General features: G+C 39.7%; 2 protein-coding genes, 1 non-coding gene and 3 pseudogenes across 17 annotated transcripts; 4 read left to right on the top strand and 2 right to left on the bottom strand.

The window, feature by feature from the left end:
• Positions 1-38,989: 38,989 nt before the first annotated feature.
• Positions 38,990-66,625, bottom strand: LOC747484 (septin 7 pseudogene; annotated as a pseudogene).
• On the top strand, positions 41,161-41,805 carry LOC104007158 (protein phosphatase 1 regulatory subunit 14B-like; annotated as a pseudogene).
• On the top strand, positions 82,696-82,802 carry LOC112209986 (U6 spliceosomal RNA). Its single transcript, XR_002944956.1, has one exon. It is a non-coding gene; the product is annotated as a U6 spliceosomal RNA (small nuclear RNA).
• A 24,300-nt stretch (positions 82,803-107,102) lies between these two features.
• On the bottom strand, positions 107,103-211,596 carry SEPTIN7 (septin 7). 9 transcript variants are annotated; one of them, NM_001197121.1, is given in 14 exon segments: positions 107,103-108,156; positions 109,195-109,334; positions 114,030-114,165; positions 121,624-121,749; positions 126,534-126,585; positions 128,451-128,547; positions 129,861-129,953; positions 132,484-132,601; positions 138,777-138,911; positions 139,781-139,881; positions 148,893-148,999; positions 179,632-179,734; positions 210,342-210,343; positions 211,337-211,414. In NM_001197121.1, coding segments are annotated over 14 exon segments (1,311 nt in total). In that variant the 5' UTR covers positions 211,398-211,414; the 3' UTR covers positions 107,103-108,116.
• LOC107975763 (uncharacterized) lies at positions 211,339-260,726 on the top strand. Of its 7 annotated transcripts, XM_063815305.1 has the most exons (7): positions 211,339-212,117; positions 218,596-218,712; positions 226,140-226,258; positions 231,298-231,434; positions 254,334-254,428; positions 257,399-257,465; positions 258,123-260,726. In XM_063815305.1, the coding sequence occupies exon 1, from the start codon at positions 211,339-211,341 to the stop codon at positions 211,888-211,890; it is 552 nt and encodes a 183-aa protein (XP_063671375.1). In that variant the 3' UTR covers positions 211,891-212,117; positions 218,596-218,712; positions 226,140-226,258; positions 231,298-231,434; positions 254,334-254,428; positions 257,399-257,465; positions 258,123-260,726. The 7 variants fall into 7 exon arrangements, with proteins under 7 accessions (XP_063671375.1, XP_063671372.1, XP_063671371.1 ...); XM_063815302.1 differs by lacking the exon at positions 226,140-226,258; XM_063815301.1 differs by lacking the exon at positions 226,140-226,258 and having other exon boundaries at positions 257,399-260,726.
• LOC129144548 (glycine cleavage system H protein, mitochondrial-like) lies at positions 243,767-245,447 on the top strand (annotated as a pseudogene).
• Positions 260,727-288,358: the final 27,632 nt, after the last annotated feature.

The raw sequence follows: 288,358 nt of genomic DNA, 5'->3' as shown, positions 1-288,358 counted from the left end.
AGTTTGAGACCAGCTTGGCCAACATGGTGAAACCCTATCTCTACTAAAATACAAAAATTAGCCAGACTTGTTGGTGGGTGCCTGTAATCCCAGCTACTTGGGAGGCTGAGGCAGGATAATTGCTTGAACCTGGGAGGTAGAGGCTGCAGTGAGCCGAGATTGTACCACTGTACTCCAGCCTGGGTGACACAGTGAGACTCGGTCTCAGAAAAAAAAAAAAAAAGGTCAACAGAGGGATCTCTGTGATGATGGAAATCCTCTATGTCTTGACTGTATCAATGTCAATATCCCGGTTGTGATATTATCCTGTAGTTTGGTAACATGTTACCACTGATAAAACTGAATAAAGGATATAGGGGATCTCTCAGAATCATTTCTTACAATTGTGTGTGAATCTACAGTTATTTCAGAATAAAAAGGCAGCATATGTTATCACTTCACTTATATGACACTCTGGAAAAGGGAAAACTATAAGAACAGAAAGTAGATCTCCATCTTCCAGGAGCTGGGGTGGGCTGACTTGTAGTTGGCCATGAAAGGGCAGGTGGAAATTTTGGAGTGATAGAAATGTTCTACATCTTGATTGCAGTGGCAGTTACATGAGTGTGCGATTCACAGAACTCAGAACTGTTCACTAAAAAGGATGTGTTATATTGTATGTAAATTATACCTCAATATAGCTGTTTTTAAAAAAGATCACGGCCAGGGACAGTGGTTCACGCCTATAATCCCAGCACTTTGGGAGGCTGAGGCAGGTGGATTACCTGAGGTCAGGAGTTCAAGACCAGCCTGGCTAACATAGTGAAACCCTGTCTCTACTAAAAATACAAAAAATTAGCTGGGTGTGGTGGTGGGCGCCTGTAATCCCAGCTACTCGGGAGGCTGAAGCAGGAGAATCGATTGAACCTGGGAGGCAGAAGTTGCAGTGAGCCAAGATCGCACCGCTGCACTCCAGCCTGGGCTACAGAGCCAGACTCTGTCTCAAAAAATTTTTTTTTAAGAAATAAATAAATAATTAAAAAGATCACATGCCCAAAGCACTGATTTTCCCCATCTTTTTAGCCTCTGAACTCTTTTTCCAATGAAATCTTATATGGATTTTTAAAAATCTGTAAAACAGATAAAATTGAGACCTCTACTTAAGTTGCGTAGGGGGCGTCCTGTTGATTCGCTTCCTCCACCCCAGGCAGCCCCCAGCACCCTCGGAAGAGTTGAAGCAGGGCCATCGAATCCTCTGGTTCTGTGGCTGTGGGACCTGAGGCGGCAGCTTGGGGAAAAAGGCTTCAATCCATGAACTGGGCTTCCTAATCGGCAACGTGGAAACTAAAGCCAGCTCCACACAGCAGCATGTGAGGTAAGGAATCTTCACCGTGAACTGAGAGCTTCACTGCATGGTGCAGGGGAAGGGCCGGCAGGAGCCGCGTTAGTATTCAATAACTAAGCTCCGCGAGGCACCAGCATGGTGCCACTGAACTCCATGGGAGGCAGCCCAAAGGCACTTAAATGAAAATCGGGCCAGGCAAGGTTGCCTTGGCTGATGATGGCAGAGAAGGCCATGGGAACGAGTCCCAGGAGAGAGAGCTGCAGTCATCACACGTGGGCTGGCCCCTGCCAGCTGCAGCCCCCACACACTGCTTTCTGTCTGTCCCTTGCTCCAAAAGAACCCTGAGAATTGCTTATCTTACAATTACTTTAGAAGCAAGAGGCTCTCTTGAGGCATCTACATTTTTTAGCTTCATCCTTAAAGGGAATCTTCTAGAGAGGATTCCTGTGGGTGCTTCTAGGATTTGTTCTATCACTTTCTGAATGATCCCAGTGAATCCTGCCTCTGTGATTTACCCCAGCTTCGCAGCTGTTACCTGTGTGGTCTCCTGCTCTTGGGTGCTTCTTTCCTGAATCCATTTTAGGTGATGGAAATTTGTGAATTTGGTGTTGACAGGAGGGTTTCCAAAGAACGGACTTCCCAGAGGGCAGAGCCAGGCCACTGGATTCTAAAAGCCAGGGGCTTGGGGGTGGGGACACCCTCCTTTGCCAGACGCACAGTTCTGTTGGCTCCTTCTGTCTCTAGACATATGCTGCAGGGGAATGTGTTTGGAGACAGAAGCCGCCTGATCACCATGGTGATGAAGACATGCTGCTTGCGCGGTACAGGGCTCATTATATATTTAGCAGTAGCAATTAGCTGGGCTGCAGTTGGCATTCAGTTGGAGCACATTACTGGCTGGAATGAGCATCCTGAAGAAGGTGCAATCCCCAGAGAAGGGCCTAGATGAGATTTTGATGAGATCTGAAGACCATCCTGTGACATAGTCCAATCTTCCTAGCCAGCCAGGTTTAGGAAGGCAGATGGTAGGGCCAGCCTGTCCTGGATCTGGAATCAGAAGTTCTGACTGTCAGGCCTTGTCACTTGGAAGCTGGTTCCCGTGTGTTAGGCACTATGCTAGGGGTGTGTGCATCTCCACGGGATCTTCCTAACAACCCCCAAAGGCAGGCATTCTTGTCCGTTTTACAGATGGGAACTGGGGCTCAGAGAAGGTAAGTGAATTGACCAGTCTATGGCAGAGCTGAGAAAAGAACACAGTCCGTCCTACCCTAAAGCTACCCTCTCTAATTCTCTGGTTTTTAAATCTGAAAATTAGGGATAACCAAAGGTCTCACTCTTCTTGGTACATTTAAAGAAAAATTAGGAAGAGATGCCAGAAGAAGGTGGATGGGTCTGGCTGTAGCTACAGGAGCTAAAGGGAATGAGAGCAGGAGAGCAAGTTGGTTCCGGAGGTGAGAAGGCTCTGAGCAGTGAGAGGGTGGTGAGACTTCCCAGGCCAGGAGTGAGCAAACCCTAGGGACATGGAGGAGGAACTGGCCCTGAAGCAGATGGACAGAAGAGTGAGCCCAGAAACCAACAGGGCCCCTGGGAGCCTGGCATGTGTCTTCCATTAACAGGGGGCATTTCACAGCTGGGGAAAGAAGATTCTTCCAGCAGTGGCATTGGAAAGACAGGCTAGCTAGGAAGAATGACACAGAACTAGCAGCCCAGACTGAGGGTTTACTATGTCCCAGTCACTGTTCTTTGCTTTACAGTCTTATTGACTTCTTACTGCAGAATTATGTAATACATTCCATGGTTATTCCCATTTCACAGAAGAGGAATCGAGGACACAGAGAATATTAGCCACTCCCCTAATGTCACGCAGTTTGTATTCACACCCAGTTGTCTTTGGATTCCCAAGACCACTGTTAGGAAATATGGCCAGAGCCCTATCTCCCTTCCAACATCAGATCAGAGTAAATTCCCAAAGGAAATAATATTTTAATATAAGGAATAAAACCATGGAAGTTTCAGAGAAAACATGGCTGAATATTTTTATAACCTTCAAGAGGGAGAGGCCTTTCCAGCGTGACAGGAAAGCTAGAAACCATAAAGGAAAAGATTGATAAATTTGGCTACAAAAAATTTTAAAACTTCTCTGTTAACATTAGAACATCATAAACAAAGGCAAGACATGTAACCACAACCTGAGAAAACATACTTACATTATATATTACAAAATCCTAATATCCTAAATAAGTAAAAAGTTTCTACAAATCAATGAGAAAATAATGAACAAGCCAAGAGTGAAAAGGACATAAACAGGCATTTTGTAGAACAGGAAACACAATATGAGAATTAAGAAATTCAAACTAAGGCTAGGTGTGGTGGCTCACGCCTGTAACCCCAACACTTTGGGAGGCCAAGGCAAGCGGATCACCTGAGGTCGAGAGTTCAAGACCAGCCTGACCAACTTGAAGAAACCTCGTCTCCACTAAAAATACAAAATTAGCCGGATGTGGTGGAGGGTGCCTGTAATTCCAGCTACTCGGGAGGCTGAGGCAGGAGAATCACTTGAACCCAGGAGGTGGAGGTTGTGGTGAGCCGAGATTGTGCCATTGCACTCCAGCCTGGGCAACAAGAGTGAAACGTGAAACTCTGTCTCAAAAAAACAAACAAACAAACAAATAAAAATTCAAACTTAAACAAGGACATCAGTTTCATCTATAAGAATTACAGGCTGGGCGCGGTGGCTCACGCCTGTAATCCCAGCACTTTGGGAGGCTGAAGCGGGCGGATCACAAGATCAGGAGATCAAGACCATCCCGGCTAACATGGTGAAACCCCGTCTCCACTAAAAAATACAAAAAAATTAGCCAGACATGGTGGCGGGTGCCTGTAGTCCCAGCTACTCGGGAGGCTGAGGCAGGAGAATGATGTGAACCCAGGAGGTGGAGCTTGCAGTGAGCCGAGATCACACCACTGCACTCCAGCCTGGGTGACAGAGCAAGACTCCATCTCAAAAAAAAAAAAAAAAAAAAATTACAAAGATGTTTTTCAATGACTGATACCTGATGTCAATGAGGGTGTGGGCATCATGTCTGCCCATGTAAAACTAACGCACGACTTAGCACTATCCTAAAATATGCCTATCCTTCCATGTGGAAGTCCCACTTCTGGGAATGTATACTGCAAAATTCTCAGACGAGTGCATTAAGATATATGTGCAAGGATTTTTTTCTACTCAACTTGTTTTTAAAAGGGAAAACCCAGAAATAATAAAAAGTCAATCAACAAGTTATACACCCAAAAAACAGAATGATGAGTAATTTGTGAACTGACATTGAGAATGGCCAAGAGGTATTGTTAAGTTAAAAAGGAAGTGAATTGCAGAAGAGTATGTCCAGTGAGCACCCAAATTTGTTGGTCATACTAAATTAATAACATTTTAAGATAATATATACATAGGAAGTAATCAAAGCAACCATTTCTGGTGATTAGGTTGGGGTATTTGAGGGACTTTCACGTTCTTTGTTTGTTTGTTTGTTTGTTTGAGATGGAGTTTTGCTCTTGTTGCTCAGGCTGGAGTGCAATGGCTTGATCTCAGCTCACTGCAACCTCTGCCTCCCGGGTTCAAGCGATTCTCCTGCCTCAACCTCCCGAGTAGCTGGGATTACAGGCGCCTGCCACCGTGCCCAGCTAATTTTTGTATTTTTAATAGAGACGGGGTTTCACCATGTTGGCCAGGCTGGTTTCGAACTCCTGACCTCAGGTGATCCACCCGCCTCAGCCTCCCAAAGTGCTGGAATTACAGATGTGAGCCATCGCGCCCGGTCTGGGATTTTCACATTCTATGTAATTCAACTCTGCATGTTCAAAATATTTTGAACCCGGAATTACAGTTGTAATCATAAATAATAATAAAGATATAAATGACCATGGGTTATTAACATCCCACTGGTGCCTCTGCACAACCCTTAGGAGACAAGCCATTGCCTCTTAAGTGGGACAAAATCTTTTGATAATAATATTTCAGTTCAAAATAGTAAGTAATTAAGACATTTTAAAAATTCTAAAATACTGCCATTAATCAAATAATTCATTTTACAACAATGAAACTACATTTTTGAAACAGTGAGATTGTTTTTCTTTGCTGAATTATTTGGAACTCAACAAACGAATGTCCTCTAAGCAGGGTGTTTAACAGCACATAGTCAAGCTTTTCTTTCCCCCCAGCAAGTTCTGTCTTCCAAACTGCAGTCATTCAGCTGGTTTGCAAAGAGAAGAAGATCAACTTGAGGTTCAAGCCAGGACTTGGAGGCGGTAACGACTGTGAGGTGCGGGCCCTAAAACCACCCCATACCTGAATAAGACACACTAATTATGATATTCCAATGTGGTGGTGGGGGGGGGGCAGTCTGAGAGGCAACTATGCAAATAAGATACCCAAATATTGGTTTCATAACCCTTAAACTCCTCATCAGAATCAGGAGTGAAAAGGCTGATGGCAAGGACAGGTAGGGCTTTTGAAAAGGACTTTCAGCAGCGCTCTCTGTGTGCTGAGTCCCTCCCACTGGGTGCTTGGAAGCCTACTCTGCGTCTCAAGGCTTTGGAAGAGGGGCTTTAATGGGAGGGCTCAGAGTCTCCCTCTGTCTCCGCTGCCACCCACCGCAGTAGCAAAGCAGAAGAAAGCTCTGTGACCCTGGGTTGGATCAAAGGAACAGCAGAAATGAAGAACAGCTGCCAGATGCAGAGAGGAGAACAAAACTTGGCAAAGAAACTAATTTAGAGAAGGGCTGATACTAAAAAACCTCCAGGAATTCAGATAAATCTTGCCACAGCTCTGTACTTCTACAATCAATGGGAAAATGTTTGAATCAATCTTATCTAACTCTGAAAAGGTCCTGAGACCCCGGTTGATATCTAGGTTACACCATATTAGTTAAAAACACCACATCTTTGCAATGAGGAGCTGCCTGGCATAGCTCTCCGTGAGGCACCGGGATGATGCCACTTTCTCATAAACACACAGGTGTCAGACCCTCTCCCACTGGCTGCTGGGGGAGATGGGGCAGATGGAAACTTGGCTGAGTCTGTAAGGAACCCGTGGAGTCAGGGTTGTTAGAGAAACCTTCACAACTCCTCTTTTGGAGGCCACCAAAATCCACAGAGGTCCAAGAACCAAAGATTAAGCTCTTTAGTTGCAGAAAGTCTAAACCAGTCATGAAAACTAGGCCCCAACCCAGATATCTGAAGGCAAAATATGGAATCAGGGGTCTTTAAGCCTCCTGGGAACACCGTGGAACAGCTACTTGTGTGTGCACCCAGTGATGAAGGACTGGTCTTGTACAGTCAAGCAATGATGAATGAATTATCTATTCAAGCCAAGAAACTAAGTCATAATCATTAATACTGTAACAGACTAACTCCTGGCTCATCCACATGGGCCATTAGCAGTCCCAAGTACATACAGTGAGAAACACCATCCTTCTAGATAAAGACTAGGGAAGGAGATAACTCAGCAGTTTTCTGCCATAATGGGGATCTGAATAATACAAATCTTTGACATTTGTAGATGGTGTGCAATGATCTCAATCCTCTTATCTATTCCTTGCTGGAGACAGCACTTGTAACATCTACATGATTTTTCATCTTCTCTCCCTTCCTCTACTTTGGTGAATATGTTCACCAATAGAACTGTCTGAGAAAAGGGGATGAAAGGAGGGCAGAAAAATAGCCATCCATAAACAGGATGACCACTTTCCATGTTACCAAAAGCCATCCATCCTGTGTAGTATCAAGATCCTTGTAAGCCACTGCTATGTTTTAAGCAGGCAATGTTGATATCAGACCCAGCAGTGATGAAGCTCTTGTTCTTAAATTCCACATGCAAAAGAGGCACACAATTCTTTTGTATTTATATTTATATATGTTACATTTATTTAATGTTCCCATTATCAGACTCTTAAAAGTAATGAAAAACTATTAAATCTATTAAATATCAATTTACCAACTGCAGCGAGGAATAGCCACCACTGACATGGCCTAGACAGTGTGTGACCTTTTGGAACGCTCAGATTGCTTTCCCAAGTGCCCGCAAGTGGGAGGAGAAAGGAAACGTGCTATACAGATGCTGCTTCCTCCCTGGTCTACCTCCTCACTCTATGGTTTGATAACAAATGTTCTGTGTCTTGAGATGAAATTCAATGGGTAGGTCAGAGCTGGCTGGTTCATAGCAGCAGCTTGACTTGGCAGCAAATTGAACCTGTTTGGAATGTGGAGAGGTAAAGTTTACAAAATGGGTATACTCAGAGTGTATTACTTATTTGATTTCACTGTCTGGTTTGATTCCTTACATCCTCCCTATGATAGGCAGAAAGTGGTACTATTATCCCAATTGTACAGAAAGTGTTACTGAAGCTTATGAAGGTTACAGAATAGTTCAAATTCAGAACCATGCTTTAAATCCAAGTAACTGCAAGGCCAGTGCTCTTTCTATGCCCTCTCTTCCTCATTTCCTCTTGTCCCAAAAGGGGGCTAAATGTGGCCCCTGTCAGATACTGTACCTCTTTTCTTTCCTGCTACCCTGATCCCTTATTTACTGATGAATTATTTATTCTCTGAGCATTTTCTCCCCAATATATTTAAAAACAAAATTTTTAATTGTGGTAAAATATACATAACATAAAATTTACCGTCTTTTTTTTTTTTTTTGAGACGAAGTCTTACTCTGTTGCCCGGACTGAAGTGCAATGGTGTGAGCTCAGCTCACTACAACCTCCACCTCCCAGGTTCAAGCAATTCTCATGCCTCAGCCTTCCGAGTAGCTGAGATTACAGGCATGTGTCCCCATGCCTGGCTAATTTTTGTATTTTTAGTACAGATGGGGGTTTCACTATGTTGGCCAGGCTAGTCTTGAACTCCTAGCCTCAAGTGATCCTCCCGCCTCAGCCTTCCAAAGTGTGGGATTACGGGCATGAGCCACCGTGCCTGGCCAAAATTTACCATCTTAACCACTTTTAAGTGTACAGCTCAGTGATATTAGGTGCATTTACATTGTTGTGCAGCAGTATACACTATTTGTCTTAGTCCATTTTGCATTGTTGTAAAGGAATACCTGAGGCTGGGCAATACAGTTCTGCCAGGCTTTACAGGAAGCATAGCACCAGCATCTGCTTCTGGTGAGGGCCTCTGGAAGCTTCCACTCATGGCAGAAAGGGAATAAGAGATGGCATCATGTGACAAGAGAGGAGGAAAGACAGGGAGGAGGGAGGTGCCAGACTCTTTAACAACCAGATCTTGAGGCAACTGAGAGTGAGAGTTCACTCAATCCCTCAAGAATGGCACCACTTTGGGAGGCCAAGATGGGCGGATCATGGCCCCCATGACCCAAACACCTCGCTTTAATTCCCCCTTCTAAGGGATCAAATTTCAACATGAGATTTGCAGGGGAATAATATCCAAACTATATTGCTATTCTTAATTCCTTAATAGATTTTAAATAAAACAAGAAAGAAATTCTGGGCTTTAGAGCTTGTCATCTCTCCTGTTTACAAAACAAATGGAAATAATAATTTTTAATAGTCACAAGGCACAAATTCCTTGTGTAAATTGCCCTGGTGGACAGCTCCAGTCACCTCTTGACTGAGCCCTTTCCTTGAGGCCCCACTGCCACAGTCCACCTGGCTGAACTCAGCCCTGCTGGGTTCAGTCTCTACAACCTCATGTTGGATATGTTGGTCCCTGGACCAAAATCTTTAATGGTTCTTCATATTCTGCAGAAGAAAGTCTGTACTCCTGAGGTTAGTTCTCGTGAATCTTCCTACAGTGACTCCAGTGTTGTGACATTGTTTCACTCACTCCCATCCATTCCCAAGCCCCTTCACATTTGTTACTTTCCTTTATAAAGACAAATCTAAGAACTCACTTTCACAGTCTTTCTTGCAGCTATGAATAACTTCAAGAAAAACTTTTATGTTCCTAATAACAAGAATGAAAGCAACCCAGGCCACCTCTACATCTTTCTTCTTGTCTTGAGTATGTGATGCCGGGAACTATGCAGCCATTTTGTGACTGTGAAGCAGAAAGCATGAAGGATACACAGGGTTTTGATGACATTGTAGGAGAGCTAGAGAGCACCTCCAATCCTCCTTTTAGCTATTAATGAGTTCTTTACCTGGATCTAGAAACCATATTGACATCAGGCATATTAACAAGAGAAAAGTATACAAAGTTTATTAGTTTTACTACATGTCTATGGGGACTTCACAAGAGAGTGAAGCCTGAAGAACTGGCCAAAGCCAGATGCTTTCATACTTTTTAGAAAAAGAGCAATAAATTTTAGAAGAAATGACAGAACAAAGAAAATGTGGCCAGGGCAGCAAAATTGTCTAGGGAAGTCACTAGTAGATATATGTGAGGGAGTATACAATAGGTGGAAGATAAAGGTTGCTTTGTTAGGTATGTTTATTCAGGTTCATCGTAGCATTCAATTCCAAGTCTCTGGTGATAAGGGCTATTTCCTCACCCTGGTATGGAGAGGGTACTCCTCCCAGAGGAATCTTTATAGCTTGCTACATGCAGGAAGAGATAGGTCAGCTTGTCCTTTCTGAAACTACAATTTCTCAATGTTTTCAACTCAAAATAATCAATATGCCAATTGAGCGTATTTGGGGATGGCATGTCCTTCACTCCTTTCACATCAAATCCCTGCCCCAACCCTGCACTGCCTACCTCCAACCTTCTTAAGTGAGAAAAATCATCCTTTATTTGCGTAAGCCTTTATTAGTTTTCTGACTGATTTCACTAACCAATACATATATTCTTTCTCTAAAAATACAAATAAAGAAACAAATAGAATTACTATTTTGGAAAATGATTGAGTCAAGGAGTATCACTGGCTCCTGAAACCATTTGGCAAAAGTTGATGGCAGAATTTTATAATAGAGGATCAGGCTGGCAACACCTGAACCCCCAGTCAAACTGCATATCACAAAAGAGCAACAATTAGACAATTATACACACCTGGCATGTACAATTGTGAGTATACAATACTAATTACACAGAGTTTTTGCCAAAAAATTGAACTGGAATCTGATCAAGATCCTAAACTGAATTACCAAATTACAGAAAATACGAGGGAACCAGGAACAAGTTACAGGATACCATCAGAAAAATCCAGAATGTGAGAAGTTCTCTAGAGCGTATCATGATTCTTCAATAGATAATGTTGACAAGGGAAATAAAAAGAGGGAACCTTTTGATTGGAAGAATTAGGAGACATATCAATCAAATGCAGTGTGCCAACCCTGTCTGTGTAGTACCTGTTTAAGACAAATCTACAATTAAAAAATCTTATCAGAACAATCTGGGGGAATTTGAACACCAACTGGATATTTGAGGTTATTGGGGAGTTACTGTTAATTTTTAGCTATAACAAGAGTATTGTGTTTTTTTTTTAAAAAAAAAGAACTGAGTCCTTGAGATACTGCAGTAGAATCCCAATTAATAAAGACAGAAGGATTGAGGGAAATAGAAAATTACCATGTGGCAAACACCATAATAATAGTTGCTGCAGGCAACAATCATTAGTAGATTCTAAATTCAGTGAATAAAAATAAAAAGAAATGGGATATGTACATGGTCTCATAATATCTTCCCACAATTGCAAAGAAAAATAATTTTACAGAGAAATCTACAGTCACTACTTGTATTAGTATCCTATTGCTGTGGTATCAAATTACCAGAAGAATCTTAGTGGCTTAAAACAACACAAATGTAGTGTCTTGCAGTTCTGGAGGTCAAAAGCCAAAAATGAGTCTCTCTGGACTAAAAGCAAGGTGTCAGCCAGGCTGCATTCCTTGTGGAATACCCAGGGAGAATCTGGTTCCTACCTTTTGCGGCTTTTAGAGGCTGACCGCATTCCTTGGCTTATGGCCCCGCATCACTTTGACCTCTGCTTCCATCATCACACCTCCTTCTCTGACTCAGACTCACCTGCCTCCCTTTTCACTTATAAGAACTCTCCTGAATATGTTGGGGCTGCCTGGATAATCCAGGATAATCTCCCAATTTTAGTCTGTTTGGGCTACTATAGCAAAGTCCTACAGGCTGGGTGGCTTATCAACCACAGAAATTTCTTTCTCACACTTCTGGAGGCTGGAAGTCCAAGATCCAGGTGCTGGCAGACTCAGTGTCTGGTGAGGGCCTGCTTCTTGGTTCACAGGCAGCTCTCCTCTGGCTGTGTTCTTACATGGTGGAGTGGCAAGACAGCTCTCTGGGGTCTCTTTTATAAGAGCACCAATCCCATTTACAAGAGTTCTGTCCTCATGACCTAATAACATTCCAAAGCCTCCACCTCCTAATACCATCATACTGAGGGTTAAGATTTCAACAGATGAATTTGTCAGGGGGAGGAGGGGGGAGGGACACGAACATTGCCTATACCACTCCCCATTTCAAGATCTTTAACTTAATCACGTCTGCAGGATCCCTTTTGCCATGTAAAGTAGCATATTCACAGGTTCTGGGGATAAGGATATGGACATCTTTGGGGATATTATTCTGCCTACCATACCACTCTAACCAACTGATCAGCATTCACATTGGTAGTAATGAGACATAGTGATAACTTGTGCCTGCTGATATGCTGCCCTGAGAAGGGCACAACATTATTTCTGTAGTATTCTTGCCAAAAATGCATAACCTCAATCTAATAATGAGGGAACATCAGACAAATCCAGATTGAGGGAGATTCTACAAAATAACTGGCCATACTCTTCAAATGGGCCTAGTCATGGAAGACAAGAAAAGACTGAGGAACTGTACCAGCTTTCAGGACACTAAAGACAAATGGCAACTAAATGCAACTAAATGTAGAATCCTAAAATGGATCCCGGAATTGAAAAGAACATCCGTTGGACAGTTGGTGACATCTGAATAAGGTCTATAGAGTAGTTAATAGTATTATAAGAATGTTAATTTTCTGTTTTTCATTAATGTACTATGGTTACGTAAGATGTTGACATCTTGGGTAGCTGGGTAAAAGTTACACAGAAAATTGTCACACTACTTTTGCAACTTTTTCAAAGGCTAAGTTTACTTCAAAATGAAAATTTAAATTTGTTAATTAAAAATGATAAACCTACCAAAATATTTTTTAAATGAAATGATACACTAACTTAGATTTGCTTTAAAATAATCCAGTAAAAATAGGAGGAAGTATATGAGGTTAAAGACAAAATTTAATGGGCCATGTGTTGGTCATTGATGAAGATGACTAATGAGCACATGGGTTCATTATATTATTCTCTCTATTTTGAACATGTTTGAGCTTTTCCCCTATAAAAATTAAATAAAAACAAGAAGTTATTATTATTACATAAAATAAATAAATTGAATCACCAGCTTAAAATAGTTCCACAAACAATCTACCTGGTTTACTAGCCAGGTAAAGAAACATATAATCTTACAGAAATGATTTAAGAGTACAAAAGATAGTACACACTCTATTCATTTTTATGAAATGAATATAAATCAGACACCAAAACCTGAAAAATAACGAGAAAGTAAATTACGGCCAATCCCACTATGAAATTATCAGTAGATGCAAAAATTCTGAACCAAGTTTAGAAAGGTAAGTCCAGTAATATTTTAAAACATTAATACATAATGATTAAGTTGGGATCAATCCAAGAAATGCAAAGTTCATTTAACTTTAGAAAAATCAATTAAGGTAATTCACATTAACAAATTAGAGGCAAAAATTATGTTATCGTTTTAATAGATGCAGAAAAACACATTTATTAAGTTTCAACATTTACTCATGATTAAAACTCATAGTATTCCACACTGAAGAAAACTAGTGATATGACAACCAAATGCAATGTATGATGTTAGATTGGATCTTAGGATCAGGAGAAAATTACTATCAAGGACATTATTAGGGAAATTGACAAAAGTGGAAAATGGACTATAGATAACAGTATTATATCAGTGTTAAGTTTCTTGATATTGATGACTACATTGTGGTTAGTAAAGAGAATATCCTTGCTCTTGGGAAATACAGACTGAAGTATTTGGGGGCAAAGGAGCATAATGTCTACAATTTACTGTCAAATTATTTTAGAACAATAATGATGTCTGTGTAGATATCTAGACAGAGAGATGCAAATGTAGTAAAATGTTACCAATTGGTGAATCTCAGGGAAGGATATACCAAAGTTCTTTGTATTATTTATTCAATAATTCTCCTGTATATTTGAAATTGTTTAGGAATAAAAAGTTTTAAGAGAGTCTGCATCTGTGGTTGTATTAGTCCATTCTCATGCTGCTATGAAGAAATACCAAGACTGGGTAATTTATAAAGAAAAGAGGTTTAATTGACTCAAAATTCTGCATGGCTGGGGAGGCCTTAGGAAAGTTACTTTTTTTTTTTTTTTTTTGAGATGGCAGTTTCGCTCTGTTGCCTAGGCTGGAGTGCAGTGGCGCAATTCGACTCACTGCAGCCTCCACCTCCTGGGTTCAAACGATTCTCCTGCCTCAGCCTCCTCAGTAGCTGGGACTGCAGGCATGTACTACCACACGTGGCTCATCTTTTTTTGTATTTTTAGTAGAGATGGAGTTTCACCATGCTGGCCAGGCTGGTCTCCAGCTCCTGACCTCAAGTGATCCGCCTGCCTCGGCCTCCCAAAGTGCTGGGATTACAGGCGTGAGCCACCGGCCCAGCCACGAAACTTACAATCATGGCGGAAGGCACCTCTTCAAAGGGTGGCAAGAGAGAGAATGAAAGACGAGAAAAGGGGGAAGCCCCTTTTAAAACCATCACATCTCATGAGAACTCACTCACTATCACAAGAACAGCATGGGGGTAGCCGCCCCCATAATTCAGTTACCTCCCACTGGGTCCCTCCCAAAACATGTGGGAATTATGGGAACTACAAGATGAGATGTAGGTGGGGACACAGCCCAAACCACATCAGTGGTAATGCCAAGGACACATGAATTAATTCTAAAATAGATCAAAAAACTTTTAGTAACTAGAATTAGAAGAAAACCTCTTCGACTTGATAAGGTGTCTGAAAAAACAAAAAAACTACAGCAAAGTACAGTAGGGACATCTGCCACTTATCTGACAGCCATATGCCCCCTATTTCATTTTCCAATCATTGTACCTTTCTTTCCCTCTTTGCCTCACTGCACTGGCTAGAACTTCCAGTTGCAATGTTGAATAGAAGTAGGGAATAGAAAGCACTCTTGTCTTCTTTCTGATATTAAAGGGAATTATTTTTATCATTTCATCATTATGTATAATTTTTGCTTAATTTTATATTTGCAGATATCCTTTATCAGGTAAAGAAGATTCCCTTTTATTCCTAGTTTACCTATTAAAAATACCCAAAGCACTATATTTATTAAAATGAACAAGAGTATTTAGCAAGGTCACTGTACGCAAAACAGGAAAAAAATGGTATTTCTACATACCTACAACAATTTTAAAAATGTAACTTTAAATATAGCATTTACAATAGCATCAAAATATGTAACTATCTAGCAATAAATATAATCAAAGATGTGCAAGATTTGTAGGGTGACAATTATAAACATTTGTTGAAACTACTGAAGATCTAAATAAGTTGAGGCACATGTCTTATGTATTAGAACAGTACATAACTTTTGGTCTCAGTATCCATTTATACTCTAATAAATCAGAAGACCCCAAATAAATTTTATTTACACGGGTTAAATCTATCTGTATTTACCATATTATAAATTAAAATTGAGAATTTAAAGAAATGCATTAATTCATTTATTATAAAAATAACAACAAACCCATTATATGCTAACATGAATAACATTACTATTAAAAGTAACTATTTTCAGCCTGGCACGGTGGCTCACGCCTGTGTTCCCAGTGCTTTGGGAGGCCAAGGTGGGCAGATCACCTGAGGTCAGGAGTTCAAGACCAGTCTGGCCAACATGGCAAAACCCTGTCTCTACTAAAAATAAAAAAAATTAGCCAGGCATGGTGGTACACACCTGTAATCCCAGCTACTTGGGAGGCTGAGGAAGGAGAATCACTTGAACTCCGGAGGCAGAGGTTGCAGTGAGCTAAGATCACACCATTGCACTCCAGCCTGGGCAACAAGAGTGAAACTCCATCTCAGGAAAAAAAAACTATCTTCAAAAAAAAAAAAGGTAAGAAACTGCACTGCATCTGGCAGAAAGCAGAAGGCCCCTGAGAAGGATTAGGCCCTCTCATCCCAACCTTGCCAACTAAGCTTCATCCTCACTTCTGGCTGGCCAAGTCAGCTTCCGACAGGATCAAGCTTACTTCCGGTGGGTTAGGCCCACTTCTGGCAGGTCAGGCCTCTTTCTGGAGAATCACCTCATTTCCGGAATACAGTATTGTGCTGGCTTCTGATGGATTAGGCTCACTTTTGGTAGATCAGGCCTCTTTCTGGAGAATCACCTCATTTCCGGAATACAATATAGTGCTGGCTTCTGATGGATTAGGCTCACTTTTGGCAGATCAGGCCCACTGCCGGCAGATCAGGACCGCTTCCTGGCTTCCCAAGGGTGAGGTAGGCCTCAGGCCGCCCAGGCTTGGGTCTCTGACACTTCCATGGCCAGTGGGGAGGGGTAAACTTGTGAGGTTTTTGATGTCTCCCACTGTGGCCAGCAGAAGAGGTGGGGGAGAGACGAAGGCTCGTATTCTTGTCCAGATTGCTGGGGTCGGGGGGAAGGGCCAGCCCAAAGCACACCGATATTGTCTCCATTTGGCTAGAGCCGTTAGAGGAGGCAGTGGTAAGGGTTGTGGCTGGGCTTTTCAGTTCTGGCTGGTACAGCTATTGCTGGCATGCTACTGTACTGTGATCGTGCAGCTTCTGTGTCTACTAATGTGTACTCTCATGTAGGAACCCTGTGTGCTGACCACCGTTGGAAGAGATTTAGAATTCTCATTTAATCATCTCATCAACTTTAAGGGTTGCAGGTGTTGTTAAAACCATTCTACAGGTCAAGAAATTGAGATGTAGAAAAGTTAGTTACCTTACCCAAAACCTCATAACTGGTTACATGGCAGAGCTGTTCTCAGCTTTTCTTTAAGCCTCTGGGGTCACACCTTGCAGCTGCTGTCATAAAATGGAGCAGTCATTTTTTTTTTGTTTTTTTCAGCTGCAGAACTCCTCTCTCTCAGGAGGGAAACCAATTCCAAACCCAGCCTCATCAGGAGAGAAAAATTTTTTAAAAAAATATCTGAGAGCACATATAAATGGTAACGGTACTTAGGAACCTGTACTGATAATCAAAAAAATTGCATATTCTGTGGCCCAGCCATTGTACTAGGAATACATCCTGAGGAAGTCATGAGAGACGTTGAGTACACATTTGTTCACACAGATGCGCACTGGAGCATTACAATATAAATGAAAAAGTGAAAACCATCCTCAAGTCTAATAATAAAGGGCTGATTTAATTATACATGTGGTTTAAATATATATCCCTAGTATAATCATTGCTAAGATATACTGAGTGCTTACCATATGCCACTCATTGATTTAAGAGCTATACATATATTAACTCATTTAGCCTATGTGATCGATTAGAGTGCGATTGAATAGGAATATTTAAGGCTTGAGAAAATGTTTACGCTCTATCATAATGAAAAAAGTGTATTACAAAACTATTTTTTAAAACTGTGTAGATGCAAAAAGTCAGTAGTTAGAATAAAAATATGAAATTGCTGTTTTTATTTTCTTTTTTGCCATTTGGAGAATTTTCTGGATTTTCCACACTAATCATTTATTACTTAAAAAAAAAGATTGAAAAATAAAAGCATAGTCAGGGTATTAGGCCATGCCTGAGGGCCTGATGCCCAAGTGAGTCCAGCTAGTGCTATGGCCACAGGGAGCCACTGACCCCTGGGGCTAACCGTGAGAGCCCTTGGCAAAGTGAGGAGACCCAACTGGGACCTCTCTCTACCGTGGGCCCTGCCCACTGCCTTATTTGCTCAGAAGCTCTGCTGCTGTGAGGACCTGGTTCCAGGGTCTGGGTCACCAGAGAGGGCTCCAGTCATTCTGGCCAGCACTAAAACCAGTCACAGAGGCTGACGCTTTCAGGACTAAGATCAAAGGTCTTAATCCAGCTTTCCGAGGCATTCACTGTCTGGCTCCTCCTGACTTCTTGGCCCCAGTTTTCCACTCTCCACAGCCCTTCACTTCAGAAAGGTCATTTCCTCCTAACTTTCCCCGTACCCATGATGCATCCTTCTCCGCATTTTCCAAACTTTCTCATCCTCTACTCCAAAAATATCTTTTTTGTTGTTCCAAGCATATGGATGAGGCTGACAAAACTGGTGATAGTATTGATGGAACTGCTATAAACGCCAGGGTAATAGCAATAACAATAACTACCATTTATTGAGCACTTACCTCATGCTGTTTAAATACATTGATCCCATTTAATCTATATAGCTCATCTGTGGGCAGATACTAGTGTCCATCTTTACAGATAAAAGATCTAAGGATCAAAGAGGCGAAGTAAAATTTCCAAGGTCCCCTCATCAATAAATGGTGGAAACAGCTGGGCACAGTGGCTCACGCCTGTAATCCCAGCACTTTGGGAGGCCAAAGCAGGTGGATCACCTGAGGTCAGGAGTTCGAGACCAGCCTGGCCAACATGGCGAAACCCTGTCTGTACTAAAAATACAAAAATTAGCCGGGCATGGTGGCAGGCGCTTGTAATCCCAGCTACTCGGGAGGCTGAGGCAGGAGAATTGCTTCAACCTGGGAGGCAGAGGTTGCAGTGAGCCAAGATCGCGCCACTGCACTCCAGCCTGGGTGACAAGAGCAAAACTCTGTCTCAAAAAAAAAAAAAAGATGGAAACAAACTTCAAACCCAAGTCTGCCTGTGCAGCTCACAAAGCACTTTCATATTCATGACCTCCCCAGATCGGCGAGGATGGCTGCGCAGGTGTGATCAGCCCTCATTCTAGCTGAAGACCCTGAGTCTGGTTGCTGGTAAATGGTAGTGGGGGAGGGAGTCTATTATAAGAATCCAGGTCTCCGGAATTCTAAGATGCGGAAGACATTCATTGTGCTCACAGACTTATCATGGCTGTCTTAATGTGAATTCAGGCCAATCCGGGATTCAGAATTTTATCTACTCCCTTAAGTGCAATGGTGAATTCATCAGTGCCCAGGAAAGGCACTGAGGGAAAATGTCACACTGTGAATGGAATGTCAGATATGTGTATGTAAGTGTGTGATATATGCGAATATCTAAAACAGTCTCATGAAGAAGTATCTGCCAAGAAGCTGGGCATAAAGAAATTTAAGATTAAATTTAAGGAGGAATATACAGTTTTGCTTCTTTTTCTAAAAATACAAACAAGTAAAACCCACTCAGGTTGGATGAATGGGGAATAGAAGTCTCCCCATTGTAAAGGAGTGACCTTTGACCCCAATTGTAGGGAACTTAAACTACATCCCTGAGGAGTCCTGTGTTCTAGAGTGGATGTGATGATAAGCCAGTGAACAGTGATTATTCATAAATCTGAATGGATTGTCTTCCCATGCTACAGTTCTGGACCATGGCTGATCTATTTCTTGCTTACAGAACACTCATGAGCCATGAATTCGTTGTGTTGGACTCCCAAGGCAGGCCCAGCCCTGTGGTTCACCTCTTCCCTACATGTCTGTACAAACATATTTGGTTCATTGTTTACTTAGACTTGGCAACTTCCTGTCAATGTCCCAGGAGAAGCATAAAGCAGACCAGAAGTGGAATGAGTTAGTTAGTTAGTTTGTTTGTTTGTTTGCTTTTGAGATGGAGTCTCACTCTGTTGCCCAGGCTAGAGTGCAGTGGTGCAATCTCGGCTCACTACAACCTCCACCTTCTGGGTTCAAGCGATTCTCCTGCCTCAGGCTCCCAAGTAGCTGGGATTACAGGAGCATGCCACCATGCCCAGCTAATTTTTGTATTTTTAGTAGAGATGGGGTTTCATCATATTGACCAGGTTGGTCTTGAACTCCTGACCTCAAGTGATCCACCCACCTTGGCCTCCCAAAGTGGTAGGATTACAGGCGTGAGCCACCAATTGTAGTACAATTTGAAGTCAGGTAGTGTGATGCCTCCAGGTTTGTTCTTTCTGCTTTGTATTGCTTTGGCTATGTGGGCTCTTTTTTGGTGCCATATGCATTTTAGGATTTTTTTTCTAGTTCTGTGAATAATGATGATGGTATTTTGATGGAATTGCATTTAATCTGTAGATTTCTTTGGGCAGTATGGTCATTTTCACAATGTTGATTCTTCCCATCATGAGCATGGAATGTGTTTACCTTTGTTTGTGTCATCTATGATTTCTTTCAGCAGTGTTTTTGTTTTCCTCATAGAGATCTTATACCTCCTTGGAATTGAACCATAGTTTTAAATGCACTTTTTAAGTTTGATAGTTAAGGAAATAGTGTTGTGAATTATTTTAAAGTAATGACTCTTCCAAACTAATTAGCACCTAAATTTTTTTATAACAGTTTTATTGAGATATCACATACTTTACAATTCAATTTTAAGTGTGCAATTCAATGGTTTTTAGTACATTTACAGAATTGTGTGACCGTCACCACAATCAATTTTAGTAAATTTTTATAATCCCCCAAAGAAACTTTGTATTCGTTAGCTATCACTCCCCAATCTCCTCACGCCGCCTCCTAGGCAACCACTAATCTTCTTTCCATCTTCATAGATTTGTCTGTTCTGGACATTTCCTATATATGGAATCATAGAATATGTGGTCTTTTGTGACTGGCTTCTTTCATTTTGCAAAATGTTTTTCAGTTTCATCCATGCTGTGGCATGTATGAGTGCTTCATTCCTTTTTATGACAAATAAGATGCCATTGTATTGACATGTTACATTTTGTTTAGCCATCAGTTGATGGACACTAGGTTCTTTCCACCTTTACGCTATTATGAATAATGCAGATACAAACATTCACAGGCAAGTTTATGTGTAAACACATGCTTTCAGTTCTCTTGGGTATACACCTAGGAATGTGTTAAAATAGTTAATTGGGAGGCTATTAGAATGAGACAGCTCCAGCACATTGGGTTCCTATGTAAGCAAACCAAAACCCAATTCGATGTAAACAGTAAATGAAACTAAAGCTTAACCAATCAGAAGCCACCAACTAACCTCTAACTAAGGACTTTCCACCTTAACCAATCAAATATTTTCATTGTCTTGCTTCCACAAACACCTTATAAAAGTTTCTTCTTGCACGCCTTCACTGAACTGCTTGTGGTCTGGTACTGCTGAATTCATGAATCACTGAATGCTCAAATAAACTCATTAAAAATTTTCATGTGCCTCAGTATTTATTTATGTAGACAGGGTTTCACTCAGTCACCCAAGATGGAGTACAGTGGCATGATCTCAGCTCACTGCAGCCTCTGCCTCCCAGGCTCAAGCAGTCCTCCCACCTCAGCATCCTGGGTGGGAGGAGTACCTGGTACCACAGGTGCGTGCCACCATGTCCGGTTAATTTTTGTATTTTTGTAGAGACAGGGTTTTGCCATGTCACCCAGACTGGTCTCAAACTCTTGAACTCAAGCAATCCTCCTGCCTTAGCCTCCCAAAGTACTGGGATTACAGGCATGAGCCACCATTCCCCGGCCCTCAGTTTGTTTTTAACAAGTGGAATTGCCGGGTCAAATGATAACCCTGTGTTTACCTTTTGAAGGAACTGCCAGACTGTTTTCCAAAGTAGATCCACCATTCTACATTCCCACCAGCAGCGTGTGGAACTTTTGCTTCCTCCACATTCTCACTAACACTTGTTATCTGCTTTTTTGAGGAAAGTCATCATAGTGGATGATACTATCCACTATGGATAGTTTGGCTGTGTCCCCACCCACATCTCATCTTGAATTCTCATGTGTTGTGGGAGGGACCTGGTGGGAGGTAATTGAGTCATGGGGGCAGGACTTTCCCATGCTGTTCTCGTGATAGCAAATAAGTCTCACAAGATCTGGTGGTATTATAAGGGGGAGTTTCCCTGCCCAGTCTCTCTCTTTGCCTGCCGCCATCCACCTAAGATGTTACTTGCTCCTCCTTGCCTTCTGCCATGATTGTGAGGCCTCCCCAGTCATGTGGACTGTAAGCCATTAAACCTCTTTCTTTTGTAAATTGTCCAGTCTCAGGTATGTCTTTATCAGCAGCATGAAAATGGACTAATACAGTGGATGTAAAATAGTATCTCATTGTGGTTTTTATTTGCATTTCTTTGACGGTTGTGCTGAACCTCTTTTCATGTGGTTGTATATTTGGACAAATGTCTATTGAGATTCTTTGCCCACTTTTTAATTGGATTTGTCTTATTGTTGAGTTTTAAGAGTTCTATATATTCTATAATACAAGTCCCTTAACAAATATATGATTTGCAAATATTTTCTTCCATTGTGTGTGTTGTCTTTCACTTTCTGAATAGTGTCCTCTGTAGCACAGAATTTTTAATGTTGATGAATTTCTATTTATTTTTTTATTTTGTTGTTCATACTTTTGATGTCATATCTCACAAACCATTGCCAAATTCAAGGTAATGAAGATTCACCCCTGTGTTTTCTTCTAAGAGTTTTTTATCTCTCAAATTTAGGTATTTGATCCATTTTTAGTAAATTAGGAGTCCAAGTTCATTCTTTTGCATGTGGATATCTAGTCCCAGCACCATTTGTTGAAAAGACTCTTCTTTCTCTGACGGAATTATTTTGGCACTTTTGTTGGACATCAGTTGACTGTAAATGTCAGAATTTCTGGATGCTTGGTTCTATTCTACTGATCTATATGTCTATCTTAATGCCAGTACCACACTGTCTTGATTACTGTAGATTTATAGGTTTTGAAATCAGAAGTTTGAGTCCTCCAATTTTGTTCTTCTTTTTCTGTATCATTTTGGCTATTCTAGGTCTTTTGAGTTTCTATGTGAATATTAGAATTAATTTGCCCATTTTTGCAAAGAAGCCAGCTGGGGGGCAGGGGGTGGTTGTGTGTGCTGATAGGGATTCTGTTAAATCTGTAGATCAGTTTGGGGAGTATTGCCATCTTAACAATATTCAGTCTTCTGATCCATGAACATGAGATGTCTGTCCATCTTTTTACATTGTCTAACATTTTTCAACAGTGTTTTGTAGTTTATAGAGTATAAGTTTTGTACTTCTTTTGTTAACTTCCTAAGTATTTTATTCTTTTTTATTATATTAATAAATGGAATTGTTTTCTTAATTTCATTTTTGGATTGTTCATTGCCAGTGTATAGAAATACAATTGATTTGGCTGGGCACAGTGGCTCACACCTGTAATCCCAACACTTTGGGGGGCTGAGGCGGGTGGATCACCTGAGGTCAGGAGTTCAAGACCAGCCTGACCAACATGGTGAAACCCTGTCTCTACTAAAAATACAAAAATTAGCTGGGTGTGGTGGCGGGTGCCTGTAGACCCAGCTACATGGGAGGCTGAGACAGGAGAATGGCGTGAACCCGGGAGGCGGAGCTTGCAGTGAGCGGAGATCATGCCACTGTACTCCAGCCTGGGTGACAGAGCAAGGATTCATCTCAAAAATAAAAATAAAAAGAAATACAATTGATTTGTATATAAATTGTCATTGTATACTGCAATTTTGTGCAACTTGGTTACTAGTTCTAATAGTTTTTTCATGGATTCCTTAGGATTTTCTATATATAAGATCATATCATCTGCAAATACAGTTTTTCTTCATCTTTTACTATCTGGATGCCTTTTATTTCATTTTCTTATACCCTAAATCTTAAAAAATAAATCTTAATGTTCATTTTTTGTTTGCTTAAAGCAAAGTTCAGTATCAATTATATCTCAATAAAGCTGTTTTTAAGGAAACATTTAAACTTCCCTTAAAACCATCACATTTGTGTGCGGGGGAAGGTGGGAGGGAAGCTGTTAATATGTTGGCCCATTTCCTTCTAAGCTTTTTTTTTCTAGGTATATTTGGATGCTTAGCCATAAATATAATTGGACTCATATTGTATAGATATTTTAGTCCTGTTCTCAGGAACTCAATGCACAGTCAAGCCGTTCTCAGGATTAAGAGGCTTTATGAACATTAAAAACAAAATCTTAGCCCTATTGAATGACGGTGTCCTGGAACAGGAGGCGGTGGAGAGACTGAGTGCAGCTACACACAGAGCACCCCTACTCCTGCGGGGTAGGGGGGTTGTCCCATGGCCTCGGGGACAGCACAGCACCCAAGTCCCTGCATCTCTCTCGTAGGAGAAAATGAAGGTCACACAGGCCGCCTGGATTTCATGGGCTCTTTTAAATGTCTAAATACCTCTAAATGTCTGGTTTTTCTGCTATTCTTTAATCCTTAGATAAGGGTTCAGAGCCTGTGCTTCCAAGATGACTTTGGGACCAGGGTGTATGAGGAGGTAGGAAGGCGTGGCCCCTGCACGAGGCCTGGCTGGGAAACGCCGCTGTGATCACATCGTTCATCACTCACTGCTGACCACCTGACAGTTTTCCAGGACCAAGCCTCCTGCACTGTGTGATTCTGGGAACATCTCCTCTGGCTCACAAGGTCTGAAAAGCAAACCAGTCAGCTATGGTATGGAAAACAGTTTTTACTGCCAGAGTTCTTCCCAGCAGGTTCTTATGTGACTTGTTTGTGCTTCAGCTTGGCCCTAATCAGTTCATGTTCTGGGCAAAGGCACTCGCTAAATATTATTTCAGCAGATGTAACATTTACATTTTCCAATGTCAATAAGAAGGCCTCAAAAGCAGGATTTTTTGTAGGGGCAAAATATTACATTGTCTGATTAGATCATAATAGATGTAACCAGTTCCTCCAAAAAGAGACTGGAATCTCTTTGATGGCCACAAGTACTGAGTTCTTACTGTACTTCCTTGGATAAGGCTGTGTGTCACCAGCAATGGTGGCCAGCACTAAAGCTATCCTCCATCTTTCCAACAAGGACAATTCACAGACAAGCCCCATCACTTAAAGACATGGCCAGGGCTGCCCAGGGTGAGGTCTGGCCCTCAATTCTGGTTCTTCTATAAAATTCACAAAGCCTGATAGTGTTTGGCCACAGAAAAAGAGAGAGTTTTCCCAGTGGGACATGTTAGGGTTGAACACTTTAAAGAGAACAATTTACTTCTAATATCAATTCTGAAGGAAAGCAGTAAGGAAATTCCTGTCAGACCTAGGCTGTTTGTATTTACAGGAACCTACGCGATTGCCAGGCGACCCATACAAATCCATCCAGGTGCCAGGGTGTGAATCAACACTGGTAACTCAACATGGACAGAAGGGCAGACACAGGCCTGGAAATCGCTCCATGTGCCTAACAAATTCCCCACAGCCTCATGGCATTTCTTGTAGGTTTCATGGCATCTGGACAGACCCTCTGGGGCTTCTGCCCACCATTTTTGCCTGGCTGTCACCTCTGTGGGCCACCTCTGCACAGAAATGTGCTTGTCATCCTCCCAGCGTCGGAACACTATCATCACTGACAGGGCACGTGACCCCTCTTCTGGCTTTTTTTTTTGCTTATGATTCCTTTTGCTCCCATACCCATCTCCTCACCAGTATGTTTGAGATGTATCCCTGGATGTGTGCCTCCTCATGGCTGCCTGGTGTCACTGTGTGTATATTTTATATTTGCATTTTACTCGGCTTTAGTCCTGGCTCGTTCTACTTCTTACTTGCTGCTGCTGCTGCTGCTGCTGTTGTGTGTGTGTGTGTGTGTGTGTGTGTGTAGTTTGTGACTCCTCAGGCCTCTGCCCATTTTATATCAAGAACATCAAAACCACAATATGAAAATCACTTGGGCAGTTTTGTCTGGCACTGACTTGCTGAGATCCCAAGACCTAGGCCAGTGTTATCCATGTTCTTCCCAAGGGGCCAGTCACGTCAAATGTGTTGTCCTCTGGTTTATTTTGAACGGATTCCTTCTCCTACCCACTAAGACTGGCACGTATTTAAAATCAGGCACATGAGGACTCCTCCTATGGATTCCACAAGAACCTTGGGTGGGGGCTGAGGTTATGCAGCCCTGAAAAGTTCCTCCAGTGGTCCAGATCTGGGGTCCCAGATCAGGGCAGCTCCCCACATCTGGCAGGAAAGTTGCACGCCACCTGGGCAGCTCTGCAGCCTCACCCACAGCACTCACTCCTGGGCCTCCCCTCTGCATCTGGCAGGGCAGTGCCAAGGAGAAGGGCTCCAGGCCACCCCCGCCCTCCCCAATGGGCCTGCGCAGGCCCCACAGTATGCAACAGCTGACCTCTCCTCAGAGGCCATGCCGAAGGGAAGGCTGGCTCTCTCCAGTCCTCAGGAGACAGATGACAGCCTCAGGCCACCACCCCTTTTCAAGTCTCCACAACACAAGGCATCCATTCTGCCTCTTTTTGCCATGACAGGGCATCAGCCTTAAAACCACAAGGCCATCTTCATTCCTACTTTTGGCTATAAGTGGGGCTGGAACAGGGGTCAAGACCTTGAACAGGAAAGTCTGGCTCTTTTCTTGGAAGAAGGAAAATACCTTTCATTTTTCCCTAATAAACCACAAACCCACTCTTTTGCCCCCACCCAACAAGGATTACCAGAAGCACTTAAACAAAGACCCCTGAACTAAACAACCAAAATTTCACAGTCGTTCACCCAGCAACCTGCCACACTAACATTTATTGAGCTTCTACTGCATCCTACATGCTCTGCTAGGCGCTTGGTAGATATAATCTCATTTTATCTTCACCACAATGCCGTGAGGTATAGACAATCAACTGTGTTCTCCAAATAAGAAATTTGACTCTTAAAAAAACAAGTTAGGGAACTTTCTCAGGATCGAGTGAGAACTGGCACCTACCTGATGCACATGGTTGAGATTCATATGAATTATCTGGGCGGAATAGACTTTTAGAACCTGATGCCCTATTAGAAAGTCGCGTCCACCTGCAAAGTCTTCCTCTCTGTAAGCAAGTATGGCCTCACAGGATTATTCCAGCATGCATTGCCTGCCCCTCCCAGGGGATGTGCTCAAAACCTGGCTCTGGGAATTCATCCTGTGGTTGTCTTGTCCTATGCTGGCCTCACTGCCTTCCTCAGACTGGGCAGACCCAAGCTCTTTCAGAAAATGTTGTCAGGTTGGCCACGCAGAAATTCATATCCTTCTTCTCCCTCCTCTCACTTTGAGGGATTGTTGCTTTTTAGCGATAGAACCTTCTAGTAAAGGCAAGGCCCTAGCAGTGGACATTCAGCAGTGGATAGCCACAGACTGTCCCCCACCCCTGCACTTGAGAGGCTCCCAGGTGCTGCTGAGGTCTCCTGCAGGCCAGGTTTCATGACTTTGACTCTCTGCAGGTCTCACTTCTTTTGAGGACAAACTAGCTAGTGACTGTTCCGGGCCATCTGTGGCCATGGAAGCCAGAGCATCACGCATCTGCTGCATCTTTCCATCTATGGAAAATTAATTCCAAAAAACAGACTTTTTTTTTTTAAGACCGAGTCTCACTCTATCGCCCAGGCTGGAATGCAGTGGCACAATCCTGGCTCACTGCAACCTCCGCCTCCTGGGTTCAAGAGATTCTCGTGCCTCAACCTCCTGGGTAGCTGGGATTACAGGTGCGTGCCACCACGCCAGGCTAATTTTTGTATTTTTAGTAGAGACAGGGTTTCACCATGTTGGCAAGGCTGGTCTCAAACTCCTGACCTCAGTGATCCTCTCGCCTTGGCCTCCCAAAGTGCTGGGATTATAGGCCTGAGCCACCGTGCCCAGCCTGAAATAAAAAAAAAACGGACTCTTTATTAATCCATTTGTAAAGGCATAACATTGGTACATTTCTTTGCCACAGGGATGCCAATGACTAGGCCAGCCACCTTGAACATGGGAAAAGTGTTTCACATCAATGGCACGAGAGATCTTTGAGCAGTAGGTGGGGAAGACACCATTTCAATCTGATAAGTAGAGAAACTGTGGCAAAGAGAGGAGGGAAAACTTGCTTTTCTCATCAGAGCTGGAGAGCAGAACCTGGTCTCATGATTTTTTCCCCAGATGAGGTTTGTCCACCTGGTACTGCAAAGACCTGCACCAAGTTCATGACCCTCAAAACGTCTTTTACTTCTTAAAATCCAAAAATGTTGATCTAGCCCCAGGAGTTTACTGCCTCTGCAGCTGCTGAAGCCAGGGCTCCCCTGTGGGAAGGGCCTGATGCTGGGGCTGCACTGCCTCCTGGTGCCCACTGGGAGTTATGTCCCCAGCTCTCCCACCTGATAGGGGAGTCGGGGCCCATACTTGCTTCTTCTGCCTCATCTTCCTCATATACACACTCCTCTAAATGGACAGAAGGCGACAGGGCACAGGGAGGGGCCTCAAAGGCCTCCACTCACACCCCCATTCCCATAACCAGACCACCTACCAGACAGTGTTGACATATTTTTATTAATTTATTTATATTTTTTGAGAGATAGGGTCTTGCCCAGGCTGGAGTTGAATTGCTGGGCTCAAGCCATCAGCCTGTCCCAGCCTCCTGAGTAGCTGGGACCAACAGGCTGTCCATGTGGTCAAAATAAGCATGGTGAGCCCAGTGTGTGCAGTCACAACCCATGGAGGTCCTTCCATGAGTGTCTGTCAAACCCAAGCCGACACTGCCTTTCTCCAGAGAGGTCCCACATCCACCAAGGACATGATGAGGTCACTGGGGACTCTTAATCCAGTGCTCCACTTCCAATGGCCAGGCTGATGTTCTGAGGACAGGCCTGTATCTTCCCCCTCTGTAGCCATCAGGGAGTTGATGCCGTCTGTGGTCCTTGACCACTACCCAAAATGGGAACCCCTATGGTGATCTGTCATCCCCTGTGCTGACGCCAACCCTAGCTTCTCCCTGGCCCAGTCCCACCCCTCCCCAGCATTCCCATCTGTGCCCTGCACTCTGCCCCGCACCCCATCCCACAGTCAGCAAACTCCAGACTGAAGGGCTCTCCCACCTTCTCCTCTCTCCAGCTCTTCTCATGCCCTGGCCTCCCTGTGATGTTCAGGCCCTGGTGAGAGTAAGTGAGAAGCTGGAGAAGGGACTGACCCGCATGCAGGCTGGCCAGGGCCAGAACAACATGCATAGGGGCTGTCAGCCCTGCAAGATGAGCGCCACCACCACCCACCTATCCAATTCGAAAGAAAAACCAGCTTAAACTCTACACAGGTGCAATGAAGGTCAACAAATCCTGGTTTCCCATAAGTGATTTGATGTCTTTTTCTAAAACAGTATCAAACTTCAAGCTTTTTGCCTCCCAAAGCTTTAGCAACCTAAGCGGCATCTGATGTGCCTGTTGGGCAATGCACACAGCTGAGGAGGTGGGAGGTGAGGCCAAGCGTGGGGACCTGGGGCCTGGTACCCTGAGGTGAGGACAGGAGTGGGTGAGGACCAGTGGTGGGAGAGGAGAGTGAGCTTGTGCTTTCAGAGGGACAGGGCACAGGCAGGGGCTGCAGTGAAGCAGGAGAAGTTCCTGGAGATGAAGGGACCACGTTGGCCTGACTCCTGCCCCCGACCTGCTAAGGAGGAGAGAGGGGTCTCTGGGAAGCTACCAGAGTCTCCCTCTTGTTGTGCTGACCTGGGCAGGGAACAGACAGGATGGGATTCTAGAATAGTCCCTGTCACTCCCTGACTTGGGGAAGCTTGGGACCAGCACCCTAAGGCCCAGACCAGGCCCAGGCCAAAGAAAGCACAGGGAGAAGAATGAGGAAGTTGATGAGTAACCTATGGTGTTCCCAGGGATGTGAGGGGGTGTGAGGGTGCAGCCCCTCCAGGCCCAGGCGCCTGCTGGCTGCTCAGAGGGACGCTGTGCCTCACTGGTCCTGCTGGGTTTGCGATGGGCTCAAATCCTGTGCCTTCCATTTGCATGACTCCAGTTAAGTCATTCAATTGCCCCTGGCCTAAAAGAGGTGAATGGGAGGTAGAGGAGTAAACGCAATGGGTTTTCACTATTTTTTAAATTATGGGAAACAATATATTATATAAAATTTGCCATGTAACCAATGTTTAACTTACAATTCAGTAGCAGGCATGACATCTCCCCAAACAGAAACTCTGTACCTATTAAGCAGTAACTTTCTATTTTCCTCTCCCTCCAGCCCCAGGTAAGCGGTAACCTACTTTCTGTCTCTGTGAATGTGCCTATTCTAGATATTTCATTGTGAACTCATGCAGTATTTGTCCTTTCGTGTCTGGCTTCTTTCACTTTTAGTTAAGTTTTTTCCGGGTCACCCACCTGGCAGCACGCATCAGACTCACATTTTTTAAGGCTAAAGAGCATTCCATAGCAGGGAATACCACGTTTGGCTTACCATTCAGCCTGTTAACGTTTGTTCGCGCGCCCTGGGGAACAGTGCCGTACTGCCCCTCCATCCGCTGGGTCCTTGCCTTACTCTTCGGGGTCTGCGGGCCACGGGGAGATTCTATGCTTAACCCCTGGGGGAAGCACACTCTGTGGGTGCTTTCTTCATGCTGGGGTGTAACGTTCTGTTTCAGGCGTCTGTTGCTTTTGTAACATTCTTAAACCTCTTCCCTAAATAGAGAAAAAGACTAGACGGCCCTGGAGTATTTCTGAAACAAAATAAAATCCCACTGCTGAATGGCGTGGGTCGCAGGGTCGCGCTCCAAAAGCCCCCTGGGGGAGCCCACTCCTCGCGACCCGCGAGGAGGTGCTGCCACCTTCTGTGGCAACGGCCTCGGCCGCTGCTGACCCTCGGAGGGTGGCCCCATGGGTTCCAGCCCCCGGCGACCCTAAGAGACCAGAGGCCCCACGGAGAAGGGACCCACAGGCGCGGGGCTAGGGGGCGGCTACGGAATCCTAGGGTCCACCTGGAGGTGGCCAGCGCGGGCGGAGGACACGTAGAGCCCAGGCTGGGGTCCAGTGCCACTTAGGACGTGGGGACGGAAGCCTGAGGGTTTGGGTCTTTACTGGGCCCTCGGAAGGGAACACTGATTTTGACCACGCTTGATTTTCTGCAGACTGTGACCCTGCGCTAAAAAGCGTCCCTCTCATGATGCTTCGTGCCTGTTTCTCTGAGGCCACGCGGTCCTGGAGGGCAGAAGCGTAGTGTATGTGCGTGTCTGGTGCAGAGTGGGCACCTGCACCCATGCCCCCAGTGACCTCGAGCTCAGAGTAGGGAGGGATGGAAAAGAAAAGGCTGCCTCACAGAATGGAGGGAGAAGTGAACTGGGAGCCTGACCCCTAGACAGGTGTCAATCCTGCTGCTGATTCCATCCAATCAACCCACAGGGTCTATTGGCACCAAAGGGGGCCAGGCCCAGGGACACTGAGGTGACCCCCCTTTGAATTCATTTGAAGGAAAATGCAAGCACAACAGCCTGAATTGGGGACTTTGAACTTAATACAAAATGCAAAGTATATAAATATGAATACATACTGAATTATCTAAGAGCTCTATACATGTTTTTAAGTCTTATTAAAAGCTCACTAAATTTCTTCACATTTTGATCATTGTACTGTTATTACGGGAGAGTTTCTAGGAAATACACACAAATATTTAGTATAAGGGGCATCAAGGCTGCAAATGACTCAAAAATAGTTCAGACCAAAAAGTGTTTTCAGCAACCTTTTTGTAAATTGTTTGAAATTATGCCAAAATATGAAGTCAAAAGTCCATTTAACAGTCTGTAAATGGGGAAGGGGCATTTGGCAATCTGTTGGGGGTACCAGCAGGAAGCCAGCACTGGGATGAGGGGGAGCGCGTGCTGGGATGCAGGGTTTGTATACATGGCCATGGAGTAGGGGCCAGTGTAAACCTACATCCAGGTTGGGCAGCAAGGAGGGGTGGAAAGACTTGGAGTCTCATGATGGCCTGCCTGCATGTGGGGAAAAGGAGTATAGGATGAGAGCAACATAGCCAAAGCCCCAGGATGGCCCACCTGTTATGTCTGGATCTGGTGCATGAGGTATGGGTGAGTCTGATTCAAAGGCCCAGGTTGGCTGGAGAACTGGCATCTCATTTATCCAGTCCCTGGGGGAAGGCAGATTTGCAGGCTATCCGAGGTGCTGTGTGGCTCACAGTGGTTCTCAGTGACCACATCTGTACCACCCTCCTTACTGGAGCTGTCAAATTCTTCCCTGAGACTTTCCAAACTCTAAGGCAGAGGGAGAGATCCCATTCCCTTCTCTGGTCAAGAGACTATAAGGGATGTAAGGTGGCCTTTAGAGAGATCTGGTCTGAGTGGGGAAGAGGCAGGGGAATAAAACATTCTGCATGATGCATCCAGGAAACCCATACAGAGGCTTATGAACCTAAAAATGATGCATTTGCTGGCTTTGTTCATGTTGGTACAGAAGCCTATAGAAACACTTGAATATTTAGGCAAGATATATATAGAAATATTCACTGCAGCATTATTTGTAAAAATGAACAGATGTCTATTACCCAGAAAATGGATAAAATACTGTGGCAGCCACCTTCTAGTACTCCCACTCTTGTACAGTCCCTTCACGCATTGAACAGGACTAAGCTGCATTAGCTACAGCATATTGGGAAATTATGGGTGTGACTTTCAGAGCCGGGCCATAAAAGCCATGTGGCTTATGCCTTGCTCTGTCTTGGATTACTTGCTCAGGGAGAAAGCCAGCCACCATGTCACAAGGCCACTCAAGCAGCCCTGGTTGAGAGAGGTCCATGTGGCAAGGGGCTGAGGACTCTTAACATCAACTTGCCAGGCTGGGCACGGTGGCTCACGCCTGTAATCCCAGCACTTTGGGAGGCTGAGGCGGGCGGATCATGAGCTCAGGAAATCGAGACCATCCTGGCTAACACGGTGAAACCCCACCTCTACTAAAAATACAAAAAATTAGCTGGGCGCAGTGGCGGGCACCTATATTCAGGAGGTTGAGGCAGGAGAATGGCGCAAACCTGGGAGGTGGAGCTTGCAGTGAGTGGAGATCACGCCACTGAACTCCAGCCTGGGTGACAGAATAAGACTCCGTCTCAAAAAAAAAAAAAAAAAAAAAAAATGGTAAACACTAACTTGCCAGTGATGTCAGTGAGCCATCATGGAAGCAGATACCCCAGGCCCACTGAAGCCCACAGTTGACTGCAGCCTCAGCCAACATCTTTACTGCAACGCACCCTGCCAGCCCACCCAGCTAAACCGCTTAATTCCTAACCTGCAGAAACTAAGGTAATGAATGTTACTATTATAGATTGTTGTGGTTTAAATTTTGTTGATAGGATTGAGGGGCATTTATTGTGGAAAAATGGATAACAAATACAAATGTTAGGGAATCACACAGTGAAATTTTAGCTTGCTTGTTTTTATGAAGAGGTGAAAATGGCCATGTCATAGCCTTCTCATGAGCTCTAGTTTAGAGTCTATGTGAACGCGCTGTATTTGCACACAGCAAGTACTCCGCAAATGCTTATTGCTGTGCTTTTCCAATTTTGTTTCCTTCCCTTAGACTTCAAAGTGAGTTCTCACTCCCTTGATAGGCAGGTATTTTTCCCAGTTTGAATATACTGTCTAAAACATTTGCATTTGGTGTGATTAGTTCATCAGTTCTTACGAGTTGGAGAAAAAAGCCTCCTATCTCCTTTTCAGGACACGAGCTATAATCGGGCCAATCATACCTGAATGGAGACTACAGAAGGTGAATTTTTATCAGTGGTCTCCATTCCATCTTCCAAGCACCCGACTCTTAGGGATGGGGTCTAATTAGGCACTAATGAGGTGGAGATTTGAGACAGAAAATGCCAATTTGAGTTTGTGGCACTTCTGCCCAGCAATACAAAGGTCTAAGGAAGATTTCATTTGTGTCTGGGTGAGAGAACTGTGTTCCTGAAATATTTAGTTTTGTTTTTTAACTTTATCAGGCTAAGCCAGAGATTTGTATAATCACATTAAGATTTATCCCTATGGAAAAAAAAATTCTACAGCTCCCACTACGTCCCACCGATATATTCCCTGACTTCTGAAACGCAGGGAAAACAGCTCACATTAACACCAGAGGCCATGCCAGGGTGCTCATTGCTTCACCCACCATTTGCCAAGTTGCTTAAAACTACTGGCTTATCCAAGACACAGGGAACTTCTCTGTGCTACACTAGAGTAGAGCATATATTTAAATATGAAAGAGATCATTAAAAATTCAAAGACAACAGAATTAAATGAGGAGTAAAAAAGTTGTATGCCTTTGCCAGAACAAGTTAGTTTGGTATCCCCACACTTGGGTGAGAGCCAGCCCCTCACCCAGGGGAATCTGTGCTCTACTTACGTGCAAATCTCCCGGTGAAATGCTGCTCCCTTGCAACACACTTGGACAAAAGGGAGCTAAGCGGGGTGGCCCACCTCAAAGAGAGAACAAAGGGAACAAAAAGGAAGTTTCTTGGTAATGCCTGACCACCCTGCCTCTGCTAGCCTCCTCATCTATGCCACATCTTCACAAACCTCTGCTCTCAGAGGTGTCAGCTACTGCCTCTTCCCACCCCAAAAGGGTTTCAGAAAGCCTGAGTGGCATTCGATTTCGGCAGGTCCACAAACAGCATCTAAAACAGAGGTTCCGTGTGGCCAATAAGGCTTCAGGCTACCCTTTGGGAGCCTGGCACAGAACAAGGTCTCTTTTCACTTGACCCTCCTTTGCTAATACAAGGCTGTTTGGCTGGGTCCAGCACCCTAAGGGGCAAATATTCAGGCCAAGAATAGTCTTCATTCTTCCCATGAAGCTTTCAAAGTCTTCTAAAGAACACAGGAAATTGTCAGCCCCTATTTTCTGCTGAAAATGGCTGACACTAAACTTTGAACATTCTATGGATGAATCCCAAATTACAGGAACCAAGTTTGCTTGAAAAGCAGCAAAAGTTTTTGTTAAAGATGAGAGACTTTAAAGATGATAAACCATCTCGGCATTACTTACAAAGAATGACGTATTTTATAACTCCAATTACTAACACCTTTCCTCTTTTGACCAAAGTTACCTTATTTCCATGGAATTAACTCCAAAAGACTATCTCTGTGCACAAAGAAGCAGATCCAGAGACTTATCATGGCACTATGCACACTTCCTAAAAATAAACTGTCACTAAAACTGAGAAGAAATAATACTTTTTGGTCTGTCATGACCCCAGCAGATTATCACATTCTCAAGGTCCGGACACCTTAATGTGTGCAGTCACAGTGTAATCCTCACTCCAGTCACAATGTAATCCTCACTCCAAACAGCAAAGGCATGGGGCCCATTTTATAGCTGAGGAAACATTCAGAAAAGTTACATGCCCAATTCACAGAGTTGGGGTCTAAACTGAGACAATTAGTGTGTCTGGTGCTTTCTGCTTCTCCAGGCTGCCTGGTGGCCAGCTGCCCCTCTTAATCAGGGAGCATCTGCTCTGTGCTAACAACTCCGTAGATCATGCTTCAGAAATGTGTCAGTGTAGCCGACCAGGTGCTAGTAAGGCACAAGATTTACACACAGGCCCTGGTGTCACCAAGACCAGTTCAAACTCTGGTTCTGCCAGTTACCACCTGTTGAATAAGCTACTAAATATTTTAAACCCTCAGTTTCCTCATCCTTTTGCAGATGAGGAAACTGAGGGTTTAAAATGTTTACTAACTTATTCAATTACTAGATAACATATTAAGTTATCTTAATAGATAACTTATCAAATTGTTATCTATTAAGGATTAAATGATGATAATACATGTAACTACTTAGGTTACCATCTGGAACAGGACAGTTATGGGAAGTTGTTATAACAAAAGAGGCAGGTAAAATTCTGAATGAAGTACAAGGACTTACATTTGCAAGCTTTTAATTAGAAAGGACTTCAATTTACTGGTGTGGCAAATTTTTCTTTCAAATCAAGTAGGACACCATAGCAGTCTTCACTAGGACCTTCCTTGGTGATTCAACAGTAACTATTAACTATCCATATACTACTTAGATCGATTGATGGCCTCCAAGGTGTAGAGTAATACTTCATTGGGGCTTAGGAACTAACCTTTTTGTTTTACTCTTTCAAATTTTGTTCCATAATGTTCACAATAGTGTAGCAGTACATTTGTTGACACATATTTTCATTGATCAATATGTTGCGGGAAGTCAGAGACTCCAAATGGAGGGACCGGCTGAAGCCATGGCAGAAGAACGTGGATTGTGAAGATTTCATGGACATTTATTAGTTCCCCAAATTAATACTTTTATAATTTGTTATGCCTGTCTTTACTGCAATCTCTAAACATAAACTGTAAAGATTTCATGGACACTTATCACTTCCCCAATCAATACCCTTGTGATTTCCTATGCCTGTCTTTAATCTCTTAATCCTGTCAGCTGAGGAGGATGTATATCGCCTCAGGACCCTGTAATAATTGCATTAACTGCACAAATTGTACAGCATGTGTGTTTGAGCAATATGAAATGTGGGCACCTTAAAAAAAGAACAGCATAACAGCAATTGTTCAGGGAATAAGAGAGATAACCTTAAACTCTGTCCACCAGCGAGCTGGGCGGAACAGAGCCATATTTCTCTTCTTTCAAAAGCAAATGGGAGAAATATCACTGAATTCTTTTTCTCAGCATGGAACATCCCCGAGAAAGAGAATGCGCACCTGGGGGTAGGTCTCTAAACTGGCCCCCCTGGGCGTGGTCGTCTCTTATGGTCGAGACTGCAGAGGTGAAATAGACTCCAGTCTCCCATAGCACTCCCAGGCTTATTAGGAAGAGGAAATTCCTGCCTAATAAATTTTGGTCCGACGGTTGATCTCAAAACCCTGTCTCCTGATAAGATGTTATCAGTGACAACGGTGCCCGAAACTTCATTAGCAATTTTAATTTTGCCTCAGTCCTGTGGTCCTGTGATCTCACCCTGCCTCTACTTGCCTTGATATTCTATTACCTTGTAAAGTACTTTATGTCTGTGACCCATACCTATTCGCACACTCCCTCCCCTTTTGAAACTCCCTAATAAAAACTTGCTGGTTTTTGTGGTTTGTGGGGCATCACAGAACCTACCGACATGCAATGTCTCCCCCAGATGCCCGGCTTTAAAATTTCTCTCTTTTGTACTCTGTCCCTTTATTTCTCAAGCTGGCCAACGCTTAGGGAAAATAGAAAAGAACCTACATGAATATCGGGGCAGGTTCCCCAATATCAATACATATAATTATGGACACTCAAAAATATTTTCATAAGGAAACAACATCAGGTTTGGAGACTGTGATCTAGATAATTTTCTGAGTCAACATTTTGCTTCTGATGCATTCGTGGCTATCAAGCCATCTTTCCTTTCTTCCCCTCACCTACCATATTCTGACTTCTACTCCTAGATTAATTTCTCCAAGAGGACAGAACATATTAAGATGTGGTGGGTCAGAATGTGCAGGTGGTAGTGGTGACACCCAGCTAATGAGTCCGAGAGGCATGGGCCTGTATCTCCTCAGCTTTCAAGATTACAGCCTGAGCTACACAGAAAGAAGCTCTGTGTCCATTTTATTAGCAACTTCACAACTTGCTTGTGAACCTGATAAGGAAGCAATGATATCCCATTCCACTAGGTGGCAGCAAAACTTTACCCACAAGGTGCCCAAGTGGTTCACTGGTATTATTAGTGCTAACTTGTTCAGCCCCACTTTATTAGCAGAAAGACAGTGGCTAACAGGATACTTCAATTACATAATGCCTCTGACAGTGGAGAACAGACACTGCCATTTTGCTTTCTACAGGCTGGCCTTTCCTTAGGCCTACCTGAATTTTACATGTATTGTGAATGATCCTTTCAGAAATCCACAGACCAAATAGCAAAACGAGCCTTCTAATATACTTAAGACTGGAGTCAACAATAAAAAGACCTAGTAAAGTTATATAGATCCTACATCAGATTCAGGTGACACCCTGGGCATGCCATGGATAAAAACTTCTGAAGTTTTCATTAGGATGGTAGAATAATGAATGCGTCTTAGAAATATGTTATTATAATATATACAATTTTGAAATAATATTTCCCAGAAGCAGTAGTACTTAATCAGTTAGGCAGGCAGTCTGTATAAATTTTTTACCTTTGCATTCTCCAAATTCAGTAGGTTGTTCTCAGCCTCCCTAAAACCAAACATTTTTGGCTAGAGGTGTTAACCCAATCTCTCAACACAAACACTGAAAAAAATAAATAAAAAACACCCAAACAACAATCTCTGATATTGACTTATAATTATTCCCTCTGCTTAGGTCATTAATTTAAAAAGTAAATAGGGTAAAACATTTCAAGATAATAAACTGGGCTACATTAATTACACTTAAATTATGTATTATGTTAAAATCTACATCATTTGACCTTGAGAAATTACACCACTCTCTTTCCAGTTAAAAAATTCAGTTTCCAGGGACTTGAGAGTATACCTAATCTGAATGAGTCAGAAACTTCTCAGAGGCCAGGCATGACGGCTCATGCTTGTAATCCCAGAACTTTGGGAGGTTGAGGTGGGTGGATCACTTGAGCTTAGGAGTTCGAGATCGGCCTGGGCCACATAATGAAACCCCATCTCTACAAAAAATACAAAAATTAGCCAGGCATGGTGGTGCATGCCTGCAGTCCCAGCTACTCAAGGGGCTGAGGCAGAAGGACTGCTTGAGCCCAGAGGGTTGAGGCTGCAGTGAGTCATGTTTGTGCCACTGCACTCCAGCCTGGGCAACAAAGCAAGACCCTGTCTGGAAAAAAAAAAAGTTGTTCTCAGAAAAATAAGCATACAAATGAGAGACAGAAATGAATAGAGAGATATGGTATCTCTGAAATTAGAAAATCAGCACAAGCATATAAGATATGTCATCATAGAGGAGGCAAATTCAAGTTGAAAAGTTTCTTCCCAAACATACTCTACTCTTGTACATCAACTGTGGAATATTGAAGCCCCCACGCTCTATTACGTCACTACATGGCTTACTATGTGAATTTTTTACAATACAAACAAAACATACAGAAATGCAATACATGAATACAGCTAAACACAGAATGGTGACTTTTTTTCTCTTCAAGAGGCCATGATTCCCATTTCTAGTAAAATAAAGAGACTGCATATAGGTAGAAACAGGATGGTCATTAGCTTTGCCTAGAAATGATTTTGCCTAGAAATGATCTATAAATGCATTTTCCCCCTGCTACTTACCATAAAGTGTAAAAAGGGAGTTAACGCACAGTTTTCTTGTTGGTTCCCACCACATGAAAGATGCTGTATTCTATTTTAGCAGGACCAATATATGGAAAATATCTAAATTAAATGTTATTATAAAAATGAAGCAGTAATGAGACTCTGGCTAAGGAGGGCACTAAATGAGAATAATATATATTTAAAGAATCCAAAACAAACAAACAAAAAGAGACTGTTATAAAAAAAAACCTCTAGGTGCACTGTAAGCATATAGGGGTTTTTTTTCCCCATGTGTATTTATAAACAATGGAAGTGTCAAAAAATAGGGTCAACTGTGTTAGACTAAATTATATTATTGTATATGCTGCATTGAATGGAACCTTTGTATTATAGTTATCATAGAGAAGCACAGTTTGCATCATATTATGGCAATTTATCCTCAATGAAAACCTTCCAGAGTCCTTTTTTTTGGGAATATCCTGTAAAAAATCAAACCACCAGAACATGATTGTACAACTGTAAAATGTTCTCTTGCATTAAACCGAAGATATCTGTTTAATTAAAAAAAAAAAGAAAATGTAGGAAAGCTACTTAGAGCTGTTACTTTCTAAGTACAGAACACCCTAGACAATTCGAGGCATCTTAATCTCCATCAAGAACAACAACAACAAAAATAATTTTTGTCATGCTGTTAAATCCATCATTATGGATAAAACTAGTGCAAACTGGTCAAACGGATCCAACACTGATGTCCAAGCTGGCATATTGGCAACTAATACGTAACTGGTGGTCAATAGAGGGTTTAAAAGATCTGCCCTTTCTTCTTGTTCTTTTCCAAGGTTCTAAATGATGAAAGGAAAATAATCAAGATGAGTGACTATTTTATAAACATGATAGACAACATGATAACAACAATAGCTAACCCAATTACAACAATGTTGGGATTTTCAGATACTACTTTTTCATTTAAAGAAATTACAAGATTTAGAAGTAAACAACTAAGACAATGTTAACCTATAATAGTATTTTCTTAGACAATCAAATATTTGACAAAATTCCAGGATAAGCAGTAAAAAATATGGCAAAACCCCACTTTAATATACAAGAACAATTCTTCCCAAATAAAACAGCACGAACTGAAAAATATCAACTGGAATCAAACAGGGTGTTCTTTTCCCCCACTGTCATTTGCATTCTGAAGTGCAACTGCTTTTACAAATCTATTTTCCTCTTCTTTGGGGAAAATGTTAACAGTAGGCTAGTGTAGTAGAACAAAGTCAAATCTGAAAATGTTTAGTAATGAGGATAAATTATAGAATCCATATAGGAATGCCACTTTTCAGTTTTAAATGAAACTATGAAGGAAAAGAAAATCAAGGTACAAATATTGAATTTTGTATAAATTGAGAGAAAGTAACTGATTAGCTGTATTGGAAATTAAATATCTAACATTTTGTCTTAAGAATTTTATCGTAAAAACATAATTCAACACAATTAAAATGTACCCCTAAATATATAATAGATTTTGAGCAATGTTCCCTTTGTATGCCAAAATTTGAAAACAACCCTTATGTCCAATAATTGGGGGGAGGAGGTAAGAAATCCAATTCAGGTGAGTTAACTGGGGAGAATGTTATGAAGTTGCTAAATCATAATTATGAATATTAAGTCATGGAAAATGTACTGAAAAAATACTGCTAATGGACACAGGCTGTATCCATCCATATAAAAATATTTATCCATGGAAACCGTTGTGTTTGGAATGCATGATAATGGGTGATGACTTTTTAAGTGTTATTCTAATGTTTTTTAAATAAGTAGGAAAACAATTCTTTAAAACATTAATACACACATTTCTGAGTAATCTGCTATTAGTTACCTCGAAGATTCTGTTGTTCTAAAATACGTTGTTGAGCTTCCCAGTTTGCTTTCTCATCCTCAAACTGACGACGTTTTTCCTCCAATTCTTTGTGCTGTGCTTCCAAATTCTTTTTCATTTGCTCATGGCGCTGCTGGAGCTAAATCACAGCACAATATATAAAACAAAACTGTTTAAGAAATCAGAAGCAGAAGTATGTTTCATCCATACTCCTAATGATAAGAGTATGAGCACTGAATAGTGCTGTTGTAAATTCAGAGTACTACCTGGAAAGCACTGTCAAGGACTCCTCCTATTTTAGGACCTGCCACGGAAAAGGCCAGTGACCCAAGACAATAATCTTGGGAAACAGGGGGAAAAAAAGAAGCAATAAACTTAACAATGTGTGGTACTTTATAATGGAAAATTACTATCTTATCTCCTTTTTCTTTAATCACAAATACGTTGGAGGCTGGGCAGTGATCACTGTTCTCATTGTACAGATGAGGAAATAGTTGCAGAATTTAAGTGACTTGCCCAAGATTGCTAGCCAGAAAGTGGAAGAACCAGGACTTGAACAAGCCACCCAATTCCAAGTGTAGAAAGCTAAGACAAGTGAAAAGAAAGCAGGTAGTTTAGGACCCTAAGAGCTCAAAGATGCCAGTGAAGTACTCCGATTCCTGTAAGCAGTGGTTCTCAGACACTGGTCTTCATTCAAATCACCTGGGATGTTTGTTAAACATATAGAATCCTGGACCTCACTCAGATGTACTGAATTAGAATATCTAGGTGTTAAGGGGTGGCGGTCACGGGGACCAAGGGCAGGCGGATCGGCGGGGAGGGAGCGGGGCGCGGCCAGGCCCTGCCCGGGGGCTCCGCATGCTGCAGCTGCCCCCGGGTGCCCCCGCCGCTGCCCTCGCCGCCGAGCAGCATGGAGCGGAGCCGGGGACCTAACCAGAGCCAGCCGGCGGGCCTCCCGAAGGCGGCGGCGCAGGGAACTGCCCGACGCGTGCACGTGGTCCCGGCGGCCGCCAAGGCGGACAGCGGCACCGCGCGGGGGCGCTGCGTTGGCGGCCCTGGCCCCCGGGCCGGGCAGTGGCGGCCCAGGACCACGCGTCTACTTTCAGAGCCCCTCTGGGGCCGCAGGAGACAGCCCAGTGAGGCGCCAAGGGAAGGTCACCGTCAAGTATGACGGCAAGGAGCTACGGAAGCGCCTCAACCTAGAGGAGTGGATCCTGGAGCAGCTCACGTGCCTCTGCGACTGCCAGGAAGAGTAGATCCCAGAACTGGAGATTGATGTGGATGAGCTCCTGGACATGGAGACTGACGATGCCTGGGCTGCCAGGGTCAAGGAGCTGCTGGTTGACTGTTACACACCCACAGAGGCCTTCATCTCTGGCCTCCTGGACAAGATCCGGGGCATGCAGAAGCTGAGCACACCCCAGAAGAAATGAGGGTCCCCGACCCAGGCAAACGGTGGCTCCCACAGGACCATCACTGCCCCCCGACCTCGTAGCAACAGCAAAACTGGGGGACCCTACGGCCAGGCCTGGTGCCATGAGCAGGGCTCCTCGTGCCCCTGGCCCGGGGTCTCTTCCTCTGCCCCCTCAGTTTTCACTTTTGGAGTTTTTGTTACTAAACTGGTGGGACTTTTTGTGTTTTTATATTGAATCTGCAGCGCGGGCCCTTTTTAGCTAGGATCCGCCTTTGGTGCAACTAAAAAAAAAAAAAAAAAAAAAGAATATCTGGGTGTTAAGTCTGGAAATGTGGATTTTCAACAAGTTACAGTGATTCTAATGCAGGTGGTCCTTCCTCCTCTGTGTATTAATACTGTAAAGAATGCTGACTGAGAGGCAGTAAACACTCATGCAAAGTAACTGCAGAAACAAAGAGCTTTACGTCCAAGAGATCATTAGATAAGTAATTTCATTTAGGTGCAAGTCAATCCATTTCTGAAAAAAGTCAACAAATTTTAAAAATCAGATTAAATCCTACTATGCCAAATACCCAAGGGCTATTCAAAACCTTCAGTTATCCAGGAATTATGTTCTGTTATAGATTTTACTACATTGGTGAGTTAACATCTTGAATTTGGATTATAATATAATTTTGCATACAATTTGTTTTCTTTTTTGCAAGCCCAAAGTGACTTCAGATTTATTCCTATTTCAATTATTTCATGCAATTCCTACAAAACAAAATCACATAAGACACATTTAAGCAAACATGAGTCAAGTCAGGTGAAATCTTCCTGATGACAGCAAACAAGTTACTAAGAAAATGTCAGAAAGTAGGAACATAAGAAAGTGTCTCTAGTTATTTTTTTTAAATGCAAGGGAACCACATATACACAATTCAGAATAATAGTTACCTCTGGGAATGGAGAGAGAGGGATACAATAGGGGACAGGCACACAGGGTCTTCAAATGAGTTGATAACATTCTGTTTTTTTAAGCTGGTGGTGGGGCTTACAGTGTTCATCATTCTTTAACTTACATTTATGTCATATGTAAGTAATTATCTTTTGTGTTAACTGCATGTAGATAAAGGTATAGGTCACAATCTCACTCTTAAGAAACCCATGGGGTCAGATGCCTTTCAAAGTTCAACATTTTTCTGTTATTAAAATGACAACACTGCTTAGAAAGGAGTATATGTTTATAAAATACCTCCTGGGCTATCTGGGGCAACAAGTATAATCAAACGCATTACTTTTTATTTTTCTCAGTAAAATATATAAATATTCACAATATGTAGGATTAAAACTTAGTTCATCTTAGGTTTTGCAGTTTTCAGAGCTTTTTCCATTCTGAAATTGTGAAAAACAGGACTGTAGACCTATCTAGCAATTAACAGCAAACCTAAAAATTAACTGGGTTTAAATGCTGGCATACTAAGTTAACTTATCCTTCTTCTCATCTATAAAGGGGAGATGGGCAATAATATCCTTGTAGGGCTGTGGTGTGTACTAGATGACACAATAAATGAAAGATGCTTGGTGCTGTGGCTGATGTACCGTGCTGCTGGCTGTGCCCCAAATATTTCCAGCATAATGAATTTAAGGAGAAACTGTATTAAGGCTAAAAGGGTTTCTTTACCTATTTATGTATTTACATGTATCATATACATGATGATTTGCAAACTCATTACCACAGGGATGTTGGTAAACACACTCTAGATGTGGTTTCATAAAAGACAAAGCATCTAGAATGAGCATGCCTAATTCTCTAATGGCTTAGGGTATTAGTGGGAACTTGGCCCAGAGCTCTTCACGGGTCCTTTAAATGTTAACATTCCATCCTTCAAAGAGTAGTTCTCAGCATATACCCGAGGCTTTAAGACGCTGCTGGTGCCACACAAGCTCCGGGGCTGTGGTTGCCACACTGAAGCCTCTGCCGCCTGCTCCGGACATTCGGACGCGCAAGTCCCCATCCTGGCTCACTGCAGCCTCAATCTCCCAGGCTTTCTTTGAGGGTGTTCCCTCAAAGAAAGAGGCCCAAAGTCCTCCCCCGCAAAAAAAGCCGGAAAGGAATGGAGGTTCCTCCCCAGAAATCCACAGCATCTGCAGGACATACAGCCCTACAGGAACAGGCAGACAGGCCAGTGTTGCTGGAGTTGGCCCCTGGCTCCCGGGGTTCCCCCAGGCCAGCCCGAGCTGGGAGCCTGCTGAGACCCCTCCCACCTGAGCCCCACTCCGGCCCCCTGCTAGACTGCATCTACACAATCCAAGGTGACCCTGAAGGCTGGCTGGGGCTTCAGAACCCACACAACCCCTCAGGTGAGACACAGAGGGTGGTCCGCGGGCAGTGCCAGGCCTCAGGCGGCCCAGGGCAGAGTAAGCAGCTTTGTGGCAGTGTGGTGTGTCAGGGAGGGGAGTCTTCCGTGTCCCGTTGGCTGCGGCTGGGACCAGGGCACGCAGGAAGGGGCTGTGCAGCCAGGCGCCCCCCCCGCCCCCTCTGGATTTGCTCCTGGGCACACAGCCCTCTGTGTCCAGCGGCCTCCCAGGGTGATGTCTAAAGTCCCTGGCAGCTGTGGTCCTGGAGAGAGGCCCACCCCGCAGTACGACCTGAAGACGTGTGAGCAGGAGCCACCAGCAGGTGGGCGCCGCCCCTGAGAGTGCACACGGGGAGGGTGGGCGCAGGAAGCCAGCCTAGGGACGGCGTTCGCACCATCACGGAAGTCTTAGCCCTTTCTTTTCTCTCCATGGGCGCCGGGCAGCAGCGACTGCCTGCGGGATGGGCGGAAGGGAAGGCCCTGGCCGATCCCACCCATGGAGAGGACACAGCCACAGGCCGGGACGATACATCAAGCTCGCGCCCACGGCCCTCACATGTCCACGAAGACCATGAAGCACCAGCCCAGGCCCCCATCCAGCAGCATGGTGACGTGGATGCTGTAGATGAGCAGCTCGTTCACCAGGCGGAAGTCCACGCGCCAGCGGCCCAGCAGCAGCAGCAGCACCCACAGCTTGCGCTGGAAGCACAGGAGGACGCTAACGCCCAAGTACTGCAGGCAGAAGAAGGCGGCCAGCGTGCCCCAGTGACAGGCTGCAGCTGAAGTAGAGCAGGAAGTGGATGAAGCCCTACAGCCAGCGCGTCTTGATGCACACCTCCAAGTTGTTGTACTTGGTGCGGGCCAGGTCGGAGGCGCCCACGGCCCACAGACCGCATGCAGGCAGGTGGTGTGTGGACAATGGAAGGAGCACACCCCCCGCGGGATGGGCATGACCGGCATTGGACCCCGGCGGCAGCGGCGTCCAAGCTACGGTCAGCGTAAGGGCCATGGGTGCCTACGCCTGGGAGCCCGCAGCTGAGCCTCGGGGGAGGCGTTGGCCCGATGCCCTCTCCGCTGCGACGCCAGTTTCCCGAACCTCCGGGCAGGCCGGTGGTGCTGGGGGCCGGGCCTGCTGTCCCTCTGGGCTCCATGCGCAGGGCAGCTGCACGGTGCAGGGGCGCACGGCTGGGGGTGCTGGCGGGGCGGCTACGGAGGTGGTTCACGCGTCTCCGGCTAGGGTTGCCCCACAGGGGAAGGGGCGCCTGGGCGCGGCCGCCGGAGGCGTTTGGCCTAGCTTGGGAGCCGTAGAGCCCTTCCTTGACCACCACCTTAGGGCGGCTTCACGTCCCTTCCACCCACGCGGACCGAGCTGCGCTTCCCTTCCTCCTGCTCCGGGCCCGCGCTGGGCGTCCCAGACTCCACGCTTCCCAAGGGCCTGTAATTTTTAATTATAACAGATTTATGTTGAGAAAACTTCATACTGAAATCACTGATTTATTTTGGGATTACCCAATTTTTTTCCTACTATTCTCAGATATCTATCAAACTACTGCTCTATGGATTCTTATGTTAAGTTTATCCTTTTCTCCAACTTTTCTTTCTTGCCACCTACTGAAGGAAATGTCTCCAAGGTCTTTTTGATTAATAGAAACTAAATGTATAACTCGACATCTAGAAGGGTTTCAAGATGGTAGATACGTCTGCTGGGATGTTTTGTCATTACCCTGCCCAATGTTGCGACGCTAGGAGTTACCTTGACACTACATTATAAATAAAGAAGGCCCAACCTGTTAGCAAAAATATCACATTCCCTAATTTTCTCTCCTTTAACTGTGTGTAATTTATCCAGGCATGTCTTTAGTTCAATAAAGGTTATTTCCCTCTTTTTCATTCATACACAAATAAGTCTGGTCAATTATTATTATCCTAGCGCTAGTTTTTGTGCATACATCCACCCCAAACTCTCATCTTTAGTGTTCTTATGCCACCTGTATGGAATGGCTTATAATTTTATTTTTCACAACTCACACTTGTTCATTATAACTTTAATAATTCATTGTAAGTACTCTATTATGCTGTCCTACCTAATACACTATGTCCAAGCACTTATGTATTGAAGTCTATATTATTTTATTGTAAACAGGGCTTGCTTCTAGAAATTTCTCCATTTTGTTACGCTAGGGTATTAATTTTTAAAAAAATATATAAGAAGGTTATATTATCTATAAATTTTACTGAAGATACTATTTAAAAAGGAACACAGTGTCTGCTAAGAGCTGGAATATTGGACTGATTACCTCAGCTTCAGAGTCCTTCAGTTTTTGAACTTTTTCTTTGACCTTCATCTCAAACACCTGCTCCATCTCCATCTCCATCTTCTTCATTTTAGCTACATGCTCCATTCTTTCTTCTTCCATTTGTGCCAGAGGGCTCCTGTCATGAATATTAAGGGTAATCATTAAATGTCTGTGAATAAAAATTATAATAGAACTATGAAACAGTTTGATGAAAACAAAGAGAGATGCTATATATGTATATATGCCATTATTAATATATTTGTAACCTAGAACTTCTTTCCGTGATATTTCATATATAAAACTTATGAAAAAAATGTAAAAAGCAAAGATGTTCTCTAAACCTACTACATGTCAAATCTAAGGATGATGACATACCAAATAAACTGTAGAAGGAAAATGGGGGAAAAAATTCCCAAAATACATTCACAGAATAAAATATCAGAAGAAAATCATTTAATTTTGTTCTTTAAACAACATTTTAACATGAAAAACAGAAAATAAGTAATGAAGTTAATGTATGTAGAGTATTTTTAGTTTTACCAAAATTTCAAGTATTACAATCTCTTCTAAGACAGCTACTAACACCACAAAAATGAACAATATTATTATTTATTTTGGTAACTGAACTGATACGCTGGAAATCACTACTAGTCAATACCTAGAGCACTATTTAGATGTACAGAATATTTCTAGGCCCCTTATAGTAACTTCAATGCTCTTGAAAATTCATTCCACTTGGCCGGCATGGTGGCTCATGCTTGTAATCCCAGCACTTTGGGAGGCCGAGGCGGGTGGATCACGAGGTCAGGAGATCAAGACCATCCTGGCTAACATGGTGAAACACCGTCTCTACTGAAAAAAAATTCAAAAAATTAGCTGGGCATGGTGGCGGGCGCCTGTAGTCCCATCTATTCGGGAGGCTGAGGCAGGAGAATGGCGTGAACCTGGGAAGTGGAACTTGCAGTGAGCCGAGATCACGCCACTGCACTCCAGCCTGGGTGACAGAGAGAGACGCCGTCTCAAAAAAAAAAAAAAAAAAAAAAAAAAATTAATTCCACTTAACTCAAATATTTCAGTCTTAAATTCAATGATTTAAAACACACACACATACTTTAGAGATAATCAGAAGCAAATATTTTATTTTTTTAAATGCCAGAATATACACATAAGCATAGTTAAATAAAAAAAAATGTTCACTCGGTCGATGTTAAAGTCCATGGACTCAAATCTCTTTGGACAATTGTGTTCAAAATTTTTCACACTGAGATATATTTACAGGTGGGATTTATGTTAAGGCCAATATACTTACTCACAGAGACACAAGAGAATACCAAAGTACCTAGTGCTTTCAGCCCAGGAGCAGAAAGATAAGTGGGCTCTTTGCTTTGAGAGTCTCTGAAAATTATTCAATACCCTGGGACAAATTAAATGAGGTAGATCCTTCTTTAAATTTGTTAATAAAGCATGCTTGTTTTGTCTCCATAAAAACAGGCTTTGACCATTAAGGTTTATATTTTAAATGGGTAAATTTTATTGTAATACACTAATTTTAAGAAAAGAATTAACTCATGGCTTAAAAACAGAAACCAGACCTTGGATTTCACCCATAACTTTTAACCCTGATTTGACACACTCTTATTATGGTGTCTTTTCTCCTTATTTGGCTAAATATTTCTGACCATCCTAGCAATCTTTTCTATAAAGGAAGCAGGCAAGAGAGCTAGGGTGAAAATGTTAAAAACAAAACAAAAAAGACAGAATACTGGCTACCAGTTTTTCTTAATTAAGATGATCTGTTTTCGCAATTGCGTAAATTAGAATAAAATGTTATTTAACTCAAGGATATTTCTTCACTGAAAGAAAACTTACTTCTACATGCAAACCTGCCATATACTTTTCCAATTAAGCAATGGATCATAAGTTCTGAAAATGAAAGTAACCAGACATATTAACTTAGAACAAGAACTTGCATTTTAAAAGCGAGTCAGCTGAGGCCGGGCGCGGTGGCTCACGCCTGTAATCCCAGCACTTTGGGAGGCCAAGGCGGATGGATCACGAGGTCAGGAGATCGAGACCATGCTGGCTAACACAATGAAACCACATCTCTACTAAAAATACAAAAGATTAGCTGGGCGTGGTGGCACCCGGGAGGCGGAGCTTGCAGTGAGCGGAGATCATGCCACTGCACTCCAGCCTAGGCGACAGAGCGAGACTCCGTCTCCAAAAAAAAAACAAAAAAAAGTGGAGTCAGCTGAAATACATTTTCAAGTGTAAATATCTTTTTTTTTTTTTTTTGGTTAAAAGTTGATGAGATCCTTCTTAATAATATATTTCTCATATTAATGGCAGGTGTTTTTTAATATAGTTGCCTCTGATCTGAGCACACACAGTGTCAGTGACTGCCCTGAAACAGCATACCAAATGTGTTTGCCAGCATTCTTCCAGTTGAAGGGTCCAAAGCTTTTGTTACGTTTTCAAAGAGTCTATAATTCCCACTGTCCCCTAACACCCCAAAAATCTTTTTTAGGCTTTAGAAAAGAAATAATCTAAAAACGATTAATTGCTAATCTTAAGTAACCGAATATGTATGTTTAAGCAACTTAAGATTATTCAACAATATAATTGTGATTGTAAATACATTAAATTAGAAATCAGATATAATTAAATATCTACTCCTACTTATATAACTCATCTATAAAATGTTTATTTTACTTTATCCTTGGGAAGGAGCAGGTAATTTTGCTACCTAAATTATTATTTAAATAACTACAAGGGGAAAATAAGAGACTGCAGAGAAAACATGCAATGATGTTTCAAAATCTTCTTTTCGGCCAGGCACAGTGGCTCACGCCTGTAATCCCAGCACTTTGGGAGGCCAAGGCCGCCAGATGACAAGGTCAGGAGTTCAAAACCAGCCTGGACAACATGGTGAAACCTCATCTCTACTAAAAATACAAAAATTAGCCAGATGTGCTGGTGCACACCTGTAATCCCAGCTACTTGGGAGGCTGAGGCAGAAGAATTGCTTGAACCCAGGAGGCAAAAGTTGCAATGAGCCAAGATCGTGCCACTGCACTCCAGCCTGGGTGACAGAGCAGGGCTCCATCTCGAAGGGAAAAAAAAAAACTTCTTTTAAATTCAAAATTTAAATATTAAAAATCCCTGTATAGTAAAACTACTATGTCTTTGGAAAAACAATTCCCCGCCTTACATGCCTTCAACTGTATCATATCTAAAGGAACAAAAATTAGCGATTTAGCACATTAAAAGTAAAGCATGCTAAAAGCTTCAATTAAAGGCAAATGCATAGCTTTCACAATTAAATTATGAAGGTATGTGCCCTAAATAAAAAATGTACAGTAAAATTCGCTAAAGCTAATCTATTTCCCAAATTATGTTCGTAATCATTACACTAAATCACTATGAAAATAAATATGCTGTGCAATTATCTTCTGAAAGTCTGTTCAAAGTTCTAAACCTGCTAAATGCGTGTACTTTCTAAAAGAAATTTGCAATATCTAACAGTTAAGATACTGTAAGTTTTTAGGCTTGTAAAAATAATCTGACCGAACATACTCAAATACTGTGAAAAAATGTTCATGCATATTTAAAATGAATTTTTTGAAGTCTCTCACCAGTAAAAATATTTCACATTTTTAATTTGTAAATTAACGCCTCACTTCTAGACATCTTTATTAATTTTTAGAAAATTGAAATAAAGAATTATGCTGACAAGGCAGAAAATATAGGGAAATCACTTTTTGTCTTCACATTTACTATTTTTTTCCAAGTAAAACCTTTTATTAAACAGCTGGAAAAACCATTTAAGTTATATCATTGCCTGCCTGCTTTTAAATAGGAAACTCTTACCCACACACATATAGTAGTAAAGCTTATAAACCTATCAGCGAAATTAAAAACCCAAAGAAATGAAAAAAGCCTAGTAAAACAAGCAAAAGAAAATGGTTACAACATAACCCGAATATGAAACTAAATCCCCAAAGATTTAGCTCCTTCCAGGGTTGTCTTTATAAGGTTAAAATTCCTGCAAGCCACACCCCTTCATGTGACCAATAAGAGAATTACAGCCACCACAGAAGGATGACCTAGTCAAGTTCTACTTTGCTGCATTACACGTGAACCACCCTTGGAGTATAATAAAAAACAATTATGTTTCATTTAAATTATGTGTGGTTGTCTTTCCTAAAGAATACATTAAGCAAGTAGATTTACATACTTTTTTGCTCCAGTGGTTAGTAGGTCACTATGTGCAAAATTTTCCAAAGGAATTTCACTTAAATAACTTGAAAGATCAATAAAAATTTCCAAAAATTTTGAGTAATAATGGTTGCCAACATCTTGTTTTGCCAAGTAAGAGTATTAAAACCAAACATAAACAAAACTCCAACTACTATCATTATAATTTTATGAAAGGACACTTGAATAAAGAGTAAAAGATATAACTAAGTTTAATTTTTTGAAACAACTTGAAATTTTCAGAAAATTGTCTTTATTTCTATTTAGATCAATGAAAACTCTTGTATGAAGAATTCTGAGGATCTGCCTTTGGAACCTGTATTTTTAGCCATTTACTTATAAAGTTTTCCCAAGATGACTGATGGAAAAGGCTATGGAGAACAGAAAAATAAATTAACATAAGGGAAAGAGAGACTAGGGTGTGCCCCAACTTGGAGCAAGGTATCTATTGTCACAATTGGTACCAATGATACACATCAGTTCTGAAAAGGAGTCACCAATCAAATGTGATTTTAAGTAAAAGGTACAAAGAAGATCAAGAAAAAAGGAGGCAGATAAAAGTTCAAGAAGGAAGTTTAACAAGATGGCCCTCCTCTTATTGGGAATCACTTCCTTTAAGAGATCAGCAATCTGATATGACCAACTCTTCTCCCCTTTCCTTTACAGACCCTTGCTGAATTTCCTTTGATTTGAGAGGCTACCCTCTCTGTGGCTTTCAGCCACCCACAACCCTCCATAAGGGATGCAAGATATATTCTCTAAGGAGTTAAGAAGTACTTTGATGGCTCCATACGTTCTTTGTCAGAAACAGGTAATTACTGGATAGCTGCTAAGAACAGCATCCACTTCTCCAGATCTAACCTTGAGACAAATTATAGCTGACTGGACAAGTTCAGCTATTCTTCAGATTTAAACAACGCATCTAATTCTCGTTTTAAGTCCCTCTAAAATAGAATTGCTCCAGGGCTATTAACAGAAAGGCACATTTTCAGACATCTACACATGTATTTTTAATTTTTATTTTTATTTCATGTTTCAATAGCCTCTACAGTTTGCCCAAAACTACCTCAGAAAATTTAAATATAAGATAAATTGATCTACAGTCACGCACTGCTTAACAATGGGGATACATTCAGAGAAATTCATTTGTCATTGTGTGAACAACAGAGTGTACTTACACGACCGTAGATAGTATAACCTACTACATACTTAGGCTCTATGGTATAGACATTATAATATTATGGGATCTTGTCGTATATGCAGTCAGTCATTGACCAAAACATTGTTATGTGGAACATGAATGTATTTTACTATTCAATGTCTAACATCTTTAAAAAGTTTAGCTTATATTCTAAAACCAAAGTGTGATTAGCACTTTGTGAAGCATACATTGCCAAAGATCAATTTAACTATAAATTTTCAATAGGTTCATGTTCCATTCCAAAATTCTTGCAACTCTCAACCCGTCCCCACTACCACTGTTAAAGAATACATTGCTATGGAGAGTCGCATGAGAGCAATACAAAAAGAACACTAAAAGAAGCCTAACTCATACCTGCTTACTTCACTTATTTAAACATTAGTCTTTCTTTTCAGTTATTCATGGATATGTACTGAGCTATAAGGAAAAGCACCTTACATCAGCTAAAGCACCATAAGTTGTTAATGACTTTTAAAGAAAAATTTAACAAAAATATTTTTTGAAATTGCTAACATTTTCAAGACAATGTAAGATACAACCAATAGATAAACTTCTAAGCGATTTCTTTCAGATTCAGTATGTGTTATTCAATGAAGTAGTAACAATCTAATTTATCAAATCATATCAAATATCTATTCCAATTACAGCCATTCCCTAGTTGGCTTGATCTTCTCAAATGTTTATTTTCCTACTTATTATTAACATAAAATAAAATATTATGCTAGCTCCTGGGGCAATTTGCTTTTTAGCAATGCAAACATTTCTTTTCTTATTTGCATAGATGAAGTATGGTATGATTCCTCTCTTTAAGAGACATATTTCCAGTAGAATTCTACTATTTATGTTTTCACCTGGGACATAGTTTAACTCACGTATCTACACAGAATTTTGTGTATGCGGAAAAAAACTTAATGATACTGTAAAGTTTACTACTTTTCTCTGAATTATCTTACCTGCATCCAACAGCACTACTTTAAAAAGCCTTACATTTGAGACATGGGAACAATTAAACAATTCCTTATATCGACAACATAACAAATGTTTTAAAAAATATATTGTATAAGTACGTATATTTTTTGTATATTTTGTATATTTTCTTTTAATATACAAAATTATCAGTAGCTTTGTGTATGTGTTTCTTTTAATGAGTTAAAACATTCATCATTAATGAGAATGAGTTTAAAGTGAATTAGGATTTTATGAACAATATTCACTATGATGGATCCTTAAATTTTTGTGCCAAAGTTGCTCAATAAACATTTTGCTAAAAAGAGATAAAAAGCCTTCCTTCTGCTCATGTATTGAGGCTTACCTCAAACAGAATCTTGTATTTTAAATATTTAAGAAGGGACATTTTTCTATTCCATGATAAAGCATGTTAACCACTATGGAAAACACCATAGCTACTTTGAGAACTTGTATTATGTATTTATATAGTTGATCCGTCAGGATTATTGTCTAATGGTAGATAACACTGAGCTACAAATGCACATTATTTAAAATGGTTTCGTAATACAGCTATGCACTGCATAATGATATTTCAGTCAACAAGGGACTGCATATATGATGGTGGCCCATAGGAACTGAAAAATTCCTAATGCCCGGTAGCATTTTGATGATCTTGACCCTGAATAGGCCTAGGCTAATGTGTAAGTTTATGTCTTCATTTTTAACAAAAAAAAGTTCTAAGTGAAAAAAGAAAGAACTTTTAAAATAGAAAAAAGCTTATGGGTTAAAGATTATAAAGATAATATTTTTCTACATCTGTTCATGTGTTTGTGTTTTAAGCTAAGTGTTACTATAAAAGAATCAAAAAGTTTTTTAAAATTTATTATAAAAGTTACAGCAAAATAAGATTACTAAAGACAAATTTAAAAAGTAAATTTAGTGTAGCCTAAGTGTACAGTGTTCATAAAGTCCACAGCAGTGTACAGTAATGTCCTAGGCCTTCACATTCACTCACCGCTCACTCACTGACTCATCCAGAGCAACTTCCAGTCCTGCAAGCTCCATTCACACCAAGTGCCCTATACAGATATACCATTTGTAATCTTTTACACTGTATTTTTACTGCACCTTTTCTATGTTTAGATACACAAATACTTAACATTATGTTACAACTGTCTATAACATTCAGTACAGTAACATGCTGTATAGGTTTACTGCCTACAAGCGATAGCTAGACCACATAACCTAGGTGTGCAGAAGGCTCTACCATCTAGGTTTATGTAGGTACACTCAATCATGTTTACAGAATGAGGAAATAGCCCAATGACACATTTCTTAGAATGTATCCCCATTGCTAAGTGACATATGATGGAATTGTGATCTTCAATAATGACAAATTTTTTAAAAGTAGGGCACAGACATGGTTACCAGCTTCCTCACACATCTCTTTTTTTGACCCCAACATGAAACTACCACAGCTTGAGATATAAGCTCAATAGGGCAAAGCTACACACTTCGTAGTCACTTACACCACTCTAACAACCAAAAGAAGAAAACGAAACTCCAGCTAATTTACTCCCTGGAATAGGATTAGAGAAGGTAACCAAGAATAAATTCATCTAAATATTCCTTTTCTTAAAGGCTGTCCTTTGTTTCCACACAATCTGTAAGTGAAAACTCTATCAAAATGGTTCATTCAAAAAAGCTTCTACTATTAACCAAGGCTAACAATATAAATTTATGCTGTTGTGCATAGAGAATATTATCCAAATTTTCTACTGAGTAGCCAGGAGAAATTTAATGAAAATGAAACAATATGATTATTGACTACAGAAAGAATATCTTTTTTTGGAGAAAAAATATATACTTACTTAGCGAACTGCCCTTTATTCTTCTTGTTATCAACTCCATGATAAGTCACAGCTGCCAGTTTTCTGATTCCATAGTTCTAGTAGTGGACATTATTAGTAACATCTTTCAAGTCCTGCGTGTGTTCTGTCATAAATAAACAGCAAGAGTTTGTTTCTATTAATAGCTAGGGGGGGAAAGCTGAAAAAAGCTTTAATATACATTCAAAATGTTACCAAAACAAAAATTTCAGATTTAAAATGAACAAAAGACTATTGTTAAGGAAGGTGGCATTCATCTGTTTTCATTTACACCCAAAGTAGAATAAAAAATAAGCTAACTTGACACCAAATTTAGATTCCATAGAGATTTTAAGACCCATAGCAAGGACTTCATGACTAAAACAATAAAAGCAATGGCAACAAAAGCCAAAATAGACAATGGGATCTAACTAAACTAAAGAGCTTCTGCACGGCAAAAGAAACTACCATCAGAGTGAACAGGCAACCTACAGAATGGGAGAAAATTTTTGCAATCTACCCATTTGACAAAGGGCTAATATCCAGAATCTACAATGAACTCAAACAAATTTACAAGAAAAAAACAAACAACCCCATCAAAAAATAGGCAAAGGACATGAACAGACACTTCTCAAAAGAAGACATCTGTGCAGCCAACAGACACATGAAAAAATGCTCACCATCACTGGTCAGCAGGGAAATGCAAATCAAAACCACAATGAGATACCATCTCACGTCAGTTAGAATGGCGATCATTAAAAAGTCAGGAAACAACAGATGCTGGAGAGGATGTGGAGTAATAGGAACGCTTTTACATTGTTGGTGGGAGTGTAAATTAGTTCAACCATTGAGACAGTGTGGCGATTCCGCAAGAATCTAGAACTAGAAATACCATTTGACCCAGCAATCCCATTACTGGGTATATACCCAAAGGATTATAAATCATGCTGCTGTAAAGACACATGCACATGTATGTTTATTGCGGCACTACTCACAATAGCAAAGACTTGGAACCAACCCAAATGTCCAACAGCGATAGACTGGATTAAGAAAATGTGGCACATATACGCCATGGAATACTATGCAGCCATAAAAAAGGATGAATTCATGTCCTTTGCAGGGACATGGATGAAGCTGGAAACCATCATTCTCAGCAAACTATCACAAGGACAGAAAACCAAACATCACATGTTCTTACTCATAGGTGAGAACTGAACAATAAGATCACTTGGACACAGGGCAGGGAACATCACACACTGGGGCCTGTCAGGGGGTGGAGGGCTGGGGGAAGGATAGCATTAGGAGAAATATCTAATGTAAATAATGAGTTGATGGGTACAGCAAACCAACATGGCACACATATACCTATGGATCAAACCTGCACGTTGTGCACATGTACGCTAGAACTTAAAGTATAATTTAAAAGAAAAAGAAAAAAAGAAAGAGAAAGAGAAATGGCCATAGGAGGGAAGACTTTCTTCTAGGGCACTGAGGAGATTGCCAAGCCCAGATGACAGGCACCACCTTTCCACCTTATGCCTCATTAATGGAAATATCACAATGCCCAGATCTAAGGCAGAGCTTCCCACCTATGAGCCTGCATCTCAATCTTCACCTTCCAGGAACCAGGCAGTGTCTTCTGGGCTGATTACTTCCAGTTTACCTCATTGTAATGTCCAAATATTATAGCTCCCCTCTCCCTTGTGATGAGCATGGAAAATATCGGTGGCTCCAAATTCCGATTGTTTCACCTTAGAAAACAAATCTGAGAACCCCCCTAGCACCAAGCACAGTACCTGGATAAAACAGGCACTTAATAAATATTTGCTCAGCCAATGCAAGGATAAATGGATGAAATTCCTCATCTCTGTATTCATTTCTGAAGACCTGCTGGTGAAAATCTAGCTCTAAACATCTTTCAGATTTATTCCATTGAGGTAGGAAAAAGGAAAAAAAAATGACAATGCAAACGAACTCAGCAGCTGGCACAGAAAGTGCAGTCAGATTCTGCTTCCCCTGTAATTAAGCGTGCCCAATGCCTCTGACTTAGGCGATGACAGCGTGCAGCTTGCCTGCCTGCCCTGGGTGCCTGGGAGGGCAGGCAGCCCTCGGGATGCCACTATACAACACATTCGCCACCTTATCAAGATTTCCACAGCCACAGGAAGATTTCTCACCCCGCCATACCCCCCACAGGCTGCCCTGTGCTGTCATCCCCCTTCCTGGCTGAAGACATGCTGGCTGTCCCCTCCGCTCCTCCCCAGAGATGAGCATCTTTCCTGGGCCTCCCTTGGCGTTTTGACAGCTGCTCCATGTCCCCGCTGCTCAGAGAGGGAAAGCCACTAGGGAGGCCTTGGATGGAAATATTACTCCCTGTCCAGGGTAGAATGGGCTTGATCGCGCCGGATTATTTCTGATTGTTGTCACTGGGCCAAGAGCACAGCGAAGTCAAGAAAGAAATGTCCTCATTAGTGAGAGTGCAGCGGTCTGGGTAGGCAGCAGTGGCGTGGAGGACCTGCTTTTGCGGGAGCAGTGAAGAGAGGGGAAGGAGTGGTGTCTTTATATTGAGATATTTTGAGATTCCTGGTTTCTCCGCTCACTTCAATTGCCCATACAGGTTCTACAGGGTCCACGAAGTTCTAGAACTTGTACAGGATCGAGCCCACAGCTTCTCATGGAATAAACACAGAATTAAGAAAATCTGGTGGAAGTCGCCTGGTTTAACTCCTTTGAGGTCTAGAGCAGAAATTAAATAGTGCTTAATCTGTTACTTTAAAGAAGCCTAGTTCTAACTTTTCCTCAGCTCGCTCTCTCTTTTGCCTAGGATAGGAAGGGTGGGTGCAAATGGCCAGCTCCCTGTAGGTCTGCCTCTTGGAGCCCTAAGTTTCCCGCCACTTCTCTGCACTACAGGCTTTGCCCACAGTGGGATCCTCAGCCCAGGGACCTTGTTTGTCCTCCTCTTGGTGCTGGTGCCTGCTGCCCAGCCACACACCCTCAGATTCATTTTTAAAGAAACATCAACAGCTCTTAAATGGCAAATGAGCCCCTTTCAAAGAGCTGGGATGACTTTGAAAAAGGGCCTGAGACAGCAGTCGACCTCTGACGGTCTCCCCTCAGATGCCCTCTCCATCCCACCCTCTCTCCCCGTCCCTGTCCTCCGCTCTCCCAGCGAGCCTGTCTGCTCTTCAACCCTCCTCCCTGCCCGATTGTGCTGTCTCCTCAACACGTCCCATGTTGCTTGATTCCTAAAATAACATAAGGGAAAACATTTTTTTTTCTTTTTTTTTTATTTTTGAGACGGAGTCTCCCTCTGTCCCTCTATCGCCAGGCTGGAGTGCAGTGGCGCAATCTTGGCTCACTGCAACCTCCGCCACCTGGGTTCAAGCGATTTCCTGCCTCGGCCTCCTGAGTAGGTGGGACTACAGGCACGTGTCACCACGCCCGGCTAATTTTTTTATTTTTAGTAGAGACAGGGTTTCACCATGTTGGCCAGAATGGTCTCAATCTCTTGACCTTGTGATCCACCCGCCTCGGCGTCCCAAAGTGCTGGGATTACAGGCGTGAGCCACCGGGACCGGCCAAAAACATTTTTTTAAATAAATAAAATGAATCCTCAAAAAAGAAAAAAAAAAAACCACAAATCTCCCAAAGCAGTTACTGAAGGATGACCTTTCTATGAAAGAGTATTCATTTTTGTATTATCTATTTAAATACTAGACAAGAGAGTGCAGATTGGCTACTACTGAAGCTCATAAAATCTAAAAGTAACTGCCTTTTAGCAATATTACTAAGGTAATATATGAGTTTTTATTAAGACATAATAATACATTTCAGATGACATATCAAGTTGTTTTCAAACTAGGGAATTTTAGAGTAAATTTCTGTTTCTTCAAACTGTCTTAGTGAATGTGGTATTTTGGTTAAACAAATTTTTGCTTACAGCATTTCCATCATATATAAAATCAATACATATGAGATAAATCTACAATAAATACGGGATGATGTCATCATTATTTAATTATTCAAGACACTGAAGATACCCTTAGCTGCTCCATGGATATCCTTTACCAATGTAGTGTTCTTGGATACACACGGTGTGGCAATACTCTGTATTGTCAGTCCTCTCTCTTCTCATCATCCATTCTATCTCAAACTTCCTATATCTGCCATCATTCATCTTCACCACTTTACTAAAACTCCCTTCTGGGAGACAAACATAAAGGTGTATTGTTGGCTGGGTGTGGTGGCTCATGCCTGTAATCACAGAACTTTGGGAGGCCGAGGTAGGTGGATTGCCTGAGCTCAAGGAGTTTGAGACCAGGCTGGCCAACATGGTGGAACCCCATCTCTACTAAAAATACAAAAATCAGCCGGGCATGGTGGCAGACACCTGTAATCTCAGCTACTTGGGAGGCTGAGGCAGGAGAATCGCTTGAACCCAGGAGATGGAGGTTGCAGTGAGCCAAGATCGTGCATTGCACTCCATCCTGGGTACAAGAGTGAGACTCCATAATCAAAAAAAAAAAGCGTATTGTCGTACTGTTTTTATCATTCCTTACATCCAGAAAACCTTTACTGTTACTTCACAATCCAGCTTCTTGAATCTCCCCCTTTGTGAATAAAATGTGATATTCAATTACTCTGATTCATTTCGTACTGACATTTCCATGCAATTCTCTGATAGTTCACTCCCCTTAGTCCTAAGTCTGAGTTTTCCAAAAATCTCATCTCCCAGACTTTGTCCCTTGATAAATTCATGTTCTCTTATAGCCACAATAGTTACTTCTAAAGCTCTACCACTCCACTTCGGGCAAGTCAGACAGCTCCCTACTCCTGGCATATCTGGTGATTGACACTGAACAGTTCATGCTAATTTGTCAATCTCTCGTCAAAGAGTTCAACTGCTTTGGAAACCTTTGTCCCAGCCTTGACATCAAAGCATTCCAACCATGAACATTTTCTTCTTGGTTGTCATTCATTTTTGGTACAAGTATACGTCACAGGTGACATCATACCTCTTCAACTATAAGTCCCCCTTTACAAGGAACACACCATTACCTTTTGTGTCCCAATGCAGATAGCAGAAAATAGGAATTTTAACAAAATTGGTAACTCAAGATTGAAGCTAAGATATGATAAACACTTTTTGGAATAAATTATTGTTACCAGTTTCTCTAAGTGGAGATGATAAGAATAAACACCTATGCCAATATAAAGAAAGTTTATGTAATTTTTTTCTTTCTTTTTTTTTGATACAGAGTCTTGCTCTGTCGCCCAGGCTGGATGGAGTGTGGTGGTACGATCTCAGCTCACTACAACCTCTGCCTTTCAGGCTCAAACCATCCTCCCGCCTCAGCCTCCTGAGTAGCTGGGACTACAGGCACGCAATACCACGCCCAACTATGTTTTGTATTTTTAGCAGAGACGCAGTTTCGCCATGTTGCTCAGGCCAGTCTTAAACTCCTGAGCTCAAGCAATTCTCCCACCTTGGCCTCCCAAAGTGCTGGGAGTACAGGTGTGAGCCACTGCGCCCGGCCTAATTTTAATTATTACATATTACATATCGTCACTACATCACTGAAAAATCATTAACGGTTCTAAGGAAGAATACTTACATGAAATGTTTGCATGAATGTGTAAAATAAAGGTAAGGTGAATTTACTAATTGTTAAGCTATTTTTGTTAGTGTCATCTAATGTTTTAGATAATGGATGATTTTCCTTTCACTAAAATCACTTTCACTTCTATATGACTACATAATTCTGATTTTTTCAGGTTATATAAGTCTTTATTTCCATTTAATTAAATATGCTTTAACCTTTTATGATTCAACCCACTCCTCCATTCTCAAAATAATTTGGTAATTAGCAATACAGTTTCCCCACAGTTTCAGGAATTTGTCTCTTCCATTTCCCATTGCTGTACCATAACTCTTTCTGTTCTCCTTTTGTTTTCTTTCCGTATTTGATTTCTGAAACACCCATCTCCACACCCTGAAAATATTTGTATAGTTTTCCTCCTTTCCATTGCCTTCTTTGGTTTGCCTGGAGTAAGTCAGTTCTCTTAATTAGCAAACACTTCTTTGAACTTGACTCTTTCTTAGAAGCAATCACTATTCCTTTGACCTGAAGATTTCAATTACTTGGGATTTACAGACATCTGCAATACTGATATTGTATTTCCTTCCTTCAGGTACTTACTAAATATCCAGTAGATGCCTTTGTCTTAAAGACGTGAGCTAAATTAAATATACATCTTTCTAATAATGTATAACTTTAGAATTTTTAGGCATAAAAGTTGCTGCTCTGCTGTATTAAATCTTCCTGCAGGCATGGTCAATTTGCTCTGTAATGCTTATACTAGGGAGGACCCTCACTAGCTGCCAGGCTGTGAACTTTCAAATATTCAAAGTAGCCTCTGGGCTGGGTGGGCGTGGTGGCTCACACCTGTAATCCCAGCACTGTAGGAGGCCAATGCTGGTGGCTCACTTGAGGTCAGGAGTTTGAGACCAGCCTGGCCAACATGCTGAAACCCCATCTCTACTAAAAATACAAAAATTAGCCGGGTGTGGTGGCACATGCCTGTAATCCCAGCTATTCTGGAGGCTGAGGCAGGAGAATTGCTTGAAGCCGGGAAGCGGAGATTGCAGTTAGCCAAGATCATGCCACTGCACTCCAGCCTGGGCAACAGATCGAGACTCTATCTCAACAAAGTAACCTCTGGCTTAGTAACTAGCTTTCCCCTCTACAGTGTTTTAGGTATGTAGGAAATTATTGATTGTATACTTTTAAAATACACAAGAAAAAGTTATAGAATGCCACCATGTCAAGCACTGGGCAAGTACCATAGAAGATTTAAAAATAAGAGGAATGCAATGGTAATTAGTATTTATTAAACATTCTCTACTTATATACTGTCATAGCAGATTATATTATTAATATGTATCCTTTTGAAGTCACACATTAAGAATGGAAGAGGAAGGGAATAGTTCATAACACAGCCTGAAGTGTTGTATTCTCAAAACCCAGAGGATGACCTTCTCGTGCTTTTGCTCTTCTCCCCTAATTGAGGCCTGGCAACCCCAACTGCTCAATCAACCCTGTCATGCAGTTCCTACCAAAAACACCTGCTCCTTTGAAAATAAAGATCAATTACATGTCAATTTCTTTCATTTCAAAATTCACTCTCATCTCTATTGTATTTCTTGAGGTAGCAGTTTGACTCTCTTAAATTTTCCCCCTCACTTCTCACTTGTGAGAATGACCTTCTTGTTATTCCATGATTTCCAATTATTATCCATATTTATGTAACTACCTTTCTTTACACAGCAAAAGAGATTCTTATGTTTTGGGAAAGTGGGTAGAGGTATGAAAATTAATAGATATCAACTTAAGACAGACATCTAAAACTGGAGGTTAAAGAGAGTATGTGCTAAAGGCATAGAGAAGCAAGAGAGAGAAGTGGGAAATGCGGAGTCAGGTAGGGAGGGGAATGAATGTGTCTCAACATGAAAATACTGAGGATCATTTTGATGCCCTTTCTATTCCTTGTCTACTAACATCTCTAGTCCTATTACACTTTTTCTTCATGATTTCCTCTCTGCTGCTGCTTTTCTAATTCATTAGTAAGAGATCCTCTTTACCAGTCCTGGTCCTCTAATCAGGATGGCCTCGATGTCCTGCTCCCATAGGCTTTCCTTCTCTTTCAGCAGGTGTGCAAGACACAGTGTAGGGATTTTTTTTTTCTCACCTGATAGGAAGATTGGTTTTGTTCACTATGTTCCAGTACATAAAATATGCCCTACTCACCAGCTACCAGGTTGTGCACCTTTTAACATTCAAATTCTAGCTTTTGACTCAAAAACTAGCCTTCTCTTATATAGTTTTCACAAGTTTTTCACATTAAGAAAGAAGAAGAGCCTCTTCTATTTCACTTTCCATAGTTATTTCAGTATTAAACCTCAACACAAAGTATAACGATAAAGTAAAGAGACTAATTTTCCTATGTATCCCTAGACACACAAATTATTTTGTAACTTTTGCTGATGACTTCAAAACCTTGGAGAAAGAATCGTCTACCTGTAGTGCTTACTTCATTACTAGACTGAAGATATAAATTTAAATTAGCTACATTTATAGAAGGCAAAAAGTAAATCTATCCAATTCTTATTTAGGGAAAGAAAATCTTACGCTATTTCCATCATTGCTTGCACTTACCTTATCAACATATTTCTTAGAACTGTAAAATCACAATGTTCACCATTTTCAACTGTAAGAAAAACATAGACCACAAATATTATATTTTCACTAAGCCTAGTCTTTTCAAAAAATATTTCACAGGAACTTGGGGGGTAAAAACAAGGGAGGGGAAATGCAAAACAGCTCAGATCAATTTTTTTGAGATTTAACACTAACATAGTACTCAATGTAAGGGCATGACAGAGAAGTGTACTATATTATTATCTTACTGTAGTTTAATCCCCAGAAACAGATGTCAACCTAACTAAAATGAGCTCTCCGGAAACAACTTTGAAATTTTGAAAGGGGAAATCACGCATTTTCTCATTATTGGTAAAAAATATATTTATTATATAATACATTTAAAAAATTCAGTGGTGTAAGTGAAGGGGGAATCACTTTAGAAAAAAATCTTAAGGTAACCAAAATGAAAAAGGGAGCCAAGAACTTTAAGATTCTTTACTTTTATTTTTAAAGAATGTATCACAAACAGGAATATTACTTGGGAGTAGAGGGGTAAACTACAAAAGAGAGATGCAAATCAATTTCTCTGGTGCCTATTTTTAAGGGGTATGTAAGTTCTAAAGCCTCAACTCAGCAACTGAAAGTTGCCTGGGCATGACAGAGAGAGCTGGGAACAAGGTACAGGGGTCACTGGTGGGAAAATTGTCAATAAGGACAGTAACTTGAAACAATACCCTAAAAATTAAAGAATTGTTCAAAATAAACCAAGGGCAGTGGTGTGTGCCTATAGTGATGTGATGTGGGAGGAGCATGACTTGGGAGGATCACTTTGAGCTCAGGAGTTTGAGGCCAGGTGGGCAACATAGCAAGACCTTGTCTCTTAAAAAAAAAAAAAAAAAAAAAAAAAAAAAAAAAAAAATTCAAAAATAATAGCAACAAACATAAAACAATCATGTCTCAATTTTGGTTTCAGCTTACTATAATACAGAAGATTAAATATCAGATTAAACCAATACAATAAACCTATTGCCAAGAGGAAGGACTTCTGAGGTTTGGTGTTATAAATAAGATTTTTTTGGTATTTAAAACCCCTTACTTAACCCTTAATAATTTAAGATAGCAGGTTAAAAAACAAAAAACTCCTTACAAAACTAGTAAAGAGTATCTTTTACTAATGAAATTTTTTTACTCTAAATATGCGATGTCAAAAAAGGCAACTTTTGCACTGAGGAAAGGAGACTGTGAATGTTTTAACTGGGCTTATACATTTTTAAAATAATTCTTGAGGGTCCATGACCCATCTGACATTCCGATAAAAGTGACTGGCCTTCTCTCCAAAATGTTTAATTCCAGGAGGTTCATTAGATTCCCTGGGAGCAAACTTAGGGCCCCAGGTAAAGAACCCCTCAATTTTAGTTATGTTTTCAAATAAGAAAACAGAAATAGACTTAATAAGGAGGCAGGGATGCCAGCCAGGGTGGGGCAAGTTGAGTATCCCTTATTTGAAATGCTTGGAACCAGAAGTGTTTTGAATTTTTTTGGAATTCTGGAATATCTGTGTTATACTTACTGGCTGAGCATCCTTAATCCAAAAATCCAAAATTCAAAATGCTCCACTGAGCGTTTCCTTTGAGTGGCATGTCAGTGCTCAAAATGTTTTAGATTTTGGAGCAATTCATATTTTGAATTTTCTCTTTAAGAATGTTCAACCTAGGCCGGGCACAGTGGCTCACGCCTGTAATCCCAGTACTTTGGGAGGCTGAGGCGGGTGGATCACAAGGTCAGGAGTTCAAGACCAGCCTGGCCAATATGGTGAAACCCTGTCTCTACTAAAAATACAAAAATTAGCCAGGCGTGGTGGCACGCACGTGTATTCCCAGCTACTTGGGAGGCTGAGGCAGAAGAATCGCTTGAACTCGGGAGGCGGAGGTTGCAGTGAGCCGAGATCATGCCACTGCATTCCAGCCTGGGTGACAGAGTGAGACTCCATCTCAAAAAAAAAAAAAAATTGAATGTTCAACCTATACTACAACTTTAGGACTTAACACATACTTGCCTGACTTAGTAGGATACAGGTTTGAAAACCATGAATGTATTTAAGAGGAAAATGAGACTACAAGAACCTGAAATCAGTACTATCCTTGAAATCTAGATTATATCAATACAGTATGCATATTATACTCCTTACTATAAATACAAATTTTTAATCACAGTTTTGAGATCTTATAGAAACTCATTCACTGAAGAAAACCTTACCTTCAGCAACACTCCAAGGATACTGCCTTCCTATGACCCTTTTGCCATTAACTTCAATGATAGTATTACTACCCACCACAGCAAGAGGTAAATGGTCCTATAAAACAAATTATTCTTGTTCAAATACATCTCTATAGTATTCACAAATTTCAAGAATAAAAAAAGTTACATGACTCAACAGATTAGCCAAAAAAAAATTACTTTTGATAGTTTCTGCATTAGTTTTTATAGGCCATTTAACCAATATTTAGTAAATTGACATCACATGATATTACCACCAAGGTAAATAATAAATAAAATTAAATATTCTCTTTAAAGTTAAGAATATTCAAGCATATACTGGTCAAATTATTTACTAAAAATCACTACAGAAAGTTGTCCCATACTTGGGGGGAAAAAGGTAAAAAATATATTAGCATCTGGGAAAAAAAAAGGAGGCTAATGACTAGCCTGACTACTTGATCACAAACCAACTGTAACAGTACCTAAAGCAGGGAATAGTATATTTGCTAAGCTCTAACTTTGGAACTTCAAATCCAGGTGACTGGATTTGTATTCATCCATGTGTAGCCCTTCACAATTCTGTGGCTCCCGGAAATATCTAACCAGCTATTTTATATAACTGCAGAAATTCTCCACTGGCGAGGTATAAGCATTTCATTATTCCAAGGTATTTGCCTACATAATGCCATTATTCAGTATACCATTTTCAGGGACAAAGTACTTAGAAAACCACAATAAATTAAAATACAGAAAATTGTGTTGATGTGAATTTTTGGTTGGTTTTTATTATTTTTAATTGAAACATAATTGTACATATTTGTGGGGTAGAGTATGGTATTCTGATACCTGTATACAAATATGTAATTATCAAATTAGGGTAATTAGCACATTTATCAACTCACACTTATTTTTCTGTATTGGGAACATTCATAATCCTCTCTTCTAGCTATTTGAAAATATAGACTAAATTACTGTTAACTACAGCCACCCTACAATGCTACAGAACGCTAGAACTTATTCCTCCTATCTAGCTGTAATTTTGGTTGGCTTTTATAAAGATAAAAGAGATACAATTTTTGTCTGGCAATTAAAACATAACAGAAGGAATTCTCTCCTTTCTCATCACTTGTTTCTTAAGAGGGAAAAAATTATATAATATGAAAGCCAGTTAATTAAAAACAATTTGAAATAAGGATTGTGTTATTCACCTCAGTAGTTTACACAATTGCTTATTATATGTACTAGCTAATCTTCAAAGTTAACTATAAAGTTGAATTCAACATTAAATCTCCCTAGGTATTTTGTAAGCCAACTACTTAAAACACTGATACTTTTGATCTTTCCTGTGGACGCTGTAGTATGTTTTTAAGGCCTCAGATTACTTTAGTGTATGTACAGGGATGAACCTACCTTTATCTTTTTAACAAGTTTTTTTTCTTCTTCATCATCTGTTTCTGGAAATTCATGTATTTTAACTTTATGTTCTTGGATTTCTTTATCTAAAATGGAAGTAGTCAGCAAAAGAGCACCATACATAATTAGTACATTAGTCTTATGTTTATTACATGCTTCTTAGATTCCTATATGGCTCCTTGTTTCCACATCCTTTACTGTTTTTTTAATGATGCAAAGTTGTAATCTAAAGTTAAAGTATTATGCTGGTCTTTTTTTTTTAAACTGTAAAGTTGATATATAAACACCAAATCCAATTACTTCAGAAGTGTTGAAGTCATACAGCTATCATATCAAAAGAGTTCCAAAAAAGATGTAAAACTCCAGAAAGGAATTTCTCTGGTTGATTTCCAGAATAATGACTTAGGTCATTTATTTACAATGACTGAGATTCTTCCTTTAGATATAAATCTCCAAGTATCTTATTTAGTTGAATAAACAGGGCTAAATTCAGCTAAAATTTTTAGTAGAATCTGGCAAAAGTAAAGTAAAACTAAGTACAACACTGCCCCCTGCACATTCATCAGAAAAATCCTTGCATGTACATGTGCATACACACAAACTGAGGAGCAGCAGGTATAAGATTAGGGGAGGACACAGGGAGAAAACACACCCTAGAAATCAAGAATTAATAAGAATGCAGAAAACTAAAGAAGACAACCTATTAATAACATCAGGAATGACCTAGTTCAAATTAAATTATCATGTCCAAAACCACTCCAAATTCTAAACAGAATACAGACATCCAAATAATTTTCAACTACCTATCCTTCTTTGAGCCCATAACAAACCAATGGCTGATATACCTAAAACTAGCTTCCCTGCCTATACTTATATTTTTGTGCAATTTTCATGGCAAAGCTTCCCAGCAGCTATAAAAGGACCCTAAACAAATTGTGTTACATGGTTACTATACTAGATAGAAGTAAACAGAAGTAAAATTGTCACTGAAAAAAAATAGGACCACATATATTTTATAATTAGGGTATGTACCTACATATACATTAAAAAAAATCTCAAGTAGCAGCCGCTACTTCCTGATCCACCTCTGTCCTCCCCAAGGTTGCCCTTTCCTCTATCCCCTGACAAAGAGAAGTGCCAGGCATGGAATAGATGCTCCAAAGACATGAAAAGAATGAAGGAATGAATGAAGCAGCCATCACAGTATCCTCTGGGGCATGTTCTCACAGTATCCTCTGGGGCATGTTCCCCAGTGGCCACCAGCCTCCTTTTTTTTTTTTTTTTTTTTTTTGTGAGACAGAGTTACTCTGTCACCCAGGCCAGAATGCAGTAGTGTGATCTCGGCTCACTGCAACCTCCGCTTCTGCCTCCTGGGTTCAAGTGATTCTCCTGCCTCAGCCTCCCAAGTAGCTGGGATTACAGGCACCCACCACCATGTCTGGGTTTTTTTGTTTTGTTTTTTGAGACGGAGCCTCACTCCGTCACCAGGCTGGAGTGCAGTGGTGCAATCCCAGTTCACTGCAACCTCTAACTCCCTGGTTCAAGTGATTCTCCTGCCTCAGCCTCCTTAATAGCTGGGATTGCAGGCATGCATCACCATGCCCAGCTAATTTTTGTATTTTTAGTAGAGATGGGGTTTCACTATGTTGGGCAGGCTGGTCTTGATCTCCTGACCTCAGGCAATCTGCCCGCCTTGGCCTCCCAAAGTGCTGGGATTACAGGGGCGAGCCACTGTGTCTGGCCTGCCACCAGCCTCTTGATAGGCAGGCCAGGCAGAGAACATGTGAACACACAGGTGCCAGGACACCCTCCCAAGGCAACAACAAGGAACAGAAAAATTGACGTTGGACTTTACCAAAGGACAAAGAGGAAGGAGGAGGGAAGATAAAGAAAATGTATAGCTCTGTGGGAAAAGGAAACTTTGAGAACTGCTGGGCTGGATTCTTGTGCATGGCATAAGGGCACCCCTGCAAGTCGCCCCAAGGATCACACGTGCACAATTGTGTCCTCTGAGCAAACTCCTCTGAAGGGTATCTGCGTTCCCCACAGCCATTCCTGGTTCTAAGAGGACAAGTTCCAAAAAAAGCTTTTAAAAATTTTTTATTGATTTATTTTTTATTTTTGGTAGAGATGGGGTCTTGCTATGTTGCTAAGGTTTGTCTTGAACTCCTGGCCTCAAGTGATTCCCCTCCCCCTGCCCCACCTCAGCCTCCCAAAGTGCTGGGATTACAGGTGCAAGCCACTGTGCCCGGCCCGAAATCACTTTCTAAGTTTGCCCCTTTCATCTGAAATGTTTTCCTCTTGTGAACGTTTTATGTCACATGTACCCTTAGGACCCCCTGACAGCCCTCCTCAGGCCCCTTCTGCAGCCTCCTTTGTTATATGTGATCGGAGCACCCCGAGAGCTTCATCATCCATGATGAGCACCCTCCCTCTCTCCAGTCGGAACCATTGGCTGATGAGTAAGGGCTGATTTCTTCTCAAATGATTACCACCCCCAATTCATTACATTGCAAAGACTGAGCTCAGAATGGCTTGTCTGATGCTTGATGCGGTTGCGCTTTTTTGGAACGCCATTCATTGAGGATGCAACTTCTCTCCCGTGTGATGCTTTCAGGTGCAGGCTGTGACATGGTTCCACGCGCTTCTATGCTTTGTCCTCCCCTGTGATTTTCGCATCTCCAATAACAGCTCGCCTCCGTCTGAGGATTTTCCTCCACTGGTGCCATTCACTGGGAGTCTCTCTAGTATGAATTATGAGATGAATGGAAATTTTCCCTCATTCATAATATTTGAAGCTTTCCTCTGCCCTGTGAGTTCTTTGATATTCTACTGCAAATCCTGACCAAGTGTTTTGCCGTGTGTATCAGGCCAGTAGAGTTTAGGCTTAGAGTCTGCAATTTCCCCAAAGTGGTACCTTTTTATTTATTTATTTATTTATTTTTTTAAAGAGCTGGGGTCTTGCTCTGCATTTCTAGGCTGGAATGCAGTGGCATGATTATAGCTTACTGCAGCCTTGACCTCCTGGGCTCAAGTGATCCTCCCACCTCAGCTTTCTGAGTAGCTGGAACTACAGGCACACACCAGCATACCTGGCTAATTTTTAAATTTTTTATAGAGATGAGGTCTCACTGTGTTGCCCCGGCTGCTCTCGAACACCTGGGCTCTAGCAGTCCTCCCATCTCAGCCTCCCAAAGCACTGGGATTACAGGCATGAGCCACCGTGCTTAGCCCAAACTCTATTCTGAGTGCCATGTCATTGCTGATGGTCAGCACCCCCTGGAATGCAGTGGGGTGCCCACCCCTCCCACTCTGCATTCTGCCCATCCTTTAAGCCTGGCCCAAAGCTCATCTGTTCCCTGAAGCCCTCCTGGGATGCTGTGAGCCTGGAGCCCTACTCCCCTGCTTCCCTTCATGAGAATGCACTGCCTGTGAAACCCGTTTAACACTCATGCCACACTTAGCCCTTCGTTATCTTTTGATGACTTTTTCTTCTGAAGCAGACTGAGAGATCTTTGAAGAGGGGCCGCCCCTTGTCCTCTGGATGGTCCAAGAATCCTTTGAACCCTGAGACACTCAAGGTGGCTTGGCGGACTGTGTGGACAGGCAGACTGCTTGTAACTGTGACGATGTCATCTAGGCAGATGGGTTTGTTGTTCAGGTCATTTACCTTCCACTGAAGATGTAGCCCACCTTCTTCAGGGTGGTTGCCCCTTGAAGGTCACACAGGGAGGAAGGTGATCTTATACTTACTGCCACCTCTTCCTCCCCTCCCAACCTCCAGCCCCAGGCAGGCCAGCCACATTAGCCAAGGTGGTCGATGCTTGGTCTCCACAGCTTCAGCTCTGCCTGAGCTGTGTTGCTAGTTGCCCTGCATTACACTAGGCCCTGGGAACGATTTTGGGGATGGAAAGGCAAGGAACAAGCAAGAAGTCAGTGTTGTTGGCCAGGTGCGGTGGTAGCTTACACCTGCAATCCCAGCACTTTGGGAGACCAAGTTAGGCAGATCACCTGAGGTCAGGAGTTCAAGACCAGCCTGGCCAACATGGTGAAACCCCATCTCCACTAAAAATACAAAAAATAGCCAGGCATGGTGGTGCACACCTGTAATCTCAGCTACTCAGGAGACTGAGGCACTAGAATCGCTTGAACCCGGGAGGTGCAGATTGCAGTGAGCTGAGAGCATTCTACTGCACTCCAGCCTGGGTAACAGAGAAAGACTGCTCTCAAAAAAAAAAAAAAAAAAAAAAAAATAGAAGTCACCATTGCTGCGGAGCTGTGCATTCACAGTCCTAGTTAAGTATGACCAGCTCAGGGACCACCCTCGATGTGAACTTGGGGCTCTCTGAAAGCAAGGCTATGCCTTAGGCCTGTCTCTGTGTCCACAGTGCCTAGCTTAGCATCTGACTCGTAGTAGGTATGCACTCAGTATCTGTTGAATGAATGTTGCACTCTGGTTCCCAGGCAGCCAAGGAGTTCTTGGAGGTAGCGAGAACAGACCTTAAGGACTGTACTGAAATGTCCCACCTGGGTCTGCTCCTGCCCCTGGGGAGGACATCATCCCATTGGTATATGGCTAGGTTCTGGGTGTCAAGGACACAGGACAGAAAAGGCCTCTCGCCTTTTGTTGGTGGTGAAATGTCAATCTCCCCTGAAAGGGAACAAATTTGTGTACAAGTCCAGAGTTTTTTTTGTTTTTGTTTTGTGAGATGGAGTCTTGCTCTGTTGCCCAGGCTGGAGTGCAGTGGCATGATCTCGGCTCACTGCAACCTCTGCCTCCTGGGTTCAAGCAATTCTCCTGACTCAGCCTCTCGAGTAAGCTGGGATTACAGGTGGGTGCCACCATGCCCGGCTAATTTTTGTATTTTTAGTGGAGACAGGGTTTCACCAGGTTGACCAGGCTGGTCTCAAACTCCTTACCTCATGATCCACCTGCCTCGGCCTCCCAAAGTGCTGGGATTACAGGCGTGACCCACCACGCCCAGCCAAGTCCAGAGTTTTATATAGCCTTGGAGCTCTCTTCTAACTTTAAAAGTTACTAGCCAGGCACAGTGGCTCACACCTGTAATCCCAGCACTTTGGGAGGCCGAGGCAGGCAGATCACCTGAGGTCAGGAGTTGGACACTAGCCTGGCCAACATGGTAAAACCCCAACTCTACTGAAAATACATAAATTAGCTGGGTGTGGTAGCACACACCTGTTATCCCCGCTACTTGGGAAGCTGCGGCAGAAGAACTGCTTGAACCTGGGAGGTGGAGGTTGCGGTGAGCCAAGATCACACCACTGCACTCCAGCCTGGGTGACAGAGCAAGACTTCGTACAAAAAAAAAAAAAAAAAAAAAAACCTAGTAAGTTAAAATTCTTGGTATCTTGACACAGATAGTAAGAACTAGTTCTTAGTGTTGGCGCTGCCTGTGAGAACTGCATTTCCTAGAAAGCCACGTCTTCCACACTGCTGAACTTTGACTTGCCGAACATGTCAGCAGGACATTGAGCATTCAGGAGAGAAGGAAAGGGAGTTCCCTGGCCAGCTGCCTCTCCGTCTGCTTACCAGAGGCTCGTGTATTTACCCAGTTCTCTACAGGCCACAGGAGACAGCCGGTTGCTGGCTTCATTGCTCAAGTCCTGGAATTGTATAGCTGGAATGCCATTTACAATGAGCCTCCAGAATATCCTCAGCCAGGCGCGGAGGCTCATGCCTGTAATCCCAGCACTTTAGGAGGCCAAGGCAGACAGATTGCTTGAGCCCAGGAGTTTGAGACCAGCCTGGGCAACATGGTGAAACCCTGTCTCTACTAACATCACAAAAATTAGCCAGGCATGCTGGTGCGCACCTGTAATTCCAGCTACTCGGGAGGCTGAGGCAGGAGAATCACTTGAACCTGGAAGGCAGAGGTTGCACTGAGCAGAGATTGTGCCACTGCACTCCAGCCTGAGCAACAGAGTGAGACTCGATCTCAAAAAAAAAAAAAAGAATACCCTCTCAAATCCCTCCTCTGATGATGATCCCCAGGCCAAATTGGATAAGAAATTACAAAAACAGGTGGAGGTGGCGGAGATTGACATTAATAACCTGGCTGGACATGGTGGCTCATACCTGTAATCCCAGCACTTAGGGAGGCCACAGCAGGAGGATCACTTGAGTCCAGGAGTTCTGGACCAGCCTGGGCAACATAGCAAGACCCTGTCTCTGCAAACAATAATATTTAAAAATTAGCCAGGTGTAGTGGAGCATGCCTGTAATCCCAGCAACTCAGGAGGCTGAGGTAGGAGGATTGCTTGAGCCCAGGAGTTCGAGGTGGCAGTGAGCTGTGATATCACTGCACTCCAGCCTGGGTGACAGAGCAAGACCTTGAGAGAGAGAGAGAGAGAGAGAAGGAGAGAAAGAAAGAGGAGGAATAAAGAGAGGAGGAAGAAAGACCAGGTGAAGGCTATTGGAGAAGCTAGGCATCCCCATGGGGGTAGCAAAGGCCATTCTAAAGAGAATGAGAGGGCCAGGCATGGTGGCTCACGCCTATAATCTCAGCACTTTGGGAGGCCAAGGTGGGCGGATCACTTGAGGTCCGTAGTTCAAGACCAGTCTGGCCAACATGGTGAAACCCCGTTTCTACAAAAAAATACAAAAGTTAGCCAGGCATGGTGGTGCAGGCCTGTAATTCTAGTTAGGAGGCTACGGCAGGAGAATTGCTTGAACCCGGGATGCAGAGGTTGCAGTGAGCCATGATCAAGCCATTGCACTCCAGCCTGGGTAACAAGAGCTAGACTCCATCTCAAAATAAATAAATAAATAGAACGAGAGGCTTCTATGAAATTGCTCATGAAACTGGATCTAGATGGAGAGCTTTAAAGACACCCCTACCCCATCCCCAGTCCCCACCATGGAGGGCACCAGATCCCTGTTAAGAAGAGCCAAGCCAGCGCCCTGAAGCTCTAGCTGGGTCTCTCACTGGGCCTTTGGCCCTCACTTGCCAAGTGCATAAGCGACTCACAATCGCAGTCACCATCATGTGTCCAGGGCCAGTGGTGCCAATTGTTTCCCATGCAGTATCTCACTTAGTCCTACCAGCAACCCTGTGAAAGAGGTGTGTTTCTATCCTCTTGTTACAAATGAAAAAAAATAAGACTTAAAGAGGCTAAATAACTTGCCCAAGGTCATGCAGCTAGTAAGTAGAAGAGCAGGGGTTCAAATCCAGCTCTGCCCATCACCCATGCTTCTAAAAGTTCTCATTTTTCCATTGAAGAATTTTAAAATTCCATTTGCTGGAAGAACCAGCCCGTTTTCTGTCTGTAACAGGGCCATCTTGAAATAGTCCTGCCTCCACAGTTCCTTCTTCAGCCTGTCAAAGCCACAAAAAGTTTCCCAAGGCCAGGCGCAGTGACTCATGCCTGTAATCCCAGCACTTTGGGAGGCCAAGGTGGGCGCATCACCTGAAGTCAGGTGTTTGAGACCAGCCTGGCCAACATGGAGAAACCCCATCTCTACTAAAAATACAAAAATTAGCCGGGTGTGGTGGTGCATGCCTGTAATCCCAGCTACTTGGGAGGCTGAGGCAGGAGAATCACTTGAACCCGGGAGGCAGAGGTTGTAGTGAGCCGAGATCACGCCATTGCAGTCCAGCCTGGGTAACAGATCAAGACTCCAACTCAAAAACAAAATAAAAAAAAAATAGCCAGTCATGGTGGCGCACATCTGTGGTCCCAACTGCTCGGGAGACTGAGGCAGGAGAATTGCTTGAACCTGGGAGGTAGGGGTTATAGTGAACCAAGATCACGCCACTGCACTCCAGCCTGGGTGACAGAATGAGACTCTGTCTCAAAAAAAAAAAAAAAAAAAAGTTTCCCAACATCCTAAATCCCGTAGGCAAGAAACACTTCCAATCACTATTAAAGTCATGTTCATGAGAGAACTCAAGCTTTCTACCTGCAGCAACTGGAATTTCTGCTGTGGGAACTGGGGGACATTCTTGAGCCATGGAAGCCTTGAGGCCGCTGGGACTCAAGAATCTGTGATGATGCACTCAGCTCCGTGAGTCTTGTATTCCAGTTTATTTCTGCTCCACTATGTCTGAGGTCTCCTCTCCTCCACAGCTATTGGGGCTGAAATGTCCAAAGTGGCTTTTGCAGTCACATGACTGATGCCTCATGTTCTTCCATGTGGTCTTTCTCCCTGACAGAGTAGCCTTGTCATCTCGTACAGTTGTTGGGCTCTGAGAACCCTCTATGGATACCCTACACCATTGCACCATCACCTGTGCTACCCCCAGCCCCTCCATGGAAACCACTGCCCAGGCAGCTGTGTCACACCACATGACCCTGCCTCTCTGCCACCCCCCAAGCCCCCAGATATACAGTTCAGTGGACCAGGATCACATACAGGCTGGCCAATGATTTTTGAAGTCATCTGGCTCACAAATGTAGGGAAAGCCAGCCAGGCCAGTCAGATGGCCCCTTTTGGAAATTGGAGTGGAAAAACCAGACAGTAGAATCAGTGAGCAACAAGATGTCCTAAGGGCAAGTAGGGCCTGGTCAGACCAGTGTGCTGGCCAGAATTACACCAGAGAAGAAACTTGGTGATTGAAGCAAAACCAAAATAAGCTATGCCATGGAGGAATATCCCCTCGCGGAGGGAAAATGAGCTTGGTTTTGGCGAGAGGATAAAGGAGGACAGGGCAGGAACTGAGCTGGGACTCCAAAAAGGGCCGAGAGAAGCCATCCCAGGGGGACCTCCTGCCTGTGGGTGTCATTGCAGCCAGTTTGCCACTTGTTCCCTTTGCTGTCAGTTGGCTTGGAAGTGGGTGGGTGACTTAGCTGTGCTGCTAGAACGTAGAGGGATTTCCAGCCCATGCAGCACGCCATCCCATTTGCCGGGCACAGTGGCTCACGCCTGTAATCCCAGCACTTTCAGAGGCCAGGGCAGGTGGATCACGAAGTCAAGAGTTCAAGACCATCCTGGCCAAGATGGTGAAACCCCGTCTCTACTAAAAATACAAAAATTGTGGGCCAGGCACGGTGGCTCATGCCTGTAATCCCAGCACTTTGGGAGGCCGAGGTGGGTGGTCACCTGAGGTTGGGAGTTTGAGATCAGCCTGGCTAACACGGTGAAACCTGGTCTCTATTAAATATGCAAAATTAGCTGGATGTCGTGGCACATGCCTGTAATCCCAGCTACTTCGGAGGATGAGGCAGGAGAATCGCTTGAACCTGTAGGCGGAGGTTACAGTGAGCCGAGATCATGCCACTGCACTCCAGCCTGGGTGATAGAGAGAGACTCTGTCTCAACAACAACAACAACAACTACAAAACAAAAACATATGGGGAGATGGCTGGGACCATCTTGAGACCACGAGGCAACAAGACCAAGGGGAAAAGCCCACATACTGATGATGGCAGAGCCTATGTCCTCCATGACAGCGTTGAGCCACCATACCTATCCTGGAACCCCCACTTCCAGTCTTACTGATCTGTAAGTCACGTGTCTTTATTTTCTGGGCAGATTTCTGCTACCCGCAGCCTAAAGCATCCCTCACCCCTTCTCAGAACCCCGTGACTGTTGCTGTAACTCCCAATGGAAAATCAACCTAAGTTTAGACATTAGAAATCAAATTATTGCTCATATGGAGGGAGTAAGAATCAGGATTGGTCTTAGCCTACAGAGGAATCCCAGCTCAGAGTCCTAACCCCAAGGCCTAGGGGACACAGACAAGGAAAGAAAGAGATATTCATGCAAGTTCCAGACATCTTCTTTTTTCATTTTGAGACTGAGTTGCTCTGTTGCCAGACTGGAGTGCAGTGGTGCGATCTCGGCTCACTGCAACCTCTGACTCCCTGGTTCAAGCAATCCTCTTGCCTCAGGGTCCCAAGTAGCTGAGATTACAGGCAAGTGCCACCACGCCCAGCTAACTTTTTTTTTTTTTTTTTTATTCTTAGTAGAGACAGGGTTTCACCATGTTGGCCAGGATGGTCTCCAACTCCTGATCTCATGATCCACCCGCCTTGGCCTCCCAAAGTGCTAGGATTACAGGCGTCAGCTACCTTGCCCGGCCTTAGACATCTTCTAAAACAGGACTCGATGAATTGTGGTAATTCAGTGGGGCTTTAATGCCTGAGATTTTGAGTGTGAGCAAGGGAACTACTGGAAAAAGTTGATGGCAGCTGGAACTAAACTGGCCTAGCGGGAACTAGGCCTTTCAGTTACTCTCTAGCCATCAACCTTAGTGCCACCTTAGTTCTCAGGAATAAGGTGTCCTCAGTTGCCATTCTCCATGTGCATAGCCACCGCCCCCCACCCCACCCCCTCTGCAACTTTGTTCATTCCTCATCTCCCCTGCCTCTCCTCTTTTTTCCTACATTTTCTTTCTGGCTTCTCTCTTTTTTTTTTTTCTTGGGATGGAGTCTCACTCTGTCTCCCAGGCTGGAGTGCAGTGGTGCGATCTCGGCTCACTGCAACCTGCGCATCCCAGGTTCAAGCAATTCTCCTGCCTCAGCCTCCCCAGTAGGTGGGATTACAGGCGTATGCCACCACACCTGGCTAATTTTTGTATTTTTAGTAGAGATGGGGTTTCACCATGTTGGCCAGGCTGGTGTTGAACTCCTGACCTCGTGGTCTGCCTGCCTTGGCCTCCCAAAGTGCTGGGATTCTAGGTGTGAGCCACTGCGCCTCTTTCTGGCTTCTCTAAGCAAAGCTAGGAGCCAAAAATCTACAAAACCTAACTCACTTCTATAAAGAACTCAATGGGCCGGGCATGATGGCTCACGCCTGTAATACCAGCACTTTGGGAGGTCGAGGCAGGTGGATCACGAGGTCAAGAGTTCGAGACCAGCCTGACCAACATACTGAAACCCTGTCTCTACTAAAAATACAAAAATTAGCCTGGCGTGTTGGCACATGCCTGTAATCCCAGCTATTTAGGAGGCTGAGGCAGGAGAATTGCTTGAACCTGGGAGGCAGAAGTTGCAGTGAGCCAAGATTGTGCCACTGCACTCCAGCCTAGCTACAGCAAGAATCCTTCTCAAAAAACAAACAAAAACAGAACTCAATGGGAGAGTTACTGTAGGGAGAGACAAGGATGTATTGGAAGACTTAGAATGCTGGTTCAAGGCCAAGGAATGAGGTTGGTAGGAGAGAAGCTTTCTTCTGGTCTGACTTTTGCCAAACAACGTGTGTGTGTGTGTGTGTGTGTGTGTGTGTGTGTGTGTGTGTGTGTGTGTGTGTTGCTTCAACACAAGAAATACGCCTGATTCTTCCCTTATGGAATAAGAAGCTGAACATAAGAGCTCTAGCCCGTCCTCTTTAAATCTCTGTTTTTGAAAATATGAAACAAAGAGAAACTGGCATCCTCCTAATATATCTTAGAAATACCCGCTATTTCATTTTACTCAGACCTGGAGAAAAAGCACCCCCAGCCGCATTTTCCCATCTCCAAATAATCTTCAGCATTTGTAGAGATGTGGCCCTGGAAGTTCATCAGATATATGGGGCCCACCTATGAGTGTGTTGTGATGTATTAGAATTTGCAACTGCCAGATTCCGGCACCAAACCCAGCACCTCTCAATGCTGTCCTTCTGCACCCCACATATTGCGTGATGTTTTGAAAGGCAAAGCCAGTGCACCATTGATTTTTGCCTGTTGCTTCATTCCCTCAACAGAGACGTAAGGAATGAAAACTTTGATTGGGGTGAAAGAAGCAAAAAAGTTTAAACTCCTACTTTAATGGGATTAATGCTTTAATGTGAATCTTAATAAACCCTGAATTCCTCCAGCAAGTTTCCCTATATGTCACTGAGGATTCTCTGAAATCCAATAAGGAAAAAAACTGGAAGACTTTTTCCCCTTCTTCATCATCAAGGTTTTTCTCCGGGATGAATTAGCCTGATTAGTGCCTGGAAGTTCTCCCATGATCCGTCCAAGCTCATTCCTTTTTTTGTGTGAATTCTCCAATGATGAGAAAGCTAAACTTGTCCCCAAGTGATTTTCCACACTCATTGTACTCCTAAGACTTCTCTCCAGTGTGGATGATCTCACATTCCGTATTCCCCATGCTTCCCTGAGTTTTCCGTCTTCATTACATATGACCATTTTAAGTCCCAACTGAATTAGCTGATATTGTCTAAGTATGGAACTCTGATTGAAGGTTCTTCCTCATCCATTATACTCACAAGGCCCCTCTCTGCTACAAAATCCCAGATGTCTGATTAGCTCTGGGCACCATCTCAAAGCATTTTTACGTCCATTTACACACATACGATTTTCCTCCATTGTGAATTCTCTGATGTTGAATGAGCTATACTTTTCCAAAAGCTCTTGCACATTTCTGCATTGATAGACTCTTTGTTGCATGTGAATTAGCTGATGCTGCACTGGAATGTTGACGATGCCTCCCCCATCTCCACAGATTCTCTCCAAAATAAACGTTACAGTGTTCAATAGCATGTGAGCCCCAGGGAAAATTGCCTATATAAATGACAAAGATGTTCTCTGTGATATAAACACTGTAATATTGAATAAATTCTGAATTCTGTTGCACAACTTGACCATATCATATTTGGAGTTTCTCTCACTTCTAAAACATGTAAATGGAATCACGATTTTTTTCTGTATTCATGGCACTCAATAGGATGGGGTCCCTAAAATGGTCCTCTACAATGTCCCCACGTTTGTAATGGCCCAAGGGGTTCTTCCTGACTACCACACAAACAAAATCCACTGAAGACCATGGCATTAAAGAGTTTCATTGATGTGAAGCCAGCTATGCCATGTGGGAGATGGAGTTATTACTCAAATCAATCTTGCTAACGTCTTGGAGATGAGGGATTTTTCCAAGGTAGTGTTGTGGGCAAGGGGCTAGGATAGGGGGCCTGTTGATTGGTTGGGTGCAGGAGATGAAATCATAGAGAATTAAAGCTGTCCTTTTGGGCTAAGTCAGTTCCTGAGTGGGGGCCACAGGACTGGTTGGCAGGTGGGGACATCCAGTTGTCAGAAATGCAAAAATTTGAAAAGCGTTTTTTTTTTTTCTTTTGAGATGGAGTTTCACTCTTTCTGCCTAGGCTGGAGTGCAATGGTGCAATCTTGGTTCACCGCAACATCCACCTCCCGGGTTCAAGTGATTGCCTCAGCCTTCCCTAGTAGCTGGGATTACAGGCATGTGCCACCATGCCCGGCTAATTTTGTATTTTTAGTAGAGACAGGATTTCTCCATGTTGGTCAGTTTGGTCTTGAACTCCTGACCTCAGGTTATCCACCCACTTCAGCCTCCCAAAGTGCTGGGATTACAGGCGTGAGCCACCACGCCCAGCCCTGAAGAGCATTTTTTTCTAAGAATACATATAGATTTTCCCCATTCATCAGATTTTTCTTTTCCTTTCTTTTTTTTTTTTTTTGTTTAATTTTTATTTTGAGACAGAGTCTTGCTCTGTCACCCAGGCTGGAGTGCAATGGTGAGATCTTGGCTCACTGCAAACTCTGCCTCCCGGATTGTTCAAGTGATTCTCCTGCCTCAGCCTCCTGAGTAGCTGGGATTATAGGCACCTGCCACCATGCCCAGCTAATTTTTGTATTTTTAATAGAGTTGGGGTTTCACTATGTTGTCCAGGCTGGTCTCGAACTCCTGACCTGAGCTGATCCACCCACCTCGGCACCCCAAAGTGCTGGGATTACAGGCATGAGCCACTGCACCTGGCCTACTCTGCTTTTTCAAAATGCTTGTGGTAAAAACAAGATAGATATGTTGGAGTTAGTATTCATTTAGAGATTTAAAAATGTCTTCAAGAGGGGTTAAGTGTGGTCAGTTGTGTCTTTATGGCCAAGCACTTAGATAAATTGAAAAAAGATGAAAATCATGTAACATAATCACAAAAGATTGTGTTCACAATGATGTCGAGGATCTCATGAAGATTCCTTAATATAGACAACATTTTAACCATAGCCATATTTTAAGCAGTCATCTCTTTTCTCTACAATGTATTCCTGGACTGCTTTGTTAAAAAGTCACATTTTCTTTTAATAATTACTCATATCCTGAAGCAGCATCAAACAAATTCTAATTCCAATGAATATCTCATAAAAGCAAAAACATGGCCAGGTGCGGTGGCTCACGCTTATAATCCCAGCACTTTGGGAGGCCGAGGCAGGCGGATCACCTGAAGTCAGGAGTTTGAGACCAGCCTGGCCAACATGATGAAACCTTGTCTCTACTAAAAATACAAAAATTAGCTGGGTGTGGTGGCGGGTGCCTGTAATCCTAGCTACTCGAGAGGCTGAGGCAGGAGAATCGCTTGAAACTGGAAGGTGGAGGTTGCAGTGAGACAAGATCATGCCACTGCACTCCAGCCTGGGAAATAAGAGCAAAACTCCATCTCGAGTTAATGGGTGCAGCACACGAACATGGCACATGAATACATATGTAACAAACCTGCACGTTGTGCACATGTACCCTAAAACTTAAAGTATAATAATAATAAAATTTTAAAAAAATTCTAGTCCAATAACATTCAAAAGAGATTTACTTAGCCAAAAAATCCTAAACAACCCTTTTGTCAATCAAGAGGAGAATAAATAAATTGTGGTATGTTCACACCAAAACCTCTACTCAACTATAAAAAGGAACCTACTGATGCATGCAGTGTGAGTGAATCTCACATTGTGCTCAGTGAGATGTGTTAAACACAAAAGGGCACATACTGTGTGATTTTAATTACATGAAATTCTAGAACAGGCAAAGTTAACCTATAGAGAGAGCAATCAGATGAGTGGTTGCCTGGAGTGGGGAGTGAAATGGAGATTGACTGTAAAGGGGAGTGAAGGAGGTGAAAATGTTTTATACCTTTGATAAAAGTCATCTACTTGATATTTCAAATATGTAGAACTTATTGTCCGTAAATTATGTCTCAATAAAGCTGGTTTATTTAAAAAAAGGCAAAAACGTAACAATGGGGTAGTCTTTAGTAATATACAAGGGTTATACTATGCTTGGAGTACTGTGACTTTGGATACAGATGTCTAACAAGATTGGTTATTTTACAGCCTTCAATGCACTCTGAAGTCCACACAAAACACAAACTATTCTGCTTTTCTGTCCAGTCCAAAAATAGCCCTAAGAACATTAACATTAACAATGTGCTTCCCTTTTTAGAATTCTGGAGAATCATGGGGAAATTATGTATAAGATATAGGGCTCTTTTCAAAATCAACTTTTCAGAGAAAACTGAAATATCCTTTCTCTTTCTTCTGATAAATTTCCCTGAAAGAAACAGAAACACACCAAGTAATCCCATTGATCTTTTTTTTTCTTTTTTTTTTTTTCTGAGATGCAATCTTGCTCTGTCATTTCAGCTGGTGTGCAGTGACACGATCCCGGCTCCACTGCAACCTCCACCTCCCAGGTTCAAGCGATTCTCCTGCCTCAGCCTCCAGAGTAGCTGGAATTACAGGCAGTCAACACCAAGCCTGGCTAATTTTTGTATTTTTAGTAGAGACGGGGTTCCACCATGTTGGCCAGGCTGGTCTCAAACTCATGACCTCAGGTGATCCACCCACCTTGGCCTCCCAAAGTGCTGGGATTACAGACATGAGCCACCATGCCCGGCCTCAGTTTCAGCACTTTTTTTTTTTTTTTTTTTTGTGATGGAGTTTTGCTCTTGATGCCCAGGCTGGAGTGCCATGGCGCCATCTCAGCTCACTGCAACCTCTGCCTCCCAGGTTGAAGCAATTTCCCGCCTCAGCCTCCTGAGTAGCTGGGATTACAGGTGTGTGCCACCATGCCTGACTAATTTTGTATTTTTAGTAGAGATGGGGCTTTGCTGTGTTGGCCAAGCTGGTCTCGAACTCTGACCTCAAATGATCCACCACCTCAGCCTCCAAAGTGCTGGGATTGCAGGCGTGAGCCACCTTGACCGGCCAGTTTGAGTGCTTTCTATCAATCCACGTTTGTCTACTGACTCTTCCTCACCTTCATATTGTTAATTGAGTCCATCTAGTGAGTTTTAAATTTTTGTTATTGTATTTTTGTTTTAAAATTTCCATTTGAGGCTAGGTGTTGTGGCTCATGCCTGTAATCCCAGCACTCTGGGAGGCCGAGGTGGTCGAATCACTTCAATTCAGGAGTTTGCGACCAGCCTGGGTGACATGGCAAGACCCTATCTCTACAAAAAATACAAAAATTGTGCATGCTTCGGTAGCACATATACTAAAATTGGAAAGATACAGAGAAGATCAGCATGGCCCCTGCACAAAGATGACATGCAAATTTGTGTTGCGTTCCATATTTGCTTGAACCTGGGACAAGGAGGTTGCAGTGAGCCGAGATCGTGCCAGGGCACTCCAGCCTGGGCAACAAGAGCGAAACTCCGTCTCAAAACCTCAAAACAAAACAAAACAACAAAACAAGGCCGGGTGTAGTGCCTCATGCCTGTAATCCCAGCACTTTGGGAGGCAGAGGCAGGTGGATCACCTGAGGTAAGGGGTTCAAGACCAGCCTGGGCAACATGGTGAAACCCCCGTCTCTACTAAAAATGTAAAAATTAGGCCAGGCATGGTGGCTCATGCCTGTATTCCCAGCACTTTGGGAGGCCGAGGTGGGAAGATCACAAGGTCAGGAGATCGAGACCATCCTGGCTAACACGGTGAAACCCTGTCTCTACTAAAAATACAAAAAATTAGCTGGGCATGGTTGTGGGCGCCTGTAGTCCCAGCTACTCAGGAGGCTGAGGCAGGAGAATCAATTGAACTCAGGAGGTGGAGGTTGCAGTGAGTGAGATCAGGTCACTGCACTCCAGCCTGGGCGACAGAGCAAGACTCTGTCTCAAAAGAAAAAGAAAAGAAAAATTAGCCAGGCGTGGTGGCGGGCGCCTGTAATCCCAGGTACTTGGGAGGCCAAGGCACTAGAATCGCTTGAATCAGGGAGGCAGAGGTTGCAGTGAGCTAAGATTGTGCCATTGCACTCTAGCCTGGGTGACAGAGTGAGACTCCATCTCAAAAAACAAAACAAAACAAAACAAAACTAACAAAAGGATAATAAGGGAATACTAAGCAACTCTACTCATATAAATCCAACAAGTTGGATGAAATGGACCAATTCTTCGAAAACTACAAACTACCAAAAATCACTCAATATGAAACATAATTTTTAAAATCCTGTAACAATTTTAAAAATTGAATTCATGGTTTTTTATTTTTATTTTATTTTATTGTGAGACTGCATCTCACTCTGTCACCCATACTGGAGTGCAGTGGCACAATCACAGCTCACCGCTGCCTTAACTTCCTGGGCTCAGGTGATCCTCCCACCTCAGCCTCCTGAGTAGTTAGGACTACGGGCGCCCGCCACTACACCCAGCTAGTTTTTTTATTTTTTGTAGAGACGAGGTTTTGCCAAGTTGCCCAGGCTGGTCTTCAACTCCTGGGGCTCAAGCAATCCGCCTGCCTCAGCCTCCCAAAGTGTTAAGATTACAGGCATGAGCCACTAGGCCCAGCTGAATCCTTTTTTTTTTTTTTTTTTTTTGAGATGGTGTCTCAGTCTGTCACCCAGGCTGGAGTGCAGTGGCACAATCTTGGCTCACTGCAACCTTTGCCTCCTGGGTTCAAGCGATTCTTTTGCCTCAGCCTCCCAAGTAGCTGGGACTACAGGTGCCCACCACCACACCCGGCTAACTTTTTGTATTTTCAGAAGAGACAGAGTTTACTACGTTGGCCAGGCTGGTCTCGAACTCCTGACTTCATGCAATCCACCCACCTCAACCTCCCAAAGTCTTAGGATTACAGGCGTGAGCCACCACGCCTGTCCTTGAATTCATAGTTTTAATAAAAGAATTTCTTCCTTCATGGTCGCATACAACTAGTTTGGTGATTCCCTGGAAGGACCCATGTGACTCTAGATCAAGTTATACTCTAGGTGAAGGTTTATTACAGTGGAGGATACAATACAAAGACAGCAGGAAAAAGGATATTAATAGATGAAGGCTGGAAGGTCAAATGCATACTTATCCTCTGCAGGGACAGCACAGACTTATCTTTTCCAGGAGCAAACTGCAAGGACTTGTGTGAGATGTCCTTGCCCAGGAAATCCCACTTGAGTTCTGGAGTCAAAATTTGTGTGGTTAGGCCAGGCACAGTGGCTCACCCCTGTAATCCCAGCACTTTGGGAGGCCGAGATGGGAGAATTGCTTGAGTCCAGGAGTTTGAGACCAGCCTGGACAACATGGTGAGATCTTGTCTTTATTTAAAAAAAAAAAAAAAGGCTGGGCGTGGTGGCTCATGCCTGTCATCCCAGCACTTTGGGAGACCAAGGCGGGTGGATCACCTGAGGTCAGGAGTTTGAGACCAGCCTAGGCAACATGGTGAAACCCCATCTCTACTAAAAATACAAAACTATTAGCTGGGCATGTTGGCAGGCACCTGTAATCCCAGCTGCTCTGGAGGCTGAGGCAGGAGAATTGCATGAACCCGGGAGGCGGAGGTTGCAGTGAGCCTAGGTCGTGCCACTGCACTCCAGCCTAGGCTACAAGAGCAAGACTCCTTCTGGCTCATGGCTGTAATCCTAGCACTTTGGGAGGCTGACGGGGGCGGATCACCTGAGGTCAGGAGGTCAAGAGCAGCCTGGCCAACATGGTAAAACCCCATCTCTACTAAAAATGTAAAAAAATCAGCTGGGTATGGTGGCACACACCTGCAATCCCAGCTACTTGGGAGGCTGAGGCGGGAGGATCACTTGAACCCAGGAGGCTGAGGTTGCAGTGAGCTGAGATCACACCATTGCACTCCAACCTGGGTGACATTCCTGCCATGTGACCAAACACAGCCCTAAACCACCAGGTTGGGCATCATGAATCTTTTATTCTTTTTTTTTTTTTTTTCAAAAATGGGGTCTCACTATGTCGCCTAGGCTGGAGTGCAGTGGCATGATCATAGCTCACTGTGGCTTTTTTTTTTTTTTTTTTTTTTGAGACAGAGTCTCGTTCTGTCACCAGGCTGGAGTGCAGTGGTGTGATCTTGGCTCACTGCGACCTCTGTCTCCTGGGTTCACATGATCCTCCTGCCTCAGCCTCCCAAGTAGCTGAGATTACAGGCACTCACCACCACGTCCAGCTAATTTTTTGTATTTTCAGTAGAGACAGGTTTTTGCCATGCTGGCCAGGCTGATCTTGAACTCCTGACCTCAAGCGATTCCGCCTGCCTCGGCCTCGCCAAATTCTGGGATTACAGGCGTGAACCACTGTGCCTGGCCAAGCATCATGAATCTGTATGTTTACTTTAAACCTGCTGACAGCCTGGTTCATCTGGGCTCACTGTTTTGGGTGTGGAGAATAACATCTGACCCGGTAACTATGTGAATATTCCAGGAGTTTGGTTTTCAGAGTTTGACCAATGGCCACGCTTTGGCTACAGAAATAAGTGAGAAATGAGTGAATCAGACCTGTTGTGTTAACTCTTTCCTCCCACTCTTGAAAAAGGTATCTCCAGATCCAGATAGTTTCACTGGAGAAGTCTGCTCATAGTTAAAGAAATAGCAACACCAATTACACGTAATCTCCAGAAAACAGAAGAAGGGGCACTTCCAGACTGACGAGGCCAGTACAGTTGACCCTTATAACTGCAGGTTCCCCATCCATGGATTCAGCCAACCACAGATTGAAAATATTCCAAAATATGGACTCTAGGCACGGTGGCTCTCACCTGTAATCCCGAGAATCACTTGAACCCAGGAGGCGGAGGTTGCAGTGAGCCGAGATCACGCCACTGCACCACTGCACCACTGCACCACTGCACTCCAGCCTGGATGATAAGAGTGAAACTCCGTCTCAAAAAAAAAAAAATCACTCTGGGTGGGCGTGGTGGCTCACACTTGTAATCTCAACATTGTGGGAGGCCAATGAGAAAGGATTGCTTGAGCCCAAGAGTTTGAGACCAGCCTGGGCAAATAGCAAGACCCTGTCTCTACAAAAAAATTTTAAAATTAGCTGGGCATGGTGGTGCATCTCTACTGTAATCCCAGGTACTTGGGAGGCTGAGATGGGAGGATCACATGAGCCCAGGAGTTCCAGGCTGCAGTGATCTATGATTGCAACACTGTACTCCAGCCTGGGGAACACAGCAAGATCCCGTCTCAAAAACAAACAAAAAAACAAAAACAGAAAAAAACTCAATTCTGAAAACTTTGCCTTAACTTGTAGTCTAGAGTTGAAGACCCCTCCGCTAAGCTCTGGTGAGAGGCTAACTGAATAAGAACACTTTGACCATCATATTATAATAATTGCTTTCTCTCTTTCTTTCCCTCTCTCTCTTTTTTCTCCCCTCCCTCCCTCCCTCCCTCCCTTCCTTCCTTCCCTCCTTCCTTCCTTCCTTCCTTCCCTCCTCCCTCCCTCCCTCCCCCCCCTTCTTTGTTTCTTTCTTTCATCTTGCTCTGTCCCCCAGTCTGGAGTGCAGTGGCACGATCACAATTCACTGCAACCTCAACCTCCCAGGCTCAAGAAATTCTCCACCCCAGCCTCCTCGGTAGCTGGGACTACAGGCATGCACCATCACACCCGGCTAATTTTATAATTTTTTTTCTGTTTTTTGTTTTGTTTGGTTTGGTTTGGTTTGAGATGGACTCTCGCTCAGTTGCACAGGTTGGAGTGCAGTGGTGCAGTCTCGGCTCACTGCCAAGTTCTGCCTCCCAGATTCACACCATTCTCCTGCCTCAGCCTCCCGAGTAGCCGGGACTACTAATTTTTTGTATTTTTAGTAGAGATGGGGTTTCACCATGTTAGCCAGGATGCTCTCGATCTCCTGACCTCGTGATCTGCCCACCTCAGCCTCCAAAGTGCTGGGATTACAGGCAAGAGCCACCGCACCCTGCAAATTTTATACGTTTTTTATAAAGAGGGGCATTGGCCAGGCACTCTGACTTACGCCTGTAATCCCAGCACTTTGGGAGGCCGAGGCGGGTGAATCATCTAAGGTCAGGAGTTCCAGACTAGCCTGGACAACATGGTGAAACCCCATTTCTACTAAAAATACAAAAATTAGCTGGGCATGGCACCACATGCCTATAATCCCAGCTACTCAGGAGGCTGCGGCAGGAGAATCGCTTGAATTCAGGAGGCGGTTGCAGTGAGCTGAGATCGTGTGGTTGCACTCCAGTCTGAGAAACAAGAGCGAAACTTTGTCTCAATAAAGTAAATAAATAAAAAATAATAAAATAAAGAGGGGTGTCTTGTCATGTTGCCTAGGCTAGTCTAGTATTTCTGGGCTCAAGTGATCCACCCGCCTCAGCCTCCCAAAGTGCTGGGATTACGGGCATGAGAACCACTGTGCCCGGCCAGAGCTGGGCTACATATCTCTATTAAGCTTTTCATCAGGGTCAACTGGGCCCTGGCTCCTGCCCCACCCATCCTATGAGGCTGCAGTGTGTATGGCCCCAATAAAGATTCTTCCCCGAACCCCCTACCCCCAGATCTTCCTGCAAGGTTGGCAGAGCTGGATGCTCTGAAAGCTAAGGGCACGTGGGCCAACCGGCGCCTGGCCAGAGAAGGGGAGGAAAACATGTGAGGGCTCACAGGTCTGGAGTCTAGCGCCTCACTGAACACAGAACAGCCACCCCCGCCTGCAGTTGCAGGGCAAGGAAGGTCAGCTCTTGCCCCCTTCTCAACCCTCCTCCCAAACACCAAGCAGGTTTCTGAGAATAGTAAAAGGCCAGCAGACCCATCTTCAGGGCCTCTGTGATCAGAAATGTGCAAATACCTTTTTCTTTTTTCTTTCTTTTTTTTTTTTTTTTGAGACTGAGTCTCACTCTGTCACCCAGGCTGTATTGCAGTGGTGTGATCTCTGCTCACTGCAACCTCCGCCTCCTGGGTTCCAGCGATTCTCCTGCCTCAGCCTCCCAAATAGCTGGGATTACAGGCACCCACCATCATGCCAGGCTAATTCTTGTATTTTTAGTAGAGATGAAGTTTTGCCATGTTGGCCAGGTTGGTCTCGAACTTTTGACCTCAAGTGATCCACATGCCTCAGCCTCCCAAAGTGCTGGGATTACAGGTGTGAGCCACTGCACCTGGCCCAAAGACCTTTTTCTTCACGCCTTTGGGAGTTAATTAAGCACCAGTATCTAAAAAGCTGTTTCTGCATCCCACACTCAGAGTGAATGGGATGCACTCTGAAACAGAGTCCAGGAATGCACAAGGCTGGGATTCAGATTCAGCAAGTTCTGGGATAGAAAAACTGAACCTAAAGGAAAATTGTATTGTGCACTCACCAGTACTTTGAAAGAGCGTTTCAGTACATTATAAAAAGAGGCTGGGTGTGGTGGCTCATGCCTGTAATCCCAGCACTTTGGGAGGCTGAGGCAGGAGGATTGTTTGAGGCCAGGAGCTGGAGACCAGCCTAGGAAACATGAAGAGACCCCATCTCTACAAAAAACATAAAAATTAGCCAGGCATGGTGGTACATGCCTGTGGTCCCAGCTACTCTGGAGGCTGAGATGGGAGAATCCCTTGAACCCAGGAGGTCAAGGCTGCAGTAAACTATGATTGTACCACTGCCCTCCAAACTGATCAACAGAACAAGACCCTGTCTCAAAAATAAAAATAAAAAGACATGAGCTAGCTGACTTTTTTTTTTTTGAGATGGAGTTTCACTCTTGTTGCCCAGGCTGGAGTGCAATGGCATGATCTCCACCTCCCAGGTTCAAGCGATTCTCCTGCCTCAGCCTCCCGAGTAGCTGGGATTACAGGCATGCACCACGACACCCGGCTAATTTTGTATTTTTAGTAGAGACGGGGTTTCTCCATGTTGGTCAGGCTGGTCTCGAACTCCCGACCTCAGGTGATCTGCCTGCCTTGGCCTCTCAAATTGCTGGGATTACAGGCATGAGCCACCATGCATGGCCCCATCTCCCCTTCTTATAAGGACACCAGTCAGATTGGGTTGGGGCCCACCCCAATGACCTCATTCTAACTTAACTTCTTTAAAGACCCTATCTCTAAATATAGTCACATTCTAAGGTCCTGGAGGTTAGGACTTTAACATATAAATTTGGGAGACGCAATTCAGTTCATGACACACATACGTCTCCAGTAATTCAACACCTAACAAAAGTGTGATTTCTTCACGTTTTCCACTGCTTTCTCTTCTCAGTTGTTAATATAAGTTTCTGAGTTTTAAAAATACCTTAGCAATTTTGACATTTAGGAAGGTTCATAGCTCTCAGATTTGCCCAGCTTGACGTGATGTTATTTTTCAGAGGGAGCAGCCTCTATTCAGCTCCTAGTCACAGCCGGCCTTTTGGAACATTCTTTCTAGCATTTGAAGGTTTCTAAGGGGTGGGAGGGGGTATCTTTTATAAGGGGTATCTTTTATACTGGGACCCTTTGAGTAATCTAGCTCATGCAAGGCATTCCTCTTCATGAAGGACTGAGCTACCTGACTTCTGACCAGAAACAGATGATTTTTTTTTCTTTTTTTGACCAGAAACAGATGGTCTGTTTGAGCCCAGGAGTTCCAGTCTGCATTGGGCTATCATCGTGCCACTGCACTCCTGCCTGGGCGACAGAGCAAGACCCCCGTCTCAACAAAAAAATAAAAATAAAACATAAGCAGCAGTTAAACCAGGAGGGAATGGAGTGGGTGGGGGCATAAGGTCATTTTTTTTTAAGCATATAAAAGCTTTAAAGGACTGTTATTGTTTCAACTTAATACCCTGACAAATTTCTGCTCTTGGCATGCCACCATGCCCAGCTAATTAAAAAAACATTTTTTTCTTGAGAGACAGGGTCTCGCTTTGTCACCCAGGCTGGAGTGCAGTGGCATGAACACAGCTCACTGCAGCATCAACCTGGGTTCAAGGGATCCTCCTGCCTCAGTTTCCTAAGTAGCTGGGACTACAGATGTAGGCCACCATGCCTAATTTAAAAAAAATTTTATAGACACAGGGTCTCACTATGTTGCTCAGGCTGGTCTTGAACTTGTGGGCTCAAGTGATCAATTTTCCACCTCAGCCTCCCAAAGTGTTGGCATTATAGGTATGAGCCACTATACCCAGACTTTAAAAAATTTTTTGTAGAGATGGGGTCTTGCTATGTTGCCCAGGCTGTTCTCAAACTGTCCTCAAGCTCCTGGCCTCAAGTGATTTTCTACCTTGGCCTCCCAAAGTGCTGGAATTAAAGGCGTGGCCTGTGTGGTTCTTTTGGCACTTACACGTGGTCTTGTCTGGCCGGTCGTCTGGTCCTGTCTGTTTCTACCTTTCCTCTTTCTCCAGGGAAAACCTAAGCTTTCCTTATTTGTCCTCATTTGTGTTTTTCTGGGTCTATGGGCAGAGTAGAGTTCTGGAACGGTTTCCTAAAGCAGCCAAGCCCTACCCATTGATTTCTAAGTGCATTTAGAAAAACACATATAAGGCCTGGCGTGGTGGCTCACGCTTGCAATCCCAGCACTTTGGGAGGCCGAGACGGGTGGATCTCGAGGTCAGGAGTTCAAGATCAGCCTGACCAACATGGTGAAACCCCATCTGTATTAAAAATACAAAAATTAGGCCGGGCACGGTGGCTCACACCTGTAATCCCAGGACTTTGGGAGGCCGAGGTGGGAGGATCACCTGAGGTCAGGAGTTTGAGACCAGCCTGGCCAACATGGTGAAACCCCAACTCTGCTAAAAAAAAAAAAAAAATACAAAAATCAGCTGGGCATGATGGCACATGCCTTTAGTCCCAGCTACTTGGGAGGCTGAGGCAGGAGAATCACTTGAAGCTGGGAGGCCGAGGCTGTAGTGAGCTGAGATCGTGCCACTGCATTTCCAGCCTGGGTGACAGAGTGAGACTCTGTCTTAAAAAAAAATGGTGGAGACTTTAGAAGGGAGACTTTTGTTAACGGATTACTGAACTACAGCTGCCCTTGGGGAAGCCTCCTGTCCCCTCTCTGGTTCATAGCGGTGCCACAGCTGTTATGTTATCTCAGATCTCCAGTTATATCAAGGAGTGACTGATAGTAATATTCTTTTTTTTTTTTTTTTTTTTGGAGATAGCATCTCACTCTGTTGCTCTGGCTGGAGTGCAGTGGCTTGCTCTCGGCTCACTGCAACCTCTGCCACCCGGGTTCAAGCAATTCTCCTGCCTCAGCCTCTCGAGTAGCTGGGATTACAGGCACCCACCACCACACCTGGCTAATTTTTGTATTTTTTTAGTAGATTCAGGGTTTCACCATGTTTGTCAGGCTGGCGTTGAACTCCTGACCTCAGGTGATCGGCCCACCGCAGTCTCCCAAAGTGCTGGGATTACAGGCGTGAGCCACTGTGCCGGGCCAAGGGGGCTGATATTCTTAAAACCAAATATTTAAAAAATGTAAATATGTTAATAGAATATTCTTGAATGTTCCCAACTGTAGTTCCCAACTACAGAGCCAGTCCTCTACCTTCTAGTGAAAGCTTCCGGTGGACAAGAAAAGCTTGGGAAAGCCAGAAGGAATAGGAAGCACAGCTCAGGGTGGTCCGTGGCTTCATCAATCAAAAGGACAATTCTTTTTTTTTTTTTTTAAGAGAGAAGGTCTCACTCCATCGCCCAGGCTGGTGTGCAGTGACCCAATCACAGCTCACTGCAGCCTTGAACTTCTGGGCTCAAGAGATCCTCCCAGCTCCTCCTGAGTAGCTGGGACCACAGGTGCACACCACCATGCCTTGCTAACTTTTATTTTTATTTTTTTTAATTTTTTGAGATGCAGTCTTGCTCTGTCACCCACGCTGGAGTGCAATGGCACGATCTCGGTCCACTGCAACCTCCGCCTCCCGAGTTCAAGTGATCCTTTTGCCTCAGCCTCCCAAGTAGCTGGAATTACAGGCACATGACACCAGGCCCTGCTAATTTTTGTATTTTTGTAGAGACAGGGTTTCACCATGTTGGCCAGGCTGGTCTTGAACGCCTGACCTCAGGTGATCCGTCCACCTCAGCCTCCCAAAGTGCTAGGATTACAGGCGGGAGCCACCGCACCCAGACCCTTGCTAATTTTTAAACTTTTTGTAGAGATGGAGTCTCACTATGTTGCCCAGGCTGGTCTCAAGCTCTTGGCCTCAAGCAGTCCTCCCACTTCAGCCTCCCAAAGTGCTGGGATTACAGGCATGAGCCACCATGCCCAGCCCCAGAAGGGCAATTATTACACAGTGACAGTGGAAGGAACAGAGACACAGTCGGTGGGTGGTGGGAAGATAAGAATATTCACTCTGGGCCGGTCACGGTCCACGCCTGTAATCCCAGCACTTTGGGAGGCCAAGGTGGGCGGATCACGAGGTCAGGAGATTGAGACCATCCTGGCTAGCACAGTGAAACCACGTCTCTACTAAAAATACAAAAAATTAGCCGGGCGTGGTGGTGGGCGCCTGTAGTTCCAGCTACTAGGGAGGCTGAGGCAGGAGAATGGCGTGAACCCAGGAGGCGGAGCTTGGAGTGAGATTGCACCACTGCACTCCAGCCTGGGCAGTACAGCCAGACATGGTGGCTCACACCTGTAATCCCAGCACATTGAGGGGTTGAGGTGAGGAGGATTGCTTGAGGCCAGGAGTTCAACAGCAGCCTGGGCAACATGATGAGACCTCATCTCTACAGAAAATTAGAAAATCAGCTGGGCGTGGTGTGGTGCACGTCTATGATCCCAGCTCCCAGGGAGGCTGAGGTGGGAGGATCGCTTGAGCCCAGGAGGTGGAGGCTCCAGCGAGCTCTGATCACACCACTGCACTCCAGCCTGTGTGACAGAGTGAGAAGCTGTCTCTAAAATAAATAAACAAATGAATAAATAGATGAATAAATAAAGTAAAAGTTCAGCTGAGTGTGTGCTTTCCCAGTGATGCTTGGCTGTCAGGTGCAGACGCAAGACATCTAGCCCGTTCATGTCACCCTTGTTGAGGGGAACAATGTCAGGAGAGAGAGAGAAAAAGGAGTTTATTTATTTATTTTTTTTGAGACAGAGTCTCCCTCTGTCACCCAGGCTGGAGTGCAGTGGTGTGTGATCTCAGCTCACTGCAACCTCTACCTCCCGGATTCAAGTGATTCTCCTGCCTCAGCCTTCCCAGTAGCTGGGATTACAGGTGCCCACCGCCACACCTGGCTAATTTTTGTATTTTCAGTAGACACGGGTGTTTCGCCATGTTGGCCAGGCTGGTCTCAAACACCTGACCTCAAGTGATCCATCCGCTTCGGCCTCCCAAAGTGCTGGGATTACAGGCGTGAACCACCTTGCCCTGCAGGAGTTGATTTTAATTATGAACGATGATTAAGGAAGGCAGTGGACACAGAGAGAGAGACAGTGAGGTGATGAGGCCAAGTGGAGAGTTCTGGAACGAGAGAGGTCAGTGGGGAGCTGTCTGAAGTCTCCTTTCTGGGTGATGGAGGGTCCCAGGTGTGACCGCAGGCAGGGAGAGGTGGCTGAGAGGCACACTGGAAAAGGTCACTGGAGCTGCAGCAGTCCTGGTGCCCAGAGAGACAGGGAGTAGCCTGCCCTGTCCACGTGGGTGACATCACCCTTGGGGAGTAGCCTGGCCTGTCCACGTGGGTGATGACGCCCTCAGGGAGTAGCCTGGCATGTCCACGTGGGTGACGACGCCAACGTCTTGTATGAAATCACTGTTGCAAACCTCCTGGGGAATGTAGAGGGGTTGCCAGGCAGCAATCCCTCTAACGACATGACAAGAATGATGGAGAACACTGTCAACTGACAGCCCAAGTCCTCAGTGGATGAGGAGGTGTAAGCAGAAGACCAGCAGACAGCAGTCACCGAGAGGGACAGCAGGTGACTCTGCTGCCTTTGGAAGAGAAATGTCTTGGACGCAACCACAGGAAGCATGGAGGATATAGAACCTACTTTAGATTCTGCGGTATGTGGGGTATAGGAGAAAAAAAAGACTCCCTGCACCAGATGGTGCCAGCGGAATTTGGGTCCTGAGGGGACAGTGGGGTCGGAGGGAGGGGACCCTCTTGCAAGAGGCTGAGTGGCAGTTCCAGAGCCGATGATGTCATCGGAGGAGCTGGGGCAGGATGAGGGGTGAGGAGGAGGGTCCAGTCATATTAGGCAATGCACAGATCCGGGGGAAGGGCCCATGGCACAGAGGCTCTGTCCTTTGAGGGTCACTGAACCAACAGGGGAAGGTGAGGCATGAGGAAAATAGCCGTGGATGTCCAGCCGCAGTGGCTTACACCTGTCATCCCAGCACTTTGGGAGGCCAAGGAGGGTGGATCACCTGAGGTCAGGAGTTCAAGACTAGCCTGGCCAACATGGGGAAGCCCCGTCTCTACTAAAAATACAAAAATTAGCCGGGCATGATGGCGGGCACCTGTAATCCCAGCTACCTGGGAGGCTTAGGCAGGAGAATCACTTGAACCCAGGAGGCAGTGGTTGCAGTGAGCCGAGAGCACGCCACAGCACTCCAGCCTGGGCAACAAGAGCGAAACTCTGTCGGGAAGGGGAGAGGAGAGGAGGGGAGAAGGAAGGAAGGATAGAAGGAAAGACGGAAAGAAGGAAGGGAGTGAGAGAGAGAAAAGAAAGAAAGAAGAAAGAGAGAGAAGAAAGAAAAAGAAAGGAAGAAAAAGAAAGGAAGAAAAAAAGAAAGAAAGAAAAAGACAGAAGGAAGAGAGAAAGAAAGAAAGAAAGAAAGAAAGAAAGAAAGAAAGAAAAGAAAAGAAAAGAAAAAGAAAATAACCGTGGATGACCTCAGACGGCTGCAGGTGACATTTCAAGCTGTGAGTTTGAGGAGTGTGGATGCTCCAGGCAACTGTGGGGTAACTGCTCCCTCTGGTGGCCATATATGGCTAAAGCAAGTACAAGTCCAGACTCACACCTGGAGAACAGGTGCCATCGCCTGAAAGCAACAGTAACCACGGCAACAAGGCCAGGTGCAGAACCCAGCTCTCCCCTCATTATTAGAACCTGTAGAGAGATCATGAATGTATTCCCCGATAAGTTCATTTTTAGGGGTAAAAAAAGCTCAACAATCTCCCACAGTGTCACTTCTCCCAGGAATATGTGTATGTTGCCCTTGACAAACTGTTGCCCTTGACGAAGAAATGTACCAATTTCCAATGGCAGCATATTTAATTGAGGAAAGATCTCATTAACAGATGTAAGTGCAGGGTCTCAGCATCAGAATTTCCCTTCAGTGTTTTATTATAAAAACGTTTGGGGTGTGGGGCTTACACCTGTAATCCTAACAATTTGGAGGCCAAGGTGGGAGGATCACTTGAGGACAAGAGTTTGAGACCAGCCTGGGTAATTAGCCAAATGCAGTGGAGCGCACTCGTAGTTTCAGCTTCTTGGGAGGCTGAGAAGGGAGCATCCCTTGAGCCCAGGAGTTGAGGCTGCAGTGAGCTAGGATCACATCATTGCACTCCTGCCCGGGAAACAGAGCAAGACCCTGTCTCTAAAAAATAAATGAATTAACACTCTTAAGAAATGTTCAAACTTAATGAAAAGTTGAAAGAATTTTGCAGTGAACATCCATACCCACCCCTGAAGTCTACAATTATCATTTCATTATGCTCAGTTTATCATATAATCTATTCAACTATCCATCCCTCAAACCATCCTATTTGGAGGCATTTCAAAATGAATTGCAGCATTAGTACATTTCACTTCTAAACACTTCAGCACACATAACAAGACTCTCATATTTATTTATAGTCCTTTTTAATTTGGACATAAAATACGCATATAGGTCAGGTGCTGTGGCGCAAGCCTGTAATCCCAACACTTTGGGAGGCCGAGGTGGGTGGATCCCTTGAGCTCAGGAGTTCAAAATCAGCCTGGGCAATATGGTGAAACCCCGTTTCTACTAAAAATACAAAAATTAGCTGGGTATGGTGGCACATACCTGTAATCCCAGCTACTCGGGAGGCTGAGGTGGGAGAATCACTTGAACCCGGGAGGCAGAGGTTGAAGTGAGCTGAGATGGGCTGAAATCTGCTTCCTGGGAACACTTATCTTGTTGATTTGGCACCATGCACCACATGAAGTGAGTTCTGATTCCTCTTCCTTATAAAAGCTCTTAAACTGTCCACAGATGGCCATTCTGTCCCTTTGAGTCACTTCATCTGACACAGAATCTCCAGTTTCTCTACCTGTTCATGCCCCAGGCAAAGCTTCCAGCACTCAGCAGTTCACTGGCTAGGCTTTCATGTTTGCAAGGGTGCTGACACATCTCATCTTTCTATGTCAGTGGAAGAAAAGAGACGGTTCAGAGCTGGCCTGCAGTGACAAAGAGGAACAAGGCCTGTTTGCGGTGGATATGATTGGATGGCCAGGACAGGAAGCCAGGACCTGGAAGGAGAGCAAACAAAATGAGTTTTTCAAAAAGCTAGATGACAGTGGAACCATGCAGAGATCAAAAACGGTGCAACAGGGAACTAGGAAAGCAGAAAACAGAAATAGTGTAATTTCGTAACATTAACAGAGGTAAGTAACATGACATTAGTGATATTTCACAGGGGATATTGGTCAGTGCCTGCAGCAAAATGTTTGAATGCCTTTTAATTGCAAAATTAATGCTTGCATAGGTTTTGTTAAAAAATGAAAACAATTCAGATAAGTCTAAAATGTCCCTGGTCCCTACTGTCCTTCCTTCCCTACCCAATTCCAGAAGTGTGTGTGTATGAGCAGGTGCATGGGTGAGCATTTGCATGTGTGTGTGTATATATATATGTGTGTATGAGCGATCTGTGCCTTAAGGGCATGTTCCTGCTGCAGATAACTAGCCAGACCCACCCCTTTATTTCATATATGTATATGTGTGTATATATATGTACACATGTATACATGTGTATATGCATGTATATGTACACATGTATACATGCACCTGTGTATATACGCATATATACATATATGTACATGCATGCATCTGTGTATATATATACATGCATACATATATGTACGTGCATGTATACATATATGTACACATACATATGTGTACACACACATGCATATGTGTACATAAATATATGTAGGTATGCATAGATACGTGTGCATATACATATGTGCAAATACATATCTATATACACATATCTACATGCACATACATATCTATGTACACATATCTATGTATACATATATTTATGTATATATACACACATGTACATATCTATATACATGTATGCATATATATAGAGAGAGAGAGAGAATGAAAGAGAGAATAGAGATTTATTGTAAGGAATTGGTAAGGAATAGGTATGTATACATAGGTTTATGTATATATACATACGTGTATATAATCTCTATATATTTATGTGTGTGTATGTATATATATATATAGAGAGAGAGGGACAGAAAGAGAGAAGAGAGAGAGATTTATTGTAAGGAATTGGGTCACACAATTGTGGAAGCTGGCAAGTCCAAAATATGCAGGCAGGGTAACTCCAGCCATCAGTGTGGAGACCCAGGGAAGAAGTGATGTTGCACCCTGAGTCCAAAGAAAGCCTGGAGGCATAATTCCTTCTTCCTTGGGGGAGGTCAGCCTTATTTCTTTTAAGGCCTTCAACTGATTAAGTGAGGCCCATCCCACTATGGAGAGTAATCTGTTTTATTCAAAGTACACTGATCTAAATGTTAATCTTACCTAAATAATACCTTTACAAAAACATCTAAGATAGTATTCAGCCATGGCCTAGCCATGAGATATTTAAAATTAACTGTCGCAATATGGAATGCATATAAACATTCCTATATAATTAAAATATGCTATATTTTGTGTGCATTATTTAAATGTTATTATAGCATACGACCTGCTTTTATCACTCAAAGTTATGATTAGAGTTCTTTCTTTAATAGGAAATAAAGGAATACCTCATACTTTCTCAATGTTATGCTTAGAGGTATTTCCTTAAGAAGAAATAAAGGAATACTTCATTCTCGCTTTCTACATAGTATTCTGTTCTATGGCTATATCCTGATTTATTTAGCCATTACTCTAAAAATTGGCATTATATTATTCCCAGCTGGTGAGCTGCTTGATCATGAATTCAAGCAAACTTCTTGAATTCTTTTAAAATGGCGGTCAATATTCTGTTCCTGGGCAGGTGCAGTGGCTCATGCCTGTAATCCCAGCACTCTGGGAGGCCAAGGTGTAAGGCTTACTTTAGGCCAGGAGTTTGAGACTGGACTAGGCAATGTGGTGAAATCCTGTTACTACAAAAAATACAAAAATTAGTTAGGCATGGTGGCATGCATCTGTAGTCCCAGCTACTGGGAGGCTGAGGTTGGAAGATCGCTTGAGCTGAAGAGGTGAAGGCTGCAGTGAGCAATGTTCAGTGCACTGCACTTCAGCCGGGACACTGGAGTTGAGAGAAAGGAAGGAAAGAAGGAAGGAAGGAAGGAAGGAAGGAAAGGAGGAAGGAAGGAAAGAAAGAAGGAAGGAAGGAAGGAAGGAAAGAAAGAAGGAAGGAAGGAAGGGAAGGAAGGAAGGGAAGGAAGGGGAAGAAAGAAAGATGAAAGAAAGAGAGAAAGAGAAAGAAAGAAAGAGAGAGAAAAAGAAAGAAAGAAAGAGAAAAAGAAAGAATTTTGTCCCAGGAAGAGGGCCGGCCTGATGTGGTTCCAGCAAACTGACACAGGCCAAAGTGTGCATGTTACAGAGAAGATCAGGAGGGTGTCAGGACTTCCAAACACCTGGAGCAAATTCTGGAGGCCCACCTGTTGCCATTGATGTGGCAGATCCCAGCATACGAGGAGCAAAGGAGAGATGACCTTCTTGTGGCTCTGAGAGTCCATAACCCTTTGAGGAAGATTAAGCAACAGGCACATTCTCACATTTATTTAATCTTTAACACCCCTACTGGCTAGGTATTGTCAACTGAATATCACAGATGAAGGACCCAAGGCCAGAGAACTAAAGGCTATGCCTGGCCTAATACCTTTTCCACTACAGTGCTCCCTGATGGTGGACTTTCATATCAAAAAAGCACAAGCAGTTACAAGCAGTTACAAGCAGTAGCAGTAATAGAAGTAAAAATGACGGCAATAATGCCATGCAATAGAATGCTTATTATATGCCCAGCTGGGTTCTCAGTGTTTGGCGTGTAGCAATTCAATGAATTTCTGCAACAGTGTCATAAAGTAAGTACTATTATTAATTCCATCTTGCAGATTAAGAAACTAAGTGTGGCTGAGAATATAGATGGCAGACATTTCCTTCAGATCTTACAACTTAGAAGGGCTCTGGATAATTTGCAATTGCTAGTACCTGTGTCTCTTTTTCTGGAGGCCTTTTTCTGATGCCAGGAAGGTCCGCTGTACCTGCTTTCAAGGCAAAGAGAAGTGCCGAGACCAGCTCAGTCGGGGAGACCCTAACCCAGTGGTGCTAGAGGAATTAAAGACACACACACAGAAATACAGAGGTGTAAAGTGGGAAATCAGGGGTCTCACAGCCTTCAGAGCTGAGAGCCCCGAACAGAGATTTACCCACATATTTATTAACAGCAAGCCAGTCATTAGCATTGTTTCTATAGATATTCAATTAACTAAAAGTATCCCTTATGGGAAATGAAGAGATGGCCAGAAATAAAGGGGTGGGTCTGGCTAGTTATCTGCAGCAGGAACATGCCCTTTAGGCACAGATCGCTCATGCTATTGTTTGTGGTTTAAGAATGCCTTTAAGTGGTTTTCTGCCCTGGGCAGGCCAGGTGTTCCTTGCCTTCATTCCGGTAAACCCACAACCTTCCAGCGTGGGTGTTATGGCCATCATGAGCATGTCACAGTGCTGCAGAGATTTTGTTTATGGCCAGTTTTGTGGCCAGTTTATGGCCAGATTTTGGGGGGCCTGCTCCCAATATGTCCCCCTTCTTTGATTTGCAAATCGATAAAAGCAAAGGCAGCTTTGTCACGGTGAGCTACTTCTCTCAGGAGTCAGGATCCACATCTGCAGGCTATACAAGACAAACAACACAGATTAAAAGCACAATCATCATTGAAATCACAGAGCTTCCAAGTGTTTGTATCCATTTTAATGGGTTACTAGCTGCTAATCTGTCTGCAGCTCCTTTAAGCACTCCAGATCCTGGCATTAAGGTCGGGTGTGTCTGGGATGCTTTAAATATTCTTTTAATTTTGCAATATCCAAAAACAAGTTTGTAGAGTGTCTTTCTAGATGCTTTTTTATTCTTTCCCAAATTTTGATCTTACTAAGAGCTATTAATAGTTTCCACAAATCCTTAATGTTTAGCTCCTACAGTGGGCCATATCATTTGAGGTTGAGGTGCCACTATACTGCCACGGTTCCAGATAATAGGAACTCTTGCCATACTTCTTATTATATGTACCATCTGGCCGTTTTGTTCAGATCAGCTGAACATAGTGTGGCCGTGGCACACGGACTGAGAGGTGCAATTTAAGCTAAACATCCCCTTAGGGGATCAATTAATAATGATTCCATAGGAATCATTGTGCAGCATCTCTGCATGTTCTGCAATGCAACCTTCCTAAACAAGTACGTTCATTTTTTCTGGCCAGGTCCAGTTCTGTTTACAAATAGGTTTTTGAGGGCAGTATGCCTCAAATATAGGAGCAGATTTGTTATGGTAAATACTGAGATCAGAAAGCATGTGTAACTGCATCATAGAGTGATTACATCCAGGCATTATTGCCAGCCAAGATTGATAAATATGCCCAATAAGTATAATTGTTCCCTGTGTCAGCCCTTATTGAAGGAATACTCACAGCAGTGGTGATAACCGCTATCATAGCTACCATTAAATTATTCATTGTGACTGGTTGTCCTGCTTTCTTCAGGTTTTCTTCTGCCATCTGTGGCAGCTTCTTGGTCTGTCCCCAGGTGGGTGGCTGTGTTTGATGGGTGTTGCTCGTGACAGTTGGGGTCCTCCTCAGCATCAGTCTTGACATGGTTGCAACCAGGGGGGTCCTCAGGATCCTTCCAGAATCTCTTCCTTGGCATCTGGTTCATGATAAGGTTTCAGGTGTCTTGATGGTATCCAAATCGACTGCTGGTTCTGGCCTGGAGAAACACAAGCATAGCCTGTACCCCAAGTTATTATTTTACCTATTTCCCAACTTTTTGTTATCGGATCTCTCCACCAAACCAGTTGTTCTGCTTCTGTCTTTGCAGCTGGTTTCTGTAGATGCTGTTCAGCTACTGATAACATCTGGCCTTTCGGCAGGCTCAAAAAATTTGAAGTTAATAATGCTAGATTCAGTTGTATATGGGCTGTCCCGTAATCCCTGTTTCTCCCCCTTTTTTGTTTTTGTCATCAGTTATTCATCTGTTTGACATTGTAACTGAGCATTTTTAATTAACTGTGTGGAATGAACCACATATGAAGAATCAGAAATCACATTAATAGGCATATTAAAAGCAGTCAATACCTCAATTACAGCTACCAGCTCTGTTTTTTGAGCTGAAGTATAGGGCATCTGGAAAACTTTAGCTTTTGATCCAGAATAAGAAGCTTTACCATTACTAGACCCATCTGTAAAAACATTCTCAGCACCTTCAATTGGTTTAAATTTAGTTATTTTAGGGAGAATCCCATTAGCTAATTTCAAAAACTGAAATAGTTTCATTTTAGGAAAATGATTATCAAGAATACCCAGAAAGTCAGCTAAATGGGTTTGCCAAATAAGACTATTTATAAAAGCTTGCTGTATTTGTGCCACCTTTATTTAGTACGCCTGCTCTTGTACAGCTCCTTCATGCATTGAACAGGACTAAGCTGCATTAGCAATAGCATATTGGGAAATTATGTGTGTGACTTTCAGAGCTGGGTCATAAAAGCCATGTGGCTTGTGCCTTGCTCTCTCTTGGATTACTTGCTCTGGGAGAAAGCCAGCCACCATGTCACAAGGCCACTCAAGCAGCCCTGTGGAGAGGTCCATGTGGCAAGGGGCTGAGGCCTCTTAACGTCAACTTGCCAGTGATGTCAGTGAGCCATCATGGAAGCAGATCCCCCAGCCCCATTGAAGCCCACAGTTGACTGTAGCCTCAGCCAACATCTTTACTGCAAGGCACCCTGCCAGACCACCCAGCTAAACCGCTTAATTCCTAACCTGCAGAAACTAAGATAATGAATGTTACTATTACAGATTGTTGTGGTTTAAATTTTGTTGCCAGGATTGAGGGGCATTTATTGTGGAACAATGGATAACAAATACAAATGTTATGGAATCACACCGTGATATTTTAGCTTGCTTGTTTTTATAAAGAGGTGGAAATGCCCATGTCATAGCCTTCTCAGGAGCTCTAGTTCACAATCTATGTGAATGCTCTGTATTTGGCACACAGCAAGTACTCCACAAACACTTGTTGCAGCACTTTTCCAATTTTGTTTCCTTCCCTTAGACTTCAAAGTGAGTTATCTCTCCCTTGATAGGCAGGTATTTTTCCCAGTTTGAATACTGTCTAAAACATTTGCATTTGGTGGGATGAGTTCATCAGTTCTTACAAGTTGTAGAAAAAAAACCTATCTCCTTTTCAGGACATGAGCTATAATCAGGCCAATCATACCTGAATGGAGACTACAGAAAGTGGATTTTTATCAGTGGTCTCCATTCCATCTTCCAAAGCACCTGACTCTTAGGGATGGGGTCTAAATAGGCACTAATGAGGTGGAGATTTGAGAAAATGCCAATTTGAGTTCCTGGCACCTCTGCCCAGCAATAAAAAGGTCTAAGGAAGATTTCATTTGTGTCTGGGTGAGAGAACTGTGTTCCCAAAATATTGAATACAACATTTAGTTTTGTTTTTTAACTTTATCAGGCTAAGCCAGAGATTTGTATAATCACATTGAGAGTTATCCCTAAGGAAAAAAAAATTGGACAGCTCCCACTACGTCCCACTGATATATTCCCTGACTTCTGAAATGCAGGGAAAACAGCTCACATTAACACCAGGGGCCATGCCAGAGTGCTCATTACTTCACTCACCATTTGCCAAGTTGCTTAAAACTACTGGCTTATCCAAGACACAGGGAACTTTTCTGTGCTACACTAGAGTACAGCATATATTTAAATATGAAAGAGATCATTAAAAATTCAAAGACAACAGAATTAAATGAGGGGTAAAAAAGTTGTATGCCTTTGCCAGAACAAGTTAGTTTGGTATCCCCACACTTGGGTGAGAGCCAGCCCCTCACCCAGGGGAATCTGTGCTCTACTTACGTGCAAATCTCCTGGTGAAATGCTGCTCCCTTACAACACACTTGGACAAAAGGGAGCTAAGCGGGGTGGCCCACCTCGAAGAGAGAACAAAGAGAACAAAAAGGAAGTTTGTTGGTAGTGTCTGACTATCCCCCCTCTGCTAGCCTCCTCATCTATGCCACATCTTCACAAACCTCTGCTCTCAGAGGTGTCAGCTACTGCCTCTTCCCACCCCCATAGGGTTTCAGAAAGCCTGAGTGGCATTAGATTTCGGCAGGTCCACAAACAGCATCTAAAAGAGGTTCCGTGTGGCCAATAGGGTTTCAGGCTACCCTTTTTGAGAGCCTGGCACAGAACAAGGTCTCCTTTCACTTGACCCTCCTTTGCCAATACAAGGCTGTTTGGCTGGGTCCAGCACCCCATGGGGCAAATGTTCAGGCCAAGAATAGTCTTCATTCTTCCCATGAAGCTTTCAAAGTCTTCTAAAGAACACAGGAAATTGTCAGCCTCTATTTTCTGCTGAAAATGGCTGACACTAAACTTTGAACATTCTGTGGATGAATCCCAAATTATGGGAACCAAGTTTGCTTGAAAAGCAGCAAAAGTTTTCATTAAAGATGAGAGACTCTGATAAACCATCTCGGCATTACTTACAAAGAATGGTGTATTTTATAACTCCAATTACTAACACCTTTCCTCTTTTGACCAAAATTACCTTATTTCCATGGAAGTAACTCCAAGACTATCTCTGTGCACAAAGAAGCAGATCCAGAGACTTACCATGGCACCATGCACATTTCCTAAAAATAAACCGTCACTAAAACTGAGAAGAAATAATACTTTTTGGTCTGTCATGACCCCAGCAGATTGTCACATTCTCGAGGTCTGGACACCTTAACGTGTGCAGTCACAATGTAATCCTCACTCCAAACCAGCAAGGAAGGCATGGGGTCCGTTTTATAGCTGAGAAAACATTCATAGAAGTTACATGCCCAATTCACAGAATTGGGGTCTAAACTGAGACAATTAGCGTGTCTGGTGCTTTCTGCTTCTCCAGGCTGCCTGGTGGCCAGCTGCCCCTCTTAATCAGGGAGCATCTGCTCTGTGCTAACAACTCTGTAGAAGATCATGCTTCAGAAATGTGGCAGTGTAGCAGACCAGGTACTTGTAAGGCGTAATATTTAAGCACAGGCCCTGGTGTAACTAAGACCAGTTCAAACTCTTGTTCTGCCAGTTACCACCTATTGAATAAGCTACTAAACATCTTAAACCCTCAGTTTCCTCATCCTTTTGCAGATGAGGAAGCAGGGTTTAAGATGTTTAACTTATTCATTTATTAGATAATGTATTAATAAGTTACCTTAAGAGATAACTTACCCAATTGTTATCATTAAGGATTAAATAACACATGTAACTACTTAGGTTACCACCTGGAACAGGACAGTTATGGGAAGTTTTTATTACAAAAGGGGCAGGTAAAATTCTGGATGAAGTACAAGGGCTTACATTTGCAAGCTTATTATTAGAAAGGACTTCGATTTACTGGTGTGGCAAATTTTCCTTTCAGATCAAGTAGGACACCACAGCAGTCTTCACTAGGACCTTCCTTGGTGATTCAACAATAACTATTAACTATCCACATACTGCCTAGATCGATGGCCTCCAACGTGCAAAGTAATAATTCATTGGAGCTTGGGGAAAGTGCAAACCTTTTATTTCACTCTTTCAAATTTTGTTCCATAATGTTCACATTAGTGTAGCAGTACATTTGTTGACACATATTTTCATTGTTCAATACGTATAATTATGGACACATGCTCAACAAATATTTTTGTAAGGAAATAGCATCAGGTTTGGAGACCGTGATCTAGATAACTGAGTCAACATTTCGCTCCTCATGCATTCATAGCTATCAAGCCATCTTTCCTTTTTCCCCCTTACCTACCATATCCTGACTTCTACTCCTAGTTTCTCCAAGAGGACAAAACATATTAAGATGCGGTGGGTCAGAATGTGCAGGTGGTAATGTGACACCCAGCTAATGAGTCTGAGAGGCATGGGTTTCTCCTCAGCTTTCAAGATTACAGCCTGAGCTACACAGAAATAAACTGTGTCCACTTAACTTGCTTGTGAACCTGATATGGAAGCAATGATATCCCATTCCACTAGGTGGCAGCAAAACTCTACCCACAAGGTGCCCAAGTGGTTCACTGGTATTATTAGTGCTTACTTGTTCAGCCCCGCTTAATTAGCAGAAAGACAGTGGCTAACAGGATACTTCAATTACATAATGCCTCCAACAGTGGAGAACAGACACTGCCATTTTGCTTTCTACAGGCTGGCCTTTCCTTAGGCCTACCTGAATTTTACATGTATTGTGAATGATCTTCTCAGAAATCCGCAGGCCAAATGGCAAAAAGAGCCTTCTGATATACCTAAGCCTGGAGTCAACAATCAAAAGTCCTAGTAAAGTTATATAGATCCTGTATCAGATTCAGGTAAAACCCTGGGCATGCCATGGATAAAGAAAGACTTCTGAAAGTTTTCATTAGGATGGTAGAATAATGAATGTCTTACAAATTTATTATTATAATACATAGAATTTTGAAATAGTATTTCCCAGAAGCAGTAGTACTTAACCAGTTAGGCAGGCAGTCTATATACATTTTTTACCTTTGCATTTTCCAAATTCAGTAGGTTATTGTTAGCCTCCCTAAAACCAAACAAGTTTGGCTAGAGGTGTTAACCCAATCTCTCAAAACAAAAACTGAAAAAAATAAACACCCAAACAACAATCTCTCTGCTATTGACTTATAATTATTCCCTCCGCTTATGTCATTAATTTCAAAAAGTAAATAGGGTAAAACATTTCAAGATAATAAACTAGGCTACATTAATTTCTTACCTAAATTATGCATTACGTTAAAATCTATGTCACTTGACCTTAAGAAAAGAAATGACACTACCCTCTTTACAGTTAAAAAAAATTTCAGTTTCCAGGGACTTGAGAGTATACCTAATCTGAATGAGTCAAAAACTGTTCTCAGAGGCCAGGCATGACGGCTCATGCCTGTAATCCCAGAACTTTGGGAGGCTGCAAAAAATACAAAAATTAGCCAGGCGTGGTGGTGCATGCCTGCAATCCCAGATACTCAGGGGGCTGAGGCAGGAGGACTGCTTGAGCCCAGAGGGTTGAAGCTGCAGTCGAGTTGTGTTTGTGCCACTGCACTCCAGCCTGGGCAATGAAGCAAGACCCTGTCTGGGGGGAAAAAAATGTTCTCAGAAAAATAAGCATACACATGAGAGATAGAAATGAATAGAGAGATATGGTATCTCTTAAATTAGAAAATCAGCACATATGCATTCTAAATGAGACAAGCATATAAAAGATGTCATTGTAGAGGAGGCAAACTTAAGCTGAAAAGTTTCTTCCCAAACATACTCTACTCTTGTACATCGACTGTAGGATATTTAAGACCCCACACAATATTACATCACAACATCGTTTATTATGTGAATTTTTTACAATACAAACAAAAAATACAGAAATGCAATATATGAATACAGCTAAATGCAGAATGGTGACTTTTTTCTCTTCAAGAGGCCATGATTCCCATTTCTAGTAAAATAAAGAGACTGCATATAGGTAGAAACAGGTTGGTCATTAGCTTCACAATTTTGCCTAGAAATGATCTATAAATGCATTTTCCCCCCTGCTACTTACCATAAAGTGTAAAAAGGGAGTTAAAGGAAAGTTTCCTTGTTGGTTCCTACCATATGAAAGATGCTATATTCTATTTTAGCGGTGCCAATATATGGAAAATATCTAAATTAAATGTTATTACAAAAATGAAGCAGTAATGAGATTCTGGCTAAAGAGGGCACTAAATGAGAATAATATATATTTAAAGAATCCAAAACAAACAAACAAAAAGACGTTGTTATAAAAAAGCTCTAGGTGCACGGTAAGCATATAGGGTTTTTTTTTTTTCCATGTGTATTTTTAAACAATGGAAGTGTCAAAAAATAGGGTCAACTGTGTTAGACTAAATTACATTATTGTATATGCTGCACTGAATGGAACCTTTGTATTATAATTATCATAGAGAAGCATAGTTTGCATCATATTATGGCAATTTATCCTCAATGAAAATCTTCCAGAGTCCTTTTATTTTGGAATATCCTGTAAACAATCAAACCACCAGAACATGATTGTACAACAGTAAAATGTTCTCTTGCATTAAACCGAAGATATCTGTTTAATAAAAAAAGAAAATGTAGGAAAGGTACTTAGAGCTCTTACTTTCTAAGTACAGAACACCCTAGACAATTCAAGGCATCTTAATCTCCATCAAGAACAAAAAAAAAAATAATTTTTGTCATGCTGTTAAATCCATCATTATGGATAAAACTGGTGCAAATTGGTCAAACGGATCCAACAAACACTGATGTCCAAGCTGGCATATTGGCAACTAATACGTTAACTGGTGGTCAATAGAGAGTTTAAAAGATCTTCCCTTTCTTCTTGTTCTTTTCCAAGGTTCTAAAGGATAAAAGGAAAATAAGCAAGATGAGTAACCATTTTATAAACATGATAGACAACATGATAACAACAGCTAACCCAATTACAACAATGTTGCGATTTTCAGATACTACTTTTTCATTGAAAAAAATTAAAAGATTTAGAAGTAAACAGCTAAGACAATGTTAATCTATAATAGCATTTTCTTAGACAATCAAATATTTGACAAAACTCCAGGATAAGCAGTAAAAAAATCAGGCAAAACTCCATTTTAATATACAAGAACAATTCTTCCCAAATGAAACAGCACAAACTAAAAAGTATCAACTGGCAGCAAACAGGGTATTCTTTTTCCCCCACTGTCATTTGCATTTTGAAGTGCAATTGCTTTTACAAATCTATTTTCCTCTTCTTTGGGGAAAATGTTAACAGTAGGGTAGTGTAGTAGAACAAATGTCAAATCTGAAAATGTTTAGTAATGAGGATAAACTATATAATCCTTATAGGAATGCCACTTTTCAGTTTTAAGTGAAACTATTAAGGAAAAGAAAACCAAGGTACAAATATTATTGAATTTTGTATAAATTAAGAGAAAGTAATTGATTAGTTGTATTGGAAATTAAATATCTAACATTTTGTCTTAAGAATTTTATCGTAAAAACATAATTCAACAGTTAAAACATACCCCTAAATATGTAATAGATTTTGAAGAATGTTCCCTTTGTGTGCCAAAAATTGAAAACAACCCTTATGTCCAACAACTGGGGGGAGGAGGTAAGAAATCCAATGAAGGTAAGTTAACTGGGGAGAATGTTATGAAGTTGCTAGATCATAATTATGAATATTAAGTCATGAAAGATGTACTGAAAAAATACTGCTAATGAACACAGACTGTATCCATCCATATAAAAATATTTATCTATGAAAACCATTGTGTTTGGAATGCATGATAATGGGTGATGACTTTTTAAGTGTTATTCTAATGTTTTTTAAATAAGTAGGAAAACAATTCTTTAAAACATTAATACACACATTTCTTAGTAATCTGCTATTAGTTACCTTGAAGAGTTCTGTTGTTCTAAAATACGTTGTTGAGCTTCCCAGTTTGCTTTCTCATCCTCAAACTGACGACGTTTTTCCTCCAATTCTTTGTGCTGTGCTTCCAAATTCTTTTTCATTTGCTCATGGCGCCGCTGGAGCTAAATCATAGCACAATATATAAAACAAAACTATTTAAGAAACCAGAAGCAGAGGTATGTTTCATCCAGACACCCTAATGATAAGGAGTATGAGCACTATTTGAATAGCCCTGTTGTAAATTCAGAGTACTACCTGGAAAGCACTGTCAAGGACTCCTCCTCCTTTAGGACCTGCCACCCAAAAGGCCAGTGACCCAAGACAATAATCTTGGGAAACAGGAAAAAAAAAAAAAGCAACAAACTTAACAGTGTGGAGTACTTTATAATGGAAAATTACTATCTTATCTCGTTTTTCTTTAATCACAAATATGTTGGAGGCTGGGCAGTGAACACATCACTGTTCTCATTGTACAGATGAGGAAACAGTTGCAGAATTTAAGTGACTTGCCCAAGATTGCTAGCCAGAAAGTCGAAGAACCAGGACTTGAATAAGCCTCCTAATTCCAAGTTTAGAAAGCTAAGACAAGTGAAAAGAAAGCAGGTAGTTTAGGACCCTAAGAGCTCAAAGATGCCAGCAAAGTACTCTGATTCCTGTAAGCAGTGGTTCTCAGACATTGGTCTTCATGCAAATCGCCTGGGATGTTTGTTAAAAATATAGAATCCTGGACCTCACTCAGACGTACTGAATTAGAATATCTGGGTGTTAAGTCTGGAAATGTGGATTTTCAACAAGTTACAGTGATTCTAATGCAGGTGGTCCTTCCTCCTCTGTGTATTAATACTGTAAAGAATGCTGACTGAGAGGCAGTAAACACTCATGCAAAGTAACTGAAGAAACAAAGTGCTTTAAGTCCAAGAGATCATTAGATAAGTAATTTCATTTAGGTGCAAGTCAATCCATTTCTGGAAAAAAAAAAAAAAGTCAACAAATTTTAAAAATCAGATTAAATCCTTCTATGCCAAATACCCAAGGACTATTCAAAACCTTCAGTTATCCAGGAATTATGTTCTGTTACAGATTTTACTACACTGGTGAGTTAACATTAACATAATGTTAATATATAACTATTATATGTATTATATATTATATACATATTATATATGTTACTATAATTTTGCATACAATTTTTTTTTGCAAGCCCGAAGTGACTTCAGATTTATTCCTATTTCAATTATTTCATGCAATTCCTACAAAACAAAATCACCTAAGACACACTTAAGCAAACATGAATCAAGTCTGAGGTGATATCTTCCTGATGACAGCAAACAAGTTACTAAGAAATGTCAGAAAGTAGGAACATAAGAAAATGTCTCTAGTTTTTTTTTTTAAATGAAAAGAGTCACATATACACAATTCGGAATAGTAGTTACCTCTGGGAATGAGAGAGAGGGATACAATACGGGACAGGCACACAGCGTCTTCAAATGAGTTGATAACATTCTATTTTTTTAAGCCAGGTAGTAGGCTTACAGTGTTCATCATTCTTTAACTTGTTACATATAAGTAATTATCTTTTGTGTTAACTGCATGTAGATAAAGGTATAGGTCACAATCTCACTCTTAAGAAACCCATGGGGTCAGATGCCTTTTGAAGTTCAACATTTTTCAGTTATTAAAACGACAACACCGCTTAGAAAGGAGTATACACTATATTTATAAAATACCTCCTGGGCTATCTGGGGCAACAAGTATAATCAAACACATTACTTTTTATTTGTTTCAGTAAAATATATAAATATTCACAATATGTAGGATTAAAACTTAGTTCATGTTAGGTTTTGCAGTTTTCAGAGTTTTTTCCATTCTGAAATTGTGAAAAAACAGGACTGTGGACCTATCTAGCTTAACTTAAAAATTAACTGGGTTCAAATGCTGGCATACTAAGTTAATTTATCCTTCTTATCTATAAAGGAGAGATGGGCAATAATATCTACCTTGTAGGGCTGTGGTGTGCGCTAGACAACACAATAAATGAAAGTTGCTTGGTGCTGTGGCTGATGTACTGTGCTGCTAGCTGTGCCCCAAACAAGTATTTCCAGCATAATGGATTTAAGGAGAGACTGTATTAAACAAGGCTAAAAGGGTTTCTTTACCGATTTATGTATTCACATGTATATTTACACAATATATATCATGTATCATATACATGATGATTTGCAAACTCATTATCACAGGGATGTTGGTAAATACACTCTAGATGTGGTTTCATAAAAGACAAAGAATCTAGAATGAGCATGCCTAATTCTCTAATGGCTTAGAGTATCTGGTGGGAACCTTGGCCCAGAGCTCTTCACAGGTCCTTGAAATGTTAACATTCCATCCTTCAAAGAATAGTTCTTCAAAACTGTCTTCACCATTCACAGTAATCATTAAAATTCCCAAAGGGTTCCTTGGCTACAGGTTCACAATTACTTGTTCGTAATATTTACTTTTAGCAACATGTCCTAAAATACATCTGCCTCAAATATAAGTTAAACTACTTTTAGATTCTCAATGGAATCTAAGTGTGGAGATAATGTAGTAGACTCTTGATTATTCCTGTTTTTTTCCCCTTGTGGATATAGATTTTCCAGATTATATGTGAATTACTGAAGAGGTAGAGACTCAATGCATATATTTACAACATGCTGATAAATTAATCTCCAAAATGTCATGTTAAGAACTTTAATTATTCATTTATAATACAACAGCAATAGCTAAGACAGTGACTCTTGATTAGGGGTGTGTGTGTATGCACATTTTGGTTTGCCCTATGATAGGAGGGCACTGCTATTAGCATTTAGTGGCAGTGCCAGGGATGCTAATCCTGTAGTGCTCAGCAGTCTCAAACCAGGAGGAATTATTCCATACCCCTGCTAAATTAAACTCACAACAAATATAACAACAGTGAAAGATTTTAATAAGAAATTACAAGAAAAGCCCAATAATGTAAGAGAAATGATGTGGAATAAAAACATTTCCTCGAAATTATTTAATACTTTTTCATTCCGTGCATTCTATTTACTCAATGGATTAGCATACTTTTGTTATGCCTTTAGTCAAAAAAGGTTTCCATATTTTATGCGGTAATTACAAAAGCAATGAGATCAACTGTAAGAATATAACGAGAGATCTGAATCTCTTCTTCATACACTTAGATACAAATATTAGTGAAGCCACATAAAACAGGGATCTTACTAAATTTTATCATTAAAGATTGTTTTAAAACTATTTTATATTACTGTCATCCATATATATATATGTATATAATTTTGAGACAAGGTCTAGCTCTGTCACCCAGGCTGGGATGCAGTGGCACAATCATGGCTCACTACAGCCTCGATCTCCCAGGCTCAAGTAATCTTCCTGCCTCAGCCTCCTGAGTAGTTGGGACCATAGGTGCAGGCCATCATGCCCAACTATTTTTAAAAATTTTTTATAGGGATTGGGTCTTGCCATGTTGCCCAGGCTGGTCTCAAACTCCTGGACTCAAGCAATCCTTCTTCTTTGGCCTCCCAAACTGCTGGGATTATAGATGTGAGCCACCACACCTGGACCTCATCTCACATATTTTAAAATAATTTATTATTTTATAGGGCTTTTTGTTTGTCTGTTTGTTTTTTGAGGCAAAGTCTTGATCTGTCGCCCAGGCGGGAGTGCAGTGACGTGATCTCAGTTCAGTGCAACCTCCGCCTCCCAGGTTCAAGCGATTCTCCAGCCTCAGCCTCCCAAGTAGCTGGGATTACAGGCACTCACCACCACATCCAGCTAATTTTTGTATTTTTAATAGAGATGAGGTTTCACCATGTTGGCCAGGCTAGTCTCGAACTTCTGAACTCAAGTGATCTGTGTGCCTCAGCCTCCCAAAGTGCTGGCGTTACAGGCATGAGCCACCATGCCCAGGCTATTTTATAATTTTTAATTATAACAAATTTATGTGAAGAAAACTTCATACTGAAACCACTGTTATTTTGGGATTACCCATAGTTTTTTTTTCTACTATTCTCAGACATCTATCAAACTAACTGCTCTATGGATTTTTAATGTTCAGTTTATCTTTTTCTCCAACTTTTCTTTCTTGCCACCTATTGAAGGAAATGTCTCCAAGGTCTTTTTGATTAATAGAAACTAAATGTATAACTCAACATCTACAAGGGTTTCAAGATAGTAGATATGTCTTCTGGGATGTTTTGTCATTACCCTGCCCAATGTTGTAACACCAGGAACTACCTTGACACTACATTATAAATAAAGAAGGCCTAACCTGTTAACAAAAATATCACATTCCCTAATTTTCTCTTCTTTAATTGTGTGGAATTTATCCAGGCATGTCTTTAGTTCAATAAAGGTTATTTCCCTCTTTTTCACTCATACACAAATAAATATGGTCAATTATTATTATCCTAACACAGTTTTTGTGCATAAATCCACCCCCAAACTCTCATCTTTAGTGTTCTTATGCCACCTGTATGGAATGGTTTGTAATTTTATTTTTCACAACTCAAACTTGTTCATTATAACTAATAATCCATTATAAGTATTCTATTACACTGTCCTACCTAATATACTACGTCCAAGCACCTGCATATTGAAGTATGTATTATTTTATTATAAACACAGTGCTTGCTTCTAGAAATTTATCCGTTTTGTTACACTAGGGTATTAATTTTGAAAAAATATGTATAAAAAGGTTATATTATCTATAAATTTTACTGAAGATACTACTTAAAAAGGAACACAATGTCTGCTAAGAGATGGGATATTAGACTGATTACCTCAGCTTCAGAGTCCTTCAGTTTTTGAACTTTTTCTTTGACCTTCATCTCAAACACCTGCTCCATCTCCATCTCCATCTTCTTCATTTTAGCTACATGCTCCCTTCTTTCTTCTTCCATTTGTGCCAGAGGGCTCCTGTCACGAATATTAAGGGTAATCATTAAATGTCTGCGAATAAAAATTATAATACAGAACTATGAAACAGCTGATGAAAACAAATCAGATGCTATATGTCACTATTAATATATTTATAACCTAGAACTTCTTTCCATATTTCATATATAAAACTTGATTATTTATGAAAAAAATCTAAAAAACAAAGATGTTCTCTAAACCTACTGCATATCAAATCTAAGGATGACATACCAAATAAACTGTAGAAGGAAAATGGGAAAAAAATTCCCAAAATACATTCACAGAATGAAACATTAGAAGAAAATAATTTAATTTTGTTCTTCAGACAACATTTTACCATGAAAAATAGAAAATGAGTAATGAAGTTAACATATGTAGAATATTTTTAGTTTTACCAGAATTTCAAGTGTTACAATCTCTTCTAAGACAGCTACTAACAACACAAAAATTATTATTTATTTTGGTAACTGAACTGATACGTTGGAAACAACTACTAGTCAATACCTAGAGCACTATTTAGGCATACAGAATATTTCTAGGCCCCTTATGATAACTTCAATGCTCTTGAAAATTCATTCTACTTAACTCAAATATTTCACTGTCTTAAGTTTTAAAGATGTTCAGTGATTTAAAACACACACACATACCTCAGAGATAATCAGGAGCAAATATTTTGTTAATAATTATTTTTAAATGCCAAAAAAATAGACATAAGCATAGTTAAATAAAAAAAAAAAAGTTCACTCTGTTGACGTTGAAGTCCATGGACTCAAATCTCTTTGTAGAATTGTGTTCAAAATTTTCACACTGAGATATATTTACAGGTGGGCTTTATGTTAAGGCTAATATACTTACACAGAGACACAAGAGAATGCCAAAGTACCTAGTGCTTTCAGCCCAGGAGCAGGAAGTGAGCTCTTTGCTTTGAGAATCTCTGAAAATTATTCAATACCCTGGGACAAACTAAAGAGATAGGTTCTTCTTTGGCTTTGTTAATAAAGCATGCTTGTTTTGCCTCCATAAAAACAGGCTTTGACCATTGATTGAGGTTTATATTTTAAATGGGTAAATTTTACTGTAATACGCTAATTTAAAAAAAAAAATTAACCCATGGCTTAAAAACGAAAACCAGACCTTGGATTTCACCCATAACTTTAAGGCTAGTCATTTTAACCCTGATTTGACACACTCTTATTATGGTGACTTTTCTCCTTATTAGGCTAAATATTTCTGACCATCACAGCAATTTTCTTTTCTAACAGGGAAGCAGGCAAAAGAGCTAGATAGAAAATGTTAGAAACAAAACAAAAAGGACAGAATATTGGCTACCAGTTTTTCTTAACAAAAAGGCAAGAACAAAGATGTGATATAATGCTATGAATTAAGATGATCTGTTTTTGCAATTGCGTAAATTAGAATAAAATGTTGTTTAAATCAAGGATATTTCTTCACTAAAAGAAAACTTCTACATGCTAACCTGACATACATTTTTCCAATTAAACAATGAATCAGAAGTTCTGAAAATGAAACTAACCAGACATATTAACTTAGAACAAGAACCTGCATTTTAAAAGTAGAGTCAGCTGAAAAACATTTTCAAGTGTAAATATCATCTTTTTTTGTTAAAAGTTGAGATGCTTCTTAATAATATACCCCTCATATTAATGGCAGGTGTTTTTAATACAGTTGCCTCTGATCTCTTGAGCACACACAGTGTCAATGACTGCCCTGAAACAGCATACCAAATGTGTGTTTGTGTTTGCCAGGATTCTTCTGGTGAAAGGGTCCAAAGCTTTTGTTAGATTTTCAAAGAGTCTATAATTCCCACTGTCCCCTAACACCCCGAAAATCTTTTTTAGTCTCTAAAAAAGAAACAATCTAAAAACAATTTTGTGACTGCTAACCTTAAGTAACTGAATGTGTATTTAAGCAACTTCCAACAATTATGATTGTAAATATATTAAATTAGAAATCAGAGAGAAATATCTATTCCTACTTATACAACTCATCTATAAAATGTTTATCTTATCCTTGGGAAAGAGCAAGTAATTTTGCCACCTAAATTATTATTTAAATAACTCTAGGGGGGAAAATAAGAGACTGCGGATAAAACATGCAATGATGTTTCAAATCTTCTTTTAAGCCAGGCACAGTGGTTCACACCTGTAATGCTAGCAGTTTGGGAGGCCAAGGTGGGCAGATCACAAAGTCAGGAGTTTGAAACCAGCGTGGCCAACATGGTGAAACTCCATCTTTACTAAAAATACAAAAATTAGCCAGGCGTGGTGGCACACGCCTGTAATTCCAGCTACCTGGGAGGCTGAGACAGGAGAATTGCTTGAACCCAGGAGGCAGAGGTTGCAGTGAGCCAAGATCGTGCCACTGTACTCCAGCCTGGCTGACAGAGCAGGAGTCCATCTCGAAGAAAAAAATATCCTCTTTTAAATTCAAAATTTAAGTATTTAAAATCTCCTGCCTTACATGCCTTCAACTGTATCATACCTAAAGGAAAAAAAATTAGTGATTTGGCACATTTAAAGTAAAGCATGCTAAAAGCTGCAATTAAAGGCAAATGCATAGCTTTCACAAATTATTAAGGTATGTGCCCTAAATAAAAAATTTACAGTAAAATTCGCTAAAGCTAATTTATTTCCCAAATTATGTTCATAATCATTACACTAAATCACTATAAAAATAAATATGCTGTGCAATTATCTTCTGAAAGTCTGTTGAAAGTTTTAAACCTGCAAATGTGTGTTTCTAAAAGAAATTTGCAATTATTTAACAGTTAAGATACTGTAAGTTTTTTAGCCTTGTAAAAATAATCTGACCAAATATACTCAAATACTGTGAAAAAATGTTCATGCATATTTAAAATGAATTATTGAAGTCTCTCACCAGTAAAAATGATCTTTCAAATTTTTAATTTTTATATTAACACCTCACTTCTAGTCATCTTTATTTTTAGAAAATCGAAACAAAAAATTGTGCTTACAATGTAGAAAATGTAGGGAGATCACTTTTTATCTTCACATTTACTATTTTTTTCGAAGTAAAACCTTTTATTAAATGGCTGGAAAAACCATTTAAGTTGTATTATTGCCTGCCTGCTTTTTAATAGGAAACTCTTACCCACCCCCGTATAGTAGTAAAGCTTATAAACCTATCAGTGAAATTAAAAACCCAGACAAAGAAATGAAGAAAGCCTAGTAAAACAAGAAAAAGAAAATGATTACAACATAACCGGAATATGAAACTAAACCCCCAATGATTTAGCTCCTTCTAGGGTTGTCTTTATAAGGTTAAAATTCCTGCAAGCCACATCCCTTCATGTGACCAATAAGAGAATTATAGCCACCATGCCACATAAGGATGACCTAGTCAAGTTCTACTTTGCTGCATTACATATGACCCACATTTGGAGTATAATAAAAGACAATCATGTTTCATTTAAATTATGTGTGTGGTCTTTCCTAAAGAACAAATTAAGCAAGTAGATTTACATACTTTTGCTCCAGTGGTTAGTAGGTCACTATGTGCAAAATTTTCCAAAGGAATTTCACTTAAATAATTTCAAAGTTCAATAAAAATTTCTAAAAATTTTGAGTAATAATGGTTGCCAACATTTTGTTTTGCCATGTGAGAGTATTAAAACCAAACATAAACAAAACTTCCAACTACTATCATTATAATTTCATGAAAGGACACTTGAATAAAGAGTAAAAGACATAACTAAGTTTAATTTTTTGAAACAACTTGAAATTTTCAGCAAATTGTCTTTATTTCTATTTAGATCAATGAAAACTCTGTCATGTATCAAGAATTCTGAGAATCTGCCTTTGAAACTTGTATTTTTAGTCATTCACTTATAAAGTTTTCCCAAGATGACTGATGGAAAAGGCTATGGAGAACAGAAAAATAAATTAACATAAGGGAAAGAGAGACTAGGGTGTGCCCCAACTTGGAGCAAGGTATCTATTGTCACAATTGGTACCAATGATGGACATCAGTTCTGAAAAAGAGTCACCAATAAAATGTGATTTTAAGTAAAGGGTACAAGGAAGATCAAGGAAAAAGGAGGCAGATAAAACTTCAAGAAGGAAGTTTAGAAAAAAAAAAAAAAAAAAAAAGACGGCCCTCCTCTTATTGGGGATCACACTTCCTTTAAGAGATCAGCAATCTGCATATGACCAACTCTTCTCCCCTTTCCTTTACAAACCCTTGCTGAATTTTCTTTGATTTGAGAGGTTACCCTTTCTGTGGCTTTCAACCACCCATTACCCTCCATACAGGGATGCAAGAAGTACTTGGATGGCTCCATACTTTGTCAGAAACAGGTAATTACTGGATAGCTGCTAAGAACAGCATCCACTTCTCCAGATCTAACCTTGAGACAAATTATAGCTGACTGGACAAGTTCAGCTATTCTTCAGATTTAAACCATACAATCTATTTCTTGTTTTAAGTCCCTCTGAAATAGAATTGTTCTAGGGCTATTGACATAACAGAAAGGCACATTTTCAGACATCTACACATGTATTTTTAATGTTTACTTCATGTTTCAATAGACTCTACAGTGTGCCCAAAACTACCTCAGAAAATTAAATATAAGATAAATTGATTCACAGTCATGCACTGCTTAACAACGGGGATACATTCTGAGAAATTCACTTGTCATCGGTTCAACAACATAGTGTACTTACACAACCTTAGATAGTATAACCTACTACACACTTAGGCTCTATGGTATAGACACACGATATTATGGGATCTTGTATATGCAGTCGGTCATTGACTGAAACATCATTATGTGGCACATGAATGTATTTTACTATTCAATGTCTAACATCTTTAAAAAGTTTAGCTTATATTCTAAAACCAAAGTGTGATTAGCACTTTGTGAAACATACATTGCCAAAGATCAATTTAACTATAAATTTTCAATAGGTTCACCTTCCATTCCAAAATTCTTGCAACTCTCAACCCCTCCCCACTACCACTGTCAAAGAATACGTTGCTATGGAGAGTCACATGAGAGCAATACAAAAAGAACATTAAAAGAAGCCTAAACTCACACCTACGTCACTTATTTAAACATTAGTCTTTCTTTTCAGTTATTCATGGATATGTACTGAGCTATGAGGAAAAGCACCTTACATCAGCTAAAGCACCATAAGTTGTTAATGACTTTTAAAGAAAAATTTAACAAAAATATTTTTTGAAATTGCTAACATTTTCAAGACAATGTCAGATACAACTAATAGATAAAACTTCTAAGCGATTTCTTTCAGGTTCAGTATGCGTTATTCAATGAAGTAGTAACAATCTAATTCCTATTTATTATTAACATAAAATAAAATATTATGCTAGCTCCTGGGCCAATTTGCTTTTTAGCAATGCAAACATTTCTTTTTTTATTTGCATAGGCAAAGTATGGTCATGATTCCTCTCTTTAAGAGATATATTTCCAGTAGAATTCTACTAATTATGTTTTCACCTGGGATATAGTTTAACTCACGTATCCACACAGTAGAATTTTGTATATGCAGAAAGAAACTTAATGATACTGTAAAGTTTTCTATTTTTCTATGAATTATCTTACCTGCATCCAACAGCACTACTTTAAAAAGCCTTATATTTGAGACATGGGAACAAATAAATAATTCCTTTTATCTATAACATAACAAATGTTTTTAAAAAATATTGAATAAGTACATATATTTAACAAAAAATATGTACTAGCACTTTAACATACAAAATTATCAGTAGCTTTGTGTATGCGTTTCTTTTAATGAGTTAAAAAGTGCATCGTTAATGATAAGTTTAAAGTGAATTAGGATTTTATGAACAATATTCACTATGATGGATCCTTACATTTTTGTGCCAAAGTTACTCAATAAACATTTTGCTAAAAGAGATAAAAAGCCTTCCTTTTGTTCACATATTGAGGCTTACCTCAAACAGAATCTTGTATTTTAAATATTTAAGAAGGGACATTTTTCTATTCCATTATAAGGCATGTTAACCACTATGGAAAATACTATAGCTATTTTGAGAATTTGTCTTTCGTATTTATATAGTTGATCCTTCAGGATTATCGTCTAATTGTAGATAACACCTAGCTACAAATGCACATTATTTAAAATGGTTTTGCAATATAGCTATGTACTGCATAATGACATTTCAGTAAACAAGGGATGGCATATATGATGGTGGCCCATAGATTCCTACTGCCCAGTGGCATCTTGATGATCTTGACCCGGAGTAGGCCTAGGCTAATGTGCAAGTTTATGTCTTTGTTTTTAACAACAACAAAAAAAGGTATAAGTGAAAAAAGAAAGAACTTTTAAAATAGAAAAAAGCTTATAAAGATTATAAAGATAATATCTTTCTACATCTGTTCAATGTGTTTGTGTTTTAAGCTAAGTGCTACTACAAAAGAACCAAAAAGTTTTTTAAAATTTAAGTTATTATAAAATAAAGTTACAGCAAAGTAAGATTATTGAAGAGAAATTTAAAAAATAAATTTCGTATAGCCTAAGTGTACAGTGTTCATAAAGTCCACAGTAGTGTACAGTAATGTCCTAGGTCTTCACGTTCACTCACTGCACACTCACTGACTCATCCAGAGCAATCTCCAGTCCTGCAAACTCCATTCAAACCAAGTGCCCTATACAGATATACCATTTTTAATCTTTTACACTGTATTTTTACTGCACCTTTTCTATGTTTAGATACACAAATACTTGACATTATGTTACAACTGTCTATAACATTCAGTACAGTAACATGCTGTATAGGTTTATAGCCTGCAAGGAATAGCTAGACCACATAACCTAGGTGTGTAGAAGGCTCTACCATTTAGGTTTGTGTAGATACTCTATGATGTTTACAAAATGACAAAATAGCCCAATGACACATTTCTCAGAAATGTATCCCCACTGTTAAGTGACATATGATGTAATTATGATTTTCAATAATGACAGATTTTAAAAAAGTAGGGCACAGACATGGTTACCAGCTTCCTCACACATCTCTTTTTTCGACCCCAACATGAAACCACCACAGCTTGAGATATAAGCTCAACAGGGCAAAGCTACACACTTGGTAGTCACTTACACCACTCTAACAACCAAAAGAAGAAAACGAAACTCCAGCTAATTTACTCCCTGGAATAGGAATAGAGAAGGTAACCAAGAACAAATTCATCTAAATATTCCTTTTGTTAAAGCCTGTCCTTTGTTTCCACATAATTTGTAAGTGAAAACTATCAAAATGGTTCATTCAGAAAAGCTTCTACTATTAACAAAGCATAACAATATAAATTTATGCTGCTGTGCACAAAGAACATTATCCAAATTTTCTACTGAGTAGCCAGAAGAAATTTAATGAAAATGAAACAATATGATTATTGACTACAGAAATAATACCTTTTTGGAGAAAAAAAAATATACTTACTTAGTCAGCTGCCCTTTATTCTTGTTGTTATCAACTCCATTATAAGTCACAGCTGCAAGTTTTCTGCTTCTGTAGTTCTCATAGTGGACATTATTAGTAACATCTTTCAAGTCCTGCATGTGTGTTCTGTCATAAACAAACAGCAAGAGTTTGCTTCTATTAATAGCTAGGGGGAAAAAAGCTTAAAAAGTTTTAATATACATTCAAAATTTTACCAAAACAAAAATTTCAGATTTAAAATGAACAAAAGACTATTGTTAAGGAAGGTGGCATTCATCTGTTTTCATTTACACTCAAAGTAGACCAACAAAAAATAAGCTAACTTGACACCAAATTTAGATTCCAGTGAGATTTTAAGACCTATAAATCCCCCAAAACAGTTACTGAAGGATGACCTTTCTATGAAAGAGTATTCATCTTTATATTATCTATTTAAATACTAGACAACAGAGTGCAGATTGGCTACTACTGAAGCTCATAAAATCTAAAAGAAACTGCCTTTTAGCAATATTACTAAGGTAATATATGAGTTTTTATTAATATATAATAATAAATTTCAGATCACATATCAAGTTGTTTTCAAACAAGGAAATTTTAGAGTAATTTTCTGTTTCTTCAAACTGTCTAGTGAAAGTGGTATTTCGGTTAAACAAATTTTTGCTTACAGCATTTCTATCATATATAAAATCAATATATATAAGTCTACAATACATATGAGATGATATCATCATTATTTAATAATTCAAGACACTGAAGATATCCTTAGCTGCTCTATGGATATCCTTTACCAATGTAGTGTTCTTGGATATACATGGTATGGCAATACCGTATTGTCAGTCCTCTCTCTTCTCATCATCCATTCTATCTCAAACTTCCTATATCTGCCATCATTCGTCTTCACCACTTTACTAAAACTCCCTTCTGGGAGACAAACACAAAGGTGTATTGTTGGCTGGGCACGCTGGCTCACACCTGTAATCCCAACACTTTGAGAGGCCGGGGCGGGCAGATTGCCTGAGCTCAGGGGTTCGAGACCAGCCTGGCCAACATGGTGGAACCCCATCTCTACTAAAAATACAAAAATCAGTTGGGCGTGGTGGCAAGCACCTATAATCCCAGCTACTTGGGAGGCTGAGGCAGGAGAATCGCTTGAACCCAGGAAGTGGAGGTTGCAGTGAGCCAAGATCACGCACTGCACTCCATCCTGAGTACATGAGCAAGAGACCGTCTTAAAAAGAAAAAAAAAGTATATTGTTGTACTGTTTTTATCATTCCTTACAACCAGAAAACCTTTACTGTTACTTCACAATCCAGCTTCTTGAATCTCCCCCTTTGGGAACAAAATGTGATATTCAATTACTCTGATTCATTTCGTACTGACATTTCCATGCAATTCTCTGATAGTTGACTCCCCTTAGTCCTAAGTCTGGTTTTTCCAAAAATCTCATCTCCCAGACTCTGTCCCTCAATAAATTCACGTTCTCTTATAGCCACAATAGTTACTTCTGAAGTTCTACCACTCCACTTCAGGCAAGTCAGGCAGCTCCCTACTCCTGGCATATCTGGTGGCTGACAATGAACAGTTCATGCTAATTTGTCAATCTCTCGTCAAAGACTTAATTGCTTTGGAAACCTTTTTCCCAGCCTTGACATCAAAGCATTCCAACCATGACCATTTTCTCCTTGGTTGTCATTCATTTTTGGTACAAGTATACGTCACAGGTGACATCATATCTCTTCAACTGTAAGCTCCCCTTTACAAGGAACATGCCATTACCTTTTGCATCCCAATGCAGATAGCAGATGATAGGAATTTTAACAGAATTCATAACTCAAGATTGAAGCTGAGATATGATAAACACTTTTTGGAACCAGTTTCTCTAAGTGGAGAAAAATAACAAATACCTATGCCAATATAAAACAATGTTTATTTAATTTTTCTTTTCCGTTTTTTTTTTTTTTTTGATACAGGGTCTCGCTCTGTCGCCCAGGCTGGATGGAATGCAGTGGTACGATCTCAGCTCACTACAACCTCTGCCTTTCAGGCTCAAACCATCCTCCCACCTCAGCCTCCTGAGTAGCTGGGACTACAGGCATGCACCACCACGCCCGACTATTTTTTGTATTTTTAGTAGGGACGAGGTTTCACCATGTTGCCCAGGCCAGTCTTGAACTCCTGAGCTCAAGCAATTCTCCCACCTTCGCCTCCCAAAATGCTGGGATTACAGGTGTGAACCACTGCACCTTGCCTAATTTTATTTATTATATATTACATATCATCACTGCATCCCTGAAAAATTGTTAAAGGTCCTAAGGAAGAAAACTTACATGAACTGTTTGCATGAATGTGTAAGATAAAAGTAAGGTGAATTTACTAATTGTTAAGTTATTTTTGTTAGTGTCATCTAACATTTTAGATAATGAATAATTTTTCTTTTCACTAAAATCACTAAAGTCTTCTATACGACTACATAATTCTGATTTTTTCAGGTTATGAAAGTCTTTTTTCCATTTAATTAAATATACTTTATCATTTTATGATTCAACCCACTCCTCCATTCTCAAAATAATTTGTTTATTAGCAATAGTTTCCCCACAGTTTCAGGAATTTGTCTCTTCCATTTCCCATTGCTGATATCGTAACTCTTTCTGTTCTCCTTTTGTTTTCTTTCCCCATTTGATTTCTGAAACACCCATATCCACACCCTGAAAATATCTGTATAGTTTTCCTCCTTTCCATCGTCTTCCTTGGTTTGCCTGGAGTAAGTTAGTTCTCTTAATTAGCAAGAGAACTTCTTTGAACTTGCCTCTTTCTCAGAAGCAACCACTATTCCTTTGACCTGCAAGATTTCAATTATTTGGGATTTACAGACATCTGTAATATTGGTATTGGTATTTTATTTCCTTCCTTCAAGTATTTATTAAATATCCACTAGATGGCTTTGTCTTAAAGACATGAGCTAAATTAAATACACATCTTTTTAATAATAACTTTAGAATTTTTAGGCATAAAAGTCTTGCTGCTCTGCTGTATTAAATCTTCCTGCAGGCATGGTCAATTTGCTCTGTAATGCTTATACTAGGGAAGTCCCTCACTAGCCGCCAGGCTGTGAACCTTCGAATATTCAAAGTAGCCTCTGGGCTGGGTGGGTGTGGTGGCTCAAGCCTGTAATCCCAGCACTGTGGGAGGCTGAGGCAGGTGGCTTACTTGAGGTCAGGAGTTTGAGACCAGCCTGGCCAACACGGTGAAACCCTGTCTCTACTAAAAATACAAAAATTAGCCAGGTGTAGTGGTGCATGCCTATAATCCCAGCTACTCAGGAAGCTGAGGCAGGAGAATTACTTGAACCTGGGTGGAGGCTGCAGTGAGCCAAGATCGTGCCACTGCACTCCAGCCTGGGCAAGAAAGTGAGACTCCATCTCAACAAAGTAGCCTCTGGCTCAGTAACTAGCTTTCCCCTCTACAGTGTTTTAGGTATGTAGGCAATTATTGATTGTATACTTTTAAAATACACAAGAAAAAGTTATAGAATGCCACTGTGTCAAGCACTAGGCAAGTACCATAGAAGATTAAAAACAAGAGGAATGCCATGGTAATTAGTATTTATTAAACATTCTCTACTTATATACTGTCATAGCAGATTATATTATTAATATGTATTCTTTTGAAGTCACACCTTAAGAATGGAAGAGGAAGGGAATGGTTCATAATAGAGCCTGAAGTGTTGTATTCTCAAAACCCAGAGGATGACCTTCTCGTGCTTTTGCTCTTCTCCACTAAGTGAGGCCTGGCAACCTCAACTGCTGAATTAACCCTATCATGTAGTTCCTACCAAGAACACCTGCTCCTTTGAAAATAAAGATCAATTACATGCCATTTATTTAATTTCAAAATTCACTCTCACCTCTATTGTATTTCTTGAGGTAGCAGTTTGACTCTCTTAAATTTTCCCCCTCACTTCTCACCTTGAGAATGACCTCTTGTTATTCCATGATTTCCAACTATTATCCATATTTATGTAACTACCTTTCTTTACACAGCAAAAGAGATTCTTATGTTTTGGGAAAGTGGGTAGAGGTATGAAAATTAATAGATATCAACTAAAGACAGACATCTAAAACTGAAGGTTAAAGAGAGTATGTGGTAAAGGTGTAGAGAAGCAAGAGAGAAAAGTAGGAAATGCGGAGTCAGGTAGGGAGGGGAATGAATGTGTCTCAACATGAAAATACTGAGGATCATTTTGATGCCCTTTCTGTTCCTTGTCTACTAACATCTCTAGTCCTATTACACTTTTTCTTCATGATTTCCTCTCTGCTGCTGCTTTTCTAATTCATTAGTAAGAGATCCTCTTTACCAGTCCTGGTCCTCTAATCAGGATGGCCTCGATGTCCTGCTCCCATAGGCTTTCCTTCTCTTTCAGCAGGTGTGTAAGACACAATTTAGGGATTTCTCACCTGGTAGGAATACTGGTTTTATTCACTATGTTCCAGTACATAAAATGTGCCCTACTCACCAGCTACCAGGCTGTGCACCTTTTAACATTCAAATTCTAGCTTTGGACTCAAAAACTAGCCTTCTCTTATATAGTTTTCACAAGGTTTTCACATTAAGAAAAAAGAGCCTCTTCTACTTCACTTTCCATAGTTATTTCAGTATTAAATCTCGACACAAAGTATAATGATAAAGAGACTAATTTTCCTATGTATCCCTAGACAAATTACTTTGCAACTTTTGCTCATGACTTCAAAACCTTGGAGAAAGAATCATCTACATGTAGTGTTTACTTCATGGCTAGACTGAAGATATAAATTTAAATTAGCTACATTTATAGAAGGCAAAAAGTAAATCTGTCCAACTCTTACTTAGGGAAAGAAAATTTTATGCTATTTCTATCATTGCTTGCACTTACCTTATCAACATATTTCTTAGGATTGTAAAATCACAATGTTCACCATTTTCAACTGTAAGAAAAAAACAGACCGCATATGTTATATTTCCACTAAACCTACTCTTTTCAAAAAATATTTCACAGGAACTTGGGGTGTAAAAACAAGGAGAGGAAATGCAAAACAGATCAATTTTTTTGAGATTTAACACTACCATAGTACACTCAATGTGAGGGCATGACAGAGAAGTGTACTGTATTATTGCCTTATTATAGTTTAATCCTCAGAAATAGATATGTAAACCTAACAAATGAACTCTCCAGAAACAACTTTGAAATTCTGAAAGGGGAAATCTTATTATTGGTAAAAAATATATTTATTCTATAATACATTTAAAAAATTCAGTGGTGTGAGTGAAGGGAGAATCACTTTAGAAAAAATCTTAAGGTAACCAAAATGAAAAAGGGAGCCAAGAACTTTCAGGTTCTTTACTTTTATTTTTAAAGAATGTATCACAAATAGGAATATTACTTGGGAGTAGAGGGGTAAACTACAAAAGAGAGATGCAAATCAATTTCTCCGGTGCGTATTTTTAAGGGGTAAGTTCTAAAGCCCCAGCTCAGCAAGTAAAAGTTGCCTGGGCATGATAGAGAGAGCTGGGAACAAGGTACGCAGGTCACTGATGGGAAAATTGCCAATAAGGACAGTTACTTGAAACAATATCCTAAAAATTAAAGAATTGTTCAAAATAAACCAGGGGCAGTGGTGTGTGCTTATAGTGCCGGGATGTGGGAGAAGCATGATGTGGGAGGATCACTTTGAGCTCAGGATTCTGAGGCCAGTTGGGCAACATAGCAAGACCTTGTCTCTTAAAAAAAAAAACAAAGTTCAAAAATAATAGCAACAAACAGATAAAACAATCAAATCTCAATTTTGGTTTCAGCTTACTATAATACAGAAGATTAAGTATCAGATTAAACCAATACAATAAACCTATTGCCAAGAGGAAGGACTTCTGAGGCTTGGTGTTATAACTAAGATTTTATTGGTATTTAAAACTCCTTACTTAACCCTTAATAATTTAAGATAGCAGGTTAAAAAAGAAAACAAAAAACTCCTTACAAAACTAGTAAAGAGGATCTCTTAATAAGAGATTAATATGTAATAGAGTAAATATCTCATATTTACTCTAAATATGAGATATCAAAAAGGGCAACTTTTGCACTGAGGAAAGAAGACTGTGGATGTTTTAACTGGGCTTACAAATTTCTTCAATCATTCTTGAGGGTCCATGACCATCTGACATTCCGATAAAAGTGACTGGCCTTCTCTCCAAAATGTTTGATTCCAGGTGGTTCATTAGATTCCCTGGGAGCAAACTTTGGGCCCCAGGTAAAGAACCCCTCAATTTTAGTTATGTTTTCAAATATGAAAACAGAAATAGACTTAATGATGAGGCAGGATGCCAGCCAGGGTGGGGCAAGTTGAGTATCTCTTATTTGAAATGCTTGGGACCAGAAGTGTTTTGAATTTTTTTGGAATTTTGGAATATCTGTGCTATACTTACTGGTCGAGCATCCTTAATCCAAAAATCCAAAATTCGGAATGCTCCAGTGAGCGCTTCCTTTGAGCAGCATGTCAGTGCTCAAAACGTTTTATTTTGGAGCAATTCACATTTTGAATTTTCTCTTTAAGAATGTTCAACCTATACTACAACTTTAGGACTTAACACACACTTGCCTGACTTGGTAGGATACAGGTTTGAAAAATATCAATGTACTTAAAGAGAAAATTGAGACTACAAGAACCTGAAATCAGTATTATCCTTGAAAATCTAGACTATATCAATACAGTGTGCATACTGTACTACTTACTATAAATACAAATTTTTAATCAGTTTTGAGATCTTTTAGAAAGTCATTCACTGAAGAAAATCTTACCTTCAGCAACACCCCAAGGATACTGCCTTCCTCTGACCCTTTTGCCATTAACTTCAATGATAGTATTACTACCTACCACAGCAAGAGGTAAACGGTCCTATAAAACAAAGTATTCTTGTTCAAATATATCTCTGTAGTCCTCACAAATTCAAGAATAAAAAAAGTTACATTACTTAACAGGTTAGCCAAAAAAAAAAAAATTTACTTTCGATAGTTTCTGCATTAGTTTTTATAGGCCATTTAACAAATATTTAGTAAACTGCCATCACATGGTATTGCCACCAAGGTAAACAATAAATAAAATTAAATTTTCTCTTTCATGTTAAGAATATTCAAGCATATACTGGTCAAATTATTTACTAAAAATCACTACAGAAAGTTGTCCCATACCTGGGGGGGATAAAAGGTAAAAAATATATTGGCATTTGGGGGAAAAAAAGGGGGGGGGGGCTAATGACTAGCCTGCCTACTTGATCACAAACCAACTATAACGGTACCTAAACCAGGTAATAGTATATTTGTTAAGCTCTAACTTTGGAACTTCAAATCCTGGTGACTGGATTTGTGTTCATCCATGTTCAGCCCTTCACAATTCTGTGGCTCCCAGAAATACCTAAGCAGCTATTTACAACTGCAGAAATTCTTCACAGGCAATGTATAAGAATTTCATTATTCCAAGATATTTGCCTACATAATGCCATTATTCAGTATACCATTTTTAGGGCCAAAGTACATAGAAAACCATGATAAAATACAGAAAATATGTTGATGTGAATTTTTGGTTGGTTTTTATTGTTTTTAATTGAAACATAATTGTACATATTTGTGGGGTACAGTATGGTATTCTGATAACTTTATACAAATATGTAATGATTGAATTAGGGTAATTAGCATATTTATCAATTCAAACTTATTTTTCTGTATTGGGAACATTCATAATCCTCTTCTAGCTATCTGAAAATATAGACTAAATTACTGTTAACTACAGCCACCCTACAATGCTACAGAACGCTAGAACTTACTCCTCCTATCTAGCTGTAATTTTGGTTGGCTTTTATAGAGACAAAATAAATACATTTTTGTCTGGCAATTAAAACATAACAGAACGAATTCTCTCCTTTCTCATCACTTTTTAAGAGAGAAAAAAATTACATAATATGAAAGCCAGTTAATTAAAAACACTTTGAAATAAGAATTGTGTTATTCACCTCAGTAGTTTATACAATTCCTTATTATATATACTAGCTAATCTTCAAAGTTAACTATAAAGTTGAATTCAACATTAAATATTCCTAGGTATTTTGTAAGCCAACTACTTAAAACACTGATACTTTTGATCTTTCCTGTGGACGCTGTAGTATGTTTTTAAGGCCTCAGATTACTTTAGCGTATGTACAGGGATGAACCTACCTTTATCTTTTTAACAAGTTTATTTTCTTCTTCATCATCTGTTTCTGGAAATTCATATATTTTAATTTTATGTTCTTGGATTTCTTTCATTATCTAAAATGGAAGAAGTAGTCAGCAAAAGAGCACCATACATAATTAGTATATTAGTCTTATGTTCATTACATGCCTCTTCGATTCCTATATGGGTCCTTGGTTCCAGATCCCTTACTGTTTTTTAATGATTCAAAGTTGTAATCTAAAATTAAAGTACTACGCTAGTCTTTTTTTTTTTTAACTGTGAAGTTGATATATAAACACCAAATCCAATTACTTCTGAAGTGTTAAAGTCATATAGCTGTCATACCAAAAGAGTTCCAAAAAGGATGTAAAACTCCAGAAAGGGATTTCTCTGATTGATTTCCACAATAATGACTTTAGGTCATTTATTTACAATGACTGAGATTCTTCCTTTAGATATAAATTCCCAAGTATCTTATTTAGTTGAATAAACAGGGCTAAACTCACCTAAAATTTTTAGTAGAATCTGGCAAAAGTAAGGTAAAACTAAGTACAGCACTGCTCCCTGCACATTCATCAGAAAAATCCTTACATGTACATGTGCATACACACAAATTGAGGAGCAACAGGTGTAAGATTAGGGAAGGACACAGGGAGAAAACACACCCTAGAAATTAAGAAGCTCAAGAATTAATAAGGAGAATGCAGAAACCTAGAGAAGACAACTTATTATTAACATCAGAAATGACCTAGTTCAAATTAAATTATCATGTTCAAAATCACTCCAATTCTAAACAGAATACAGACATCCAAATAATTTTCAACTACCTATCCTTATTTGAACCCATAACAAACCAATGGCTAATATACCTAAACCTAGCTTCCCTGTCTATACTTAAATTTTGGTGCAACTTTCTTGGCAAAGGTTCCCAGCAGCTATAAAAGGACCCTGAACAAATTGTGTTACATGGTTACTATAGTAGACAGAAGTAAACAGAAGTAAAATTGTCACTGAAAAAAAATAGGACCACACATCTTTTACAATTAGGGTACGTACCTATATTTAAAAAAAAAAAAAAGAATAAACAAGGAATTGACAAATACATGATGACGAGAAAAATGAGTAATAGTAGCTAGCTCTAAAAGCAGTGGTTTTAGTCAGAGGTTGTATATTAAAATGACCTGAGTACAACCACCAGGATGTGACCAATTTGAAAGAAGAGGTCACTTCATATTCATCTTTTTTACCTTTATCAGTAAAAATCCAAATCGAAACACATAATAAACAAAAAGAAATGTATTATATGATAGTGTTTGAAACTTAGAAATAGCACATTACAAAACAAAAATGGGAATGGGTAAGTGTAAAACACAAAAATACCAGATACAGTAAAAACAATGTACTAAAACTTTCTGAAAATTAATATGAATTTAGCACAAATTCAAAGCAAATTTTAACAGGCTTTTTATAACAGGTTTCAAGGTATTCTGAAATTCATATTGAAAAAGGTGAAAAACAAAGTATTTTGTTACAATAGGACTATATGGACAACAGAGATAATTACAATCTACTTTTAAATATTATATAAAGTTGCTGTGGTTTAAACAATATACTACTGGCCTTTGGACTACTGGAATAGAGAAAGGTTCCAGAATTGACCTTACATTTCATAAAATGTAATATATAACGAACCAAACACAATTAAATTAGAAATATGTGTGACTGTGTAACTCAATATTATTGAGACAACTAGACATGAGTCTAGAAAAACAGTTTAGTGGCCTTCCAGCTAGCTCAGTCATACAGCATGAGACTCTTAATCTTAGGGTCATAGGTTTGAACAATAACTCAAACTATAAATATCCCGTAAAGTGCACTGAAAACAAAATTAGTGCACTGAAAACAAAAATAAGCAGCAAAAGAGAAAACAGAAAAAATATTGTGAAAATGAGAGAGAACTAAATATCCAGAATAAAAAGAACCCATATCAATAAATACGGGTAATACCAAGTACTACTGGTCAAAAAGACAAAGGATTTGAGCAGATGTTTACAAAAAGGGGGGAAAAAATGACTTTGTTTTTAAAATGTTCAGCCTTTCGGGAAAATAAAAGGAAAAGACAAAGAAATGATTGGTTACCACTTCATTCCAAAAAAGTTTTCAAAATAAAAATAACAATGCTGGCAAAGTCACAGTGAAACAGATGTACGCTTTATAAAACAAATTTGTTTTATTGGGAAAGCACCATGACAAAATGGGGAGTGGGGAGATAAAGACCCATAAAAACAATCATAGCCTTTGAAAGAATAATCCACTTCCTGGGAATTCATTCTAAGAAAATAATTCAAAAAAAAAAAAAGAAAAAAAAAGAAAAGAGAAAAGAAAATAATTCTAAAGAGTATGGGGAGAAATTGTCTGTGTGGGGGTGTTATTACAGAACACTTAAAACAGCCATATTTAAAAACTGACAAAGGCAGAAGATTGAAGAGTTATTTCTAATACAGTATAAATGACAATATAGTAAAGCAGTAAGAGGAATGGATTGCAACACATTATACTAAAAATAGTAAAAACTGCAAATTATGAGAACGGTATAAGAAACCTGGGGTAACACATCCTGCTCACCTGTTTTTTAAACTGTTGGCATTCCTCTGGTGTGAGTGTGTCTGCTTTGGCAATAAGTGGGATGATATTCACTTTTTCATGCAAACGCTTCATAAACTCAATATCCAATGGTTTAAGTCTGAAATACACAGTATTTAATTTGACTGAATCGATCAGTTTGGGAGAACAAGATTCTTCACATCCCCAATGCTAGTTAAATACAATGTAACTACTTTACTTACTTATCAGAAACACTCTGAAGATGTATTAGGCCAGCAAAAGTTAGGTAGAACAGGACTTCAAGAAGCATTGGAGTGGCTAAGGCTTTGACTCCTGCCCTTGAACCCTGGTCACAGGGTTTTGGCCCTAAAGAGGAATTGGAAAAACCAGAAAGGCTCCTAATAGAATTTCCTAGAATTATCTCTATATTTATTACTCAAAATTTACAAGGTTTTAAAATTTTTTTTTTTTTATTTAATTTTTTAAGACAGGGTCTCACTCTGTTGCCCTGGGTGGAGTGCAGTGGTGTAATCTCAGCTCACTGCAACCCACCTCCCAGGCTCAGATCCTCCCATCTCAGCCTCCTGAGTAGCTGGGACTACAGGTGCACACCACCATGCCTGCCTAATTTTTGTATTTTTTGTAGACACAATGTCTCGCCAGGTTGCCCAGGCTGGAGGATTTTTTAAAAATGAAAAATGGTAGTCCTCTTCCAACTCCACATTCAGTTCTTGCTACCAACTATCTTTCTCTGACAAGATGCTCACAAGATAATCTTCAACATCCCTTTTATTCATTACAATCTGGCTGCTGCCTCCAGTTTGCCTCTGTACTTTCAAGAAGGTGACTAAATACTTCTATCATGGTGCTTACCATTACTTATTCTCTCACAAGCTCTTCTTCCTTAGGATACTTTTCAGGATCCTCTTAGTACGCTAGTCCCTTAAGAAGTACATTCTTTAGAATTCCCTACCAGGCTTTCTCTTCTTACTCTACATTCAGTACAATTATTATGACTACAATAGATTTCAATTATCTTCAATTGGCCAATTGACTTCCAAATCTTCATAGACAGCTCATATCTCACTGTTAAGTTCCAGGTTTGTGTTTACCCAATGGATATGCTACCTGGGTGTTCCATGGGCTCCTTAAAATCAAAAGCTCATCTGAACCCCCATTTTCCCTCTTCTACGCTTCCTATCTCAGTGAATGGCATTACAATCTTCCCCATTACTCAAGTGTGAAACCTAGGATTCCTCCCCTCCTCTAATCCTATTCCTATATATAGTATGTGTATAGATGTGTGTATGTATGATGTATGTATATCTCCATTTCCATTACTTTAGTCTAGGCCACCAAGTCCTTTGGAATGAATAACTATAACATGAATCATCCATACTGAAGTCAGAGTGGTCTTTCTAAGTCCAAATCTTATGGAGTTATGACCTGACCAAAAATCTTATTAAAGGCCAGATGCCTTAACTAGAATGGCCCACAAAGCTTGTGAAGACATAGATTCTCAAGCTAACCTCATCTCTTAGCATTCCTGGCCTTTCTTTCGCCTCCTACTTCCAATGTGCCAGCCTTTCTGAATTTCTTACAATTCCTTGAAAACATCATACTTTGACATCTGGCCACAGGCTACTACCTTAGCTGGAACACCCTCCTCCATTCTCATCCTCCTTCTCCTTGGCCTGGCTAATTCCTATTCATCCTTTAGGACACTGGCTTATGATCCAATTTCCACTGGGAATCCTTCTCTAACCTTGAGACTAGGCATATTTCTATGTGGTGACAACACTTAATGTGCTGTACCATAACTGCCTGCCTGCATACAGATGGGTCCTCACTAACTATGGTTCCACTTAACAATTTTTCAACTTTCTGATAGTGTGCAAGCAATACGCATAGAATAGAAACCATACAACCATTCTGCTTTTTACTTTCAGTACAGTATTCAATAAATTACATGAGATATTCAACACATTATTACAAAATAGGTTTTATGTTAGATGATTTTGCCCAAATGTAGGCTACGCTATTAAACGTATCTTCAACTTATGATGGGTTTATGTAACCCTGTCCCAAGTTGAGGAGCAACTGTATTTGTTTCTCCCATCTTCTCACTGAAATACCCTCTACAGCGAGGGCCTTATCTCAATTTATCTGTATCCTCAGCACCCAGCGTGGTATCTAACACTCAAGAAGGTGCCCAAATATTTGTTGACAAAAAAAGTAAGCTGCTGTGATTTTCGTTATGTCCTTTAGTAATTCTAAATGAGAACCGAAGTCCTCAAATCTGGAATATACTGTGGACTAAAACTGAATGTTTCACAAGAATAAATGAAGATACTAGAAATATTTTGCAAAGGACTACCATTCTAAAGTGGTATTCCTTAACTTTTATGAAAACATGAGAAAAATGAAATAAAGGTCTCATTCTGTTAATAATTTTATTGACATACTAATAATTGAATTGACTGACATTTTAAAATAAAGAAAGAGAAACATATATATTAAAACTGGCGGGATTAGGGCCCTAAGACTAATAAGATAGTCCAGTCCTTTTTACTAACAAAGATTACTGTATATACTTTACTGTAGTAGTAAGGCTGACAGGCAGAAAGACAGAGACAGTGAGGGGGAGAAAGCAAACATGGAGAATTAAGATAGCTGCCTCCTATTCTAATTCTCCTTGTCTTAAATCCCCTGAAAACTGACACTGGCATTCAGAGAATAGGGAGCACAACGAAAAAAGTGTGTGTAGATGGAATAACCCTGTTTATATTATCTGTAAACTGTGTTCTTGCCTCATTAGTGTTAACTAAAAGAACCTATCCATTTTAATTAATTAATTTTTTTTTTTGACAGGGTCTTGCTCTGTCACCCAGGCTGGAGTGCAGTGGTATAGTCATAGCTCACCATAGCCTCCGATTCTTCCACTTTGACTCCTGAGTAGCTAGGACTACAGAGTGCGCCCCCAGGCCCAGCTAATTTTTTTTTTTTTTTTTTTAGTTTCACTCTTATTGCTCAGTCTGGAGTGCAGTGGCACAATCTTGGCTCACTGCAATCTCCGCCTCCCGGGTTCAAGCAATTCTCCTGCCTCAGCCTCGTGAGTAGCTGGGATTACAGGCATCCACCACCAAGCCTGGCTAATTTTTGTATTTTTAGTAGAGACGAAGTTTCACCATGTTGGCCAGGCTGGTCTTGAACTCCTGACCTCAGGTGATCCACCTGCCTCAGCCTCTCAAAGTGCTAGAATTACAGGTGTGAGCCACTGCGCCCAGCCTCAACTAACTTTTTAATTTTTTGTAGAGATGGGATCTCACTATGTTGCCTAGTCTGTGGCCTCAAGCAATGGTCCTCCTGCCTTGGTCCCCAAAGTGCTGGGATTACAGGCTTAAGCCATTGCATCTGGCCTGAACCTATCCATTTTTGAAAAAAAATTTAAGTTTTGCTTCTTTTCATTAATCATTATATAAAACACTAAATATAAATGCCATGAAATATTCAATCTCAGATTTCTAAATTGCTATGGTTTTTCAATTTATATTCATGACAAATTTAACCTGCCACTACCTTATTAAGCTGTTATGTCAGATATAAGCCTGCTTATCAATCCAGTGACAAAAAAGCAGAGTTCAGTTAATCCAAAATTTTAATAAATCTTAAGGGCATTTAATATAAACTATTAAAATCCAAATAACAAGATTTTATATTTAAATGCAAAACAATACTTGCTGAGTATTTATTATAATATCCCAACTTCTAGAAAGAAAGATATTTAAAAATAAACATAACAAGGAAATTAGGGAAGTCAACTTCTTAAATATAACCAAAGGGTCAAAGAACATTTAAGTCAGTTTAAAAATTAAACTTTAGGAAAAAAGGTAAACCTTGTAAAAGTCCCATTAAATTTCAGAAGCCTACAAAATGTCAGCAACAGAAAACATTTAGTTCACATGTATATTACATTCTGGTTGAATTTTTTCCTCTGTCCATTTAGTTTTATATTGGCTGGTCTTTTCATCAACAAATTTAGTTTTTAAATCTTGTTTTTAAGCAATAGAAAATCCTTTATCGTTTCTAGAAGATAAACACATACTAGAGAGAAAAGACTATTTAACCTCAAAGTCTACAGCATAATGAACAACCACAGGGCAAATTACAAATTTTTTTTGTATGTATGTATGTATGTATGTATAAGAGAAAAAATCCTTCTGTATAAAACTCACTGGATGACACCAATTTTTCTAAAAGTGGTAATCAATACTAGAAGGATAAAACACCATTTTAAAATTCATGTTCCAAGTCAGTTTTTTATTTTAATAACAATTACAAAATAGTGAACAATGCAAATGAAGCAATAATAGCTGAAATCATACATTAGCCATGCATGCAGTTCATACTTGGTAGAGGGAGGTAGGAGGCACTGAAAGTACACTGTTGGACCAATTTATAATTACTCTAAAAACAAATCCCTCCAAAAAGGGAACCCAGGGACTACCCAGACAAGACGGAAACGCTCTGATTCATCTATTAGACTGCATGGAATTTCAGTCTGTAGTGAGCAGGATATCTGGAACTCTATACATAAAATTCTGTGTCATATTCCTTCACTTAATCCACAATATCATGTACCAAAGGGCAAAACTTTGCTCCATTTCTAAAAATAAACTGAGAAATTGTTCAAAGGTACATTTTTATATATAAGAAATAGCAATTTTAAACATCTTACCCCTTGTGACAAATAAGAAATGGCACAAAGCCACTACATATCATTTGAATATAAAAATTTGTTCTTTTAAAAAAGCTCTCATTTCCCATGCAATTTTAGGAAATAAAATTTTCCCCAAGGGGATGGGAGGAATGTGATTTCATGAGAATTACTAAACTTGGAGAGAGTCCAGAAGATCTAAAATAATAAAATTGGTTATAAGCTGACAAGTTTTATTGACTTAAATGCAGGTTAAGATTTCACTCTGCTGGCTTAAAGGAAAAAGCCCTGACAAGTTAAACGAGAATGACTTAAAAATACAAATTCAAGTAGCTACACAAATACTCATAAAAGGTTATATAATGTGTTGTATTTTTGAGATTACTTTTTTTGAGCCTTTTAAGTCAGAGTCAGTTTAGTGATTTAAACATGTAAACTGAGAGTACTGTAAAAGAATATTAGACATAAAAGAAGAAACATCTTTACTCCACTACAATCTGGCAGTGCAAACATATAAGTATATAATTAAGTATATACTTATACTTATTTATATAATTAAGTATATACTTATACTTATTTATATAATTAAGTATATACTTATACTTATTTATATAATTAAGTATATAATTAAGTATATAATTAAGGCTCCCTTATCCATCTAGAGTGATAATGGGCATTGACCTATCTATAAAAAAATAAAAGAGACCAAGAAGCCAAAAATAGAAGAGAAAGGTATACTTGAAGGAATTGGTTTACTCTACTGTAATGTGAGTGTTAGATAACTTAATGCTATTTAGCCTGATGCTACTACAGTTCTTTTGGTGGAGAGATGGTGGAGTTATAATCATCAGGTGGCTGAATTATATATACTGAGTTACTTACCCAAAGGAAAAGACTGAGGAAGAATAATTGGAAAATTCTGCAGTTGTCAATGACACATATATGTACTCAAAATGACAGCGGAAGTACAAAAAACAAAAAAAGGGAGTACAGGCTAACTATAACAAACAGAACAATCAGATTAGATTAATGTCTAGATTCTTAGGTCTTAAGTCCTAATAAACAAAAGATTAGTACTGACAATATGATACCTGAACAACACGTCTATGACAGCTAAGGTGAAACAGAAGCCAAATAGATTTATTGTAGAAAGAAATGGCACAAGAAAACATTGGCATGCAAGTGTTTTTGATAATCATTTCTATGAAACTTATAATAAATAGCATCTTTGGCTTTATTTTGAATATGTCTAACTGGTATGGCTGCTTCTCTTTATTTGGTATTTCTATTAGTAGCAGAGTGGTCGACATGAAAGCTAAATTTGCCACATTGAGACCTCAAACCATGGTGGCAACACTGTTTATTTCATGAAGCAGGGAAAATCCTTATGAATGAAGAACTAAGGAGTAAAATCACTGTTAGCTTACATAGGACTTAAAATGGCTTTTCAACTAAGACATTTCTACATGAAATTTAGTACTTCATAATGGGTATAGTTGTATGTACTTCACAAACTTAAAGATTACTAAAGTATGCACATAAAGGTAGCAGTAAGCAACAACAACAAAAAAGGAATCAGAAGTATCAAGGTACTGACCCATGTCCTGAAGGAGCAATGAAGTATAAACAACACTGCACCCTGTTATCAGGCATCTGACGTCTGTTCACTCGTGATTCTGCATTTAGGTAGTCCTCAAATTTACTATCAATGTAGTCGATAACAGGCTGCCAGCTATAGAACGCAAATAAACAAAACAAGCTGCAATTCTACATATGAATTAACTGATGACTGTTAAAGGACAATAATCAGTATTTTCAAATGGGCAAAATGAATTTACCAGTAGAAGATATGTCAAGTTATTCTATATATTCAAAAATATAAATTATGTTGAATAAATATTCATTATTTCAAAACTTTCCAAATGAAAGAAAATCAACTACTGTCGAAACACAGCTAAATATTAGCATATTATTTGCACTAATAAGTGTATTAATAACACACTTCATAATATGAAAACAATTATATGCAGTTTAAAATTTCAAATGAGAGATTACTTTAAATAATAAAAAAACTTCATGGTGAACTTGGGAGTTTTAAGAGTTGACAGAAAATTACCTCAAAAACAATGTGAATTCAAACAAAAATAAAAGTATTATTTATAAAATACTAAGATAATTACTTCAGACTAAAATTTCATAGTTGTTTTCTTCACTTAGGACTTACAGAAAAACTGAAAGTCTAAATATCAGGTTTAAATTAGGATTGAGAGAATTTATACAAATGGATAAAATTAAAGTGAACAGTTTTAAATTTCTTACAATAATGAGAATTCTTCTATTTACCTATGTTATTTTAGAATATGTCTTAAAAACAATTTTATGATAGGTATTATCTCCATTTTATAGAAAAGTAAATGGGTTCAAAGAAGTTAAACAACTTTGTCAGATAAGTGGCAAAGTTGGTATACAAACCCAAGTCATGTTGCTTGAAGTTTGGTGACCTTTGCTAAGATGAGAAGTTTTAAAATGTTAAGAAGAAAAAGTTTAACCACCCCAGTACCCCAAATGCACTGCAAAGTTGTGAGGACAAACCCTTCTTACCAATTACTATTATCCACTGCATCTCCAAATCCTGGGGTATCAACTATTGTGAGCAGCAACTGAACACCACCTTCTTTGATTAAAACTTTGGATTGTTCCACCTGTAAGAGTAATTGGTGCAGATGTTAATATCATACATTACATCAGTGATTTCCTACAAGGGGTGATGGTAGGGACGTTCGAGTTTATCAAAACCAACTGGGAAACTGTTAGCAAATTAAATCTACCTACTACCACATTACCTTTAGAATTGATGATAGCGGGCATTGGAAATCCAGATTATTTGAAAGAAAAGCATATATACAAATAGTCTGCCAATCTCTTGGCAAATTCATACTGGGTTTATGACTCATACTTGGTATAAAGACAGACAGAGGAACTGATAAAATAGTGATCACCACTAAAGACATGTAATACTTACATAACTTAAATGTGCATCTAATAATACAAATAAGCAGCAGTTTGAGTGATTTAATAATTCACAGAGTTCAAATGTAATTAATCAGAGAAGAACATCTAATCTACCATTTACAGTAAATGTCTTCCTGGACTATTCTCTATCAAGTTTGGCCCCAACCACTCACTCAAATAAACTTACTATCATTCCTTAATCTTTCTCAGCATGGATGTATTACCCTTGTATTTATGTTATGGCTAGGATCCAATCCTTTTCTCAAATGTGATACTCCACATTCTGGACAATGTAATCAGCAAAAGTCCAGACAGTTTTTTTTTTTTTTTTTTAAAGTGTATTCTGGTAGGGTGAAACCTTACTAACTGATTATTGGACTTAAATGGTAACAACAGTTCCTGGAACAATTTAAGACATTCTGTAATCTCAAGCTCTGTATCAGAAGATGTATTATCATTCATCCTGGGCATATGCTGCTGTTAAATGCAAAATATCAGTTTTCAGGAACCCAAGATAAAGCAAACACGGATTCAAATGAAAAGGGAATAATTCCTCCAGAAAAAGATAGGCTTTCTCCTGATAACACATTTAATAAGGATAACAAGTCCTTATTAAGGCTAGAGGCTCCAAGTATGCTGATAAGCTAATTTACAAGACAAAAAGTTTGGGACACTTTTAGAGATAGCCTACTTCCTTTTGGCATGTTTTATAGATGCTACCTGATGCATGAAGAGACTAACATGCGGAGACTAAGATTGCTGAGCAAGAAAAGTCTGTAGCCACACTATCCAATAACACTTTCTGAGATGATGGAATTGTTGTGTATCCACACTGCATCTCCAAATCCTGGGGTACCAACTATTATGAGCAGCAACTGAACACCACCTTCCACTTGTCCATGTGGCTACTTAGTCCTTGAAATCTGACTAGTGCAAATGAGGAGCTGATATTTAATTTTATTTAATTTGAATTAACTTAAATAGCCACATATGGCTAGTGACTACCGAATACACAGCAGAGGTCTACAGCAATCAAGAGTTTTCTGTTAAAAAAATTTTATTATGAGGAATAAAACTTATTAAAACTGAAAAAAATTGCCTGAGATGTGGACACACATGACTTATCTTTTAGAGAAATGAGATGCCAAATTCTTATCTTTTAGATTAATGTTCTTTAAACTGCTTTGATCCTGATATAAACTATCAAGTAAAAATTTTGCAGATCCGAAAGATATTTATCCACCAAATATATACTATTGGCAATCTGAATATTAAGTATTAATATGCATTATCATTAATCTGTAGATTAAAAAAGTAAACATCAATAACAGTTGTAATATTTTCTGATCATCCTCAGTATCAATGATTGATGCACATCATTTAGGAGATCACTGTCACATACCACACAACTAAGATAACATGTCTATTATCAGGTTACCCTAATAACATGAGAGAGGCAAAATAACTCAGAGAAAACAATCAGATTCATCAGGGTGAGATCATGAGAACCAAAGGAAAAACTTTTTTTTTAGTCAGGGTCTCACTCTGTTGCTCAGGCTGGAGTGCATGGCAGATTATAGCTTACTGCAGCCTCACTCCTGGGTTCAAGCGATCTTCCCATTTCAGCCTCCCAAAGTGCTGGGCCAAAAAAAATGTTTAATGGTATCATCTCATCTAGTTTAGGAGGTTTACATTTTATCTGGTGATCTTCTAGCCAAAGGACAACCCAGTCAAATCTAACATCTCAATATCTTGAATTCACTTCCATCTCCTTTATAAAGACAGATCATTTATTCATGGTAACTGTGGCTGAAGCAGAAATATCCAAAGTAATCATACCACTCCTTTACCTACTTACTCTTTTAAATAACATAGTACTACACACTAGAAAGTGATACAACAATATAGTAAATCTACATGAATCATCTCCCAATTTTACTTCAAACTATTTCTGGTTCCTTTATTACCAAACGAAGCCCATTCTACCTTCAGTAATATGCTGTATACCAATTACACATTTTAACTTAACAGCTTAAAATTTAAGATATTTCCCTGTTTTTAAAAAAAAATCAGTTCAACAACCTAATTACTTATTGACTTGCTAAGACAAATGAAGATTTGTATTTTACACACTTTAAGGAATGTTTATAAAGCTTCTTTTCTTCTCTGGCCTACAAAATTCTGTGTATCCATACATGGTCAAATACAAAGAAGTCAGCGACATATGGAAGAGATCCAGAAAACATAACTGTAAACTAGTGCCATTCACAGGATCCAACTGTATCCTATCATCTGCTTTTACAAGTATCCTCATGGGATCCATGGAAAACAAATTAGTTCAAGTCCAAGAATTTCAAACTTTTCTAACAAATCTATTCCAAATGGCCACTTTCCCACGCACTTTCCTTAAGCAGGTCACATCAACATCTTTATGGCATCACTCAGGGTTCTCTAAGATTAGCTGCATCATTTAATACCAAAAGAATGAATCAAGGGCATTTTCAACTGTTTTTCCCTGAAAAATAAATAAAACTAAAGCTATCGTCCATGTATCATCTATGTATAATTCATCTACTGAGACCTCTTTTGGCATCCGAGATTCCAGAAATCCAAGGTACTCATTTTCTAATACAGAGTGTATACAGTATACAAGAGTTCCGGTATACTGAGTTTTCAGTTTTACCATCTGAGGAAAAAAAGTCAAACAATGTTTATTATACAGTGTCATATAAACTAACCTAAGTTAATGTTTACATGCCACTTATTAAGGTAAATAAAAAATGTTATTTAATTAAGAACATAACATTTTGAAGAGAGGGTTAAAATTTTCTGTCAAGAGCCTACCTCTACCTTCACTTGCTCAAGAGGTAGCATTACAGCCAAAACTCTGAAGACACTGGAATGGCCTGAGATACTCCACTTAGCTCAAACACAAAAACTATCTATTTTGCTTATTTACTGGCTCAAAAGACAAATATCATCTTACATGTTTCATCGTGTTCCACAAGAAAATGAAAGAGGAAGTGACCAATAGTAAAACAGTTATGCTTAAAGAATACTTCCTTCTCATCAAGACCCAGAACTACTTTACTAAGAAAGTTGATCCCAAAACTCTAACTTGGCCTTCTATTCTGAACCTCTCTACCTCTCATATCCCTGTCTCCTTACGCTGAGACCTCAAATCCCTTGCCCCTCTCATTTTCTATTAGCAACCTCCTTCCCAAAACCTTTATTTCTTTCCCTTTCCAACTCAAATCCCACTCTGGATTAACCCATCTTTCTATTCCTATACCATAAAATTCATGACTTTCAACCTCAACAAGAATTTCCCTGCTAATATTCCTCTTATGTGCTCCTTAGTCTCATGCCTCTCCCATTTCCCAGTAGGTTCTTCCCAAGCCCATGTCTGTCACAATGCTCAGTGAAGTACCTCATATCTCCACTTAAAAATGAGACCATTCCCAGTCTGTCTGAATCAGCACTGTACCTTCCACGGTACAGTATGTGTGAAATATATCTTTTTCCTAAAGCTAATTTCTCAATCTGTTCTAGGGAACTGATTAATTTCCATTTTAGATTTATCTTGACAACCGTTTACACTATTTCCCCTCTATCGTCAATCTCTCATTTCTTAGAGAATGACTTGCCACAGGATATAACCATTCTCAGGTCTCTTTTGGAAATCATCAAACCACTCTCTGAGTCCTCTATACTCACTCCTAGGTATCCCTTTTCATCCCTTCCTTAATAGCCATCACCCATCTTCACTGACTCACCACTCACTTCTCAACCCACTGCCATCTTGCTACCACTTCATTAAAATTTACCTTGCCAAGGTCACCTCTACAGCACCTTACAAAAGCATCTTTCTCACTAAGTCATAATTGTTTGTCCATATTTTTCCCACAATTGTGAGATCTTTGAGAACTTTTTGTCTATCATCATTGTAGCCCCAAAACTTAGTTTAAGACAAGCATTCAAATATGTTATGTGAATGGCTCAAAAACTATCAAAACTGGACCAATTGTCAACAGGAGAGTCTCCTGATAGGGCTCTGTGAAAATTTTTCAAGGAGTCTATCAAGTATGTTACCCCAGAGAAGTACATACTGCTTTCACCTTTTCTCACTTTCAAAATTTTGCACCCACTTCATCTACAGAGTTTGATTTACAAAACTTCAGGGACCAGCTGGGTGCGGTGGCTCACACCTGTAATCCCAGCGCTTTCGGAGGCTGAGGTGGAAGGATCAGTTGAGGTCGGGAGTTCGAGACCAGCCTGGCCAACATGGTGAAACCCCATCTCTACTAAAAATACAAAAATTAGCCAGGTGTAGTACGCGCCTGTAATCCCAGCTACCCAGGAGGCTAAGGCAGGAGAATTGCATGAGCCCAGGAAGCAGAGGTTGCAGTAAGCTGAGATCACACCACTGCACTCCAGCCTGGGCAACAGAGCAAGACTCCATCTCGGAAAGAAAAAAAAAAAAAACACTTCATGGACCAATAAAAAGTTTCAAAGGGGAGCAGCGTAGTTTCCAACTAAGAACTTTAAAAAATCTAACAGTGTCATTGCACAAAAGAATTATCTTAATACATTAAGAGAAAATTAAAATGGACTTTAATCTCAGAAAAAAGGATAATTTCCTCCCAAGAAAAGACAGATGATACCCTTTCAGTGACATGAAGTATGATTTAAAAATTTTCAAATGCAGGCCAGGCGTGGAGGCTCACGCCTGTAATCCCGGCACTTTGGGAGGCCGAGGCGGGCGGATCACGTGAGGTCAGGAGTTCGAGACCAGCCTGGCCAACAAGGCAAAACCCCATCTCTACTAAAAATACAAAAATTAGCCAGGCGTGGTGGCACACGCCTATAATCCCAGGTACTCAGGAGGCTGAGGCAGGAGAAACATTGAACTTTGGAGGTGGAGGTTGTAGTGAACCGAGATCGCGCCACTATACTCCAGCTGGGTGAAAGAGCAGGGCTCCATCTCAAAAATAAATAAATAAATATAAAAATTTTCAAATGGTACAAAATTATAAAATAACGCTTAACTGTTAACATACATACAACATTGTAAGCAATATTTTTCCAAAAAATTTTGTTAATCTGGGTATCTATATTTGATACTGAAACATGAAGTAGAGCTCAAATGTTCAATTTTTTTCACTTCATTTTCATCAATCTTTTGGAAAAAAATATATATAAGTAAAAAATGGAGGTAACATGGTACCATTTCATTCCACTTGAAACATTCTGAAAGAACTAAGGTAAAACACTTCCCTCTCCTCCTTTCACCCTGACAGACACAGGATAAAACCAGTTTGCAGCAGAGCAGTTGTTCTCAAAATGTAGTACCCAGACTGGCAGTAATACATTCTGAGAACTAAATAGAAATACAAATTAGTTGGGCCCTGCCTCAAACCTGCTATATAGCAAACCATGAAGAAAGGGACTCAGCAATCTGTGTTTCGACAAGCCTTCCAGGTGATTGTGATGTGCGCTCAAGTTTGAGAAGCACTGGTATAAAGAATTCCAGGACTGGTGTCAGCTCGCATCTGGAAATGCACAGATATAACTCAGGGTCCTGAGGTCCAAGATAAGAGGTTAAGAATTAATCTTAATGAGCTTCTATCAATACTGAAAACTTCACTTGAATCAGAACTGCTATTTTACACACAGGAGGCTAAAAATCAGCTCTCTGTTCAGTGTACACAGCTTCCCATTCCTTCCAAGACTGTGAATGTGAATGAATATCTCCTTTAAGATACAAGTCTCTTATAAATAGATAATGCCCAGGGATGAGAATATGAGATCATGGTCTTTATTAAAATCTTGCTCCTTATTCAGCCACATAATAGGAGACAGTTTTTCTCCCCATTTTCATAAACGTTTGTCTTCTGAAACTCAGGATTTTATGTTTACCAGTCTAATATGTCTGGACTGAGATACAATACTGGTGACCACTCCCCTCTACTGTGAGAGTTTATTAGCTTCCAAGGGCAGATCATCTGCTAGACTACTGGGCTTGGTAAGGAGCCAGCCAACTATCAAAAAGATTACATTCTCATTTTCTAACTACATTCAGGCTTCTTGAATGACTCTGACCCTGTCTGTAATATGGCATGTTCTTTCCTGAGTAAGTGGGCAAAAGAGTTTAGATGATCTTCAACTGGTTTCCAGTATATAAAAGAATACACCTCCATGGTTCAATCAGGAAAGAGGACTTCTACAGGATTCTAGTAAGGATCAATCTGGTTCTCAAATGTTACAGGTCTTCCTTTTGGTAAAGAAAAGATATTTAACAGTGGTGCACAGGCTTCTGTCTTAAAAATCCTCCTAGAGATATTCTTACCTCCATTACCCCTCTGTTTTCAAGATAAAGAGAGTTTCTGGGAAGATATTCACAACAGAAGAGGATATTTTTGAAGTGTTATTTTAAAGGAAGGTAAAATGGGTTTAGACAATTTATTTTGAAGCTAGGCCAATGTAAGAATTCTAATAAATTGAGGGCATGTCACATCTTTAACAGATGCTTGCCTGGGGAGAAAATGTCTGCAATATCTAAAATGTAGGGGATTATTAGTTAGATTTTTAAAACTCCTATAAATCAGGAATAAAATGACAGAAAATATTATCAAAACACTTTCATGAAATAACAGTTAACGAGTACAAAAGACATGTTCAACCTCACTAGAAATCAAAGAAAATAGACTCAAATACCTTTGTATCTTTATGCACACACAACAGCAATGAGTGCCTAAGTCCACCAAGACATACACAAGAATGTTCCTATTAGTAAAAAACTGAAACACAAAGGCTTATCTAAAATAAACAATAAGGGATATACTGATACATTCACACAATGGAGTATCATACGATGACGATGAAAAAGAACTACACCCAACATGAGTAAATAATACAGACGTAATCTTCACTGAAAGAAAACAGATACAAAAAAGTATATGTATGTAACATTCAAGAACAGGCAAATTTATCTATGGAGAAAGCAGTCAGTTAAGGTGTGTATCTTTGGGGGGTGTAATACTGAATGACAGTGAGCACACAGAAGAAACTAGCGTTCTGGAAATGAACTGTACATTAATTTGGGTAGTGGTTAGTTTTATCTTGTATATCTAAATTCATAAATACCTAAATTAAGGTATTCCTAATAGATACCCAAATTAAGAAAGTTCAAAGTTCATTTTCTTGCTTAGGATTAAAATTTCCAATATTTATCACAAAATAAATAAGCATGTAGGATCAAGTTTTTAGAGCATAATTTTGCAGGTAATTTTAAATCTCAAGCCCTATAAAGGTTACCAAAAAAAAAAAAAAATCCTAAAATAGAAACATTGAGAAGGAGAAATAAGAAATTCACTTCACAAAATTACTCCTTTGGGATCTAGTTACTAAACTGCATCTTGTAGTTTGATATATGAGTTACTGCCCAGAATATACAGACTGTCCCTCCATCCTGTGCACTGGGATGATCACTACCACTTCTTCAAATCCAGCTAAAAGCATCACTGCCTCAATGAAGCCAACTCCAGCCAGAACTGTTCACTTGCCTCCTCTCTGCTCATGTCCTATATATCACATAAGCAGAGCTCACCAACAATATTTTTAATCAACAGTTTAGAGCAGTGCTGCCAAACAAAAATACCATGTCAATCATATAATTTATAATTTTCTTAGTAGCCACTTTTAAAATAGGAAAAAGGTGAAATCAATCAATTTTATTTAACCTGATACATCCAAAATATTATCACTGCAGTATACAATCAATATAAAAAATTATTGACATTTTTTTTTCCATGCTCAGTCTTAGACATCTGTGGTATATTTTATATTTGCAGAACATCACAATTCAGACCACCTACATTTCAAAGATTAATAGCCACATGTGGCTACAGGCTGCTGTACTATTTAATAAAAAGTGCATATCTAGAATCTAGCCCCTTGCTCTATAAAGTGTGATCTACCATCCAGCAGCATCAGCATCACCTGTGATCTTGTTAGAAATGTAGAAATTGCAGCCCATCTCAGACCTACTAGAAGAACTAAATTTAACAGGATACCGAGGATTGGAATGCATAGCAAAGACTGAGAACTAGTAAATCAGATCACATATACCTTGGGAGTCTTACAGAATCGCTATTGCCATTCAACTATGATATGGTATTATCCCACTGACTAATATAGAACACTATATTTAAATAACAATAGCTTTTCTATAAATCGTGTTTTCTCTACACCATCTAATGCAATTTTCTGCAATGATGAAAATCTTCATATACGTGCTGCAAAAAATGGCAGCCACTTGCCACATGGGCTGTTGAGCACTTGAAATGTATCTGGAGCAAATGAGAAATTGCATTTTTAATTTAACTAATTTTAATTTATTTAAACATGTGGCAAATGACTACCATACTAGATAGCACAACTCCAGGGGAATTGGTTACTATGTCACAGTGTCATCTCTAGGAGAGTCCTCTAGACAAATTTGGGAACTTCTAGCCAAGATAATTCTTCTGATGAACTGTACTTTTTTTTTTTAATTTTATGAAGTCATATTTACCATCATACACTGGCTAAGGACAAGTTTGCATCTTACCTCTGAGGAAGCCTAATAAAAGTTACAACATGTGCTTTGTGTGTATTAATATTATTCCGGCTTATCAATTAACAATACTAATATCCATACCTGTACAGTCTTTTTAATTCTATGAGAAGGACCTGGATACTCTGGAGAATACAAATCTGTGAGGAATAATGAGTTGATTAATGTCGACTTTCCCAATCCAGATTCACCTAAAAGAAATAAGGGAAAATATCTGTTAAACTCACCCACTTTATGCAATCTTAAATATTCAACAGATGCTATAATCAAACTTGCCTTATGCAAGTACTTCTTGGTGAGACAATGAAATGACATTAGAAAATATGCTACAGAGAATAAGTATCTTGTCCTCAGTTGCTTAGCTATCAAATCAGACTCATGTTTCCAGGGATTCTTTTCAGTCTTCTAATTATACCACTTATATTCATTAAAAGTAATGTATCTAATAATCTACATTTTTAACAGTAATGTTATTCCCAAAGAAAAATGTCATTATTAAAAAATCCAAGTTGGATTATATGTCGCTGCTTGAGTGAAATAAAGTTTTTCTTTACTAATAGACAATAATGAATGATCAAAACAAGAAATCATGCAACTATAAAAAGCAAAAATCTGCTAATACAAAGAATTAATCACAATGAACATCTCCGTATAAAATTCTAAATCACAAAAAATACTTTCTAATTCAGCCACCCATCAGCCTAAATATAAGGGTGCTTCTCCCAAACCAGAATCCAAAAAATCTTAGGTAATTACCTTTTATATTGCTTCTACTCGAGGTAGGAGGTAGACATGAAGGAAGCTAGGGCATGATTTGTACTCTGATCACGTACTCTTTTTTGACTCTCCATGTCTAGTCTAACATACATAGTCTAGTATATAGTAACTATTACAAGTATATGAAAATATAAATGGCTTCAAGATATATATAACCTAAGGTTAAAATAAATTATAAACCATATTATGACAACACAGCACAGAGTTAAAGTATTTATTGTTAATAATTCACTTAGAATAATAGGCATGCTTAGCCTAAGTAACTGATGTCACAATATTTTTATGTCTAGGAGGAATTCTTTTTATATTAGCTCTCAAAAGAGGTAAGATCCTTTCCACGTGGTCTGGGCTTACCCCTTTGACTGAGAGCATGCCAATTTTTACTAGATGTAAAAATGCAAAAATGTCTAAGTCACAGGAAAGTAATATGGGTTGGCCACACTCGATTCTTTCTTAACTCTTATACCTTGAAAGCAGAAAGATTAGAATAAAACCCAAGCATTTGGATGTTATCAGAAATATCTACAATATTTCTATTTGGAAATATAAATGATTATTTTAGTATATACAATAATGTTTTGGGAAATTAAAAACAAAAGTATGCTAATTAAAAATTAACACTGTACTCAATAAATTGTGTTTAGAGGTTTTTTTTTAGTTTTTTACCCCTTTTTATTTGTGGTGAGGAGTGGGGGAACAAGACGACAGAGGACAAAGGGAAAAGAGAGAGGAAGAAAAATAGAAGTCTGAAAGGTAACACACCAAAATGTAAATAGTGGCTACTCTGTGGATAGTACAATACGGATGATTTTTCTTAGTTTGTTATACTTCTGGGTGCTGTAAACTTCCTTCAATATGATTCTGCTATTTTCATAATTTAAAAAGTATTATTGAGTGGCATCAGCAAAACGGCAAACTAAAAAGCTCAAAGCCTCATTCCCTCACAGAAACACCAAAAACAACCAGAAATTGGTTGAATTAACCTTACAGGACCTGTGAAAAACAAAGGTCTACAGAATGAAGCAAATGCCCAATTAAGAAAAAAAATATGCAAAACTTTTGTGACATTTTTCTGTGATCTTGTCCCACCCCTTCTGCAGTTTATCTGGGTCTCAAGGAGGCAGCAAACCAATTCCCAACTCATTCCCTTCAACTGAGCGGGAAGAGTGCAGACCTAACTTGTAACATTTTAACCTCTCTGGTCTGCCAGAAGAACTGATTCCTGTTTTGCCTAACTGGGACCTCATTGGGTGAGAGAAGCAATGGGCACCATTTATGAAAGCTGCAAGGGGACACAATAGATGTTTGGGGCATAAGATTACAGTGGGTAGATACAATAGACCATCTGAGTATCCAGGTGAGACTCTTTGGGAAATTAAGACATTCAAAAGCACCCATGCATACAGGAGGAATTGAGAAAGCGACCCACAGGCCTAGGCAACACAAATGCTCAGAAAAGAAGACCTTAAGCTTTCACCTTAGGGTGATCACTAGGTTAAGGGCATGCTCAACTAATCAGCAGAGAAATGCCCCAGTAGTACACAGCCAGTGTGCAACTGAGAGAGGTGACTCTTTCAAATACTCAGTTTTCAAAAAACATCACAAGGCATGCAACAAGGTATAGGAAAACATAGCCCATTCCAAGGAACAAAAATTTCCAGAAACCATTCCTGAAGAAATACAGATATTAGATTTATTAGACAGACTTTAAAGCAGCTGTCTGAACTATGCCCAAAGAGCTAAAGAAAAAAAATGAATGGAAATCAGGAAAATAATGAGCAAAATGAGAATATCAATAAAGAGAAATTATAAAAACAAACTGTAGAGCTGAAAAATACAATAATTGAAAATTTCACTATATAGGTTCAATAGCAGAACTGAGTAGGCAAAAGAAAAAACTCAGCAAATCTGAAGACAACTGAAATTATCAAATCTGGGCAGAAAGAAAAAAGAAAGAAGAAAATTAAACGGAGCCCAAGAGATTATGAAATAAATCAATTGGACCAATATATACCCAATGGATGTTTCAGAGGAAGAGAAATGAACACAGAGATTACATGAAGGAAAAAACTTCCCAAAGGTGATGAAACTGATGAATCTACAAATCCAAGGATCTCAACAAACTCCAAATAAGAAAAACTCACAACCAATACCAACACGATTACAATCAAACTGTCAAAAGCCAAGACAGAATCTTGAAAGTGGCAAAAGAGAAGCAACTCACTGCATAGACAGAATCCTCAAATAAGACTATAAGCCAACTTTTTGGCAGAAACCTTGGAGGCCTGAAGGCAGTGCAACGATACATTTAAAGTGCTACAAGAAAATAAATGTCAAATGCAACTTCTGTATCTGGCAAAACTGACCATTAAAAACGAGGTAGAAATAAAGACATTCCCCAGTAAACAAAACCTGAGGGAGGTTCATTATCACTACACATGTACTACAAGAAATACTGAAGGTAGTCCTTCAGGTTGAAATAGAAGGACTCTAGACAGTAACTCAAAGCAATATAAAGATATAAAGATCCCATAAAGGTAAATGCAAGGGCAAATATAAAAACCAGTATTATTATAATTTTGGTTTGCAAGTTCACCTTATATTTTCTATGAGTTTTTAAAGGCGAATGCATTAAAAAATCATGAATCTGTGTTAATAGGTACATAATGTATAATAATGTAATTTACGACATCAATAACATAAAAGAGGGACAGAGCAGTGGACGTGTAGTTGTTCAATGTGATTTAAGTTAGATTGGTATAAAAAATTGAGACTGTAATAACTTTAGGATATTATATATTATCCCTATAATAACCAAAGAAAATTTCTATAAAATATACCAAAAAAAAAAAGAGAGAAGGGAATCAAATTGTGTCACTACAAAAAATCAAGTAAACACAAACAAAGGCAGTAATGGAAGAAATGAAGGACAAAACAGCTAAAAGACATACAGAAAACAAAATGGCAAGTTAGTTCTTCCTTATTAGTATTTATATGTAAATTGATTAAACTCCCCCAATTAAAGGCACAGAATGTCATAATAGATAAAATGACATGACCCAACTGCGTATCTGTAAAAGACACATTGTAGATCTAAGAAAACACATAGGTTCAAAGTAAAAGGTTGGAAAAAGATACTTCATGCAAATAGTAACCAGAAAGGTAGAGAAGCCACACTAATATCAGACAAAATAGTCTCAAGTTAAAAACTATTATCAAAGACAAAGGACTTCAAATGTTGATAAATGGGTCACTTTGCCAAGATGATGTAACAATTAAAAACATACATATACACCAAACATCAGAACTTTATATTATGTAACGCAAAGATTGGTAGAATTAATGGGAGAAACAGACAGTTCTATAATAATAGTTGGAGACTTCAATACTCCAGTTTCAATAACGGACAGAACAACTAGACGGAAAATAAACAAGGAAATACGGGATATGAAGAAAATTGTAAATCAACTGAAGCTAACAGACATAGACAAAACACTGCATCCAACAACAGCAGTCTACACACTTTTCTCAAGGACATGTAAAACATTTTTCAGGAATGACTAAAAGAAACAAGTCTTAATAAATTTTAAAGAAGTGAAATCGAGCAAAGCATTTTTTCCCATTATAATAAAACAAAACTAAAAATCAGTAATGGAGGGAAACTAGGAAAACTGACAAATATTTGGAAATCTAACAACATATTCTTATCAACCAATGAATCAAAGAAATCACAAGGGAAATTAGAATACACCCTGAGACAAAATAAAAATAAAAACCCAACATGCCGAAACTTACGGAATACAGAAAAAGCAGTGCTGAGAAGGAAATTTATAGTTGTAAACACTTATATAAAAATGAAGATTTTAAATAAACAACCTATGTTTACACCATAAGGAACTAGAAAAAGAAGAGCAAACTAAACTCAAAGCTAGCAAAACCAAGAAAAAATAAAGATTAGAGCGGAGATAAATAAAAGAGATTTTAAGAATAGAAACTGGGCCGGGTGTGGTGGCTCACGCCTGTAATCCCAGCATTTTGGGAGGCTGAGGGTAGATCACCTGAGGTCAGGAGTTCAAGACCAGCCTGACCAACATGGTAAAACCCCGTCTCTACTAAAAATACAAAATTAGCTGGGTGTGGTGGCGCATGCCTGTAATCTCAGCTACTTGGGAGGCTGAGGCAGGAGAATCGCTTGAACCCAGGAGGCGGAGGTTGCAGTGAGCCGAGATCATGCATTGGCACTCCAGCCTGGGCAACAAGAGCGAAACTCTGTCTCAAAAAAAAAAAAAAAAAAAAAAAAAAAACCAAAAGAATAGAAATCGGCCAGGTGCAGTGGATCATGCCTGTAATCCCAGCACTTTGGGAAGCTGAGGTGGGCAGATCATGAGGTCAGGAGATTGAGATAATCCTGGCCAACAATGTGAAACCACGTCTCTACTAAAAATACAAAAATTAGTTGGGCGTGGCAGGGCATGCCTGTAATCCCAGCTACTCAGGAGGCTTAGGCAGGAGAATTGCTTGAATCTGAGAGGCGGAGGTTGCAGTGAGCCAAGATCGCACTACTGCACGACAGCCTGGCGACAGAGCTAGACTGTCTCAAAAAAAGAACAGAAATCAGCAAAACCAATTGTTGGTTCTTCAAAAGAATAAACAAAACTGACAAACCATAAACTAGATTGAGAATAAAAGAGAGAGACTCAAATTACTAAAATCAGAAATAAAAGTGGGGGCTGGGCGTGGTGGCTAATGCCTGTAATCTCAGAATTTTGGGAGGCCGAGGCGGAGGGATCACTTCAGCTCAGGAGTTCAAGACAGGCCTGGGCAACATGGCAAAACCCTGTCTCTATTAAAAATACAAAAACATTACCCTGTCCCGGTGGCACATGCCTGGTAATCCCATCTACTCAGGAGGCTGAAGCAAGAGAACTGCCTGAACCAGGAGGAAGAGGCTGCAGTGAGCTGAGATGACACCACTGCACTCCAGCCCGGGTGACAGAGCAAGACTCTGTCCCAAAAAAAAAGAAATAAAAGTGGTTCATGGTTTTCCTAGTTAAGGACTAGACTATTTGCCACCACCCCACCCCCCTTTTTTTGAGTAACTTTCCTTTTTGGAAACAGTGATGAAGGTTTCTCCCTTTATTCTAAACAGTATGTACACCTCATACTACTATCTACTATCAAATTTCTAAATGGTTTCTGCTTTTTTAATACTCTTTAAAAATTAGCAAATACCTAATTATACTTTCAGTTAAGATAATACTTTTTCCCATCGGATTTTTTCTTTATCTTTTAAATTCTTAACATTGACTATGTGAAGCAATACGCTGTATACCCTGAACTCAGCTATGAGATATTTAACATATCAGGGGATATATAAATAATAAATTAACTTCCATCAATTCCTAGACTACTTAACACTGAAATTATGGACCAAAGCTTTCTAATTCAATTCCCAAGTGGCATTAAAACCAAGCTGTTTTGTATTTCAAGAAACTTTACCTATGGTTATGAAAGTTTAAAAACTTATCAAATGTGTGGGAAAACTGCAATTTAAAGATAAATGATTAGGTTTCCTTTTTTTTTTAAGACCAATTACAATGTGAACCATAGCTACACTAACTGGGTGATCTCTATCAAAGTAAACACTGCAAATAAAGGGTATCATTTGGCCAAGAAAAAAATAATTTCTGATTCCAATTCAACATTGCTCCTGTGTAATGTGTTTCTCTAGTTCTCAACTCCACATTTATTCTTGAGTTATTTCTATGTTAGTTGTAGTTTTCTTTTTAAGTTGGCTCTGGGCAAAGCAAATCTTTCTTAACAGATTGATAAGTGTTCAATTTCCTCAATTCTAAGACACAATTTTGCCCCCCCAATATTTCTAAAAACAAATGTCTCATAATCAAAATGTAATTGACTGTACTATTTACCTCCCTCAAATCAAATCTGATTATATGTTTCAGAGTAGATCTTATCTTAGAATCAAGGAAGCAGGAAAATCAAAACACTTCTTCCCCTAGAATCGAATTCAATTAGAAAAGCCAAATCAAAGAGACCTTAATTATTTTTTCCTATAATTGAGAACTTTATATTTAACTTTTAGAAGAATTTATTCTGAACTAAAGTGATTTCTATTTCCTTATAAATTGGAAGATCCCAAAGAAACAGAAAGCTTTAACACAAACCTCGATGAGAAATAAGGAAAGTAACCAAGACCATCTCCCCACCTTGAGGCTCATAAGGTGAAACAAAAGCTCCCCCTTGAGTTATATGCCACAGGGGAAATGATCCTCAAAGAGCCCAGTCTCATTCAGGGTAAGGAGGCAGAAAAAATGGGTACCAAAAAGTAGTTGAGAACTCAGTCTGCTTTTTCTGGTTCTGTACATAAGGAGCTTGGAAGTTGCCACTCCATTCTAAGAAGTAAAAAGCTGAACAAATCTGATCTTTAAGAGCAGTGAGGACACAAGGCAATGATCCAGCAATTGCCCTTCTTGATGTTTACCCAGCTAAGTTAAAAACAAAGTCTTGCACACAGGTATTTGCAGCAGCTTTATTTATAACTGCCAAGACGTGGAAGCAACCACAATGTCCTTCAGTAGTTGAATGGATAAATACACTGTGGTATATCCAGAAAATGGAGTATCACTCAGCACCAAAAAGAAATCAGCTACCAAACCATGAAAAGACACAGACCAATGTACACTGGTGAGCGAAAGAAGACAATCTAAAAAGAATACAGACTGTATAATTCCATTATTATAATTCCATAATTACAGTGAGCAAGATACTTGCATTTTCTGTTTTCTTACATATCAAATTCGTATAAGAGTATGAACTATGAGGACTAAATTAGGTAATATATGTGAAATCTAAGCACAGTGCCTGGTACACATTAAGTGCTCAATAAGTAGTTGTATTATTTCTGTGATTCATTTAAGGAAATTAGAAACACATGGAAGTTTGATATGACAGAAGAATATAAATAACAAAATGTTAAAAATACTTAAGGCAAAAACTTGGAAACAACAGGAAGTTAGCAAGTTCCACATTAAAAGACTAATAGGTCTTTTGGATATGGATAAATCAAGCGCTGAAAAAATAAAAATGATTTAAATAATATGCTTAATTGTCAAATATATATACACAAATTTCTATCCAAAGAATAAACATATTTTTGAAACCTACGGAATACTTAAATAAGCTAATCCTATGTAAGGCTACACAGAAAAATAAATCAATGCTGGAACCTACAGATCGTATTCTCTGAATTCTCTGTAGTGAAATTAAAAATTAATAAAAAATAACACAATCCATCCACCTACTTAGATATCTCTCCTTAACTCTTCCTATGTGAAAATTACTCAAATACAAACAAAATGAGTATTACACATAAAAATCTAAGAGATCTGACTAAAGTATTTGGAGAAAAACTCATGCTTAAAATAAGCCTAAAGAAAGTAAGTCAACCATCAGGGGTGGTTCTTGGTGAAACTGTAAACTGCTACAGCTTTTCTGAAGAATAATTTGGTAATCTATCAAAATTTAAATCTACATGCCTTTTGACCCAGGATTTCACTTTCAGAAATGTACATTACAGAAGCATTTATATGTGTGCCTAGAAATCCAAGGAACCTAAGCACTGTTTGTAACTACGAACATCCATCTTCATTAATAGCTGACTGTATAAATCATGATAAAGATATTACAGAATACCACATAATTGCTAAGAATATACTGACAGGAATATTCAGTGTATATACACACACAGTATATTCAGTGATAGGGAAAACACAGTCACAGAACAGTACTTATAGCATGGTACTGTTTACACACAAAAAAAAATTGACATAGGAATGCCTGGTGTATATAAAAGTATAAAAAAATGCCAAAGACTTGCACCAATTTAATGCTTATTTCTAGAGACAGGACTGGAAATGAAGGTGAGAGAAAAAAGGAAACTTGCTTTTTACTAAATATCTTTAGAATTTAGTTTTTAAAAAATAAAATGTATATTTTATAAGCTTTTCTTTCTTTGGGAAGCTAAGGGGAGGGTAATAATAAAAGTGAATATACCAACTTTGTAAGTGTTTATTTCTAGATGGGAAAGGTTATGAAACATTTAAATTTTTCTTCTTTGTATATCAGTTTTTCTACAAGAACCATAAATTATATAATATTTAATTTTAACTTTTAATATTTAAAGGGGTTGATAATATGTTATACTACAAAGAAGTCAAGAATGCCTGAGAACAGGCTACCTGCAAATATAGTGATTGGGAGTACTGGGATAAAAGTTAAGAGAAAAATGATTAGAGTCCAGTAAGAGACTAGAGAGTAAATGAGAGGCAGGCATCAGGCACAGGTTGCTGCAGATGCTGGCAACTACAGCTCCAGACAGCTGTACTACAGGAATTCTCAATCTTGGCACTACTGACATTTTGGGTTGGATAATTCTTTATTGTGAGGAGTGCCTTGTTCATTGAAGGATGCTTGGCAGCATCCCTGGCCTTTACCCATTAGAAGCCAGTTAGCATCCCTCCGCCCCAGCTGTGGCAACCAAAAATGCTTCCAGACGTTGAGAGATGTCCCCTGGGGGGCATTTTTCAAATTTTGAATCCCCAAATCCTCTAGCACTGATACCACTATGCATCAAAAATAATGACAGTGACAGCCAGTAAGTTATAAATTCTTCTGTGTGCCAGTATTTTACAAGCATTGACTTAGTTAACCTTTATAATACCATGAGATAGATGCTACAGGTTGTGTATCACTTATCCAAAATGCTTGGGACCAGAAGCGTGTTGGATTTGGGGCTTTTTCACATTTTAGATATTTGCATTGCTCATCAGTTCAGCATCCCTAATCTGAAAATCCAAAATCCAAAAACTGGTTCAATGAGCATTTCCTTTGAGCATCACGTCAGCACTCAAAGTTTCAAACTTTGGAGTATCTGAGATTTCAGATTTTTGGATTAGGGATACTCAATCTGCATCATTATCAATACCATTTTAAGGTGAAAAAACAGAAACAAAAGTGAAATAACTTACTAGTGCCAAACAGTTAATAAGCGGTAATCAGTATTTGACACCAGGCAGTATGTTCTACTGCCTTTCTAAATACCCACTCTCATTTATCCATTAAAGACTCTGTGCCAAAATTCCCAACTACCTTCCAATCTGGTTAACCAGGTTGGACCATATCTGACATGGGATATTTTACCAGTATCTTCATTAACAATAACACTTAATATTTTTACTCAATAACTATAAGAAAGACATTGAGCTAGGCACTTTACATGCATTCAATGACTTCAATAATTACAAAACTCTACATAAGATTCTTTAAACAATTTTACAGCTAAGTAAACGAAACCTCTGAAAGTAACTTGCCAATGACAAATACCTCTACCAAGTAGCAGAGCTACAGCTCAATCTGAATGGCAAATCTCATGTCCTTAATCATACTATACTTCCCAGACTCTGAGCAGGCGAAAGGAACATGCTTCTTGACCTCTATGTCCTGACCCACTTCCCCACCCCCAGCCCCGAGGAGAGTCTCACTCTGTTGTGCAGGTTTAAGTGAGAGGCACAATCATGGCTTACTGCAATTTCTGCCTGCTGGGCTCAAGTGATCCTCCCACCTCAGCCTCCCAAGTAGCTGAGACTACAGGTGCATGCCACCACATCCAGCAAATATTTTTTTAAGAGATGAGGTCTCACTATGTTGCCCAGGCTGGTCTCAAACGCCTGGATTCAAGCAATCTTCCCACCTCGGCCTCCCAAAGGGCTGGGATTACATGCTTGAGCACCAGGGCCACTGCTTTTACTGCACTAACCACAATGAGTTTCAAATGGAAAAGTAAAGGATAAAGCAATTAAAAATTTAGAACAGGAAGAAGAGAGAAACTAAGTTCAATAGCCTTTAATCTTGTCATTAAAGGCTTGTCAAATCTTTAATTTGATACCCCTAGTATCAAATTCCACATCTGTCCTGAAACTAAATCATAACCTCTTTAGCAGGCTGAGAAAGATGGAAAAAAGAACATTTTACAAGATACAATAATAGATCTACGTCCTTTCAAGAATAACACTGATTCAGTGAATATTCTCCTAAAGTACTCAATCGAGTACCTCATACAAATGAGGTATTTGTAGGTTATTGTATTGACTCAAGTCAAGTACCTCATATAAATGAGGTATTTGTAGCTTATTGTATTGTCTTAATGATTCTATTATCATGACACAGAGGTTACCAAAATGTCATTCAAATAAGCCTGATAAAATAGTTTATTTCCCATACGCAAAGTCACCTTACTCAAATCATTGTGACTGGGAGCTCTAAAAACAAGCTATTTTGTAATGAGTGAGCAGTCCTTTTACTTGGTAGCAGAGTAAAATATAGCACCTGACAAATACAAAAATAGTTTGGTAATACTATTATTCTTCCCTGGAAATTTTTCCTAAGAAGTACCCTGAAGGTGTAAATTAAGTGTATTCCAAATTTTTCTGTGCTTCCTTAAGTATCACATACCCTTAATCCAAGTTATCTCATTTTTTTTTTCAAAAGTACCAATAATTGTAAGAAAGTAGTTGTGTAACTTTGGAAAAGTCTAGGGGCAAAGGTTATAGTAGTCCATTAGAGCTTAAAATTTCCTTGAAATCTCTTATCTCAGTTCCATCAATAAATTTGTCTTGTGACCTTGGGCAAACCATACTTCTGTGTGTCAGTGCCCTCATCTACGAAATGCAGATAAAAGCAGTACCTACAACAACACAGAGTTGGTGTGAGGAATAAGTGATCTCATTAGAATCATACCTTGGCACAGTGGACACTTGAATATCAGTAATAGGTAGTTGCAATGAAATGTATTTTATTACTATTCACATTTTCTCACAGAAAAAGAAAGGACCCTAGTGCAACTACTAAGAATAACGGTCAAAGGTGAAGTAGACAGCCTTAAGAAGGGAATAAACATTTGAAACAGGGATGCAGGGGGGTAAAGTAGAAGAGTAAGGTTGGCAATTTATTGACACTAAAGGGTACTGGCCTCAAAATAAGTAAAAAGGAATGTTGAAAGCAGTGAGGCTATGCCTGAGTTTGAACATTAATATTAATTTCTACTCACATTTAGTAGAGTAATATTTACTTCTATACCAAAATGTCAAATGGCCTATAATTACAAGACAAAATATAGCAGCCTTGTCTAATAATCTCAAAGTGACTTATAACTACAATTGATCCTTGTTCATTGGCTTTACTAAAGGGAAGGAAGTAGTATGATTAATGCAAAACAATAGAGAACTATAATCAGTCCTATCAAATCAAACTCTACTTAAACACAAGATCTGTGGAAACAACCCAAATCAAGTGTACTTCTGCATTATTTAGAAAACATTTAAGAATAGAGTTCAGAATAATATATACACTGGCTTAAGAAAAAAATTACTCAAGATAAAAAGAATATCTGTAACATTTCATATTTCTTCAAACTAATATTTTAATAAATCCAAATAAATTTTAGAATGTTCCAAATTAATGCCTATTTTACATTTATTTTGACTTTGAAATGCATTATACATGTTTTGCAACAATGTCATTATCATTCCCTCATTTTACTGCAGTTTAAGGGGAAATAACTGGATTTAAAATTTTTTTGTCCTTATTAAAACAAAACATAATATTTACAATTTAAGGTGTTACTCTATGAAAATTAAGAAACAAGAGTAACTAGAGTCAGTAATACAACACATGTACTTCAACCTAATAAGCAGGTTAAAATAACCCATGTCCTTCTTATCTTTGAGGACTTGTCCATGAAAGCCACATATTCTATCACTACTCAAGAATGTTACATTTCAAGCCTAAAAATAAAACATTCATCACCTATTTGTTTATAAGGTTTTGAAGAAAGTCACAATAATATTTGTTTATAATAGCTAACGTCAGGTTTCTTCAGGTCTTTGGGATTGGGATCCCACAGTATTTATAATAAAAGAATCTGAGAAGTCCTGCTTTAAAGATGCTTGCTTATCTTTGTTTTACTCAGCATCTCAACTTCATATACATTTCTTATTAATCTCTAGATTTTCTGAGACTAAAGTAGTACCTGACATTTTATAAGTGATCATTAAATTTTTATCAAATAAATGAATGAGGAATGCAAAGATAAGATGTAGTCCTTGATCTTAAAAATCTTAGTATGCTAGAAGAGGTAAGATATGCAAACAAACAACGAACAAACAAGGCAGAATTTTATCAAAATCATGAATGAGATACCCCAAAGCGACAGAATTTCAGAAAACTGAGAAATCACACCAGCCTGGAAAGGAGGTCACATTTCAATGAGGCTTTGAAAGATGGAGTATCATTTCAATAAGCATTTCAACTTTCTGGGATATCTGTAGATTCAAGGAGCCACTTTTACCATTTTATAGCAATTGTATAGAAAAGAAAGCAAAGGATTTTTAGAAACAGAATCTTTAAGTCCTTTCAGAATGTTTTACCATGTTAGAGTAGAGGCAAGAGGAAAGCCTGAGAGGAGCTGGTGATCACACTGTGGAGCTTTTCTACCTTGTTCCTCTAACTCCTTCCTTCATTTTTCTCCTGGGTTTTGAAATCAATTTTGTTCAAATTCAAATCCTAGTTCAATCACCTACAAGTATATGACCTTGATCAAGATACCTACTTTATTAATTAAATGCACAGACAGGGCTTGACATTTTAAAAAGCACCTCAAATGAAACCTATTAAGAGGTGAGACAGCAACAAACTATAGTTCTTAACCAAAATACATATTAGTGTCGTCTCAGGAGGTATTTCAAAATAGATGATCATATTCCATCCTAGACCCAAAGCCCAGAATACCTAGGCAAGTGTTTCCAAGAATACTTTGAAGAAGCTTCCCAAATGATTTGAAAGGTAGATGAAATTAAGAAATTCTTACATTCATGTTGTCCTGTCCCTAAAAAGAAAATTAAGAAATTCTAGTAAATAAGGATGACATAGGGCAATATGCCAGATTACATTAACATTTAAAGATGGCCCCACAGGAAAGGATCCTAATAAAGCAGGCTTCAACACAACCAGGTAAACCAGGAGGCAATATCACAAAAAGTGAGGAAGAGTTTCAAGGAAAAAATGGTCAGTAATGCCAAATAAGTTAAAGAAAAAGACAACCAGAAGGCCTTTTACTGATCTTTAATAAAAGTAGTTTTGTGTTAAGGAGAGAAGCCAAATGGTGAGAAATTAAGTACAGGATGGGAAATTTAAAAGTAGAGGTTTATTTTTTCTTTACATCTGGCTGTAAAATGAAGAAAAGATACCACACCAAGATGTTTTGCCAAGGGAGGGCGCTATTCTTTGTTTTACTTTTTAATAAAACTTAATCTGGTGAAGATTTAATCTGTGAAGAACAATCTAGACCAGGCATCCCCAACCCACAGTCTGTGGCCTGTTAGGAACCAGGCCACACAGCAGGAGGTGAGTGGTAGTGAACACTACTGCCAGAGCTCCGCCTCCTGTCAGACCAGCGGCAGCATCAGATTCTCAAAGGAATGCAAGCCCTATTGCACACTGCACATGTGAGGGATCTAGGTTGCGTCCTCCTTATAAGAATATAATGCCTGATGATCAGTTTCATCCCGAAACCATCCTGCTCCCCTCCCACACACGCACACCCTGGCAGAAAAATTGTCTTCCACGAAACCAGTCCCTGGTGCCAAAAAAACTGGGAGCCACTGGTCTAGACTACATTAGATACATTCCATACATATGTTGATCTGGAATTTACTATAAGACAATTTCATTTCCACAAAATCTATTAGGGTACCTTTAACATACACACTGATGTACATGCTAATACTAAAAGGCAAGCTAAACAAGCTCTATATAACCTGGCCCTGCAATTATCTTAAAAGAAGTTTACTTATTCTAATTACTGTAATTGCACCAGTACTAAGAACTAACAATTCTGCTGGATAGCTAGTAGCAAACATTCCAACCAGCTACTCAATAATTACCTCATTTGCCAATTCAAACAGCTTTCACTTGCTACACGTCTGAGGCTGGGAGGCGCTAAGAGGTATGTTAGGATCTTTCTTGCTATACTCAGAAATAGAAGCATTCTTTATACAACCCAGTTCAAGTGGACAATTACATTTTTAAATCATCATGTTACCAGAGAAATCCTTACTGCCTACTCAGAACATTTTCTTCATGATTATTTAGAAAATGATTATCCCAATTTTGTAGTAAAAGATACTGCCTGACCTAGGTTAGGTTAGGGTCTGCAAAGTTTCATAAGATATATACCAAATTTCTGTAAGTTCTTTTGCTAAACTGAAAACAGTTGAAATTGACGGTTTAAATACTGTCTATGAGCTGTCCCTCAATGTTCCTCTAAATTCTTCCCATTACCTGAAATTCTAATTGATCATTCAATACACATTCCTCCTTAAAAATGGGTGGATCACAAGGTCAGGAGATCAAGACCATCCTGGCTAACATGCTGAAACCCCGTCTCTACTAAAAAAAAACAAAAAATTAGCTGGGCGTGGTGGTGGGCGCCTGTGGTCCCAGCTACTCGGGAGGCTGAGGCAGGAGAATGGCGTGAACCCGGGAGGCGGAGCTTGCAGTGAGCCGAGATCACACCACTGTACTCCAGCCTGGGCGACAGAGCGAGACTCCATCTCAAAAAAAAAAATCAAGTATTCTTGTGAATACTATTAGTCTTTCAGATCCTGGAATAAGACTTTCCCTCTAATTTCTATTTTGGGCCAGCATTAATTAAGAAAATAAGAGTTTTAATTTGGAAGAAAATAGAGCTAGTTTTGAGTTACACGAATCAGAAAAAGTAGATTTTGCAGAAACACAGCAAAGGGCTCTACAAAAGTAGAGGGCAACTTACAGCTGGCCACGTGGCATGCTGGAGTGTAAGTAAAGGAAAAATATCAGGAAAACAGATATTATTTTACCTGGATATCTAATGGATAGAAGACGGGAAGCAAGGTGTTGATTTATTCTTCATCAGGTAGCATGTTCTATACAGTGGTTCTAAGAAGTAGCTTTCAAAGCAGAAGTGGGTAGTTTTTAACTCTTTGAATTAGATAACCTATAGATTCTTTTAAGTTCTTACTTTTTATAAATCTCATATACCAAAACGTATCCCCTAAGGACCAGGGATGAAGTATTTGAATCATACCATGATTATGTGAATTATATCTCACTATATTTCTTTAAAAATAAAAGAGTACTGTACTCATTTATTTTTAAGTTACAACATTCACAAGAAATATAACAATGAAATTGTCATTAGTGGTGTGACTATACTTAATAAAAAGCTAGGCAAAAAAAGTTTCAAAAAGAAGACTTTTGACATTAAAAAAGTTGCAAGTACAAAATTTCCAAATAAAGAACAGTACTTTTTAAAAAATTTCAAATAAATAATCAAAGGCAAGTAAAATAAAATGTAAAACCTCTAATACCAAATTAGCAAATACCAAATTTGACATTTAAAAGAGATTTCCGAGCAGCTGTGGACCTCACCAAGACAATGCAGACTCCACTGACTATTCCTGTGCCTGTGTTCCAGTTACCCTGGGGCCCTGATGGCTTCAGCCATGGCACTGCCCCTGATGGATGCTGGGGCCCTTGAAGCCAGAGGTTCCTGAAATCCAAGAGTGGTCCCATAGTTCAAGAATCGCAGGAATCCCTGGAGCAGTGGGCTCGAGCTGCCCTTCGGGAGTGTTACCTCTGCAGCATGCTGGCTACAGTGCGTCGACAGGTGAGCTTCACACTGCACGACTGTGTGCACAAGGCTGCCCACTTCGGAGCCACCAATCTGGACACGGCCAACTTCTATGTGTCACAGCTGCAGACTCCCATAAGTGTGCAGAGACACTGCTCTAATGTAGTGACATTATTTCACATACCTTCAAGCCTGAGCAGCTGGAGCACAGGCATGGGAATAGTCGGTGGAATCTGCATGGTCTTGGCGAGGTTTGCAGCTGCTCAGAAATCTCCTTTAAATGTCAAATTTGGTATCTGCTAATAAAGATCTGTGTTCACCTTTCTGCTTGAGTCTAAGCCACAGTATCCCAGGCCTCCCAGTGTTCCCAAGCCAGGAACTCTGGGCCTCATGGAGTTATGGGCCCCCTTGGAATTCTGAGCCAAGCTCCAAGCAACTCTGGACTCCTGAGACCTCCTGGGTCTAATCAGTAGAATTTTGCAACTCTAGGAATTCTAGGTCCCATTGGAAGGAATGCTCTACCTCACAGAACTCTGAACTCTCCAGATACAGGCCTGATGCCATTTCCTAAAGTCTGAGGCTTGGGGGTGGGGTAATACAGGTGGGCAAATTACAGAGTGGGAAGTTATGGGAAGTTATTTATTGAAGAGACTGCAAAGTTCAGCCATCCTGAAGACACTCTCAAATGCTTCCCTCCTGCTAAAGAACCAACTTCTCCAGGAAAATAAAAGAGATTTCCACTCAATATTGGCAAGGAGGAGACACATATGAGCATTCACACACCTATAGAAACTGTATTAGTTGGTATGACATTTTCAGTTAACATCCTTTACCATGCCATTTACTTCTAGGAATGAAACACACAGAGAAAAACACTGCAATAATATTTTAACAATAAAAAAAGTGTGTGTGTGGTGGCAGAGGGAGACCTTCCAGGTCCAACAATGGGAGGCAGGCTAAGCGTATTATGATACACCTATAAAAATATTATTCAGCCATTGAAAATTAGCTTTTAAAAATCTGACATAGAGAAATGCTTGCCACAGCATTAGATGAAGAAAGTATACAAAATAAATATGGTATTACAGCTATGCCTAAGATGCAGAAAAATAACAAAATTTAACAATGGTGATGTCCTCTCTCTTAAAATGCCATATACTTCCTTCATATTACTTTTCTAATCAAAAAACATTTTGTAACAAGTCCTAGTTTTTATAGGAAGAAAATTTCAAGCCATATATCTGAATATCTGTTATATCAAAAAAAAAAAACAGGAGTTATCTAAATATCCAACCACATTTCAAACAAATATATAATTCATGTTGATTCAACAACAAAGGCAAACATCCACATATATAAAATCAGGTCCAAAATCTCAAAGTAAAACTTTTTTTAAAGTTTATTAACTTTAAAAAAAATCAATTCCTAAGAGTCTTCCTATCACTAACATTAAATACCTGACACAGTCAAGGGAAAACAAGATACTCGAAAGGTTTGCAAGGGGTAGCATTAATATTCAGCAACTATAAAGCAAGTGCACCCTTCAGACTAAATAGTCATATCACATAAAAAACTTGAGCACGATATTTACCTGCACAGAATAGACAGGTAAAAATCATATTGTGTTTTTAAGAATCTAAGCTACTCAGCTAAACCATGTTTTAAGAAGGAAAAGAATAAATTCTCAACTATCTTTTAAATCTGACTCTCACCAGAAAAGAGCTTTGCCCAGCAATCTATACTGAATTACAAAGAGCACACATTTGCCCCGAATGTTTATAATCAAAAGAGTTCAACCAAAACAGAAGTCCAAAGTAAGGATTAATCAAATATTTAGCTTATTAATTGCATATCATTGTCTACCATCCCTGCTTTCCCTTTTCTTCATTCCTCGTTTTGGATCTTAAAACTAAGTCATGAAAATGCACTAATAAAAATATGTTTAAAATTAACATTTATTCAATTTACAGATGTACTAGGTATTTTACATATATAATATATATATGTAGTACACTCATATACACAATTATCTCAAGCCCTCTGTGAGGCAGGGGTGGTCACTCACAGTACACAGCATTCCTGTGTAAGTATCTCCACTCTACCACCATCCTACACCCACAAGTTCTTAAGGAACCCTACCACAGCTCTTTTATTTTTATTTTTTATATTTTTTTAGAAATGGGGTCTCACTCTGTTGCCCAGGCTCGTCTCGAACCCCTAGGCTCAAGCAATCCTCCTACCTGAGCCTTCCAAAGTGCTGGGATTACACACATGAATGAGCCTGGCCTTCGTTTACTTTTTGTAATCACAACACAATGCTTGGATTAGAAAAGACAAGGTAAGGTTTGGAGCAATGGCTCATACCTGTAATCCCAGCTAAGGTGGGTGGATCACTTGTAGTCAGGAGTTGGAAATCAGCCTGGCCAACATGGTGAAATCCTGTCTTTACTAAAAATACAAAATTAGCCTGGTGTGGTGGTGCACGCCTGTAGTCCCAGCTACTCGGGAGGCTGAGGCAGGAGAAGACTGCTTGAACCCAGGGGAACGGAGGTTGCAGTGAGCCGAGATCACGCCATTGCACTCTAGCCTGGGCAACAGAGTGAGACTCCGTCTCAAAAAAAAAGACTAGGTAAATATTTGTTGTGAAAAGGAAAGTGAGATTCAAAGTGATCTGTCCAGGGTCATACAGCTTGTCTGTGACAGAAATTGAAGTTTTAAACTGGACTAAGTATGATATTCTTTTCAGTGTAACAGCTGCTGCACTTTTTCAAAGTAGATATAAAGTTAGTTTAAATACAGAAGGCTTATTTTCATGGTGTGACAAAAACATAAGTCAAAAACATGAATAAAATTTTACAAAATTGCCAAAATAAATTGTAAATTCCAAATTTAAACACAATAGTGAGTTACTAGTTTCAAGATTCTAATCGATCCTATCAGACTAATAAAGTTACCACATAAATCTAAATAAAAACTCCCGACTACATGGCACTTTAAATGTACATTACTATACCCTTTATTCAACTAAATGTAATTAGTAGTGTGCATTTCCCTGGAAATTCCTTTGAGGGTAGAAGTAATCATTTTCATTTTCATGTCATCCGCTTGATCAGTAATTCTTAGCACTTACACTGCTGATGTACATAAACTTAATTACTAATCATTCAATTAAAATTTACCCTCTGAACCAGGACAAGCATGCTATGAAAGAGCTCATCCTTTATGTTATTGCTGTAATTATTTCCATCTGTAACATAATAAACAATTTATAGCCTTTGATCATTAAAAACTTGAGTTAAGAATGAACTCTTCACAATCAAATCTTCACATTTGATTCTTTGATATGCATAATTACCTTGTATTTATCATCTGCTTACTTAGAGTTCTGGGCAGTACAAGAAACAAGCCCCAAAGTCTAAAACTTTCTTCCTTCTAAATATCAACCTATTTGTTTCAACTGTTAGTAAATTTGGGGGACATGCTACTTTGTTTATCAAAATATATGTAAATATTATAACTCTGCAACACTCGTAGGCATATGCAGATAATTTTAATTCCCCAGCTAAATTTTTCCAGAGCTTTTTATCTCCACCATTTTTTTCTATGGCAGTCCAAAATAACAATTTTACTAATTTTTCTACATTTTTAGGCATCGAAAAAACTATTCTATTCACATACCAATTAATTCTATAATACAGTCAAATACTGGCTTTTGAACACTTCAAAATTATTTCAGCTCTATCTTTTCCATATTTCTTCCTAAAAATTCAGTCCAAAAGTCATTACGTGAGACTGACAGAGGTAGGTGTCCATGCTGGAGAGAAATCCACAGTGGCCCAGAACAGGGTATTAGGGTATTAGAGCCTACGGAATGAGGAAAAGTTTCTAATAGAGCATACGAATGGACTAGCATGAGATGTCTGAGTTAAATAGGATGAGGGGGCATCCACATGAGAAGAATGGCCTTGCATAAGACATCACAGCACAAGAGAGGTAAGCAGGGCCACTGCCTCCCCCTTAATTACACTAATCCCCCTGCAATTAACTAATCCATTACCTCCCTCTGGTTCTTCCCTAATATTTTTCAGAGAAGAAAGGGAAGAACCTGAAGGAGGTGATGGATTAATTACAGGGGGATTGATCAAATAAGTACACATATGGAAGATAATGGTATTTTCACCATCAGAGGACAATACAAATATGGGAGAGATGAAAATTAGGACCCCTACAGTGATGGAATGAAATTGGAGATTTAAGTGTGCACTTATATTTTTCAATACATACACACACACACATATATATATAAATGTGTGTGTCTGTGTGTGTATAACATACACTTGTTACTTTCTGATTTTGATGGTATATTATGGCTATATAGGAGAATATCCTTGAGGAAGAGAGATATACTAAAGTATTTAGGGGGACAAAAGAGAAGCATCCATCTCAAATATCCTAGGAAAAAAGTTATGTACTGTACTTGTAACTTTTGTTTAGAATTGTTTCAAAATTTAAAATTAACACATTATTTTCAGCACAGTAATCATGTGCAGTAAATAATGACGTACACTTCTAATTATATAAAATACTTTGTACCTATAATTTTCAGTATTTTAGGTAGATGACCTTTTTGAGATTCTAAATATGCAATCTGTCTCCAGAATATAAAGACGTGATAAAAATCTCAATTATATTTCAGAAAGTTTGGCAAGTCAGTGAACCCATTCAGCATCCCCCTTCCCTGCTAAAAATTTGATCCACAGCCTTCAGTACCTTAGCCACTGCTTTAAATGGCTATATACTCCTATATAGTAAAACAGACCAAAAAAACCCCAAGACCTAGATATAAATACATGAAAATTATTACTTAAAATGAGGATTTTTTTTTTCAAAAACAAAGTTTGAGTAAAATTAACAAGGTTGGCAAATTTACCACTACAAAGGTCTTTCATGGGAGACAGGTTATACCTTCCCAATCTCTAAAATAATTCTAAGGTTCTGTAGTTCAATAGTGAAACAAGTACAATATCCTGGCATAAAACTATCTTTCAGACAAAATCCACCTGCTGTGTATTAAAAAATGTAATACTTGAAAACTTCCTGCCTTGGGAGAGAATAAACCTGATTCATAATACAAAAACCACTCAATCTACAAATGCTTTCAACAGAAAGATGGACTAAATATAAAGGGAGAAATTCTGACCTCCTTTGGTGCTAGACTGTAGTCATAGCTAGGCAGAAGGTGATATTATTATCTCATATTTAAAATTACATTTCAGACTTATGTGATACAGTCACCTAAGAAAATGATGGACCCACTTGACCCACAATAGTATTTGGCCTCCATGACCTAGACTAGGAAAGATTTAGAAATTACCCATTATGGAGAAAGAAAGAGCAGTCTTCCTTGCCAAGATGAAAACTACATACTAAATGAGTCTTCTATGTGAGAATTACATTTCTATCTGTAAAGAAGTTACACTAACACGTGCTCCCTTCATGTCCTTGCCTTCCGTTCAGTACTGAGTTCTTTTAAAATACTGACAGACTATGCGGCCTTCATATTTCTGTCCCAACATCTAGCTAATTAAAATTAACAAATGTGATACCATTTTTACTTCAGTCCACCTATCCAATCAATCTTGAGTGTATTCAATACCAAGAGAACAGTTTCTCTAGGTCTGACAAACATGACCATCCTTAACTAATTCAGCCTATATACTATGAAGTTTATCTTAGGCCTCTCGGTCTGTCAAAAGAAAGGATAGCTGTGTTTTTCGACACTGGAGTTTCTTGTATTATTTTCAAAGACCGTATAAGGATAGTATATGTATGAGAAGCAAAAACAGATTAAGAATCATAATTCAATGACTTGCTTATATTTTTAAAATCACATTGATGACTTTTTAAAAGACTGCTAAATGAAACTGGTATATTATCAAGATTACATTTCTTACATATGTCAATCCAGATAGTGCTCTTGTTACAGAACCACATTTTTTTTTTTTACGTTTGAGACAGAATCTCACTCACTCTGTCGCCCAGGCTGAAGTGTAGTGGCACGATCTCGGCTCACTGCAACCCCTGCCTCCCAGGTTCAAGCAATTCTCCTGCCTCAGCCTCCTGAGTAGCTAGGATTACAGGTGCACACCACTACATCTAGCTAATAGACTGCAATCTGTAAGACTGATTTTCCAAGTATTTTTCCTAACTACACTGTTCCATGATTAAGACACTGGATTTAAGCCATTAATTCAGATTAAGAATTAAGCAAACAAAACATGAATATACGAATTACTGAAAAAAAGTACCATTTTTTCTCAAGAATTAGTAAATGATTAAGATAATGGCATGCTTTTTAGCTGTAAAGTCTTTCTCTAAACTTCCATAACATTTGGTTTACACATTTCTTATGCCACTTAACACATTATGATTCATGGTATAGTTATGTGTATACTATTTTCCTCCTCTACTATTATAGTGTATTCATGTACCTTTAAAATCCCTCTCAAGCATCTAAAACAGTCATAACATCCATGGAATGAATAGCCTAACCTTCAAATACACCATAAATCTCTTCAAATTCAGAAAAAAAAAATTTCCTTTTTTAATATATAATCTTTAGTAGCATAAACTTTTAAAAAACAATTTTGCTGGCCAGGCATGATGACTCACACCTGTAATCCCAGCACTCTAGGAAGCCAAGGAGAGAGGACTGCTTTAGGCCAGGAGTTCAAGGTTAGCCTGGGCAACACAGTGAGACCCCATCTCTACAAAACAAATTTTGTTTTATTTTTATTTTTTTAATTAGCTGGGCATAGTGGTGTGTGCCTGTAGTCCCAGGTACTTGGGAGGCTGAGGTGGGACGATCACTTGAGTCCAGGGGCTCAAGGCTGCAGGGAGCTCTGATTATACTACTGGGCTCCAGCTTGGGCACCAGAACAAGACCTTGTTTCAAAAAGAAATGAAGAAAAGGGAAGGGGAAGGGGAGGGGAAAGGGGGGGAGGGGGGAGGGGGAGGGGGGAGGGGGAAGGGGGAGGAGGAGGGGGAGGGAGGAGGGAGGATGGGGGAAGGGGGAAGGAGGAAGGGGGGAGGGGAAAAAGGGAAGGTAAAAAAAGAAAAAGGAAAAGGGAAAGAAAAGAAAGGAACAATTTGCCAGTATGTGCCAAGAGCCACAAAATGTTCAAATACTTTGATCTAATAATCCTACTTCAGGAATTATTAACAAATAAATAATAATGATACTGCCCTCTGTCTGCCAACATACATACAACAAAACTCTGTGTGTTTAAAGATCTTCATTGCCATGCTATTTGTAACAAGGGTAGGGGTAAAAACAAACCTAGTGTCCATCAGTAAAAAAATAAATTACAGGTCAGGCGCAATGGCTCACGCCTGTAATCCCAGCACTTTGGGAGGCCGAGGCAAGTGGATCACAAGGTCAGGAGTTCAAGACCAGCCTGGCCAAGATGGTGAAACCCCATCTCTACTAAAAATACAAAAATTAGCTGAGCGTGGTGGTGGCAGGCACCTATAATCCCAGCTACTGGGGAGGCTGAGGCAGAGAATTGCTTGAACCTGGGAGGTGGAGGTTGCAGTGAGCCGAGATAGCGCACTGTACTCCAGCCTGGTCGACAGAGCAAGACTCTGTCTCAGAAAAAACATAACATAACATAACATAACATAACATAACATAACATAACATAACAAACTTACAAAAATTATAGCATATTCCATCTCAGATTAGAATACACATATAGCCATTAAGCATTATCGTTAAAATGTTGACCAAAATTTCCATTCTGTAAAATTTTTATTGCAGCATTATTATGAGATTAAACAAAACAAATCATTCAAATGTCAAATGATGAAGCAATGGTAAAATATCAGATAGCCACAGCTGGAAACATTATGCAGTGGTCAAAGTAAAATATGGAAGATAAACACAGCATATATTAATGATTATTATCTCTTGCTGCTAAGTCTTTATTTTCCTTTTTTTCTCTTTTTAGTATTTCCTAACTGTCATGTAATTCAGGAATTAGCATGAAAAAATATCCTTTTCAAAAAGGCAGGTCCTCCTTGATGACTCCAAATAAGTCTCACCATGTTTATTTCTTTCTAGAAAATAGCAGTTTGTAATCATTTGACTTACTGTTTGCCTATCTCCCTAAATTAACATAAACTCTGGTAATCTTCCTACATAAATCAACAACATAATTGCTGGAAATTTATAACTCCAAGAATGTAGTATTTATATAGGAAGACCAATGAACTAAACCAAAGGGTAAGAAAGAGAACAAACCAAGCATATACACTTTTAAAAATTAAGCTTGTAACAAACGGTTTTGGTAGGGCTACTTAACCATTTAAAAAATATACATCAGATTCCTGCCTCACAACTTAGATCAAAAAAACCATACGGATTTAAGATTTCAAAATAAAAAATTAGTCTTTAATTAGTCATTTAGTCTTTATATTTAATATGTAGTAAAACTTCTAATAACCTTGAATCAAGCAAGAAGACATTAAGTAAACCACAAAGAAAAAGACAGGTCGGGCATAATGGCTCACACCTGTAATCCTAGCACTTTGGGAGGCCAAGGCAGATGGATCGCTTGAGCCCAGGAGTTCAAGATTAGCCACGGGCAACATGGCGAAACATCACCTCTACAAAAAAAATACAAAAACAAAAAATTAGCTGGGCACGGTGGCACACAATTGTAGTCCCAGCTACTTGGGAGGCTGAGGGGAGAGGATGACTTGAACCCAGGAGGCAGAGACTGCAGTGAGCCAAGATTGTGACACTACACTCCAGCCTGGGTGACAAAGCAAGACCCTGTAGGGAGGGAGGGAGGGAGGGAGGAAGGAAGGAGGGAGGGAGGGAGGGAGGGAGGGAGGGAAGGAAGGAAGGAAGGAAGGAAGGAAGGAAGGAAGGAAGGAAGTAAGTAAGTAAGTAAGTAAGTAAGTTTGGATAATATAAAAATCAAGCTAATAGAAAATACAACACACAAAAAATTCTGGAAAAAAATGTCAATGCCTACCAACAACAAAATAATAATAATGCCCTCAGAGTACCTACCTACCTAAAGAAAAAAAAAGTTTTTAAAAATAAACTGGAACACACCATTTATAAAAGAATATCAAAGATAAATAAACAATAACTTGCGACAGCCAGGTGTGGTGGCTCACACCTGTAATCCCAGTACTTTGGGAGGCCGAGGCAAGTGGATCACCTGAGGTCAATATAGGTGTTCAAGACCAGCCTGGCCAACATGGTGAAACCCTATCTCTACTAAAAATACACAATTAGCTGGGGGTGGTGGTGCACACCTGTAGTCCCAGGGAGGCTGAAGCAGGAGAACTGCCTGAACCTGGGAGGTGGAGGTTGCAGTGGACCAACACTGCACCACTGCACTCCAGCCTGGACAACAGAGCAAGACTCCATCTCAAAAAATAAATAAATAAAATAACTAGCAACAATAAAATACAGATGAAAATAAGATACCACGTTTTAGGAATCAGATCAACATCCAATGTTGGCAGTATTCAGGAAAAACAGTGCTGTCAACACTTGATGAGTGTACAAAATGGTACACAACTTGTTTTAGAGCAATTTGGTATTATGTATCAAAACCCTTAAATCAATGCATCAATCTTAACAGCAATTCAAACTTCCAAAGCTTTATTATTCTAAGAAAATAAATAAAAATTGAAGCAAAGGTATAACTATAACGATGTTATTATAGCACTAATACTAGCTAGCAATTTTAACTATCCTGACAATATGACCAAGAATGATATATTCAACCTATACAGGCCATTAAAGTCTACAATTTGACCAATAGATAGGTTATGAAAGAACGTACAATATCACAAGATAATCACAATTTAACTACACATTTAAAAGGCAATCATAGAACATTACAGATACACATAAGAATACTAAATGTTCCTATACTTAAGAGTTATTATCAATAGGTGACAGATGACAATATTTATTTTCGTTTTGCTTTTCTGCATTTCCCAATTTCTGCAATGAAATATATTAACTTTATTTTTTAAGTGCTTTAAAGAATATTCAGATTTAACAGCTAGAAGGAATGTACAAAATTAAAATAGTGGACATGTGGAATTATGTGATTTTTTTCTTCTAAATTTTCTTTTTGAATTACTTTTTCTAAGATAAAATTCACCATTTTAAAGTGTATAATTCAATGGTTTTTAGTATATCCCCAATGTTGTGAAGTCATTATCAGTTAAGTTACTTCTATTAATAAAAGCAAAATAAAAATACAGAGCTCAAGGAAAAATCTTAAAATCATAACTCAAAACATTTCACGGAATTAACATATCTTAAAAATACCACAAAATGCTCAACAGCCTAGATACAAAATTTTGAGCCAATATTATCTTTCAATTTTTTCAAATAACCTGATAAACTGATATAGATGTTATTTTATCAATTCAAACATCAACAGGCAGTGGAGGAAAATGACAACTAGGATAGTCATCGTATATCCTATCACTAACTAAGTAACTCCTAAACTTTCTCTGATAAGGCATATACCAAAAAAAAATTAGGATAAACTCTGAATCCCAAAAAATGGCCAAACCAACATATTCTAAGCTCTCTCCCACTGGAAAAAAAAATAGAAGTGCCAATCTGCCACTAAACACATGTGGCATAGGTCAAATACATTACTGACATATCATTAAATGTTTAAAATTCTGTTATCACAAAAATTTTGCAAAGTTCAAGATTACAGAAATGACTGAATTTTGGATTCTATCTTCCTAGGATTCAGAATAATAGGTTTAATACTACCTGTTTTAAAAACTATTTCAAGTTAAATAAAGCAAACTACAGTCTTCTGAGTTCTGCCTCCTTGAAGAATTCTAGTAAAAACAGGATATTACAATTAAAAATTTATTCTCTATCACAGTTAAGTCTAATTAGGGAGCACACTAATGATAGTCAAGTTCCAAGCCAAACAGGTTAGACAACTTCACTGAATAGAGATCTACATGTCTTCATTATTTGATATGCCTAAATTTTTAAAGATTCAAAATCAAGAATTCTAATCTCCCCATCAAATTGCCAATCAGGGTCTCCAAAATCCTGGCTAGTCTACCTTTCCAGCTTAATTTTAATTGTAAAGTTACATCTTAGGGGTCAGATCCTAAAGTCAGTGTGCTGTGAAAAAAATCTTGAAAAATTCCTTATATCATCCATAAAGCACAATTACATACAAGCTAACAACCTATCTTCCTCCTCCACTAAAATAGGTAACTGTTTCTTTGAACACATAAAAAGTGACCAATTTGTATTTAGGTGCCCTGTTGTCCCTAGACTATAACATTCAGCAAAGTGAGGAGTTCACACTATCAAACTATGTGGAAGCTGATAATGACTAGGAGAATAGCAAATGCACCTCTCCCACTTCACACCCACTCTAGGCCAGATGCTCATTCCAGTGGAATAACAGGAAAAATTACTTGTACTATTTAAGTTCTCTAGTTCTCATTCTCATTCATTCTCTCTTTCACTGAATTCATCTAAGTTCAAGGCATATTGGATGTACTCTTATAAACACTGCACTATACCCAGTATCCCCAGATTAGCCTCTGCATGGAGGTTAAGAACATCCCAGACTAACTGAGCAGTAGACTGGGTTTGGTTCTGCCATCTCCTAGCAATGTAACCATGGGCAAGTAACCTAATCTCTCTATGCCTCAGTTTCTTCAGCTCCAAAATGGGATAACAATACCTACTTCATAGGGCTGTTGTAAGAATCGTGAGTTAGCAGATAATGCCCATAAAGTACTGAAAACATTACCTGGCACATAAAAAAGTTATGTAAATGATGGCTATTATTTCCCCCAACAGGACTGCTCCTTCAATCTTGGCCCCAATTCTATCCTTCAAAAATTTGTCCTAATGCCTCCCTTTTCAAAAGAAGGCAATAATAATCTCCAACTGAGGCAAACTGTCCTATACCCTTAAACTTCTATGGCTCTTAACTTCTGTATGATTCTACTGACTCATATTTCTATGTGGTTTATCTTGTCATATAAATCAGAAGCTCCTTTAAGACAGAAAATATGGGAATACACAGCATGCTTCTTTGATACAAATAAGTCACTCAAGCAAGTACTCAATAAACATTGCTTATGAAGCAAGATTATTAAAGGTTTTCCAACAAAGTACAAAGAGTTTAATAAAAAAAAAAATCTGTTACAGATTCTCAGTTGATATCAATGTGTAAGTTGTAAATGAACTGTCGTAATGTGGGAGCCAAATTTATTCTGAGTTTAGATCCCAAAAATGAGGATTTAGCTCATAAGGAATAGCTGAAAGTTTTTAAGTCAAGAATATTAAAGCAAGGTTGGTTTCAGCTTTCTATGATTTGCAAATGATGCTGTTAGAGACAGCCTAAAATCTGAAAAATAAATCTACATATTAGATACTAAGTGATTAGATACTTAGTAAGTGACTATGTATTAGGCACTACACCTATATAGATGAAAATATCTAATACCTGCACTCAATATATCTATTCAAATGTAGTTAATTAAACAATGTTCAAGGCTCAGTGGGAAAACAGAGTAAGGATATTAACACTTGAAAGTAAGGATATTAACACCTATTTTTCTTTGGCCTCAGTTGAAGTCTTATCATTAGGAAGAGAAAAAAGAAAAGCTGCATTTCACAAAGGGATTAATTAGAAAAGCTAATAAGTAATATACATCTAGAGACTGAATATTTCCTCTAAAAATCAAAATCAGATGACTATTTGATTTTTTTCATTTGGAAAAATGCCACAGAGATTTTAAATCAACTCTCTGGCCTTGATCACCAGACATTATCCTACTAAGTATAGTTTAAAAAGTAATTCTTTAAACAAAAATTCTAAAGTCAAAGGAAATTTTTTAAATTGTTACAGTTCTCCCAATGGACCTAGGAGGTTTTCCCATAAGTGAAAAAATTCTATTTGTCTACAGTTTGTCACTTGAGATTATTAATATTATATATGTAAAGGTAAGATACAGTGTTTCTTCATATAATGATGATGTTACCAACCTACCGAAGAAAAGGTATGCTCTGCATTATTTTATCCCTCTATCTAGACCCATCTCTACTCCACAGCAGCAGTTTGCAAGCTAGATATACTATACTTCTACTCAACAAGAGATACATAGACAAGGTAACCAATGCTATAAAGTATCAAATTTGCAAATTCTGTACTTGTTTTAACTGTGAACTCTGACGATGTATACAACTTCCAAAGAGCCAAAAACTGACCAACAGGTAAAATATTGCAGTCAGTAGATAAAATATTCTACCTCCCAATAAAGGAGTATTTCACAGCTAGTTCAATTAACCTAATTCAGCACCAAAATAAAAATACTAGATGTTGAAACATAGTTAACAAAAATGTATACTACCTAAAAAGTCCAGCATCAACTCAACTTTCTTTGTTAAGGATAGCTAATCCACTACCCTGCAATTCACCTTCTTAAATAAGAGAAATACAACAAAGTTACACTATACAATATTCGTAACTTAGGTTCTAAAGTCAGCCTATATGAGGTGAAAATACTGTATAGTCATTTAAGAGTAAGACTGTCATTGAAGATAACTAAACTTATAGATGGGAAAGACACAGTGTGTTTCTTCATATTGAATAATGATGCTACCAACCTACAGTCAAAATTATCCTTAACAGTATTTTCAAATGGACTATAGGCAGGGTAATGTGTTCATGGAATAAAACACAAAAGAAAACTGAGACTGAATAAGAGAACCAGGAGAGTCATATTTTACTCATTCCAGTGCTTACATTCAATTAATGAATTCCAAGGGTAATCAACTACATTATTATGATCCTCTATCCTACCTTTCTTTTCAAAATTCAGAGCACATTAAGTTAAATGCTTATATGATACTCCACTATAGCATATAAGCCAGAAAACAAAACTATCCTGGAGTAGTAAGTAACCACCAGATGCTATTTTCTTTTGTAGCACTATGAATTGAAGATAACTTCTCTAGAGTTCCACTCCAACACTATCACCCACCATTTCTCAACTTGTAGTTTCTACCTTAAAATAAGAGGCAAGAAGACATAAATCCCATTATGCCACTGAGTTAAATTTTAAAATGTATGCACATAAGAGAAAATACAACAAAGATATGATCACTGTAGATATCTGTGCCAGTGTTTTCTTAAATCTATTCAGAGTTGACTAACGTTTAAAACTTAAACCAAAGTTCCATTTTAGTAAGAAATCATATCTTACCCACTACCATAAGCGTGAATTCAAAACCTCTCTTCACCGATTTTCTGTATACTTGATTTGGGAGATTGGCAAATCCCACATAGCCTTCAAGGTTCTTCTGTTGCTGACAAAAGCAAAAAGGGCCAAGTTATTCATGTATCAACAGTACTATTCAATCACACTTTCAAATTCCCTTCATTAACCTATTTTAGAAAATTATACTATTATTCACAGCAAATCAAACTACTTCCATGGCATTATCAATAAAACTATCAATTCTTAAATGGACAAAATTATTTGAGCATGAGTTGACTGACAATATAATGGTTAATTATAAAAATCCAAGGGAATGAAATAAAAATTTAGAAAACCTGCCTCAGAGCAAAGATTTCAATTGACAGTAGTTAGTAACAAGATGATTGACCAACTAAAAAAGCAAAATAACAAAGGATTCTTCACAATAAAAAAATTCAAATCCCCTTCATATCATATTAAGAATCCTTTTTAATTATCTCCTTTGATCACACTGACTAATTATACCACAGGTATGAGATTCTTGAAATTTGTCTTCTTATTCATGAAATGAAATCAAAATGTTGAATTTAAAGCAATTTTAAAAAATAAACTCTTGAAGGCTCTTGTGATCAGTGTCAACCAGCTACAGTATCATTCAAGCTGTTATGCCAGGTCCAATTTTGTCACTTCAAGGTTTCACATGATCCTACTGCCTTTATCTTCAGGTTTATCCAGGTTTTAAAGTAACTTATAACTTCATTTTCTATTGGTTTTTTATTCCTAGATGACCTCAACAATAGTTTCGTGAGTAACTGAAAGAAATCTACTTCCAAATTGGTGTAGTAAATAAGTCTGACTTCTAACTTACCCATGGGTGAGAAATGCTGTCCGTAGTTAAGACTATTTGAATAAGCAGAGTCTCATTGGTTAATTTTACTTTGGAGGTAGTCTTATCTCAACATTAAAAAATAGCAAAAAGAGGCACACATTCTCTTAAAAGTTTCTGCCACATTTAAATTCTCATTTAAAAAGCAATCACGGGATCAAAACATCAATTCAATACATTTGGATTTAACAAAGAACAGAAGTCTACAATGTTTACTAGTCATGTAGCTAAATATTCCATCCATAATCTTTGGCTCTTTTGTTCATTTCATAAAACTAATTCTTAAGCCAAATTTTAAAAACGAAGCCCATTAAAATGAAAAGCTAACTATAAACATAATAATTAGGAGACTAATCAGAATCTAACATTTTTAAGTCAAATATTTGAAAGTCTGCTATGAGTGGAGTTAGAAATATCCATTAAACCTAAGGTTTCCTTGGCTCATATTTCATCCAACTGTAAATTAAATTTAAGTTAACTGAGACTGAAAAAAATCTCTATAAATTATGTAATATACTCACAGCTACTTTGTAAAGAACACATTTCCATCATTCCAGTGTTCCAGATTCCAACAGAAGAAATCCACAGAGGAACAGTAAACAAAGAATTCCAAGAATTGTAATGACATATTCAGTCCAAACAGGAGAGGCAAATCCATTGAAACACAGCAAAAGACAGAGGGGAAAAAAAGTTACTTACATGTAACTCAACAAATTAGAGGTAAATTACAAAGAAATTAAAGGCAGACTTTTTTCTAAACATGTCAAAGTAATATATTTTTGTGTGGGATATAATGCCAGTGAGTTTAAACCCATTTTCAGCAACTGTCCTGCTGAAATATAGAAAATAAGGCCCATTATTGCACCCTGCAGTTGAGGTTTTACAGAAATGGTAGAAAAGATACAAAAGTATAAAGTTCCAGGAAGGTATACAGGAACCAAGTTTTAAATTACAAGAAGAAAAAAAATGTAAATTTCATGCAATTTTGCTTTGTCAGTCACTGGATTAAGACAGCTCAGATGAGACAAATGCAAATGTTTTGGTTAAAACCTTTTTATACAATGCTGTATTTCAAGTTCTATTAATTAAACTGAAGTCCAGAATTTAAAGAAATGTAGACATTTAGATATAGGAAAAGGAAGGAAGCTAAAGATGATAAGCAGAAACAGATGGAAAGAGGAGACATATGTGAACTGTGAAAACTGAAAGGCAACTAATGAAGCACAGAAAATAAAATAGATAATCCTTGGCCAAACTGTGAAAAGTGTGCATTTTTATACTGATACAAATCTATGAGTTATATCACAACCCACTTCAAACAACTGGAGTCCGTTTTATAGTTAAGGTAATTAAATGTAATAAACAAAACCCCAGTTTTAAAGTTAATTACAAAATTATTCCATGACAAAATCATCCAATGACTTCCGAACTTCCTCAAAAGTAAAAGCCGAAGTCCCAATGATGGCCTACAGTGTTTCTCTACCTTAGCAGCATCTTAGAATCACTTGGGGGAGCTTTTATAAAATCCTAATGTCTCAGCTGCACCTCCAGATGAATTACATTAATCTCTGCAAGCGAAACCCATCCATCAGTATTTTTTAAAGCTCCTCAAGTAGTTCCAATGTGTACCAATGAAAGCCACTAGCCAACAAAGCCTAGCAAGATCTGGCTCTACTCTTACTTCTGGCCTCATCTCCTGCTACACTTCCTCCCCTTGCTCACTTCACTTTCCCCAACACTGAATCCCTAACTACCCCCCAAACATACAGTGCATACTTTCACTTCATGGCTTTTGCACTTGTTGCTTTTTTTATTTGGAATAGTTTTTTTTTTTTTGAGACAGAATTTCACTGTGTTGCCCAGGCTGGGGGACAGTGGCGCGATCTCGGCTCACTGCAACCTCTCTCCGAGGTTCAAGCAATTCCCTGCCTCAGCCTCCCAAGTAGCTGGGATTACAGGCATGTGCCACCACACCCGGCTAATTTTTGTATTTTTAGTAGAGATGGGGTTTCACCATCTTGGCCAGGCTGGTCTTGAACTCCTGACCTCATGATCCACCCGCCTTGGCCTCCCAAAGGGCTGGGATTACAGGCGTTAAGCCACCGAGCCCAGCCACAGATTATTTTTATTACTCAAATGTCACCTTCAAAAAGGCCTGCCCTAATCACCTTATTTAAAATTATGACCCTACTCCTCACCTTAGCACTTTGCTGCCTGCTGTATGCTTCTTCTTAGCTCTTGCCATTATCCAACACAAATTTTACCCAACTTGTTTACTGTGACCTCCACCATGCCCACAATGTAAGCTCCATCAACGCAGAGATTGAATGAATTACATAAATGGTACATCAAAAAAGGAAGCTACTGAGAGCAAGTTGCACCAGTAGTTTCAAAGAATACAGTATTTTAGACTGCACCTTGAAGGAACTCATCAGATAAGAGGTGTAACAAAAATGACTCAGGGTCTGCCCTTGTCTCTTATTCACTGCTTTATCCTTAGCAACAAGAACAGTCTTTGGCACACAGTATTATTTTAAAATTGTGAAAAGTGGGAAACCATTCCAGGCAAAGGGGTAGGCCCTAAAGTGGGGATGAACTTGGTATTTCCAAGAGTAAAAAGAAAGCCGAGACAGGTGGATTGCCTGAGGTCAGGAGTTTGAGACCAGCCTGGGCAACATGGTGAAACCCCGTCTCTACTAAAAAATACAAAAAATTAGCCGGGACTGACAATGTGTGCCTGTAATCCCAGCCATTCGGGAGGCTGAGGCAGGAGAATGGCCTGAACCTGCCTAGGGGGTGGAAGCTGCAGTGAGCCGAGATCGTGCCATTGCACTCCTGCCTGGGTGACAGAGCGAGACTCCGTATCCAAAAAAAAAAAAAAAAAAAAAGAAGGTCCATGAACTATAATGAAGTGAAGTAGTGGACAAGGGGATGAGTGATAGGAAATGAGGTCAGGGAGGCAAGCAGGGGCCTGATCATTTGGGACTCAGCCAAAGCAGGAAGTATATGGATGTTATTTTAGGCATGATAGGAAGACACTAGAGAGTTTTTCATAGGCAAGTGACCTGATTACTGTTTTAAAGATAGCTCTCAGCCATCCAGAGCGGTTCATGCTTGTAATTCCAAACTTTGGGAGGCCAAGGCGAGAGGATTGCTTTAGCCCAGGAGGTTGAGGCCTCAGTGAGCTGTGATCATGCCACTACACTCCAGCCTGGACAACAGAGTGAGAAATTTCATGGTTGGTTGGTGCTGAAAATATAGATTTAGGAATCATCGCCATACAGATACTATTGAAACAGGATTGGATTCCCAAAGACAGACTATAGATAAACAGGAGGTCAGCAGGGCACGGTGGCTCATGCCTGTAATCCTAGCACTTTGGGAGACCAAGGCAGGTGGATCACAAGGTCAGGAGATCGAGAACATCTTGGCCAACATGGTGAAACCCCATCTCTACTAAAAATACAAAAATGGGCCGGACTTGGTGGCACATGCCTGTAGCAGTCCCAGCTACTTGGGATGCTGAGGCACAAGAATCGCTTGAACCTGGGAGGCAGAGGTTGCAGTGAGCTGAGATCGTGCCACTGCACTCCAGCCTGGGCAACAAGAGAGAAACTCCAGTCTCAAAAAAAAGAAGAAGGGGGTCGAGGCAAAGCCCTGGAGCAGAGAAAGATCAGTCAGTGGAGACAGGAAGAAAACCAAGATCATCTCAGGGATGGAGGATTCATTTAACTATGCTGAATGCTACAGAGAAAGATACCATTACAGAAACAGACATACTGATAAAATTTGGAAATAAGGTCACTGGTAACTTAAAAAATAAGAGCAGTCTCAGTAACATGGTGACAAAGAAGAGTAACTAGGATGATTTACAGTAGACAATTATTTGCATGTAATTATTATAATAAATATTTTTTAAAATAAAATTATTTTAAACATTTTGTCAGTTCCCCCATATGACTGATTTCCCAGAGGGAGAGAACCATGTCATATTCATCTCTATGTTCTTAGCAAAGTAGATATTTTAAAAATCTGAATGACTACTCTTTCAGGAAAACGTCTTCTGAGGAAGAAACTCTGTACAAAGATAAAACATGGGTTTGGCTAAAAACATATCATCCCAAAATTCGTATAGAAGTGTCCTATCAGATACAAAAATATGGCTCTGAAGCTACCTAGCACAAATACTATTTAGAAAATATACTAATAATTTGGCCAGGCATAATGGCTCCAGCCTGTAATCCCAGCATTTTGGGAGACCGAGGTGGGCAGGTCTCTTGAAGTCAGGAGTTCGAGACCTGCCTGGCCAACATGGTGAAACCCTGTCTCTACTAAAAATACAAAAATTAGCTGGGCATAGTGGCGCACACCTGTAGTCCCAGCTACTCTGGAGGCTGAGGCAGGAGAATCGCTTGAACCTGGGAGGCAAAGGTTGCAGTGAGTGGAGATCGCGCCACTGCACTCCAACCTGGATGACAGAGCAAGACTCTGTCTCAAAAAAAATAAAAAATTTAATACTGGTCGATTAAAACATATAGACTTGTCATATCTCATAAGAATTTTTCCATACCCTAAATTCTAAAATCAACCATAGTCTGTAATTCAAAAGACTTAACCACCCACTGATTCTTTTCCTGCACAAATGTTCACAGTGCCAGTGTGAAATATCTCGGGATAAGGAAACATTATTTATAGATGTGAGTGATACAATTGTGGCATTTATAAGTATGTATAAATAAAAGTATATTCACCCAAGCTTCTACAAAAATACCCCTAGGTCTTTAAAGTATTCCTTGATTTCAGACATTAGTCATTTAAGAAGAAACATTTATCAAATAATCTTTTCTAAAAGCGTATCTGCTAGATATGCTTTACAAAATCTTTTAGATGTTAAATCTGTATGTTAAAAGCATAGTTAAGAAAAATCAAACTACAGTAACTCCACTGTTTGATGGAAAAATCAACTTAAATACAATATCCGGTAACTTAGTTCTAACCTTCCTTCTAAGGTTACATTAGTTCAGCACAAATATATTCAAGTAACAGCACGCTTCAAACAAGTTCTAATAGACAGATTACTGAAATTCTTTAAGAATTCTTTACGTTCTCTTGCCATTTGTTCCTATTCCAAAGTTACCCAAATCTTGCTATCTAAAATGCCATTACCATTTTTAAAGCTCTGAATACTAATTTTCAACAAATTTTCCAGTAGATAAAAATTTTCCAATAGAAAAAAGCAGCAACTTATTTAGAAAACTATTAAATATGCTTTTTAGTAACAACAAAAAATTGATCAAGGGGAGTTTGTAACAGAATGGAAGCCTAATAAAAATCAGAATTTGAGAAAAACAACCCTAGAAGGAACTACAAACCTTCAACTTCCCAATATCATTACAAAATGAGATGTTTAATAAAAAACTAAAATGATTAGGGACTATAATGCGCACCTCAAATTACCTTAACACACCCAAATTCTATTTGCAGTTTAAACATCAGGCTACAAAAATCCAAGGTTTACATTAGTAACTTTGTATTTCAAAAATAACCATTTATCTTTTCTAAATAACTTCAATCTGCCTCCCTTTGGATTTTAATATATATATATGTGTGTATATATATATATATACACACATATATATAGCATATTGTTTTACACACTGACGAAGTATGTTTCTCCTAAAGTGTAAGTAATTCTAAATATGAAAAACAACCACAGACTACAAAAGGAAAAGATATTAATGCAGAAGTTTACTTCTCAACTCCTTAGTATTCCTAACAAAAGCCTTATATCATACACAGATATGTGTCTGGTACTTGCTTAGTCAAATTCCTACCATCTCTCATACAGCCTAAGGGAAAAGTTAAAGAAATTCATTTGCCATTTAAATGTTTTAAATATTTTAAGTATAACTGGTCTAAAAATGCCTAGATTCTAGATTTAATATAATATGAAAACTAAAATATTACAAGATTACATAGGCATGTCCTAAATATCAGTTTTTATGTTCCTCATCCCTCAACTATTTTAAAGGTTCATAACCTATTTAGCATGCCCCCAGCTCTCCTCTTTTTACTGATATGAACAACTGGGTACTGACAGAACCAACTTTTATTTTCTTAACCCTATTCTGGATTCTCAGTTAATCTGTTAAAAAGATTCTAATATTTAACTCTATAAATACATACAAGAATGAGATAACTTAAAATTTAAATCAATTTTTCTTTGCTCTGAACTTAGAGTTCAGATCTTAACTTCCTAGACTTACCTCATCCCTTCACTCATTCATTCAACATACTTACAATATGCCAAGCATATATGTGTGTTCTAGTAAATAGGAATATAAAAGCTAATAAAAACAAGATCCCTGCTCAAGAAGCTAAGAATCTAATAGGGAGGTGAGATAAGCTAGAGGACAATTAAAATAATTCAGTGATAAATGCCCTGATACAGGAAAGCACAGAAGGATATATGAGAGCAAACAAGGAAGGGTGTTTCATCCTATCCTGGGATCAGATCCTTTAGATACTGAAGGACTGACTAGTAGACCTTAATTTGATGAGAGATGAGGGTGGGAGCTGGAGAACATGGGTCTCAGTCAGTTGAGTTATTAACTGCAAAGGCCCAAAAGCAAGAAGAGAGTATGGTTCCTTATAGGAACTACAAACAGTTCAATACAACTCATTTTTAGGATCAAGGAACTATAGCTTAGGAAAGTTAAGCAAAAGTCAGATGAGGAAGGACTTTGTTGGCCATACTTAGGAACTTAGACTTCATCTTGAAAGCTTAGGAAGAACATTAAAGATACAAAGAGGAATGCACAATCACATGAATTCACATGCAGAGTCACATTCATACTTTAGAAAATTACTACTGACAAGAATATTGACGATGAACTGGAGGAGAAAATGGTAGTAATCCCAAGAGCTGCTCCAGCTGCTCAGGGGAAAAATAAAGGCTTGAACCAAGATAGAGGTAGTAAGGATAAAGAGAAATATAGGTTAGAACTCTACTAGCCATTAAGGTAGCCACTAGCTACATGTGGCTACTGAGTACTCGAAATGTAGCTAGTCTGAATTAAGATGTGCTGTAAGTGTAAAATATCATATTTTAAAGACTTAGTATAGGAATCAAAAATATCTTATTAATAATTTTATACTGATTGCATGTTGAAATAAAATTTTAGATATCCCAATTACATAAAATATAAAACTAAAGTTAGTTTCACCTGTTTATTTTTACTTTTTAAATGTGGTTATTATGAAAGCTTAATTAGATATGTGGCTTGCATCAAATTGCTATTGGACAATGCTAGGTTAGATATTAAAGACATGAAATGACAGATCTCTGTAACTAACTTGTAGAAGGGTGATAAAATTCAGATTTCTTAATTTGGGCTTGAGCAATTAAGATGAATGGTGAGTACCAACTGTTAAAAGTAGAAATCATCTGAGTTAAGGTGGACTTTGGGAAGACAATGTCTAGTAGGCAGTTGTATATATAAAGGTTAGAAATGCTAGAAACATCTAGGTTAGACAGATAATGAATATCTTAAGTAATCAACATTTAAATGGTATCAAGGCCATGGATATGAATCCAAATACAGCATACAGAGTAGGAAGCAGGCCAAGAAGCAACACCAACATCCCATCATAATCACCTAAACAAACCTAGGAAAAGCTGAGAGAAAAGAAGAATCAAAGAGTTCCCAGAAGCATTTCAAAGGAGGTCAACTGTAGCAGCCCCCTCAAGAAGTGGTTAACTATACCAAATGCTCTGGAGTGGTCAATCTAAGGATACAGAAAAATCTACTTATTGTCATTGGAAACCACTCTCAAAGCTGTATCAATGGAAAGATAGGGGAAGAAGGCAGACTGGAAATAAATAAGCAGAAAAAAAAACTACAGGAGGTGAGTATAAGCAATTTTTTTTAATGCTTATCTTTGAAGAGAAGAACAACAGGATAGCAGCCAGAAAATACAAGGTCAAGAGTTTTAAGCACTTAAAAAAAAAAAAAAGGCAGATGGTTCTATTTGTGTGAATGCTAATAGAAAACACCAAGTAGCAGACAAAGTTAAGTAAGGACACAGATAACATTTATGGAATGAAGGACAGGATTTTCCCTAAGTACCAGATATAAAACAACTTGAAAATCCCAAAAAAAGAGAAGAGAAGTAGGGGATTTTAAGAAGTAAAGATGTGAAACAGCAACCATAAGAATAGAGAGAGAGACTAGGAATACATAACAGCCATCCAAGCAATTTTGTCCACCTGGTTAAGGCTGAAGACCATAAATCTTTGACTGTATCCCTGAAGCCATGTGATCTTTTCCTCCAGTAGCAATCCATAACTTGAGTACAATAAAATTGGCTGTAGGAGTCATTTGAAACTTGCTTTGCAGGAAGGGTACACAAAAGTACAAGACCAAGAGAGATGACAAATACAGATGAAGTAATTCAGTGAATGAAAATGGAGAGGATCAAGGATGGAAGGCAGGAAGTAAAGAAGACAGTAAAAAAATAAGTTGCTGGGCACGGTGGCTCATGCCTGTAATCCCAGTACTTTGGGAGGCCGAGGCGGGCAGATCACCTGAGGTCAGGAGTTCAAGATCAGCCTGACCAACATGGAGAAACCCCATCTCTACTAAAAATACAAAATTAGCCAGGCGTGGTGATGCATGCCTGAAATCCCAGCTACTCGGGAGGCTGAAGCAGGAGAATCCCTTGAACCTGGGAGGTGGAGATTGCGGTGAGCCAAGATCACGCCATTGTACTCCAGCCTGGGCAACAAGAGCGAAACTCTGTCTTGAAAAAATAAATAAATATATGTAAGTTGTGGTTAAAATGGACTATACAATTAAGATTTTAGAAGTGGAACGTAAGTTGCAGATGATAGCCCCACAGGGTTATTATTTCTTTTTTTAATATTTTACTTTTAAATATTTTTTCTTCCCACCCATTCCTCCATAGGGCTATTAAAAGGATGGCTCTCAGATGAGAGAGAGAGAAAAAAAAAAGGATGGCTCAAGCACAGTCAAGAAACTGAAGCTAACTTACTGAAAGTGTCTTACACATGAGCCAAAAATGTCCCAGAATGATGATGGAGCTTGGAACAGAAAGAAAAATTGAGTGTTAGATGTCATCTTTAATATTAGAACAAAACAGGGGTGTGGTAGCTGAAAATTTTAAGAAGGGGTAGAAAACACTGCTGCTAAACAGTAAAACTGTAAGGAAGCAGGGTTCTTTTTGAAGGAGAATGGCCTAGAATCTAGACCAGTTTTGTATCATGGAAATATTAGGTAACCACATATGTAATTATAAATATCCTAGTAGAGGGGTCCCCAACTTCCAGGCCATAGACTGGTAGCGGTCTGTGGCCTGTTAGGAACTGGGCCGCACAAGAGGAGGTAAGTGGCGGGCAAGCAACTGAAGCTTTATCTGTATCTCCAGCCTCTCGTATTACCGCCTGAGCTCTGGCACCTGTCAGATCAGCGGCAGCATTAGATTCTCATTGGAGAGTGAACCCTATTGTGAACTGTTCATTCAAGGGATCTAGGTTGCGCAGTCCTTATGAGAATCTAATGCCTGATGATCTGTCACTGTCTCCCATCACCTCTAGATAGAACCTCATCTCTTAAAAAAAGAAAAAAATAAAATAAGTATTAGGCTGAGTGTGGTGGCTCACTCCTGTAATCCTAGCACTTTGGGAGTCCGAGGCGGGTGGACTGCCTGAGCTCAGGAGTTCAAGACCACCCTGGGCAACATGGTGAAATCCTGTCTCTACTAAAATACAAAAAATTAGCCAGGTAGTCCCAGCTCCTCAGGAAGCTGAGGCACGAGAATTGCTTGAACCTGGGAGGCAGAGGTTGCAGTGAGCCAGGATGGTGCTACAGCACTCCAGTCTGGGCGACAGAGCGAGACTCTGTCTCCAAAAGTTAAAAAAATAAAATGAGGCCAGGTGTGGTGGCTCACGCCTGTAATCCCAGCACTTTGGGAGGCCGAGGCGGGTGGATCATCTGAGGTTGGTCAGGAGTTCGAGACCAGCCTTGCCAACATAGTGAAACCCCGTCTCTACTAAAAACACAAAAATTAGCCAGGCATGCACCTGTAATCGCAGCTACTCAGGAGGCTGAGGCAGGAGAATCATCTGAACCCCGGAGGTGGATGTTGCAGTGAGCTAAGATCGTGCCACTGCACTCCAGCCTGTATGACAGAGTGAGACTCCATTTCATAATAAAAATAAAAATAATAAAGTGAGTACTAGTGCCCAGTACTGGGTGACAATGTGGAAAGAGAGACACTCTCCTACATGACTTTTGGAATATAAACTTAAACCACTTACTTAAAGGGCAATTTAACCATGTGGACCAAAAACTGAAGTTTTTATTGTCTTAAATTCAACAAATTCCACTTCCAGAAATGGATAGTCTTGAGAATCATACATGATTAAGATAAAAGAATATTCAACAAAGCACTGCTCATAATAGTAAAAAATTGTAACAATTTTTGATGAGTTCTAAAGACAAGTGAAACTAAAATTGTATTACAGTACCTCCATGTATTAAAATACCAGGCAGCTATTAAAAGTAAGGTTTTAGAAAAATATGCATGGACAGATAATGATATATTGACTAGAAAAACATTCTTAAACACTTGTCACAGGAGAACATCAAAGAAATTGGTGGAGTAAATACTTCAGAAAATTCTGCTTCATTAAAAGCAAGGAGAAAACTGACACAAACTGTTCAAATCAACTTAACTTAAAATTCTGGAAATTAACTAAAAGCTTGCAGGAATCCAGGTAATGCTGATTCAAGAAAAGGGGCTGAGCCTTGGTAAAAACAGCAGCTCTTGCATTTTAACTTGCCCATTCTCATCTCTCTACCTCTACAGTAGCCTTGAAAACCATCAGCACACAATCACAGTAAAAACCAGCAGCCTAGTGGCAACTGGAAAAAAACAGAACAATCATGGAATGCTTTCAAAGCCTCACTCTCAAACTGCTGTCATTATTTGATGTGTCTGGTAATCCCTAAAGGCCCACTCACAAGTGACCACTAAGATAACCAAGCAGAGACTTCAGTGACAACATATGGCAAAAATTAACTTCACAGAATTAGTTTGAAAAGGAACTAAGCAAATAACAAAAAGCAACAACAATAAACCCTGCAGAGAAGGGAGAATCTGATTTCCAGAGCTGCCACACTGTATTATTTGAAATATTTAAAATGTCTAGTATTCAAGAGAAAATTATGAGCCTTGCAAAAAAAACTCAAAACTGCATGGCCCATGTACAGGGGAAAAAAGCAACAGTCCCTGAGAAAGCCCAGACATTAAACAAATACTTTAAACCTGCTATTTTAGATATGTTCAAAGAACTAAAGAAAAGTCTAATAAACTGTCAAGTATGAAAACAATGTTCATCAAATAGATAATATCAAAAAAGATAATTTTTAAAAAATCCTGGAGTTAAAAAATATAATAAATAAAAGTATTCACTAGAGAAGCTCAACGAAGGATTGCAGCTTGCAGAAAAAAGAATCACCAAACCTGAAAATGGGTTAAATAACATTAACCAATTTAAGTAAAGAAAGAAAAATGAACAGAGCCAGAGACCTACAGAACAAAATCAAACATGAAGTAAGGGAGGGAAGGAGAAAAGGGGTGGGTTTAGGAAGGAAGGGGCAGAATGTATATTTGAAGAAACAGAACTGAAAACTTCCCAAATTTGAAGAAAAACATTAGTATCAACATCAAAAGCTCAACAAACTGAATAAGATAAAATCAGAGACCCACACATAACCAAACTGTCAAAAACCAAAAACAGAGAATCTTGAAAGCAGCTTATGAGAAGCAACTATGTGTATAAGAGACTGTAAATAAGAATAGCTGACATCCTATCAGAAACCATGGATGCCCGAAAGCAAAAGAATAACATATTTCAAATGTTGAAAGAAAAAGACTGTCAACCAAGTGAGCTATGATGGTGCCACTGCACTCCAGCCTGAGTGAGAGTGAGACCCTGTCTCAAAAAAAAAAAAAAGACAAGATGTAGAAAACAGCAAAATTACAGGTGTAAATCATATCACTACTTAGATTAAATGTAACTAATGTATTTTGCTGTTTCAGGTATAATAGGACTCCAATCAAAAGGTAAAGAATGGCTATGTGGATTTTTAAAAGTAAGATCCAACTATGTGGTGCCCACAGGAGACATGTTTCAGAATCACAAACACAAACAGATTGAAAAAAAAGGACAGAAAACAAGAGAGAGCTGAAGTAGCTACACTAATATCAGAAAACACAGACTTAAAAGACATATTGTTACCACAAAGAAGGATATTTTATACTGACTGAAGGACCAATCCATTGAGAAGATAGAACAATTTTAAGCATGTATGTCCCTAATAAAAGAGTCCCCAAATTGCACAAAGCTAAGAAAATGAAAGGTTAAAAAAAAACAACTGAACAGTAATACCTGACCTTCAACACCCTACTTTCAATAATGGGTAAAACAACTAGACAGATGATAAAGAAGCAGAAGACTCAACAACACTATAAACCAACTAGACCTAACACATAGCTGTACAACATTCCACCCAAAAACAGCAAAACACATTCTTCTCAAGTGCCCATGGAATATTCTCCAGAAGAGACCATATGTTAGATCACAAAACACGTCTCAATTTAAATGGGCTGAAAATCATACAAAGTATATTCTTCATCCACTAGAGAATGAAGTTAGAAATCAACTGCAGAGAAAAATCTGGAAAATTCACACACTTGTGAAAATTAAACACTACACTCTTTAATAATCAATGGGTCAAAAACTAAATCACAAGGGATACTGGAAAATACTTTGAGATGAATGAAACTAAAAACACAACATGCCAAAATGTATTGAATGCAGCTAAATCAGTGCTTAGAAGGACATTTACAGCTGTAAATGCCTATATTAAAAAGAAAGATCTCATATCATAACCTTCCATCTCAAGAAACTAGAAAAAGAATAAACTAAACCCAAAACAGGGAAAACAAAATAAGGAAATGATTATTTGAGCAGAAATAAATGAAATACATAAAATAGAAACATTAACAAAACCACAAGTTGGTTCACTGAAAAGATCAACAAAATTGACAAAACCTTAGCTAAACCAGCCAAGAAAAAAAAAACCAGAACACTCAAATTACTAAAATCAGGAATGAAAGAAGGGAAATCACTACCAAACTTTCAGAAATAAAAAGGAACCTATGAACAATTAATTCCATGCTGACAACAGATCAGATTATAACCTAGAGGAAATGCAAAAATTCCTAGAAAGACATAAACTACCAAAACTGACTCAAGAAGAAACAGAAAATCTGAATAGACCTATAATAGATTAGTAACAAAAAATAACTAACACACACACACCCCAAAAAGGCAAAAACACAACTTTACACAAAGCACATGCCCAGATGTCTTCACCGGTAAATTCTATCAAATGTTTAAAGGTTGTACAATCCTTCAAAAACTAGTCCAAGAAATAGAAGAGGATTAAATACTTCCCAACTCATTTTATGAGGCCAGTTTTACTCTGATACCAAAACCAAACACATCGAGTAAAAACAACCAACCAATATCTTATATGGATGGAAAAAAACATCAACAAAGTACTAGCAAACCAAATCCAGCAATAAAAAGGGGTTATACACCATAACCAATGGGATATATCCCAGAATGAATATGTTGGTTTTACATATGAAAATTAATCAATGTAATACACTAAATTAAAACCCACACACAACAAACACATAATCATCTCAGTAGACACAGAAAACACATTTGACAAAAATTCAACACTCTTTCAACGATAAACACACTTAACAAACTAGACATACAAGGGAACCTCAACCTCATAAAGAACATCTCAGAAAACTCACAATGATGAAAGACTGAATGCTTTCACTCTAAAATCAAGAACAAGACAAAGATGTCTATCATTGCTACTCCTAATCAACACAGTTCTGGAGGTTCCAGAAAAGGCATTTGGTAAAATAAAGAAATAAAATGCATCTAGATTGTAAAGTAATGTAAGTAGTATTTGCAGGCGATATGATCTTATAAATAAAAAATCCAAAAGAATCCACTAAAAAAAAAACACTACAGGAACTAATAAAGTTGCATGATATAAGATCAATATACAAAAATCAATTGCATTTCTATAAAAAAATTAAGAAAAAATTCCATCTGTGATAGCATCAAGAATAAAATACCTAGAAATAAATTTAACAAAAAGAAATGTAAGTCTTATACATGAGAACTATAAAAATGTTGTTCACAAAAACTGAAGACCTAAATAAACAGAAGATACTTTGCATTAATGGAGTGGAAGACTTAATATTGTTAAGATGACAATACTCTTCAAATTGATATACAAGTTCAACACCATGGCTATCAACATCCTTGTTGGCCTACTTGTAGAAATTAGCAAACTAAGCCTATAGTTCAGATGGACATTCAAGGGAACCAGAATAACCAAAACAATTTTGAAACAGAACAAAGTTGGAAGACTCACACTCCCCAATTTCAAAACTTACTGTAAAGTTAGTCATCAAAACAGTGTGGTACTGCCATAAGGACATATAGATCAATAAGAAACAAATGAGAATCCACAAGAAAACCCTTACATTTATGGCCAGTTGTTTTCACAGAAGTTGTCAAGACCACACAATGGAAAAAGACTAGTCTTTTCAACAATGAGTGATGAAACTACTGGATAGCCACATACAAAAGAATGACTCCTATCTCACGCCATACACAAAAATTAACTCAAAATGGATCAAAAACCTAAACATAAAGGTCTAAAACTATAAAACTCTTAGAAAACATAGGGGTATATTTTCATGACCTTGGATTAGAAATGCTTTCTTGACTATGACATCAAAAGCACATGCAATAAGTAGATAAACTGGACTTCATCAAAATTAAAAATGCTTGTACTTCACAGAACACTATCAAGAACGTAAAAAAAAAAAACCTGTGGAATTGTAGGAACTACTTGCAAGTCTTCTATATGATAAAGGACTTATATCCAGAATCTATGAAGAATTCTTACAACTGAACAGTAGTAAGACAACTTCATTAAAAACTCAGCAAAGCATTTTAATAGACATTCCTCCAGAGAAGGTGTACAAATTGCCAATAAGCACATGAAAAGATGTTCAACATCATTAGGGAAATGCAAATTAAAACCACAATGATACCAGCTCACACCCAGTAGGATAGTTTTAAAACACAGGCAATAACAAGTATGGACAAGAATGTGGAAAAACTGGAACTCTCATACACTGCTGGTAGAAATGTAAAATAAGGCAGCTGCTTCGGCAGTTAGGCAGTTCTTCATAGAGTTAAACTAGAGTTACACTACACTATGATGCAGCAATTCTATCCTTAGGTATATATCCAAGGGAATTGAAAACTATGGGTCCACACAAAAGCTTGTACTCAAAACATTCACAGCAGCATTATCCATAATAGTCAAAAAGTAGAAAACAACCCAAATATCAACTAATGAATGGATAAATGAAATATGGTAGTATATATACAACAGAATAATATCCAGCAATAAAATGGAACGAAGTACTACTGAGACATGCTACAACACAGACAAAACTTGAAAACACTGCTAAGTGAAAGATGCCCGTCACAAAAAGTCACATTATATGATCTCATTTATATAAAATGTCCAAGATAGACAAATCCATAGAAACGGAAAGTAAATTAGTGGTTGCCAGGACAAGGGAAGAGAAGGGATGGGGACTGATTATTAATGGCTGCAAAGTTTCATTTGGGGCTGATGAAAATGTCCTAAAAGTTGACAGTGACAATGGTTGCACAACCCTGAATACACGAAAAACCACAAAATCACGCTTTCAAGGGGTATATTTTATGGCATGTAAGTTATCTCAATAAATCTGTGATAAAAACAAGCATGTACTGTACACTACCTTTCATAAATTGTTATATCTCCTTTCTCACACATATCTTCTCATATGCGCAAAAAAATACTCACAAAAAATCAATCAGAAACTGATGAGATCCATTACCTCTATCGATGTGTGGGAAAGTGGTAGAAAAAAGGAGAATGAGAACAGGGTAAAAGAAAGGTGGGAAGAATACTAAGTCTATTAACACCATGGTAATTTTCCATATATTCCCATTAAAAAAACAAAATCAGCCAGGATGTGAAAAGAAATAGTAACAAATAAAACTAATTGTATTTCAGAAGAATAACATGAAGACACTGAAGGGGGTGGAACAGAAAAGAATATAACTAACTTTGGAAAAAAGTATTTTGATTAGCATAAGGTATTAGCATACTATATTAACTAACAGTATTGGTACTGCATAAGGCTAAAGACAAAAAATGCATACACAAATATACTCTAGCAAGTAAGCATATTACATAGTTCTGAAGTTACATCTATGTGTACAATAGATTTTTCCAAGTATGTAAATAAATTGTAGATGAAAGCCAGGTTTCTCAATGTTGAAGAAAAGAGTTACAAGGAAAAGAGAAAGGCTAGATTGAACTCTGCATTAATAGATTGGAATCGATGTACCAGTATAAATTCATGGTTTTTAGTATACGTATGCAAATATTTTTACACACATATACAAAAATACAGATGTATATATATAAATTCATATATTGCCTACCGCTGTCTGTTCAAAACATCTACTAGAAGCAGTGACACCCCAATAGCAATGAGCACTTCTGGTGCCCAGATCTTGGTTCTTAATCACTACTCTCAAAAAAAGGTTGCTGGACACCTTGGACAATGGTTGATTCCAAGGCTTAGGCACGAAAAATACAAGATGAACTAGAAAGTAAAGAAGTACCCCTAAAAATGATGGGTACACAGTGAAATGATGAACAAGAGCCACCTGAAAGGGCTATCAATGGACAACTGAACAATGAAAAAAATTAATATATAACCGAACTGATGAATAAATAAAAGAGCTCTTCCTTACAACAGAATCCCAGCTTTTTTTTTTTTTTTTTTTTTGAGAAGGAGTCTCGCTCTGTCGCCTAGGCTGGAGTGCAGTGGCGAGATCTCGGCTCACCGCAAGCTCTGCCTCCCAGGTTTAGGCCATTCCCCTGCCTCAGCCTCCTGAGTAGCTGGGACTACAGGCGCCCGCTACCATGCCCGGCTAATTTTTTGTATTTTTAGTAGAGACGGGGTTTCACCGTGTTAGCCAGGATGGTCTTGATCTCCTGACCTCGTGATCCACCCACGTTGGCCACCCAAAGTGCTGGGATTACAGGCATGAGCCACCACACCCGGTCAGAATCCCAGCTTTAAAATGTAGCATCATGTACATGTAAACAGAAAATCACGTAACAGAAAATCACCAGTAACACAAACAGCACAGTAATAACTGCCATAGGCAAGAATCATTGACAAGATACTAAAGTTAGTGGGTAAAAGTGTAATGAGAAATAGTGTATTTGCACAGTCCAACAAAAAACTAGTACCTAAAATATAAAAAAAACCCTTACAATTCATTAAGACAAATAACCTAATTTAAAAATGGACCAAAGATTTCAATGGACCACCAAAGGTGACAAACAGATGGCAAATAAGCACAGGAGATCCTCAACATCATTAGTCATTAGGAAAATACAAATTAAAATTACAGTAAGTTATCTCTACAAATCTATAAGAATGAGTAAAATTAAAAGCAGTGACCATTCTAGGTGTTGGTGAGCACATGGAACAACCTGAATTCTTATTCACTGGGGGTGAAAATGTAAAATGTTACTAATATATTGCAAAATAATTTTGCAATTTAAAAATTAAACATACATCTACCATATTACTTACCCCAAGAATTTACCAAAGAGAAATAAAATGTTGAGCCACTACCATTACAGCTTTTTTAAGTTTACAGAAAAAGCATGAAAGAAAATACTCTCCAACTTTTAACAGTTTCCCCAGTGACCAGCACACAGCAGGTATAAAACATGTGTTTGTTAAATGAATGAAGTTGTTGAAGTTCTAAACTAATGACTTAGCAGCAATACTACCAATAGTTAACAGCAATGTTACAGTAATATAATATCAATACATTATTGATGTAATGAACTTAATGTCAATACTACAACTGATAGTCTCTTATTTCAAAGAGTTCAAAAGCACTGATACACTATCGAATGTGAAATGATCAATATCCCAAGTTACTCATCATGTCATGGTTGGTAAAAGCTTCTCAGAATGGGTAGTTTTGATATGGGCCTTCCTTAACAGATGATAGGACTTCAAGGCAGGTACAAACACCATAACCAGAAGCAAGAATACTAATATTGGCCGAGTGCAGTGGCCACTCCTGTAATCTTAGCACTTTAGGAGGCTGAGGCAGGCAGATCACCTGAGCTCAGGAGTTTGAGACCAGCTTGGTCAACATGGCAAAACCCCATGCCTACAAAAATACAAAAAAAATTAGCCAGGCATGGTGGCACACGCCTGTAATCCCAGCTACTGGGGAGGCCAGCAGCTGAACCCAGGAGAGAATGAGAATCGCTTGAACCCAGGAGGTGGAGGTTGCAACAGTGAGCTGAGATCACGCCACTGCACTCCAGTCTGGGTGACAGAGCGAGACTCTTTCCAAAAAAAAAAAAGGAATACTGAATATTACTCATTGTAAGTAGGAAAAGGTCAAACCAAGGAGGTGCTAAAATGATGACCTAAAAGTTTTTAATATATAAAAGATTCATAAGGCAGTATACATACAGCTAGCTAGAAATCTGAATTCCAGTATCTGCTGTAACTTATTTGTGTTCAGGCGGGTAAGTTACATAACCTTTCTGAGCCTTAGATTGGGATAACGTCTTGATGAGGTTATTTGTAAGGTATATACAAAACAATTAACATAAAAGGTTTGGCACTTCACATACAGTAAGTACAATAAATGACAGTTGTTACAGTGGTTGCCCTACAGATGATAGTTATTATTAAGGCCTCTGGACTTATATCTTGCAGAAAAGTTATTCCCAAACCTGGCTATAATCAGAAGAATACGGGGAGCTTTTGATTAAAAATAGAAATCTGTGCCCCAGTCTAGAAGTAGGGAATTAGAATCTTGCTGATAGAGCCCAAGAAATAATATTTTTAACAAGAGCTCTAGAAGCCAATACTATAAATAATAGACATATTTATTTTACTATAATAGGTAAGTTATTTTGTAAAAGTAATGTTCTAGGTATAGTAATCTTAAAAGATTTATTTATTAAATGAAGTGGGAAGAGACTGGAAGCCATAAGAACAATGAGGAAACTATCCTACGAGGGAAAAAGGTCCTTTGTTTACCTTAGCTAGATTCTAATTGTTAAATGAAATCCACTACCCACCAACCAGAACTAGAATACACATCCTTCAATTAAAAAGCAATGGAGCCTCCCAAAACTTTCAACACAGATTCAAATAAAAGATGTTTCCATTAGGCATAAAACCCCCATTCCCTTGACATTTCCCTTAACCCTGGCCAGTACTAACGTTGATGGTGCATTTATATCATATATCGTGCTATATTTGCATGTCTGTAGCATTATTTCTGCATTTCCTCTGTGTTGACCACATGTTTAGCTTTCAAAAAGAAAGGGGCTTCAACTTTTCAGCAAATCCAAAACTATTCCAAAATTAAAAAACAAAATGGGGGGGTGGGGAAGGGACGTGGGGCCTATGTCTATGTAATTACCTCTCTAACAGCACAGCACCATGCACTAACACAAACAAGTATTTTTGGTGGGTCTACTTGCCAGCTAAGTCATTCTAGTTATCTTTTTCGCCCACAGTTGAAGTTGAGTTAGCCATCTCTCTAAAAACTGTTTTTTTTTTTTTTGTTTTTTTTTTTGTTTTGGAGACAGAGTATCATTCTGTCACCAGGCAGTGCAGTGGCTTGATCTTGGCTCACGGCAACCTCTGCCTCCTAGGTTCAAGCAATTCTCCTGCCTCAGCCTCCTGAGTAACTGGGATTACAGGCACCAATCACCATGTCTGGCTAATTTTTTTGTTTGTTTTTTGTTTATTTTTGAAACGTTCAAGCGATTCTCCTGCCTCAGCCTCCCGAGTAGCTGGGATTATAGGCACCTGCCACTGCACGAAGCTAATTTTTGTATTTTTAGTAGAGACAGGGTTTCACCTTCTTGGCCAGGCTGGTCTTGAACTCCTGACCTCATGATCCACCCACCTCGGCCTCCCGAAGTGCTGGGATTACAGGCATGAGCCACCGCGCCCAGCCTTAATTTTTGTATTTTTAGTAGAAACAGGGTTTCACCATGTTGGCCAGACTGGTCTCGAACTCCCGACCTCAAGTGATCAGCCCGCCTCGACCTCCCAAAATGCTGGGTTTACAGATGTGAACCACTGCCACCATGCCCGCCTCTTAATAAGCAAGCTTCTAAGCCCCACTTCCCACCTAGTGAGTTATAGAGTCTCCAACCGTGTTAAACATTAGAAATGTTTCCAATGCTGGTCCAGGGTTTAGGACCACTAATACACTCCTAATTACAACCTATATATTTAGAAAGAATACAAATTAACTTACAATGATTGAAATAATTTATTTTTCCCCTTGTGGCTAATTTGTTTAAGTTAATCATAAAAGAAACCAAGTTTATATACTAAACTTTTATTATTAGAAATACTTTAAAATGTTAATATTTGAGAGAACATTAGTTTCTGGAAAATTTTTCCTTGTATAGATCGCCTCATACCCCAAAATGTTACATGTTATAAATAAGGTGGTACTCTCCTTATTTTAAAAAAAAAATATATAAATGGAAAGAACTAAGATAAAATTATTATGAGAATTTTGCCTCCTCTTACACAAATAATGATCTCACTCAAAATATTTACTGTATTCTCTAAAACTGAAGGACAATACATACCAAAATCTTCCTCAAAAGAAAGAACTCGGCTGGGCACAGTGGCTCATGCCTGTAATCCCAGCACTTTGGGAGGCCAAGGTGGGCAGATTGCCTCAGGTCAGGAGTTCGAGACCAGTCTGGCCAACATGGTGAAACCCCGTCTCTACTAAAAATACAAAAAAATTAGCCAGGTGTGGTGGCGTGCGCCTGTAATCCCAGCTACTCGGGAGGCTGAGGCAGAGGAATTGCTTGAACCAGGGAGGTGGAGGTTGCAGTGAGCCTCTGTCTCACCACTGCACTCCAGCCTGGGTGACAGAGCGAGCCTCTGTCTCAAAAAAAAAAAAAAAAAAAAAAAAAAAAAAAAAAAAAAAAAAAGAACTCATTAACTCATTACAATCTGAATGGACAATAAGAATATATAAGGATACAAAATGTCACTCCTGCAAAGAAACACTAGCATAACCCTGAGTCTGAAGCAACTGCTGCTGTGAAACGTACCAGCTGAAATTTTAAATAAGTAAACATCTGGCCGGGCGCGGTGGCTCACGCCTGTAATCCCAGCACTTTGGGAGGCCAAGGCGGGCGGATCATGAGGTCAGGAGATTGAGACCATCCTGGCTAACACGGTGAAACCCAGGCTCTACTAAAAACACAAAAAATTAGCCAGGTGTGGTGGCGGGCGCCTGTAGTCCCAGCTACTCGGGAGGCTGAGGCAGAAGAACGGCGTTAACCTGGGAGGCGGAGCTGGCAATGAGCTGAGATCGCGCCACTGCACTATAGCCTGGGCGACAGAGCAAGACTCCGTCTCAAAAAAAAAAAAAAAGGAAACATTTTAGTACTACCCAAGAAACTGGAGACCTCAGTCTATATTTGAAGGACAACGAAGTTTCACACAAATCACTTTATTCTAATTTCCTTCAACTCTGTTCACAAACTCACTTACTAAACATAAAAATTCAAAGCACAAATGAATACATTTACAATTATCAGAAAATGTTTATTTTCTATCCTAGATGTCTTCCTAGTATTGAGACCCTACAAGACATGTCCACTTGGATGTCCCCCAGGCCTCTCAATTTCATGTTTCAAATTACCTATTTCAAGAAATAGCATCTATTCATCTACCCATTCACTCAAGTCAGAAAGCTCAAATATTCTGGACTCATTACTCACCACCCACATCTTCCCTAACACCTTACAACCATCCCCCTCATGTCCTTTCCCATTGCCCTGCTTCTTACCAATTTTTAGTCCTAAACTGCTACATTAAACTCCTTCAATTTAATGGCTCCAACCTGGTGCCCTGTCAACTCTCAACAGAGAGAATTATCATCACGATTCTTACGATTACCACTTTTCTTTTAAAGCCTTCAATAAAGATTTTTAAATTCTCAGCACAGCAATACCAGTTGCCTACTTACCTCTTCTAACCTCATAACCTGATACTAACATAATTTCTCAGTCTAGAATAATTATCTTTACTCCTTCACCTCCTTTACCTAATCACTCCTACCGACTTTCAAAGATTCACCTTCTCCAGCATGGAAAAGGTATCCTGATTTGAACTTTCACTGTATGCTCTACATACCTTTATATCGTATCACAAATTTTTTACTAAATGCAAGCCAGTTATGGGTTGGGGACACAAAGGTGAACAAAACACAGGCCTAGACTTTAAGCACAGTGGAGGCAGAAACATAAAGTCAACTGCAATATAGTCTGATAACTTTTTTTAAGCTAACATCTCAGTGTTTATTATATGCCAGACATCATGCTAAGGATTTGTCATGTACTATCTCATTTACTTCTCCAATAACCTTATGATTCCCACATTACAGAGAAGGAAAAATAGAAGTTCTGTTATTTGCCAAAGGTTCAGTTAAGCTTTAGAACTGAGATATGAATCCAAGTCTGACTCTAGATCCGAAAACTCTTAATCACCATGCCTCTATTTCAACTGCCACAGCATTTAATCCAGTTTCCCCAGTGGCCAGCACACAGCAAGTACAAAACGTGTATTTGTTAAGTGAATGAACTTGATTGTTGAAGTTCTAAACTAATGACTTAACAGCAATATTACCAATACTTAACATCAATGTTATGATACTATAACATCAATACATTATTGATATAATGACAATGTCAATACTACAACTTTTAAGTGGTAGTCTCCTGCTTCAAAGAGTTCAAAAACTAACAGTTAGTGTATCTGTTAGATACACTAACAAATGTGAAAAGATCAATATCCCAAGTGACTCATCATGTCAAAGTTGGTAATAGCAAAACACTGGAAATTAATGTCTATCAGAGGCAGACATGTTAAACAAATCAAAATATATCCCATATCATGATCTATCCATATGCTATGGTCTTAATGTGTTCTCCCAAAATTTGTATGTTGATACTTAATCACTAGTAATGGTATTAATAGGATTAATGACCTTATAAAAGAGGTGCAAGGGAGGTGCTTGGCCCTTTTGCTCCTTCTACTATGTTAGGGCACAGCATTTGTTCCCTCCAAAGGAAGTAGCATTTAAGGTGCCATCTTGGAAGCAGAGACGCCAAACCTGCTGGCACTGTGATCTTAGACTTCCTAGCTTCCAGAATGGTAAGAAATAGATTTCTGTTCCTCATAAATTACCCAGTCTCAGGTATTTTGTTGGAGCAGCACAAACAGACTGAGATATCATGTAACGGTTATGCAGCTGTATAAAAGAATAAGAATGCTCTTTATGTACTGATACGGAATAACCCAAATTACACTCATTGGAAAGAAACATGTGGGAAATAATGTGTCTTAATGCTACCAAGGGTGGGGGCAGAAAGGATAAATGTTTTTAACTTCCATATGCAAAAAACACCTTTGGAAGAACATACAAGAAACTGTTAACACAGGATGCCTGAGGAGTAGGAAACTGGGTGACTTGGGGGTAGAAGTAAGAAGGATATTTCACTGTATCTCTCTGTTTAACCTTTTGAATTTTGAACCAAGTGATTATATTACCTATTAAAAAAACAAAAAACAAAAAAAACCAGGCCCGGTGCAGTGGCTCGCACGTGTAATCCCAGCACTTTAGGAAGCCAAGGCAGGCAGATCACGAGGTCAGGAGAGACCAGCCTGACCAACATGGTGAAACCCCGTCTCTACTAAAAATACAAAAATTAGCTAGGCGTGGTGGCATGCGCCTGTAATCCCAGCTACTCAGGAGGCTGAGGAAGGAGAATCGCTTGAACCCAGGAGGCAGAGGTTGTAGTGAGCCACGATCATGCCACTAGCCTGGGTGACAGAGCAAGACTCCATCTCAAAAAAACAAAACAACAACAAAAAACCTCCCAATAAAATTTTTAAAAAGCAACCAGGTGCGGTGGCTCACACCTGTCATCCCATCACTTTGGGAGGCCAAGGCAGGTGGATCACCTGAGGTCGAGAGTTCGAGACCAGCCTGACCAATGTGGAGAAACCCTGTCTCTACTAAAAATACAAAAATTGGCAGGGCACAGTGGCTCACGCCTGTAATCCCAGCACTTTGGGGGGCCAAGACGGGCGGATCATGAGGTCAGCAGATTGAGACCATCCTGGCTAACACAGTGAAACCCCGTCTCTACTAAAAATACAAAAATTAGCCGGGCGCGGTGGCGGGCGCCTGTAGTCCCAGCTATTCAGGAGGCTGAGGCAGGAGAATGGTGTGAACCCGGGAGGCAGAGCTTCTTGCAGCGAGCCGAGATCGCGCCACTGCACTCCAGCCTGGGCGACACAGAGAGACTCCATCTAAAAAAAAAAAAAAAAAAAATTCAGCTGGGCATGGTGGCACATGCCTGTAATCCCAGCTACTCGGGAGGCTGAGGCAGGAGAATCACTTGAACCGGGGAGGCGGAGGCTGCGGTGGCTGAGACTGTGCCATTGCACTCCAGCCTGGGCAACAAGAGTGAAACTCCGTTTCAAAAAAAAAAAAAAAAAGTTTAAAAAAAGCAATTTCAGAAATGAAAACAGAAACATCATAACATCCATGACCATAGCTTTCTTGATTGCTATGGTGTCAAAGTGTCTGATACTTCCTGGAGTCAAATACTTGTTAAATCAATGAACAAAGTTTACAAAAGTTTCAAATTACCACTGCAGGAATATTTCAAATATATTTTATAAAGCACAGCAAAACTGGTGGAAAATAGTTTTGATTTTCCTGAAAACAGTCAATCAGAGCCAAAGATTTTCAGGGCCCCATCCCAGGCCTATCATTTATCAAAGTGTGAAACACTATGAGAATCTGTATTCTTTGAAAAACACCATGACGTTCATTTTATTTGAAATCTTATATAATAAAGAAGTTATAGGGATGGGGAGACTTTAGAAAGTTACCCAGAAAAAACACTTTAAATGAGTCAACTGTATACATATGTCAGTAAAGCTGTTAAAAAAAAAACAAAAACAAAAAAACTAATTCATGGCTATTAGAAATCTTATCAGTGGTTACCTGGGGCAGTAGAAGGAGAACTCCAACAGGGCACAAGAAACTGTGGGATGGTGGAAGTATTCTCTATCTTGATTAGAATAAAGGCTACAAGATGTGTGTATGCACATCAGCAATTCATTGAACTAAATACTTAAAATCCACGTATTTTTTTCTATGAAAGCATACAATAATGAAGTTACTTGATAAGTTGGAAAGCATTTGGAAATGTAGACTCCTGGGTCCCTCTCCCAGAGATTGCTAATCAATGGGTCTTGTAGTGGGAACCAGTTAATCTGCATTTTTAACTCCAAGCCATGGTTGACCCTTCAACCATACTTTGGAAAATAATGACCTAGCATAATGTTCTATGTCCAGTAATTACTGATCATGCTTTGCAAAAATATATCAATTAATGATAAACTTTTAATACAAAAAAATCTAGGTAATTTTGATTCCCAAGTTTAGGAAATACTAAGAATATTAAGTGGTAGGAGTTCCAGGAAGAAGTAAAAAGTAAGACAGTTAAGGAAGCTTGTTCCTTCTTCCCCGTCTCCCACAATCCTTCAATAGCTCTCCATCACCTAGTGCAGTGGTTCTCAACCAAGGATGATTCTGCTCCCCCACGTGACATTTGGCAATGTCTGTAGACATTTTTTTCATTTCACAACCAGAGAGAGCATGTGCTGCTGGCATCTTAGCACGATGAGAGCAGGGATGCTGGTAAATACTGTACAATGCACAAGACAGCCCTCCCCTCCCTCAAATAATTACAAAACCTCAAATGAGAAACTCTGACCTGGAGCCTCACCTCCAATAAAGCTACCAGAAGTAGTCAGTTGTGTCCCAGAGTTAAACAACACAACAGAATTAAGATGTTACAACTTCAGGAAAGTCCATTTTTACTTCCAGATCAGTGGGGAAGGAGGAAGAATATCATCTTTATATTTCACATAAAGCAAACAAACATTGAATAAAATGCAAATGACACATGAATACTTAAGACTTAGAAAACTTCAAAATAATGTAAGCAGGAGCAGCTTCAGGCTATCCCCCCAATCACAGGGGATACTTAATTCTCACCTTTCAAAGTATAGTATTTTTAAAGTTAACACTGGCCTAAAACATAATACTGTACATAAACTTTAGCATGACAGTCTGTTGCTGCAGCATAGTTTAACCTAGTGCTATGCAAAGTGTGGTCTGTGGACCAATGAGCCAGTCTGTGAATTATCAGTTTATGTCAGAAAAACACAAATTGAGAGCACAAAAATGGAAAATTTAATAGCAGAATAATTTTATGTCTATTGAAACTAATAATAAAAAATTGGGGCTTATAGTTTATCTTTCTTATTCCATTTCCACTTTTTTTATTTGCAGTATAGTCATGCAGTATGTCCAACGTTTGGTCAACAATGGACATTTATGACAGTAGTCCCATAAGATTACTATGGAGCTAAAAAAATTCATATCACCTGTGATGTCATAGCAGTCAAAAGTTCATAGTACAGCACATCATCTTTTCTATGCTTAGAAGCACAAACACTTGGCTGGGCGTGATGGCTCACATCTATAATCCCAGCACTTTCGGAGGCCGAGGCGGGAGGATCACTTGAGGTCAGGAGTTCCAGACCAGCCTGGCCAACATGGTGAAACCCCGTCTCTACTAAAAATACAAAAATTAGCTGGGTGTGGTGGCGAGTGCCTGTAACCCCAGCTACTTGGGAGGCTGAGGCAGGCAAGCACCTGTAATCCCAGCTACTCGCGAGGCTGAGACAGGAGAACTGCCTGAACCCAGGAGGCGTCAGAGGTTGCGGTGAGCCAAGATTGCACCATTGCACTCCAGCATGGGCAGCAAGAGCGAAATTACGTCTCAAAAAAAAAAAAAAAAAAAAAAAAACACACCAAAAAAAGAAACACGCTTACCATTTGTCATAATTGTTTACAGTAGTCAGTACAATAACAAGCTATACAAGCTCATAGCCTAGAAGCAATAGGATATAGCCCAGGTGTATAGTAGGCTCTACCATCTAGGTTTGTGTAGGTATAATACTCTATGATTTCTCAACGTACCGTATTGTTAACAACGCCTAACTGTAGTTTTTAAAATTACAATCTAACCTACTCTGACTGGTGTATCTATTGAGTAGCAAAGCCAAGATCTGCATCCATATCTAACATCAAAGCCCATGTTCTAAATCATTATTAAGATTTTGAACTCAAACCCCAATGTGTAATCCCTACATCTGGATAGCTGGACTGCACCAAGTGTAAGTCACAAGGATTTAGTGTGTGTCTGGTCTACGGCCTTCAACACTTAATGCCAGCCAAGCTGCCTCTTTGGCCCCTCTTCCCCAAGCCCATGCTCAAAGCTTAGTCTCCAGATCTCTGATGATGCAAAAGGACACAGGAAGACAAAAACAAAGAAAAGATTCATCCTCAAGGCCTAAAGCAGAGTCACCAAATGCTACCCTTTTCTTTTGGAAGCCACCCTGGTTTCTGGCTATGGGGGATAACATCCTCTCAAATAGGAGTAGGCCTCAGATCTCTCTAACCATGTGAGCTACATGGAGTACAGGATAAATGAATCCAAAATAAGAAAAAGCCGCACAGACTTAACAGTCTTTAATTTTAAAGTCTTCCTTCCACACACCAAGACCTCCAACCCCTAACATAAGGTTCGAAGACCTTAGATTTGACTCATCCATACTGTACATTTTGACCACAATCCTTAAAAAAAATTACTTCCCCACCCAGTACACAATACCTGAAAGAAAATTTAATCTCCCTCAAAATATTAAGTGCAATGTCCACTAATGGGTCACAACCTGCAGTCTTCAAAACACTGCTGTAGAGTTCAATGGTCTACATTTAACAGTATGCTCTCATATAGCGAACTAAACCCATAATCAAACTACCTTACAATTCTGCTCCTTAAAAACATAATTTTTCTTCAGTTTCTATTATATAATAAAGTTTGTCTTTACAGTCCAAACTTAGTACAAAAAAAGAAGTATACAAAAAGTTTTGTCTCAAAACTTAGTAAAAGACATAAATCATTAGTTTAAAATGTTCAACTTATAATCAAAAATTGAAGATAGCTTATTAATTCAAAATGTGAAACACATTTCTCAGCAGGCAATTTAGTCAGGTAGGAATTCTCTATCGGTAATTCCCAGAATACAGTCTACAATGAATATGTATATCATCAAATTATAATAAATCTGAAACTAATCTGCTCTACCACTATCCTTATTCTGACTGGTCCCTCATCTGATCACTCTCCATTACTCAGACCTTAGAAGCCATAGATGTAACTCTTCTTCCTCCCTCTTCTCCCCCAAGCTTTGTTGTTGTTGTCCTAGCATATTCCTCTAAATTCTCCTAGGTTCTGTAAGGATTCCTAACTTGCCTCAGACTTGTTCAGAAGTTCTGGCATGGATTTACTTAAAATTACTTCTATGGGACAATGTGCAAATCTGAACAACCAATTTTATCACAAACTTCTGAAATACAATCTTTTAACACTACCTTTCATGTATTATGTATGCATCAAATATCTCCAAACCAAAGCCTGCAACAAAAATTGTTAAGCTACATTAGAAAAAGACAATATCCTTTCTTTTTAAAGGATAAGAACTAATTAAAATCAACTTAACATTTCTGTTATTTGTTGTGAATTTGAATTCTGTAAGCCTAAGATGTGGTAAAATATGTATTTTTAATAACTGTGTTATGAAGACCTGGTTCCATCATGTTGTCCCATCATAGAATAAGACAATGCTACCATGCAAATCACCTATGTAGCTTCCACATTTATTTCATAGCTTCACTCAACTCTTATCTCCTTTAGTCCCACCCACTGAACAGCTGAATGAGATGAAAGATTGTTTACTGCTCTCCCGCCACCACCGTACCACCCCCCCATCACCACCCAACCACCCCTTACTCATTCCCTTGCAGTCTGAAGAAATAAAGAATCCAAGCAGCAATAGCTGACTTGGTCATTGTTTATATCCCCCCTTCAGTCTATCAGGATTCCATAAATTTCATCCCTACCTGTACACTTTTAAGTCTAAAATACTCTCCTCCCCAAGTCTGCACATAAACTTTAGGGGGAAAAACTGACTATACTCATCACCTGCATGTGCATAAATATGTAAAACAGGTTAGATGCTTAGTAATTTAGATGATCTGTTCATTTACATTCTCAGGGGCACTAAGAAAGATATTTTTTCCTTTCATCAAAACAAAAAAGCCAGAAGAAAGAATTCTTAAAGCTGAACTATTTAGCAATAAACTCAACAAATGTAGTAAGTTATTATTTCAGTAACTAAGAAAACACCTGGACGTCACAAATTCTTTCCTAGGACTGTAAAAACCCAAATTTAAAACAGTGTACTCTTCAAAAGTAACTCAGCAAATGGAAATGTCCTAGAAAAATCTCGGTTGCTTATTTCTTACTATACACACAGCTGAAATGGAACTCAGGAGTGGAAAATGTGAATGAAATGGCCTGTTCTTTTTCCAACATGTGGGGGAGGAAAGGAAATGAAAGGGCTCGTTAAGAGAATAACTGAGAATATTGAAATATTTTCAAAAATTAATTTCCCTAAACTTCGCCACTCCACATCTCCGCTCCCTCCCTTTTCCAAGGACCCTTCCCACTCTTTCTATCTCCTCCGGGGGGCGCCCTTCCCAGGCGTTCTCTTTCCCTTACTCCTAAAAATTAAGCCCAAATTCCAAACCAAACTACCGATTCTCCCTCCGTTCTCAAGACTCGCCCGCCATCCACCGGCCTTCCGGGCTGCGCCTGGAGAGAGGCAACCCCGAGAGGCGGGAGGAGGAGCGGGGAGGCGACGCGGTGACTGGAGCTGCGGCTGCAGCCGCCGCCGCTGCCTCCACCACAGCCTCAGCCTGGTGCATCCTTCTTCCTCCCTCCCCGCCGCCGCCCGCCCGGGTTGGCCCACACAACACCCTCGCCCGAGCGTTCACACTCGTCCCCACCCTCCTAGCCAGGCCCACTGCCCCACGAGGGTACTTCTGCCGAGGGGGATGCGGCCGGGGACAGGAGGAAGCGGGGCCGCGGACGCCGGCGGGCCCGGGAGGAGACTGAGGAAAGGCGAAGGGACGGAGAGAAGCAAGGGCAGGGCTGAGACCACCACGCTCAGGCTGCTCCGGCCGCGGAGGCCGCGGCTCTGCGCCGGGGGCCAGCCCGCCGCGGCACAGGAAATGCCGCCGCCTCGGCTCTCCTCACGTTCAATTCAAACTGTCACCGCCGCCGCCTCCCCTCCCCCCGAGCCCGCCGCTGCCGCGCCCCGGGCCCGCAGTCGCCCCCACCCCGGCTCCCCTCGCCGCTGCCTCCGCCTCGCCTCAGGGCGTTCCCTAGCTCGGTCCAGCGGCCGCAGAGCTTCCCGGCATTCGGAGCCGCTGACCCCAAGTCGCGGCAGCCCGAAGCTGAGACTCACCCATGGTGCTGCTGTTGACGCTCCTCTCCTCAGCAGCAGCGGATCTCGCACTGACCGACATCCCCTCCCCCCCTCCGCGACCAGCCCCAGCGGAGCGCAGCCCGCCGATTCTCCAAAGGCGCCTACGCCGATTCCGCAGCGTAGCCGCCCGGCGTAGCTGCCCTGCTTACGCACGCTACAGCAGGCGGACTCCTCCACAGGCTCTCGCCCGACTCCCGCTCCCTCCTCCGTCCCCCGCCCCCTCAGACGAGGCTTCCGGGCCTAGCGGAGGCTGGCTTCCATCTCGCGAGATTACCGCCTCCCCAGCTCCGCCGCCTCGCTCCATTTCGAGCATGACTTCATTGGCGTCAGCAACGTTTTGCTGTTCGGGTTTAGCCGCCATGTTTAAGTTGGCCGGGTTTCGCACCACTGAGGTCATGGATACTCAGGCCTCTTTGCGTGTTTCTTCAACACTGCTTCTAAGGTTAACCGCGTTACATTTGTTGGAGAAAATCCTGGGAACGCTGAAAAGGACTAGTGGGTGGGGTGCGAGGGTGGGGTCTTGCCCGAATTAAAGATGGCCGCAGTCAGCTCTGCCCCGCGCAATTTCACGTCAAGTTTTGGAGCTGCGGGAGCCGGCCAGTTGGCCTCAGCGCTTCCTTACGGAATTGGCGTAAGGCAAAGAGGCGCGGCTGGAAGAACCAGACTGAGAAAGTGCCACAGGGCGGGGGCCGCATCCGCCCCTCGGCTTCTGGTTACTGACCCGACGGCTTTGTGAGTGAAAGTGAAGAGACACTTCGAGGCAGGTGTCTGTGCTCCCCATTCATCCCTGTTTCCTTGGCTATCTTGACTTTCGGGGTGAAAAGTGAGGTTAGGCCCTGTTTCTCCGACCCTTCCCTCGCGCCATCACACTCTAGTGGCCTGGCACAGCCCCAGAGGTCGGCCGCTGTAGCCCCCATTGCGGACTCTCTGGCCACATTCATATTGGCTCACCTTGTCGGTGCCCGTTTCGGTCCTCTTGGAGCTCACACTCCAGTTGAGGAAATGAATGGACACAGGAACTACTGGGTAGCAAAAGACTAATAAAGGGCTGCGATTGTGTGAGTTTCTCCTGTAGCGATGAATGTCGCTGTCATTGGAACGTTCCCCAAGTGCCTTCTACTGAAAGCCTTACTTCACTCGGAATAACCTGTGGTCTTTTGCACATTTCTTGAACGTGATGGCTCTCTTGGTTGTATTCTTCATGCACATGTGTTACTTTTCCTGTTTAACTACATGTTAAAGAAATGTGTATGTTCCTGTTTAACTGCATGTTTAAAAAAAGTATGTGTATTTTTAAGTTATAGACACGTGCAGGAAAGTTCAGAGCAAAATAGCTTATATTAGTGAAACAATAAATGTCTACTAATAGGAGAATGGATGAATAAGTGTCATTGTGGAACAAATTGACATACAACACGAACCAAAAAATCAGTGAACTAAAGCTACCATTTTTCATATGGATAGAGTCATTAACCTAATATTGAGGAAGAAATGAAAAGACAGGTTGCGGAAAGATATATATGACATACCATAAATAAAAGTTTAATAATTACAAAAAAGTAAGATCAAACTAAAAATTGTATAAGGAAATGATAGATACCAAATTCAGAATACTAGTTGCTTCCAGAGATGAACAGAAGAGAATGTAACAAGAAGGGTTCATTTGTATCTATAACGTTTGTTTTCTACCAGAAATATCTTGAAAATGTGGCAAAACATTAAGCTAAGTAGAGGGCACATGGGTGTTCACTTGTAATTATTTCCTTTACTGTTCTATATACTTGAAATATTTCCAAGTAATTTTTTTTAAGAAAAGAAACTTATAGAAGCAACTTATTTTGTATCTTGATATATGCCATTTCGTAAGTCTACATTTTTACTGAACTGCTTATGAAGTCTGTTGCAACTTATCTGTTCAATCATTGTTTTAAGTTTCTGAAACTTCAAATGAACTTTTACTTTGGGAAATTTTGTTGAATTTCTATTTTTGAAAAAAAGCAGTGTACCAAGGAGGGTAAATGTATATAGCCTCCGGAGTCAGACTGCCTGAGTTCAAATCCCAGCTCTCCATTTATTAGGCTTGCAACCAAGAACAAGTTACTTAAACTTTTCTGTGATCCAGTTTCCTCATCTATAAACGGAGATAATACTAACAGGATTTTGATAAGAGTTAAATAGACTAATACATGAACACGGTGCTTAGTCAATGCTTAGTAAATATTACCTAAATACAGATTATTTTAAAATATAAAATTAAAGCAAATACTAATATTAATATAACCTAATAGTCTAAAGGAAGTAAATCTTTGCCTCCCATCTCTATTGATAATATTTCTTTGAGGAAGATCTCTTAATGGGTATGAAAGAGGTGAATTGTGTTATTTTGTGCTATGAAAATGGATAAATTCTTAATAGAAACTATATTAAATTCCTTGTCTGAAGTTTGTTCATGTTCACCCCACACTATGATAGCTTCACTACTTTTCATTGAAAATCACACAGAGTGGCCGGGCGCGGTGGCTCACGCCTGTAATCCCAGCACTTTGGGAGGCCAAGGCAGGCAGATCGCCTGAGGTCAGGAGTTCGAGACCAGCCTGGCTAACATGGTGAAACCCCGCATCTACTAAAAATACAAAAAATTAGCCGGGTGTGGTGGCGGTACCTGTAATTCCAGCTACTCGGGAGACTGAGGCAGGAGAATCACTTGAACCCAGGAGGCGGAGGTTACAGTGAGCCCAGATAGCACCACTGCACTCCAGCCTGGGCAACAAGAGCGAAATTCCGTCTCAAAAAATAAAAAAAGAAAAAATTATACGGAGTGTTACAGGCAATGAAATAATGATATTCTGAGGAACTTTCTTTGTAGGGAGGTTTCATAGCCAATGTTCTATAATGTATATACATGTGTTATGCAAATTATACGTGGTGCACGAGGAAAGAGAATTGTATTGATCTTATGATCTCTTTATTGCACTTATTTGCAATATTTATGATCTCTTTATTGCATTTATTTGTTAATAAAATATAGCCTAGACTTTAACCTACTGACTCAGAAACAGATTTAAAAAAACTGATCTGAAATTCTGGACAGACCATATAGATGGTTTCCACCACATATTTACAGCGTCCAAACTCACGTGGGCCTTCAACTTTACCAGGCAATGCTTGTTTTCCTAGTTGGCTCTCTCTTAATTTCCACAGCAGCCACTTCTGATTTTCTCCTTATTTTTCAAACCACTCCCCTCACTTATTCTCAAATAAGAGAATAGAAAAAAATAGAAACCATCAAAGAGGAACTCAGGCTGAGCGTGATGGCTCATGCCTGTAAACCCAGAACTTTGGAAGGCCGAGGCAGGCACATCACCTGAGGTCAGGAGTTCGAGACCAGTCTGGCCAACATGGTGAAACCCTGTTTCTACTAAAAATACAAAAATTAGCCGGATGTCGTGGTGGGTGCCTGTAATCCCAGCTACTAGGGAGGCTGAGGCAAGATAATTGCTTGAACCCAGGAGGCAGAGGTTGCAGTGAGCCAAGATCGTGCCACTGCCAGCCCTGGTGACAGAGCGAGGCTCCGTCTCAGAAAAAAAAAAAGAGGTACTCCAACAATTTTATGTCTCCATACTCATTCTTTCAAGCTTCACAATAGATTAGGTGCCCCCCTGTCTGAGGCACATATCTCTGCCAGTTCCCTGTATTCCAGCTCTTTGTGCTCGTTCTCTAGATTCTCACTCCTCCTGCCTTTCCAGGAACTGCAGTCAATGGGTTCTTTATTCAACAAGCTTCTGGGTTCTGCAACTACCACTCCACTGAAATTCTCAACGAGGTCACCAAGAACCTCTTGTGTTCAATCCAGTAGACCCTTTGTCTTCTTTTCCTTGACCTCTCTGCAGCATTTGATACTAGAACCCTTGGCCTTCTGCATTCATATGCCTTGATTTGTGAAACCACACTTTCCTAGTTTTTCTCCTAGATCTCTGTGTCTCTATTTTACCTTTCAGGACCCCCTGCTGGCTGTCAAATATCCATGAACCCCAAAGTTGTGTGCAATTTGTTTCTATCTCACTTTTTACATTATGCTTTATGTGGTCTCATTCACCTTCATGGCTTCAGCCGCCATATATACACTAGTAACTCCTAATGCAAGTTTCTAGTCCAGTTCTCTCTTCTGACTACAAACCTATATGTCTTACTGCCTTCAAAATATCTGTCCTGGATGTTCCAAGATATCTCAAAAATCCCAAACTAAACTCTTTATTTTACCAGCTTTTATGTTTCTAATCTCTAAAAGTGGGTATCATCAGCCCGCTTTTGTAAACCAGAAATATGGGTATTATACTCAGCCCGTCTCTCTCTGTCAGCCATTAGAAAGCCCTATCAGTTTTTCCTTCTCAACTCTAATTTTCCATTTCTCTCCGCTTCATTACTATTCTACTTAAGCCATAATTATCTCCTGCCTCAACTCCTTGCAGTAGCTTTTCTGGCCTGTTATACTGCAACTCATCCTTTACATCGTACCCAGAGTGACCTTTCTAAACTTTAACTATGTCAGTCCCCTGTTTAAAGTCTTAAAATTTTCCTTGAAGAAACTTGCATGACACATTCCCTCATTTCTGGCTAATCTGCTATACCTTGCTCACCCTAAATCCTAGTAAGCCCTGCTGCTCCCACTTCGCTCTCCTTTTTACATTTGCATTCCTTACCTGGTTTTTCCTTTAAGTCTCAGCTTAACCACTATTTTCTCTAAAAGTCTTCCTTGATCACCAAAAACTAGGCTAGGTACCCTCTCACCTCCCATAGTATCTTGTGTTTTCTCCTATGGTAGTTCTAGTAGCAGAGTTTTGTAAATACTTGTCTCCTATTTAAGAGAGACAAGTTTAAGTCTAAACTCCTTAAAGTCAAGATCTCTTGTCTTGTCCACCTCTGTAGCCTCAGCACCTGGCCCAGGATATGGTATTCATTACTTTATTTGACAATTACTTCTTGAGTGATAATTGGATACTAGGCACTAGCACAGTGGTTGAAGTGTGGAATGGGGAAACCTCAAGAGGGAATCTCTTGAGATGTGCCAAGACGTCAATGTCTTAATTACAATAGTAAGACGTATTTTTTACCTTTTTTGTTCTCATTCTTTAATGAGCACACAGTGTCATTTTCCAGAGATTGTGTGAAGTGTGATATTGCAACAGCTTGAATGCAAAAACAAAATAATCCGGCTATCTTCTATTAAGCTAGACATTAAAGGGGTTTACAAAAATGTAAAGCAATGGCACTCCAAACTATTTCTTTGTTGTTGTTTTGGAAGATACAGTTATTTTTCATCAAAATATGTTTTTTTACGTTATCATGTAACGGTTTAGTGTTATTTGATGAATTTTAATGAATTGGTTTTTTAATGAAGTAATATTTTAAAACATTCTCAGTTTTAATTTTTAATACAATAAATATCAATAGATATATTTCACATAAAGAAATACTCTTTGGGGTTCTCGATAATATTTAAGAATGTAAAGGAGTACTGAGACCAAAAGTTTGAGAACTGCTGCACTAGCACATATGTGAGCTCAATGTAGATGTGTTAAATAATTAGTGAATGTCAGCTTGCCAAAACTCCGGCACACAGCTGCTTAATGTTTCTTAATAAAGGTTCCTCCCAAATGCCCAGACTTCGTGTCTGAACAGGTAAAAATATTACCCAGATTTAACATTTGAATATGCATAAGTGAAAGTACTCTTTAGGTCAGTGTGCTTTGTAAACTATGGAGTGTTATGCAAATATTCTTGTTTTAGTAATTGTCTGTGATAAATATGGACCAACATTCTAGCTGGTAGTAGAACCAGGACTACCTATAATAACCTGAAGATGAGAATTTTTATAGCCAGCCATTTCACATTGATCTCATTTAATCCATATAACAATTTTATGAAACAGGTATTACACCCACTTTTTAATTGAGTAAACCAAAGTTCAAAGAAATGAAATGATTTCCCTTTAGCTCTTAACATTTTATAAGGCTCTGAGACAAGGTTCAGAGAACTCATACTTTTCCAATACATGAGATCTCAGGTGAAGAGATTTGTTTCCCTATTGTCCTGAATCCTATCCTTTATTTGCTGGACATTAGTCTGGTGAGAGGGTAAGATGATTGTTACAATTTTCAGGTACTTTTTTACCTTTGATGCAAGAAGAAGGACCAGAGAATGGTATTAGGTCTATATGAAGGTTCTATTTGAGGGCCAACTCAGAACATAACAGTAAAAATGAGATGGCACCTCTCAACGGATCTCTCCTGTTTTCTGCGTTACCAAAAATTAGCAGACATGGTCAGATTGAGTGGTGGAGGGGAAGCTTGAGACTTCAGGTGTGTATTTTATGAACCAGGTTAGGCAATCCACAATATTTTGCTATTAACAGTAACATCCAAGTATCCAAAAAGCCCTTGAGTGCTTTATATTCCTCCTTTGAAGGATATTGGAAGAGGATTGAGAAATTATGTGGAAAAGAAAGAGCCATTAACTAAAACTTTTTTCTTGTGAAAATTAAAGTTATGTAACTTGTTCATGAAAGCTGAAACTAGGGCTAGGCACGGTGGCTCATGCTTGTGATCCCAGCACTTTGGGAGGCCGAGGTGGGTGGATCATGAGGTTAGGAGTTCAAGACCAGCCTGGCCAACATGGTGAAACCCTGTCTCTACTGAAATGCAAAAATTAGCTGGGCGTGGTGGTGCACGCCTGTAATCCCGCTACTGGGGAGGCTGAGGCAGGAGAGTGGCTTGAACCTAGGAGGCGGAGGTTGCAGTGAGCAGATTGTTCCACTGCACTCCAGCCTGGGTGACAGAGCAAGACTCCGTCTCAAAAAAAAAAAAAAAAAAAACAAGTTGAAACTAACTTAGTTTCGTATGAATTAATTTTTTTTCAGGTCAGATTTCAAATATGAAAACTCTTCATTCAAGATATAGCCAGCCCCTCCGTATCTGTGGGTTCCACACCCATGGATTCAACCAACCACAGAAAATTTTTTTTAAATTGCATCTGTACTGAACATGTACAGACTTTTTCTTGTCATTATTCCTTAAGCAATATAGTATAACAGCCATTTACATAGCACTTACCTTGTATTAGGTATTATAAGTAACCTAGAGATGATTTGAAGTATAAGAGAGGATATGTATAGGTTATTTGCAAGTACTACACCATTTCATATCAGGGAGTTGGGCATCTGAGGATTTTGTCATCCACAGGAGGTCCTGGAACCAATCCCCTCTGATACTGAGAGACAACTATTACACAAGAGAAATATTCTACCATTCACAAAATCTCGTTTAAGTGTCGTGAAATACAAACACCAGGGAATCAAGGTAAGTATGGTTTAAATATTTTTATATTTAACTTTTGAATATTTGAAAATTATACATTCTAATGTTAAGTTCATGATTAAATAGCATAGTTATTAGAGGAAAGTTATCTTGAGAACAAAGAATCTAAAATAATTGACAATGTTAATGTTCCGCAAATTCAAGGGAATATTGACATGCCCTTTTATAGATTAGGAATCTGTAAGGTACAGGAAGTCAAGTGACACTTGCAAGGCTATAAAACTGATGAACGAAGTTTTTTTTTTTTTTAAATAAAGCCTCATAGCTTTTTTTTTCTGTTTAAAAATCAAACTTCATCCCACAAAGGAGGAAAAGCCAAAAGACATAGTAATAATAACAAAACAAAAGAAAATAAAATGAGAGAACCATGCAGCTTGAAGCCCCAGAGATTTAAACAAACAGCAAAAAAGTGGAGCAAATAACTCCCATTCTTAAATTAGTCACCTCAGGAAGAGTTTTTCTTTTTCCCACCAGCCAAGGAGGGAAGGGGGAGGAAGCAGTGCAGAAATAGGATGTTTGAATCCAGACTGCCTCGGGAGGCTGGATTTATCTCAACTTATCACTGGAGGCTCAAGGAATTTTCAAATTCCAGGGCTCTTCTGGAACCTTAGTTCTAATGCAGATAAGAGCCTCACTTCCCTCTGAAGACTCCATATCACTGGTAATAGACTGGCAGCACGGTTGCCTCAGGGACCAAAGGAAGAGAGGAAATCATTTACCTCGGTGTTCTCTTGCCAATCAGTGCCTTGTTGTGGAGCTATCCAATCTGATTACACAGTAGAAATACCGCTGAACACAATACTGGAGAAAAATCCAAAGTACATCAAAGAAAATCTATTATAAGTGGAAAAGGCCATTGTTGCCAACTCCCTTTGGCATTTTCCTACCATTGACTCAGAAACTAACTGAAATAGGAAACAAGGACACATGGTTCTATGGGAAACCAGCTGCCTTCAACAACCAGACTTAGTATATTGACTTTGGCAATAAGTGAATGCCTCCTGCACTAGAAGAGACTCCTGAAAGTGAACTGAATTGAACTTTAGTAATTTTATGTAGATGAAACATGAGGTTAGAACAAGGCTATGATTTCAGCAAGCAATAAGAACCTGCTCTCTCCAAGTTATCCTTTCTAGAGGACCTCTAATGAGTGGCTGTTTCCTGAAGATGCACTTGGAGACCTCATATCCAGGAAAACAGGAAATTTGGAGAGGAAGCAAATTAGCCTGTGCCAGACTGATCCACTTGCTTTAAGCGAAGCAGTTGCATTGGATTACCATGGAGACTGACTGGTAGAGGACAAATGCTTAGTAATAGTTAAAGTAGTATAGTGTGTCATTACTCCCCTCCTTCATGAGGCTCCCAACAACTCAGAAATTCTTTCCTGTACTGTATCTCTAATCATTTGATATTGATTGGATCCTATTTTTAGGGAGGTACTTAAGCATCTATTAAAAAAAAAAAAGCAAATGATGGTGTTTGTGATTGTCATCCATGATGTGCTCCTTTTCATGTGCAGAATCATGATTATGACTTATTTATGGTTTTTGGTTGATACTCCTTTTTCTTTTATTTGCTTTAAAAATTTGGCAGTAAGTGATAACATCTTTCCAGCCAAACACTATAAACAGATAAACAGATTTTATGAAACCAAAATAATTGTCATTTTTATTATCCAAAATGGTAGCAATGCAGCATTAAACACTGGTGTTGAACTCTGGATATTTCACCCTCAAGTTCTTATTCCCAAGACTACATTTGTGTCCTAATAGACTCTAATATCTTAGAGTTGGAAGAGACCTTATAATCTAAATCAGCTACCAAATTCAAGAACTTCCTCAAATATGATTTTTAATGTCATGTATACAGCCCACAATAACAACTATTGAAACTATAAATGTTAGAGTTTGAATTTAAATGAAGCAGCTGTACTGCAGATGATATGATATTACTGCCTAACTCTATGGTTCACATATGGCATGGACATAATTCCCTTTCCCTTTCACGATTTGTGACACACAAGTGAGCAAACTCTTCTGAAATTTTTGTTTCTGATAAAAGTGATCATTTAATTGTTCATTATTTCAAAATACATTTTTGCTTTGAGCTAAATGTCCATGACATGTAGATGCTATCAATGAATGCTAGACAACTAAAATGTTTTCTTTTGTAAAATCTAGCTGTTTTTGCAAATCTATGAGCAAGCATGACCATGGGTTACTTTTGCTGTGAGACTGCAGACCATGAGGTAGACTAAATCTTAGCTCTCTAATGCAGAACCTAGCATAATACCTTGCACATAGTAGGCACTCAAATATTTATTGGAAATAATTGCATATATTTTGGAGGGTTATATGTGGTTTAGAAAATAGAGTAGAAAAAGCAGCACCAAAAAGGGGCAAAAAAAGTGGAACTTAAATATTGCAAATAGGAAGAAATGGTTATATTATCTTCATAGTTGCTCCTTAATTTATCTCCAGCTTCCATTGCATGCACACACAAACACATTGAGAAAAAAGGAAAAGCAACAGTTCCTACACAATTTCCCCCCAGATTTCAAATCTGGCAGAGACTTCTCTGTTTTTAGCATCTCCATGACAGACAAATGAAAGCCTTGGCTAACTCTGCCATTGGCCAGGTTGGGTCAAGAGAACAAATCCATCTTTACTTTCCTTGCTTCAGCCCAGCTGCTTCTAGCCCCTCTCCCTTCTGATCAGTTCTACATAAAAGGCAGCCCTGACTCTTAGCTTCCCAAGATAGGTACTAACCTATTAGGGAAAAGTATGCACAAGCCTTCCCAGACATATGGTGTTTTTTTTTTTTTTTTTTCAAGTTTATTGTTTTGAGACAGAGTCTTGCTCTGTCACCCAGGCTGAAGTGCAGTGACGCGATCCTGGCTCACTGCAACTTCCGCCTCCCAGGTTCAAGTGATTCTCCATCCTCAGCCTCCCGAGTAGCTGGGATTACAGGCGCCTACAACCACACCTGGCTAATTTTTGTATTTTTAATAGAGACGGGGTTTCACCATGTTGCCCAGGGTGGCCTTGAACTCTGGTCTCAGGCAGTCCGCCCACCTTGGCCCCCCAAAGTGCTGGGATTACAGGCGTGAGCCACCACACCCGGCCCCCTATAGTGCTTAATCTACCAAGGTGAACTCTGAAAAGAAAAAAAGAGAAGGAAAAGATGATAAAAGTAAAGCCCTTTCTTCAATCACTGGCGGATACTCTCCCTCTTCCTCTCCTTTTGTCACCAATACACAACAATCGGCAGCAAAGCAATCTTTCACTTTACATGTAAAATGATTTGCTGAAGGAATCAATAAGCATAATCCATCACATAAACAGAACTAACGACAAAAACCACATGATTATCTCAATAGATGCAGAAAAGGCCTTTGACAAAATTCAGCAGCCCTTCACGCTAAAAACTCTCAATAAACTAGGTATTGATGGAATGTATCTCAAAATAATAAGAGCTATTGATGACAAACCCACAGCCAATATCATACTGAATGGGCAAAAACTGGAAGCATTCCCTTTGAAAACCAGCACAAGACAGGGATGCCCTCTCTTACCACCCCTATTCAACATAGTGTTGGAAGTTCTGGCAGGGCAATCAGGCAGGAGAAAGAAACAAAGGGTATTCAATTAGGAAATGAGGAAGTCAAATTATCCCTGTTTGCAGATGACATGATTGTATGTTTAGAAAACCCCATCTTCTCAGCCCAAAATCTCCTTAAGCTGATAAGCAACTTCAGCAAAGTCTCAGGATACAAAATCGATGTGCAAAAATCACAAGCATTCCTATACACCAAGAACAGACAAACCATGAGTGAACTCCCATTCACAATTGCTTCAAAGAGAATAAAATACCTAGGAATCCAACTTACAAGGGATGTGAAGGACCTCTTCAAGGAGAACTACAAACCACTGCTCAACAACAAAAAAAAGAGGACACAAACAAATGGAAGAATATTCCATGCTCGTGGATAGAAAGAATCAATATCGTGAAAATGGCCATACTGCCCAAAGTAATTTATATATTCAATGCCATCCCCATCAAGCTACCAATGAATTGGAAAAAACTACTTTAAAGTTCATATGGAACCAAAAAAAGAGCCCACATTGCCAAGACGATCCTAAGCAAAAAGAACAAAGTTGGAGGCATTATGCTACCTGACTTCAAACTATACTACAAAGCTACAATAACCAAAACAGCAAGGTACTGGTACCAAAACAGAGATATAGACCAATGGAACAGAACAGAGCCCTCAGAAATAACACCACACATCTACAACCATCTGATCTTTGATAAACCTGACAAAAACAAGAAATGGGGAAAGGATTCCCTAGTTAATAAATGGTGCTGGGAAAACTGGCTAGCCATATGTAGAAAGCTGAAACTGGATCCCTTCCTTACACCTTATACAAAAAATTAATTCAAGGTGGATTGAAGACTTAAACGTAAGACCCGAAACCATAAAAACCCTAGAAAAAACCTAGACAATGCCATTCAGGACATAGGCATGGGCAAGGATTTCATGACTAAAACACAAAAAGCGATGGCAACAAAAGCCAAAATAGATGAATGGGATCTAATTAAACTAAAGAGCTTTTGCATGGCAAAAGAAACTACCATCAGAGTGAACAGGCAACCTACAGAATGGGAGAAAATTTTTGCAATCTACCCATGTGACAGAGGGCTAATATCCAGAATCTACAAGGAACTTAAACAAATTTACAAGAAAAAAAAACCCCACCAAAAAGTGGGCAAAGGATATGAACAGACACTTCTCAAAAGAAGACATCTATGCAGCCAACACACACATGAAAAAATGCTCATCATCACTGGTCATCAGAGAAATGCAAATCAAAACCACAATGAGGTACCATCTCACACTAGTTAGAATGGCAATCGTTAAAAGGTCAGGAAACAACAGATGCTGGAGAGGATGCGGAGAAATAGGAACGGTTTTACACTGTTGGTGAGAGTGTAAATTGGTACAACCATTGTGGAAGACAGTGTGGTGATTCCTCAAGGACCTAGAACTAGAATTACCATTTGACCCAGCAATCCCATTACTGGTTATATACCCAAAGGATTATAAATCATGCTACTATAAAGACACATGCACATGTATGTTTATTGTGGCACTATTCACAATAGCAAAGACTTGGAACCAACCCAAATGTCCATCAATGATAGACTGGATTAAGAAAATGTGACACATATACACCATGGAATACTATGCAGCCATAAAAAAGGATGAGTTCATGTCCTTTGTAGGGACATGGAAGAAGCTGGAAACCATCTTTCTGAGCAAACAATCGCAAGGGAAAAAACCAAACACCGCATGTTCTCACTCATAGGTGGGAATTGAACAATGAGATCACTTGGACACAGGGTGGGGAACATCACACACTGGGGCCTGTTGTAGGGGGGTGGGCTGGGGGAGGGATAGCATTAGGAGAAATACCTCACATAAATGATGGGTTGATGGGTGCAGCAAACCAACATGGCACATGTATACGTATGTATCAAACCTGCACGTTGTGCACATGTACCCTAGAACTTAAAGTATAATAATAAAAAGAATGATTTGCTGAAGGAAGAAAAAAGTATTATACCTTGACACCAATCATTCCAGCTACTGTAGCTGTGCCATTTTGGGTATATAATTTCTTTGGGAAATCGAAAGAATGTCAAGTATGTGAAGGTAATTGAGGATGGCTGCAGAATGGAATGTATGTAGATCCTCAAGTCATTTCAAGTTTCCTTCCTACCTCTTTCTCAAAGAAGCACATGGATCAGATATGGTGAAAGTTGAGGGAGGAGGCATGGTCAGGAAGAGGGAATATGTTAAGGCTCAGTTGCAAACGTTGTGTTAACTTACCCTAGCCACTAGGTCGATCTAGGGTGATTTAATTGTCTTAATCTAGAGACTAATGTACTTAAAATGATCTACTAAAGGTGAACTATTTACTCCCATCAATCAAAGAAAGAAATGTGGGAAAGATATTCTTGATTTTCTTCTCACTGTTTTGTAGTTTATATGATGACAAGTGGGGATAAGTGAATGGGAAAATACCTTAATAACTTCTTCCTGTAATCTTAATGCCATGTCATGCCAGAATGAGATACATCAAAAAACAAATTGTTCACAAACCTCCAGAGATCCTTGAAATTCCTCCAGGTTTATAATAAACACCATGTTAAAGAAACTGCAACAAGCAAGGAGGGTAAGGTTGATGAAGGAAGAGACAAAGGACACGAGTGGAGGGAGCAAGTGACTAGAACAGCTCGCTCACACCACAGGGGCCCCACCTCAACTCTCTAAATCCCGGGTATTGTTAGACAATCACGTATATTATGCCCAATCCTCACAAAAACTTCTCAGGGCAAGTATTACTCTTTTTGTTTTCTCATGGTAGAAAACACAGCTCAGAGAAGTTAAGTAATTTGCAAAAGTTGCACAGCTAATAAGCAACAAAGCCCAGTGTTTGGTCTGCCTTATTATGCTGCCTTTCTCCTATTGTGTATATGATATAGAAATAAATTACTTTATCCTGTTGTGTACACAGGATACAGAAAAATTTTCATCCAGGCTGGGTGCAGTGGCTCGCGCCTGTAATCCCAGCACTTTGGGAGGCTGAGGCGGGTGGATCACCTGGGGATCCACCCAGGCTTTTAGAGTGATTCCTCTAGTAGTCTTTTCAGACTGCCATAACAAAATACCACAAACTGGGTGACTTAAATGCCAGAAATTAATTTTCTCACAGTTCTGGAGGCTAAAATTCCAAGATCAAGGTGTTAGCAAATTAAATTTCTCCTGAGGCCCCTCTCCTTAGCTTGCAGATGGCCACCTTCTCACTGTGTCCTTACGTGGTCTTCCCACTGTGTGTGTACCTCTGTGGTTTCTCTTTGTGTGTCCAAATTCCTTCTTATTAAGATACCAGTCAGATTGGACTAGGGCGCACCCTAACAGCTTCATTTTAACTTACCTTTCAAAGGCCTTACCTCTACAAATACAGTTCCATTTTGAGGACTAGGGGTTAGGACTTCAACATATAAATTTTTGAGGGATATAGTTCATCCCATACCATTCTCCCTGCAAGCTACCAAAGTCTAGTTAATATGTATACCATTTGACTCGGCAATTCCTGTTTTAGATGTTTGTCCTAGAAAAATAACCAGTACATATATCAAAAGATTTTTTGTTTTGTTTTGTTTTGTTTGAGATGGAGCCTTGCTCTGTTGCCCAGGCTACAGTACAATGGCATGATCTTGGCTCATGCAACCTCCCCTCCTGGATTCAAGCAATTCTTCTGCCTCAGCCTCCCAAGTAGCTGGGATTACAGGCACCCGCCACTGCGCCCAGCTAATTCTTGTATTTTTTTTTTTTTTTTTAGTAGAGATGGGGTTGTCACCATGTTGCCCAGGCTGATCTCAAACTCCTGACCACTCCGCCTCCTCTGCCTCCCAAAGTGCTGGGATTACAGGCATGAGCCACCATGCCCGGCGTCAAAAGGTATTTATATAAGGATGCTCACTATAGCACTGATTGAAACAGCAAAAATAGTAAATAACCTAATTGTCCATTAATAGGACAGTTGTATCATAAATTGCAGTTCAATCATATAAATAGAACACTAGGCCTGAAAAGATGTCCATGGTAAGTCAAAAACCTCAAGTTGTAGAAAACTGTATATAGTCTGAACTCATGTTTAAAAATTATATCGTGGCCAGGTGCCATGGCTCACGCCTGTAATTCCAGCACTTTGGGAGACCAAGGCAGGCGGATCTCGAGGTCAGAAGTTCGACATCTGCCTGGCCAAGATGGTGAAACCCCGTCTCTACTAAAAATACAAAAGTTAGCCAGGCGCAGTGGCGGGCACCTGTAATCCCAGCTACTTGGGAGGCAGGAGAATCACTTGAACCCGGGAGGCAGAGGTTGCAGTGAGCTGAGATCATGCCACTGCACTCCAGCCTGGGTGACAGAGCGAGACTCCATTTATAAAAAGAAAGAAAAGTTGTCATCCAGTTTGACATTATCTTATAATGTCATTCAAAGTTCATTACTGTATTTCCTCAGCAAATAAACTACCACCTGTAAATTTTAAAATATATATTAATGTGTCTGGTAGCCATTAGTCAGAAGTATTTGCTAGGACAATTTTGAACTCACAAGTGATACACCGATAAGTAGAAGAAAATTCCGTGGTCTTGAGCTCTCAGTGTTGGTGAGGTGAAGAGTACCAGGAGAGCCACTCTTGTTGACTCTGTTTATTGTAGGGTAGGGTGGTGCTGGTATTTGGAATACTAATAAAGCAGTGACTGGGTCTATCACTTCAGTTATCAAAAGAAAGAGGCTTTGATGGGTTGTGACCACTGATGACTGTCTTTGTGAGAAGCGTACACATACTTATTGTTCCCTGTGAAAAATGAGGACTTTGTATACATAGGCCTGTACAGTGGTATGAAAAGTACTTCTAGAGAATCTCTGAAGCAGCAGAACTCTTGATCAGCTCATCTCCCAAAATCTTATCATTTCCTTCAGATAGCAATAGGAGCAGTTTGAATGTGCTACAGCCTATCTACAAGTGTGATTTCTGGGAATTCAGTTTATCTTCCAAATCTTTCCTATCTCCAGCTCTTGATATCACTTTTATTCTTGTAAGTACCTCATCTTTGTTCAAACGCAATAGGTCCCAAAAGTACAATGTTTTCATCTGTCTTCAGACATGTATTCCTGAATGGGAATGGAGATGAAGAGCATGAGGCTGGTAGTCCCCTCCTAAGGGACTGGAAAAGAAACAGATATAATCAGGAAGGCTGTGGGCACAAAGAGAAACCTGCCAATTTCCCTATGTTGCCTGAGACATAATGCTGGAAATCAAGAGAACCTATCAGTCACTGGGAGTTTATTTCACCTACTAGTGAGGGGAGTGTGGAAATAGCCAGATGCCTGAAGCCTTACATGAGCAGAACCCCTTATACTCGAATGGTCTCCCTAGCTATTGCCCTGGGCGAGCCTGATGACCCTTTGCCCCAGTCCTTGTAGGCACCATGGAAGGGCAGAAAGAGAGGGGCTTTGCAGTTAGAATAGAGTTAAGCTCAAATCACAACTCAGCCACTTACTGGCTGTCTGACTTTGGGCAAATCAACCTGTCTCACAGGGCTAATTATAAAGAATCAATGAGATGACGTGAGCAAGAGCTTCACACAGTGCCTGCTACACAACTGGGACAAAATATACAGTAGATCTTTTCAGGATCCTTGCTTCGCACTCCACCGGAACCAAAGCCCAGCCTTGAACCTAAACCCTGGCAGCTCTGAGTCCTGACCCCTTGCCTAAATCCTGCTGAATTCTTTCTCTAGATTTGGACCCTGTTTTCAGATTCCTTCCGGCACCAGGATGCAGCTTCAGACAAATATCCTGCCTGCTTACACCTGCCAACTACACTCCAAGTTGAAGGCCAGCTTAAGTCAGACTAGAGTCTCTTGGGCACCTTAGACTTAATGACTTAGACCAGTGGTTCTCAGCTTTTCTGGGACTACCTCAAATTTAAATCCCTCTGTTGGCAGGGCCTGGGAATCTGCATTTAAAAAATTTTGTTTTTATTTCCATAGCTTTTTGGGGGAACAGATGGTATTTGGTTACATGGTAAGTTCTTTAGTGGTGATTTGTGAGATTTTGGTGCACCCATCACCCAAGCAGTATACACTGAACCCAATTTGTAGTATTCCTCACAAAATGAAATTTTTTTTATTATACTTTAAGTTCTAGGGTACATGTGCGCAACATGCAGGTTTGTTACATATGTATATATGTGCCATGTTGGTGTGCTGCACCCATTAACTCATCATTTACATGAGGTATTTCTCCTAATGCTATCCCTCCCCACCTCCCCCAACCCCACGACAGGCTCCAGTGTGTGATGTGCCCCACCCTGTGTCCAAGTGTTCTCATTGTTCAATTCCCACCTATGAGTGAGAACATGCGGTGTTTGGTTTTCTGTCCTTGTGATAGTTTGCTCAGAATGATGGTTTCCAGCTTCATCTATGTCCCTACAAAGGACACGAACTCATCCTTTTTTATGGCTGCATAGTATTCCATGGTGTATATGTGTCATCTTTTCTTAATCCAGTCTATCATTGATGGACATTTGGGTTGGGTCCAAGTCTTTGTTATTGTGAATGGTGCCGCAATAAACATACATGTGCATGTGTCTTTATAGTAGCATGATTTATAATCCTTTGGGTATATACCCAGTAATGGGATCACTGGGTCAAATGGTACTTCTAGTTATAGATCCTTGAGGAATCGCCACACAAGGAATCCTCAAGATTCCTTGAGGAATCTTCCACAATGGTTGAACTAGTTTACACTCTCACCAACAGTGTAAAAGTGTTCCTATTTCTCCACATCCTCTCCAGCACCTGTGGTTTCCTGACTTTTTAGTGATTGCCATTCTAATCTCAAAATAATAAGAGCTATTGATGACAAACCCACAGCCAATATCATACTGAATGGGCAAAAACTGGAAGCATTCCCTTGGAAAACTGGCACAAGACAGGGATGCCCTCTTTCACCACTCCTATTCAACATAATGTTGGAAGTTCTGGCAGGGCAATCAGGCAGGAGAAAGAAATAAAGGGTATTCAATTAGGAAATGAGGAAGTCAAATTGTCCCTGTTTGCAGATGACATGATTGTATGTTTAGAAAACCCCATCGTCTTAGCCCCAAATCTCCTTAAGCTGATAAGCAACTTCAGCAAAGTCTCAGGATATAAAATCGATGTGCAAAAATCACAAGCATTCCTACACACCAAGAACAGACAAACAGAGAGCCAAGTCCTGAGTGAACTCCCAAACACAATTGCTTCAAAGAGAATAAAATACCTCGGAATCCAACTTACAAGGGATGTGAAGGACCTCTTCAAGGAGAACTACAAACCACTGCTCAACGAAATAAAAGAGGACACCAACAAATGGAAGAACATTCCATGCTCATAGACAGGAAAAATCAATATTGTGAAAATGGCTATACTGCCCAAGGTAATTTATAGATTCAATGCCATCCCCATCAAGCTACCAATGACTTTCTTCACAGAATTGGAAAAAACTACTTTAAAGTTCATATGGAATCAAAAAAGAGCCCGCATTGCCAAGTCAATCCTAAGCAAAAAGAACAAAGCTGGAGGCATCGTGCTACCTGACTTCAAACTATACTACAAGGCTACAGTAACCAAAACAGCAAGAGAATCTGCATTTTTAAATATTCTCATTTACTCACTAGAAGTGCCACCTCACTAATTTTTTTTTTTTTTGAGACAGAGTCTCACTGTCACCCGGGCTGGAGTGCAGTAGCGCACTCTGCAACCTCCGCCTCCTGGGTTCAAGCGATTCTCCTCCCTCAGCCTCCCAAGTAGCTGGGACTACAAGTGCGTGCCAGCATGCCTGGCTAATTTTTTGTATTTTTAGTAGAGATGGGGTTTCACCATGTTAGCCAGCATGGTCTCAATCTCCTGACCTTGGGATCCACCCCGCTCTGCCTCCCAAAGTGCTGGGATTACAGGCATGAGTCACTGCCCCAGGCCCTCACCTCACTAATCTTCAACCATTTTTGCTTCCTTGCAGAAGTTTCCAGCAAGCTTTATAACCAAGGCCTTGATACCTACTTTGCAGATATTAAGTGCTTAATAGATGTTTATTGAGGAAATAAATGCTTTCTGTTAGATGATATTTTTGTCACGCAAAAATAATTAGGCATGGAATTTATAAAATAATGTTAAAATAATGGCACTTACTAGGTGTTCCATAAAGATTGGTTCATGAATGATTAAAACCTGTTGCATTCAGGATGGATGTTGGGAGGAAAACTATTTGGGAGAAGCCTGTGTGTACGGAAGTTCTGTGGGAGCAAATGAAATGACAGCACGTGGAAGAATTTTATGAAGCATGAAGGAATATGAGGAACAATAATGATGCTATACCATCCATAACTTAGGCTCAGTGCATTCTAATTTGTTCTGTTGAAAAGGAAACTTGAGTAAGCAGCTTTTCACAGGTTACAGTGTGTCAACAGGAAGAAGAAAAGAAAGGGGTCTCATTTACCACCAGCTATACAAGCCCCATAAGGAGACTGTCTCCTCTCTCCTTTTATGTTTTTTTACTTCTTATTATGAAACATTTCAAACATATACAAAAGAAGAGAGAAGAGTATGATAAACCCTCATATCCACCACACAGCTTCAACAATTATCAATGTTTTATCTATATTGGACTAACCAAAGTAATGCAAAAGAGGGCTTCTCAGTTTACTCTAAAGATTGTTTGAAAAGCATATGTAAATAAATGTTCTAGGACTAGGTCAACATTCTTTGGGAAGATTTAGAGATAACATGTACTCCCAGAGCCTATTTACATGTATTTTTCGACATCTGGCTAACAATTCTTCTTTGAGTTAGATGATTACAACATCCCAAACTCTGCACAATCTCCTGATGAGTGTATATAATAGAGTCACTGTACTTGTCTCTAAAAAAAAATTTATTTATTTTCAGAACTTTAGAAAATTGTGGCTGTGTTCCCATATGGGGTACAAAGGACCAGTGAGTCCCATTTGTTGTGGTTCCTGCATTCAATGACTCCAGATGTGCCACCACCGAGCTAGTCTTATGACAACCTAGAAGGCAAATTGGTGAGAAAGCCTGCATTTCTGTGTCCATTGACTGTTTGTACAAAGAATCTTTGAGTGTGAAAATGTATACTCTTAGGGCAAAACATTGGGGAATGATTAGCAGTTTCAGGATGAATACAAGTAATTTCTTGAGCATTATTATTATTTACTTGGTCCAACCATTCATTTGAATGTATGGTGATGTTTCTTAATTACTGGATTTAACTTCTCTACTTTTCTTTCCTTCTTCATGGTAACTGATTTGTATTTTCTACTTTTAGTGCAAGGTCATCCACAAGGTGCTAAGTTGTACTCTGACAGTGGGAACTAAACTCAACGTTAATTAAACCATTGTTTAAAAACATATCCATCATATCATGCTTGTTGAATGTAGTTTCATGTTACCTGATATATATTTGTTGAAGGAGCAAGGTTGAGTGACCCCCTTCCAGATACTTTTCTAGTGACTCATATTTTAATATCATATTAATGTGTGGCTTTCATCATATTAAAGAAATCTCAGCTACCAACCACAGTATTTTGGGAGATTCAAAATCCATGTTGATAATCTTTCTAACTTTCTGAACTATTGGCTCCTTAACTTGATCTTTGTGACTTTCATCTCATTCTGCCTCAGATCCTCTTTAGTGTAGCCAGACATACCTTAGTTTTCACCATCACCCTCAACTTCTCCACATCTGAGACTGTCAAACGTGAAAAATTTCCTCTGACCACTACCTATCTTTCTATCTCTCCTATAACCTCATACCTTCTGACCCATCCTTCACATCATTAGATCCAGTCCCTTTGCTTTTTCCCCATCCACTAGTCTTCCTGGTTTCACAGGACATCATAAGGCACCTCGTGAGTCCTTGGGACAACTTTTCTCACTTTGCCCTCGCCAGCATTCTAATGACTCATCTCACTGTTCTTCTGTCACACCTGTTCTGCCGATTTCCAGCCCTAGTTAAGGAAACCATCTGTATCTTCTTTACCCATTTCTTGGCAGCTGAACATTTCTGGAGAACATACCATAACCAGGCTGACTGACTGCTCTAAAAGTTGTATTGTACAGTTTGTCTTGGAACTCAACAACACTGGACATTCCTTTTCTCATCTCTCATTCATTCACTCTTAAAATAGTTCTATCTGTTGTTTCACTCCTCTGCAGTCTCATCAGATTTCTACATCTACCTCTAACCTCTTTTGCCACCTAATTTACTAGAAGCTGGAGGTCATCTGATAAGAATAACTTATAAATATCATTTTGTCCAAATTATTACCTATTCACTTATCTTCCTCCGGTGTCTGAAGAAGAATTTTTGTGATTTTGTTCTAAAGCCAGTGTTTTCATCTACCCTTTTTCTCTCTTCCCTTCCCATGTGCTCTTTGACTTTGCTCTATCAATCATCTCTTCTTCGAGTCCTCCCCTTAATAACTGCAAACCGTTTCTCTCCTGCCCTAAGGAGACTCTCCCTGGAGTCTAATTTCCATTCTTTGTATTTCTGTCTCTCTCTTTTTCTTCTTCATCCACAAACTTCATCCATCTTGGTTTCTTCCCCCACTTAATCCTAAGCACCTTCAGCCTCTGCAAAGTTCCAAAGCCAAAATCCTCTTCTTAGACCTTCTGCTGAAATTCTGGTTTCAGCAGAATTTGACAACATGGACCACACTTTTCTCACTAGAACCCTCATCTCCACTGGAATTCATGTTGCATTCTCCTCTCCTCCTCCCTCATGAACTGCTTCTGTGTAGTTTCCTTTCAGGATTCCTCTTCTCCCCCTTTAGAATAGGCCGGTTAAATGTAAGCTTTCTGAAGATTCAGTGTTCAGTCCTCTCTTTTAACTCTCAACAGTCCCTTGGTAATCTCATCCTATCTTATCACTCAATTATTTAATTGCTCTACCTCTCACCTTTGTGAGAATGACTCCTACCTCTGTCCCTTTAGCCCTCATCTGTCTTCCCCTAATCAGACCCTTATTTCTAACTGGATGCTGAACATTCCACACTGATGCATTGCAGACACTTTAAACTCTGATCTAAATTCAACTCATCACTTTTCACTGGTGTGTTTTTGATCTTGGCTAATCAATTCAATGGCATCTCCTTCCACCATTATCTTTCAAATCAATCTTCTCTGTTCACTCCCTTCTTCAGAAACTCATTAACTCCTCTGTGTACTATTGCAAAAGCATGTTAAAAAGTCTCTCTGGTTTCAGTTTGTCTTCCTCGAATTAGCAAAAAAATAGCAAAATAACTGTACCATTCACAGTGATTTCTTCACGTTATAGAAATCTCTTTCTCAGCCGGGCGTGGTGTATCACACCTGTAATCCCAGCACTTTGGGAGGCTGAGGCAGGTGGATCACCTAAGGTCAGGAGTTCTAGACCAGCCTCACCACTATGGTGAAACCCCCATCTCTACTAAAAATTCAAAAATTAGCCAGGTGTGGTGACATGCACCTGTAGTCCCAGCTACTCGGGAGGCTGAGACAGGAGAATTGCTTGAACCCAGGAGGCGGGTTGCAGTGAGCTGAGATCACACCACTGCACTCCAGCCTGGGTGACAGAGCAAGACTCCGTCTAAAAAAAAAAAAAAAAGAAAGAAAGCTCTTTCTCATTCTTTGGATTACTTACTTGTCTTTCTCTGTCACCTCGAATGTCACATTTTTGAACACTGCTGCTAGTGTCATCTTCCTAAGGTTCAGATATGACCAAGTCACACTTCCAGTTCAAAGACTTTTATACCCTACCCCTTTCCTCTGTAGTCAAAGATCTCCATGATTTGGTCGGAATCCATCTCTCTCATCTTATCTCCACTCCATTCTTGCAGCCTGGTCTGTGTGGCAAGTCTCTCAAACAGACCAGGGTCTGAGTTGCCTTTTCTTAGACTATTGCCTCTGTCTGATGGCCTTCCTCCTAGATCAGCTTTTGTAGAGCCCCCAGAAGGCCAGAGTGGGACCCTCAAAAGTTCAGAGCCCATGGTCAGGGACCTCATTCAAATCATTCTCTTTCAAAATGCTGTCTCCATCACCAAAGTCAGAACAAGAGTCACCCTGCATTATCAAATACTTGGTTAATATCTGGAACACAGAACTGAGTACAGTCTGTTTTGGCACCTACGTGTTTCTCTTCTCCGTTAAAGCATACATCTTGGAAGACAGGGACACAGCCTAATTCATTTTTGCATCCGACCCAATGAATATGAAGCGCTCCCATAGTAGATGTCTTATTGTTTATAGAATTATTGAATTCTATATCAAGCTTTGACTTGATTTAATTTATAGAATTAAGGATCAATTTAACTTGTCTTGGGGAGCAAGATTTTTATTTTGTTTTCCTTAATAATTTAGTCTTTATTATAGTATACATTTTCTCCTTATAATGGAACTTCCATAATGGGAATTATTTAGTAGACAAAATTCATGATATTCATCATATCAAAATAAGCCTTTGGCACTATAGCAAATAATAACATGTTAAAAGGAAGACACAGTGCAAGTGAAAGAATATATGCAAATATCAGGGAAGCTTCTGGTTATAATTGAAAGAGATCATGTATGTAAAGTGCTTCTTAATTATCTGGTACAAAGTCAGTGCTCAGTAAATGTTACCCATTATTATTATACAGCAAGTAAAGTAGCTGGAAAAAAATAATTTGCCTATTCCCATGTGGTCTACATAGTTTTGTGTTACAGCTGATATTGACTTTGAACTGCATTCACCTTTTTAGTCAGAGTCAGATATGTCTTTTCATAATTTCAAGAGCAAGTAACAAAGAGTAAGGCATGTGAGAAGTTATCATGATGCAATTAACCATGTGCACTATTGATGAGGACTTGGCTTCCCTCTGTACTACTTGATATTCACTGAAATAAACAATGGTGATAATTGTCACATTCCTAACAAAGACATCTGCTAAACCAGGCAACTCAAGCAAAGCTGTTTGCTACTGACAGCTTGCTTCAAATGTGAATGTTGCCATTAAGAAAAAATAGCATTTCTGTATTTATCACATTACCTAATATGTTGAGTTGGCAGTGTTTCATCTGGATACCAAAAGACCTATGCCTAATCATTAAATTCAGCATTCAAACTTCTATATTTGCATTAAGGGACTATTAAAAGATCTTTAATTTTTTGTCATGTTAATGTAAATGTGATATATCCAAATGATAAAAAAGTCCCACAGTTCAGAATGGTATCAACTAAGGGTAAAAGTCTCCTTTTCCATTCTCTCTACTCCTATTACTCCTCCCTAGAGATTATCTTTTGGATTGCACATTATGTAAAAACCACACAAAATAATAATAAGAATCAACCAACTCCACTTCACTTTGTATATGACCTTGAATTTCAGAAAATTCTAATGCTGCATGATGCCAAAAGACAAATCACACTTGATCTTAGCCAGAAGGCTGAGAAATGATCCAAAAGACAAATCATTACAACTTTTGGTTTGTCAACTAATGTCATAAAAAAATTTACATTTAAAAATAATATTCCAAAGGATCCAGAAGAATGAAAGCTTTACTCTCTATTCCCTCATCTGATGATTGATCACCAAGAAGTATCTGAAGCAGTATAATCCTTAGGCCAGAGTGAGAATGTCCCCTGAGACTGAAACCCAAACATTTGAGGTTTCCACTCTGTCCGTTCTTGGGCCCTGCCCCTCTTCATGGGGTAAAGTGTCTGTGTTGCTAAAGGGATGTACTCACTCAGAGTCTGTATGCCCTCATCAGACCACATTTGGGGTAACCAGGATGGAGGAATTCCTAGCTCACATGGTCCAAGCAACTTCCATGGCTTCTTCCTCACCTCCACCCTCCCAAGGGTAGGTAGCCATGGGGCTGGGGACTAAGCAGGTATGGAACTTTGAAGAGTTTGAGAAATCTAAATTAAAACCTGATCTTTCAGGGTTTTATAAAGGTGTCCAGGCAGGAGGATTTAAGTATTTATTTAACAGTTTATTTTGCTTTGTTTGTAACTTTAAAATATTTAGAGTTTTAAAGTCAACATGAGATGTTGACTTCAATATGTGCTTTTGACTCAGATCCCCCAAATGTTAGGGGGTAGGCCTGATTTGAAGACAATGTTATTGTGAAGCTCATATAATTAAATGTCCTTCCATGAGAGTTGTGTTTCTAACAGCTCTTTGGAATCAAGGTAAAATGAATTTTACTCTTTAAATCACTAGTTTTTTTTAAATGAGAAACTTCCGATTTCAAATTATTCTGTCCCTGTTATATATCTACTGTTAAAATATTCAGGGAAGGAATATCGCAGTAGAGGTAGGACAGAGATTGATTTCGTTAATCTTTTTTGAAAATACCAATTTTCATAGCTTGCTTTTCATTTGGAACAATTTCTTATGGATCTGCCATTCTGTACTTACTCCCCTGTTTTTTCTCTCCATAAATTATCTCTCTTTCATTGATAATAAGAGTTTTTCAGAACAGAAAATTTTATTTATGCCAGCCCTCACTTGACATAAAAAGAAACAGGATACCGTGGAAGGGTGGCATGATCTTTTAGGCATTTGGGAGTTTTGGTTGTAGGAGATTAGTTCACACAGGTTTGCCAGGCTCAAATCATTTTACACTTAAAAAAAAAAATACATAGAGATACAAGAGTGGAAGATGCAGCATTTGAGGAAAAGGGTTGCTTCTCAACTATGATCTCATTTTACCCAGGGTCCATCTCACTGCTTATTTATACAGTCATATAGTCAGGAGGCAACAAAATTAGTTAAATAGGTATTGCATTTACATGGTTAGTGTGTGTGTGTTTGTGTGTGTGTGTGTGTATCTTCTCACCCTGTGTTCCATCCACTTTGTTTCATCACTCCACCTCAACAGATGGCCACTGATATTAGATGCTTGTGTGTGCATGCAGGGTTTCTTTTTTTTTCTTTTACTTTTTCTTTCTTTTTTTTTAATTTTTTTTTTTTTTTTTTTGAGACGGAGTCTTGCTGTGTCACCCAGGCTGGAGTCTAGTGGCACCATCTCCGCTCACTGCAACCTCCACCTCCCGGGTTCAAACAATTCTCCTGTCTCAGCCTCCCAGGTAGCTGGGATTACAGGTACCCGCCACCACGCCCAGCTAATTTTTGTATTTTTAGTAGAGACGGAGTTCCACCAGGTTGGCCAGGCTGGTCTAGAATTCCTAACTTCAGATGATCCACCCACCTTGGCCTCCCAAAGTGTTGGGATTACAGGCGTGAGCCACCGCGCCCGACCTCAGGGTTTCTTTAGACAAATAAAAGTCCTTACATAACTCTTTTTTTCAGTTAACAACATTGAAGATTTTTTGTTGTTGTTACTTCAGAGAGAGCCTCTTTTTTCTTTCTTGAGTGTTGTATAGAACTGTTCTATTATATGGCTACCCTGTAATTTACATATTTTTATTAATAACCTTCTTTTTTTTTTTTTTTTTGACAGAGTCTTGCTCTTTCCCCCAGGCTGGAGTGTAGCGGTGTGACCTCGGCTCACTGCAACCTCTGCCTCCCGGGTTCAAGTGATTCTCCTGTCTCAGCGTCCCGAGTAGCGGGGACTACAGGCGCCTGCCACTACGACCAGCTAATTTTTGTATTTTTAGTAGAGATGGGGTTTCACCATATTGGTCAGGCTGGTCTCAAACCCCCGAACTCAGGTGATCCACCCTCCTCGGCCTCCCAAAGTGTTGGGATTACAGGTGTGAGCCACCATGCCCGGCCTAATAACCTTCATTTTTAAGAACAGTTTTATATTTGCAAAAATATTGTGAAGATAGTACAGAGAATTCCCATACACCAGGCACGCAGATTCCCCTATTATTAACATCTTACTTTAGTATGGTATACTTGTTACAATTATTGAGCCGATACTGATTTATTATTACTACCTAAAGTCTATACTTTATTCTGATATCCTTAGTTTTATCTTTTCCTGTTTCATGATATTATACTACATTTAGTCATCATGTCTCAGATTCTTCTTGGCTGTGTAAGTTTCTTGTTTTTGATGACCTTGACAGTTTTGAGGAGTACTGGTCAGGTATTTTGTAAAGTGTCTCTCAATTGAGATTTATACAATTTATTTTATTTATTTATGTTTGTTTTTGTTTTTGTTTGAGACAGATTCTTGTTCTATTGCCCAGGGTGGAGTGCAGTGGCACGATCTCATCTGATTGCAACCTCTTCCTCCCGGGTTCAAGCAATTCTTGTGCCTCAGCCTGGGACTACAGGCATGCACCATCATGCCCAGCTAATTTTTGCATTTTTTTGTAGAGACGGGGTTTCGCCATGTTGGCCAGGCAGGTCTCGAACTCCTGACCTCAGGTGATCCACCTGCCTCAGCCTCCTAAAGTGCTGGGATTACAGGCGTGAGCCACTGAGCCCTGCCTAGTTAATTTTAGTACAAATATATTTTGTACAAAAAAAGCCCTTTTGATGAATGTTTGGTTTTTTCCCCCAATCCTTTGCTATTACAAACAGTGAGGCAATGAATAACAGTGTATATCTGTAATTTCACGTGTTGCAGGTGTAAAGGATAAATTCCCAGAAGTGACGTTGGCAGGTTAAGGTGTAAATGCATTTGTAATTTTGATATTATTGCCAAATTACCTTCCATAAGAATTGTGCCAGTTTATGCTACTTGCATAAGAGTGCCTGTTTCCTGACAGCTTTGCCAATAGGGCATGTTGTAAAACTTTTAGATTTTCACCTGTCTGATAGAAGAAAACTAGTTATCTGTGTGGTTTTACAATTTTGATAACATTTCTCTGATTATGAATGAAGATGAAGTATTTTATATTTATTAACACTTATTATAAATAGACTCTTTTCCATTCTATTCATATATATATGAAAGCTATTGCTTTCTGAATAATAATTTCACAATATGGAGATGATTTCAGCTCAATATTTTAGTGATGCTTGCTATGTGCCTCTATATTAGGGCTTGTATTTATATATTGAATCCTGTTCTCAAATGCAATAGTTACTAACAGGCTAGTTTCCAAGAAACTGTTATTAGCCATCTTAAGAGATATCTGAGGAAGGTTGCAGCTCTGGTTTCTAGTAAAAATGTTGTTCTGTGATGTGTTTCCTTTACTATCTTGTACCTTTCTTACTCATGTCAGCTAGGACCTGTATTGTTCCATTATTTTTTTCTGTGGAGAGCAGAGATCATCACCCAGGTATAGAAAAGTGACCTTAGCACGACCCCACTTTATCAGCAAGCTGCAAAAATGCTGCAGTCACATCTACGAAGGAGGTGCCCATCCTGGGCGAAGCATTTATTCTCCCAAAGGGAGAATGATATTATATTATAATTGCCCTAGGAAACAAATTAATTCTGAAGTCTTTTGAAGGAAAGGATCAATATGTACCTTTCATCTTCATGTAGAACCCTTATGTGTATTTGGGAAGATCTTATGAATGATCTCAAGAGTAAGCGTCTCAAATGCAGGCAATGACAAAATCATGGCTTCACGGATAGAAGAAAATTGGACAGTTCTCTCTTTTCCTCTAATTTGCTTAATTTAATAAATCAACAATTTATTATGGGCCTTTCATCTTTTTAGATAGTGGTATGAGCTCTGGAGATATAAACATGCTATGACACTCTCTCTGATGCCCAATATAATTATAATTTAAGTGAAGGAGACAGACTTGGGAAAAGATAATTATGAATTTATGAATTTATGTTTTAAGTGCTATTAAAGAGAAATGCACAAAGAGTGTTACAGAGACAAATAATTATCTAGGGGATTGGTGGTAGGAATAGAGAGGTAAATAAGAGGAAGTAGGATATTACAGACAAGATGATATTTAAGGAGGAGTGAAGAAGATTGAGAGAGACTGAATTGTCTAATATTATATGAACCCTGACTCAACTGGTCCCTTTAGAAGAAGGCCATCTTTCCTAAAGAATGGGACATTACCCTGGTCATTTGTATGATGATTTTAGGTGGCATACTGATATGACTTCAAATAAAATTGGTTTGCTCAGAAAATTATTCTCTTTAAATCCATCTGATTAAATCAAATAGAAAGTCTGTTTGGAACTGGTATCCTCTTTTGATATCTTCTAACACTTACATTACTTTTTAAATATAGAGATACTGGGCTCAGGTCCAGAGCCTTCAGGAAGCAATAGCATTTAATAATTTTATATTATTTTCATCATATTTACTTAGAAGATAACTTTCTATTTCTGGCAAATGGTGCTGGTTTGCTACTTATAGTTGTGATATAAAGTTATTTATTCACTTATTCACTCAACAAATATTTGTTGAGTACCTTCTGTGTGCCAGGTGCTGTTCAATGAACTTGTGAATAAAATATTAGTGGATAAAACAAAAACTCCTGTCCTGAGGACCCTATAACATAGCTTATTATTTTGCTTGATTATTGTTTTTTAAGTTTAAAAATGGGTTTAATTTTAAGTTAGTAAATAAATAATGATACATATCATAGCAGTACAGGATACAGGTCAGAGATAGTATAGAGGAGAAATGAAGATGAATGCTACATCAAATTGCCTAAGGTTGAATCCTAGTTCTACCAGCTATTAGTTCTGTGACCTTGAATAAGTTGCTTACTTTTTTGCGCCTCATTTTCCTCCCTTGTCAAATATTGTGACAATTCACTACACGTTGATTGTTGTTGTTGATATTACTATTATTACATAGATTGTCAAAATCCTGAAATTTATATTCAAATGACTGAATTTGGGGAAATATTGGACTAGATTGTTTAAACAATTTTTTAAAACAATGCAGGGTCTGGGCTTACTTTCCTTCTTAGCATTTTATTTTGATATAATTTTAGACTTACAGAAAAGTTACAAAAATAGTACTAAGAATTCCCATGTATGCTTCACCCAGCTTCCCCTAATGTTTACATTTTATGTAACCATATTACAATTGTCAAAACTAATAAATTAACATTGGTATAATACTATTATTAGTTAAACTACAGACTTTATTTGTATTGCCCTGGTTTTCCCAATATCATTTTTCTTTTCTAGGATCCAATTTGGGATCCCACATTGCATTTATTTGCTTATTTTTGGTTTTTCTTTTTTTTAATTAATTAATTTATTTATTTATTTATTTGAGATGGAGTCTCACTCTGTCGCACAGGCTGGAGTGCAGTTGTGTGATCTTGGCTCACTGCAACCTGTACCTCCTGGGTTCAAGCGATTCTCCTGCCTCCACCTCCCAAGTCGCTCGGATTACAGGCCCATGCCACCACGCCTGGCCAATTTTTGTATTTTTAGTAGAGATGGGGTTTCGCCATGTTAGCCAGGCTGGTCTCGAACCCCTGACCTCAAGTTATCCTCCTGCCTTGGCCTCCCAAAGTGCTGGGATTACAGGCATGAGCCACTGCACCCGGCCCCACATTGCATTTAGTTGTTATGTCCTTTTAGTTGCCAACTATGTAGACTTTATGTAGACTTGGTGTCTCCTTGACATTCATGACCTTCACATTTTTGAAGAGTACTGGTCAGGTTTTTGTAGAATGTTCTTCAGTTTTTCTGTGTCTGATGTTTTCTCATGATTAAATCAAGTTTATGCATTTTTTGACCAGCATACACAGCAATGATGGGCCCTTCTCACAACATCATGATCGGGGGTTCATGATACTGATATGTCTTATTACAGTAATGCTAGTCTCCATCACTTGATTAAGGTGCTATTTGCCAGGTTTCTCCACTACAAAGTTACTATTTTTACCTTTATTATTAATAAATATCTTGGGGAAGATATGTTGAAATTGAAAATATCCTGTTTCTATTCCACTGATTTTAAGCATTCATTAATGGATCTTGCCTGCAGCAAATATTAGTGTGGTGTTCTGTTTTTAATTTTCTATTTCCCTCATTTTTTCCATATTTATTAATTGGAATTTTATGTAGGCTGTCTCTTTTGTTCCATTAGTTTTTAAAAATTCAATTATTTGTTAATATCAATATGAATTCATAAATATTTATTATGTGGATTATAATCCAATGCTATTGTTACTTACTTTTTGCTCAAATTGCTTCAGCTTTGGCCACTGGGAGCTCTTTCTAGTTGGCCCCTATGTCTTCCTGACATGCCCCCATTATTTTTTTTAGCACTCCTTACTTTTTTGGCACCACATGATGCCTCAGACTCACCTTGTGTTTTCCCTGCCCCAGCCTCCACAATCACTTCTCCAAAGAAGGTCTTAAATAAAGTAAAATTTTACAACTTAAAAATTAAACAGGGCTGGGCATGGTGGCTCACACCTGTAATTCCAGCATTTTGGGAGGCTGAGGCTGGAGGATCACTTGAGGCCAGGAGTTCAAGATCAGCCTAGCCATTATGGTGAAACCCCATTTCTACTAAAAATACAAAAATTAGGCCGGGCACAGTGGCTCACGCCTGTAATCCCAGCACTTTGGGAGCCTGAGGTGGGTGGATCACCTGAAGTCAGGAGTTCAAGACCAACCTGGCCAACATGGTAAAACCTTGTCTTTATTAAAAATACAAAACTTAGCAGGGCATGGTGGTGTGATGTAAACCCAGCTACTTAGGAGGCTAAGGCAGGAGAATCGCTTAAACTTGAGAGGCAGAGGTTGGAGTGAACAGAGACTGTGCCACTGTACTCCAGCCTGGGCAACAGAGCGAGACTCCATCTCAAAAAACAAATAATAATAATAAATAAAAATAAAAATACAAAAATTAGCTGGTAGTCTAATTAGCTGTAATCCCAGCTACTCAGGAGGCTGAGGCAGGAGAATTGCTTGAACCTGGGAGGTGGAGGTTGCAGTAAGCCAAGATTGTGCCACCGCACTCCAGCCTGGGTGACACAGCAAGACTCTATCTCAAAGAAAAAAAAAAAAGAAAAAAAGAAAAAAATTAACCAGAAAAAAAATTAAGAATATGAAATTTAAATGTAAAACACTTTAGTTAAAAATTGGTTTAAAAACCAACACAAGGTTTAACATAGATGAAAGTGGCATATTTTTTTTCTTAGAATTTGACTGCCACTTGAATTATAGTTTTCCTCACAGTGCTAGGTTAACAGAATTAATCAGATGATCAAAACATTATATCATAGGGCAGCGGAGGGATGTTATATTTTGGGTGAATAATAATGTAATTCGCAGCATAAGAATTAAGGGCAGTCAATCTAGAGTCAGGATGGCTGGGCTCAAATCCTAATTCCATTACTTACTAGCTGTGTGACACCAAGCAAGTTACTTGACTTCTCCCAACCTCAATTTTCTAATGGGTAAAAATGAGGTTAATGACAGTACTTAAAAAGTTTAGGATGGGCGCGGTGGCTCACGCCTTTAATCTCAGCACTTTGGGAGGCCGAGGCGGGTGGATCACCTGAGGTCAGGAGTTCGAGACCACCCTGACCAATATGGTGAAATCCCATCTCTACTAAAAATACAAAAATTAGCTGGGTTCGGTGGCGCGCCCCTGTAATACCAGCTACTCGGGAGGCTGAGGCAGGAGAATCGCTTGAACCAGGAGCCGGAGGTCACAGTGAGCCGAGATCATGCTATTGCACAGCCTGGGCACCAAGAGCGAAACTCCTGCGAACATGGCGCTGCAAGCAGCGTGGAGCATGCAGGCCATGCTCTGCAGCCTGCACGCGCTCTGGGCACCCGCCGTGCCCTGCCTGCCAAGGCCCTGGCAGCTGGGGGCGGGCGCCGTCTGGACGCTGCTCACAGGACCCATTCTGCTCTGGGTGCGTAAATTCACAGAGAAGCATGAATGGATAACAACAGAAAATGGTACTGGAACAGTGGGAATCAATAATTTTGCAAACGAAGCTTTGGGAGATGTTGTTTACTGTAGTCTGTCTGAAGTTGGGACAAAATTGAACAAACGAGTTTTGTGCTTTGGAAAGTGTGAAAGCTGCTAGTGAAATCTATTCTCTTTAATCAGGAGAAGTAACTGAAATTAATGAAGCTCTTGCAGAAAATCCAGGACTTGTCAACAAATCTTGTTGTGAAGATGGTTGGCTGATAAAGATGACACTGAGTAACTCTTCAGAACTGGATTAACTTATGAGTGAAGAAGTGTATGAGAAATACATAAAATCTATTGAGGAGCGATAATGGAACCCCTAAATAAACTAGTATGAAATTATGCAACCCAGCAGAATTGTCTTAAATTAGCGGTGATTAGAAGACTTAGAATAGCAACTTTTAGCATTACCGATGGGGAAAAAAAAACTACTGTTAACACTAATGAAAGAAAATGCCCTTTATCTTTCAAATGATTATAGACAAACATAATATTCTTCTATTTTATAATACTCTATGATTTTTAGACTAGGCTCTAGTATTCAGAATTCATTAAATTATCCATGGTAAAAACTAGTTATAAAAATTGCATAATGTTTGCAGATGACATGATTGTATATTTAGAAAACCCCATCATCTCAGTCCAAAATGTCCTTAAGCTGATAAGCAACTTCAGCAAAGTCTCAGGATACAAAATCAATGTGCAAAAATCACAAGCATTCCTATACACCAATAATAGACAAGCAGCCAAATCATGAGTGAACGCCCATTCACAATTGCTACAAAGAGATTAAAATATCTAAGAATACAACTTACAAAGGGAAGAACCTCTTCAAGGAGAACTACAAACCACTACTCAAGGAAATCAGAGAGGACACAAACAAATGGAAAAGTATTCCATGCTCATGGATAGGAAGAATCAATGTCATGAAAATGGTCATACTGCCCAAAGTAATTTATAGGTTCAATGCTATCCCCATCAAGCTACCATTGACTTTCTTCACAGAATTAGAAAAAAACTACTTTAAAGTTCATATGGGACCAAAAAAGAGCCTGTATAGCCAAGACAATCCTAAGCAAAAGAACAAAGCTGGAGGCATCATGCTACCTGACTTCAAACTATACTACAATGCTACAGTAACCAAAACAGCATGGTACTAGTACCAAACCAGATATATAGACCAATGGAACAGAACAGAGGCCTCAGAAATAACACTACACATCTACTACCATCTGATCTTTGACAAGCCTGACAAAAACAAGAAATGGGGAAGGGATTCCCTATTTAATAAATGGTGCTGGGAAAACTGGCTAACCATATGCAGAAAACTGAAACTGGACCCTTCCTCACACCTTATACAAAATTTAACTCAAGATGGGTTAAAGATTTAAACGTAAGACCTAAAACCATAAAAACCCTAGAAAAAACTTAGGCAATACCATTCAGGACACAGGCATGGGCAAAGACTTTATGACTAAAACACCAAAAGCAATGGCAAGAGAGCCAAAATTGACAAATGGGATCTAATTAAACTAAAGAGTTTCTGCACAGCAAAAGAAACTATCATCAGAGTGAACAGGCAACCTACAGAATGGGAAAAAATATTTGCAATCTATCCATCTGACAAAGAGCTAATATCCAGAATCTACAAGGAACTTAAACAAATTTACAAGAAAAAACAACCCCGTCAAAAAGTGGACACAGGATATGAACAGACACTTCTCAAAAGAAGACATGCGGCCAACAAACGTGAAAAAAAGCTCATCATCACTGGTTATTAAAGAAATGCAAATCAAAACCGCAGTGAGATACCATCTCACACCAATTAGAATGGCAATCATTAAAAAGTCAGGAAACAACAGGTGCTGGAGAGGATGTGGAGAAATAGGAATGCTTTCACACTGTTGGTGAGAGTGTAAATTAGTTAAACAATTGTGGAAGGCAATGGATTCCTCAAGGATGTAGAACCAGAAATACCATTTGACCCAGCAATCCCATTACTGATTATATACCCAAAGGCTTATAAATCATTCTACTGTAAAGACACATGCACACGTATGTTTATTGCAGCACTGTTCACAATAGCAAAGACTTGGAACCAACCCAAATGCCCATCAATGATAGACTGGATAAAGAAAATGTGGCACATATACACCATGGAATGCTATGCAGCCATAAAAAAGGATGAGTTCATGTCCTTTGCAGTAACATGGATGAAGCTGGAAACCACATTCTCAGCAAACTAACACAACAGAAAACCAAACACCACATGTTCTCACTCGTAAGTGGGACTTTAAAAATGAGAACACATGGACACAGGGAGGGGAACATCACACAACAGGGTCTGTCGTGCCATGGGGGGCTAGGGGATGGATAGCATTAGGAGAAATACCTAATGTAGATGACGGGTTGATGGGTGCAGCAAACCACCATGGTACGTGTATACCTATGTAACAAACCTGCAAGTTCTGCACATGTATCCCAGAACTTAAAGTATATAAAAAATTACATAATTCAACGATAACGTTATTCTTAAGCCTTCTATAATGTTGTAACTTGCGTATATCTATACATGGATTTGGGTTGAAATACTTAATGATCTTTCCATTGGAAATAACTGGGAGCAAAGAAGTTTTTGTTGCTTGTACAGTGTCAGGTGAAGAACAACACTATCTTAATTTTGCAATATACTGCATTTGCTGGTGCTATTTTTACACTGTGAAGCAACAACTTTGCAGCAAAATAATAAAATACTTTTTTGTTAAAAAAATAGCAAAACTCCATCTCAAAAAAAAAAGTTTAGAAGAGTTTCTGGCACATAATTGTATAAAATATGACCACCAATTTACAGTGCTCTTTACATCTTACGAAGGACTTTCAATTATATTAGCTCATTTTTATCACACAATAGCACTTGGTGTATTTATTACTATTTCAAACTTATAAAGAAGCTGAGGCTCAGAAAGGTTAAGTGACTTTCTGAGATCTTATAGCTTAAAAGTGGGAAAGGGAAGGCTCAAACACCAATCGTCTGGCTGCAAACTCTGGGTAGGAATGTAAGTACCAACTGTGGAGTAGAATATTAAACAATTAAAAAACTAATGTGACAAAATTTCAGGTTAACAAATTACCTAACAATTCATATAATAGTATCAGAACTTCAATGCAGGTCTTTAACTGACCTTCCTTTCTTAATCTGGTCTATGACATTAGCTTCAAAGAATGTCAAAAACACCTGGCTATATTTATGCAAATTTGTATACATGTGCTTTTTTTCCAGAAAAAGTGTTCATATGTTTCATCATGTTTTCTAAGGGGTTTATAAGCCCCAAGAAGTTAAGAACTTGGCTGGAATTCCTAATTCTCTGACAAGCTGCTTCCTTAGAGTGGTTATTATTTGGATGTTTATATTACTTTTAACGGTAGAAACTGCAATTACCTTTATACCAACTTAATATTTGAAGTGACAAATAGGGGACAATTCTCTTCTCGATGGGGAAATGGCTAAATTTTTAAAAATCTCTTTTTAAACTTTTTTTTGTTTTTTTGAGACGGAGCCTCACTCTGTTGCCCAGGCTGGAGTGCAATGGCGCAATCTTGGCTCACTGCAACCTCCACCTCCTGAGTTCAAGTGATTCTCCTGCCTCAGCTTCCTGAGTAGCTGGGACTACAGGCACCCACCACCGCACCCAGCTAATTTTTTGTATTTTAGTAGAGACAGGGTTTCACCATGTTGCCCAGGGCGGTCTTGAACTCCTGAGCTCAGGCAATCCACCCACCTCGGCCTCCCAAAGTGCTGGGATTACAGGCATGAGCTACCATGCCTGGCCTTTTTAAACTTTTTATCATGGAATTTTCCAAAATTCACAAAAATTCAACTCTCATATAATACTCAGCTTCAAAAATGTTTAACATATAGCCAATCTTGCTTTATTAATAACTCCCAAAGATAAATGGATTTATTCCTGCATTATTTTAATAAAATCTAGCATCATTTCACTTTTTTTCTGACAATATTCAAGATTGTCATATGACTAAATCTAAATATAATTCCTATGCACCATAGAGAAGCAATTGTAAAGTCTATTATTCATTCAACAAAATTTTTGGGGTTACCTAATATTATACATTGCAAAGCACTAGAGGAGACGCAAGTATAAGTAAGATAAGATTTTCACTAACCTTAAGTAATTAAAATACGACATCATAAAACACCTTTTAGAGTTCTAGATTTCAGGCTTTAGATGCCTTTAAAATTGCTCAAGGCCAAAAATTAGTATTCATCCTTGATTTTTCACCTTCTCTCAGCAACCCCTCTTGCCTATCAAATTCATCAGCAAGTCCAATCAGCTGCATCTCCAAAACGTATACTAAGTTTCTCCATTTCTTTTCATCTCAATTGCTGTTCTCTTAATCCTAGCCGCCACTAGCTTTCTGCTGGGCTACTGAAGAGTCTTCTAACTGGCTTATGTATTTCTACTCTTGTCTATTTTCCATTGCCTGCCCAGGGAGATATGAACAAAAACATTGAAAACAACATAAATGCCCTTCAACCAAGGAATGGAGAAATCATGACATGTTAATCCAAGAAAATGCTAAATAGTTGCTAAGGATTAATGAGCATGGATAAATCTCAGCAACATAATACTGAAGGTAAAAAAGCAAGTACAGAAGAATATGCACAGTATGGTACCATTCATATAAAGTTTAAAAACATGCAAGGCAGTGCTACATATTGTTTATAGATATGTATGAGTATGTGTGGTAAAAGCACAAAAACATGCAAGAAAATTACAAGCATAAAGTTTAGAATGGCAGTTACCTTTAAAGAGGGAGGGGAATAGGACTGAAAAGAGTACCATGGGGATTTTAACTGAATCTGATTTCTTAAGGTATCCCTTTTGTTGTTGTCTGTAAGTTCTTAGATGCCCGAAAAATTTTATAATTAAAATAAAATCAGATCAGATATTTTTATTTTAATTATAATATATAAATCAGATAAACGTTACTCACTCATATAAATTCTTCAATGGCTTTTCATTGTTCGTAAAAAGTCCCAACCTGTTATCAAGGTACAACAGGTCCCATGTGATCTGGTCCCTGCCTGCCTTTCCAAGCTCATCTTTTTCCCTCTCCTCATTAATTATCACCTTGCTGCCTTTTTTTCTGTTCCTTGAAGAAGTCAAGCCTGTTACTACTGCCTCAGGAACTTTGCACTGGTTCTTGCCTGTTCTCCAGATCATTCCCCAGTATATTCACTTATTTGGCTTCTTGCTCCTCAGGTCTCAGCTCAGACAAGCCTTTCCTTGACCATCCTATTTAAAATAGTCCCCACCTTTTCTGTCTTTCTCTACACATCACTCTTTCATCCCCTTGACAGCACTAATTACCCTTGAAGAACTCTTGTTTATTTATTTATTAGCTGACTTCTCCTACTAGCATGTGAGCTCCTTATCTGTCTTTCCCACTGCTATATCTCTGGCAATTACAACAGTGCTTCATGCATAGGAAGCCCTCAATAAACATTTGTGGAACGAGTGAATTTATTCTTATTCTGAATAACCAGAAAAACCTAGACTTTTTTGGTGGAGAAATAGAAGCTAGAAATCTAAATCATAATACTTTTGGTGGGGGGCGGGAGGGGGTGTTGTTTTCCAAATGTGTCAGCATTTCTTTACCATGATCCATATCAAAGGATTATAAATCCAATTTGTATTTGATGATAGACACTGATATTTAGCTCCTTTTCATTGTCTTTAATATGAACTGTAAAATTGGGTGATTTGATTAGTTTGTGTGTACTTAAATGTACTGCTGTGTGTCTACTATTGAACCATGTTGCACTATCTTCTACTTTTTCTAAAATAAATCTGGAAACAAGTAAACCATCAGTTCCCTCCTAAAATATGAGTCATATTAAAGGCATCCTGACATATTTCTACTTGTTCTAAGTAGAACTCTGAATAATTATTGATACTGTAGAATGTTCTTAAAACATACCATCCTTAGTGAACTCAACTTTGGTCTTTTATAGATAATGGAGATATTTTTGTTAGGAATGTCCCCTTGAGTAGCAATGATTTCTCTAAGGACAAGTTCTGCCTTGTTGAGGCTGCCCTGAGATAACCCAGGCTTGTGATGCATAGCTAACAATTAATTTTCCTTTGGAAGTTACTTCAAACCTTTATTTTTCAAATTCACAATTGAATCTATGCTGCACATTTCTCAAGTTCATCACTTAATTCAATAGCAATTCAAAAAATCTTCCAAGGTTTATAAATTTGATCTTTAGTTTAAAGATAAACATATATGCTTTCCTTCTTTCTGGCTAGGCCTAGCTTGCAAGCTGAGAAACAGAGCATATGTCTTACATTAGTGAATCTTATCAGGCTCTGAAGATGTACTCCCATTTCCTGTTCATACCATGCTTACGTGCTATGGAGCTAAATTGTAATCATAGCTGCAACGCTATTTTTAAAATGCTGTTACAATTTGAGTTCCTGGCTGCCTTTTAGAACCATGATCATACTGCCACTTTCTCCCCAAAGGTGCTATTTTACAGCATTTGAGTGACTGAGTTAAGAAATATCTTTATGCTTGCATTTTTTCTGGAAACGAATAAACCTTGCTACCTGGCTGGGAAATTTCATTGGTGTTTATTTATTTATTTTTAAAGATGAGGTCTCACTATATTGCCCAGGCTGGTCCTCAACTCCTGGACTCAAGCAATCTTCCCACCTTGGCCTCTCAAAGTGCTGGGATTACAGGTGTGAGGCATTATGCCTGGCCCTAGGAAGGGAAGTTTATTTGGTAAATGAGATATGTAAGAAGTTTCTTTGGAATCTGAATAAAGTGATTTGATGTCTAAATGGCATTTTCTTATTTAACAGAGAGGCAGGAGGAAAAAAAATCCAACAAACTAATGAAAAAATAATGTTCTTGTTTTAGGATTAAATGACATGTCATTTTAAATCAGGTAAAGCAATCTAGGCATGGTGGCTCACACCAGTAATCCCAGCACTTTGGGAGGCCAAGGCAGGAAGATTGCTTGAGCCCAGGAGTTCAAGACCAGCCTGGGCAACATAGGGAGACCCTGTCTCTACAAAAAAATACAAAAATTGGCCAAGCCTAGTGGCACACGCCTGTGGTCCCAGCTATTTGGAAGGCTGAGGTGGGAGGATTGCTTGAGCCTAGGAGGTAGAGGCTGCAGTCAGCCATGATCATGCCACTGCACTTCAGCCTGGGTAACAGAGCATGACCCTGTCTCAGAAATAAAAATAAAAAAATCAAGTAAAGCAGAGATTTAGCATTTATCAGTTACCGATTTAATCTGGAAAAAAAGTAGCTTGCAAAATGCAGTTTGGTTGTTCATTGTTGGTGGGAGTTGGTGTTGATTGGTTTTTGTTTGCTTGCTCACAGTACCTGGCTTGGCTGCTTACAACTATTAAATTAGCTAGATAATCCTGTGCTGTGTAGGTACAGCCGTAATCTATTATTGGTTTTCATATGCAAAAATTTGGGAATAAATAATGTTCAGAAGGGCCCTCCTTCTGATTTCATAATTTGATTTAGAGATTGAATGCTCAAAGAGGAGAGAGAAGAAATTGAAGTCAGATTTAGAAAAGAGACTTGAATTTTAGTTATTAATACTCCCATTCAACAGAGATTTTTATCACTTCAAGTATAAATGGGCACAGATAAAAGGGTAGGTCAGCAAGCCATAGAATAAATCTTTCAACTGTTGCACTAGAGAAGAGTTACTGAAGTTATTCTTCATGTGCTCCAACTCTAACGTTCCTCTTCAGAGCCCTAATTTTGGCATCAAGACATTGGATCATTTGGGTTCAAACATCTGTTGTTTCTGGATGGCTTTAAAATTCCATTGCAAGCTCAAAAATGCTCAAATTGCAAAGCCTGTCCCTAGGAGAAGTATCTACTTGGTGTATATTTGCCCTTCTGTCTCACGAATCTTCCACGAACACTTCATTTGAGCCTTCAATTTCTGTTCTGTTCCTCACCATATATTAATAACATAACTTATTTCTTCCACTCAGATCCTGGTTGCAAAGACACAATTTTAGGCATGGAATGCCTTTCCCTGCTAAGTTTATTCTCCATGTGTTTAGAATGCTCTGGAATGTATGTAAATACTTTTCAAAGTCAAGACTCTTCATTTTTTCCCTCTTGTACTTGCCATTGCCTGACTGCTTCATACCAATTTCTATTAGAACTTTGCAAGTTCTAGCAAGATTTTTTGGAAAAAGATGATTGAAATCAGATAACCCCTAAAGGGCAAATGGAGTACAAATGAACTTCTTTTTCTGAGAAATATTTGCATTATAGCTTTTACCATTCCATGCAGCACCCCAACTAGGAGATGTGACTGCAGGCAGGAAATGAGCAGAATAAATCTCCTCATTTGGAAAAATCAGTCTTTGATGAACACTTATCGAAGGGAGTCAAGGCTTGCAACTGTTCCACCAAGCTATGGAACCCCCTGGTTCTGCATTCTTCCAATTTTTTTTTTTTTTGAGACAGAGTCTTGCTGTGTTGCCCAGACTGGAGTGCAGTGGCGCTATCTCAGCTCACTGCAACCTCCGCCTCCTGGGTTCAAGCAGTTTTCTGCCTCAGCCTCCCGAGTAGCTGGATTACAGGTGCCCACCACCATGCCTGGCTAATTTTTGTATTTTTAGTAGAGACGAGGTTTCACCATCTTGGCCAGGCTGGTCTTGAACTCCCGACCTCGTGATCCACCCACCTCAGCCTCCCAAAATGCAGGGATTACAGGCGTGAGCCACCACGCTCGGCCCCCAAATTTTTTAAATGTTTGAAAGTAAAGATGGATAGACATTATTAAAAGTAGGATTTTGGTGGAGAGACCACTCCATCGCCAGTGTGACTGGAGTTTATGGTCATTTAAAAACTGTTGGAGATTAGATCATGACTGAGTGATTTCAACCCTTCAAAAATGGCAATCAAGGCCAGGCGTGATGGCTCATACCTGTAATCCCAGCACTTTGGGAGGCCAAGGTGGGCAGATCATCTGAGTTCAGGAGTTCGAGACCAGCCTGGCCAACATAGTGAAACCCCGTGTCTACTAAAAATTAAAAAATTAGCCAGGTGAGGTAGCGCATGCCTGTAATCCCAGGTACTTGGGAAACTGAGGCAGGATAATTGCTTGAACCTGGGAAGCGGAGGTTGCAGTGAGCCAAGACTGCGCCATTGCACTCCAGCCTCGGCAACAGAACGAGACTCTGTCTAAAAAAAAAAAAAAAAAATTGGCAATTAATTACTGGCGTTGACTCCTTCCCAACTCCTCCAGTCAGGTATCTAAAGAAAATAGTTTGGGAGAATCTTCTCTTTTTGTATACAAACTTTACAAATATAACAATAAGGGACAGAATACAACCTAATATTACATTCTCAGCCCAACAGATAAAGAGTAGTCATGATTTGTTAAAGAGAACAGATCTTTAATTTGTGTGTGATGTTTAATTTGTGTTTTTCTCTCTCAACCTAATAATGATTATAAGTTAACAGTGTGTACTATCCTAAGAACTATCGTGTATTAAGTAAATGATCTATAGCAATAAATAAATAAATAAAGCAAGGAGGAGTCTTGGCCTTCAAAAGCCCTGTCGTATTTACTAATGGTTAGTTTTTGACTTCTCAGTGTCTGTCCTGTTCTGATTGTATCAGCCACCCCCTGGTGTCAGGGGTTACTTACTGCCAGAGGATTTCTAGTCCATGTGGGTCATTAACTCTAATCTTTCCTCAGCCCTTCTGACCTCTTTATCTCCAGATGCATACAAGTTTTAAACCCACCCCCATCACTGACTTTCTGGACTTTTACCCCATCAGTCTCAACTCAGTCTTGACTCGACTCTGCAGAAGTAATTGTTTGGAGAGTTGCCTGCCTCTGAGTATGCTCTGTGGTTTCCTCTTTTCTCTAAGTTCTCTTAAAAAGCATCCCTCACAAATTAAAGGTCTGCTCTAAGATATCATTACTACTTCTTATCTGTTGGACAAGAAGGTGCTATTAGGTTGCATTCTGTCCTTTATTATTATGTTTGTAAACCTTTTAAAAAATGTTTGCTAATGGATTCTATGTTGTTTGACTGAGCCATTTCCTTTTTATCTTCCACAGGGATGGCCCCATATTTGTCACTGAGAGCAGAAGGGTTGAGAACTTAGATCCTGACAGGAGGCCCACCTTTATTGGAGAAATGGCTCTGCAACTTAGTAAGTGACAATTGGGCTGTTATTTAACCCTGTAAGCCTTGGTTAAATGAGATTATGGATGTGAACCACTAGGCATGTGTTTGTACAGTCATTACTCAAAATATTAGCTATGAAGTATGTATCTACATGTTGAATCAAAGAAAGTTAACTGCTACCTGGATAATGTTTTGATGACACAATTTCTGGAGCATGAAGAATGTTTCTACAGAAGAGGCCACGTACCTCTCTGATGCAAATTATTTATATTGATAGTACATGTTTATACGAACTAGTTGACCAAAATCTAAGTGGAAGCCATTTCTAAATACTGCTTTTATAATTGCCGTTTTCACATCCATGTGATGAAATGCATTTACAGTCCCAACTTGGCAGAATGTGTGAGTGTGGGATATGCCCAGTAGTTGGGCAGTGACCTTAGTCAACAGCCTCGTAGCTGGAATATCAGACACCCTGCTTGGCCTTTGAGTCTGGGACTGGCAAAGTTTCCTGGCAATGAAAGTTTTGTGGGTTATGGAAACCCTGGAGAATGTGAAGAAAGCTATGCATAGATAAACTTACATGGTAAAGGAGAGAGAGAGAAAGAGAAAAAGAGGGAGAGAGAGATATACAGAAATTGAGGAAAAGGAGAAGAAAGGGGGGGAAAGGAGACAAGAAGCCAGAGTGGGAGCAAGAACCAGAGAGAGGAGTAAAATGCCATGTTCTGAATTCAAACAGATTTGGTTTTACATATTTTTCAAGCTGTGTGATTCTGGGCATTACTTAACCTAAGTCTCAGTTTCCTTATCTGTAAAATAAGAATAAAAAGAGGCCAGGTGCAGTGGCTTATGGCTATAATCCAAGCACTTTGGGAGGCTGAGGCGGGTAGATTGTTTGAGCTCAGGAGTTCGAGACCACCCTGGGCAACATGGCAAAACCCTGTCTCTGCAGAAAAAAAGTGAAAATTAGCCGGGTGTGCACCACTGGTTCCAGCTACTCAGGAGGCTGAGGTGGGAGGATTGCTTGAGCACAGGAGTTTGAGGCTACAGTGAGCCAAGATCACACCACTGCACTCCAGCCTGGGCAACAGAGCGAGATCCCGCCTCAAAAACAGAAGTAATAAAAGAATATCTACCTCACAAGGTTTTTATGAGGATCAAATGAGATAGTACATTTAACAGCCCTTAGCCCAGAGAATGCGCTGTTTTGCAACTTCCTTATTTCAAAACTTATGGAAGACCTTTCCTCATATATGACATTTATTTGTGTTTGATTATTTATTTATCTGCTTAGGGAGTATTTGTTTTATTGGAAAGGAGCATCACTAGAACCGGAGGCATGTGATTCCTTGAGATGTAGAAAGTCTTTTTGCTGTTTCTGCAGGAATGATTGCAGGCAGGTGATGCTATGGGGCATTTTATCTTCTAAAGGGATAGACTGTAATGTCCTAAGAAATTTTTTTTCTTTCTTTTCCTTTCTTTCTTTCTTTCTTTCTTTTTCTTTCTTTCTTTCTTTCCTTCTTTCTTTCTTTTCTTTCTTTCTTTCTCCTTCCTTCCCCTTCCTTCCTTCCTTCCTTCCTTCCTTCCTTCCTTCCTTCCTTCCTTCCTTCCTTCCTTCCTTCCTTCTTTCTCTCCCTCTGTCACCCAGGCTGGAGTGTGGGGCAGCAATCATAACTCAAAGCAGCCTCAAACACCTGGGCCCAAGCAATCCTCCTGACTCAACCTCCAGAGGAGCTGGGACTACCAGATTGACTAATGTTTTTACTTTTTGTAGAGACAGGGTCTCTTTATGTTGCTGAGGCTGGTCTTGAACTCCTTTCCTCAAGCTATCCTCTTGCTTCAGCCTCCTGAGTCCCTGGGATTATAGGCATGTGCCACCATGACCAGCTTGTTTTAAGAAATATTGATGTAATGGGTTGAACACCAAAAATGGGAGTCACAAGGCCTTCATTGATTCATCCTGTCATCTGATCCTTGTTTGCTAGGGCCAATGCAAGTGCTGAATTAGGTAGCACTGGGGAATGAGGGTGAAGGTGGGCCCACCATGATAAGCAAAACAGAGCCCCTGCTCTACGTGAGTCCTGGAATTTGGCTGTTTCCTCTGCCCTTGTGATGGCAGGGGAAGCTTCTCCTGGTGTACGACAGTGCAGTGCCAGGGGTTCCTAAGTTGTTATCTGGTCAAAGGATGCAAGGAGTTAGAATAGGAGCCCCAGAATAAATTCTAGGCAGCATTTCTGCTCCCTCTGTCCCAGTCTCATATCATTCTACTCTGACTCTTACTCACCGAGTCACCATCCCTGGCTTAACAGCTTGTACTTTAGTTCTCATATCTGTCAAATGGAACAATGGCAATTGCTATTTCTCTTCCTTCAGGGACTATTACAACTTGTAAAAATTAGTGAGTTATACGTGGGAAGCATTTTGGCCTCACAATTGAGAAGCAGAGAAGTGGTTCAAGGTATAATTTACATATTCATGGCATTTGATAATTTCCTTTCAGATTATTTTCTTCAAAGTGGGCATGGATGTTTTCAATTTAATAATCGAACCCAACTATATTTACTGAGCACCTACCTATTGCATAAAAAATAGAAAAATAAACAAGACTCTTTTTTGTCCTTCAGTTGGTAAATTCTACTGTTTGGGATTTTATTTGTGTACTCCCAAAGGGATCTGTTTGTCTGATTGAATATACAAATGACATTTGTATCACTAATTAGATCCTTACCTACCCTCCCATTTACACCATGCAGATAGTTAGGTTAGAAAGAAATTGGACTCTGATGATTTTAGTTTAGTAAAGATTTCTGAACACAGGTATATCCAATAGGGAGCGGTATCTTCCTTTATCCTATTTGCTAGCTTATAATTAGGATAAAATGGGAGAGGAAGAAAGGAATGTGTGGGGAGGGCTGTCTGTCAACACTTGGAGAGCTCCCGTCATCAGTATGAAGAACTTTTTAATTTCTGAGATTCTTCTTCTCCTTTACTATAGGCTCATGTAAGACTGCTGGGATTTGAAATGTATCCTATTATTTGAAGACCGAAATCAAAATATGAAGGTGGAGCCTCATGTGTGCCTTCTGTCTTGTTCTCTACTAGGGTGTAAACCATTTAACTAAAAATAGTCTCCAATTTGACACCTTCCCAACTTCACTAGTATACCCCAAATCTCCATGCAGGGTTACAGACCTATTTCAGCTGGCTCCATTTACTCTGAGGCAGATAAAGCTGAGATTGCAACATCAGAAGCAGTTCAACCAATCATTATGTACAAACCTCAGCCCATTTGTATAATGCAATCCTTCTGGTAGTAATGACACAAAACATGCCTATAGGGACGATCACAACCCTGTCAAAGTCCCAAGTCATCTGTGGCACCAGGGCCACAGAACTTCTTACCACTTGGAAGCAAAATAGTTGCTTTAATGGTAACCAAATGCCCTCCTTCAAGACAGTATTTCAAGAAGGAGGAGTATACATATATTATACAAACATATCCAATCCCTTTAGAAGATAATTATCAATATCATGCAGGGAAGCTGGAACACACACACAAAATCAAGTACTATCTAGAAGATCAAGCCACAAATCTCAAGAGAAGCAGTAAGTGTCCAGGGCCTGGGATCTTTTATCTTGGCCGTGAGAATAGCACAGCCCATGGTGCAGAAACGACAGGCTAGTTGTCCAGCATAACACGGTGTTTTATTTCACCATAGTAGACTGCTGGGAAATCTCTGGAGGCCTTGGCAGCTGTGTCTTGTCTTTAATATGAAGCCTGGCGGGGAAGACAGAGAGAGAGACTCATAATTCACAAGAGGCCCAGCTGTAAGAAAGCCATTCTAAATAACTGAATCAGGCACCGAGGAGGAGCGACTATTCCATTCCTAAGTCAAGAATGCTTTTTGTCTTTCCTTCTCTCCTAATTGGCTCATGAAAAGATCATTTATGTGTGGTAGAATCAGTACATCAGAGGCAGCTTCTGTTTCTCTCCATTTCTCCTCCCCACTGCTGCTGTCCTGTAAAAAGACCCTTTGTTACAGACTGAAACAGCAGATGCAGCTCAGATATTATCTTGAATAATTTTGTGGGGGAGCATTTTATCTTGAACTGGTGTAACACCATTTTCACGTGGAAAGTGGTTCTATGTCTGATCCAAATATTCTAGAAACTTGAGAGACCCATATGGCAAAGAAGTACTTTACACACATATCTCTTTAAAGTAGTGCAGGGTATGGGAAGAACTGATAATGCTGATTAAATGATATGTAGACGAAATGAATGTAAACTGGCATCATGGGCTGAGTGAGTCAGGGGAGGCCTTGTGGAAGAGATAAGAGTAATAGAAAATGCTAGGTCAAGTATGTGTAGAGGCCTGGAGAGAGGAATGGACTTAGTGGGTCCAAAAGTAAGAAGACTTGTTTGTTGTGAATACAGAGTTAGAAGTAGGTAGAAGAAAAAGTTGGTCGGGTCCTGCAGAGATTAAAAATTCGGTTTAAGATTTTAGATTGTTTCAATAATCAATTAGTTGGTGTCTGTGTTCATTGTGGAAATGCTTTAAATATAGATAACAAAAAGGATAATAACTTACAATCCTACCAGTCATAGGATAATGATGGCAGACAATGTGGTGCACGTTCTTTCATATATTTTATTGTCCTAGTTTAAGGTTCCCTATAGGCAGATCCTGAGATGAAGATTTAAATGCACACCACTTATTGAGGAGGTGATTTCAGGAAACACCGGCAGGAGAGTGGGGCAGTATGACAGGGAAAGAAAGGAAGCAAAAAAATAAAGGGCATGTTCTCAAAGGAATCAGTTGGAGAGCAGTCATGCTGGAGACACTGGAAGAGAGTATAGAAGATGTCTCAATATAGTCCCGCCTAGGGATCAGAAGTCGAAGTATTTATCCACTAATTCTTGTCAATTGAGAATTTATTTGAGGGGCATTAACTCTCCAAAACGGTCTCCCTGTGCCAGAAAAGTAACCCTAAGCAGAGTGTTGCAGGTATTTGCAGCAAATAGCCCTCAGTGTGTCCTGAGGATTGGTGTAGTACATAAATATACAAAATTATTTTTATTTATAAAAAAGCTTTCTATGCATCAGGCTCTGTACTGTGTGTTTTACTTGCATTCACTCAAATAGTTCTCACAGAAGCCCTGTGAGGTCGGCGCTACTCTTATCCCCTGAGGATTAGAGGCTGGGAGAAGTATATATGAGAGTCATATGGAGATTAAATACCTGAAGTCATGAGGAGATGATGCACTCTCCAAGAGAGCTTTGATGACAGCCTATTTATGCAGCTTCTGTCATCTGTACACATTCTCCTCTTTCTGTCAACAAAGAGTTTTTCTTTTGCAATTGTAAATGTCCTCTGTTTTCAGAGACTTTTGTTGGAAAACAAAACAAAATCTTGAGACATGAAGGATCTGTAATGGACACCTGTCGATTGTGTCTGTTCAGCAGCTCCTCTCCCACCTGTCTTCCAGTACAACACCTTATTTCATTGGAGAGAAAGGTTCTACCTCTTCTCCTTAAGGTTTTAGTGGACAGCCAAACCAGTCTTCAGTCTACAGGGTGAGTATGAGATCCAGGCTTGACCAACCATAGTCACCACCCACTTGGCTACATCAAATTGAGCCAGAAAGAGCCTTTCCCTGGGAATTTATATGTAGACTTTGGGAAAAGGAAGCTTTCTTCTCTGATGTTACTAGACAGCGATGACAAAACCAGTGCTTGTCTGGACCATGCTCCACTTCCTCTCCACAGCAAGATGAGCAAGCTCATCTGTAGTAGGAAAGAATGTAGGAATGCATCCCCTGCACAGGGAAAAGCAGAGGAGAGAATGAAAAAGAGAGAGAGAGAGAGAGAGAGAGAGAGAGATCTGACTGTACTGCTAAGTCCCTGCAATCCCCACCAAGGTCTACAAGGTCTACTTCCCCTAGACTACAACTACCCATTACTTGTGCCAAATATTCAATAAATCGTAACCTTAGCAGGGAGAGGGATGAAGAGAGATTGATTAATGGGTATGTATATACAGTATGATAGAAGAAATAAGACCTAGTATTTGATCAGTCAGTAGTATGACTATAGTTTACAATAATCTATTATATATTTCAATATAGCTAGAAGAGAAGAATTAGAATGTTTCTAGCATAAAGAAAACACAAATATTTAAGGTGATGGGAATCTCAGTTACACTGATTTTATCTTTACAAGGTATATGAATGTTTTAAATTGTCATAGTACCCCCAAAATATGTACATGTTATGTATCAATAAAACACAAAATTAAAAAATAAATATTTAAACAATCATAACCTTACTCCTTCCTTCCTTCCTTTCTTTCTTCTATTTCTTTCTTTCTTATTTCTTTGTTTATAACTGGTTCAACTTGGGTTTCTGTTTCTTGCAACCATAGTCTTGACTAATTCAGGACCAAGTGCACTCTTAATCATGAAGTATATCTGTGGCCCTTAAGTTATATATTGGAGTAAGAGAGCAGGGGGTGGAGAGAATCAAATTATGACAGGACAGAAATGGCCTTTTTCCATCTATCACAACTTTATTTGCCTCCATGATTATCAGGTCGATTCCAACTCTTTGAGGCATGAAGGACCAGGAAGGAGGCATCTGCCTTTAGGAAATGCTGAACTGCAATAGCAACATGAAGCATGGTTTCCTATTGACTGCTGCCTTTGACCTGCAGCTATTGATGGCATTCATCAATCAAAGTCTAACCAATTGGAACTATCAGACTTTTCCCTCCTACTCACACAACTCAAGGACATGGAGAACTCTGGTTTTAGGGGGTGTAAGCTGATGGTTCCATGAGTTCTAACCTGTGGCTTAGCCAGTCTTTGGCTTGTATAAGCCTCTAAAGGTTCAGCAGATCTAAAATCTCAGCGTGATTGTATTAACCTGAAAGCTATAAGACACCCTTGAAATAATAGTTGCCCTTAATTAAGCACTATGTATCTGGACTTTGTGTGTGCTGCCACAATGTAATCCTCACAGAATCCTGCAAAGTAGGTATTATTGCCCTTTTATGAATGAAGACCTTGAAATTCAGAGAGGTTAGCAGCCATCAGCCCCTCAAACCCAGGCCTGTAAGACTGAAGGCTTTACTCTCAGGATATGCAACGAGGCTATATATTTAATCCTAAACTCCCAAGCACAACTTTTAGAAGGGCTCTCTAGCCCTTTGTTATTTAAGTCAGTGATTCTTAAACAGGATATGGAAACCCCCATTGGGTGGATTTGTGTATCAACTCAGCTAAACTAAAACTATGGCACCCAAAATTCCCTTCTCTGCCTTAGCCTCCTAAAGTGCTGAGATTATAGGTGTGAGCCACCATACCTAGCTTTGTGTGAGATTTAGAAAGCAAAAGTAAAGCAGTGAAGTAGCAGACATACATTTTTTACACCTGAAAGGTTGGTGCAGGTCACAGGTGCTGTTGCATCTCATTCATGTTGTCCCTTACCTGTTTACTTGCATTGTGGTGTGGAACAGTAGCCACGCCTGCAACTTCTCCAGCCTCTCTGACTTCCAGACCCAACATGTCCTCCATGATGAAGGACACCAGCTTCTCCTAGAGAGTACCTGACCATTGAAGTTGGCAGCTTGAAAGCAGTAGGATATGAATGCAGATTCCAGTCCATCCTCATGGGTTCCAGTTTGCCTGTTTCCCCAACTTCACAGACATCTCTCTTTCCCAAATGCCTTCTCTGAGGATTTCAGGCTTCAGCACCAAACACAGACACAATGGCCTCACACAGACTAAGTAACAAGCTCCCCCAAATGAATAAGATCAAATCCCTATAATAAATGCCCTACTATATCAATCTATCTACCTGTCTGTCTATCTATCTGTCTATCTATCTATCTACCTACCTACCTACCTATCTCCTAGTATTCTACTTCTCTAATCGAACCTTGACTGATCTCCTACACCTTTGGTAAGTGAAGACTTTAAGACTACAGATAATTTTAAGGAGACCATTTCCTAGATCTTCCATCTCCTGTCTACTGTTTCCTAACACTGATCTATAAGCCCATGTTTGCCCTCACTGTACCAGTTTGGTTCTCCAGGAAGAAGATGCTGACAGAGAGAGAGAGAGAGAGAGAGAGAGAGAGAGAGAGAGTTAGGAATACAAGTGTTTTATTGGGGAGTGACATCTGGGAAATGAGGGGGAGAGCAGGGTTAGGCAGCTGGAGTCGTCTGACTGTAACGCAGTCCCCACAAAGTTGGCCAGCTCAGTGGGGAAGCTCCAGAGCCAAGATTGCCTCTTAGAAGTTCTCCTGTTGGGTGGAAATGGCCAAGCCCATGTACATCAGCTGTTTTTCAGTTATTGCCTGAGGCTGCCCCAAGAAGAGCATGACCTTGGCTGGAAAGCTGAGGCAGATCCTGAGGAATGTAACAGCTGGAGGGTGTCCGCTAGCCACACTCCTCCCAGCTAAGGAGACAGCCTTTCTTGCAGGGGGATCTGAGCAGCACATTTCCACATCTGCCACCTCTCTCATCCCAAACTTTATGAAGGAATATTGCCCCAGGCTATGAAAACTTCCCCTGTGAATGAAACAAGTGGGTATATTGAAATGTTGATTTGGGGGCCTCATCAATCCATAAGTGTCATGAAAGAGGGATTCTTCTAGACCAGTATTTCTCAACCTCTCTTCATTATTGCACCCCATACATTTAAAAGGAATCTTTTTAGATATTTTTCCCTTAATTATTCATGAAAATACCACAGGTATATGTGTATATACTGTAAACATACAGGTTACGTACTATACATATATCTGTGCTTTGTACATAAAAAATAGTGCATTTTTTTTCATTCCTCAAGAACCAATTTTCACTCCCTGGGGGATAATATCACCCTCCCATCCCCTGGGTTAAGAATGCATGTTCTAGATTAAAAGAGACTTATGGGATATAACAACCAGATGCAGTATATGGCCCAGGATTTAATCCTGAATTAGAAAAAGTAGCCATAAAGGACATGTGAGACATTTTAATATGGATTAGATATTTTTTTCTGTGGCAGTGTTATGTGGCCTGTTTAGGAAAAGGTTTTTATTTTTTGTGGATACATATAGAAGTTAAAAAAAAAACAAGAACAAAATATTGGTTTGATGGAGACATCTTCAGTTATTATTAATCAAGTTGCCTTACATCCATGGGGCTTCCTTTATTTGCCTGACCTGTATACATATTTCTGTTAAGGGTGAAGCTTGTCATTAGAAATGGAATAATTGGTCTTTGTGGGGAAAGCTCTGAATTTGAAACAGCTGAACCATATGAATTAGTGATGCTGATTCTCTTAAAGTCAACTGGAATGTCTTACAACACAAGCAAGTTTTTTGAGAAACATTGGATAAAACTGGCTCATAAAATTTTTAGATGATTTCTTTCAGATTTGGGGTATTTTATTTATTGTGAAGTTAAAATGTCTTTTATCAAATACTGTCATGAAATATTTATCCCAATTACAGTCTATCATCATCTTATTTTTATCTTATGATGAAAAATGCTAGATGTCAACTTAAAATATGTGAGGAGTTACATAGCTTTACAACATTCTTTTGGGGGTTATGTAAGCAGAATATTTGAAGATCCTTGGACTAAGATATTTCAAGTAAAGGAGGCCCTCTCTTTTTGCATCCCTTTAGTTCCTTTCCTTCCCAAGAGCCAACAGCTAATTATAGGCACACAATACACCTGGCTGGAATTCCAGGCTTTGTTGGTGAGAACCAAGTTTATTTCAATGGCATTTTCTTTTCTCTTTTCTCAGTGGTAGAGTTCCACTGTCATAAAGCCACAAACACATCAGTAGGACTCCAAAATCTTATATAAAGATGCATCTGGCTTCTGCAACCTTTCTCCCTGCAGCTTAAAAACCCCACTACTTGGTTTTGGAGCACTCACAGACCCCCTTCCTGCTTTTTGGTGGGTAAATGAAAAATCATTCCAAATGACAAAGAGATAACTTTTGTTTCTTTTTTGATAACTTCAATTAGTGTTGGATTGAAAATCAAATGTGAGGGTCTGTAATGTTTTTGTAGACAAGATGAATCATTGGCATGTTGCTTTTTGTAGGGTGTCTATATCATTTTACATAGCACACTTTTAAACAAAAGCCCTCCCACGAGGCTGAAGCATCTGTCATGATATATGTTCTTCCAGATTTCTCCTGAGCCTGAGCTTCCCAAGACACATTGTGCCCCACCTTTCAAGGTATTTTTCCTACACAGGACTTAATTTGCTGGCGTATCTCCCTGTCAGGTCCTGCATATCATTCTCATTACTGCTGACTTTGGTTTTCTGGTCTTGGCCTGAGCTTGGAAAATTCCTAAGGGGAATGCTGTACAAATTCTTAGGCCAGAAATGAAATTCTAGCAAGGTCTGTTGCTCACCGACAGAGTCTGCAGTTCTTAGAAGATGACTGTAATTGTCTGTCAGGATTTAGGTGGGCTACGCTTCTCAAATCTCAAACCCTTGTCTCTCTCTTAATTCTAGGCCTGTATTTTTGTCTGGCAAATAGGTTATGCTATTTTTTAAATTTATTTTTGTTTTTCCTGGGGCAGGCTCCATGGGGAAGCCAGCAAGTGTTCAGTACTCTGTATGACCAGGTAGGCAAGTCTGCCCAGTTCTTTTTTTATTTTTTAAATATGCATACTTGGCTGGGCACGGTGGCTCACACCTGTAATCCCAACACTTTGGGAGGCAGAGGCGGGTGGATCATCTAAGGTCAGGAGTTCAAGACCAGCCTGACCAACATGGTAAAACCCCGTCTCTACTAAAAATACAAAATTAGCCTGGCATCGTGGCACATGCCTGTAATCCCAGCTACTCGGGAGGCTGAGGCACGAGAATCGCTTGAACCCGGGAGGCGGAAGTTGCAGTGATCCAAGATCGCACCATTGCAATCCGGCCTGGGCAACAAGAGCGAAACTCTGTCTCAAAAATAAGTAAATAAATAAATATGCATACTTTTAAAAAATTCAATAGTTTTGGGGGTACAGGTGATTTTTGGTTACATGTATAAGTTCTTTAGTGGTGATTTCTAATATTTTGGTGTACCCATCACCTGAGCAATGTACACTGTACCCAATATATGGTCTTTTATCCCTTACCCCCAAACTCTTCCCCCCGAGTCCCCAGAGTCCATTATATCTCTCTTATGCCTTTACATCCTTATAGTTTAACTTCCGCTTATAAGTGAGAACATATGATATTTTATTTTTCATTCCTGACTTACTTCACTTAGAATAATGACATCCAGTTCCATCCAAGTTGCTGTGAAGGTAGTTATTTCGTTCCATTTTATGGCTGAGTAGTATTCCATTGTGTATGTACTATGATGTCAAATTCAAGATCTCTTAAACAGAACTGCCATCTTTTTCCTTTAATACTTTTTGCATGGGTTGTTCTACCAGATGAAGCTTCCTGTCACGTCATCTTGCTCAAAAGTCTTCAATGATTCACCATTGTCTATAACATGAAATGTACATTCTCTTCCTGATATTCCAAGCCCTGACACTCCACCTAAGCTGGTTCATTTAATATTGCCCAAGCCAGCCTTCTACATAATTCCATCAGGTTTTTGGTCAAATGTTCCCAAGTTCTGGAATGTTCCATTTACCTTTTTCTCATTTTTTTCCTACAAATATTTAAATTGCTCTTCAAATTTAACCCATATATCTGTATCTGTATGGCTTTCCCCTAATTTCCTTGAAATCTCTGCTCAAATGTCACCATGAGTGAGGCTTTTCTTTAACATCCAAATTAATATTGCAACAAGTCACCCCTGCCTGCCTCTATACCTCCTATCCCCATTCCCTGTTTTATTTTCCTCCATGGCACTTATCATTATACATTGTTTATTTATTCATGTCTTGTTCATCTGTCTCCATGAGGGCAAGGCTTTTCGTTAGCTTTATTTATTGCAATATCCTCAGCAACAGGAAAAGGTCCTGGCATGTAGTAGGCACATGATGCATATTTAAAGATGAAATAAGTGAATGAATGAACTCTGAAACTATTTAAGGGCACTTAGAATGTGTCAGGCACTCTCCTAAGCTCTGGAAAGGTGGATATGAACCAAACAGAGTTCTTTTATTTTATTATTTATTTATTTTCACTAAGTACCCTCATCTGTATAGAGTTCTTATAGAAACTTGCAGTCTCTTGGGGAAAAAATGTGTTGAAGTGTTTACCAAGTCCAAGTGGAGCATGGCAGAGGGAAGAGAAAGGGACCAATATTATTGAGCTCCTACTGTGTGCCAGGTGCGTTCATATATCTGGTCTCATTTAAGGCTCACAGTGATACAATCTGCTAGGTTTTATTCTCAATTTTGCAGATAAGAAAATTGAGGCTCAGGAAAGTTATCCAATCTTTTCCAAAGTTTTGTGCTAGTAGGTGGTTAAAATCAGAAGGAATTTAAACCCACTTTTTCTGAGGCAAAAACCAGTATGCTTTCTGCTCTACTAGGTTGCCTTTCAAGTTGTTAGGAAACAAATATGTTTGGCTTAACCTGAGGAAGCCATCATGGAACAGAAGATATTTGAGTAATAAATGAGATGTTCACCAAAGTGGAGGAAAGATGGGGATACTCACCCTCTGTATAAACTTCTCAGCTCACTACAACTCACAGAGCACTCTCCCTTCTGACTTTCATTCACTTCTATAATGTAATACATTGATTCAATAAATATTTATCAAATACCTACTATATGCCAAGCAATGTTCTATATTCTGGTGTCACAGCAGTGAATGAAACAGGTATTTTTTTCCATGGAGTTTTCAGTGGGATATTGGGAGAAAATAGTAGATTTAGATTAGAGTTATGGCTTCATCATAAAGTCTCTAAGGAGGACCTCAGAGAGGTCACTTAGTCTCTCTGAATTTTGATTTTTAGGTTTAGAATAGGAGTAACTACCCATCTCAACAAAATATGTTGTTGTGAGGATCAAATAAGATGAAAATACTTTGAACTATGAAGCACTAGAGATTGTGTTTTAATAAATCTAAGATATCATTGATTTTAAGAAGTGCAATTATTTTATGTACCATTAAGAAGGAAAAAATTCTACCAATTATGACATGCCATTGATTTAAGACCTATCCCAATTTCAGAAATATCAAAATGTGCAAAAAATCATACATCTTAGAATTGTTAAAATATGGTATAAAAATCTATTATTATCATTCCCTATGGTATCTAGCATATGGTATATGTTCAGAGAGGAATGAATTTAGCAGGATACATTGGCATAGATGAACGAGATAGGGGATAGAATATGTTTCTTAGAGATTTTTAAGGCACTTTCTATCTTTTTACCTAATTTTTTCTTCCTGGATAAAATCATTGCAGACATTTTTATGTTGTGGAATTTTAGAGCTCCAATCACCTCATTTCCCTTGTGGTCCCTTAAACAGAGACACAATACCATCCTGAACACTACCTCAAGTCACATAAAAAATTGTCAGACACCCCGAGTAGCCTAACTGGGAGGCACCCTCCAGTAGGGGCAGACTGACACCTCACACGGCCGGGTACCCCTCTGAGACGAAACTTCCAGAGGAACGATCAGACAGCAACATTTGCTGTTCAGCAATATTCGCTGTTCTGCAGCCTCTGCTGCTGATACCCAGGCAAACAGGGTCTGGAGTAGACCTCCAGCAAACTCCAACAGACCTGCAGCTGAGGGTCCTGACTGTTAGAAGGAAAACTAACAAACAGAAAGGACATCCACACCAAAACCCCATCTGTACGTCACCATCATCAAAGACCAAAGGTAGATAAAACCACAAACATGGGGAAAAAACAGAGCAGAAAAACTGAAAATTCTAAAAATCAGAGCACCTCTCCTCCTCCAAAGGAACGCAGCTCCTCACCAGCAATGGAACAAAGCTGGACGGAGAATGACTTTGACGAGTTGAGAGAAGAAGGCTTCAGATGATCAAACTTCTCCGAGCTAAAGGAGGAAGTTCGAACCCATTGCAAAGAAGCTGAAAACCTTGATAAAAAATTAGACGAATGGCTAACTAGAATAACCAATGTAGAGAAGGCCTTAAATGACCTGATGGAGCTAAAAACCATGGCACGAGAACTATGTGACGAATGCACAAGCTTCAGTAGCCAATTCGATCAGCTGGAAGAAACAGTATCAGTGATTGAAGATCAAATGAATGAAATTAAGCGAGAAGAGAAGTTTAGAGAAAAAAGAATGAAAACAAACGAACAAAGCCTCCAAGAAATATGGGACTATGTGAAAAGACCAAATCTACGTCTGATTGGTGTACCTGAAAGTGACAGGGAGAATGGAATGAAGTTGGAAAACACTCTGCAGGATATTATCCAGGAGAACTTCCCCAACCTAGCAAGGCAGGCCAACATTCAAATACAGGAAATACAGAGAATGCCACAAAGATAATCCTCGAGAAGAGCAACTCCAAGACACATGACTGTCACATTCACTAAAGTTGAAATGAAGGAAAACATGTCAAGGGCAGCCAGAGAGAAAGGTCAGGTTGCCCACAAAGGGAAGCCCATCAGACTAACAGCTGATCTCTCAGCAGAAACTCTAAAAGCCAGAAGAGAGTGGGGGCCAATATTCAGTATTCTTAAAGAAAAGAATTTTCAACCCAGAATTTCATATCCAGCCAAACTAAGCTTCATAAGTGAAGGAGAAATAAAATCCTTTACAGACAAACAAATGCTGAGAGATTTTGTCACCACCAGGCCTGCCCTACAAGAGCTCCTGAAGGAAGCACTAAACATGGAAAGGAACAACCGGTACCAGCCACTGCAAAAACATGCCAAATTGTAAAGACCATCGAGGCTAGGAAGAAACTGCATCAACTAACAAGCAAAATAACCGGGTAACATCATAATGACAGGATCAAATTCACACATATCAATATTAACCTTAAATGTAAATGGGCTAAATGCTCCAATTAAAAGACACAGACTGGCAAACTGGATAAAGAGTCAAGACCCATCAGTGTGCTCTATTCAGGAAACCCATCTCACATGCAGAGACACACATAGGCTCAAAATAAAGGGATGGAGGAAGATCTACCAAGCAAATGGAAAACAAAAAAAGGCAGGGGTTGCAATCCTAGTCTCTGATAAAACAGACTTTAAACCAACAAAGATCAAAAGAGACAAAGAAGGCCATTACATAATGGTGAAGGGATCAATTCAACAAGAAGAGCTAACGATCTTAAATATATATGCACCCAATACAGGAGGACCCAGATTCATAAAGCAAGTCCTTAGAGACCTACAAAGAGACTTAGGCTCCCACACAATAATAACAGAAGACTTTAACACTCCACTGTCAACATTAGACAGATCCACGAGACACAAAGTTAACAAGGATATCCAGGAATTGAACACAGCTCTGCACCAAGTGGACCTAATAGACACCTACAGAACTCTCCACCCCAAATCAACAGAATATACATTTTTCTCAGCACCACATCGCACTTATTCCAAAATTGACCACATAGTTGGAAGTAAAGCACTCCTCAGCAAATGTAAAAGAACAGAAATTATAACAAACTGTCTCTCAGACCACAGTGCAATCAAACTAGAGCTCAGGATTAAGAAACTCAAGCAAAACCGCTTAACTACATGGAAACTGAACAACCTGCTCCTGAATCACTACTGGGTACATAACAAAATGAAGGCAGAAATAAAGATGTTCTTTGAAACCAACAAGAACAAAGACACAACATACCAGAAACTCTGGGTCACATTTAAAGCAGTGTGTAGAGGGAAATTTATAGCACTAAATGCCCACAAGAGAAAGCAGGAAAGTTCTAAAATTGACACCCTAACATCACAATTAAAAGAACTAGAGAAGCAAGAGCAAACACATTCAAAAGCTGGCAGAAGACAAGAAATAACAAAGATCAGAGCAGAACTGAAGGAGATACAGACACAAAAAACCCTTCAAAAAATAAACGAATCCAGGAGCTGGTTTTTTGAAAAGATCAACAAAATTGATAGACCGCTAGCAAGACTAATAAAGAAGAAAAGAGAGAAGAATCAAATAGATGCAATAAAAAATGATAAAGGGGATATCATCACTGATCCCACAGAAATACAAACTACCATTAGAGAATACTATAAACACTCTATGCAAATAAACTAGAAAATCTAGAAGAAATGGATAAATCCCTCGACACATACACCCTCCCAAGACTAAACCAGGAAGAAGTTGAGTCTCTGAATAGACCAATAACAGGATCTGAAATTGAGGCAATAATTAATAGACTACCAATCAAAAAAAGTCCAGGACCAGATGGATTCACAGCCGAATTCTACCAGAGGTACAAAGAGGAGCTGGTACTATTCCTTCTGAAATTATTCCAATCAACAGAAAAAGAGGGAATCCTCCCTAACTCATTTTATGAGGCCAGCGTCATCCTGATACCAAAGCCTGGCAGAGACACAACAAAAAAAGAGAATTTTAGACCAATATCCCTGATGAACATTGATGCAAAAATCCTCAATAAAATCCTGGCAAACTGAATCCAGCAGCACATCAAAAAACTTATCCACCATGATCAAGTGGGCTTCATCCCTGGGATGCAAGGCTGGTTCAACATACACGAATCAATAAACATAATCCAGCATATAAACAGAACCAAAGACAAAACCACATGATTATCTCAGTAGATGCAGAAAAGGCCTTTGACAAAATTCAACAGCAATTCATGCTAAAAACTCTCAATAAATTAGGTATTGATGGGACGTATCTCAAAATAATAAGAGCTATTTATGACAAACCCACAGCCAATATCATACTGAATGGGCAAAAACTGGAAGCATTCCCTTTGAAAACTGGCACAAAACAGGGATGCCCTCTCTCACCACTCCTATTCAACATAGTGTTGGAAGTTCTGGCCAGGGCAATCAGGCAGGAGAAAGAAATAAAGGGTATTCAATTAGGAAATGAGGAAGTCAAATTGTCCCTGTTTGCAGATGACATGATTGTATATTTAGAAAACCCCATTGTCTCAGCCCCAAATCTCCTTAAGCTGATAAGCAACTTCAGCAAAGTCTCAGGATACAAATCAATGTGCAGAAATCACAAGCATTCTTATACACCAATAACAGACAAACAGAGAGCCAAATCATGAGTGAACTCCCATTCACAATTGCTTCAAAGAGAATAAAATACCTAGGAATCCAACTTACAAGGGATGTGAAGGACCTCTTCAGGGAGAACTACAAACCACTGCTTAATGAAATAAAAGAGGATACAAACAAATGGAAGAACATTCTCTGCTCATGGATAGGAAGAATCAGTATTGTGAAAATGGCCATACTGCCCATGGTAATTTATATATTCAATGCCATCCCCATCAAGCTACCAATGACTTTCTTCACAGAATTAGAAAAAACTACTTTAAAGTTCATATGGAACCAAAAAAGAGCCCGCATCACCAAGTCAATCCTAAGCCAAAAGAACAAAGCTGGAGGCATCATGCTACCTGACTTCAAACTATACTACAAGGGTACAGTAACCAAAACAGCATGGTACTGGTACCAAAACAGAGATACAGACCAATGGAACAGAACAGAGCCCTTAGAAATAATACCACACATCTACAACTATCTGATCTTTGACAAACCTGACAAAAACAAGAAATGGGGAAATGATTCCCTATTTAACAAATCATGCTGGGAAAACTGGCTAGCCATATGTAGAAAGCTGAAACTGGATCCCTTCCTTATACCTTATACAAAAATTAATTCAAGATGGATTAAAGACTTACATGTTAGACCTAAAACCATAAAAACCCTAGAAGAAACCTAGGCAATACCATTCAGGCCATAGGCATGGGCAAGGACTTCATGTCTAAAACACCAAAAGCAATGGCAACAAAAGCCAAAATTGACCAGTGGGATCTAATTAAACTAAAGAGCTTCTGCACAGCAAAAGAAACTACCATCAGAGTGAACAGACGACCTACAGCATGAGAGAAATTTTTGCAATCTACTCATCTGACAAAGGGCTAATATCCAGAATCGACAAAGAACCCTAACAAATTTACAAGAAAAAAACAACCCCATCAACAAGTGGGCGAAGGATTTGAACAAACACTTCTCAAAAGAAGACATTTATGGAGTCAAAAGACACATGAAAAAATGCTCATCATCACTGACCATCAGAGAAATGCAAATCAAAACCACAATGAGATACCATCTCACACCAGTTAGAATGACGATCTTTAAAAAGTCAGGAAACAACAGGTGCTGGAGAGGATGTGGAGAAATAGGAACACTTTTACACTGTTGGTGGGACTGGAAACTAGTTCAACCATTGTGGAAATCAGTGTGGTGATTCCTCAGGGATCTAAAACTAGAAATACCATTTGACCCAGCCATCCCATTACTGGGTATATACCCAAAGGATTATAAATCATGCTGCTATAAAAACACACACACACACACGTATGTTTATTGCGGCACTATTCACAATAGCAAAGATTTGGAACCAACCCAAATGTCCAACAATGATAGACTGGATTAAGAAAATGTGGCACATATACACCATGACATACTATGCAGCCATAAAAAATGATGAGTTCATGTCCTTTGTAGGGACATGGATGAAGCTGGAAACCATCATTCTCAACAAACTATCGCAAGGACAAAAAACCAAACACCACATGTTCTCACTCATATGTGGGAACTGGAGAATGAGAACACTTGGACACAGGAAGGGAAACATCACACACCAGGGCCTGTTGTGCGGTGGGGGGAGGGGGAAGGGATGGCATTAGGAGATATACCTAATGTAAATGACGAGTTAATGGGTGCAGCACACCAACATGGCACATGTATACATATGTAACAAACCTGCACGTTGTGCACATGTATCCTAGAACTTAAAGTATAATAAAAATATATATGTTAAAAAAATTGTCAGACATTTTTACAAAGTGGCTGCACCACAAACAGTGTATGAGAGTTCAGGTTGTTCTGTGTTCTCTCAACATTTAGTGTGGTCAGTCTTTCCTTTATTTTAGCCATTCATGTGGGCAGTAGTATCATATTGTGGCTTTAATTTGCATTTCTCATAATGTGGTCCATTATGTGAGAGAGAAATTAATTTCTTGCTTGTTTAATGTGTAAAATCTCTTAACAGAACTGCAATGTCCAGTCTCCTCTTCATGAAAACTTAGTATCAGGAAAAGTGGTGCTTTACTAGAAGAACTTTAAAAATCATATGAGTATTGCTAATTATGTAACTGAGCTCTCTCTCCTGCCTCTCTCTCTCCTCTCTCTTCATCTTCCTCTTCTGTCCTCCTCTGCCCACTTTTTGTTTTGGCTCTTAGGAAACTCAAAGGCAGATCTGTAGTTCTTCATTATGTTCTAATATCGGCTTCATCCTTTTTTATCTGATCTTCATTTTCCTTCTAACTCTTAACCTATCTTTCCCAACATTTTGTTATAAATTATTTATTTATTTATTTATTTATTTATTTATTTATTTATTTATTTATGTTTTTGAGACGGAGTCTTGCTCTGTCGCCTAGGCTGGAGCGCAGTGGCACGATCTCACTGCAAGGTCTGCCTCCTGGGCTCATGCCATTCTCCTGCCTCAGCCTCACAAGTAGCTGGGACTACAGGCACATGCCACCATGCCCAGCTAATTTTTTTGTATTTTTAGTAGAGATGGGGTTTCACCATGTTAGCCAGGATGGTCTCGATCTCGTGACCTCGTGATCCACCCACCTCAGCCTCCCAAAGTGCTGGGATTACAGGCGTGAGCCACCACGCCCAGCTTGTTATAAATTTTTAAAATATCCAGAAAAGATAAAATGATTTCATAGTTAACACCCATATACCCACCATCTGCCTTCTACAATTAACCTATCTCTGTATTTGCTTTCTCACATAACTGTCCATGTAGCCATTCCTCTATTCAATCATCAACCCATCTTATTTTATTTTATTTATTTATTTTTTTGAGCTGCAGTCTTGCTCTGTTGCCCAGGCTGGAGTGCAGTAGCATGATGTAAGCTCACTGCAACCTCTGCCCTCCCGGGTTCAAGCAATTCTCCTACCTCAGCCTCCCCAGTAGCTGGGATTATAGGCATCTGCCACCACACCCAGGTAATTTTTGTGTCTTTGATAGAGACGGGGTTTCACCGTGTTGGCCAGGCTGGTCTTGAACTCCTGACCTCAAGTGATCTGTCCGCCTTGGCCTCCCAAAGGGCTGAGATTTCAGGCATAAGCCACCATGCCCAGCCCCATATTATTTTTAAAATATATTTCAAAGGGAGCAGCAAACATCTATATACTTCACCCCTAAATATTTTAGTGTGCATATTATTAACCGGAATTCAATATTTGGTTACGTAGAGTTCTTTTTTGTTTAGTGAGGTAAAACTGACATACAGCAAAGTATGCATACCTTAAGTGTACCATTCAATGATTTTTTTTGATTAATGGAAACATTTGTGTAACACAAATCTTTATCAGGACACAGAATATTACTATCATTCCAGAAAGTTTCCTCATGTCCCTTCTCTCATCCCTATAATCTCAGAGGCAACTACTGTTCTGATTTTTTTCCCCACCATAAATTAGTTTTGCCTGTTTTAGCACTTAATATAAATGAAATCACACTGTACGTGTATTTTTTGTTTGTTTGTTTTGTTTTGTTTTGTTTTTTTGAGACAGAGTCTTGCTCTGTCACCCAGGCTAGAGTGCAGTGGCGCGATCTCTGCTCACTGCAACCTCTGCCTCCTGGGTTCAAGAGATTCTCCTGCCTCAGCCTCCTGTGTAGCTGGAGTTATTGGTATGTGCCACCACGCTGGGCTAATTTTTGTATTTTTAGTTGAGATGGGGTTTCGCCATGTTGGCCAGGCTGGTCTTGAACTCCTAGCCTCAAGTGATATACCCACCTTGGCCTCCCAAAGTGCTGGGATTACAGGCCTGAGCCACCACTCATGGCCTACACACAGTATATGCTTTTATATGCCTTCTTCCACTCAGCATGTTTTAAAGATTCATCCACACTATTATATGTACTGGAATTTGTTTCTTTGTGTTGTTGAGTAGTATTCTATTGTATGAGTATGCCTTAGTTTGTTTAGCAATTAAACCTGCTATGATGGTTTTTGTGTAAGTTCCTTTGTGGAAATGCTTGTGTAACTCTTGGCTATCTACCTAGGAGAGGAATTGCTGGGTCATAGGGCAGGTATGTGTTTAGTCACATAAGAAATTGTCAGACCTCTTCACAAAGTGGTTGCACCACCAACAGTGTATGAGAGTTCAGATTGTCCTGTGTTGTCTCAACATTTAGTGCAGTCTTTCCTTTATTTTAGCCATTATGTGAGCAGTAGTTATCATGTTGTGGCTTTAATTTGCATTTCCCTAATGATTAACAATGTTGAGCATCTTTTGAAGTGGTTATGGGACATTTATGTATCTTCCTTAATGAACTGTTTGTCAAAGTCAATCCAGGTTGGTTTTAAAAATTTTTTGAGATATAGGAGCTTTTTACACATTCTAGATATGAATTCTTTGTCATATGATTTGCAAATATTTTATCTCTGTCTATGGATTGCTTCTGTATTCAAATGTGACCTGTATTTGGATCTGTGTTCCCTTTGGCTTTGGCCTCATTATTCATGTTCCTGCCTCCTCAGTACAGTGAAAGGCTGCCATGCACTCACTTGCCCATAAGAATGATTAGTTTGTTCCTACCTGATTTTCTGGAGATGTGGGAAGAGACAGGAAGATGCTTACGTGGATGGTCTGTGGGTCTGGAGTGGTCTCAGTGGGCTTGATAGGCCTCCAGGGCTCATCTTCAGCACTTTGGAAGAATATCTGTGCTCAACAACATTTTGAAAGTGGAGGTGTTAGACTGTGATGAGCTCTAGAGACAGCAGAGCTGTGCTCCAGGTCTTTTGGTAAATTTGATTCATGGTTTCTCATTTCTGAATGAATCCCAGTTGCTAAGAGGAGGAGGAGGCTTTCTTTCATTTCCTTCTAAACTGTGTCCCCTACCTTTCCTCCTCCTTGCTCAGCAAAGAGAATGGGCTTTGGAAACAGACTTCGTATGTATGTATTTAGTACATATTTATAATATATAAGTATTTGTTCTAGTTATAAAGTAATATAATCTCATTATCAAACATTTTGATAATACACACATATATAGTTTTAGAAAATGTATACTCTCCCATGTCTTGACTGTGATGGCAACTATACAACTATATGCAATGGTCAAAACTCGTAGCACTATACACTAAAAGGGTACATTTTGTTGTATATAAATTGTATTTCAATAAACCTGACTTTAAAAAAAGTTCATTTAAAACAAAGTCTTAAATTTCTTCATTGATTTTAAATTAGTCCTTCCAGCTCCTCTCAAGCTTTCTTTTCCAATTTATCTCTTTTCTACATTATTGAGGCTTTTTACCTTCGTGATGCTGTTTTGAAAGCTCGTTTAGCTCTCCTGTAAATTATCATACTGGATTCTTTGTTCCCATTCTCCCAACTTTGCTGCATATTTTATTCCCTTCAATTGACACTCTGTTGAGCTAGCCTCAGCTGTGCTTAACAAACAAAATGTATGGCTGTTTCACTTGCTCTTTTTGTGTCAGTAGAGGTCTGATCAAGGCAACTAATTATAGTGAGCAAGATAAGAGAAAAGCTGATCCTGAGTCGTTGTGTCGTGGTTAAACAGAACTCCTTTAAAATCTTCTAGGTTGTTGCTTCTACCACGAACATAGGACTTGGAACAATTTTTATGTTCAAAAATAAGTGTAACACAAGCCCACAGTGGAACCTGTTATAGTTATTTGTTGCAACTCCTTTAAAAGATGTTCAGCTATTTGAGGATATATGCTGATCATATGTCCTGAATTTTCCAGGACAGTCTGAATTTCAAATATTTCATGCCAAGTTCTCTCTAAGACACTCATATTCAATATAACAGACGATGTGTCTTGATTTGGGTTTATAAAATACAGTTGACAGATTAATAAATTTATTCATTTGTTCTTTAGCTATTTTTCCATTCTGCAAGTATTTACTGAGCACCTACTACTGAGTGCCAGGCTCCATAGTAGGCTCTGGAGAAAGAGATAAATAAAATCATTTTCGAGAAGCTAATGTTGGGGATAGATAGACAGGCTAAGAAATGAGTTCAGTTCCTCCAGGGCATGATTGCATACAGGAAAAGCCCAAATCTAAGGCAATTCTTGTACAATATAATTTATTGAGAAAACTTTTCAACTTTATTGTGTATATGTATATATTTTATTTATTGAGAAAACTTTTCAACTTTATTGTGTATATGTATATATTTTAATCATATAAGTAATATAAAGTTGTTTTCTAATACTAGTATTAGGAAGATCTCATTAGACAACTATCTATAAAAATATTGAGTATTTACATACATGTATTATGTATACGTATGTGTTTTTTAATAGGAGATATTACACTCTATTCTCAGTGCTTTCGCTAGTATAGCTTTTAGTTAGAAATCTTCCTCTGACTAGCTTGACAACATTTCAATTACTTTCAATAACAGCTGGCATGTAATGAATTCTGCCAAATGTCAGGTGATTTGCACACACCCTTTCTAATGCTCATACAATTCAGTGGAGTAGGCATCGTTCGTTCTCTGCATTTTATAGACTAGGTGGGGTGGGTTTTAGAGAAGGTGAGTGACTGTCCGGAGCCAGCATCCCACTGGAGGTGGCAGGCAATCTAATCTGCCTCTGCCTGACTGAAAGCAGTGTGTTCTGCTCTTCTCCAAACCACACAGCCCTCATTGTTGGCATGCTTTTAACTCTGTATCTGGGATGCATTTATTTAAATCTCTGCGGCCACTGGAAAAGAAAGTGAGAAAGAGGGAAGTAATTAGGATGCAGTTACTGCCAAAGCAACCCTTGTAATCCAATATTCTTGCTGCAGCCAGAGTGTTCCCTTTAAATGCCAGTTGGGCCATGCCTCTCCACTGCTCCGAACTTTTCCGGTGCTCCCATGAGTTTGAGGCACACCAGCCCATTCTTATTTATCCAGCCCCATGTAGTTGTACTTTCACCTGGAGCCACCCCAGCCACACAGGGCTCTTTTTGTCTTTTTCTCCCTCCTACGTGCTCTCTCCCACTCCCGGGCCCTTGCTCACAGTTCCTTTTGCTTGGAATACTCCCAGATGCCTTCCCCCCTTCTTACCCATCCATTTAACTCTGTCTCTGGCTCTCAGAACCCTGTGGCCCCCTTTAGAAAGCCTGTCCCTGCTGCGCCAACCCTCCTTACATATCCTCACATATGCCCCTGCATCCCCCTTCATGGAGGCCATTATTAGGTTGTAATTTACAGACAGATGCAATCGGATTATCTGACAATGTCTCCTCCAGTTCTAGGAAGACAGAAGACAGGAACTCTGCAGCTTTTGCTTACCTTATTCCAGGCCTTAGCACTGTTTGGACAAGAGGTAGGCATTCAAAAATAATTGTTGAAAGAATGAATCCTTCAGATCTCAGTCTTTCCTGTCACCCCCACTAGGTTAGGACCCCCTGTCCTACTCTCACAGGACCCTGAACTTTTCCTGTCTAGCCCAGTGGCTATATACTTGTCTGATTATTTGTTTATGTGTCTCCTCCCCTGAGGGTCCCATGGAGGCAGGGTCTGTGTTTACTTTCCCCACCATTTGAGTTTAGCACAGTGCCTGCAGAAAGTATGCCCTCAATAAATTTTTGTCGAATGAATGAGTTTGGGACTGACTGATTTAAAAGGGAGTGAATCAGAAGTCAGAGTGTAAATGTTACAAAAAGTGGCTCATTATCTAGTAATTCAAACTGTATTAATTAATCATCTAGTAATATTATTAGCAAGTTCTAAGCTGAATAAAACATTATTGCTACAAACAATGGCTAATAAATCCCCTTCCTATAATAGAATCAGTTCTCTGGGCATGAAGGTAAATTACTTCTGTTCTAGGCAAAAGCTGATTTTCCAGGAGGTTAAGTTTCTGAAGTTCTCCCTTGCAGAACTCCTTCCCAGGCCCAGGCAATGTGTACACTGGGTCAGATGGTTTTTGTAAAATTGGCAAAAGGGATTTTAAATCACAATTACTTGAGGCCTCTGACTTTCCTTTTGTCATCTTGTCAGGGGGATTAGAGTGGCCAAGGGTATCCTGGGGCTCTGGCCAAGGGGAAGTTGAGTTGGGGACATATTTAGTTTGACTTTTGTGGGATACATTTATGTGATTCATAGACACTTCTGTGTATAGTTAAGTCATTTCTAGTAGTCCCATTGTCAGAATGGCTTCTGGGAATACCCCTGCTTTCCACTGTGACAACTCACCTGGTATTGTGACACAAGGTGATGGCCAGTATCAACAAGGATCCTTCTGAATCACATGCTTTGGAGCTGTAGGTGTGGAGTTATTGGTGGTGGCTTCTGTCTTATCCCTGTACTTCCTAATTTATTTTTTTCCTGAAAATGACCTTTTGATCTTCACTCCCCCAGTCCATCCAATAGCGGTGTCAGCCTCTGATTCCCTGCCTTATCACCCTTTCAGGTATCATCTGAAATACCCGGAGGGACTTCTCTTGTGGATGAGAGGGGTACAAATGCTTTGCTTGTGGCATCAGCACAATCTCCATGGCAGAGACATCTCACTGGGCACCTTCCGTGCAAGTCACCCCTCCCTGCTTCCTTGTCCTTTTGATATCACCTGTTGGAATGTGACTCTTGGAATCCATAGGCCAAAAGGCTTGCTGCTCTCTCTTCAAGATTCAAAACAAATCTTCAAAACTGTGCCCAGAAAAAACATTATAGTAATAAAAGGAAGATAACAGAGTGAGAAGGAGGCAGAGAGAGAAGAAAGGGGGAAGAATATTAAGGATGGGGTTTAAGAAGATTAGGGAAAATGATGATGATGGTAGTAGATGGATGGTTGAGAAAGATGCAGAAAAGAAAACAAATCTGAGATCTTCCTTTGCCAGCTATGCATGTGTGGATTAGGGTCACAATAGGACACTAATGAGAATCCTTATCCAGAGTTGGTTTCATGTCAGGTGCTAAGGTAAGGACATCACATGCATCATCTCTCACCTGGATCATGGTAGTCGTTTCTTAATTGGTTTCCTTGTCTCCACCCTTACCCTCTTAAGTGTATTCTCAACCCAGCAGCCAGAGAGATTCTATTAAAACATGTGTCATGCCATGCCACCCTTGTGCTCAAAACCCTTCAGTCTCCTACTCTCTGACCTCATTTTCCTCCACTGTGCTCCACCTTCGGTTGACTCCAGCCACACTCACTGTTCCTCAAACATTCAGGCTTGCTTCTGCCTCAGGGCCTCTGTGCAGACTGTTCCCTCTGCCTGGAAGGCTCTCCCCCTGGTGCCTACCTGTCACTTTCATGTCCATAGAGTCACCTTATCACTCAGGCTCTTGGTCACTCCATCTAAAATGAAAGCTCTCCCCAATGCTGCCTAGCTCTTTCCTTCTAACATGATATATAATTATATATAATTAAATATATACATGATATCTATTTTTTTTTTTGTCTATCTTTTTCCACTGGAATGTAAACTCTAGGGCAAAGATTTTGTTTGCTCACTGCTGTATCCCCTGTTCAAGGATAGTGCCTGTCACATAGTAAGAGTATACTAAATATTTGTTCAACAAATTACTTCATGAGGTAAGGAGGTAGGTGCTGTTTTTTTTTTTTTTTTTTGAGACAGAGTTTTGCTCTTGTCACCCAGACTAGAGCGCAGTGGCGCAATCTTGGCTCACTGCAACCTCTGCCTCCTGGGTTCAGCTATTCTCCTGCTTCAGCCTCCCGAGTAGCTGGGATTACAGGTGCCCGCCACCACCCCCGGCTAATTTTTGTATTTTTAGTAGAGATGAGTTTTCACCATGTTGGCCAGGCTGATCTCGAACTCCTGACCTCAGGTGATCCACCTGCCTCGGCCTCCCAACGTGCTGAGATTACAGGCGTGAGCCACCACGCCCGGCTGGTGCTATTATTAAGCACATTTTATAGATGATAAAATTTGGATTTACAGGTGTAAAGTAACTTGCCCAAGATCGTATGGTTAAGTGAAAGAACAAATGTTGAACCCAGCCATGGCTGTTTTTTCTTTTTTCTTTTTTTTTTTCTGATGGAGTCTTGCTCTGTCTCCCAGGCTAGAGTGCAGTGGCGCGATCTTGGCTCACTGCAACCTCTGCCTTTCAGGTTTCAAGCGATTCTCCTGCCTCAGCCTCCTGAGTAACTGGGATTACAGGCGCGTGCCACCATGCCTGGCTAATTTTTGTATTTTTTTTAGTAGAGATGGGATTTCACCATGTTGGTCAGGCTGGACTCGAGCTCCTGACCTCATGATCTGCCCACCTCAGCCTCCCAAAGTGCTGGGATTACATGCATGAACCACTGCGCCCGGCTAAACCATGGCTGTTTTTAAAGCCTGTGCTCATAAACACCTCACTGTCACATGGTCTTCCTCTTGCTACAAGCAGCTGAGCTTAGTATAAGAAAATAGCATTTCTCACACCAGTCTTTCTTTATGGTTAACCAGACCACTAGACCTTCAGACGGCCTTCGTGGGTTGCAGATTGAGTGTTTGTTGACAGAAAGGGATAAAGAACAAAGTCATAATGCATGTGATATATGGGGAAGTGAAAGAACAACTTTAAGTCCATTTGGTTAAGAATAGGAATATGAACTTATGAGGCCAACCCCACCTGGGGTTTCTGGCGTGGGAAGGGGCTGCCTCATCGGTGCAGGGTCACCCATAAGCAGGCATGGGCACTGGCAGAGCAGGGGCACCAAAAGAATCCGAGTACCATTACATGGGTAATGTTGGCTATTTGATATTTTGAAAAACATCTAAAATGTGTCATTGTAGGAAAAACCAGAACTTTGCTGGACTTCTTTACAGGCATGTGCATGATGGCATTGTTTCCTACATTAAATTACGTATGGAAGCACCATCAACTTTGCAGTGCCCAGAGTCTCTGAAGATCTTAATTTGGCCCTGCCGATCATGGTTGATGGGGCAGTGAACTCATTTCATCTATCATATACTTTCAAATATGTGTGTGTGTGCGTGGGTGGGTGGGGGGGTCCCATTATGTAATAAGAGGTAAATGAGATAAGAACAGTTTCTGTGTAAATCCTTGAGGAATAATAGTGGTCTTTGGGGAAGGTTGGTCTAATTCAGTTTTTAACATTGGGGTTAGTGTTCTGAAAAGCTCCTATTCCTCCTTCAACACTTTCCCTGCGGTTACCTTTGTGAAGCTTTCTTTTCCCAGCTCCCTGCTCTTGCTTCCCCCAGCAATTATCAACCCCTCTTCTGTGCCATAGGTATTATATTTATCACATTGCATCATGCTCCCTTTTATTCACTTCTGATTCCCTGTGAGGCTCAGAGCTCCTGGAAACATGTCTCTTGTTCATTATCTTATCTCATTCATCTTTGTATCTAGCACAGTCCCTGAGACCTGCTGGAGGCTCTGAGATTATGCCACAGACAGTTTAAAACCAGACTCTGGAGGCTAGGGGAGTTTCTAAGAAAAAGATGTCCTTTGGTGACTCCGCTTTTAAGACATGTCAGGTGTCTAACACTGGCCCCCCAGCAGGACAGATGAGCTTGATTGCCTCTAGAGCTTCTCATTTCTCCTCACAGCTTTTCTGCTAGGCTGCTCGGTGACTCACAGCAGGAAGAGGAGGCATTGGTGCTAAACTGTCCCCTAACACCTCCTCCACCATGCCCCAAAAAACCAAAAATGACAAAAAAAAAAAAAAAACTAGCTGAGATACTTTGGGTTGCCGGGCCCATCACTTTCTGCTTTTCAGTTCCTTATTCTGTAGAAGTCATGAGTTGAAATGGGAGACCTAAGTTTCCTTCAGGCTGTAAACTCTCTGAGTCTTTGATACTACTGCTGGGCAATGGTCATCTCATACTCCTGCCCTCCTCCCACTCTGCAGAGCAGATCAGAGGCCTGGTTCCCAAGGAACAAGACCTGCACCCACCCCAGCCCCTGGGCTGCCCTTCTGTAGCATGTCTTTCCTTGCTGTCTGCCTCTGTGCTCTCCTGCTGTACCTTTCATTCTGTGGATCAAGCCTGCTCTCAATGGCCATTTTAACCAGATTTTATCTCTGTAAAAATGGTAAGTGATAAATTTAGAACATTACATATACCATGATGCTATTTATGTGTTTTATTTTCAACTTCATGTGCTGGCCTTTTGTCTGCTTGCTCTCAGATCCATTCCAGACCATCCTCTATCTGGGCTTTGTATCCTTGGGAACTACATTTTCCAGGCTCATTTCCAGACTGGCTAAGGAGAGCCAGTGACAGACACTGGAGAATGAGAGGAGGGACGAAGACAGGTTATGTCTCCCTTTCTCCCTGCTTCACATGGTGTCTGATAGGTCTCGTCCATGTCTCCACCTACTGTCAGATAGCCTCTTCCTCCACTGCTCCAGATTTAGCTGGAAGTGCTGCCATGGTCCCAGATTCTTCCAGTTGACCCAAGCTCCTGGGCTCTGGTAACTCTGCTTCCTCCCTCTGTCCCTCCAGCTCCAGGGTTGATAGTGGCTTCCTGCTGTTCTGTGGCCACTGAACTCCCCCACCATCTCTGTTAAATTCCCTCTGCTTGCAATGTCATATCTAGCACTGCTCTGCCTTCTGATTGCACTCTGACTAAAACACTCTGAATGTATGTGCACAATGTATATATGTGCAAAACACAAATATATGAGTATTCATCTGAATATACATGTATGAAAGCACATAATGTATGAAGATATGTACATGTATGAAAACACACAGAAGAAGATCTAGAACTTTACACATGAAACTGTTAAGAGTGGAGTGTGTGTCTGGGAAAGGAATGGGACTGGGCTGGTGTGGAGTTGTGAAGGAGGATCGCGGCTTTTTAAAAAGTAGCTTTATTGTGGCATCATTTACATATAGAAGACTATAGCTTTTATATGAGTTTGATTTTTTTTACAATGAACTTGTATTCACATGTTGCTTATATAATATGAAAAATAACTAGTTAAAAATATTAACAGCAGGAGTGGGCAATATATCAAGTGCTTTAGCCTAAGCTGTAAGCCATGTAGGGAAAGCTCTGCAGAGATGCTGACATTCATAAATGTTACTATTTACCATGTTCCAGGCACTATGCTAGGCCTTGAAGGACTATCAATATGGGCATGATCCCTCTCTGTGTTATCTGCAATAATTAAATACACAATACTCATTATGAAGAAGTAAAGAGGGCAACACCAGGCCTAGTCTAGTCAGTGTAGGCTCCCTTGAGGCCATGACTCACCAGCTAACACCCAAAAGTTGAGTAAAAACAGCTTAGTTACTGGAGGGACATGCACAGGCAGTTGGGGACAGTCAAGCTGAGCTGATGCTGATTGCTTCCCTGGTTCCTGTGCTCAGGGAAGCTGTTCTAACAAGAGAGAGTTCTTTAGAAAGTGTTTCTCATTGGAACCTGGTGGGGGTGTGGGGGTCGCCAGTCTATTGGAAGTGTGTGTAAATTATGGGAGGAGTCTGTGAGGGCTGTCGCCATGCCTCCCACAGTGCTGGACCCACTGTCTGTACCCCAGGTGGCTCTCGCCTGAGAGGAGGAAGCCAGTGGCATGCATCTTGCAGTGGTTGACAAGGCTGCTTGGAGGTGGCTCAAAAACTAAGGACACTCTGGAATCAACAATGATGCCAAAGGTGCTGATGTCCATCAACCCCCTCATCCTTTGATAGGAACAACTGACATTTTTCTCAGTCTTTAGTATAGTAGTGTTCAAGACAAGTCCTTTGTTCAGCTTCCATCCATATTTCCAGCCATAAGTTCTCCTTGAAAAGAAATGCTGAACCTTGTGGTTAAAAGGTACCCATGGCGCAGGCTTCATTCTTCCAGAGCTTTTATTTTTCCTCTTTTTTGCATAATTCAATTCAAATGTTTTTTGCTTGAGTCTTGGTTTTCCCAAATTTATAGATGTTTCGGCTATGGCTGTCATCCCCTTATTTTATTATAAGTCACCAATCTCCTTATTTTATTGTAAGCCACCCATTTTTTTCATGAGATTAGGTTACTCACAAAGTAGCCCATTAATTGCAATTATAGTTTAATTACAGCATGTCCAGGTCTCTCCAGACCATATAAAATCAGGTTACATTTCCTTTTGATGTCCAAATTACAAAGGTAACAACATACTCTTAGCTTGACCTCGGTGTCCTCCAGCTATTTCTGGGCATCTCCAATGGGGTGTGTCATTCGTGCTTATAAACCAGCTGCCATAACCGCATGGATCCACCTGGTCCTTTCTCTCCTGCTCTGGTTCCTCCAGGTCTGCTTTCTGCAGGGCCACATGGAAATCCTCAGTGTTGTCACAGCCCATCATGAAAGCAGTGCTGATTAAGCTGAAAACACAGTCCTGCCCTGTGCTGCCTGGTGGGGGTGAGGGAAAGCTGGTCCATTGGAAGTGTGTGAGATTCTGGGAGGAGTCTGTTAGGGCGGTTGCTGTGCTTCCCCCAGTGCTGGACCCACTGTCCATACCCCAGGTGACTCTCACCTAAGAAGAGGAAGCTAGTGCCATGCATCTTGTAGTGGCCTGCCAGCCCAGCCAGTCCTCAGGTTGTCAAAGCAGAGGGGGTTTTATGCACAAGCAGGGAAAATGGCCTCTCATCTCAGCACTGAGCTACACTTTGTCACCTGGGAGCTGAAGCAATGATGCTTGGAACTGAGAACCATAAAGGGTTTTTTGTGGACAGTTTCCCTGCTTTCTGGCTCTTATGCATCTAACCATTGGGGTCTAAAACCAAATCCAAAGAGCTAGGAAGGAAGAGAATCCATACCATCCTTCCAACCTCCTCCTCTTGGTTCTTAGCTGTCTCAGCAACACTTGGTTCCACTCCCCAGGTCACAAAGCAAAACTTCCCAACCATATCAACGGAGACAAACAGATACTCTTGTGTCTGTGAGAGTGTAGGTGTGCTGATGGGTGTCTACACTAACAGTCTACAATTAGGTTTGACTGGTCAAAATATATTTTATGTGCTACTTAATAGTTTTAATTCACTCTAATAACTGAAATATCTGGTTTTAAGTAGATTCTGAAGAGAAATGCTCCACATTACAGTGTCTTTCCCTAAAAGATAGAACCTACATACACATTGGCCGGGTGCGGTGGCTCACGCCTGTAATCCCAGCACTTTGGGAGGCCGAGGCGGGCAGATCACGAGGTCAGGAGATCGAGACCATCTTGACTAACACGGTGAAAACCCATCTCTACTAAAAATACAAAAAATTAGCCGGGCATGGTGGCGGGCGCCTGTAATCCCAGCTACTCAGGAGGCTGAGGCAGGAGAATGGCGTGAACCCGGGAGGCGGAGCTTGCAGTGAGCCGAGATAGCGCCACTGCAGTCCGGCCTGGGTGAAAGAGCAAGACTCCATCTCAAAAAATAAAAATAAAAATAGTAAAAATAAAAAAAAGAACCTACATACACATTGATGTCATGTAATTCACAGGAGCTGCACAGGTGAGAACCTGTTTGTTGTGGGAAGAAGCAAGACCTCCTCCCCACTTCCCGTGCAGGGCTGGGGTACGCAGCTGCGGTTTAAGAGCAAGGCCTGAGGTCTAGCAATGTTCTTGCCCATGTGAGGCCTGGTTTTGCCTCAAAGTAGAACTTCTAAAACAGAAAGTTTCCTTATCTCCCTGGCAGGACATGCGACAGATGTGCGGCTCGCATGTTCAGTGTCCCACTGCTCAAACCCCTAGGGGGAGCATGCAGATAGGTCGTGGGGAGCTCCGGACAACTGACATTTTTCTCAGTCTTTAGTAGAGTAGCATGCGGTGTTAAAGACGAGTCCTCGGTTCATCTTACATCCATATTTCCAGGCATAAGTTCTCCTTGAAAAGAAATGCTGAAACTTGTGGTTAAAAGGTACCCATGGAGCTCCGACCTCACAGCAGTGCCTAGGGTTGAGTATTTACAGCTCCTGAAGCCCCAGTGGGCATGTGTTACAGTGTGCTCTTTCAGTTTTGCCGTCTGCAGGCAACTTGTGTTAACCAGCTCAATTAGACCCTCTGCCGTATGACAAGGACAGAGGGCCTCTGTATCCTCAGTTCTTGCCCTAGTGTACCGGAAAGAATCGGATAACACGTAGGCTTGGAAGATCGGTGCAAGGTTTTATTGTGTGGTGGAGGTTGCTCTCAGCAAGGTGGATGGGGAGCCAGAAGGGGGATGGAGTGGGAAGGTGGTCTTCCCCTGGAGTCAGGCTGTCCAGCGGCTGGACTCTCCTCTGACTGCCCCGACCGAATTTTCTGCATCGTCTTGCCTCAATGGCCTGCTGTTGTCTGCTGGTGTCTGTCGGTGCGCTCTTCTGCTCCTCTGCTCCTCTCAACGTCCAACTGCTTGTGTCCACGCCCGCTAGGGTCTCAGGGTTTTTATGGGCACAGGATGGGGGTGTGGCAGGCCAGAGTGGTCTTGGAAAATGCAACATTTGGGCATGAAAACACGGGTGCCTGTTCTTACTTAGGTCCATGGGCACAAGCCTGAGGGTGGAGCCCTCACCAGGAACCCCACCCTTCTCTACCCAGCACTTCCCTGGCCACCTCCTGTGTCACTTCTACTGTTTCCTGGTGAAAATAGTAACACTGAGAATGAGTTGCGGTGGGACATTGACCTCTCAAAACATTTATCATTTTCTCATGTAACAATGATGGTGTCATTTCCTGTTAGGGGCATTGGGGAATAAAAACACTTTTTAAAAAGTATAAAACATTCTCTTTGGAAATTTACAATAAAACAAAAAACACGATTCTTTAGTGAGTACTTATCCAGGCACTATTTAATTTACACTCAACATGGAGCCTATCAGTCAATCGTCATATAAGGTAGAAGCTACCATAGCTTCATTTTACGA

This window comes from Pan troglodytes, chromosome 6 (assembly GCF_028858775.2).
Source record: "Pan troglodytes isolate AG18354 chromosome 6, NHGRI_mPanTro3-v2.0_pri, whole genome shotgun sequence".
Classification (NCBI taxonomy): Eukaryota; Metazoa; Chordata; class Mammalia; order Primates; family Hominidae; genus Pan; species Pan troglodytes.
The sequence above is the reverse complement of the archived record's forward strand: the minus strand, read 5'-3'. Positions and strand labels throughout refer to the sequence as shown.

Bases quoted from the DNA above. Each gene is read 5' to 3' on its own strand.
- SEPTIN7 (XM_063813783.1), bottom strand. From the start codon at position 165,569: ATGCAGATTCCACCGACTATTCCCATGCCTGTGCTCCAGCTGCTCAGG. The intron at 121,750-126,533 runs GTAAGTGCAAGC...TGTTTATGACAG, and splicing joins CTAAGAAATATGTTGATAAG to AACACACATGCAGGACTTGA. The intron at 109,335-114,029 runs GTAATCAGTCTA...GCTATGATTTAG, and splicing joins TGAAGGACTCTGAAGCTGAG to CTCCAGCGGCGCCATGAGCA.
- LOC107975763 (XM_063815302.1), top strand. From the start codon at position 211,339: ATGGTGCTGCTGTTGACGCTCCTCTCCTCAGCAGCAGCGGATCTCGCA.